General features: G+C 39.6%; 6 protein-coding genes across 47 annotated transcripts; 4 read left to right on the forward strand and 2 right to left on the reverse strand.

The window, feature by feature from the left end:
- Positions 1 to 9,670: 9,670 nt before the first annotated feature.
- On the reverse strand, positions 9,671 to 17,189 carry PIERCE2 (piercer of microtubule wall 2). Of its 2 annotated transcripts, none has more exons than XM_012181502.5 (2): positions 16,897 to 17,189; positions 9,671 to 10,206 (listed from the first exon to the last, which is right to left on the reverse strand). In XM_012181502.5, exons 1-2 carry the CDS (start codon positions 16,912 to 16,914, stop codon positions 9,862 to 9,864), a joined length of 363 nt encoding a protein of 120 aa, XP_012036892.1. In that variant the 5' UTR covers positions 16,915 to 17,189; the 3' UTR covers positions 9,671 to 9,861. The 2 variants fall into 2 exon arrangements, with proteins under 2 accessions (XP_012036892.1, XP_060273901.1); XM_060417918.1 differs by having other exon boundaries at positions 16,726 to 17,189.
- Positions 17,190 to 17,343: 154 nt separating this feature from the next.
- CCPG1 (cell cycle progression 1) lies at positions 17,344 to 73,828 on the forward strand. 15 transcript variants are annotated; one of them, XM_060417894.1, is made up of 12 exons: positions 17,344 to 17,467; positions 33,865 to 33,933; positions 36,466 to 36,586; positions 38,256 to 38,332; positions 39,323 to 39,527; positions 41,394 to 41,489; positions 43,273 to 43,524; positions 44,633 to 44,659; positions 48,547 to 48,668; positions 53,081 to 54,483; positions 57,034 to 57,131; positions 64,780 to 73,828. In XM_060417894.1, exons 2-12 carry the CDS (start codon positions 33,874 to 33,876, stop codon positions 64,854 to 64,856), a joined length of 2,538 nt encoding a protein of 845 aa, XP_060273877.1. In that variant the 5' UTR covers positions 17,344 to 17,467; positions 33,865 to 33,873; the 3' UTR covers positions 64,857 to 73,828. The 15 variants fall into 15 exon arrangements, 11 of the variants coding, with proteins under 11 accessions (XP_060273877.1, XP_042108368.1, XP_060273878.1 ...); XM_042252434.2 differs by lacking the exon at positions 64,780 to 73,828 and adding an exon at positions 57,692 to 58,212; XR_009601215.1 differs by lacking the exon at positions 64,780 to 73,828 and having other exon boundaries at positions 53,081 to 56,437; positions 56,710 to 58,212.
- Positions 57,804 to 82,717, reverse strand: PIGB (phosphatidylinositol glycan anchor biosynthesis class B). 3 transcript variants are annotated; one of them, XM_042252436.2, is made up of 13 exons: positions 82,482 to 82,686; positions 82,047 to 82,091; positions 79,588 to 79,723; positions 79,060 to 79,177; positions 75,691 to 75,795; positions 73,958 to 74,088; positions 71,089 to 71,229; positions 69,760 to 69,811; positions 64,981 to 65,192; positions 64,011 to 64,075; positions 60,545 to 60,758; positions 58,495 to 58,675; positions 57,804 to 58,178 (listed from the first exon to the last, which is right to left on the reverse strand). In XM_042252436.2, the coding sequence occupies exons 3-13, from the start codon at positions 79,596 to 79,598 to the stop codon at positions 58,041 to 58,043; spliced, it is 1,368 nt and encodes a 455-aa protein (XP_042108370.1). In that variant the 5' UTR covers positions 79,599 to 79,723; positions 82,047 to 82,091; positions 82,482 to 82,686; the 3' UTR covers positions 57,804 to 58,040. The 3 variants fall into 3 exon arrangements, with proteins under 3 accessions (XP_042108370.1, XP_027827612.2, XP_012036884.3); XM_027971811.2 differs by lacking the exon at positions 82,047 to 82,091 and having other exon boundaries at positions 82,482 to 82,717; XM_012181494.4 differs by lacking the exons at positions 79,060 to 79,177; positions 79,588 to 79,723; positions 82,047 to 82,091 and having other exon boundaries at positions 82,482 to 82,717.
- A 51-nt stretch (positions 82,718 to 82,768) lies between these two features.
- Positions 82,769 to 86,217, forward strand: PIGBOS1 (PIGB opposite strand 1). Of its 4 annotated transcripts, XM_027971814.2 has the most exons (3): positions 82,769 to 83,008; positions 84,179 to 84,437; positions 85,524 to 86,217. In XM_027971814.2, the coding sequence occupies exon 2, from the start codon at positions 84,254 to 84,256 to the stop codon at positions 84,416 to 84,418; it is 165 nt and encodes a 54-aa protein (XP_027827615.1). In that variant the 5' UTR covers positions 82,769 to 83,008; positions 84,179 to 84,253; the 3' UTR covers positions 84,419 to 84,437; positions 85,524 to 86,217. The 4 variants fall into 4 exon arrangements, with proteins under 4 accessions (XP_027827615.1, XP_027827616.1, XP_027827614.1 ...); XM_027971815.2 differs by having other exon boundaries at positions 82,769 to 83,012; positions 84,179 to 86,217; XM_027971813.2 differs by having other exon boundaries at positions 84,179 to 86,217.
- On the forward strand, positions 82,769 to 180,655 carry RAB27A (RAB27A, member RAS oncogene family). Of its 22 annotated transcripts, none has more exons than XM_060417912.1 (10): positions 82,769 to 83,012; positions 84,179 to 84,437; positions 85,524 to 98,208; positions 113,264 to 113,339; positions 115,940 to 116,056; positions 154,274 to 154,448; positions 160,083 to 160,168; positions 162,366 to 162,469; positions 167,428 to 167,551; positions 178,348 to 180,655. In XM_060417912.1, exons 6-10 carry the CDS (start codon positions 154,296 to 154,298, stop codon positions 178,544 to 178,546), a joined length of 666 nt encoding a protein of 221 aa, XP_060273895.1. In that variant the 5' UTR covers positions 82,769 to 83,012; positions 84,179 to 84,437; positions 85,524 to 98,208; positions 113,264 to 113,339; positions 115,940 to 116,056; positions 154,274 to 154,295; the 3' UTR covers positions 178,547 to 180,655. The 22 variants fall into 22 exon arrangements, with proteins under 22 accessions (XP_060273895.1, XP_060273885.1, XP_060273887.1 ...); XM_060417902.1 differs by adding an exon at positions 139,375 to 139,438 and having other exon boundaries at positions 82,769 to 83,008; positions 84,179 to 98,208; XM_060417904.1 differs by adding an exon at positions 145,000 to 145,077 and having other exon boundaries at positions 82,769 to 83,008; positions 84,179 to 98,208.
- A 4,442-nt stretch (positions 180,656 to 185,097) lies between these two features.
- On the forward strand, positions 185,098 to 198,837 carry RSL24D1 (ribosomal L24 domain containing 1). The gene is made up of 7 exons (XM_004010596.5): positions 185,098 to 185,229; positions 190,168 to 190,281; positions 192,529 to 192,601; positions 194,914 to 194,977; positions 196,785 to 196,870; positions 198,063 to 198,147; positions 198,239 to 198,837. The coding sequence occupies exons 1-6, from the start codon at positions 185,149 to 185,151 to the stop codon at positions 198,134 to 198,136; spliced, it is 492 nt and encodes a 163-aa protein (XP_004010645.1). The 5' UTR covers positions 185,098 to 185,148; the 3' UTR covers positions 198,137 to 198,147; positions 198,239 to 198,837.
- The last annotated feature ends 89,521 nt before the right edge of the window (positions 198,838 to 288,358 follow it).

Genomic DNA, 288,358 nt, shown 5'->3' on the forward strand with positions numbered 1-288,358 from the left:
TTGTTCCTTGCCTGATAAGAGTCCTTTGCTCTTTTGTTCCCGTAAGATCATTGTTATCGAGACCTGTTCAAGGTCAAGCATTGTGACCAGGCTTAGATCACAAAATGGTTTAGGCCTCAAATGACTTCTCTTTTGTCAAAAACTATATCTGGTTTTTTTCTCCAGGGACCCTCTACCCCATCTGCTTACACAAGGATGAGGCCTAATTAAAAAACTGGCTCAGAGGAGCCTGTTTAGAGTTTCATTAAGGAAAGAACACTTGACATTGGTAAGCCGGGTTTTTTCCAACACACCTCATGTATTTGGAGAATAAAGGGAAAGGACTTTTGCATATACTATCTGGGTGAAAAAGTTGGTATGTGGTCTCCTAAGAATCCTGAAAACAAGGGTGTGTTTCATTATGTTACTAAATTGATCTGCCTCAGTCTCACTCTCAAAGACCCCAGAGCACCCTCAAGACTGACCCATCTGCAAGGATCAGAGTCATATTAACCAGGCTCAGGAGAGTAAGTAAAAGAGATTACATACTTATTACTAATGCAATAATCAGAAATTGACTGAGGATGTTCATGGTCATGGTAGGTTAAATGAAAATTCATTTCTCTTTATAAGCAGATTTGATATGGTAAATCATAAATTTGCTTGACAGACATGGACTCAGAACAAGGATAATTAGTTTAATGAATGGACTGTTTCATGGCATCATGCATCCAGTTCTACATAACAAGCTTCCTTTTTCCTAAAATGTTTAGGCTAATTCCCTTTGTTTACAAGCCTTAAGACATACTTCATTATAACTAACTCTCTTGTACTAACAATAAAACCAGGTTAACTCTTCAGGTCACGACAAGGTTACCAGTATCATCTCTTTGAGATGTGATTTGCCTTTTTTTTTTCTTTTAATGAAAGAACATTAATAGAGGAATTTATTTAGTTGATATTGTGATTCCCCCTTATAAAATGTTTAAAAGGTATATGATTCCTAAGGCCATCTCTCTTCTTAAGATACTCTCTTCAGGGAACTACTTTTTTTTTTAAGGCACTGCTTTTGACAGTACTTAGAACACACTTCATTTTAGCCTTTGTATGACCTAGATAAGCATGGTTTTTATTTAATAAATGGGCTGCCTTGTATAGTACCTAAAACATAAAATAAACTCAGCATAATTTTGAACTATTATATATAGTAAAAACCAACATTATTTGGTCAAATATATTAATTAGATTATTGATGGGGTAAAATTATATTTATGATAGTCTTTTAGTTTATAGCTAAAAGAGGAAAAAGACCTAAACAAACTGGTAAAATATTCCTTTGGGAAGATAAGCCTTTAGTTTAACTTAATGCTGTATTTAAAGAAATAGTCAGTGAAAGTGAAAGTGCTAGTCACTCTGTCGTGTCCGATTCTTTGTGACCCTGTGGGCTGTAACCCACCAGGTTTCTCTGTCCATGGAATTCTCCAAGCAAGAATACTGGAGTGGGTTTTCCTCCTCCGTTATTTCCTCCTCCAGGGGATCTTCCCAACCCAGGGATTGAACCCAGGTCTCCCACACTGCAGGCAGATTCTTGACCAACTGAACCACCAGGGAAGACAGTCAAAATATTCTGATAATTGTGTAAAGGTAGGAAAATTTTCCTAAAGTATGTGAGTTTTCAATTTAATGTGCTTTAAATATTTTCCAGCAGAACTGATTGTTCAAATTGTTACCTGAGATAAAGTCTTTCTTTCTGGAAAAATTACTGAGTATGTTTATTTTTTACACTTTAGGATGGCATATTTCAAATGTACTGCTTTATTCAGTGTAGCTCACAAAATAAATTAATACTTTACAGTCCATATGCCAATGCTTTATTTTTAGCTTGTTCTTATGTATCCTGGTTTTAAGTATACTATAAATTGATGGATAATTCTGTGTCCATCCTGTCTATACGTTTGATTTTATACACTCTACTTTTTTTAGTCATGTTAAAGAACATTACTCTGCAGTCATCTTTAGCTACATTTTCTCTGTGGACTGATTACTGTGGGTGAGAGATTCTTAAAATCTCTCTGCTTCCATCAGATACAAATATGCTGCTTCTTTTAAAAAAGTAACCTTTGGCCTCCACATATATTTCCAGCTATTACCCCATCTCTATATTCACTGTACAGAAAAGCTACTAAAAAGTTTTTACTTCTTGCAGGCTTTCATAAACCTGTTCTAGTATGGTTTTCCTCTCTATAGCCTCACTGAAATAGTTCTCCTTGAGGCACGAGTTATCTCTACATTGCCTAATCAAACCCTCAGGCCTCAGTCTATGTGTTAGCTTCCAAGATAGTTTCCCAAAGCTGGGTCTTTCCCTGTTCAGGAAACAAGTTCCTTCCTTGACTTCTGAATATCACAGACTTCCTCATTTCTTCCTACTTCACTAGGCACTTCTTGGTCTCATTTGTTCATTCCTTGTCATCCCCCTGACTTCTAAATGAGTTGCCTAAAGATTAGTCCTCTGGTCTTTATTCTGCCTACACTTTGTTATCTTATCTCATGATTTTAAATAATATCTTTGTGTGAAGATTGTTTAAATTGATTATATTAAACTTCTCCCTTGAACATCAGACTAGATATTCAGTTCCCACAATAACTTGACTTTCTCTTGACTTTCTTCAGGGGCATCTTCAAATACCAACTGATCAGACACTCCTGTGCCTTAAATACCTCCTTGTCCAAGCACTCTTCCTCCAACCCTCTGTTAGTTTTTCTCTATAATTCTTTTCACCTGGCATGTTGTATACTTACAGATATACATTTACATGTCAGTAACACCCTCTTCCAACAACACAAGAGAAGACTCTACACATGGACATCACCAGATGGGCAAGACCGAAATCAGATTGATTATATTCTTTGCAGCCAAAGATGGAGAAGCTCTATACAGTCAGCAAAAACAAGACCGGGCTCTGACCGTGGCTCAGATCATGAGTTCCTTATTGCCAAATTCAGACTTAAATTGAAGAAAGTAGGGAAAACCACTAGACCATTCAGGTATGACCTAAATCAAATCCCTTATGATTATATAGTGGAAGTGAGAAATAGATTTAAGGGCCTAGATCTGATAGACAGATTGCCTGATGAACTGTGGAAGGAGGTTTGTGACATTGTACAGGAGACAGGGATCAAGACCATCCTCACGGAAAAGAAATGCAAAAAAGCAAAATGGCTGTCTGAGGAGGCCTTACAAATAGCTGTGAAAAGAAGAGAAGCAAAAAGCAAAGGAGAAAAGGAAAGATATAAGCATCTGAATGCAGAGTTCCAAAGAATAGCAAGAAGAGAGAAGAAAGCCTTCCTCAGCAATCAGTGCAAAGAAATAGAGGAAAACAACAGAATGGGAAAGACTAGAGATCTCTTCAAGAAAATTAGAGATACCAAGGGAACATTTCATGCAAAGATGGGCTTGATAAAGGACAGAAATGGTATGGACCTAACAGAAGCAGAAGATATTAAGAAGAGGTGGCAAGAATACCCAGAAGAACTATACAAAAAAGATCTTCACGACCCAGATAATCACAGTGGTGTGATCACTCACCTAGAGCCAGATATCCTGGAATGTGAAGTCAAGTGGGCCTTAGAAAGCATCACTACGAACAAAGCTAGTGGAGGTGATGGAATTCCAGTTGAGCTTTTTCAAATCCTGAAAGATGATGCTGTGAAAGTGCTCCACTCAATATGCCAGCAAATTTGGAAGACTCAGCAGAGGCCACAGGACTGGAAGAGGTCAGTTTTCATTCTAATCCCAAAGAAAGGCAATGCCAAAGAAGGCTTAAACTACCACACAATTGCACTCATCTCACATGCTAGTAAAGTAATGCTCAAAATTCTCCAAGCCACGCTTCAGCAATAGGTGAACCGTGAACTTCCAGATGTTCAAGCTGGTTTACAAAGGGAAAAGAAAACAGAGATCAAATTGCCAACATCCACTGGATCATTGAAAAAGCAAGAGAGTTCCAGAAAAACATCTATTTCTGCTTTATTGACTATGCCAAAGCCTTTGACTGTGTGGATCACAATAAACTGTGGAAAATTCTGAAAGAGATGGGAATATCAGACCCCCTGACATGCCTCTTGAGAAACCTATATGCAGGCCAGGGGGCAACAGTTAGAACTGGACGTGGAACAACAGACTGATTCCAAATAGGAAAAGGAGTGTGTCAAGGCTATATATTCTCACCCTGCTTATTTAACTTCTATGCAGAGTACATCATGAGAAACGCTGGTCTGGAAGAAGCGCAAGCTGGAATCAAGATTGCCGGGAGAAATATCAGTAACCTCAGGTATGCAGATGACACCACCCTTATGGCAGAAAGGGAAGAGGAACCAAAAAGCCTCTTGATGAAAGAGAGTGAAAACGTTGGCTTAAAGCTCAACATTCAGAAAACTAAGATCATGGCATCTAGTCCCATCACTTCATGGGAAATAGATGGGGAAACAGTAGAAACAGCATCAGACTTATTTTTGGGGGCTCCAAAATTGCTGCAGATGGTGATTGCAGCCATGAAATTAAAAGACGCTTACTCCTTGGAAGGAAAGTTATGACCAACCTACATAGCCTATTCAAAAGCAGAGACATTACTTTGGTAACAAGGGTCCATCTAGTTAACACTATAGTTTTTCTAGTAGTCATGTGTGGATGTGAGAGTTGGACTGTGAAGAAAGCTGATCACCGAAGAATTGACGCTTTTGAACTGTGGTGTTGGAGAAGACTCTTGAGAGTCCCTTGGACTGCAAGGAGATCCAACCAGTCCATTCTGAAAGAGATCAGCCCAGGGATTTCTTTGGAAGGAATGATGCTAAAGCTGAAACTCCAGTATTTTGGCCACCTCATGCGAAGAGTTGACTCATTGGAAAAGACTCCGATGCTGGGAGGGATTGGGGGCAGGAGGAGAAGGGGACGACAGAAGATGAGATGGCTGGATGGCATCACTGACTCGATGGACATGAGTTTGAGTGTACTCCGGGAGTTGGTGATGAACAGGGAGGCCTGGTGTGCTGCGATTCTTGGGGTCGCAAAGAGTCGGACATGACTGAGCAACTGAACTGACCGAATTGAGCATGTAAATAAAATATTTATATAAGTAAGATTTATGTAACATAAATAATGTAAATGTTATACTTATATGGGGGCTTCCGTGGTGGCTCAGACATTAAAGAATTTGCCTGCAATGCAAACCCAGTTTCGATCTCTGGGTGGCATAGATCCCCTTGAGAAGGAACTGGCAAACCATTCCAGTATTTTTGCCTGGAGAATCCCATGGACAGACGAGCCTGCAAGCTATAGTCCATGGAGTTGCGAAGAGTCAGACATGACTGAGCAACTAACATACATATATGGACATAAATATTTATGTGTAAATATGTACGCATTATGGTGTTGCTATTAGCCACTCGGTCGTATCCAATTCTTTGCGATCCCCAGGACTGTAGTGACCAGGCTCCCCTATCCATGGGATTTTCCAGGCAAGAATACTGGAGTATGTTGCCATTCCCTTCTCCAGGACATCTTCCTGACCCATGGATCAAACCCTTGTCTACTGCTTTGCAGACAGACTCTTCACTGACAGAGCCACTGGGGAAACCCAACATAAATATTTATGTGTAAATATGTATACATATAAGCCAGTGAGGGTGCTCATGATAGCACCTTCTTCAACGGCAATGCCAAAGAATGCTCAAACTGCCACACAATTGCACTCATCTCACACGCTAGCAAAGTAATGCTCAAAATTCTCCAAGCCAGGCTCCAACAGTATGTGGACTGTGAACTTCCAGATGTTCAAGCTGGATTTAGAAAAGGCAGAGGAATCAGATATCAAATTGCCAACATCCGTTGGCTCATCAAAAAAACAAGACAGTTCCAGAAAAACATCTACTTTGCTTTATTGACTATGCCAAAGCCTTTGACTGTGTGGATCACAATGAACTGTGGAAAATTCTTCAAGAGATAGGAATACCAGACCAGCTGACCTGCTTCCTGAGAAATCTGTATGCAGGTCAAGAAGCAACAGTTAGAACTGAATATGTAACAACAGACTGGTTCCAAATCAGAAGAGGAGTACGTCAAGGCTGTATATTGTCAGTCTGCTTATTTAACTTACATGCAGGGTACATCGTGAGAAACGCTGGGCTGGATGAAGCACAAGCTGGAATCAAAATTGCCAGGAGAAATATCAATAACCTCAAATATGCAGATGACACCGCACTTACAGCAGAAAGCAAAGAAGAACTAAAGAGCCTCTTGAAAGTGAAAGAGGAGAGTGAAAAAGTTGGCTTAAAGCTCAACATTCAGAAAACTAAGATCATGGCATCTAGTCCCATCACTTGATGGCAGATAGATGGGGAGACAATGGAAATAGTGAGAGGCTTTATTGTCTGGGCTCCAGAATCACTGCAGATGGTGACTGTAGCCATGAAATTAAAAGATGCTTCTTGCAGAAAAAGTTATGACCAACCTAGACAGCATATTAAAAAGCAGAGATGTTACTTTGCAAACAAATGTCCGTCTAGTCAAAGCTTTGGTTTTTCTAGTAGTCACGTATGGATGTTGGTGTAGAAAGCAAGCTGAGTGCCAAAGAATTGATGCTTTTGAACTGTGATGTTGGAGAAGACTCTTGAGAGTCCCTTGGACTGCAAGGAGATCCAACCAGTCCATGGTAAAGGAAATCAGTCCTGAATATTCATTAGAAGGACTGATGCTGAAGCTGAAACTCCAGTATTTTGGCCACCTGATGCGAAGAACTGACTGATTTGAAAAGACCCTGATGCTGGGAAAGATTGAAGGAGGGAGGAGAAGGGGACGACAGAGGATGAGATGGTTGGATGGCATCATCAACTCGCTGGACATGAGTTGGAGTAAGCTCTGGGAGTTGGTGATGGACAGAGAAGCCTAGTGTGCTGCAGTCCATGGGGTTGCAAAGAGTCAGACAGGACTGAGTGACTGAACTGACTTATGTACACATATTTTACATTTATATATTTATACATGTAAATAAGTATTTGTAAACATTTTTATATCTTGTTGTTCAGTTGGCCAGTCATGTCTGACTCTGCAAGACCATGGACTGCAGCATGCTGTATGTCTACATGGGTATGAATATATGTATATTACATATGTCAGTGTAACATAAAGACAGAAACATTTACTTTCTATAATCTTTATATATAAATGTGTATACAGGAGGAGAAGGGGACGACCGAGGATGAGATGGCTGGATGGTATCACGGACTCGATGGATGTGAGTCTGAGTGAACTCTGGGAGATGGTGATGGACAGGGAGGCCTGGCGTGCTGCGATTCATGGGGTCGCAAAGAGTCGGATGCAACTGAACTGAACTGAACTGATACATATTTATATGTATGTCTTTTGGTGTGTTTTCCCCTACTAGAATTTATTGGAATCTAACCTCCATGAAGCTGCTGCTACTGGGAAGTCGCTTCAGTTGTGTCCGACTTTTTGCGACCCCATGGACTGCAGCCTACCAGGCTCCTCAGCCCATGGGATTTTCCAGGCAAGAGTGCTGGAGTGGGTTGCCATTGCCTTCTCCATCCATGAAGATAGGTGCCTAGAAATCCCTGGACTTTAATAGATACTGAGTGACCACTTAATTGCATTCCAGACAACATGCTTGATTCCATGATACTCATCTTTCTTAAGAATTTTAGCAACAGCAACAAAACCAAAAAAATGCCTAACCACCTATCATAGTAAGGAACTTTTGGTTAACCTCTAGATTATACATGTTAAAAAGTTGACTTCACTTGCTACAAATCAAGCACCTACAGTGAAGGAGTAAAATGCCAGAGAAGTTTATGCCAGAGAAGTCTGGTAAACTCAAATTCTGTTGTATCATTCTCCTGGAAATCTTGTGCAGTCCCTTGATTTTTGATATTTCAGAGGAAGTTAACAAAGCCAATCTTTTTTTCTTTCCTATGCCCATATCATATTTTGGGATATTTGAAAGAATTTCATGAGGCTGCAAAGTTTGAGCTGTTTCCTAAGATTCAACTTTTCTGTGTCCAACTTTTCTGACCCCCTAGTGACTCACAAGATTATTTTTTCTAATTGATGTTAATATCCTGAACCTGAAACCAACAGGGAAAAATAAGAATAGTGATTCTGTTTTTTTTCCAGTAAAGGAGTTTAGTTCCAATTGAACAGGAGGTTTCAACAGATGGCAGCTGAAATATATCTCTGTGTAGTGTAATTTCAGAGTTTAAAGAATTGTATAGGCCATCATTGGAGAAGGAAATGGCAACCCACTCCAGAAACTTTCCTAGAGAATCCCGTGGACAGAGGAGCCTGGTGGGCTGCTGTCCATAGGGTCACACAGAGTCGGACACGAATGAAGCAGCTTAGTACACGTGCATGCATTGGAGAAGGAAATGGCAACCCACTCCAGTATTCTTGCCTGGAGAATCCCCGGGACAGAGGAGCCTGGTGGGCTGCCGTCTATGGGGTCGCACAGAGTTGGACACGACTGAAGTGACTTAGCAGCAGCAGCAGCATAGGTCATCATCTACCACTGCTCATGCTCTGTGTTGAGGATGTATCAGAGTAATTGCATTTGTGAAAATGTGCAACATTCTTTCACATTTTTATTCTTTTATATGTAAGATTTCTTTTGCCTGGGCTGATCTTTCCTTTGATTTGGCTTTACCTTCTCCAGGATGTTTCTTCTGACCTCCTTGTCTCTGTTTAAGCCAATTCTGTCTCTGTGTCTGAAAGACCTTTTATGTATTTTACATAAATTATCACACATTATTAATTTGCTAATCTCATTTCCCCCAAATATTGTTTATTGAGACAATAAAACAAACTCTCTTTTATTTCTGTGTTCAGTTTACATCTTATTTGTTGTTGTTTAGTTGCTAAGTCATGTACGAATCTTTTGTGACCCCCATGGACTGTAGCCTGCCAGGGTCCCCTGTCCATGGAATTTTCTATGCAAGAATACTGGAGTGGGTTGCCATTTCCTTCTCCAGGGGATCTTCCCAGCCCAAGGATCAAACTCGTGTCTCCTGCATTGGTAGGCAGGTTCTTCCCACTGAGCCACCAGGGAAGCCCATTCATTTTGTATAGTGCCTGCCGTAAGTAGGTGTTCAATAACTGAATGAAAGAATTTCAAGTCCTCTTTTCCACCAGCTTAGCAGTGAGAACTAACATTTCCCCGGGTTCTAAGCTATTAGTTGAAGTAACAGAAAAGAAATTTCTCATCAGAATCTTCCTTAATTTGGTTTTTCTCATTAGAATTCCTGTGTGCCTTTGTCTGGGTAGATATACTCAGTAGACAAGTTGAGATCGTGAAAACATTTTGAAGTTTTGGGACTACATGAGCTAAATAAAGCTGCTGCTGCTAAGTCTCTCAGTTGTGTCCAACTCTGTGTGACCCCATAGACAGCAGCCCACCAGGCTCCACCGTCCCTGGGATTCTCCAGGCAAGAACACTGGAGTGGGTTGCCATTTCCTTCTCCAGTGCATGAAAGTGAAAAGTGAAAGTGAAGTCGCTCAGTCATTTCCGACTCTTAGCAACCCCATGGACTGCAGCCTGCCAGGCTCCTCCGTCCATGGGATTTTCCAGGCAAGAGGACTGGAGTGGGGTGCCAAATAAAGCTAGGTATAATAAAATGCTTTCTAACGTTTATTCTGTTTTGAACACATTTTTATTTAAGAAGTCACTGTCATTCACTTATCAGTTGAAATGCTTTATTTGTCAAAGGTATTTTTTAAAATTACTTGAAGACTTTTTTATATTTCAAATCAGATATCCCAGTCTTAGATTTAAAACTCATTTTTCCTGAATATATTTTCTCTTTAAGAGTAACATACTTTCATAGAGTGTGTTGAAAATTAGGGAAATCAAGGGTTCTTGTTCTGTCAGGTGCAGTGTTTAGAGTGTTATTTTGATAAAATCCAGTTGCTTTGATATGACTAGAAAATACTTGCTCCCTTGGATTATAATAGCAGGGGAAAAACTGTGGCATAGGTAAAAATTCACCGTAATTACTTGAATTGGTTTTATACATAATCATCTTGGGTTTTGATAGTGAGGTAGTCGTATGGAGTGTCTTTGGATCCAACATACATGAAAACACCGGATTGCCAGGATTCACACAAGGAGGCAGTTCAGGTTTCATTTCTGTGTCTGAATTTGAAGCTGAAGTACTTTTCTTATCCTAAAAGATAAATGCATAAAGTAATTATCAATTATACAGTTCTGAAAAAAAACAATTATTTAAACTAAGCCCTAACCTTTTTTATACAACTCATAAAAATTGACTGGAAAAAGATCAAAGATCTGAATGTAAGATCTGATACCATAAAACTCCTAGAAGAAAACATAGGGACAAAGGTCCTTGGAGGTGGCCTTAGTAATGATTTTTAGATATGGCAACAAAACTACAAACAACAAAAGCCAAAATCAATAAGTGTGGCTACACCAAACTAAAAAGCTTCCATACAGCACAAAAACAGCAGAATGAAGAGGTAACCTTGGAATGGGGAAACATATGTGCAAACCATATATCAGATAAGGGGTTAACTTCTAAAATATCTTAAGAACTTATACAATTCAGTAGCAAAAAACCAAGCAATATAATTAAATAATGGTCAGAGGATCTGAACAGACATTTCCCTCAAAGACACATAGATAACTAACAAGTACATGAAAAGATGTTGAACATTCCCCATCATCAGAGAAATGCAGACCTAAACCACAATATGATGTCACTCCACACCTGAACAATGGCTATTATCAAAAAGTTAAGAGAGAATAAGAGTTGAGGATGTGGAGAAAAGGGAACTGTTGGTGGAAATGTAAATTGGTAAAAAACTAAAGATAGAACTACCATATGATCCAGCAGTTTCACTTCTTAGATATCCAAAGGAAATGAAATCACATCTTGAAGAGATATCTGCACTCCCATGTTCATTGCAGCGTTATTCATAATAGCTAAGACATGGAAACAAGTATTCATCAACAGATGCATGGATGGAGAAACACACAGAATGGAGTACTATCAGTCATAATAAAAGAAGAGTCCTGCCATTTGCAGCAATATCGAGGACCTTGAAAGCATTATGTTAAGTGAAGTAAATCAGAGAAAGACAAATGTTGTATGATCTCACATATATGTAGACTCTTAAAAAAATCAAACAGCAGAATGGTAGTTATCACGGGCTGGGTATGGGGGTAAATGGAGAGATGATGGTCAAAGAATACCAACTTTAAGTTGTAAGAAGACTAAGTTCTAGGGACGTAACATAGTATGGTTACTGCCATTAACAATACTGTATTTGAAAGTTTGAGAGTAGATGTTCTCACCACACTCACACAGAAAAATTTGTAATTATGTGAGGTGATGGATGTATCAGCTAATCATACTGTGTTAATCATTTCACAGTATATACCAAAGCATCATGTTGTACCCCCTACTGCTGCTGCGAAGTCACTTCAGTCGTATCCAACTCTGTGCAACCCCATAGACAGCAGCCCACCAGGCTCCCCCGTTCCTGGGATTCTCCAGGCAAGAACACTGGAGTAGGTTGCCATTTCCTCTCCAATGCATGAAAGTGAAAAGTGAAAGGGAAGTCGCTCAGCTGTGTCCGACTCTTAGCGACTCCATGTACTGCAGCCTACCAGGCTCCTCTGCCCATGGGATTTTCCAGGCAAGAGTACTGGAGTGGGGTGAAATTGCCTTCTCCGGTTGTACCCCATAAACTTACACAAATGTTATGTCAGTTATACCTCAATAAAGCTAGAAAAACAGAAGAAAACAAAAACAGTCCCATCTACTCTCCTTTTGGGAGTCCTTTTCCCTTGAGGACATGGAAGAGTACCCATTATATTATAATGGCTTCCTTGGACTGCAAGGAGATCAAACCAGTCACTCCTAAAGGAGATTAACCATGAATATTCATTGGAAAGATTGATGCCAAAGGTGAAGCTCCAGTACTTTGGCCACCTGATGGGAAGAGCCAGCTCACTGGAAAAGACCCTGATGCTGGGAAAGATTGAAGGCAAAAAAGAGGGCAAAAGACATGGTTAGATAGCATTACTGACTCAATGGACATGAACTTGAGAAAACTGGGAGATAGTGGAGGACAGGGAAGCCTGGTGTGCTACAGTCCATGGGGTCACAGAGAGATACAACTTAGTGACTGAACTATATATATATATACACACGTATATATATGTATGTGTGTATATATATGTATGGGCTTCCCTGGTGGCTCAGATGATAAAGAATCCATCTGCAATGCAGGAGACCTGGGTTCAATACCTGGGTCGGGAAGATCCCCTGGAGGAGGGCATGGCAACGCACATCAGTATTCCTGTCTGGAGAATCTCCATGGACCGAGGAGCCTGGCAGGTTACGTCCCATGGGGTCACAAAGAGTCGGACATGACTGAGCAACTAAGCACATATATATGTATATTAAATTTATATACATTTCAATTATATATGTCTGTACAGAGCAAACTTGTTAAAAGTATGTACAAGATAAATTTTAAAAATCCCGTACTAGAACTGTGAGAACTTATAAAAATGTAAATTATAGAATAAAATGCAATAGATCATAGTTCAAAGAGGGCGTACAGTTGAATTTTAGAGTGAAAAAGGAACAAGATAAACATTCAGCAATCTTAACCTTGTGGATCTTTGCTTTGTGTATTAAGCAAATAATTACACAACAACCAATTACAACTGTGGTAAATGCTATGAACAAAAAAAAAAATCAAGGTATTTATGAAGACTCAGTGGGGTTCTAATCTAGTGTGAGGGCCTAGGAAGGCCATTCTGGTGAAGTGTCGTTGAATCTAACACTGGAAGGCAAGGAAGGAAAAGATAGAAAAGGGCACAGAGAAAAAGCGTGGCCCAAGTGGAGTGAAAATGGCTCGAGATGATGAGAGGGGGCAGGGGCAGAACCTGAAGGGTCTGGTTGACTATGTGAGAAGTTTGGATCTTTATGGTAAAAGCAATAGAAAGCTATTGAAGAGTTTTAAAGAGAAACATGTCATGATGTAACAATTTTTAGGATGATTACTTGGCTGTCAGAGCCTTGAATGGATGTGGAGAGGAGCTTCAGTAGTCCATGTGACTGAGGATGATGATTTCTAGAAAGATGGTGGTACAGAGCGACTAGGAAATAAATTTGAGACATATTTTGAAAGTAGAATCCATAGGACCTGGTGGATGTGGATGAAGAGGAAGAGGGACATATCAAGGAAGACCCCAGATTTCTGGGTAAACATTTGGGTAGATGGCCATTTGCTACAATTTGTAACTAACATACATAATAAATTTAATAAATATTCAAAATAGTTAAGCTATCTGGGGGAGGAGGGAGCCAGACAGTAAAAAGAATGAATACAAAAGTGATATTTTCTAGCACATGAACATAACATGCTTTATCTTCAGTAAAGTCATGTCCATTAAAATCAACAAGCTTCAATCATGAAGGTGAAATTCACATGGAACAGACTACGGACCTTATTTATCACTCATTCAACAAATACTGAGTACCTACTGTGTGCCAGGCATTGTTAGATGCTGGAAAAATAGTGATTAAAAATCTGAAGTTCCACATTTTATTGTATAGGAGATAAACACATAGGAAACCAGCTCAATAATGTTGGGAAATTGGTTAGTTATTTTTTAAAAGGGTAGGTCTTCACCTTCAAAATTAGGTGTAACCAGTTCTAGGTTCTGATGTTGCCAGTAATAAAAGCTGCATGACTTTGATGAAGTTACTTTGCAAGGATTCTATATATATAAACATAAAACAGAGAAGATGGATTAGATAGGTTTGTTTCCTAATCTGAGGATATAAGGGCTCTCCAAATGTAGCCATAGGAAAGTGATTTTCAGTTATTTGAAAAACATGAAGAGTGTACATTTATTTGTGATAAGGCCCTGAAAAATGCATTCTGTGGGGTCCATGTCAGCAAAAAATTTTGGCAGTTTGAAAAAAAAACCCAAAATTGGCAATTTCTGAAATACTTAACATCTAAGTCCCTTCAGATCAGAAATTATAATCTAACCTTACAGAGAGGTTGGCAGGGTATAGTGCATGCGTGCATGCGTGCTAAGTTGCTTCAGTCCTGTCTGGTTCTTTGCAGCCTTATGGACTGTAGCCCACCAGGCTCCTCTGTAGGGATTCTTCAGGCAAGAATACTGGAGTGGGTTGTTGTGCCTGCCTCCAGGGGATCTTCCTGACCCAAGGATTGAAGTTTGTCTCCTGCATTGGCAGGCAGTCTTTTTACCACTGGTGCCACCTGGAAAGCCCCAGGGTACTGTAATTGTGACTTTTTAAGGTTGAATTAAATAGAAGGTTGCTTATATGCATTAACATTCTTTTTCTTTGAAGACTTTATAGTAGATTCTGTGATTCATGAGGCTCAGACCCTTTAAGAATTCTAAATTCTTAAAACTAGCAAGCATAAAGTCTCGGTTTCTCCAACTCTAAAATGGAGGAAAGAATATTGGCCACGTTGTGTCAGGATCAAATTTGGGTCAGATTAGTTTGGTTTCTCTTAAAATAACCCAGCTCACTCTGAATTCCTGGGTGATTCCACTTAATGTCTCAGCAAAATTGTTTCCCACTATCAGAAACCTATTTGTTTTGAAATCTTTAGTTCTAGTCTACAAATGTGTGAAGTATTTACTCCACCTTCTATTTTTTATAGCTTCAAAACTTAGGCCTATTTATTATTTTATATTCACATTTAATGGATCTAATTTGAAATGTTAAAATTCATAATCCACTTTTGTTCACATTTGAAGAAGTATGATAGCATTAGGGGAGTAGCACAAGACAAGAACTGTGTGACTTTCAATCCTTTATCATCACTGCACCTTTGTTTTTATATTGTCTGTAAAACTGGTTAAAAAAATTTGCTATAGTTCCTGTGGTTGGAAAGTGAAAGAAAATCAGATGTAAATGATACATTACTATATAAATGGAACCAATTTTTATCATTTTCTTTTTTGAAAGTATACCTCAATGCATATGCACCATCTTCCACAATTCAGTTCTGAAATTTACAGGTTGAGAACATTTACACTAGTATGCTCCCATTTACTAACACTCATTATCTTGTAGGAAGCTGGCAAAGCTGGAAATAAAACTCATCAGATCTTGCTATTTATCCTTTTTAACACTGCTTATTAAATTGTTTTAAATATCCAGAGCAGAGACATTGGAGCAGAGTAAGTCGCCAGAATGTTATGGCATTCTGACAACAGGTCACTTTGTCTCAAAATGTCAAGGTTCCCACGATTCTTAAGTAGGAGGTGCTGCTTTGTGACTTGTGAGAGAAAGTACCAATCCTGATTTAATTTATGGACACCAGTTAGGTTGCCCAAGGCAACCTCACTCACAGAGGTTGTGACTTTCAAATTACCCTCTGCAACTGGCTCTGAAATTCGGATCAACTTTGACTCCACATGTAATAGGGAAAACAGAATGTAGTCAAAATAGAAGACAAATGAGCTGAAAAATTTTGTTGGCATAATCTGTACGACACAATCTGTAGAAGTTTCTGTCCACCTAAATCTTTTGTACCTCCAGAACAATTCACAAATGTTTATGGTCTTTGAAATAAAATAGAAATACCCATCACTTTTACTTTACATCCTAGGTCCTCACTGCAGCTTTCTTATTTAGGTTTGCTGCTAAGTCACTTCAGTCGTGTCTGACTTTGTGCGACCCCATAGACGGCAGCCCACCAGGCTCCCCCATCCCTGGCATTCTCCAGGCAAGAACACTGGAGTGGGTTGCCATTTCCTTCTCCAATGCACGAAAGTGAAAAGTCGAAGTGAAGTCGCTCAGTCGTGTCCGACCCTCAGCGACCCCATGGAGTGCAGCCTACCAGGCTTCTCCATCCATGGGATTTTCCAGGCGAGAGTACTGGAGTGGAGTGCCATTGCCTTCTCCGTATTTAGGTTTAGCCCTTTTCAAATCTCATATTCTTGAAATGTGGAGTTCAAAACAGATACATTAAAAACAAAAGAGCCTAATAGAATAATAAAAAGATTAAATTCTCTGCTAGATTACACACTGAGTAAGCGACTTACTGAAGGATAAAAAGAAGGTTAATGAAAATTATAAATGAATCTTTTAAAATCAATTAAGTACCTTGAGTGAAATATACAAATAAATGGTATTGGCTTTCTTACTAATACTCAGGCTCTCCTAAAATTAGAGACTAGGCCACTTTGACTTTTGCAAGTCTTTTGTTATAAACACACATTTTTATAAAGATAAATAAGCAGCCATTGAAATAATAAAAATGCCCATTATAGAAGCTGTAATTATAACATTAAAAGTGCTTTTTCTTCTTTGGTTTTGGTTTCACAGTTGATGTTAATCACAGTAACACCAAAAGCAAAAAATCCCTTAAAGCCTAATTTTTAGGCACCTTTTGTTTCTCCTCAGGCCCAACCATCCTTGTTCATGTTAAAAAATAATTTTTGGCCACAATTAGGGACAGAGAATTAAACCTTAACTTTCTACTGTTTCTATCAACAGTGATATAAATGCATCATATTCTTTCGCCCCCTCATATCCTTTTTTGAACAAGACACAATGTAAACAAATGTGAATTAACAAGGCACGTTTTTCTTGTTCAAAACCATCATCCCATTTTGCAGTGGGGTATGTGTTGCATACCATCCCCAATCATCTTTATACCTTCAGAGGCAATTCCGGCTTAATGCAATGCATGTTACATCTGTGTAGTCCAGTGATTGCCTACAAAACTGGTTTTTTTGGAGCGTGGGGTGGGTGGGAATGCGAGGTGCCCCAAATTTATAGTAAAGAGTAGCAACAGTCAAAAACGTCCAGCCCTCTGCCCAAACCCACCCAGTCGCACTCGGCCATTCTCGACGTCTTCTTTATTTTTTCCGCAAACGCAGTGTTTTCCTGCAGCTGATGGCAAGAAGGCCAGCGAGTACCCAGGGGACGTGGCCCTTTTTCTATACCCAATTAAAGCAGCAAAGAGCTGTTGAGCGGTCGGCTGGATCAATACGCATAAACTAATCCGGCTAATCCCAGGAGCGGTCCTCCTGGGTGGAATCCGGCCAAGTGGTTGTAGCAGCCCGTCTCCATAGTAACCGGCCGCGGAGCCTCTCCAGCGCCGGGGCCCGGATGTTGTCAGGATCTCGGCCGCTGGGCCCAGGTTCCAGCAGCTTCCCGGCCGCGGTTGCGCTCCTCTTCGGGAGTCGTAGTTCTTCACTAGGCCCCCGCCCGGTATGAGGCGCGGACCGGACTACGAGTCCCGGCATGCGCCGCGGCGCCCCGCCGGCCGCCGCCTCCCGGCTGCGGACGCCTGTGAGCAGGTTGTTTTTATGAGAGGCGTCACTGCTCTTGGAGTTCTGACCGCCGCCACCGCGCCAGCCAGCGCCGTCGGGCGGAGGTGGCGCTGCCCCTTCAGGTAAGGTCCTGGGCGGGTTTGGACCCAGGGAGGGGAGTCCGCGCCGACTGTCGCGGTTCTTGTGTCAGTCGTCTGGTGGAGGTATTCGTGGGGTCTCAGCTGAGGGGAGGCTTGACCCTTAGGCTCTCGGCGTTTGCGGCCGCCTGGGTGGCCCCTCAGAACGCGGGGCCGCAGCCCCCGCGGCGGAGCAGATCCCCAGGCGTCCGGTCCGGTGGCCCTGCATCCTCGGTTTCCTGCGTGCAGACGCGAGCGGAGCGCCGGGGTTGTAGGGGAGCCGTCGGTCCGCGGGACGCACCCGCCTTCCTCCACTGGGCTGGCTTAAGGCTCTTCTCGGTCCTGATTGATGAGAATCCATATGGTAAAGATGTTGTGTGCGTCACCCCGCTGGCTTTTCAGCCAGCCGGTCTTTTTTGGTGACGTTTGAGCCTCGTGATGCCAGGAACAGAAAGATTAAATAATGCATTTGAGATTTCTGCTTGTCTGATAATCACCAAATCTCCCTATCTTCCCCCCCTCCGTCCCCTTCCTAATCGATAAGCACCCCACGTAGCATCAGTCCACACCGTGTCTTGTACGCGTTACCTGTTTGTTTCATGAGTCCAACTTTTTGCCATTGGGAGCGCCAGTTTTGACGAACTCGGCCGATTAGGCACTTTGTTGAGCGGGTGAAATTGGTGCTGCTTCAGTCTAGCTTTATTAAGTAATGGAAAGGAGCCTTCTTGTAGCTAGACTAGGTAATTATTTTAGTACCGCAAATTTTAGGAAATTTGCCTCCAGTAAGGTCACAGCTGCTGACTAGTACTTGAAACGTCATTATTAGCGCATCATTTTTTTGGTGTCCCCGCATTTCTCAGGGGGCTATTTATCACATCTCGGACGCTAGTGTGAATGGTTTGCAATTCTTTTCTACGCTATGGTCATAAAGGGGAAGGGAAGGGAGAAAATGAGGGGATTATTTTAAAAAATTTTTAATCTTTTACCCCAACCTAAGGATTGTCTAAAGAATTCTAGTTAAAGAATGCATTAAAAATCGCTCTCCAATAATAATTAAGGGTGTAGGAAATACTAGTTTTTAAATGAAAATAGGTTAGAAAGTAGTGTAATTCTAATTTTGTTTACTATAGAACTAGAAGCGGTTACATGTGTTTAAGAAATAAGACTCAAAGGAGAGTCATAGTTATGAAAGTGATTAGATGATGCAACTACAATTTTTTTTTACACTTTTTAGTATTTTCCAAATTTTCTATAGGCAAAATTTAATTTTTAAAAAAAGGGATACAGATAAAGCAATTCCAGTTATGTAAACTCTTTAAACATTAATTTAAAAAAGCAAGTAACAACAAACAACATAGGCAGAGCTCCTGTTACTGCATCCACAAACTGTGAATAACAAGTTTAAATGTAAGTTATTTGTGGAGAAGTGACAAGAAATGCTTTGGTTGGACTGGAAAAGAAAACGAAACAAATATGACACATTCTCAACATTTGTACATCTCATCTTGATGTGTTCTTATTTTGGACAGTAAAATCAAAGCAAAAGTCTTTACTTTTCTTCAGTTAAGGCAGTGTAGTCTTGATTATTCCTGTAACTCAAGGTGATAAAGCATGGGCGTGTTAATCTGAAAAGAACTGGATATAGCAAGATTTTTCATTTATCATTTGCCAGTGGAAATAAAGAAGTTAAACACTATTATAAAGTAGGGGATGCTAAACTTGTTTTCATTGAATCATTTTAAGCACTGTGTTTGATATGCCTGATATTTTGGATTATGTTTTTGTTTCAGTTTCTATTATGAGTATGTTGGATATGGATGGTAAGTTGCATGTTTGGGCCACATTCTGTTTTCTGTTCTAAAGAAAGGGCTGCATTGTTCTTTGAGAAGAATAGTCTATGTATTTTTGCAGTTATCAGTCTTGAAAAATTGGGGTTTACCTCAATTCCAAGTGTTCATTTATTCTTAATAAAATATCCATTCTAAAGCTCCCCCCCCCCCCCTTTTTTAACTGTGGAAGTCATACTTTCTTTTCTTAGATTCTTTTCTTTGGAGCATTGTTTCTCTCCCCAAATTTCAGTTTCTTGTCAGTATTTTGTATTGGTTTGTGTTTTGTGCCCTGTGTTAGTTCAATACCTTATTAAAAATTTGAGTTCCTTTACAGAGCGTAAGAAACATTCATAATTGCTTAACTTATCTGATTTACTAACTGGTTCTAGATTATAATGTATTTTTATGCAGGTTAAATATTTTAAAAATTATGTGAGTTTGAACTGAGATCTTAGAAGTAGTCGTTTCTGACATGTAAAGAATATGGACACAGTGTAAGGCCTGTTAAGCCCAGAGTATTTTAAAACAGAAAATGCAGACTCATCTAACAATGTAGAACTAGTAGAGGCTGAATTGTTTTTGTTTTCATGTGTGGTTAAAGTGAGGAAGTTGCCATATTGTAAGTAATAACTTATATTTTCAAGAATCTTCTTTATGGGAGTTGTGCAGTTTTTGTTTTTTTATTATAAATTTTTTTAGTAGTTTTTAAAGGTTACTTTCCATTTATTATAACAAAATACTGACTGTATTCTCCGTGTTGTACAGCACATCCATGAGCCTATCTTATACCCAGTAGTCTATACCTCATTCCCTTACCCCAGTATTGCCCCCTCACTAGTTCTCCATATGTAAGTCTGTTTCTTTTCCTGTTAAATTCACTAGTTTGTTATGTTTTTTATATTCCACATATAAGTGATACCATATTTATCTGACAATTCTGCAGTCTTGATTAATTTAAAACAGTTAAAAAATATGAGTTTGTTTCAAAGGTCACGTTTATTGTATCAGATGAACTTGAAAAAAATCTTAGAGTTTTAAAGTGAAATTTAGCTCTATAATGGAAAGATTGCAACTAACTGATTTGATTTAGAGGATTTTTTTTTTAAAGGGTGTTTAATGTGTGGAAACCTGTGTAAGGGCTTTCTGAAGGAGGTATTAACAAGGAAGTATTAGTATTAGCAGGAAGTCAGAATCTAATTTTTCTTCAGTATTTACCCATGAAGCACTTTACTAAAGTCTTCTGGTTCATGTTGCCAGCATGATGAAATGTGAAAAAAGAATTGGATTAGGAGTCAGAATGTTTAATGATGTTGACAGTAATTCAATTTATGAATCTGTTGTTTCCAATTTTATGTTATAAATAATAGCCATTGCCACATTTCATGGCATATTCATGAAAATCAGATCTGATATAAAAATCATATTACTTGTGTCAGTGATCTACCAATGCAAAGTGTTATTGGCTTTCATAAGTAACATTTATGTAAAGCATGTTATACATTTGAAATGTGATAACTTAATGTGATACACACTTTTGGCTGGGAAGTTTGATGGAAAAAAGTCAAAAGAGATCTTCATTTGACTTTTTGGTAGTGCTTTTTGCCTTTTACTAGGTTGAAGGAAACCTGGCCCCTTTCCTGACTGTGACTGTGCACTCTGCCGCATTAAAGGTCCTGAAATTGCAGTGTGCTTTTATGGTTAGACCTTTAATTTTGGTTTTGAATTATTTTAATTGCGCATCTAAAGTATAAGGAAGATCATCAGTATGACTTAACATTAGGAAGTGAATGCCGTTTTTAATGTTCTAAAACGGTACTGTAAGTTGATTTCATGAGTAGTAAGCCTACATTGAATGTCAAATCTCAGGTCCTCCCAGAGATGCATGACGTGTGTAAGCATTTATCTCTGAGGGAGAGGAATAGTTTAGAGCTTGGACACCTCCTTCTGGGGATGCCAACCCTGTCTGAGATTAACATCAAGTTTGGTTGACATACAGAGCATTCAAGTAAACAAGTCTTTTAGAAACTTATAAATTAATTCTGAGGACTTTATGAGAAAAATATAAGTGAAAGTAACAGTGGGGTATACTTAATTGTCTATTATGTACTTTCAAAAAATGGGAAACAATGAAAATATATAAAATCTCTTTGGGGACTTCTCTGGTAGCCCAGTGGTTAAGACTCGTACTTCCACTGAATGGGGCATGGGTTCCAGCCCTGGTCGGGAACTAAGATCCCACTTGCTGCTAGCATGGCCAAAAAAAACCATGGCCAAAAAAAATAATCCCTTTGTTTCCCATCTTTCTGGCTTTTTTTTTCCCAACAGAAAAGTAGAAGAGAGTTGTAAAAAAAATTATGACAAATTATCTTTTTGTGGAAAGTATGTTAAAAAATAATAGATACATGATTAATACATACATTTTAACAAGTAAAAACTTTTTTTTAAATTGAGAGTAGAAGAAAACATCAAGCTATATAGTTTCACTTATTTATCTCTGAAAAGGGAAAAGGAGCCACCAGGGACTGAACAGTGTTCAAGTGAGGACAGTATGGAGCTAGTCAAGCTTTTAGATTTACTCTTGGCTCTTTTAGCCTTTTCCAAAGTTAAGATGTAACAATTCTGGAAAGTTAGGCTTCTTCTCAGAGTTGGAAAAACCTGGTGGAAAGGATATTTCCATATTAACAAGTATCGTAATTTCCTTCCAGCATTTTGAAATCATGTTGTTTACTACTTTATTTCAAACTTTTTGTCAAAGGTGTAGCTTCTTTTAGGTGGAGGCAAAACGGGATACTTCTGTCTTCAAATATGGCAGTAGTTGCTTCTGTTTGCCCATTTGAAGGATATTACATCATAAAAGGAAACTTGTGAAGAAATTGTATATTGACTCACTTCTTGCAGAATTTGTTTTGTAAATCAAAAAGTTAACCTACTCTATTATAACAGTATTGCTGCCTCTTTCTGGGGTGGATAAAGTGAAATTATTAATACTGTTCCAATTGGAGACTTATCTCCAGATACCTGTCTTTAGCAACAGATTTCAGTGTTTAAATGAAATTCACTCCATTAAAACTAGGAAGCTTGTTTGCTATGGAGTGGTTATCTTTGAATCCACTTAAAAGATGAATGTAAACAAGAGGAAGGACAGCCATTGGACCCACATCTTGATCCCATAGTTTCTACACTGTGGACTCTTGAAAGCCCTGGGGTATGTTCTTTTTTCTCTAATATTAGCTTTCCACAATAAACTTCTGATACCTCAGATATAAGTATTTTAATATGATTCCCTTAAGTTCTTTAACTTGTCCTGAAAAGACTGGCCCTCCAGAAGATGATTAGATTTTGTTTCAGTTAATCATTTACTTAATATTGAGCTGATTTTTTTCATTTTAAAAAATGTTCCTTTTCCTGCTGGTTATGAAGGTAATAAATAGCTTATTGAAATTTAGCAGACATATTGCATGTATTTTTTTTTTTAGATTTGAAATATACTATTTAGAATTTTAACTCATTTAATGCATATAAATTAGTATCAGTAGGGTTTATTTTTCTTTAACATATTAACCTGTTTAATCTTTGTTCATTATTTAGGTTTTAAAGTAATTTTGCTTCTCTGTATCTTTGCTAGTAATGTTGAACATTTTTCCTTATAAGCTATTTTAATGTCTTCTATAAATTGCTTACTCTTGTTCCTTGTTGAATTTTCTGTTCAGTTTTAAACCTTTTTTCTTACTGACTTATTAGTGTATTTTAAATGTTTTAAAAACTCTGTTATATATATGTTACAAATATGCTTAGTATTTCATTTTTACTTATATGACTTTTAGCAAATAAGTTTATGATTTTTGTACAATGGAAAACTTCTATATGGTTTCTAGGTTTTGTGTAAAGCCTAGAAAAAGATTATCTTTACTCTAAGATTTTAAAACTTTTCGGTTTTGAGTCTTCTTTTTTTCTTGTGTTTTTATCTTATTTGTTTAAATCTCTGGGCTGTATTTTTGCCAGGCGGTCTTAAGGTTTTATGAAGCTTTACATTAATAATGCTGAACTTTCACACAGCAAACTGGAGAACTGACATCAATCTGAAAGCCTTTTGCAACATCACATTTATGAAGTCTAATTGAGATTATATTTTCTGAGTGATGCAATTTGGCAAAAAAAAAAAACCACAAACCACACACTACTACCTGATTTACCCCCCTTTGGGAATCAGAAGAGAGAGAACAGTGAAATTTAATTTCTTTTTGAATTCAGAGGCATTTTGTGTGAAAATGGTTCTTATCTCTTGTGTCTCTTTCATCCTCTGCTGCTGCTGCTAAGTCGCTTCAGTTGTGTCCGACTCTGTGCGACCCCACAGGCTGCAGCCCACTAGGCTCCTCTGTCCCTGGGATTCTCCAGGCAAGAACACTGGAGTGGGTGGCCATTTCCTTCTCCAGTGCATGAAAGTGAAAAGGGAAAGTGAAGTCGCTCAGTTGTGCCCGACTCTTAGTGACCCCACAGACTGCAGCCTACCAGGCTCCTCTGTCCATGGGATTTTCGAGGCAAGAGTACCGGAGTGGGGTGCCATTGCCTTCTCCGCTTTCATCCTTTACCTTTCACAAAAACCATAGAAAGCTTTTGTGCTGTTGTGAGCATCCAAAATGGCAGCCAGTACTTGAGTTCCATATGCAGGATTGCCTGTTGGATCTTTTTTCTCTTGCTGCTGTTTGGAAGCAACTTTAGTTTGGCCTGTACATGGTGAAAAAATATGCTGCAGGATTTATCTGCTATAACAGTTAAAATGCTATAAAAAAACTCAGTCTATTTCAAGTAGAGAGTTTACTTGACCATTCTAGCCAGTAAGCTTTGGAATCAGCTTTGCTAGGGTGTTCCTTTTTTTCCCCCCACAGCACAAAGGCCAGGCACTCCTAGGTTAGGCTTATTTATTCTCGGAGTTTGGGGGCTGAAATAAGGTTGACATTGTAGGTGGAAAAAAATATAAACTTCACCTTCACTTAAGATGAGACTATTTGGAAAAAAAGAAGCAACAGAGTGAAAGGTTCTCTCCCCTTTCCAATGAACAGAATTGAAGACTCCTTAATTCCCCAAAGAGATACAGTTCTTACCATTTACCTCCAGAGGTATTTGCCACAATACTTTTTAAAATGTGAATTTGTGCCAAATTACCATAAAGCATAGTGACAGTAACAGTTTTAGATGCTTTCTTAGACTGAAAATCTTGGGAATTTTTAAGCTTTTCTGTTTCAACCCCTTCATTGTGGTGCTCAGTGATTTTAGTGGCCTTACCACACTTTCGAAAATAGGAATAAAAAAGTTCATAATTGTGCTACATTTAACATAGGCAAGCTTAAGGGTGGAGCTGGACTTGAAATTAGACCTGTAGTTACATTCCTATTTCTGATCCTTTAATTCCTGATCTGAGTAAACATGCTTGTATGTCCTTTTCTGTAGGTAAAATAGAGTATTAAGTGATTAAAGATGAGAGATTATTATGTTTGTATTGTATGACTTCTGACTAATAGCAGTTAAAATTTTTGAGCTATTATGAAGATATTAAAAATAAAATTAGAACTTCTTGTCAGAGCTTTGAACTTAATACTAATTAGTAAAGTAACTCATGGATAAAAGTAATTGAAGCTGACATTAGGCAAGTTACGCTCAGAAGTATAGAAGGTACGCTAATAAATAAACGCTGTACATTCAGGGAAGGGAGAGATTAGTGTGTCAGAAACACGAAGGAAAACTTCATGGAGGGGAGGACTAAGCCTTAAAGATAGAAGAAAGAAAGAAGGAAGGCATTCAGGAAGTATGACTTGAGTAGGTGGAGACATGGAGGATTGCTACAGTTCCTCCTCTGCTTGTAGCAAGTAGATGACTTTGATCAGATGAGATAGGTCTGGAGGAGAGAGCTCATCAACTGCAGTAATGGCTAGAGCCAGATAATGGAACATTTGGATGTCACCCTAAGGAGTTTGACTTTATAGTACAGAAGTCTTATTCTCAAGGTCATGGAGAGAGTTTCTGCAAGGGAAGTTAAAAAAAAAATCTTAGCTCTTGGGATAAGTATTATATGTAACCTGCAGTCAATTTCATCATTGCCTATATTTAAGTGTTTTAGGGTGGTTGTGTGTGTTTAGGGAAGGACCAAGGAAACAGTTGAAAAATGGCACTGTAGAAAGTGATGAGAGTACCATAGTCATTTAAACAGCATTGTTTTGGTGCTGGAATATAGATCATTAGAACAGACCTGTAACTGATTCATAAATGTATGGGACTGCATGTGACAAAGAATGGCTTTTTAAATCATAGAATTATGGACTATTTAATAGTTGAGATTATTTCTAAACTCACACTAAAAGGGAAAAAATCCAAATTCATAGTTTAAATAACTAAATGTAGAAGCTAAAATCTGATAAAATATTAGAAAATACAGGAGAATAATTTACAATTTTGTGAGTGAGAAAGACTTTCTAAAGCAAGGTGTAAAATATGAAATATAAAAGGTTATAAACAAAGACCCTATTCTCCATCCTCAACATTTTACTACCTAAAATTTAAAAACATATATGTGATGGAAGCTATTATTTATTTGTTTTTGGCTGTGCCGGGTCTTGGTTTTTGCATGGACTTGGTCTAGTTGCTGCAAGCAGGGCTTACACTGGAGTTGGGGTGTCTGGGCTTCTCATTGTAGTGGCTTCTCTTGTTGCTGAGCGTGGGCTCTCGGGCTCGTGGGCTTCAGTAGTTGTGGCTCCCAGGCTCTAGAGGCAGTGGTGCATGGGCTGAGTTGCTCCTCGGCATGTGGGATCTTCGTGAACCAGGGATCAAATCTGTGTCCTCTGCATTAGCAGGCAGATTCTTTACCACTGTGCCACCAAGGAAGCCCTGAAGACACTTTTTTAAATTGAAGCATTCTAAGAAAAAAAGTTAGTAGCAAATGAACTCATTAATGATCCAGTTTTATTTTTTTGCTCATGACATGATCAGAAGTTAAAGATGGTTGTTACCTTTTGGTGAGGTTGTGGAGAAATAGGTGCTTTTGTATGTTGGTGAAAGGCCTTCTCTAACAACCTTATTCAAAGTTCTGATCCCGCCCTACCCCCTACTCTGCTTTGTTTCCCCCCACTTACTTTATTTTTCTCCACAGTACTTTCCACCAGCTGACTTACTGTATCTTGTTTATTTCTGTATCTTGTTTATTTCTGTAAGGTTGTTATTGGACAAAAAGGATGTTTAAATGGTTTTTATTAGTTGGGATCTTGGGTCCTCTTTCCTTTATCCAACAAGGTCTGGTTTAAAGCAGGCGTTTTCATATCCTTTTGGGGAGGTGAAAGTTCCAGAACCTTTGAAAAGCAGGATAGAAATAGGTTCCTGAAAGCTGTCTAGATTAACTGTCTCATCTTTGATCACATTTACAGTGCAGCAGCACTTTTGGGACCTTTGCTCACAGCCCATTGGTTGGCTTACATTGGAATTGTAGACGTGTGAGGAGAATAATGCCCCCATTCTTCTCCATAGTATATAATTCTAGAAGATACAGTAATGGAAATGGTACCTTTTTCATAGTAAAATGTAGCTACTCGGGAATGATGAGGGGCACCATCATATCAGGTAATATTTGCTCCAGTTGTACTTTATTAGGTGAAATTAATATTGTTGCTGTTATTAGTTTTGACAGCTGCCGCCTCAAGTTGTTTTAAAATTATGTCTTTAGTCTGTATCTCTCCTCTGGATTCAGTCCCCAGCGGCCTACTTGATGTTTCAACTTGGATGTGATAATAGTTGTCTTAAATTTAGGATGTTCCCAACCAATTTACCAAGTTTTATTTCATCACTTGCTGCTTTTTCCTGTCTCAATGGCCATTTTGTTCTCGTATTTACTTAGGACAGGAGTCATCCTCATACCTTATATTCAGTACATCAGGAAGCCCAGTTAGCTAATCCTTCAAAATACATGGATAATTTGTCCGCTTCTCACTATCTTTGCTACCGGTCTGGTCCAAACCAGCATCATCTCACCTGGATTACTTTGCAGATGGTCTTCCTGCTCTGCCTTTTCTCCCTCTCAGTTCTGTCCTCTTAGGGCAGCCAGGGTGATCTTCCTATTCCTTTCCTCAAAATTCTTCTGTGACTTTTAATTTCACTCAGGTTAAAGTGAACAGTCTTAGGATTTCTAAGGTCATGCATCGTTCATCTCCCACTCCTTATCTCTCGGTAGTCATCTCTTCCCACTTTCCTGCTTGGCCACTCCTCTCGAATCACACAGGCCTCCTTGCTGTTTCTCAGAGATATGGGCTTGGTTCCAACCTTGTACCTTCTGTTAATTTTGTCTGAAACACTCTTCTTGCAGTTAACTGCACAGCGATTCACTAACTCATTGAAATCTTTGCGCAAATATATCTTCTCAAGGAAGCTTTCCCTGATTATCCTTTCTGAAATTAAGCCTCTCCAGCCAAGCATTTCTGTTTTCTTTTCCCATGCTTTCTCTGTAGTAGGAGATAACACCATCAAACACACTGCATATCCTATCAGTTTATGTTGTTTATTGGATGACTCCAGTGTGAAAGATGAAATGCATAGGAAAATTGAGATGAGTTTAATTCGGACTATTGCAGTAGGGAGAAAGTTCATTAATGAGGAGTATCTCATAAAACCAAGGAATTTTATGGAGGCAAGTGAAATAAGGGGCTCAGGATGGGTGGAAGTCTAACCTGGGGTTTTTTGAGGGCAGGTTGGTCCTTTGCAAGTTAGCTGTTTGTCAGAACACAAAACAGGATGGGAACATTTCTCAACCTTACTTGCTTTCCTGGAACACAAGGCTCAGATAAAGTTTTACTGATAGAATTTAAGCTCTAGGAAGGCAAGACTCTTATTTGCTTTATACATTGATATATTTTCAGTATCTCGCATGTGTTAAGAACTGAATAAATATTGAATGAGCAGATGGATAAAGGAATGAATTTAAAATGGTACCAACTGCAGGCCCATCTGCTGGAGAGTGTGATTATACTAGTGTAATATAATCCTTCTACTTTAAGAAGCTTCATAAAGGAGATGTGATAATTTGTGTAATAAATGTGCATCCTAATATGACTAGTATGTGCTGTATTCTATATTGAAACCACATACTTGTAATGCTTAGTGTCAAATTCTCTTCCATGGAGTTCTACAAATCTTTCATGCTGTGAAGAAAATTTCTTATGAAGTGAAAGTCACTTTCAGTAATTTGTTCTGGAGGCTCTTATTATAAAGGAGTTTGGAGACTTTTGTCTTGAAGGCAGTGGAGACCAGTTTTAACTGATTGACTGATTAAGTGGTCAGATTTGTGTTGTGGGATAAACATAGTAGAGGCCGCCTTGGGAAGGAGTAACCAAAGAGGAATTTGAAACTGTAAGCAGAGATCTGTTAGAGAATTGTCACTGTAATTGAAGTGAGAAATGGTGAAGTTGGATTAGGAAGTGCATAAGGATTTAGACTTGGGTCAAGGCAAAGTTTTAGTTGTTTCATATGTCCTGTGCTTAGAAGCTCAGTTGTGTCTGACTCTTTGCGACCCCGTGGACTGTAGCCCACCAGGCTCCTCTGTCCATGGGGATTCTCCAGGCAAGAATACTGGAGTGGGTTGCCATGCCCTCCTTCAGGGGATCTTCCCGACCCAGGCCTCAAGCTCAGGTCTCCCTCACTGCAGGTGGCTTCTTTGCTGTCTGAACCACCCAGGAAGCTCATTTCAAGTGTAGTTATCCTTAAATCTAGGATTTTTGACCTGATGTTTGGTGGGTTTTGCTTATAATATTATTTTTGGTTAATGCTCTTTTCTGAGATAGAAACAGGAAGAGCAGCAGGAAGATGATCTTAGTCTTGCAGATGCTGAGAAACCTACAAATAATCATCCAAAAAGCACTGGGAAAATCTGTAGCTGGAGACTGGGATAAGAACCTACCCTGAAGAATAAAAGGAAGCCTGAGTCTGGAACTTCCCTGGTGGCTCAGACAGTAAAAGCATCTGCCTACAATGCAGGAGACCCAGGTTTGACGGAGAAGCCTGGTAGGCTACAGTCCATGGGGTTGCAAAAAGTCGGACACGACTGAGCGACTTCACTTTCACTTGAGTCTGGAAAAGGGCTTCAAGTTTATCATCTTCATAAAGTATACCTTTAGGTTTATAACTTTAAGTTATTATTAGTAAGCCCCTTGAAGTGGAACAGGGGATGGGGTCAGGAAATGGTTCACAAAGTGATGCCTTAGCTGAGATAGAAGAGTGGGCACTGGAGTTTAGGTGGAAGTAAGGGGGTGAGGAACTGAGATCAGAATATGCAGAGTGCCTGAGTTAAGAGAAAGCTAAGTTTTATAGGTTACTTGAAAAAGTTAAGGGAAAAAAGAAGGAATGAAGAGGGGATAAGGTGCTAGAGACAAAACACTCGATGTTTAAGGCCTGTGAGCATTATCTTTAAGACTATGAAAATCTTAATATTTTTAAGGAATGACAAAATACCGTTTTAAGCAGATAACTCTATAGTGACGAGGTTCAAATGCAATGGCAGTGTGTGCAAAAAGATGCACAACTTGAGAGTTGCAAGTTAAGTTTTACTTGGGACAAAATGAGGACTGCAAACTGAGAGACAGCACCTCAGATAGCTTTGAGAGACTGCTCCAAAGAGGTAGTCCGGGAAGGTTGATATGTAAGATTTTGGTGAAGGGGAGTTCAGTGCAATCGAGCCCTTACTTTACTATTTAGAGACCTATTCCACCAGATTCCCTGGAGCACGGAGTGCCTCACTCCATCCTGAATGGCCTCGGGGTGTTTAATCTTAACAGCTAGACAGCACAGGGTTCAGTCTCCACAAAGGCACATGGCAAACTCCGTTGTTCAGTTGCTGGCGGGCGCTCTTGGCAAGTGCCAGTTTGTAGTTGATAGAGGCTTTAAGAGTCAGTGTGTCTAGAATGGGGCTTAGACATTTACTTTCTAAAATTTTACTTTTAGTGCATGGAAATTTTTGAAAACATCTGAATTAAGAGGGTTCTTTAATAGGGCTGTAATTTTTGCTTCTCCAGACTCTTGGAGTTATGGCCAGTAGGGAATCTTTTTTTCCTCATTTGGGCTAGATGTCAAGCTTGTTCTTTCTCCAGGGCAAGTAAACAGAATTAAACAGGGATCTAATTAAAGTGGGCTCCTAGATTTGAGAAATTTAAATATGATAAAAAGTGTCAGGTTAGCAATGTATGTAACTTTCTTTTGAAATCTTGTATCTCCAGAGCAATTAGAATTATTGATTGGTAAACTAACTCTCTGGGGACTATCTGTTTAAATGAACTGTTTAAATGGAAATTACCTAGATAAGGGTAAGAGTGACATACACATTAAATATCCCTGACAGGAAAGCCTGGTGTGCTGCAGTCTGTTGGGCTGCAGAGTCCAACACGACTGAGTGACAGAACTGACTGACTGATAAGGTCTGGTGTTCCTGAAGTTTTAGAAGGTTGCCTGTGTGCAAGTCAAGATACGCACTGGGAAATGTTGGGGGGTGAGATGGAACAGCAGTGAGAATATGGGCTACGGTGCTGTGCTTAGTTGTTCAGTCATCTCCAACTCTTTGCAAGTCCATGGACTGTAGCCTGCCAGTCACCTCTGTCCATGAGGATTCTCCAGGCGAGGATATTGGAGTGGATTGCCATGCCCTCCTCCAGGGGATCTTCCCAACCCAGGGATCGAACCCAGGTCTCCCATGTTAATAGGCAGATTCTTTACTGTTTGAGCCACCAGGGAAGCCCAAGAATACTGGAGTGGGTAGCCTATCCCTTCTCCAGGGCATCTTCCCGACCCAGGAATCCAACCGGGGTCTCTTGCATTGCAGGCGGATTCTTTACCAGCTGAGCTTCCAGGGAAGCCCATAGGCTACTCAGTTCAGTTCCGTTGCTTAGTCGTGTCTGACTCTTTGCAACCCCGTGAACTGTACCACGCCAGTCTTCCCTGTCCAGTAGCAACTTCCGGAGCCTACTCAAACTCATGTCCATCACGTCAGTGATGACATCCAACCATCTCATCCTCTGTCGTCCCCTTCTCCTCCTACCTTCAATCTTTCCCAGCATCAGGGTCTTTTCCAATGAGTTGGTTCTTCGCATCAGGTGGCCAAAGTATTGGAGTTTCAGCTTCAGCATCAGTCCTTCCAGTGAATGTTCAGGACTGATTTCCTTCAGAATGGACTGGTTGGATCTCCTTGCAGTCCAAGAGATTCTCAAGAGTCTTCTCCAACACCACAGTTCAGAAGCACTCAGCTTTCTTTATAGTCCAGCTCTCGCATCCATACAGGACTACTGGAAAAACCATAGCTACTAGAGGAGGTTCAGAAGTGGGGATTTGCAGAGGGAAGAGGGGCTTTCACATGGTGAAGAATGAATGCCTTTTTAGGCTTCAGCCAATTTTCTTAATCTCAAAGCCCTACCTACTTGTTCTGTGTAGAATGGTTTTTCCAAATAGTCAGTTAAACTAAAATATCCTATATGTTCTCCCTTCTGTATTTGGTTATTCACGTCTTTAAAAATCTTTCAACTTTGTCTTCTCAAATCTCTAACTCCTCCTCATCTTCTTTACCCTTTCGCGCTTTGTGAATACTGGTTAAATTTAGGTGCTCATCTTTTTGATGGAATATTGCATTGGTTCTTTGTATCCCACAGGTCATTTTTTTTTCTGCCTTTGTTTCCATAGTGCTTTCCTCATTATCTCTTCGGAAATTTTTCTGTGTCATTTTGTTGTTGTTGTTAATGAGGAACTAGACCTTAATTTTTTTGTGATATCTCTCAATTTAAAAATTTTTGCTATTCAGTTAAAAAACATGCCGTCTAGCATGACTGAAGCAACTTAGCAGCAGCAGCAGCATGTCTAAAAACCTTACAACCTCATTTATAAAGCCTGCTTTGACCATTCTTTCTTCCTGATAAGTTAACTACTCAGTCTTTGTGCAGTCTCATATGTTAACCTGTAACTTTTAAGCTGTTATAAAACAATTCACATACAAATAGTAACATCATAAAGTTTGTTTTAAACTTGTGAAAACTGGTTCAATGAGAAATTGGGCTTTATGTAGTCAATCTAATAAGAAATGCTGAAATAAAATTACTAAAATATAAAATTGGTTAATAGCCTATAGGGATTTAGACTGAGCCTTTGGGGGACAGTATTTTCTACTAGACAGAAAACATGTATTTCACTGTAATAGTTTTTTTGTTTGTTTATTTTACAGTGTTACCTTTAAATTTAGAAACTGCCTAGGCCCTAATTAGTTGTAAATCAAACAATCAGTTTACTTCAGGTAAACTTACTGTAAAACATTCTGTCTAGTGTGATATTAAAAGTCACACAATTATCTTTATGTTTTACTCTAGATTTTGAATAATTTGTCTGAAAACATACTTATGTTGTAGTATTAGTGACCAGCCACCTCTCCATATCTTCTATTTTTAAAATATTAATTTATAAGAGTTTTCAGAATCACTGATGAATGGTTCAGGTCTATATTTTTTGCCCTATTCTCATTTGTGCCTTAGTTTTATGTTATCTACAGTAGAGTTCCGTTGAAACACTAACCATCAACGTGGATATAATGGATTCCCGGGATATGTGCAATAACAGAAACATTTATCAGATATGTGTAGAAATAGCACTTTAATGAGCTTAGTTTTGAAATTTAAGTAGGAGTTTAGATAGCAAGGGAAGAATAAACCAGGTAAAGTGACCAGTATGTTCTGATTTAGGACTTGAGTCTGTCTAGTCCTGGCAAGACAAGGAAATCCTCCTGAGCCAAAATAGTTAGATGGTCATATTGTGGAATGAAGGGGCAAGCTGGATCTGCAAGAAAATGCAGATTCTGTCAGGCAGAGAAACAAAGGTGAGGAAGAACAATCTGAGTGTGAGGAAGTCAACTGTTGAGAGAATGATGAATGGGGAACAGTCAGCTGGAGTAAAAGCCTATGTTATTGCCAATTTCCACAACTCTGATCCATTTCTGGTCTTTTTCTTCTCGTGTTTTAATCTAACTGAAGCATTACCAACATGGTTATTTTCTTAAAAACCATTTGATCATCTTCCTTCCCTGCTTGAAAATATGAACTGCTTCATGATTGATGAACACAGTAGACTTCATTTTGCTTGGCCTTTTAACTCTTGGAGTTTCCCTATGTGGTTTCCTCAGCCATGATTTTCACAGTGTACAGTTCATTGAAAACATAGACTTTTACTCTAGCTGACTGTCCCCTAGAATGATGAATTCATCATTCTCTCAACAGTTGACTTCCTCACAGTCCGATTTTTCTTCCTCAAGTTTGTTTCTCTGCCTGACCGAATCCTACATTTTCTTTCAGATCCAGCTTGCCTTGTCATTCCACAGTACGACCATCTGACTGTTTTGGCTCAGGGGGATCTGAGTTTGGTTGATTTGTTCATATTGATATGCACACTTGTCCTGTCTGGTGAATCTGCGGGTGGGTTGTCTCAGTTTCACCTAGGAGGTAGTAAACCAGTCACATAGTGTGTTGCCTACAGAATTTTTTAGATTGTTTTCCACATATTAATATGTTTTTGTATTTGTAGACCCGAAAAATGTCTGAGAACTCCAGTGACAGTGATTCATCTTGTGGTTGGACTGTCATCAATCATGAGGTTTGTATTTAATATTTTTTATACGGCAGCTTGTAGTATTATAGTGTTAATAATGATATAAACTGGGTTCTTTGAGGGCCATTAGTTTTTTACATTTACACATAAGATTCCACTGATCTGTAGCTTGGACATTTTCCCTCCTACATTACACTCACTGCTGAAAACCCTTCATGAGGCAGCATCTTAATGTACATTGGTTTTCTCAACTTAGAGACAGTAGGCAGATACTTACTGAGGGCCTATTGGTCAGGCCTTGTGCTTTACTTAACGTTCTCATATAATTTTAAGCAAGCCTCTGTGGCACAGATTTTCATTCTCATTTCATAGTTGAGAAAACCAAAGCTTAGAGAGATTTAGTAATTTGGCCAAGATTATATAGCTAGAAAACATCAGCAAGTGCATTTAAACAGGCCAGAAAGGAGCATGAAGAACACGTGTTCCACCTGTGATGTGTTATGTTACATTATTATCATTGCAGAACTTCACAGGAAAAAAGACTATGACGAGAACTCTTGTCACAAAATGAATTTTATTGCAGAAGTATGACTGAAGCGACTTAGCAGCAGCAGCAGCAGCATGATGTTATATGACAGTATATAGTAAATATTAATTTATTCTCTCACATTGGTAATATATGTTAATTACAGAAAAAAAATCATAAAATAGTGATAAATAGAAGCAAAAGGATAAAAATTATCTATACCTATATAATGTGTTAATGGATTTATCTATAGTTTTTTTTTCCAGCCTCTTAGGCTTCACTTATTTTCCTGCATCAATAAAAATTTTAAATGGTATTTTTTTTTACAGTTGCCCTGATAATTTAATGTTTAGACAATTGGTTAGTCATGTCTTTTAGACAACAACATTAACCAGACTTTCTGCAAGAAAGTTTTAACATTCCTCAATGGCAAACCCACTCCAGTACTCTCGCCTGGAAAATCCTATGGACGGAGGGGCCTGGTGGGCTGCAGTCCATGGAGTCGCTAGGAGTCGGACTCTACTGAGCGACTTCACTTTCACTTTTCACTTTCATACATTGGAGAGGGAAATGGCAACCCATTCCAGTGTTCTTGCCTGGAGAATCCCAGGGATGGAGGAGCCTGGTGGGCTGCCGTCTATGGGGTCGCACAGAGTCGGACACGACTGAAGTGACTTAGCAGCAGCAGCAGCTGTACTAGTTAAAACTGAGCGGTTTCTTTTGTTTCTACTTCTTTTATTTTTTTAAATAAATGACTTTTCTATTTTTAATGTGTTTCTCCAAAGCTTAGATCAACTCTCATAGCAACAATTACTCCTTCAAGGATAATAAGGATAAGTGTAGGAGCAAGGCAGTTGTGGAAATCTTCAGTGTGACGTAAGAGAGCAAACCTCTCTGGCATGTAGCCAAGTGTGCCATTTGGGTGTTCTGTAGTAGAGACACCTTGTCACAGAGTTGATTATATTTGTACCTTTATTCTTCTTCCCTCCATATCTTGTTATCAGGTTCTGCTCTTTCTTGCTAATGTCTCTTACGTGTATTTCCTTTTTTTTTTTACCATTGCTACCTTTCTGGCCGAGGCCAGGACTGGTCTCCCCAGTGACTGAGAATTCAACCCAAACCTTGTGTCTGTTGCTACTGTTCTTCTGCCACTTCAGCAAGCCCAAAAGACTTACATTCAGAATACTCTTTAGGATTCAACTCAAACTCACTCCTTTAAAATGAAGTCTCTTAGTTATGTTGAGTTACATGTTTCAGGAGAACTCAGACCTTTTGATTTCATGAACAGTAAACTATAGGGTTGAGGGAGGGATCTGGAGAGAGGCTGAGTCGTTTCTGGATAACTTATTTTGCTAATTAAGATGAGAAAAAAAATCTGTTAAGATCCACTTTTATTAAAGCAAAGACAATCTGACATCAAAGTAAAAACCTTGGAAGAATAAAGAACAGTCTACTTATACAGAGAATGTTTACCCTATTAGTGTAATGGTGGTGGTGGTTTAGTCGCTAAGTCATGTCTTGCGACTGTATGGACTATAGCTATAACCATATTAATCTAATAGATTAATTTTAATGCTTGCCCTTAAAATTTTTTAGTCAGATGTTGTAGTAAGTAGTTATTAATATTTACTTGTGGCTGTTTCTCTGAATAGGCTTTAAATCTGAATTTTAGATTTCAGTTTTTTATACTCTGTGACACCTAGCAAAATGCTTTGGCTAAAGTAGTTCCATAAATGTTGAGTAGAAGCAAATTAATAGAAATAGCTAAATGTAGAAATCCTCTGGGATTCAGATTGACTCTTGGGCTTATAGTGCAGTTAGAGTGTTTGACTTCTGGACTAACTCCTTTCAGAGGCTAAACCTGTGGCTCCTTTCTGCTGTTTCCCTGCTGTAGGTTTTATGGACTGACTAAATTGAACAAAAGCAATAGATACTGTTCCCTTTGGAGTATAGCAGCATCTGGGACTTTTAATAATGGAAGCATCTACAGGTATTCAAATCTAGCTTTGGGTAGCTGATAGACAATGCACTGATTATCACTTTTTCTCTAGGGGTCTGATATAGAGATGGTGAATTCTGAACATGGTGCAGCTAGTGACAGCTGTGAGCCCACTCCAGAATGTGCATCTTTATCACAGGAGAAGCTGCAAGAATTGCAGTTAGAGCAGGGAGGTAAGTTTAAAGAAGTCTGATTTTTTTGTTTTTCTTGATAGGATATGTGAACAATATGAACCTTGCCTTCTTTCTAGGTGGGCAGCCTTTCAGGCTGGTCTAAACCAGCAGATCACTGAAAGACTAGAATTTTAGTGTGATGTGGTGGGCAGGCCTAGAGAACCCAGTAGCACCAACCTGCCCAGGGGCCTTATTTGTAGCTATAGTGGGCTTCTGTTTGAATGTTTGATACTGCTAGTGTAATCGGTAACTAAATATTATTAATCTTGATTAAGGCTGTTGATGCACAGAATTATTTATTCATCAGAAGGGGTTTACTCAACTCTTCTATAGTTACCACACTTCAGAGTACCTTTGGTTATAGGTAGTGAATGATGTTTAACTACTGTATTGCATTGATGTTATTTATTCTTCTATGGGATTTGATGCCCACATTAGTTATATAAAAAACCCAAATAATTAATGCATCTTCATATTTAAATTACTTCTTAAAGTTTTTTTTTTAATTGCATTAAAATGTAAACAGGACATTTCTCCTTCAGGAGAATAAAGTGGATATGTTAAGGCCAGAAATATAAAAGATTTATGCCTGTTAATCTTGTTTTCAGCCCATGTGTTGATTGCTGTTCTCATTTGAGCAGTGATTTTCATCTTTCATGGGTCAGATTTTGAGAATCTGAACGCTATGCATGGTCTCTTCAAAGAAATGCATATCTTTAGATATGTGTTATAAATTTTTTTTTTCATACTTCCTCAGGGGTCCTTGGACCCAAGACCAACTTTGTTGAAGAGTCTTATCTCCAAATTAATATTCTGTTGGGGCTATATTATATGCACAAACAGTGGTGTCTTTTTTTGTTGTTCTTTTGTTATTTTGGAGGAGTTAGATAATGAAAAATACACATTTATGATAGAAAAGCAAAGGATGACCAAAAATTCAAAGCCGTCTATTGTTTTGATACTGGAGATAATGTTATACCAACAATGCATGTGCTTTGCTATGCATAAAACCTGGTGCTTATTATGTACTGTTTTCATTTTTAGCTTGTATTAAAATTTTACAGCCTTTTTCATAAAAAATATGACATTATAAACTAATTTTATATTTTTTTCTTATAAGTTTCTTATAAAATATATCTGTTATGATGACATTATTTGTTTTTCTGTATTTGAGTCATTGCTTTTCATGGTCCATTTTTTATTATAAAGAATTTGTAATTTGAAGCCATAGTTTTGATCCTTGTGTTACCAGGCATTGATAGTCATTAGAATAGTGGTACATTTAGGAGCTTTGAATAAACTAAGAATTTAGGAAATGGGCTCTCACTGATCTGAGAATGAGTGAATGAGTTTTCCGTATTAACAGGCTTTTATAAACACCTTGGCTTAAGTACTTTGGAATTGTAAAGTAGAGATTCTTTATTTAGAGTTTATAGTTTTTGTAAATTTTTAAATGAGTTCAGTTCACTAAAATTATCTCAACAATTTCTGGTAGTTATATTTGAAATGCAGAGATCTTTTTAACAACAATAGAGTGATTGTTATAATTGCACGTAGCTTTTCATTACATCCACTTAAAAAATGAGGAATAGATTTTATTTACCCATATTATATGCAGACTGTAAAAAGTTGATGAAATATAATTAAATTGACCTTTGCTTTATGTCAGAGAGCAGCCAAAATGGCACAGTGTTACTGGGAGGAGCTACTTACCCTGCTTTGGAGGAAATGAAATCAGCACTTGAGGTAACCTTGTGTTTTACTCTGGATATTTGATAAACAGTAATTCTTAGAGAATACTAATTAAAGCTGACATTTCTGTTTGTGCATTTTGTTCCTATAAATAGCTTTTGTTGAAAAATTTGGGTTTGCAGGTTGGTCAGTTTTAAAGTTAAAGTTAGCTTCTGTTTTAATGCCTAATTAAGTGAACTATCTTTTAATTTAGAAAAGTGATTTCTTGATAGTGTTAAAGATTTATTCTTTTAACATCTAACATTTTCTTTGGAAATATATTGCATTCTTGAATTATATTGAGAAATTAAGGGTTCATATGTAAAATAAAAGTTAATTTTCAAACTTGAGAACAAACTAAATCTTGTCCTTTGACATTTTACTTGACTTCCATGTACCTGTGGCTGATTCTTGTTGATGTTCGACAGGAAACCACAGAATCCTGTAAAGCAGTTATCCTTCAATTAAAAAAATAAAGGGGCAAAAATACCCACACTCTTAAGTGCAGTTGTGTATCAAATATAATACTGTATTGATCAAATATAATAAAGTAACAGTTATTGCTCAAAAAAACTAAATAGCTGGATGATCTTTACATGTTATAGCTGTTGAAGTTTATTAGAAAATTTAATCAATCTTTTATGGATTTCCTGACCATATAAATAAACCCATATTTATTTATTACAACCCAAATAAACCCATAGTACTGGTGAGAAATGAATCCTCTCCTTTTTGTGGGCTTTGGGTTTGAAAGATGGATTTGTTTCTCAGCTCCTGTAGGAATGAATGGTGGGTAAGCAGTTTGATTTAATTCTGAGAGAAAGTTGCTGTCAGGTTTGATGGTGTTTTCAGACTGAAAGATGAGTCTGCTCTTGAGTAATCCTTTCCTATTGAGCAAGACTTATTTTAAACCCAATCATCGTGCTGCTTAAGTATACTTAAGAAATGTAAGGGCCATACATATTTGTTGAATATGTCTCTAAAATTATGGTTCTAATTCTAAAGGGAGAGGAAGAAAAGTTACCTGATGACAATCTCTATTTTGGAACTGTCAGTGATGATTCTGATATTGTTACACTTGAGCCACCTAAGTTAGAAGACATTGGAAATCAAGAAGAAGCAATAATTATTAAAGAAGCAGAGAGTCCAGAAGACTTTAACATGGGCTCTTCCTCTAGCAGCCAGTATACATTTTGTCAGCCAGAAACGGGTAAGAACTACATAGCGAATACACAGTGGAAGCTTAGGACTCCTGTGATCACATTGTATATAATGGCTGGTTTTCTGACCCTAAATATCAAAGTTATGAATATATTTGGGTAAAATGCAAGAAAATTTTTTGTAAAAATCTACCTTGTTATCTAGTGTTTTCCTAGACCCAGGGCCTAGAGCATAGTAGTCCAATAAATACCATCTTTTATCATTAAAAAAAGGAAAAAGAAATAGTTTTAAGAGATTTGTTAATGTCTCAAACACTCCAAAATGCACTGGACAATTTTAAGGTCTTTAGGAGTGGGAGATTGAACCATTATACCTAAAAAGCAGGAGAATATTAAGATCTTGAGTTACAGTGGTACAAAATTGCCTTCCAGATCCATTTACTCAGTCACTCAACAATCATTTTTTGTGTGCTACCATGTGCCAAACAGGATTTAAGGAACTGGCAAAACAGGAGTATCCTAAAGCCCCCAAACTGGGATCTTTAACTTTAGACTGAGTTATGAAAATGTAGCTATTATAAGTCACATTCTTAATGCAGTTAATGCCTGTTGTTCAGACAGAATCATTTGGAGGTGAAATGTGAGTTACTGAGCTAATTTCTTCTGTAATTCTTTGGCTTAGTTTTAGGAACATATGTAACATCTTCTGGGGTAATATAAATATTTAAATACAAAGTTATAGAAAATAAGAGAAAGAAATATATATTTAACCAAAGGTTATTAACCCCCAGTTATAATTTAGGGTGGATTATGGAAGAGACACCTGGGACATTGCTAGTGTTAATAAGAATTTCCTGCTGCTGCTACTGCTAAGTCGCTTCAGTCGTGTCCGACCCTGTGCGACCCCATAGACGGCAGCCCACCAGGCTCCCCCGTCCCTGGGATTCTCCAGGCAAGAACACTGGAGTGGGTTGCCATTTCCTTCTCCAGTGCATGAAAGTGAAAAGTCAAAGTGAAGTCGCTCAGTTGTGTTTGCCTCTTAGCAACCCCATGGACTGCAGCCTACCAGGCTCCTCCATCCATGGGATTTTCTAGGGAAGAGTACTGGAGTGGGGTGCCATTGCCTTCTCCTAATTTGGTGCAAAAACAAGAACATGTAGTATTTATTTCAGATCATTTTCTTCGATTTTACCAGTCTTTGTTTCATTTGCCAGAATCAGACTGTGGGAATTCTGTTATTCCTGTTTAAGCTAATAAAATTAAAGTAGGCTTAAACCAGATGCTGATTTAATTTGAGAATATTTGTGGGCCAGGTGTGTAGTCAGATTGAAGCCAGGAGCATTGTGGAAGAGTTCAAGTAGACATTTTAAGAAATGATGCTTTTTTAGATGTATTTTTATCCATTGTTCTCTTTCCCAGGGAATTATTTCAGTAAAAGAAATGCTAAGAAATAATTTTAAATAGCATTTTGGACTGTGTTGAAAATAGTCTATATACATCAGTTGTTAAGAATTTTTGTTCTCTTCCCTTAGCAGATATTTTTCTTGGTTGGTAAAATTTCCTGCTATCTGTTGCTTAGTTTTGTTTGTTTTTTCCCTTTCCCTGTCTTCTCCATCTCTATAGAATTTCAACTTCTTTTTTTTTCTTCTTATAAATTAGATTCTTGTGGCAGTAATCTTTTCGTTGGTGTAAGAACATTTCCCAGTCCCTCCATACGACCCTCTCCTCCCCCAAGGAAGCAGAGTTGGTAGTTGTATAAAAGTTTATGTTGTATGTGTTTTTTAAAAAGTCATGATTATTAGATTTTGATGGAGCACATGATCATGTTAAAATGAGTATTTTTCAATTCTCTTTTTCCTTTTTATTCTTTGTAATAAAGCTTTATACATCTTTTTTTCCCTGTTTATTCACAAAAGAAAGATGGTGGGAGAAGCTGTGGAAGATTCCTGAATGCATAAGGGGATGGGATGATCAGCTGAAACACCACGTTCCTAGCCAACTCACTTTCCAAGGTGGTGTGACTAAATCTGATCAGCTTTTCTAGAGCTGAGTGTTCCTAGTCACATTTACTATTTACTTAGTGCTTTAAAGATATCTATTATAATCTGTGATACTCTGAACAGGTGTTCAAAATTGATCTTGTAATAAAGCTGGCTAAGCTTTTTGCATGCCTTTGCATTGCTTGCATCTTGGACTGTGGGCCAAATTATGCTTTAAAAGTTTGAAAATCAAAGTATCTCAGCTCTCATGTGTATGGGTTAAAAAAGATGGAAGCATTAGATAAGAATGTGAATTTTTTCATTTGGGCCAGCCTGATCTGTTTATTTAGAATGCATAATGAAGGCAATAAGTTAACGTAGAATTGAAAATTTAAGAAATTTATAAATGGTTTGTTTTTATATTTACCCATCTTAATTATGTTGGAAAGTCTGAATTAAGTACTTCAGCCATGATCATGAATGCCTATATATTATGTGATGCTTGTTTAAGTCTTCCTTTCTTTCTCTTTGTCCAAGAAATGTAAGCTCACAGCTGAGGCGATGACATCTTGGAAAAACTAGTGATCAAGAATAACCAGATAAACATGATGGGCATAAGGGTTTTGACCCAAAGATCTCTCAGTGACATCTCTATCATTAACTATTAGGAATATTCATTCATTCAGTAGTGCCTTCTGTCTTTGTGTTTATTGTTGTTAAGTGTGAGAGTCAACCGAATTCTCTATGATCCAACTTTTAAAAGTATTGTCTAACCTAAGTCAGCAGCTTTGCTGTGGCGTGGATACCCTGTCTTCTGAAGAAGTGCATTGCTTTTTTGAAGCATGAATGTTTGTGTTTTTTGGAGCTCTTTGTATCAAATTTATGGTCACATTTTATTCTTACTTGTAGTGCCTTTTTTTCCCTTCTCCCTGGCCTTTGGCAATTATTACTGAGACATCTAATCTGCCTCAGCATACAGTTTATTGATATATGGGACAATATTAAGAAATAATACATTTGAAAAAACTAAAGATGGTTTTTTCCAATGAATATGCTTCTAGTACTTGAGATTTCTTGTGATTTTTTTTTTTCTATTTGTTGTTCTTTATTATTCTTTTCATAAAGGAGCAGCACAAGACTAGTGCTTAATATCGGAGATAGCTATTGTGTCACTTCCTCATGCTGACATATTTACTAGAGGGTAAAATTAATAACCTTCTAGTAAGAGTGGCAGTCGAAGGGAAGGGCTCATCTGACTTCTGGAAGCCTGGGTTAAACTACAGTGCTTTGAACCTTGATTTGGGGCTCATAGGATGGAAATAAAACTAGGGGCTAGTACACTCAGGGAAACTTTTGGTAGTTATTGTCTTTTTTAAATCACAAGAACTGCTTATATACTTCCCTCTGTTCCTTAAATAGTTGAGCTTAAATTACCTCCATCTGAAATTAAATTGAAGAGATAGAGGTTTTTGTTTTTTTTTTCACTTCTAGAAATAGCATTTGTGGCGCTAAGAGCAGTGAAACTTAATAGGCTATGAGAATGATTGTTTTAATAGTGTAAAGTATAAGGGAGGTTAAAAAAAGAAAAAAGCCAAAACCAGACTCTCAGCAGCACACAATATAGTTTAAAAAAGTCTTAGGTATCACAATTGAAATCTTTGGCTTTATGTTGATAAATTTGAAAATTTAAGTTTTGTTTCTATTGTGTTGTTTTTGTTCTTGGCTGTCTTAGGTAAAAAGGCATGTAGGGATGGCATTCTAAATCATATTTACCAGGAAAGCTTTCTAAAATATTTATCTCCATTTTTTTAAATAGTATTTTCATCTCAGCCTAGTGATGACGAATCAAGTAGTGACGAAACCAGCCATCAGCCCAGTCCGACCTTTAGACGACGTCGTGCCAGAAAGAAGACTGTGTCTAGTTCAGAATCTGAAGAAAGGCTACTTGCTGAGCAAGAGCCTGAACCCCCTCAGGAGCTATGTAAACGGCAGTTCAGTAGTGGTCTCAATAAATGTGTTATACTTGCTTTGGTGATTGCGATCAGCATGGGATTTGGACATTTCTATGGTAAGTATTTGAAAATTTGTTTTATATAAACTGATGGTGAAGAGTGAGGCATTCTGGGAGTTGTTTTCAGTGTCATCCTTGAAATATATGACCTTAGAAAACATACCTGTTTGAGCCTTAGTTTTCTTGTGGAAAATGGGAATAGTGTTGCCTCACAAAGCTATTTGCACTTAAATGAAAACAGTATTTAAGAAATGTAAGGGTGGTTCATATATATATATATATATTAATAGGAGGATTATTTAAGTTCCATTTGTAACTATTTGTTACATTTGAAATGAATGTCACAGTAATTGGTGCTCATTTCTACCGTCAGGTTTCATGCAGGCGTTACATTTAATGACTGTTATTACTTCTGTGATTCACTTGACTTAAGAATTCACTTGCATTATACCTTGCTCAGTGTTATTTACATTGGTTAATTAATCTTATTTACATTGGTTAATTATTTTCTTGATGCAAAGCCTTTGAAACTACCCCGGTGAAAGAGGAAGGAATTTCACGTGGTATTTTTCTTTTGGGAGCCTAATCATTGAATCTTATTTAAGTTGTATATTTGTACAAAGATAAGACTATTTGAGAACTGAACATTTATACTTTTTGCTTTATTAAAAATTTGAAAAAGTTTAAACAAATGTCTTCCCCACTTCACAACTTGCAGTTTGCCTTATATTAACTACGGTTAGGATTTTTGCCTACATAATACACAGTTTAGCTTTCTGAGTAATCTGGCTTTTCTAGTTCCTTCCACTAGTGTGTTCCTTAAGATTCAAGAATTACATGTATCCTGTGTTGATTCACAGAAAAGATGTATTATTCAACATAGTGTATTATGAGAAGAAACTTAGTGAAGATAATCAATTCTTATTTAAAGTCAGAGAAAATAAATGTGTTTCTTCTTGTCTTTAACTTTATATTAATAAAAAATAAGTATTTAGATGCCTGGTAGATGTCTGCTTGAATTTAATACTGGGACTCTTAAATTTGTATCTTCCCTTGAAGTTTGTTATAGTGAGATTTGACTTGAAATATATACTTAACTTGTTTATTATCTAGCTGGAGCAAATGTATGAACATTTCTTTTGAGCATGGTTTTTTCCCATTGCAGGTAAACGTGGAGGTAACAAAGGAGAAGGTGTAATTTTAATCTTTTTTTCTTACTAAAAAAAAATGGGACTGATTTAATAATGTTAATCCACATTGCATTAAAGCCCTGCAAAATGCATGACCTTTAAGTATTTTGTAGAAAGATTAACTTCAGTTCAGTTCTGTTCAATCACTCAGTCGTGTCCGACTCTTTGCAACCCCATGAATTGCAGCACGCCAGGCCTCCCTGTCCATCACCAACTCCTGGAGTTCACTCAAATTCACGTCCATTAAGTCGGTGATGCCATCCAGCCATCTCATCCTCTGTTGTCCCCTTTTCCTCCTGCCCCCGATCCCTCCCAGCATCAGAGTCTTTTCCAATGAGTCAACTCTTCGCATGAGGTGGCCAAAGTATTGGAGTTTCAGCTTCAGCATCATTCCTTCCAAAGAACACCCAGGACTGATCTCCTTTAGAATGAACTGGTTGGATCTCCTTGCAGTCCAAGGGACTCTCAAGAGTCTTCTCCAATACCATGCTTCAAAAGCATAAATTCTTCGGCGCTCAGCTTTCTTCACAGTCCAACTCTTGCATCCATACATGACCACTGGAAAACCCATAGCCTTAGATGGACCTTTGTTGGCAAAGTAATGTCTCTGCTTTTGAATATGCTGTCTAGGTTGGTCATAACTTTTCTCCCAAGGAGTAAGCATCTTTTAATTTCATGGCTACAGTCTCCATCTGCAGTGATTTTGGAGCCAAAAAAATAAAGTCTGATACTGTTTCCACTGTTTCCCCATCTATTTCCCATGAACTGATGGGACCAGATGCCATGATCTTCGTTTTCTGAATGTTGAGCTTTAAGCCAACTTTGGAGTGCTTTTAAAAACTGATAAATTATCGCCCTCTTATTTAAGAATTTTGTTACTTGTAAAATTTATTTTATTATATTGAAAATATTTTCTTATAGTACTTCAGATTAGCTCTTCAGAATAGGAACAACCTTCATAATAATAGGTCTATACATTAATGAGACTGGCTCAGTGAACATACAAAACTTAATCTGAATGATAATTTTTTCATGGTTACTTTTAAAGGAGATCACGGGTTTTTTTTTTCTTAATTGTGGCACTGATCTCAATACTTAAAGGAGTTCTTTTGAGTTGATGTTAGAGCCAGCTTGAATTTCCCAGGCACTGTGAAGTCAGTCATTGCATTCCATAATTAGTCATTTGCTTTATAATCATTTATCAAGAACACGCTACTAAATTAAACATTCAGAACATTCACCAACCTTGGCACCATGTAAATTTGGAGTGTCATATATATCTGTGTTGGATGGAAGAGAGAACTATTTAGAAGGACTGAGGATAGTAAAAGAATACTGTAGGTATTTGGCACTGCTTCAGGTCCTGAAAGTCCTTACAAAAAATTTTTGAAAATCATGATGAAGCACTAATCTTGTTCTTTCTTTTACCTGTAGACTGTTCATATTCTAAATTGACAGTGGAATTCAATTGATTTGTTTTCCTCATGGAGTTGCTTTAAGTATAGGCTGCCCTGCTTTTTGGCAAATAACATAACTATAACTTGGTGCTAAGTTATGAAGCACAAACAAGAATCATAGCTCAGACTATGACACTGAGTCAGTCATCCTAGAGGAGGTAGGATTTGAGTTGGGTCTGGACTTCGACATACTCTAATGTGGAAGGAAAGCAGAACATGCTAGCAGTGGAGAACCTGGTAACCTGAAGGTAAACTTGCTAAGTTTGGGAGCACTGAAAAGACTGGAAGGATTGTATAGCCAGGTATAGAATAGATATTTAGAATTAGAAATAATGGAATATAAGGTTGGAATATGTGGGATGCTATTATACTGTAAAACATCTTGGAATCTGAGCAGGAGAGTTTGATTTATAGTGACCCAAAGCAGTAATTTTAGAGGAAAAGTGCAAAAGATAAATAGTGTGGGGTAAATTATAATAGTGAAGTAGAAGGTTTGGTAATTCAGGTATTTGGTGATGAGGGCCTTGACTGTTTTAGTGAAGGTGGGGATGGAGAGAAGGTTGGTGAAATAAGGAACATGGAATACCAGTGGAAAACATAGCTTTGAGCCAGGGATATTTGAGATAGTGGTGGTTTACTTTTTAAATTCCAAGAAGTGTGTTAGCTTCTTTACTTTAAGTGGTGGGGGGAATTAGAGGGATGGATTTTTTGGTCAATGATAAAGTTAATAGATGGTGAGCACAGTTTGGTTTACCTGGCGTGCTGCAGTCCATGGGGTTGCAAAGAGTCAGATACAACTGAGCAACTGAACTGAACTGAACTTTATTTTAGAGTGAATTAGGGCAGGTGCTGAAGTCGTTTTGTTTTGTTTTGTTTTACTGAAGACAACCCCAAAATTGTGCCTAGCAGGCAGATGGATGTATTGGCTGGAAGCTTTGGTGAAACTGAGACACTTTATCTGTAGAAAAGAAGCCTTACTGCAGTGATAGCAAAAACCAGCAGTGGGTTAATGTGATTGAGATAGGCAGACTTGTGGACATAACCAGAAAGCCTTACACCCTGGGTTGTAACACTTTATGGTTTACAGCTGAAGGTGTATAAGGAAAAAAAAAGCTAATGGTGGGATTGATTGATAAGGGTCACGTTGATAGTCATCAAACATATGCTGTGTAATAGTACCACAAACTCAGATCTCAACACATAGTTTTAAGATATTTCCCAGTGGCCAAAGGAATTCATTCTGATAGCAGTTTTGGAAAAAAAAAAAAAAGCAGTTTTCTGTTGCCTTGGAACTATAGACAAATTTATTTTAATATTTCAAAGAGATCTGAGATTTTTTGAAATAATAGGGAAACATTTGTGATTTTTTTTTGTATTTCTATGTTTGTTTTTTGAGAAGTGAATTCTGACAGTATCATAGCTGTTAACTGGTAACAGTTGTCTGTAATTTGGCAAAAGTTTTTAGTGGTTTTTAAGATGTATTAAAGAAATGTTATTTTTTCAGAAATCAATAAACTATTAATTATTATATTCTTTCACTACAAAATTCTGTGATGTGATGCCACTCAGTAGATGTAGTATTATGGTTGCCAGATGCATTTGGCCTTCTTTTTGATTTAGTGTTTTTTCTCATGCATGAAGCATGTAGCAGCATGTGAACAGCATGTCTTGGCAAATTTACAGTTTGATTTTTAGGGTGAAAACATAGACCATCCTGGTTAATTTATGATTCACGGGGGTAGGGATGGTAATATTCCCATACAGGCCTAACTAGTGCAGAGTTTTTAAAAGAGCTGCCTTTGAGAATGGTGAATAATCATAATTAGCCAGTTGTTTTCCTTGCTATTCTTTCTGGGCTTATGCTATATCATTTAGGCAAAATATAGTGAGAAAAAATTTTTTCATTTTTCTTTAGTGACTTATAACCTGTGACTAGACTGCATGATTTGTTCTTTTCTGTGTCGAAGTGGGGAATGCAACACTTTATATACCTCAGAGAGCCCTTAAATACAACAAACTTGAGTGCTTTCAATATAATAAGACAGAAACATGACATCAATTATTTTGTTTGGTAGGGTAATATGGTCTGGCTTGTTTTAATCAAAAGAATAGTGAACTGTTTAAATATACCTGGTGTATGCTAAATATAACAAAAAATATATTAACCTATTTGGCCTGATTTATAAATTAGCATCCATCTGTTGCCATTTAATGAATGACACCATAAGATTTTACTTATTCCTTCTTTGTTTATATAATCAGAATTTTTATAAAACTGTGAGATATTTTGTAAAACTGCAGTATTTTGAAGAAAATGATCCTCTCCGGATCAAGCAGTTAAATATATGCAAATTATGTGTTTCATTGTATATTTAAAAATATTGGTAATTGTGACATTTATATATCTCTAATAAAAAACGTTTTATTTTTAGGCACAATTCAGATTCAGAAGCGTCAACAGTTAGTCAAAAAGATACATGAAGATGAATTGAATGATATGAAGGATTATCTTTCCCAGTGTCAACAGGAACAAGAGTCGTTAATAGAATATAAGGTATGTATTAGTAACAAATTTATAAAATTGTGTTATCCAGTAATTATTGTGCTATTCAGATACAAGTACAGTGCACATTAGTAAATCAGTAATAGTATTGGTCATTGTTGACTGAGTACTTATGTGTCCTGGTCAGTGTTGTACCTTACAGCATTTCGTGCCACATCCCAGTGAATTAAGCAAGTATTGATACTAACTAATTGCATTTTATAGGTAGGAAAGAGATTCAAAACACCTAAGTAACTTTCTCAAGTCTAGCAATCAACAAAGCTGAATTTAATTTTATCTAACTCCAAAGATTTTCTTCCTAATCACTATATTATAGTTAACATTATTTTAATTGATATTATATATAAAACATTATTAGTCGACTTCCCTGGTGGTCTGATGGTTAAGAATCCACCTTACAGTGCAAGGAACACCTGTTCGATCCATGGTCCGGGAAAATCCCACATGTTGCGGGGCAGCTGAGCCCGTGTGCCACAATTGCTGAAGCCTGCGTGCCCTAGAGCCTATCTCTTCAACAAGAGAAGACACTGCAATGAGAATCCCGAGCCCCACATTTAAGAGTAGCCCCTACCAGCTGCAGCTAGAGAAAGCCTTTGTACAGCAGTGAAGACCCAGCATAGCCAAAAATAAATTTTAAAAAACTATTATTATTATTAACATAATTTTTATAGAGCCAAGCAAAACATTTCATTCAGTGAGAGAGAAAGAGGAGAGTTTGTACGTTTCTGTAGGAGCCACCCTTGCTCATGGGGAATAATTGGGCAGTCCTTTTCTCTGGTCTCATGTCAGTTATGAAGACAAAGCATGTAATGAAAATACCTGAAATTCACCTAGCTCCAACAAGATTCTGCTTTCCATTCTGGGTTTGTGAGGATTAGCAAAGTATTTCTTCTCTAGTTCTTGCTTTGGAAGGGTGTTGGGATTATAGTAAACTCAGGGTAGAAAGGTAAACTGTTCCTTTTTCCTTCCATTTCCCTAAATTTCCTTCACAATGTATATGCTTCACAATGTGAATTTCCCTTCTTTATGTATATACTTTTTTTGTTTTATTTTTTTTATATACTCTTTATAGGGTTATGGTTGTATTTCTTTGGAAGACAGAATCCCACTTAACATCTGAATTATATCTTTCAGGGATGGACTACTGAAGTTAATTATAAATAGTGTAGTTTTCTCTGCCTTGAGCAGTGTGATAGTCAGTCATGTCAGACTGTGCGATCCCATGGACTATAGGCTGCTAGGTCCCTCTGTCCATGGAATTCTCTAGATAAGAATACTAGAGCTAAGCCCTGTTCCAGAAGGGTGTGGCAACCACTTGAGTTATAACCTCCTGAGTTGCCTTGAGCAGAGGATGTTACAGGAAGGAGCAGCCATTTTCTTCTTTACTATCACGGTTTCTGGTTGCATAGAATGGTCTTGGCTCTAAGGAGACTTACCTTGTATGGATCTTTACTGAGTCAATTCTTGCAAACCTCTTGTCTCCAGCTGCTAAATGTGGTTTGGAGTTTGAAGATCTTCATGGAAGACCTGTCCAGGATCTGCTTTGTCACTTAATTCAAGATTTTAGAGTTTCCTGGATACAGAATATTGTACCCTCTAGTCATCCTGTGGCACTCCCTGCGCTTGTGCATTTAAAGATAGTACTGCATTCAGTTCAGTTCAGTCACTCAGTCGTGTCCGACTCTTTGCAACCTCATGAATCGCAGCACACCAGGCCTCCCTGTCCATCACCAACTCCCGGAGTTCATTCAGACTCACGTCCATCAAGTCAGTGATGCCATCCAGCCATCTCATCCTCTGTCGTCCCCTTCTCCTCTTGCCCCCAATCCCTCCCAGCATCAGAGTCTTTTCCAATGAGTCAACTCTTCGCATGAGGTGGCCAAAGTACTGGAGTTTCAGCTTTAGCACCAGTCCTTCCAAAGAAATCCCAGGGCTGATCTCCTTCAGAATGGACTGGTTGGATCTCCTTGCAGTCCAAGGGACTCTCAAGAGTCTTCTCCAACACCACAGTTCAAAAGCAGCAATTCTTCGGCACTCAGCTTTCTTCACAGTCCAACTCTCACATCCATACATGACCACAGGAAAAACCATGGCCTTGACTAGTCGGACCTTTGTTGGCAAAGTAATGTCTCTGCTTTTTAATATGCTATCTAGGTTGGTCATAACTTTCCTTCCAAGGAGTAAGCGTCTTTTAATTTTATGGCTGCAATCACCATCTGCAGCGATTTTGGAGCCCCAAAAAATAAAGTCTGACACTGTTTCCACTGTTTCCCCATCTATTTCCCATGAATTGATGGGACCGGATGCCATGATCTTCGTTTTCTGAATGTTGAGCTTTAAGCCAACTTTTTCACTCTCCTTTCACTTTCATCAAGAGGCTTTTTAGCTCCTCTTCACTTTCTGCCATAAGGGTGGTGTCATTTGCATATCTGAAGTTATTGATATTTCTCCTGGCAATCTTGATTCCAGCTTGTGTTTCTTCTAGTCCAGCATTTCTCATGATGTACTCTGCATAGAAGTTAAATAAGCAGGGTGACAATATACAGCCTTGACGTACTCCTTTTCCTATTTGGAAACAGTCTGTTGTTCCATGTTCACTTCTAACTGTTGCTTCCTGACCTGCATACAGATTTCTCAAGAGGCAGGTCAGGTGGTCTGGTATTCCTATCTCTAGTCTGTTCTATTCCATAGTTCACTTAAAAAATTATTGAAGTAAGTTTATTTGCAGTATTATATTAGTATCAAGTGTACAGCATAGTTATTCCAAATTTTTTACAGATTATGTTCCATTAAAAGTTATTATAGTGGCCATAAGTCCCTGTTCTGTACAATATATCCTTTATACAGAGTAGTAGTTTGTACCTCTTAATCCAAAATCATAATGTGCTTCTCCCCCTTCCCTTTCCTCACTGGTAACCACTAATTTGTTTTCTACATCTGTGTTTCTGTTTTGCTTTTATATTTGTTTGTATTGTGTTTTAGATTCCCCATATGAGTGATATCATACAGTATTTGTCCTCCTTGGACTTACTGCACTTAGCATAGTATTCTCCAAAGTCCACTTCTGTTGGATAAATGAAACGTATTTTCTCTCACATAGGGAGAGCAGATGAAATGACTATAAGGAAATTTTGATGTTTAATTTGTTCTTTGAAGATTAGTGAGCCAGACAGTGAAATATCCATCTCAGATAGTTAATTTTTAAGTGGAAAATCTTGTCATTAAAAGGACTCTTTTTTTTTGTCTCTGTCAGATATTTTTATGGTCTAACTGAAATGAATTAGTCATGGGACTTCCCTGGCAGCCCAGTGGTTAAGACTTCACGCTTCCAATGCAAGGGGCACAAGTTTGATCCCTGTATTGGGAAATAAGATCCTATATGCCTCATGACATGGCCAAAAAAAGAAAGTCTTGGCAATTTCCTTGTGGTCCAGGAGTTAGGACTCAGTGCTTTCACCCCTCTGTATGTGGGTCAAAAAGTGAAAAATAAAACTGAAGGTTTTTTTTTTCTTTTTTAAAGAGGGAACAGTCATAATGTTTGTAGTCAATTTTAAACAAAGTTGAAATATCATTTTGCTGATTTATACATGAGATTTTAACTGACTAGATAGTGCTATAACCATTAATCTGTTTAACCATTAATCTGTTTAATTTTTTGCTATTTTGCTTAAAGTTTGTTACTAATACATGTATTGACAGAAAAATCAGACCCTTCAAGGCTACCCAGCACTGCAGCAAAAGTTCTGTCAACCTGATTAGACATCATTTCTCTCTCAGAAATGGTGCTGACTTCAGAGTTACATTGCTAATCTGGTCAGTCTCTTCAGAAACATTGAAATTGGAGAAATCAGTTGTAAATGTTACCAAGATTTAGTCTGTTCTCTGAACTGTGGGAGAACTTACCTGATTTACCTGAACTACGGTGTTCATTTGCGTAGGACCAAGATCTTTCAAATAGTACTGAGATTATTGAAAATTTTTTCCTTCAGAGAGTGCCATGAGTATATAATGGACTTTTGAAGCCTAAAGTCATCTCTCTAACTATAATTTTACTTTTTATAAGATAATCTCCATCACTCAAGGATCAGAGAACCTTTAGTCCTTCTTAAATGCTCTCTAGGAGCCTTCTCAATACAGATTGTGGAGTCCTGTAGTTAAAAGGTAGAAGGCAGTCTTCTTCCAGCATGCTTTGTTTTTGTTTTCGTGTAGCTCTTTGCTGTGCATTTTCTTGCATATGAAACTTTTCTTTTCCAATTTTCATGTACTGAAAATACTACATAAAGGATAGTCTCTGTGGAAATAGACACTAAACATTTATGGAGTATTTGTTATACCATTAAGATTTAAATTCATCTTTGATATTTTACTTGATATTTTTCTTTCTTATCTTTCAAAAAATTTAGTCATTGAAGGAAAACCTTGCAAGGTGTTGGACCCATACTGAAGCAGAGAAGATGTCCTTTGAAACTCAGAAAAAGAACCTTGATACAGAAAATCAGTATCTAAGAACATCTCTGGAGAAGGAAGAAAAAGCTTTGTCTTCATTACAGGAAGAGTTAAGGAAATTAAGAGAACAGATTAGGCTATTAGAAGATAAAGGGACAAGCACTGAATTAGTTACAGAAAATCAGAAACTTAAGCAGCATTTGGAAGAAGAAAAGCTGAAAACACACAGTTTCCTTAATCAAAGGGAGACTCTGTTGGCAGAAGCAAAGATGCTCAGGAAGGAACTGGAAAGAGAACGACTAATAACCATGGCTTTAAGGGTAGAACTCCAACAGCTAAGCTCCAGTCACTCATATGGCAACTCAGACTCGGCTGGTGTAGTGACTGAGAAAAAGGAAATAGAAATGTTACGGGAAAGACTCACTGAGCTGGAGCGCAAGCTAACCTTTGAACAACAGCGTTCTGATTTGTGGGAAAGACTGTATGTTGAAGCAAAAGATCAAAATGAGAAACAAACTGATGGAAAAAAGAAAGGGAACAGAGGAAACCACAGAGCTAAAAATAAATCAAAGGAAACATTTTTGGGTTCTGTTAAGGAAACATTTGATGCAATGAAGAATTCTACTAAGGAGTTTGTGAGGCATCATAAAGAAAAAATTAAACAGGCTAAAGAAGCTGTAAAAGAAAATCTGAAAAAATTCTCAGATTCAGTTAAATCCACTTTCAGGCATTTTAAAGATACCACCAAGAATATCTTTGATGAAAAAGGCAATAAAAGATTTGGTGCTACAAAAGAAGCCACAGCCAAAAAGCCGACAACATTTAGTGAATATTTCCATCCACAGTATAAGGCACGTACACAAAACCAGAATAGTAGAGGCCCTACTATGCAGAGAGAGGGAAGGAAAGAAAAGCCTCATTTTGAAGAGTTTGGAAAAAATACAAATTCACAGAAATGCAGTGCTGAGCATGACTGTGGTGGAAATTATAATTCCTTCAGAAAGGCTTGTTCTGGTGTATTTGAATGTGCTCAACAGGAATCTATTAACCTTTTTAATGTTAAAATGTTGAATCCTGTAAGGATAGATGAATTTAGACAGTTAATTGAAGGGTATTTATTAGAAAAACTGGATAGTTTTCATCATTGGAAAGAACTTGATCACTTCATCAATAAGTTTTTCCTAAATGGTGTCTTTATACATGATCAGAAGCTCTTCACTGACTTTGTTAATGATGTTAAAGATTATCTTAAAGACATGAAAGAATATCAAGTAGATAATGATGGCGTATTTGAGAAGTTGGATGGATATATATATAGACACTTCTTTGGTCACACCTTTTCCCCTCCATATGGACCCAGGTCGGTTTACATAGCACCATGTTATTATAATAGTTTTTAACATTTGTAGATTGAATAGCATTTTTATAATTTGATAAGTTTCTTAGAATGCTACTGCAGTTGACCCTTAAACAACCTGGGGGGTTAGTCTGCTTATGACCTATGGTCAGGCCCTCTGTATCAGCATTTCTGCATCTGAAGATTCAACCAGCCACAGACCATGTAGTACTGAAGTATTTACTATTGAAAGACATCCAGGTATAAATAGACCCAAGCAGTGCAAACCCACATTGTTCAAGGGTCAGCTGTATTTGTTGTAAAAGTACTTTCTGTAAACAAAAGTACTATGTGTAAAAGTACTTTATTGCCTTGGAATTTAGGATAAATTGAAAGATTAAATTTTAAGTTGAAATCTATTACAAACTGAAAATGTCATAAAATCAGTTTGACTTGAGCAAATGGTTTAATTTCTACCTTAAAAAATCTGAGGATATAAAATTCTATTTTAGCCTATTTCATTTTTTTCATTATACTTTATATGAAAAGATAATCACCTTAAGTTAAATTATTTCCTTAATCTTTTATTTACCTACTCACTTTGGGAAGCTAGGAGTGAAAAATACAAATTTCTCTTTGAATCAGAGTAACAATTCAAGTGTCCCACTTGCTTTGTGTATTCTACTTACCAACTAAATTATGATATTTAATACATTTATTATAGAATTATTATTGGTAAAGGTAGAGGTATGATCAAAGGCCAAGTTCTTAGCAAGCCACAAGTTCTCATGCGTGTGCTTTATATATAACCTTTAAAAATAACATTGTATTATCCATTGCTTACCAGCTTTCTATTCTGTAACACGAAACTCTCCTAATCTTTGAATGTTAGCTTTATTTTTTAACCTTTGAGATAGTTTTCTCTATATATAGCTTTCTGAATAAATGTAATGTGTCAATAAAATAATGAGATTGATTTTGGTGTCTTTAGTCATTAAATAAATATCTAGTGCAAAGTACTATGAGGCTGTCCTGAGGAAAGAAATGAAAAATTCTTGCTGTCAAGGAGCTCAGAAGCTTTTGGAGAATTAGGTCAATACAAGAAATGCAGTGGAGATGTGGAGGCATATTATATGGTGGCCTCAGTCAGCAGATGTTTGGGAAGTCTTCATAATAAGATGGTCTTTGAGCTAAACTTCTTTTTAACTGGTTTTTGAAGTAGTGAAAACTTGGCTGCAGCTGGTGGAGTACATTCCACTCAAAGGGAACTTCATTTGCACTGATTTGGAGATGTGAAGACATGCTGTGTTAAGGAGACAAGGTAGAGCTGGGGTGTGAACAGAAGAAAAGATTCAGATCATGAAGAACCTTTCCGCTGGAGGACTTGTTTTATTGCATTTTGGGTCACTGGCAGCAGCCTGAAGGGTTTATTGGAAAGAGTGAAGCTAGGTGCTGAAAAGTGGTTTTTGAAACAACACAGACATGAGCTGATGAGTATCTGAACTAGGGCAGTAGCAGGAATAGAAAGGAGGAGACAGATTTGAATGGTATATAGTAAGTAAAATTGGTGCTATTTCTTGTGAAATAGAAGTAGAAAGTAACAATGCCTTTTGAGATTTCTGGGTTGGGTCACTAGTTATCTAGTTACATGTATATGTCTATGTCTATAGTTATAGGTGTATATATAACTGTCTATAGTTATAAATGGACATCAGCTACACTAAGGAATACCAGAAGGTTTTGGGTGAGGGGAATTGAAAATGAGTTGTTTAGTATCTATTCACATATAAGTACAGAGAATTAGTTGGCCATTGGTTATGTGACTCTCTCTAGCCCAGACTCTGTATATATGTAGATAGTCTAGGCTGGAGGTGTTTATCAGACTCCTGAGGAACACCAACATCCAAGGGGTTGTAGAGAAAGAAGGCTGAGAATGATGGGCAGAGAGTGGCATTGTGAAAATCGAAAATCATCTCAAGTAAAAGGAATAATGTTACATTCCCCCCCCCCCCCCCAAAAAAAATAAAGAATGGATGTCTTGGTTGGGAATTGGATGGCCATGGAGTGTTTTGTTGAAGTAGTGACAAAGGTGTGATTATGGAGATTAAGAACTACATGTAGATATTGTTTATAAGCTTTAGCTGTTAGAGCATGCATGCGCATGCAGAAAAAAGAGGGAGAGAGATAGTTAGGGAGGAACTCTGTAGGAGATGTGTATGTATCCGTGCTGAGAGGAAGCCACTTGGGGAGGGGGAATTAACTTTAATAGGAAAGGAGAAAAAATAATGGAAACACATCTCATTATTTTATTGTCACATTTCTATTTATCTTTTGAGTGTTTCCCCTCTTTGCCAGCAGTTATGTTTGTCCATTTTTTCTTTCTGTAGGATAAAAGTAGAAACTCACTGAAATCTTTTTCATATGGTTATACTAAGGATTATATACTTCAGATTCATTTACTATCCTTTTTCAGTGTTCAAATAATAGATTAATGGAGAAAAAAACATTAAAATTGTTTCCTGTTTAAATAAATTTAACTCTAACCTGGATGAAAAATGTGTTTACTGCTTTCAGTCGACCAGATAAAAAGCAACGTATGGTAAATATTGAAAGCTCCAGGCATCGAAAACAAGAGCAGAAGCACCCTCAGCCACAACCTTATAAAAGGGAAGGTAAATGGCATAAATATGGTCGCACTAATGGAAGACACATGGCAAACCTTGAAATAGAATTGGGGCAGTTACCTTTTGATCCTAAATATTGACCATCACAACTAAGTTAAATTAGAAAACTGTAACAGAAACTTGGATGCTTTCTTTACTGTTTGGTGTTGAAACTAAGATGAAATTATCAAGATAACAATGTCTTTTTATCATTTCTAAGTATAGTTTGATGATTTTATATTATTACTCAGAAGTATCAAGCAAAAGCTTACTAACTTGCATTTTCCTGTAGTTTAGCTTTGCTGAATTTTTTTTTTTTGGCACTGGAAATGTTCAACTGTAGTTTTATTAAGGAAGCCAAGCATGCAACACATTTTGTGCATGAAATGAGACTTCCTTTCAGTGTATGAGCTTAAAGCAAGTTCAAATCATACATGACAAAGTGTAATTAACACTGATATTTGTGTTAAATTTCGAGTAGAGCTTGGAAAAAAAGTACATTGTGATGGAATTTCATCTTTAACATTTTATAACCTTACACTTGCTTCTTGTCTTTTTGTGGGTTCAAGAGCCCGTTGATTTGTGAAGAATTTGCTGCCTTCTTATGAACTTGCTGACTTGTTCTCTTGTGAAATTTCTTGCACATCTGAATACTGTGGAAGAAACAATAAAACTACACCATGAGGAAAACTAAAGGTCTTTATTTAAAATCTGGCATTGCATTAATATATGATTTTATATTGTGATTTTTCCCCCATACATTTCCTCAGTAGTGCTATTTGGTAAAGCAGTTCATAGTGGTTTTTGCTAGTTCCATGAGTTTTACCCAGTATTTAGAAGCATCTTTCAGCAACATCTGAATATTTCTGCTCAGCAATCTCTTTTTCTCTGAGAAAGATCTAAACATAGTTCAGAATTTCATCTTTGGTTGAGTTTCCCTTTTAACTTCCGTTCATAGACGTATACGTGACTTCCCGTTCGACTCTCCGGAAAGTGAGTGTGGAAGAAAACAGCAGTTCTCTCATAGTTGTTTGAAATTAGGAAAGGACTTATTTCCTAGAAGTAAATAAATGTTTTTAAGCAAATAAAAGCCACCTTTTGTTGAGTACTTTTCATTAAGTTAAGAATGACCTATTTGTTCTTCTGCAGCTTTTTTCTTAATAAAATTTCACAATAAAATAACTCATGGTAAGTTACACATATTCCTTGATAGTTCTATAGAACTAGGGCTGATTTTGACCAGGGAAAAGACCAGTTAATAAAATATGTGTTGAAAGGGACCATTAAAAAAAGTGATATTGTTATCTGAGTGTTTGCTAAACCTGAGGTAAAATAAAAATACCAAGTTATACCTTTTTTGATATTCCCTTACCTCCTCCAAGACGCTGAAGATGATCAAGTGAGTAGGCAGTGGTGAATCATTTTGAAACTCCATATACAACCACTTTAAGGGATTTAGATAAAACATATCTGCTTCAACTAGATAATCAGTTTTTCCAGTCAGGTCTGGGGGACACTGGAGAAATCTCATTGGAAGCGGGTAGTGGACATGGCTATAAAAAGAAAGTTATCATTATAGTTACAAGAAATTAAAAAAAATTGTGACAGTTTTCAAATTATACTTAAGATACATCATGTTCACATAAAATGTGAAATCTGAATCTAAACTGGGTTTCACTTAAGGTGAAGAGGCACATCTTTAATGCAGTTTTCTCAAAAAAACGGAGACTAAGATTCTTATACAGTGTAGGTAGCATAACCTCAAGTCCAAAGTAAAGAGTGAAACTCCATGTGAAGGTGGGAAGTCAGTCCGCAGCTTGTGGGAGTGTTTCAGGCATAGGGGCTTTGGGACCAGGTATGTTACTTGTTAATAAGAGAGTAATATCTGGCAAAGTAGAAAATGGTCATGAACCTGAAAGGATAAAGGATTCTTCGTTCTTTTCCTCTTTCTGCTCTGAATTCTTAAGGGACAAGTTTTTCCTATTTCTTCTGTTGTTCTTAAATATTTATATAAGTATGATTTAGTAAAAAGAACAACATGGGTTCACGGATCAAAATCCAAATAAGTAATGGTTTTACTGAGGCATTGGGAGATTAGAGTGTATGTAGAAAAGGTGGATTAAGCAGTTACTTGGGACATGCAAAAAGCCATGTTTACAACTTTGCCTCAGAAAAATTAAATAAAAATTTGATAGAGGTTTATTTTTTTTCTATGAAATGTGTACAAAGTAAATTTACACAGGATCTTAATACTTCATGACTTTCACAATTTTGAAGATGAAGGTCTTGCTTCAAGGGGAAAGCAGAAACAACTGAGAAAAGGCTGACAGCCTTATATTTCAGAGGTAGGTGTCATACTTGTGTGTGTGTGTGTGTGCACGCACGCTCCATTGTGCATTGTTGGAAACCTAAGATTGAGAACTAGCTGAACTATGCAAAGCCTAAGATATCAGTCACTACAACCATGTATCGGAAAGCATCATAGTACCTCTAGGATTCCTGTTCTCTGAAGTTACCACTACTGAGAATATAGGGAGAGTGAATATCCCTCTCTCAGCTCTGGTCTTTTTTACATAGAATGGGATCTTCAAGTTAAAGGGGTGTTTGAGGTCTTGCATCCATCTAACTGGCTTTTGCTGGACAATCCCAGTTTTCCAAATAGCCTATTAATGATTGGCATTAATGATTCAGTTAAGCAGAGTATTCCAAAAGTGTTCAATTACTGTAAAATGATACCAACTTTGATACTGACTGAATGTGCACATGGAAAATTAACTTCAGATTAACTCTAGATACGTAAAGAATTTTCTAAAGGAAAGCTGTTTTCTTTGTCCTTTTATCCTTATTAGGCAATTGGTGTATATAGCTCCCTGAAATACAAGCTTAGTGTCCATGATGTATTTTCAAAAGCCCTGCATAATTAAGGCACTTTCACTGTTATTTCCCAGACACACTTAATCCAAGCATTAGAATATCATCTAATTGAATTCCCTAACTTTTACAGGCAAGACAGCTGATATCTAAAGAAAGTAAAAACACTGGTTTAAGACCAGGACAACAGTCCCCATCAGTAAATATGGACTTGAATCCGTGTTCTGAGATCATTTACAAATTATGTAAATATAAGATGTATCACAAAGATTTATATTAAGATCAATGATACCTGAATTTTTTTTTTTTTTTACTAAGAGTACCTTTTAAAGGTAGTATAAAATACTGTATAGTTATTTGATCAGAGTATTTAAATGTAAGTTGTTTTGAATATTAAAGTATATTTAAAAGTGGTATATGATTTTCATTGACATAAACAGGAGTTTCAAATGCCTTATAATCATTTGACCAATTAATTTAAATTCAGGAATTCGAAAGGAGTTTTAAAGTAGTTTTTATAGTCATAGCATTTAGTGAACAACTTTTATTACCTGTAATAAGGGGTAGAATGACAAGGCATCATCATAAGTACTGAAGCTGAAGATACATTTGTATTGTTGTAAGAGAGTTCTTGAATATTAGTCATGACATCAAGAGTACCTCGTTGATGAACTAAACCAGTATAGAGGGCAAGGAGCATATTTGATAAAAACAGAAAACTCAGAGCTGGTTTCTTCCACGTTTTCAAGTTGTTTAGCGAGTATCCTATATAAAGATAGACACATTGAATGGTAACACTGGTGATTTTTTTTCTTATAGCTAAGTGAATATTAATTGCAAATATATTTATAGTCTTTAATGGAAGTGTAGTACAAGCTGAAATGCTGTCATGGAAAAACATGAAATAAGCATTGGGTCATGTTTGTAATTTCCTTGACTATTCACTGTCATTGTTCAGTATCATCTGGGTCTTGACCTTTTTCTAGAAAAAGGAATTGACCAACAGGGAGTCCAGGTTTGAATTCTAGCTTTGGCATTAGTTTCCCCATCCGCAACAGTACCTTTTTCAAATATCAGGGAAAAATGTATGTACAGCGCCAGTCCTGTTACATAATTGATCAGTATATAGAACTTGCTTTTATTCCATTTACTTATTGCTTTAATCTCCCAAGCACTAGTGACAGATTGTGTACCTACAAGTCTGAGTAATTCTGGAGGAAATGTAACTATGTATTATTCTTAGAAAAATAGACCACTAGGCTCCTAGGAGATTTTCAGTGGTCAGTTTGTGAGTGTTGGCATGGATCTCTTTCTGGAAGTAGATTTGTGTTTATTTGTTTTTTTCTTTCACTATTGTGTTGGGCAGTTTGGAGATGCTGAACAATTAAGAGGATATAAGTGATGCCTCTGAGCATGGTAATGGGAGGGAGGGGATGCGAACCAGTTCTGTAACACTGGTTATCTGACTTTTGAAACAGCACAAGTGTGGTTTTGCTAAAAAGATTAGCATATGGATGGCCTAATCAGAGACAAGCAGGTCTGCAACGGCCACTGTAGTAAAAACAGATGAAGCAGAAACCCAACCCAGAACTGGAAACAGCTCAAATGACACAAGTTCAGTCTAAGAATTTCAGCGTTATTAGACTAGTGACACCTTTATTTTACAGGTAAGGAAATAGGTACAAAGTTACACAGTTCACTAAGGATCAAAGCCAACATTCTGATCTAGAATTAAGGTGTTTTGGCTAGGATTGGGGAAAGTTCAAATTAGGCAAGACAAGTTACTGTAGATTGAAAAAAACAGCTGTAGTTATTTCTCTTCCTGTGTCCTGTCCCCCCACTAGCCTGAAGTCTGTCATGTCTTAATCTAGCTTGGCTTTGTGACTTGGTTTGACTAAAAGAATGGTAGAAGTGGCAGTGTGCTGGTTCCATGCTTGGGCCTCCCTTGGATCCCTGCTTACACCCAGCTTGTTCAGCACCAGATAGCCTGCTAGAGAATGATAGCCCACAAAAGAGCTGAGGTACCCTGACCAATAGCCAGCTGAATCCCAAGTATGTGACAGCCCAGCCTAGTTTAGCATAGCTGCCTACCCCTTCCACAGCTGATTATATTTGCATAAGTGAGCTCATTGGAGAACTACCCACCTGAGCTGTCAATTTGTAAATAATTGTAAGCTACTAAGTGTTGAGGTGACTTGTTAAACTGCTATCGCCAATAGAATTGTCATGTTTATATAAAATCAGGTCACATAAGAATAGAGTAAAAACAGATTTGAGGTACAATATAACTCAAGATTTCAAGTGGCTAGAAAAGAAAATTGGGCCAGAAAACAGTGCCATTTAAAACATCTGGAACTCCAAAGAGATTGTTGTCTGACGTCACTCCTGAACATCCAGACTGGTCTAGGTGAACTCACTACTTAACTGGTCTTGTTGTTGGAACTTGGCATAACCGTTCTTATTCTTAGTGGAAGTACAAGTCTCCAAGGAATCAGAATTTTTGGTTCACTCAGGAACCGTAGGTACACATGTCTGAGGGAGAAGCTCACATCCTGTGAGAAGATCAGGGGTTTCTCTAGGTCTCTGTCCTTGAAGGATCTTTCTGAATGGACATGAGATGGAAGAAAGGCAGATTCTTTCTACAACCCACACGAGCAATTTATCTCAGTGTTTGGGACTGGAAACAGGTTACCAAGACCCTCCCACTTAAAGATTCACTGTCTTGGAAAGGGAATGAGGATTTAGATAACTCAGTCTTTAAAACAGTCTGTAAAGACACAGAGCAGAGAAATAGAAAGGTGTCAAAAAACATAAAAATGGAATGTAACCAAGTTCCTAAATTAACGGAACTAAACAAAATGTGCACAGAAATATTTGTTCTCCAGTAGTATCTGGCAGTGTTCACCTGGGTGAAAAGTAAACAATTATAGCTAACTCAAGTGGTTGTTGAAAAAACTAAATCTGAATAGTAATTTATGAACAGAATTGTTCTGTTAAATGGTCCCACTATTCTAAAGACTTGTCAAATAGCTCTTAGACGCTTATATTTTTGTGTCTGCATCTGTAGATGAAGTAAGACTATATAAAGATACTATATGACACTAACTTTCATTTCAGTACTTTAGATATTTCAAATATATAGATAATATGTGTTTGTGTCTAAACAGAGTACATACAGCTGAGATGTGGGAGATGGTATTTATACTTGACCAAAGAAGGCTGCTTAATTCAATGAATTTGGAGGGTTTTTGTTTGTTTTTTAAATAAAAAGTTTGATACCATTAATGCCCTCATTTTTCTGAGCCTCCAGGTCCAGTTTGATTGTCATTTCTTCCGTCCATAGCCCAGTGATTTTTCTTTTTTTAGTGATTAATATTTGAAGCAAGCCAACAAATCATTCTGAATTAAATTTTAAGTTAATAAAGTTTCAATTCATAAATTTTCCAAACCAACATAAAAATTCATATTTTCCAGAGCTTAGTAATATAAAACTTTAGAAGTCACATGTAAAAAACTTACTGCAAAGACCTAGTGGAGATACATAGAAAGGTGGCAAATGAAACCAGAGTTTGTGAATCATGTTAAAAACTGCATATGCGTTAGGACTGAGTCTTGAAGGGATAAATGTATATAAAGCATTAAAAACTAGTTTCAACATTAATTTTCCATTTGTGGAATGTAGAACTTGTAGTTTAACCATAAATTTAAATTAGCTACTCTGAAATAGACATATTACTTTTTAGTGAAAGATTTCTAACAGCCAGAAACACCACCATCAAAAGGTGCTATAGATGCTGGATCCTTATATTTTTATCTCACTTTACAGGACACAGGAAAAAGGACATTTAGGGAAGAAAAAGGATATTTTGGCTGCAGAAAGGGAAAGCTGCAGTAATCAATTTGTAATTAAGGAGCAATCCTAACTTAGCCTAGTAGAAAGTAATACTTTAGAGTTTAATAAACATTGATTGTCCTTGGTTTCTTTATTTTTTTTCTCTATTTTACAAAAATACTTACCACAGAACACCATACAAAATGGTAAAACTGGATAGATAAACCTGAATTCTTTGTGGCTCAACATGCTATAATAAAAAAGATATTCAAAGAAAATATTATTTTCTCATATTAAATGATGGTTTAAGAAATTAGTGTATATAAAATGAATATAATTAACATGATCTGTTTTTGTAATTATGAGACTGAATTTCATGCTTCAGGAATCAGTCTATTTTTTAGTTATATGGTGATGATGATGTGTTAAAAGTAATGCCAACAGTTGATGTCAATGTGAAATTCTAAAGTACAACTGCATTCTAAAACAAGGGATTTCTGTTACCAACCCAAGTAATATTACTCAAATTTAAAATAGAAATGCATACATTTTTGTTTAGAAATACAGTACTTAAAATTGTGGTTTCTGTTTTTTAGAAGCAAATAAAATTTTCAACCTCTTAAAATTAAATATAATATTACTAAGCAAACTATCAGAAGGGCTTCCCTGGTGGCTCAGACTGTAAAGAATCTGCCTGCAATGTAGGAGACTCGGGTTTGAACCCTGGGTTGGGAAGATCTGGAGAAAGTATTCAGTTGGTCTGAGCATCAGCATTTGTTTGTTGTTATTTAAATGCTAAGTCGTGTCCGACTCTTTCCAACCCTATGAATTGTAACCCACCAGGCTCCTCTGTCCATGGGATTTCCCAGGCAAGAACACTGGAGTGGGTTGCCATTTCTTTCTCCAAGGGATCTTCCCGACCCAGGGATTGACCCACGTCTCTTTGTGTTACAGGTGGATTCTTCACCACTGAGCCACCAGGGAAGCCCCAAGTACCAGCATACTCACTGCATTTTCAATCTGCTAAATAATCCCCACTAACAAATCATAAGTATTAATGAACCTGCAAGAGATAAATAGTTTACCTTTCAAAGAATTTATTTAATTTCTTGGTAACATTTAAAAAATGAACTATTTGAACAAATAAAATCTTACCTATAAACTAGCAGTGTCCATAGCACAGTTACCAAAAATATCCTGTACCTCTTTGGGGCTAGAAAGCAGCCATGAATAAAGAAGGGTAAGTGAGTACCCAGGACAGCTGGAAATCCTTGACTGAAGTACCAGTGCCATGGATGAGAACCATAAAATGATCCCAAATCCTGCAGCACATTGAATTTCAAAAAATTGTATTGAACCAGAGTCCACTGGGATAGTTGAAGGAAAAAGAAATAGAAATGTGTTAATGCCAAGTATGGATTTTTGGCCCTGGGGAATTTGGCATAATCATGAAATTAAATCAGAATGAAGTGTGAACACTAGGTAGTTTACCTTGCTAATTTTGAATATGCAATACTTTTTTATACAGTTACGATTTATAATAGTATACTGAATACAGTTCCCTGTGCTATAAAATATAATCTTGTTTATCCATTATCCATATAATAATTTGCATCTACTAATCGTAAACTCCCAATCCAACCCTCCCTCCACCCCCTTCCCCTTGGCAACCACAGTCTGTTCTCATATCCCTGAGTCTGTTTCTGTTTCACAGATAGGTTCATCTGTGTCCTGTTTTATAGATTCCACATATAAATGATATGGTATTTGTCTTTCTCTGACTGACTTCATTTAGTATGATCGTCTCCAGTTGCATCCATGTTGCTGCACATGGCATTATTTCAGCAGTCTTTTTTATGGCTGAGTAGTATTCCATTGTATGTTTATCCATATATCTGTCAGTGGATATTTACATTGTTTCCATGTTTTGGCTATTGTGAATAATGCTGCTATGAACATAATGGTGCCAGGATCTTTTTAGATTTAAGTTTTGTCTGATATGTGGAAAAAATCCCAGGAGTGGAATTGCTGGATCACATGGTAATTCTGTTTTTCATTTTCTGAGGAACCTTCATACTGTTTTCCATAGTGGCTGTACCATAAGCTTACATTCCCACCAAAGGTATAAGAGGGTTCCTTTTTCTCCATATTCTCTAAAGCATTTGTTAACTGTAGTTTTTAACGATGGCCATTCTGACCAGTGTGAGCTGGTACCTCATTGTAGTTTTGATTTGTGTTTTTCTAATAGTGACGATGAACATCTTCTCATGTACCTATTGGCCATTGTATTTCTTCTTTGGAGAAATGTCTGTTTAGGTTTTCTGCCCATTTTTCGGTTGGGTTGTTGTTTTTTCTGTTGTTGAGTTATATGAACTGTTGGCATATTCTGGAAATTAAGCCCTTGTTGGTTATATCATTTGCAAACATTTTCTCTGGTTCTTTAAGGTGTCTTTTTGTTTCTTTTTTATGTTTTCTTTTGCTGTGCAAAATCTATAAGTTTGATTAGGTTCCATTTGCTTATATTTTTGGGGATATTTTTCTTTTTAAAAAATTTTAATTATTTTAATTGGAGGCTAATTACAGTATTGTAGTGGTTTTTGCCATACATTGACATGAATCAGCTGTGGGTGTACATGTGTTCCCCATCCCCATTTGTTTATATTTGTTTTTATTTCTGTTGCCTTGGGATACTGACCTAAGAAAACATTTGCATGATTTATATCAAAGAATATTTTGCTTATGATCTCTTCTAGGGAGTTTAATGGTGTCATGTCTTATGTTTAAGCCGCCATTTTGAGTTTATTTTTGCGTATGGTGAGACAGTGTATTCTAACTTCATCAATTTACAGGTAATTGTCCAACTTTCCTATTACCAGTTGCTTAAGAGCCTGTCTTTTTTCCATTGTATATTATTACTTCCTTTTTCAAAGATTAATTGACTGTAGGTGTGTGGGTTTATTTCTGGGCTCTCTATTCAGTTCCATTGATCCATATATCCATTTTTGTGCCCGTACCATGCTGCTTTGTTACTGTAACTTTGTAGTACTGTCTGAAGTCTGGGAGGGTTATGCCTCCTACTTTGTTCTTTTTCTGAAGGATTGCTTTAGCAATTCAGGGTCTCTTATGGTTCCATATAAAGTTTAGAATTGTTCTAGTTCTGTGAAAAATGTCATGAGTAATTTGATAGGTGCAGTCACATTAAATCTGTAGATTCTCTGGGTAGTATGGCCATCTTAACAATATAAATTCTTTCAATGCAAGTGCATGGGATATCTTTTCTATTTCTTTGAATCATCTTAAGTTTCCTTTATTAATATTTAATAGTTCTCAGTATATAAGCCTGTCACCTCCTTGGTCAGGTTTATTCCTAAGTATTTTATTTTGAGTGGTGTGATTTTGAAAGGTACTTTTTTTTTTTTTTTACATTCCCTTTCTGATATTCCATTGTTCGTGTAAAGAAATGCAAAGGATTCATGTATGTTAATTTTGTATGCTGCTACCTTGCTGATTTCATTTATCAGTTCTAGTAGTTTATGTGTGGAGTCTTCAGAGTTTTCTGAAGATGGTATCATGTTATCTGCTATAATGACAGTTTCGCCTCTTCCTTTCCAATTTGGATACCTTTTATTTCTTTTCTTATCTGACTGCTGTGGCTAGGACTTCCAGTACTATGTTGAATAGAAGAGGTGAGAGTGGGCATCGTTATCTTCTTCCAGACTTTAGTGGCAAGGCTTCCAGCTTTTCACCATTGAGTATTATATTGGTTATGGGTTTGTCATGCGTGTGTGCTCAGTTGCTCAAGTCATGTCTGACTCTGCAACCCCATGGGCTGTAGCCTGCCATGCTCCTTGACCCATGGGATTCTCCCCAGGCAGGAATACTGGAGTGAGTGGCCATTTCTTCCTCCAAGGGGATCTTCCCAACCCAGGTATTGAACCCACGCCTCTCGTGTCTCCTGCATTGGCAGTCATATTCTTTACCATTGAGCCACTTGGGAAGACCATGGGTTGGTCTTAAATAGCTTTTATTATGTTGAGATATGTTCCTTTTATACCTACTTTGGCAAGAGTTTTTTTTTTTTTTTAATCATGAATGTTGAGTTATGGCAATGCTTTTTCTGCATCTAGTGAGATGATCATGTGGCTTCTGTCTTCTGCTTATGTGTTGTATCACATTGATTTGCCTATGTTGAACCATCCTTGTGAACCTGGGATGAATCCCACTTGGTTGTGATATACAATCTTTCCTATGTGTTTTTGGATTTGGTTTGCTAATATTTTGAGAATTTTTGCATCAATATTCATCAAAAAGCATTGGCCTGTAATTTTCTTTTTTGGTGATATCTTTGTCTAGTTTTGCTTCATAGAATGTCTTTGGGAATGATCCTGATCAGTATAAGGTCTTCTTCACATGTCTGGTAGAATTTGCCTGTGAAGCCATCTGGTCCTGGACTTTTGTTTGTAGCAAGTTTTTAAAATTACAGATTCTATTTCTCCTCTAGTGATTGAAAGAGCACAATTCAAGAAGTGGTGAATCAATTTGTTCTTGATTCAGTTTTGGTGGACTGAATGTTTCTAGAAATTTGTCTGTTTCTTCTAGGTTGTCAGATTTGTTGGCATATAGTTGTTCATATTATTATGTTGCTTTGTATTTATGCAGTATCAGTTGTTAACATTTGCTTTTTCATTTCTTAATTTATTTGGGTCCTCTCTCTTTTCTTCTTGGTGAGCCTGGCCAGAGGTTTGTCAATCTTGTTTATTACCCTTTCAGAGAACCAGCTCTTGGTTTTACTGATTTTTTTCATCTCTTAATTTTCTCTCTAATCTTTATTATTTCCTTCCTTCTGCTGACTTCTGGTTCTGGTTTTCTTTTTCTAACTCTTCTAAGTGGTAAGTCTAGGTTGTTCATGTTAGATTTGTCTTGTTTTTGAGGAAAGCCTGTATCACTATGAACGTCTGTCTAAGAACTGCTTCTGCTGCATCCCATTGATTGTGTATGGTTCTCTTCTCATTGTCATTTATAATAACAGTGAAATCATTTATTAACTTTTTATATGTATTAATGTGTTCTTTGTAAGACACTAGGTTTTTGAGATTCAAGAGTATAATTGTTTATGCCCATTTTGACAGTATAGCATGTAGACATAAAGAATCAATGAAAATAATTTTTATATGTGTTTGGTACCCATGTTAAAAATTTTACTGTAGTACCACCTTATGGCATCACATATTACCTATTAAGATAAAGCTCTGAAAACACTGCACTTTGAATTACAGCATAAAGTAGGTAATAACAATAGCAGCTAACATTAAGTGCTCACATTTGCCATGCAATGTTGTAAGCAGTTTACATGTATTATCTCATTTAATCCTCCAACCTTAAGAGACAAGTACCACAATTATTTCCAGATAAGGAAACTGGTAAGAATAACTGGTCCAACATCTTACATCTTAATACACTAGGCTTCAGACAGTAGCATCTGATTCCAGAACCTATAAGTGACTTAAAAAAACAGGGAACTAAAAAACCACCAGAGGCTATGACCAATTAGATTAAACCTATATTACCAATATTAAATCTATTACCAATAAGATTAAACCAGATGCTTAAAGAATATTCTGGTTAATATGAATTCTGAATAATTGAGGTTAACTAAAGTCATTTAAAAGTTAACCTCTATTGTTACAAACCTGACAACAGTACTTTAAATGGACTCTTAGAACTTCAAATAATACACAATTCTGTTATATGGAAAAGTACAGCAAAGTGAACCAAAGGCATATGCTACCAGCTTTTTCCTAATATATCCCATATCATTAAAAAAATGGTTTGCCTATGTTTCCAGATACTCATGGATTAAAAAAGTAAAGCTGAGTTTTTAGTGTAATAAATGACTATATTACAGTAACTTAAAAAAAAGTTATTTTTACTTACTTGACCAAAAAAAATACGATCAATTATCAGAGACAAACTCAAAGTGACAAATCTGAAAAACAAAATAGAATGGTGACTAACATTTTAAACCTACTGAAAATCCAGCAATGGCATATGACTTAGTGGCATATAGCATCAAAAGCCACTTTAAAAATGCTTCAAAAGTTTCCCCAGCTGAATATGGATTTACACGTTTTGAAAGACATTTCATTGAGAAAAGCTGTATTTAAACTTTTTAAAAGTAATAAATTCTGTATTACCTATTGCTGCATAATGAATTACCGCCAAATGTTTTGGCAACGTAAAACTGTGAACATTTATTATCACTGCATCTGTGGGTCAAGAATCTAGGCACAGCTTAGCTGGGTATCTATGACTCAAGATCTCATAACTTGTTAGGATATTGACTGGGTCTGTAGTTTCAGCTGAAGGCTCTCATGATTTTTCCCTCCAACATGCATTGTCACCTCTCAAGTTTCTCAAACATAAATTAATCATAGTTTTCAGCTGTCTCCCTGAACTGGAATGTATAATTCATGAAGGAATGGACTTTGTTTGTTAAACTGCTGTATCTCTAGCATGTGGAACAGCACCTAGAACACATTAGGATTAAATATTTGCTGAGTGAATGCTTTACAATCAAAACTCTTAATAAATTTGAGAAATGACAGTAGTGGCAACTTAGCCACCATGCGATTTTGTCCTTTTATAATAGCTACCAAAAATAGCCTGTACAAAGTAAATACTAATATATTAAAAAGATCACTGTTTTAAGAGTCAAAGTACATTCATTCCTTCAATGAATAATTATTTTGTATATTCCACTAGGTACCTGGTATAATTCTGATTCTAGGAGCTCAAAATATAGTCAGAGAACGTGGGTTTCAATCCCATTTTCATCACAGCAACCCAGTGACACTGGCTAATTTAATTTCATTAAGCCCTCCATTTTCTGTGTCACCAAGTAAAAACACATCTACATTGCCTAGATCCGAGAATTGTGAAAATCAGGTAATATGTGAATATATATTATATGTTTATTATAAAACCCCATACAAATGTGAAGGAATCAAGTATCCTTAAAATATATTTGAAAAATATTTAAGAAATAAAGCATAGGAAAGTTCTAATTTAGAAAAACTCCCAGGATCCTCATTTAAGCAACTTAAAATACTCAGAATCACAACTAAAAATATAAAATTGGAAATACTATGTTTCCTTAGTCTGATCATTCTCAGTGATATTAGAAGATACACCTGACTAAAAAGACGTAAGATCTTGTTCATAATCTTTATTAAAATTAATATGATGGATTGTAGCTATACTTACCCTACAGGTAAAAACTGATGTAGAATAAGATCAAGCTTTCTCTGTTCTTGCCAGAAATGTCTGAACAGCAAAGGTATCCATGGAATAATAGCTGTGGGACGGATTATGAAGGCAAGTGCCACCAGGGATGAGTACTTCACACTATACACAAGGAAAAGGTATTGACAACGTGGAAATGAGTTCAGAGGTTATCTATTTACTCCATGGTATTACCTTTTTTTTAAATTAGAGCATTTTCTTTTTGGTATAAATAGCTATCTGAACATGGGGAAGTTACCTAAACTTTCTGGTTAATTTTTCTCATCCATAAAAAAGAGGTAATACGTAAGGTCTTTTCCAGCTTTACTTAATATTCTAGTATTTCCCAGTAAGAAGTTATTCTAATCTTAATGTTAGTTTTATTTACTGAGAGGTATATCAACTTTTAACCATAAAATTCTGTCAAATCCTTTTCTGGTGGAAGTGTCTCCTACCAAGATAAAAGACAGTCACACATTTTCTAAGGGGGGAAAAAAGCTCTTAAAGAAAAACACTGGGATTATTTAGGTAATGATGGGCTTCTGGGCACATATGGTTTTGTTCAGAAAGCAGGCTTGTAGTTTTGCCCATCTGAAAGATACATATATCTATATATACATATATAGATATACACCTGATTTTAAAAAAGCTTGCTGTAAAAACCTATATGATCATGGATAGAAATGTGGGTTAACAACTATTAGGACCTCTCTCAATAAATAGTTGAAGGAGAGCACCTAATAATCATCAAGACAACAGACAGTGGCAAAATAAAACAACTTTATAGTGCTACGATATACCTATTAACTAATAAGTAACTATAAAGAAATTTCCAATGTTGGTGAAGATGTAAGAATAGGGATTTCAAGTTCAAATTCTTATGGAGACCAGGTAAGTAATAAAAATTTGCATGGGACCTCCAATAGCGTCATGAAGGGATCTTGGCCCAGAATGTTGCCAGGCCTTACATTTTTTCAAGAGAAACTAGAAATCAAGATTTTAGGTAAGATCTCCCAATTTAAAAATTTTGCCAAGTAGTTAACATAAAGAACAAAACAAACACTGAGCACGTGAATTAGAACACCCCTGGCTTAGTCTGAACTTGTAGTCAGCCTAATTGCATTGAGTCCTACCTAACCTCACTCCAAATTTTCCAACTTGGATTTCTTACTCCTTTCTGAATATTTCTACATAACTTACTGGAATTTAAAATCAAAGTATACGAAATAAGCCCCACAACTTTCTCACAAACCTGTTTAGTGTCTAGTATTAAACAGTATCACTCATTTTCTCAGTCTTAAAATTTGGAGTCACTTTAAATCCCAACTTTTCATCCCACACATCAGCTTTCCTTCCCATTGCCATGATTTTACATCAAGTCCTCTCACTTGTCTAAAATCTTCTCATAGTTGTGTCACTTGTTTGGAATCTTTTCATAGTCATTATTTCTAATTTTGCAGAAATATTTCTTAATATCATTGTCACCATCAATACTTACTCAACTGTGTAATAGGCCACACTGTCTATAGATTCTCATTTAATTCTTGAGTGGCTCTATTCTCGAAATCAATGTTTAGACATCCTCATCTATAGGTAACATAAGTGAATGGCTATTCTAGCAGTCAAGAGTCTTAATGCAGAAATGATCTTATTTGGTTTGATCCTCAACAACCTTGTATATAAGGAAGAATGGATACTAGCTTCTTAACTAGATTCCCAGATTTTCTAGCTTTCTCCCTTTTAGTATATCCTCAGTACTGCTACTAGGAGAGAATTATTCCTAAATCAGGTTTAATTGTGTCATGCTTCCCAAAGCTACCCTGCTACTTATAAAATCTGAATTTTGTAAGTGCCATGCTAGCCTCATTCCTCTCTCCTCCCACACATCCTACCACACATTAGCTCCTCCAGACAAGCTGCCCAGAATACAGTGAAACCCTATTCTGATGTTCCCTTTTCTTAGTATTTTATACCAATTTATATAAACCCAAACCACGTCCATGTATTTTCTATTTGCCATCCAGGATCTACTCTATTCTTCACCTGCCCAGGGTGTAGGGAGGGTGACCTATTGGACTGTTATCAGTGGGCTGTCTTGCTCTTTGGCTTCTCATTAGCGTTGGTTAACTGGAAGGCAGAAGAGTCAGTGTATGTTATTCACCCTGCTCTTTCCTTGCTATGAATAAAGGCTGGCTGTACCTCTCGGAGAAGGCGATGGCACCCTACTCCAGTACTCTTGCCTAGAAAATCCCATGGACAGAGGAGCCTGGTAGGCTGCAGTCCATGGGGCTGCGAAGAGTTGGACACGACTGAGCAACTTCCTTTTCACTTTCATGCATTGGAGAAGGAAATGGCAACCCACTCCAGTGTTCTTGCCTGGAGAATCCCAGGGACAGGGGAGCCTGGTGGGCTGCTGACTATGGGGTCACACACAGTAGGACACGACTGAAGTGACTTAGCAGCAGCAGCAGTACCCCTCTCTTGTTGGGGTCCTCTCTAAAAGAGTTCTAGGGATTTCAGTAACAGTTTCGTCTCCTTACTCCCTGAGGCCAAAGGATAACAGAAACTTACGTGTGACTAGCCCTCGGGTACTATGGTATCCCCTTATTAGCTTTTCTAAACATTGTTTATACCTTTGTAAACAGTCCTTTTATTGAACTCTCTTTGGTTATCTAGTTTGAGTATCTCTCTTTACTGCTGTAATAAATACATCAACTGTGAATTTGTGGTTCTGATAGCCTTCATGAATATTGGGGGAGTCCACTGGGTATTGCAATATATTGATAATTTAAGATTTTTCAAAACCATGCTTTAGAGTTTTGTACATAATTGTAACAGTACTGTAACTCACCTGTTCATAGACTTTGAGCCTTCCAAAGGATAGTAGAAAAGAGCAATTATAGTGAGAACAGTTTCCATGGTGTTTGTAAGAGTTCTGGTACAGCAATACCACGTGAACCAAGAGCATAACTGGCAAAAAAACTAAGAACAATTATAAGCAAATATATATGGAGTGGGAAATGGAAACGCTTAGTATTATCTTCTAAGGAAAATAGGAAGCAAGTCTAATGTTAAAAATGGGCATGGCCAAACGTTTTTAAGAAGTTATATCAAATACATGTCTATGATAATCAGATCTATATTTGTTAGAGTTAGGTACATTTTTGTGGCATTTCTTTTGATTTAAATCTCACTTCACACTAATAAAAGATATAAAAAAATACAGATTCCTTGACGGCAGAGTTTAAAGAAGACAAATTCATAGCTAGAGTTTTATAATCAATATTACTCAAATTGTCTTATATTACTGACAAGTATTTTCTTGATATTTTTATTGACCTTGGTTTGGAATGTCCTATTTCCTGATGGGAAATTGAAGACAACACACACACACACACACACACACACACACACACACACACACACACAGACACACAAAGTGACTTATCAGGAAAAAGCATTAAATTTTAATTTGGAAATTGACTAAATTAATAAACTACTTTTTGGTAGAACATGCAAACAGAAGCATCATTAAGTCTGCAAAACAAATGCCTTTAAAAGAAACTTATTAGTTGCTTCAGGGATGTTAAAACATGTCATACCAGCTTCCTATCTCTTCCAATACAGACTTTAAAGCATTTTCCCAATTAACTTCTTGGGAAGTTAAAGGCTCTTCCTGAACTAGATGATCATAGTGCTGCCACTTTAGAGGAAGGATTTTAAAGGCATTATGTCTTTGCTGTTTTAGGTTCAGCCTTGGGCAGTGCATATAAGCACAAATTAAAGAGACTGACTTAATCCTGGGAGAACTCGATTGCTAAAGTAATCTGTCTTTAATGCAAATCAACACGCTATCTGCATAAATGTATTAATAAGTTAATGTTAATAAATTAACACTAAATTATATTTCAGAAATGCGTTGGTAAATTGGTTATCTGGAATTTGAAACATTTGCCAACAAATATAAAAAAGGTAATAAGATTTCTAAGTTGGCTTATATAAGCATCCTTAATTGATAACTCTTTTTAGGATAGTTTAACTGGGAAAATCCATTCAGGATTTGAATGGGAGATTGAGAATCTCCTCACTGTGAAGTAAATCAAATGACTAAAGACAATCTTCTGTACCTTCTCCATTATTCTAGCCAAAAGTGATAGAGTGCATCAGTGAGAAGAGAATTCTCAGGCCTGAGTTGCAGGTAGTTCGAGAAATAGTGAAAGGATTGTAAACAGCTGAGGTAATCCATGTGGTAGGCAATAGTTTATAACTGTTCCTACTGAATATTATGGCAAGTGAGACAAGGACTCAGCCCTGAGTCATGGTGCTTCCCAAGGCTGTGTCCTAGGCTTCGGCCTCCCTAGGGTTGGAGGATACCAGTGGTTTCTGCCACGTAGGGCTCATTCAGAGGGAGACAGCATGTCCACTTGCATCTTACTGTTCTGAATTATGGAAGCGCCTTTGTAAAGTTGTACAAGTTATCTTCTGAAACTGCCTTGGGAAGTCAGTCATGTCAACTGCCCTGTTCATGTGCTTCATGCTCACAGGAATGAAGGAAATAGATTTTCTAACGTGTTTTAGACTTACCACCCATCGTGCTACTTGCTGATTTTCTAGTTGCTTCATTAATGAGTAAAGCCTCAAGTCTGCTATAGCAGACAGAAATGCTTGGGCAAGTCTAGGAATCCAAATCTTCATTAGTTAAAAAAAAAAGATATTAAAAACATCTGGTTAGTTCACACTTTAAAACCATAAGAAATCAACAAGCTTATCCAACATTGATTGAAAGCCATTCTTAGTTTTTAAAAAAGATGCATTGTTCTATTCTGCAAAAATACCTGTTTTTCTACAAAAAACTACATTAATTTTCATGGAAATACCAAAAGGTAGTTTTATCTTTCCCATGCTCTCTGTAATATATGTATTACAATACTACTAATTTTAAGTAGCCAACAGCCCATTTCATTGTGTGAAGGCTCTATTTTAGAAGCACATTTAGTTGTTTTCATTAGCATAACAGTAGGTAATTTTTAATGAAATATTTACAATACTGTGGGCTAAGTATCATACTAAGTACTTCATGTATATCAGCTCATTCAGTCCTTCTATCAATCCTATGAGACAGGATTATAAATGAGAAAACAGGGACAGAGAGGTTAAGTGATTTCCAAAAAACTGCAGAGCTAGTTAGTGTGGAGGTCAGGATTCAAACCCAAGTCTGCCTGATTCCAAAGCTCTTAGCTACTAAATTACATTGCTTTGCTATCCTGCAATATCAATAATGTGAGTTACTTTTTTTTGGGTAATCTATTATTATAGAAATATGGTTTTCAGATGATATTAAAGAATAAAAAAAATGTATTATAACAATTACAGTTAATGATTCTATATTATACATTAATATCTTTGAGTTTTAAAATGTGTCACAGTTATTGTTAAACTAAACACTTGCTGGTAGATCACAACTAATTTTAGTTTGTTCAGAAGATGTGTTTCTAAAAATTTACATGTACATCTGTATTTTATTGCATCAAACTTCACTAATTTTATGTTATAATTAGAGCTGCTTTACTTTCCATTGTCAGCAGTTTCTAACACTTCAGCTTTATGTCCTTTATCAGTACTCTGTAAATGTATGTTTAAATCATAATGGTACATTGTACTCCATAATTCCACTTAAACTGTGCCCGTAAAATACAGTAAAAGACACCTCTGTACTAGTTTGCCCTGAAAAATAATCAGCCTCCTCCTCACTTCCCAGGTCTGCAAATACTACACGTGGAAAGTAAATTTCGCTACAAACTTGATATGAGCTGAGTGTTGAGGTAGCCACTAAAATACTAAAAGAATTCTTGTGCACTGAAAGAAGTATAGTTATTTATGAACTTAATGAGCCACTGTATTCTGAGCTACTTGCCCTAGCTTTCAATACTGTGTTCAGTTTCAAGACCCACATTTTAAGATTAGACATTAATAAATTACAAGGTGATTATGAGGTTTTAAGACTGGAGATGTTTATCTGGATAAATAGGACTTTTTGAAGTGTTATATAAAAGTTTTGAATTTAAAAGAAGGTAGATTTTAGCTGAACACAAAAATAAATGGAGTTGTAATGGAATGTGACAGGAGTGAGCCCTGAAGATTAGGCCTTTGTTGGCAGCTTACCATTCTATATTCCTATTCTTTAAGATCCTGACCCTTCCTTTCCTGAAACACCAGGAGCTGGATGTCTGTGTGCCATCTTCTGACTGTTCAAAACTGCCCCCCCCCCACCCCAAACAGGTCTCCCTTCTTATCCCTCTTCTCACAATATTCCAAGCCAGTGCTCTCCAGTATAAATACAATGTGAGCCACATACTGAATTTTAAATTTTATAGTAGTCAAAAAGTAAAAAATGTCAAAACAGGTAAAATGAACGTCAATACTTTTATTTAACTCATATCTAAAATATTTCAACATTTAATCAATGTAAAAAAGAAATATTTTACATCCTTCTCTTGCTCTAGTGCTTTGACATTTGGTATGGATTTTACACTAAGAGCACGTCTCAATTTGGACTAGCCACATTTCTAGCATTTCCAGTCTTGAGTAGCCACATGTGGCTGGTGGCTTCTGTACTGAACAGCAGAGCTCTAAGCCATCCTTAATTCTGTCCACGTACCTTATGAAGTTTAGAGAGAAGTTATCTGGAAAGAGCACTGGACTGTGAATAAGTAGACATAGGATCTGGTTTTAGCTTTTAATATGCAGTGACTTTGGTCTGTTTTCTTCATCACTTCTCTGATACCTTCTGGTTTCAAAATTATATAATCTATCTTAAAATAATCAAGATGAGAGTATGATGACTGACAGCATCATAATGGTTCTCTGTTCAAGTTCTATCTTGAAGACTCCTTCATTCATAATCTAACCTATTTTCTGGGATATTATATACATTTGCCTAGGCAAATATGAATATCCTGCATATCTAGAAGCTAGTGGGTAGTCGTGAGAGATGAAAAAACAATTCACAGTTCCTAACTTCTACATGTGTTAATGGGAGAAACAACTACTGCTCTCAATTTTCCTTCCCTGTGATATTCTCAAATGAAGCATCAATTTCACCAATATGGTCTTCGTTCTTCACTAATGGGTAATTAGGTAACATTGTAAAGGGGAGGGTACAATACAGCCTTAAAAAAAAAGAAAAACTAAACAAAACTCCACAACCTCGATGTCTTTCCAGGCTTCAAAAAACCTTTCAGGATTTGGGCTGCCTTAAGAATTCTGGGCCACTTCCCTAACAGAAAATGGGGAAGGGCCAAACTGTTGAGTCCAACTTGAATGAAAGCTTAAAGGATGTTGATAATGAGGTTAGAAATACTTTTGCACCATTAGTTCTTCTTCTGTATCTTTTCCTGGCAACTGACCCCAGAAATTCATTATCTAGGGATTACAAACCTGCTCACTCTTGATGGCTAATTACTACACAGCATAATAACTGTACATATCAATATATTTTTATCAAATTAATTTGCCTAATTTTTAATTTCAATACTCAATCCTGAGTAGGTTTATATGTATTTAGTTTTCATAGACTCACATAACATGGCCTTATGTTTACAAGTTAAAAAAATAAGATAGAACACTTTCTTAAGTGATTCTTTTATGAAGGAAATTTACTTTTAAAGTTCAAATAATATATAATATAGTCATTCTGAACATCTGTATATCTTAATAGAATTTCTCACAGCAGAACACTTTAATGCTCAATGTTTTTAGCACATATTGAACGCTTACATATCACCATGTGTCTTTGAACCCTGGCCTTCCCAGATACAGAGTTGAGCAACAGTAGTCTTTTAAAAACAAACTTCCATAAATAATAATCATTAACATTTGATACTAACTAATATACATTAACCTTAAAAAGATGAAATCTGTTAATGACTTTTGATTACTTTTATTTAAACTTACCAGCAAATGAACACTATCTTTCCCCAAAAGATGCAGAATCTTGTAAATGCTTGCAAAGATTAAGGGGTAAGTATAACCCCTCAATCTTTCTGTCCATTCCCAGGTCAAATAACCATAATTAGTAATATTAAGGACTAATGTTAAGTAGCGTTGAAATAGAACTTCTTTTCATTTCTACATATAAAACATTTTTCGGCAAAGAAGCTTAAATAAAAACATAGTATTTTATACAGGGTATTGGAAATAAAAATGTAGTTGGCTAAGTAAACAATTTCTTCAAGCAGAAATGTTTTTTACTTCATCTATATGCTCCACATTACTCAGCACTGTGGGAATATATGCCAAAGGCTTAGTACATTAACACCAAAGAAAGTACAGAAGAAATATTAGCCTAAAATAATGGCACACTTTAATAGGTTAAAATTACTTGGAGAAAATACGGAAAATTGATTGAAAACATGTCAGAGCTGACAGTTTCTGAGATGAACACACATTTCTAGTCCAAGAATAGAAAACTACAAAGGATATTTGAAAACCATATGATGTGCAACTTCAAGAGACTGCCAGTATTCATCTGGAACAAAACTTGTCTGGACTAAAAAGCAGTTACATATTCGTAATGCTATGATAAACAAGACCAAATAAATGTTTTCACCAAGAAGATCTGAAAAAAACAAACAGGTAATTGTAGCACAAGAGTCAGGCAACTTCCACTTGGAGAACTAAAATCTGCTCTGGTTGGCCCTTTGCTCAGGCCTTGTTAAAGTACAGGGGTGAATTGCAGCCCCTCCACACAACTCAAAAGCAGACCTGGGTGGAAGGTTAGACAAAGCGCCATAGCCTCATCAGTGGGGGATTACCACTCTTTTCATTTAACAAATCAAAATTTAAGATACATTTTAAAAAAGAGATTGGGTTAACTAAAGCCTTAAGCTAATATATGTGTATGTAATGAAAGAAACCAGCTAACAAATTACTAACCTAGGAAGCAACATTTTGCATATGTGCATATACTGGCATATAAAATGGTCCTTTGTACACTTTTAAATAGTCCTTATTGATGCTTTTGTATGCTAGGCACTGAATTCATTCCTTTACAAGCACTATGTCATTTAGTCCTCATTGCTATGGGGAAGGTATCATTAGCCCTATTTTATATGAGAAAACTGAGGCTCAGAGTTAAACTGCCTTCTCCTAAGTCAGAAAGGTTGTAAATAAACAGGATTCAAAACCAGGTCTGTATGTTGACTCGAGTCCCGCTCTTAATCACAAATGGACATCTTATACACTAAATATTTTTTAAATGTGAATTTAGTTGCCAACATTTAAAAATCAGATTTTATGTTAACATCTCTATTGTAGCGTATCAAAACTCCTTAAGATCTGGCAACATAGAGCTCAACTGGGAAACAACTGGCTGGTACTGAAATATAGGGTCTTTTGACTTTTTACTTGTATTTAGCCTTGCCTCTTCTGTCTCCTGACGACTTGAGTTTGCAGCCTGCCTCTGATCCACTGTGAGTCTTTTACTATCATTCTGGGTTCCTGTACTTTCATTCCTTATTCTACAGGAATATTTCCTTTTTTTCAATTGGAGGGTTATTAAAATATTGTGATGGTTTTGCCATGCATCAACATGAACTGGCCACAGGTATACATGTGTCCCCTCCCTCCCTAACCCCCACCCCCACCCCATCCCTCCAGGTTGTTACAGAGTGCTGCCTTTGAGGGCCCCGTGTCAGACTTCCACTGGCTATTTTACATAGGTAATATATATGTTTCAATGCTATTCTCAAATCATCCCACCGTCTCCTTCTCTGGGTCCAAAAAGTCTGTTCTTTATGTCTCTGTCTATGCTTCCCTGCACACTGGTACCATCCTTCTAGATTCCATTGATCGGCTGTCAACATATACATGCACTAATATATGATATTTGTCTTTCACACTTCACTCTGACAGGTTCTATGTTCATACACCTCATTAGAACCGACTCACACATTCCTTTTTATAGCTGAGTAATATTCCATTGTGTATGTGTACTATTTTCTGATGGACAACTAGGTTGCTTCCATGTAATAGCTATTGTAAATAGTGCAGCAATGAACATTGGGGTACTTTTTCAATTCAAGACAATGTGTATTTTTCAATTCTAGTTTCCTCAGAGTATATGCCCAGTAGTGGGATTTCTGGGTTGTATGGTAGTTTTTTCCCTAGTTTTTTAAGGAGTCTCCATACTGTTCTCCATAGTGGTGGCATCAGTTTGCATTCCCACCAACAGTGTAAGAAGGTCCCCTTTTCTTCCCACCCTCTCCAGCATTTATTGTTTGTAAACTTTTTGATGATGCCCATTCTGACTGGTGTGAGATGATACCTCATTGTGGTTTTGATTTGCATTTCTCTAATGAGCAGTGTTCTGCATCTTTTCAAGTGTTTCTTAGCCATCTGTATGTCTTCTTTGGAGAAATGTCTGTTCACGTCTTCTGCCCACTTTTTGATTGGGTTGTTTGTTTTTCTGGTATTGAGCTGCATGGGCTACTTACATATTTTGAAGATTCTTTGTCAGTTTCATTTGTTATTTTCTCCCATTCTAAGTGTTGTCTTTTCACCTTGCCTATAGTTTTCTTAGTAGTGCAAAAGCTTTTACGTTTAATTAGGGCCCTGGTTTAGTTTTATTTCCGTTACACTAGAAGGTGGGTCATAGAGGGTCCTGCGGTGATTTAGGTCAAAAAATGCAGGAACACATTTTAAATGTTCTCAACTGGTGCATTCAACACCACATAGTGCCCCTTCTGAACTTTAATCTTTCAGAAACAAACCTCCCTACTGGACTGTATCTGCTGTCCGAAAACCTTGTTCTCTCCTTTTCTCCTCTTTACTTTGTGGCCTCAGGCAGAAGAAACTACTCAGAACTGGCCCTTAAATAACAGCCTTTGGCACATACAAGGCACGCAATATATAATGAATGAATGAGGAATCTATCTACATACCCCCTCCGACAGATCAGAATCCCACTTGCTGGGGTGATGTTTCTCCTGTCAGGGTGACAACGAGACCAAAGAGAAGGTGGAGGGGCCAGCAGGAAAAAGCAATGTGGCGGGGGTCAGACCTGGTTCCACTCCAGGAATCAGCCCTCCGTAGATACGAAACTTTGGGAACACTGGGTCAGGGTGGCCATTCCCTCGCTGACTTGGGATGGCCACATCATGCTTATTCACTTCACATGGCTGCGGAAAGCTGGCACAAAACAATGCAGAATACAGTGCCCTGCAAGAGATGGGGATCCAGAATCCCATCTCCAAGGCAAGGCGATTTCTTGGCACCCCCACCCCCAACTCCCGACCCCCAGTAGATGGAGCCCTCGCTCAGGGTCGCCGATTTCCCGCCGCCGCCACCCAGCTCGGCGTCCACACCCCCTCACTCACCCCCGCAGCGCCCGGTGCTCTTCTGCGGGCTGAGATACAAGGTGGACTTTCTCGTTCGCAGCTTCGTCTTCTCATGACAGCGGTTCTGGAGACCGCGGAAAAAGAGGCCGCCGCCTCCGCCGTCGTCTCGCTCCATTCTGCATCAGCTTTGAGGTCCACTGGGTACTGCCAGCAGCCAAAGTCCCCAGCAATGGATGGCTGAAGTGGCGCGCGTTGCTCTTCCGCCCACTAAGTTTGGCCTTTGTAAGCTGCCGTGCCGGGAGGCGCGAAGATCGCCGGGAAAAGTCATCTTCGTCCCGCCCACCTCCAACGGTGGTCCCCGCGGCCCACTATTGCTGGTTCGGCATCGCGTGTACGTCTTCGCTGCGGGCTGGTCCGCGCTTTCCCTGCTACGTTTCTTTCTCGAGGGACTGTTCCCTTCCTTTGGTTTCGTGGTCTCTGCGGCTTGGGTCCGGAAACTGCTGAAAGGAACTGGATCTCAACTCTGCGGGTGCAGGCAGGAGGCGGCGGGGAGCTGAAGCAGAACGGTGTGTAAGTGGTAATAATAGTACTGATGGAAGTGTTGGTGTAACGTTGCATGCTTTGGGTGATCTTGCAGTGACTGTTGAGCGACGTAGGCGGGATAAGGGTTATTTAGCCTCTTGTACAGATGTGGAAAATGAGGCCCCCAAAAGGTTAAAGGACTTGGTCAGTGTCATTTAGCGAATTAGTGGCGGAAGGGGAGCCTTTCCGAAGTTACTTGCGGTTTAATTGTTTTACAAGGAGCTGACTTGCAAATGTCTCCTTTTCTTACACTCAGTAGTTATCGAACCAAAACATGCTTGGTGAAGTTCTCATTTATCTAGTTAAGCGTAGAGTCCAGGAGGAAAAAAGACTTTTCCCCCCAGAAAAATAGTAAATTACGATTTTAGCGATATTGTTGAGTTTTGTGACCCGGGGACTGGCTTAGGATGCTGTGAAATATTGTTATAATAAAACATAAAAATGATTCGCTCTGTTTTACCTGTTTATAAATATGTGCTTACTATCTCCGAACCATAGAACTTATCAGACTATAGACTATTGCAAGGAATATAATTTTCTGAGAACTTCTAGAATCTTAACTCTTCAGTTGTTAAAAGTAAAACCAGTGAAATCCCTATTTTATTTTTTTGTCAAAAATGGAGGGTAGATGACTTAGAGGTGATGTCACTTTGTATCTACTATAGCATTAGAGGAAACTAGAAAATCTTTTAGTTTTTAAAAATTGTTTTTAATCACACATATTGTCATGAAATACTAAAGAAGAGCTACTAATGAAAAGTAACAAATCTCGCCCCTTTCAGATGAGATTGGCAATCACATTTAACTTTTGTGGATGGCTGTTTCTTTTAATAGTATACCTTTTTTTGGTATATCTTTAAAGGCATAAAAAGTATGTTCCTCTATTTTTTCACACTTCTGCCATTTAATAAAGTGTGAGTTTAAAACCTCTGAAAACATTCTCTAATAGCATTTAGCTTTATCTTACACCATCCCCTTACCCTCATTTCTCATATTCCCTTTGTATCTATATTCCTATTTTAGTTACATCAAAAAGCATATTTACATATTATGAGAAAAATACTGTTTATGCAGGAGCAAAGTTGTGGCATGAAGTCTTTATAAAGGATATTGTACTGAGTTACTGCTTTGCTTCCCATTTTCTTTGTATACAGACCTGAAGAGAGTTCCTGGATGTGGAGTTTGTTTTTTTAGAACCATCCTTGGGCTGTGAAGTGTTTGATGAAAAAATGTTTGGAAGATTGACTTTTCCACAACTGCTTTTTGCTAGCCTCCTTGGAATTGCTGGAGGAATATATATTTATCAACCAATATTTGAACAGTATTCCAGAGATCAGAAGGAGTTAAAAGAAAAGATGAAATTGGTACAAGACTCAGAAGAGAAGAAAAGTTGATACGACATGGAGTTGAACTGTAATTGCTTAAAATTCCATTGAAATTATACATTGAGTATAAATAATCTAGCAAAAAGTTATTCCCTGTAAATAATCTAGTAAAAGTTATCAATTATACTTTAAATGTAAATACATTATTGACAGTGATTTTAAATTAGCTTTAAAAGTAGCACTGTCAGTTTTAATGTTTACTTTACTTTTTGCCATTCTTTGTCTTTTCACCAGGATCTATAAGTATGTTTCATTTTAAGCAAAAATGAATGTATTAAGGAATATTTTATTTCCTAGTTGAGGCTTATTTTTCTGGGAATGTGGCCTATACGTTGGCAGTCTAGAGTATATAAACTAGCTGGAACGGTGTTTACAGTTGTTTGTAAATGAAGTTAACCAAGTCAACTACCTCATGCAGAATGCACCTCAATTAGCCTACAATTAGCCTACTTTAATATACTTTAGCACTCTTTCAATTCCTGGCTTTCTCATCCCAGGCAGAATGGAGGTGTAAATTGAGAATCAGGATGGCTCAAATTAAATAGAGGTTTTTGAGAAGGTAGATGGTGTCACATAGGGTGGCAAACATGACACAGATCTGTTTACTTAACTCACTAGGCAAATTTGCATTAATAATCACGATCATAGAAGAGTTAATTTATTATGAAGCTATTCATACAGCTAAAGGGTTTTTTGGAAATTGCTAAGAACTGATTTTATATTTTCAGTGAGAGCGTATATGTAATCACATTATACAAAATACTGTAAATCAACTCTTTTTTTAAAAATTAAATTCATTATAACTTAATATAAGCTATCTATGTTGAGATCAGTGTAAGTAATAGGATTAAGAGAGAGAGAGGCTGGGAGGAAGCATGAAATTGTAAGCTTCTGCTCAGTTGCCACAGATGTCTCTTTATATTCTGCTGATTTAGAGCATGTCACATAACCATGGGCACGAATATATCATCTTGTTGCCCAAGCAATGATAATCCTATTTAACATCACGCGAAGTTGAACCACTTTTGATCATTTTGAGAAGGATGCACCTGTCTGTTTGGTAGTCACATACCAACTGTCAGAGAATGAGTCAATTTTTTTTTTTCCAATAAAGGTACTGTTGCTGCTGCTGCTGCTGTTACTGCTGCTGCTGTTGCTGCTGCTGCTGCTAAATAGCCATTCAAATCAAAGCTATAGTGAGATGCTACTTCACATACACTAGGATGACTGCTGTCAAAGAGAGAGGAAGTAGTAAGTGTTGATGGGAATGTGAAGAAGTTGAAACCCTTGAATATTGCTGGTGAGGATATAAAACAAGTTTGGCCGTTGTGAAAGTTTGGAGTTCCTCAAAAAGAAGAACATACAGTGTTACCATATATCCCAGCGATTCTGCTTTTAGATGTGTATCCCAGAGTAGTGAAAACATGTCTGTATAAACATCTGTAAATGAATACTCAAAGCATCATTATTATAATAGCCCCAAAGTGGAAATAATCCAAATGTCTCAGCCAGTGAACGCATAAACATATCATGGTATATCCACGCAATGGAATATTACTTGGTTGAGCACAAAAGGCCACATATTGTGTGATTCTATTTATATGACATGTCCAGGATAGGTAAATGCATAGAGACAAAGTGGATTAGTATTAAATATTTCCCAGTGATTAAGGGGAAGAAGGTATAGGGAGTGACTGCTAATGGATATAGCGTTACTCTTTAGTATAATGAAAATGTTTTGGAACTAGATAGTGGTGTTCAGTGATGTGTTTGTGAATATATTAAAAACCACTGAGTTGCACACTTTACAACTTTATTGTGTGAGATTACATCTCAATAAAACTGTCAGAGAGGGCTTCCCTGGTGATCCAGTGGATAAGAATCCACCTGCTGATGCAGGGGAGATGGGTTTGATCCCTGGTCTGGAAAGATTACACGTGCTATGGGACAGCTAAAGCCTACATGCCACAACTACTGAGCCCACATGCTGCAACTGCTGGAGGCTGTGCTCTGCAATGAGAGGCCACTGCAGTGAGAAGACCCTGCTTTATTGCAACTAGAGGAAACCTGTGCATAGCAGTGAATACCTCATGCAGCCACATTAAAAAAAAAAAACACTGTCAGAGAGGAGGAAAGAAACCCCACTGCTTCCAGAGTAGCAGCTGCAGTTGGGGTAGTCCATTGTTTTCTTCCATAATCCATCTAGTATATGTGTGTGGTATACAATATACATAACATAAAATTTATTATTTTTATGATTTTAAAGCACATTTCAGTGGCATTAAGTATATTCACATTGTTGTGTGACCACCATCACCGTCCATCTCTAAAACGTCTGTTTAGTCTTTGCAAGGCCCAAAGAAGTGACTTGAATGGCAATGTGGAGATGCCCCACCCCTATATCCTTCATATATTTGAAGGTGGCATTAATGTCTGCAATTGCTTGCATGAATTGCTTCCCTGTCATAGTCAGGGAAAGCAGATTCAGAGGCTTTCAGTTGGTTCTTTATACAATAATGATGTAGTATGGACTGAATGCATCCCCCCATTCATAGGGGGGATGCCCTGATCCCCTTGTGAGGGTATTTGGAGATGGGGCATTTGGGAGGTAATTAGGTCCTGAGAGTGGAGCCCTTGTCAGTGGGATTAATAGTAGTGCTAGTCGCTGAGTCCTGTCCAACTCTTTGTGACCCCATCGACTGTAGCCATCAGGTTCCTCTGTCCACAGAATTCTTTAGGCAGAAATACTGGAGTGGTTGGCCCTTTGCTTCTCCAGGGGATCTTCCCAACCCAGGAATCAAACCTGGGTCTCCTGCACTACAAGCAAATTCTTTACCATCAGAGCCACCTATGTTTAAATGGGATCAATGGGATTAGTGCCTTAAAAGATACCAGAGACATGCTCTCTCTCTTGCCCATGTAAGGATATAGCAAGAAGGTGGCTGTCTGCAAATCAGGAAAAGAGGCTTCATCATACGCTGAATCTGCCTCTGCCAGCCCCTTCATCTTGTACACCTCAGCCTTCAAAACAGAGAAAAAAAACCTGTTGTTTAAACCACTTATTTAGTGGAATTTATTAATAGCAGTCTGAATGGACTAAGGCATGACTCTTCCCGTAAGATCAATGTGAGGTCCCTGCTGGCTACTGAGTGTGTATATAAATGTGTGTGAATATGAGTGTATACATATATATATTTATATATCCTATCCATGGGCCTGAATTTGGGGAGGAATGACAAAGGGTTCCTGTAAAACAAATTTGGGTTAAACCTGCATTTTTCCCACCCTCAGTGACCCTGCACTCTAAACTGAGGGACTATGGTTGCATTTAGAGCTTCCTTGTACCAGCCTCAGATCATGCAGTCAACAGGATCTGAATTTTGTCCTGGTTAAAGGCCTTGGGTCTCTCGGTAGGAGCAGAGGAAAGTTTATGGTAGATTCTTGTGGCATTGAGGAGTCCTTCCACAGGTAAACACAGCTTCTTCAATCATTGGGTCTAAATTTATGAAATGACTTAAATTAGGAAACTGGTAAAAGATCTTGATTCCCAGTGTGAAAACCAACAGCCTTCTGCTCACTAATTCTTAATTTTCTTTTAAAAATATGTGGGTCAAGAAACACCCTTTTCTCTCCCCAAAACAATAACACCCATCTGTCTTTTCCTTCAGAATACGGTGACCTTTTAAGCTGTTGGCATAGATCCCTGTATGCTATCAAGTCAAGGCACCCTGGGTGCGCTCCAGCCTGGCTTCCCATTTTAGCAGTTATGACTTGCCATCAGATCTTTGCCACTTGGAAATTCTTTTATTTCTAACTTGGGAGTCCTGTTGCAGCATCTTCTGTCAGTCTCAGCTCATAAAGGACATCCATGTCAGTGGCCTCCTCACCAGTGCCTCATCAGGACCTTTCAGGTGACAGCAGGTGGTGGTTCTGCAGTCTCATCACAAATCCATTATTTTGACTCCAGGGTCAGCAGGGCGAGATAGGGAGAACAAGAAAGTTAAAGAGGGAAAGCCAAGACTGATAGATTTTCAAGGGGGCCATTTGACTTGATCCTATGGGATTTTCTGAAGAGAATCTAAAAAAAGTTTTAGCCATTATTTTGAAATAACTTCAGACTTAAAAAGTACAAAAATAATATAAAAATTTTTCATATACTTGTTATCCAGGTTCCACAGATGTTAACATTTATCCACATTTGCTTTAATTTTTCTGTATATATGTGCTTACATATTATGTACACACAAACATTGTTTTTCTAAACTGGATCATGGAAAAAGCAAGAGAGTTCCAGAAAGACATCTATTTCTGCTTTATTGACTATGCCAAAACCTTTGACTGTGTGGATCATAGTAAACTGTGGAAAATTCTGAAAGAGATGGAAATACCAGACCACCTGACCTGCCTCTTGAGAAACCTATATGCAGGTTAGTAAGCAACAGTTAGAACTGGACATGGAACAACGGACTGGTTCCAAATAGGAAAAGGAGTACGTCAAGGCTGTATATTGTCACCCTGCTTATTTAACTTATATGCAGAGTACATCATGAGACACGTTGGGTTGGAGGAAGTACAAGCTGGAATCAAGATTGCTGAGATAAATATCAATAACCTCAGATATACAGATGACACCACCCTTATGGCAGAAAGTGAAGAACTAAAGAGCCTCTTGATGAAGAGAGTGAAAAAGCTGGCTTAAAGCTCAAACATTCAGACAACTAAGATCATGGCATCTGGTCCCATCATTTCATGGCAAATAGATGGGGAAACAGTGGAAACAATTGCTATTTTCCTGGGCTCCAAAATCATTGCAGATGGTGATTGCAGCCATGAAATTAAAAGACGCTTACTCCTTAGGAGCAAAGTTATGACCAACCTAGGTAGCATATTCAAAAACAGAGACATTACTTTGCCAACAAAGGTCCGTCTAGTCAAGGCTGTGGTTTTCCCAGTGGTCATGTATGGATGTGAGAGTTGGACTGTGAAGAAGGCTGAGCGCCGAAGAATTAATGCTTTTGAACTGTGGTGTTGGAGAAGACTCTTGAGAGTCCCTTGGACTGCACGGAGATCCAACCAGTCCATCCTAAAGGATATCGGTCCTGGGTGTTCATTGGAAGGACTGATGCTGAAGCTGAAACTCCAATACTTTGGCCACCTGATGCAAAGAGCTGACTCATTTGAAAAGACCCTGATGGTGGGAAAGATTGAAGGCAGGAGGAGAAGGGGACGACAGAGGATGAGATGGTTGGACGGCATCACCGACTCGATGGACATGGGTTTGGTGTTGGTGACATGATCTCAGTCATGTCCAACTCTTTGCGACCCCATGAATCGCAGCATGCCTGGCCTCCCTATCCATCACCAACTCCTGGAGTTCACTCAAACTCAGGTCCATCGAGTCTGTGATGCCATCCAACCATCTCATCCTCTGTCATCTCCTTCCCCTTCTCTTCCTGCCCCCAGTCCCTCCCAGCATCAGAGTCTTTTCCAATAAGTCAACTCTTCTCAAAGTCAGTCTCTTTCCATGGACCCACTACTCCAACTCATGATGAGTGTGCAGCCCCCAGAGTTTACAAACCCCCATGCTGGAGTGCTCTTGATTCCTGGGTAGTGGTGGCAGGAGGCCCCTGCTGTGTGGCACATAGAATGTACTATGGTGCTAACAGACTAGGGCAGGCACACCTGCCTTGTTGCCCACCCCATGGTGCCATGGGGCATGGGCTTAATCCTGATCTCTTCTGTACTCATGCCCAGGCTCCTGGCCATGTGGAAGGTGATGGCATGGGCCTCCCCAAGTGAAGGTGACCAAGTCACTGCTTTGGAGTTGTGAACGCAAGGCCATGCAGGTCTCAGGGGACTGATAGCTTACAGTGAACAATGTTGGATTCGTGATCTCTGAAGAAGATGTAGCATCGGGACCAGGGACCAAGCTTGATCACTCAAGAGCTTTTGTGTAGCTGTTTTATTAAAGTATAAAAAGGGACAGAGAAAGCTTCTGACTGACATCAGAAGGGGGACAGAGAGTGCTCCCTTGCTAGTCTTAGCCAGGGAGTTATATACTTTTTCAATTGGTTGTTACAGTAAGTCAAAAGAGTATCTCAAGGTTGTCAAGGTCTTACCAGACCCACTCCCACAATTTACATTTAAGATAACAGGATTAACTAACAATGGAAAGATCTTACCACAATATACATTTTAAGATGACGGGATTAGTCAGAAGGGTCTCAAGAAGGAGAAACATGTCCTCAAGCAAGATACATTGTTATATTGACTAAGACAAAGCAATGTAGAAAAAAAAGTTTATGCTTTTTTTCCTCCTTGAGAACTCCAGACCCCTATCACCTCCTTGAGAGCCCCAGACCCCTATCTCCTCGTCAGGGACCCTGGACTTCTTATCAACCTACTGTCGACTAAAAAAAGATGTAACAAGAGTTGTGAGTTAAGTTTTATTTGGGGCAGAATGAGGACTGCAGCCTGGGAGGCAGCATCTCAGATAGCTCTGAGAGACCGCTCCAAAGCAGCAGTGAGGGAAAGTCAATATATAAGGTTTTGGTGAAGGGGGAGTTCAACCATGAAGCACTGATTTTACAAAAGGCTTTTTGTTAGTCATGAGGATCTGATGTCACCATGAAGGGATTTAGTGCTTCTCTAGGTATGAGGAGGTGCAAGGATTGAGATCATAAAATCTGTTCCTAAAAACATCCAACTATTTATTTATTTTTTTTTAAAGGCTTAAAATGTATTTTAATAAGTTCATGTTGCATTATTTCATTTCTCAGAAAAACTTCAAAGGTATTAGGGACAAATCAAACATGGTACACCAATAAAAAATGCACAGCATAACTACCTAAGATAGGCAAAGCTAAGAGCTACCGTCTGACATTCAGCATACAGCAACCCTGTTCTCAAGATTGTACTAGGCCTATCAAAGCTGTGAATGGCAACATCACAGACACAAAAGGGCCATTTCTGGGTTGTCCTTACCCAAGAAAAAGATGGAGGCAAGTTTAACACAAGATTTTTTAAAGATATACTAAATGAAAATCTCTAAGAGAAAATGTCTTCCTTGGGACATGAAAGGGTAATATATGGGACATAACAGAACCGTATGTATGTTGTCTGTGACCTCTGTGGACATGTGCCTGAATTCCCACCTGGGAGTGATTGGAACAGTGGGGCCAAGGTCATTGGGGGATGTTTCGTTTTTGTGGTATATGTGGCAGGATCTCTGGGGTGAGACAGTGCACTAAGTCGTGTCCAACTCTTGTGACCCCATGGACTGTAGCCTGCCAGGCTCCTCTGTCTACAGGATTCTCCAGGCAAGAATACTGGAGTGGGTTGCCATTTCCTTCTCCAACATCCAACTATTTAAAGACCTGTCCCACCGGATTCCCTGGAGCAGGGAGTGCATCACTCCACACTGAACTCCCCCGGGGGTTGTTGAAGGTCTACAGCTATCAGCAGCATAGGGTTCAGTCTCCGCATGGCAGATGGCAGATGGCAGATGCTCTTGGTAAGTGCCAGTTTGTAGTTGACACTGCCTAGGAATTGACTCAGGATCAGGAAGAGAGGTGTGGGCAGTGGCAGGAGTCAGAGCCATGTACATACAGAGGCTTCAAGCCTCCATCGTGCTCCATTGTACCATCAGATTACACTTGTAAGACACAAATTCAAAGATGAAATTATTGACAACTTTAAGATGGTGACTGCACAGCAATATAATTCTGTGTCCTGGGCCCTGTGTGGTGTTCTGGTTGCATGGCCATGAAGACAACCCTGATGATCACTATTTTTATGTTCAACTTGTTCCAGATTTGGTCAGTTGGAATCCTTTCAAGCTGGCCCTGTTTTTTTCTTTTTTTTTAGTGTTTATTTCCAATATGAAGTGTTATTTTTGAACATTTTCTGAAAATTTTATTGTTTAACATGTTTACAACTAGATACAAAATACTTAAGAATATACTTTGACATTTGCAATGGACATATTTGAAAGGTAAGTTTTGTTAATGTAGCTTATAAACAAAAATATTTTGACAGCCCCAGTTAAAACAAGCAAGCTCTTAACTGAGGTTTAATATATTCAGTTTCTGTAATAACTTTCTCTTGTTTTTCTCTGGATACACTTTTCTCAAATTCCTTTTTGAATTTCCTCTGCCCATGCCTTAAATACTGAGCAATCCTCTGGATTCTGCACCAAGTCCCCTTTTTACCCTTTCAGCACATTTTCTAGACTTTGCCTCTCACATCTGAGTGGTAATAGCTCCAGTTCATGTCTTCTGTACTGCAGACCAGCATTTTCAACTGCATACTAGAGTTTCACTTGGATGTTCTGCTGGTGCTGGCATGTCAGAGTTGAAATGTCCTGAACTTGTTGATTATGGTCGATTTCACTCTTCCTACCTGTTGCTTTCTTTTGCTTAGGGGTTCCTAGTTGCCCAAACCAGACACCTGAGCATTTCCATGAGTTCCTTCTCCCTCCCCGCCTACAACCAAGTCTTCTTGATTCACTCTCCTAAGTATCTCAACTCTGTCTATTCATCCTCATCCTCACGGCCACCCCCTTCAACCAGATCACTGTTACCCCTCACTTGGATTTCAGCATGCTAACTGGCCTTCCCAGCCAATTCTTAGCCTCACAGCCCTTAAGAAAAGGCATTGTGAATTCTGGTCCTGGCTTTGCCACTTATTAGCTATGTAAAACTGGTGAGGTTACTTAATCTCTTTAATGAGCTTTTTCCTCATCTGTGATATGGAGACAAGAATAGTGCTTATTTCATAGGGCAATTGTGAGAAGTAAATGAGGTGATACATGTAAAGTTCTTAGCATATTGGCTGATTCAGAGTAAATGGTCAATAAATGTTAGCCTTTATTATAAGCATTCCAGGGTCCTTCATTACCCAACCTCTGCTTATTTCTCCAGTTTCTTTGATTGCTCCTTCCACTCTTTTCAGCTTTTCTGAGCTTTCATTTGCTCCAGTATATCATTCTCTCTTTTTTGCCTCCAAGCCGTGCTTCTGATCTTTTTCGTAGAATTCTCTTCTCTCACCTTCCCCAGGGCTTCCCTTGTAGCTCAGCTGGTGAAGAATCTGCCTGCAATGCAGGAGACCCTGGTTCGATTCCTGGGTCGGGAAGATCCTCTGGAGAAGGAAATGGCAACCCACTCCGGTATTCTTGCCTGGAGGATCCCATGGACAGAGGAGCCTGGCAGGCTAAACCTCATGGTGTCGAAAGAGTGAGACACGACTTAGCAACTAAACCACCCCACCTTCCCCACTTATTCATCCTTAATCTATACATCACTTATCTCTGGGAAGTATTGATCTGGTATCAATTAACTTGTGTTTCAATTAGTCATACTTAGCCACTGAACAACAACTTCCCTTATCAAGGATCTTATCTCACTGCACAGAAGTTAACTTGATCTCTTTGAGGACAGGATCACTGAGGGCAAGGACCAGTTTGCCTTGTTCACTATTGCATCTCTAGGACCTAACACAGTGTTTTCACTTGCTGAATGGAATGACAGAATGGGTGATGTATGAGCCCCAGCATCGCTGTTTTCTGATCTCCTGCCTGGTGAACTGGTGACAGCCCTGCCTGGCTGTAGGAGTGGGGAGGGCTGAGCGCTCCTTGAATCATATGAACCATTAGCAGTTGCTGCTGCATTGTTGGTGCCCTTCCCCCCACCCCCAGCAGATCTTAGCTGATCAGTTACTCCCAAGACTTCCTCTACACATGAACATGGAACTACTTTCCCTGTTTTAACCTCTACTGATGACAGTTTGATGGCTTTTCTCTAAGGACTATCCCTTGAAACCATCACCCTATAGTGAATCTCTTATCCCCAACTCTGTGATTACTGCATTGTATTTGCCTGGAACTATTAAATATGTATTCAATATTTAGCAACTTCATATGATTCACCCTATATGTGATTTTTTAAAGTAATCTGAGAAGCTCATTGTACTGTAATGCAAACTGAGTGGTTATAGACTAAAAGGATAGTGGAATTGGGAAGGTGGCCTTGAGACAGCTGGAATTTGTGATCCAAGAAGAATCTGTGAGATAGAACAGGTAGGAGGAGCAGGTGGACTAGGACTTCCAAACATTTCACTTTGCTTCGGTTCAGTTCAGTTCTGTCGCTCAGTCGTGTCCGACTCTGTGACCCCATAAATCACAGCACACCAGGCATTCCTGTCCATCACCAACTCCCAGAGTTCACTCAAACTTACATCCATCAAGTCGGTGATGCCATCCAGCCATCTCTTCCTCTGTTGTCCCCTTCTCCTGCCCCCATTCCGCCCCAGCATCAGAGTCTTTTCCAATGAGTCAACTCTTTGCATGAGGTGGCCAGAGTACTGGAGTTTCAGCTTTAGCATCATTCCTCCCGAAGAACACCCAGGGCTGATCTCCTTTAGAATGGACTGGTTGGATCTCCTTGCAGTCCAAGAGACTCTCAAGAGTCTTCTCCAACACCACAGTTCAAAAGCATCAATTCTTCGGCACTCAGCTTTCTTCACAGTCCAACTCACATCTATACATGACTACTGGAAAAACCATAGCCTTGACAAAACAAGACCTTTGTTGGCAAAGTAATGTCTCCGCTTTTGAATATGCTATCTAGGTTGGTCATAACTTTTCTTCCAAAGAGTAAGCGTCTTTTAATTTCATGGCTGCAGTCACCATCTGCAGTGATTTTGGAGGCCCCCCAAAATAAAAGTCTGACACTGTTTCCACTGTTTCCCCATCTATTTCCCATGAAGTGATGGGACCAACCATGATCTTCGTTTTCTGAATGTTGAGCTTTGAGCCAACTTTTCCACTCTCCCCTTTCACTTTCATCAAGAGGCTTTTTAATTCCTCTTCACTTACTGCCATAAGGGTGGTGTCATCTGCATATCTGAGGTTATTGATACTTATCCCAGCAATCTTGATTCCAGCTTGTGCTTTATCCAGCCCAGCGTTTCTCATGATATACTCTGCATATAAGTTAAATAAGCAGGGTGACAATATACAGCCTTGACGTACTCCTTTTCCTATTTGGAACCAGTCTGTTGTTCCATGTCCAGTTCTAACTGTTGCTTCCTGACCTGCACATAGGTTTCTCAAGAGGCAGGTCAGGTGGTCTGGTATTCCCATCTCTTTCAGAATTTTCCACAGTTTACTGTGATCCACACAGTCAAAGGATTTGGCATCGTCAATAAAACAGACATAGATGTCTTTCTGGAACTCTCTTGTTTTTTCGATGATCCAGTGGATGTTGGCAATTTCATCTCTGGTTCCTCTGCCTTTTCTAAAACCAGCTTGAACATCAGGAAGTTCACAGTTCACGTATTGCTGAAGCCTGGCTTGGAGAATTTGAGCATTACTTTACTAGTGTGTGAGGTGAGTACAATTGTGCGGTAGTTTGAGCATTCTTTGGCATTGCCTTTCTTTGGGATTAGAATGAAAACTGACCTTTTCCAGTCCTGTGGCCACTGCTGAGTTTTCCAAATTTGCTTACATATTGAGTGCAGCGCTTTCACAGCATCATCTTTCAGGATTTGAAAGAGCTCAACTGGAATTCCATCACCTCAACTAGCTTTGTTAGTAGTGATGCTTTCTAAGGTCCACTTGACTTCACATTCCAGGATGTCTGGCTTTAGGTGAGTGGTCACACCATCATGATTATCTTGGTGGTGAAGATCTTTTTGTACAGTTCTTCTGTGTATTCTTGACACCTCTTTTTAATATCGTCTGCTTCTGTTAGGTCCATACCATTTCTGTCCTTTATCGAGCCCATCTTTGCATGAAATGTTCCCTGGTATCTCTAATTTTCTTGAAGAGATCTCTAGTCTTTCCCATTCTGTTGTTTCCTCTATTTCTTTGCATTGATCGCTGAGGAAGGCTTTCTTCTCTCTTCTTGCTATTCTTTGGAACTCTGCATTCAGATGCTTATATCTTTCCTTTTCTCCTTTGCTTTTTGCTTCTCTTCTTTTCACAGCTATTTGTAAGTCCTCCCCAGGGAGCCATTTTGCTTTTTTGCATTTCTTTTCCATGGGAATGGTCTTGATCCTGTCTCCTGTACAGTGTCAGGAACCTCCGTCCATAGTACATCAGGCACTCTACCTATCAGATCTAGTCCCTTAAATCTATTTCTCACTTCCACTATATAATCATAAGGGATTTGATTTAGGTCATACCTGAATGGTCTAGTGGTTTCCCCTACTTTCTTCAATTTAAGTCTGAATTTGGCAATAAAGTGTTCATGATCTGAGCCACAGTCAGCTCCTGGTCTTGTTTTTGCTGACTGTATAGAGCTTCTCCATCTTTGGCTGCAAAAAATATAATCAATCTGATTTTGGTGTTGCCTATCTGGTGATGTCCATGTGTAGAGTCTTCTGTTGTGTTGTTGGAAGAGGGTGTTTGCTATGACCAGTGCATTCTCTTGGCAAAACTCTGTTAGCCTTTGCCCTGCTTCATTCGTTATTTGGTTGAGACATGCTTTGCCTAAGGACTTCCCTGGCAGTCCAGTGGTTAAGACTCTGCTTTTCCAATGCAGGGTCTCTGATCAGTAACTAAGATCCCAGATACCTCCTGATGCGGTCAAAAATTTTAAAAAGTAATAAATAAAAAATGCTTTGCCTGAAAGCTCACAAGGTAGGCCCCAAAATCGCTGTTCAGACCTTGAGGGCACTGGAGGAGGAATTTGGCGCCTCTAATGAGAACCTGGTGGAGAAGGCAATAGCAACCCACTCTAGTACTCTTGCCTGGAAAATCCCATGGACGGAGGAGCCTGGTAGGCTACAGTCCATGGGGTCACAAAGAGTTGGACACTTACTGAGCGACTTCACTTTCACTTTTCACTTTCATGCATTGGAGAAGAAAATGGTAACCCACTCCAGTGTTCTTGCTTGGAGAATCCCAGGGACGGCAGAGCCTGGTGGGCTGCCGTCTATGGGGTCGCACAGAGTCGGACACGACTGAAGCGACTTAGCAGCAGCAGCAGTAGCAGTGAGAACCTGCGCGCCTGAAGCTTCCCACCTCTGCCTCACAGCCACAGATCCAAGCGGCCCACAGAAAGCCGTCGGCACTGAGAGGCGGAAGCCGCTAGGGGGCAGCAGAGGCTCGCAGATATCTCGCTACAGGCGCCAGTCTTTCAAGTATTATTATTTTTTTAATTTTAAAGAATTGCTCTAATACTGGGAAATTTAAGTAAGAGAGATTTTGTCATCTGAACTCGACTGTTCAAGAGCAGAGACCCTGTTTACTACCCCACTTAACTACCCTTTCTGACGGCCCACCCCCCACCTCGCCCCAGTCATCCAGTCATTCTCAAGTATCCCAGAGGTTTCCCTCACTCCAGAACATCAATGCCAGGCTACCCGAGTGAGGAGCTGGCGGGGCCGGATGGACAGTGGCAAAGCCAGGACGCCCAACGCGGATCTGGCCCCCGGGGAAGCCAGACCAAGTGGGCAGTCCCTGCAAGCCGGGAGTCCGCCCCTCAGATCCTCAGATCCTCGCTTAGGGCCTCAGGAGCCGTAGGTCTCAGGGCCGACTTTGCAACCGCTCAGCACCTGTGGCCACCAGAGACAGATACTGACCTGACGCCCTGAAAACACCTGCAGAAAATGCCTTTGAGGGAGGAGACTTGGCGAGCGGCACCAAACTATAACCTATAGTGGCCTGATCCCAGAGCAGTTTTTAAATGTCATCCCTATGTCTCGAAACGAAAACAACCCCTCCAGGAAAGAACAGTGGAGACCGGGTTTGGGCTAAAAGAGGCGAGTGGGGAACTTTGTGTCGGCCCCCTGGGCAGGTACGTAGGGGCTGGGGGCGGCGCGCTCGCCCTGTCTGGCCGGGGTGCGCCTCGAAGTGACGGGAGGAAGCGGGAGGTGGAGGGCGGGGAGGAGGTCCCGCCCCCACCTCGCGCTCCTTTACGGGAAGTGATGTGGGGCCAGACGGAAAATACCCGCCAAGGACCCGAAAAGGCCGGCAGCGGGTGGACGCGGCGTGCGCAGAGACAGCGGCGTGGGGACCGCGGGCGGAGCAGGTGAGGCGGAGGCGCGGGCTGGGAGGCACGCTCGCGCTCGGGGCGCCGGGCCCCCCGCGGGGCAGCGCGGCGGAGCGGGCGCACCCAGGGTCTGGCCCTGGGGCCGGGTGTTGGGGTTGCAGCTACTCTCCGCTCTCTGGGAGGCAGAGCCCACCGGAGAAGCTTCTTTGCTTCTCCCAGGCCCTCAGCACAAACTCTACGATGACAATCGCGGGGGTAGGGGTCAGCTTGGGCGAGGTGCCGATTAGGCGGAGTCCCAGGTTGGGATGGGGCTGAGGTCACCTCCCGGCGCATCCAGGTGCTAGGGGCCGCATGGAGGTGGCGGGGTGGGAGGAAGGAAACTTCTCAGGCAGGAGAGGAGGCTCCTGCACGGCCTCTCTAATTCTTTCCTTCCTTCGGTTTTGTCAGTTGAATGATTTATAAAGTCTTGACACCTTTGTTGGGCGGGGTCTGGACTGCAAACTGTCTGGGTGGGAGAGGGTTCCCCCCAGCCCTTTCCCTGCCAGCCAGCCAGAAAACCCTACCAGGCAGTCAGGCCCTTCTGTCTTGACTGGCGGTAGGGCCGATGTGATGACAGGTTTCGGTAACTCTTGCCAAAGCTTTTGTCTCTGTCCCAATAGATCACGGATTAAGCAAAGTCAGGCCTGAAGTGAAGGAAGTCTTGTGAACCCATGGCTTTGCCTTCCCATCATTTTGGCTCCTGCGGGCCACCTGCATGGCCTCAGCGTCATCTGTTAGATCCTCTGTCTCACAGGTCTTCTGTGGGCTAACAGCTATTTTCCCCTACTGGATGGATTCTTAACTTTGGGATTGGCTTATCAGTCAGAGGTTGGAGGTATCCTCTTATGCTGTATAAAGTTTCTATAATTATCGGTGGTTTAGTTTGTTGGTGCTCCACTGTTCCTGTTTTATTGATTTATTTATGCCTTCTTAGAAACTTGTTTTAGGGGAAAAACACAGTCTGGAAGACAGAGTTTTTGCAGATGGTTACAAGTAAAGAAAGGCTAATGTAGTGCCGAAAAAACTTGCCTGAGGATCTGTATTTTATGTTAGTTTTCACTCCTACTTTCTTTCCTTTATTCTTTCTTTCTTACTCCCTCCCTCCCTTAATTTCCATGACCTGCCTTGATTTTACTAATTTTGATGCAGTATAACTAATTTTTTCTTTTCTCGCTGCGCTTTTGGTGTCAAATCTAAGAAAGCATTGCTCAATCCAAAGTCCTGAAGATTTATGCCTATGTTTTCTTCGAAGAGTTGTTAGTTTTAGCTCTTACATTTCCATCTTTGGCTTGCTTTAATTTTGTACATGGTGTGAGGTAGGAGTGTTAACAGTTTTTTGCATGTGCGCATCAGGTTCTCCCAGCACCATTTGTTGAAAAGATTATTTTTTCCCCCTTTGAATACCATTGGTGCCTGTGTTGAGAATAAATTGACAGTAAACGTGAGGGTTTATTTCTAGACTTTCAGTCCTACTGCATTGAGCTGCATGTCTATCCTTATGCTAGCGTCATACTCGCCTCTATTAACTATGTAAGTGCAAAGTTTTGAGATGGGGAAGTGTGAGTCCTCCCACTTTGTTTTTCTGAGACCATTCTGGCTATTCTGGGTCCCTTGAATTTCCATATGTAATTTAGGATCAGCATCTCAATTGCTGTTGCCTGATTTTACAACAGATGCAAGGGTGTTGAAGTGGGCAACGGTCTCTAGGAACCAGACTCTTCATTTTCCTCTTCCAAACCTGCTTTTCCCTCCATCTCGTCTATCTCCTCAATTAATGGCAACTTCATTATTACAGGTGCTCAGACTAAACACCCTGGGGTCACCCCTGACTCTTTTCTTGGTCTCATACCCCACATCTAGTCTCTGAGCAGAGTTCATTAGTTCTGCTTTGAAACTGCATCTAGGATAGGAACCATTTTGTAACACTTTCACTGCTCCCACCAGGTTCCCTTCGTTTGCCAACCTGGGTTACTCCAAAGCCTCCCGCAGGCCCAGCCTTCTTCCACCGTCACCGCTCTATGGTCTGTTCTCGACAAAGTTGCTGAAGCCATTTATGTCACTCAGTCCTGTGCTCAAAACTCACTGGTGGCTTGTTATACCAGAGGGACACCTCTGTCGCCTGCAGTCCCTTACGGGGTATGTGGCTTCACCTTCCATCACTCCCCTCTTTTCTCACTCGCCTTCAGCCACACCTCAGGACCTTTGCTGTTTCCTCTTTCTGGAATGTTCTTCCTTCAAAAGTCTGCACTGCTTACTCACTCATTTCATTCAAATCGAGTCATTTCTTTAGAGATGCTTTCTTGTCCCATCCCATCTAAATTAGTGTCCCCCACCCCTCACCCCAACATTTTCTTCCTCTTTGCCTTATTTTGCTTTAGAGTGTCTGTAGCGTTCTTTGTCATTGCACACACACACATCTGTGCCCCACTGGTAGAGTACAAGCTCCATGAAGGTCAGGAATGTGTCTTGTTTGCTGTGGTGGAGGTAGCACCTGGAATGGTTTCTGGCACAGATTAAACCCTAAAAAAAAACCAAACAAACAAACAAAAAAAAACACCTCATTGAGTGAATGAAAAGGGAATGAGAAGCTGAGAAATGGGGATCACTCTGCTATTTCTTTCTCACTCTTCCTTCCCATTCGCAGTGTCCATAGCTACACCAACTCCTCCTTCTCTCCTTTTCTATCTACTTTTTTCCCTGCAGAGAATGGCCTTACTCTTCTTGGAAAGGGAAAGGTCAAACAAAGGTCAAACAAAGGAAGAGAAAGGTCAAACAAAGCAGAAAGGTGAGGACTTTGGGTCCTTCCCGACTGAGGGCAGGACCTGGGCAGACTGGGAGGAGGCCTTCAGCACCTGTCTCTAGTGATTTGGTTTCTTGTGCTGATCTAGGGAGAGTGAAATTCCTTGGAAATTTGAGAAAATGGAGTTTCATTTCCTGATGAATATTTTGTAGAGCAGTGAATTTAATTTTTCTGTGGCTTCTAACTGAAATTTCCAATTATGAGACTCATTTTGACTTTTAATTGCATGATGACTTCAGACTGTCAACTGAGAATGCATATGTGGCCTTATTTCCATGATGAGATTGTAATATCCTGGAGGCAGAGCATGGCTTCATCTCCTATGTGATCCCTGTACTGCAAGCTATCATAGACAAAAGAAGTGTCCAATAAACTCTTGCTGAATGTGCCCGTAAGTTAATGAATAAACTTGGATTTGCTTTCATCATTAGAAACCTCTAGTCTATATATTCAATTTTTCTCAGTCTGTAGATGTTTAAGTATCTTGTTTTAGTCTACCTCATCCTGCTGTTGTTGATAAAGCAGTATTGGCTAGAGTTGAGAGAGGTTTCCTGCCGACCTTTCTCATTGAAAATTGAATTAACTGGCCTGGAGAGTATAGTAATCACTGTGGTATTTTAAAAATTGAACTAGCTTTCCATTGTTTAACCTATCTTGGAATATGCCGTATCTAATATTCACTACAAACTATGAGAAAGGATTCTTTTTACACCCATGGCATGTATATGTGTGTGGATGTAAATAATGCGAGCCCTAGCTAACTTGATAGGTGGGGGAATCCCTTTCAAAATGTATACATATGTCAAATCACCGTGATGTACACTTTAAATATCTTACAATGTTATATCTCAGTTATACCCCAATAAAGCTGGCTGATGGGCTTCCTTGATGGCTCAGTGGTAAAGAATCTGCCTGCCAATGCAGGAGATGCAGGTTCGATCCCTGGTCTAGGAGGATCCCACATGCTGCCAAGCAACTAAACCTGTGTGACATAATTATTGAGCCTGTGCTTTGGAGCCAAAAATAAATAAGAAAATAAAATTATATGTTTTAAAAAGTGGCCCACAATTTAAAAAACGAATTGTGAGCCTCTATGCAGCAAGATTGTCTTGTTATTGTTAGAACAAGACTGCCTTCTGAAGAGAGGGATTTTCCCCTTTCACTGCCTTCGCTTTATATGCTGTATGCAGGTTTTGCTTGATCATATTTATTCCTCTGCCTCATAGTCAGGAAGTTCCAGTTTATGGTCTGGTTTCCCTTAAGCTGATTATCTGGGGAGCAGGCATGAGCACTGAGTTGGAGGAAGAGATAAAAGGTTTGCAATTAACTTTGTGTCCAGAAGGTGAGAGGAGTGGAGCTGTGAGCATCCGTCTTGTTCCATCCGTCTTGTTTTGGCCTCCTGTCTGGTCAGGCAGTATACCACATTCTTTTCCCTGTATGATTGAGGTCTACGAACATTGATATTCTACTCACTGCTTAATAAAATTTGATGCCTCACCTACTCAAAACAAATGTTGCAAGTCATTCTTCCTTGCCTGCTTTTGTTTTGTTTTATTTTTTGCCTCTGTGTATGTGACCCATGAGAAGGCCTCATATTTAGTGCTTCAGCCACACTTGGAACCACCCACCTGTATGAAATCAGACTTTTGAAAGCTGAGATTACACTTTGAATGTGGAGTCAGAGGTAGTGTGCCAGATTAAAAAATAATTTGGATGAACAACAAATAATATTTTACTATAAGTATGTCCCATGCAATATTTGGTAATGTTGTAACTCTGGTCTGATAAATTTATGTTTTGGGGCAGGAAATGCATTGATCATGATAATGTCCACAGAATAACTGAGCTATGGCTCATTTTGCTAATTGCACATGTGTCCATTTTAGGAAGAAGAGGGCGTGTAAACCCAAGGATTATTAGAATTAGAGGACAGTGGGAGAAGATTCCATTTCCCTCTAGTGTTTTGTGGTGAAGGAAATTTTTCTCCAGAGATGTTGTCATTTTCTAAGATCACACAGTTAGTGGTAGGGCCAGAACTGGAACTCTGGGTCCAGTGGTTAGTCTGCTGCACAGAATCTCCCCTTGAGAGGTCACATGTAGTTGCTTATGTTTTCGTGCTGATCTTTAGTCACTGCTGTTGCCTCCCTCCCATATCGCTGCACTGTCCTGCTGCCCTTCTGGCCCTTGAATCTGCTGTGTGGCAGGCAAAGCCACCCTCAAGGACACACTTGACTTCTCTCTGAGAACCACAGGGCCGTTGAAAGCCACCGTTGGTTGTATGCCTGTGGTGATGGCAGAAATCCCATATTTCCATGTATTTTTATTCCTCCTAAGGTCTGGTTATTATTCTCATCCCCTGTGAGTGTTTACTGTAAGATGCTTTGATTCAGGAGGACTTGGCTGAGAATAATTCCACAACCACCAAGTATTGTCTCACTGAAGGGTGCCTGCTTTGAGTGGCCTAGTCCTTTGACACTCTGTATCTTCTTGTAATTTGGTAGAACAGATATGGAAGATACATGTTAAGGATTGATGCAATAGATAGGTGTATGTAACTTCCTCTTTAGAGATGTGTTCTTTTAAAACACAATTTGCTTACTGTTTTACAGTTATCTCTACTTATTTAAGAAAGTGGCCTTAGGAAAAAGCACCTTCCTCTGACTGCTGCGAGAATACCATATTTCAGAGCCACTAATCCTGTTTTTTCATAGCCTGTTGATTAATTCATATAAAGCCTTACCAGCTGCCAGGTCAAAGCATAATAATAAAATTGGTTGCCAAGAGACCGAAAAATCTGTTCATTCTTATTAACTGCTTCTCATCTGTCTTGCTCTGATCCCACCACGTGGACAGCTGGTTGAGTCTTATCTGCATATGGCTGGTTACTTATCGCCTGTGTATTTGTATTACTTGACACAAAAACAGTGCCTCAATCAGCTGACGGAAGCTTATGGTAAGGTTTTATTATTATTATTATTATTATTCTTGCTGTATTAGTTCGAATACAGGAAGGAATGAGACATACAGAAATAGGTCTTGATTAAATGTCCATTTAAGATACCTGAGAATTTTAAGATATAATCCAAGGGTGCGGTCAGGATTTCCTTTGTTTCCTGCAGTGTGATTGATTTTCATAATGAATCTCATTGTTGCAAGGGAGCAACCCCAGGGATGAGTAAAGAGGTCTAGCAGTCCTTGAAAAGATAAGGTGTCGTCCTTCCAGTCGGATGCTAGAGACCAAACATGGCCAGATCAGCTACTGGCCATTCCAAGCTGGACTTCCTTCGTCAGGGGCAAGGTCAGCTCTTCATCACCCCGCTCCACTTAGGCCGCAGAGCAGGTTGTGGTATTTCCTTGGGGGGTGACTCAGCCCTGTGTGCCAGAATTCCTGCTTCAGTGTGGAGGAACCAACTCCGCCAGGAACTAGTGGATCGGTTTTTAGTTTCTAACTTTGCCAATAATTAACTAAGTGGTATTACACTAGCGGTTCTTAATTAGGCTGTTTTCAACTCCTTCTTCCTCAAGGGGGCATTGAGCAACATCTGGAGATGTGGCTGGTTGCCATACCTGGGGAGTTGCTGGTATTTAGTGGGCAGAGACCTGGGATGCCTCTAAACACCCCAAAGTGCACAGGACAGCCCCTCAATACAAAGAGTCATCCTGCCCACCATGTCAGTGGGTCAAGGCAGAGAAACCCTGCGTTAGACATGTTGTGGAACCGCTCTGGCCTGCAGTTTCCTAAAGTCCACGTTCTCTTCATCATGTAAAGTGAACTAAGCCTAACTCCTCTTCTGTGGCCTTTCTAACCTCTCCCTTACGCTCACTTCTGAGTGAGTCATCAGATATGGGGTAGGGTGCAGGCATCTCTATTGTATGTATTTTATATCTATGTGTGTATATTTTACATACATCTGTGTGTATGCATTTTACATCCATGTGTATGCACTTTACATCTCCACTGGGGATTCTGATGGGCAGTTAGGATTGAGGGCCCTGCCCTTAGGGATCCCGGGCTGAGGTCCTCGCCAAGGTGCCCGGTGGGCCATGTGAGGGGAGTGGACAGTGTGGAGACAGTCTGCCAGTAGGAAGCAAGAGCCAGGCGGCAGGGCCTGGGTGCTGTATGATTGAATGCAGGTGGAAGGCTGACAGCAAGTCCTCAGGGAGGGCTGTGACTGAGGGCTTGGCCCCTGAATTCCTCAGAGACGGGGCCCTCAGCCCCTCAACACAGTGGGCTCTCAGGTGCCCGGGAGTGTCTACTCCGCAGAGTCCCAGCTGATCATTATACCTTTGTACTAGAGGTGCCCCAGATCCCAGAGTTTCCCAAGGAAATAGCAAGACTGGACAATTTCTTCATGGAAACCCCATTTCCTGCTTATCGAGAGCCTTTCTGGGAGATTCAAAGTCAATGGCAGAAACCCCAACTCTGAGTCAGCAGCCCCTCTTGCCACCCAGATAAGGAAACCTCACTTGTTACACTTACAGCATCATGTAACTTAAGGGCTGGTAGGCACCTTAGAAGCCAGGGAGCTCAGCCGCTCCTCCATCTGACAGGTTCAGAACTGTGCCCCCGGTCACATGACAAACTGATGGCAGAGAGGATTCCAGAAGACAAGTCTGCTGGTTCTTTCTATGCCCCTGTGCTAATGTTTCTTAATTGTAACCAGCAGTGTCTCTCCCTTGGACTCCTGTGAAATATCACAGGAAGTGAAACAAATATATTTATGATTTTCATCTATGTTAAAGCAGTCCAGAAACATCTGAGCATCTGCTATGGCTATGTACTAGCTGCCAGTTAAAGGCCACCATTGTTTCCTGCCTGGACTGCTGTTTTTCTGGTCTCATTCTAGCTACCCTTGCCTCCCCATAACCCATTCCTCATGCAAAGCCAGTGATAGTTTTAAAAGTGTAAATCAGATCATATCCTTCTTCTGTTTTAAATTCCCCAGTCACTTACCACTGTGGTTGGTGTAAGATCCACACGTTCTAACCGTGATCTGTAAGTGTCTCCATGATCTGAGCCCTGTTGGCCTCCTGGTCCTCAGCCATCCCTGTGCCTCCTCCCTTTCTATTCCTTAAAAACGCCAACCTCTTGCCTTCCTCAGAGCATCTGCACTTGCCCACCATTCTTTTCTCTAGATTCTCACCAGGGTGGTCCCTTGGCAGCAGAGTAATCCCTGATCACTCTGTTGGAAGTAGTCTTTAGTCAGCCTCTATCCTATTATACTTCATGGTCTTCGCAGGACTTCTTACTGTTTGAAATTATTTTATCTCTGTGTTAACGTTATCTATCTCTTTCTGCTAATTGTTCTCTCTGTGACAGCAGGGACTTTGTTCGTGAAATTCTGGATACTTGTCGCCTAAAATAGTGCCTGGCACATGGGAGGTGCTAAGGTGATAGTGAATGAATGATAGAGCAGGTGACTAGGAAGTTGGTGTGAGAGAAGATTGCATGGCCTGGGTTAATTCCTATTTTTTCCTGCATTGGACTTTATGTTTTGTTGTTGTTTTTACACTTTTTACTATTTATTTTTTAATTGGAGGATGGTTACTTTACAGTATAGTGATGGTTTCTGCCATACATCAACATGAATCAGCCACAGGCATACACATGTCCCCTCCCTCTTAAACCTCCCTCCCCATCCCGCTCCTCTAGGTTGTCACGGAGCACCGGCTTTGGGTTCCCTGCATCACACAGCAAATTCCCACTGGCTGTCTGTTTTACATATGGTAATATATATGGTTCAGTACTACTTTCTCAGGTCTTCCTACCTTCTCCCTCCCCTGCTGTGACCGAATTGTTTTTAAACTCTTTATTTTGTATTGGGGTATAGCTGATTTACAATGTTGTGATAGTTTCAGGTGAACATAGAAGGGAGTATGTATCCATTCTCCCCCAAACTTCCCTCCCATCCAGGCTGCCACCTAACACTGAGCGGAGTTCCACGTGCTATACAGAAAGTCCTTGCTGATTATCCATTTTAAATATAGCAATGTGTACATGTCCGTCCCAAACTCACCATCTAACCCTTCTCCCCATCCTTCCCCTGGCAACCATAAGTTCATTCTCTGAGAGTCTCTTTCTGTTTTGTAAGTTTGTTTGTATCATTTCTTTTCAGATTCCACATATAAGGGATGTCATATATTTTCCTTCTCTGTCTGACTTCACTGAATATGACAATCTCTAGGTCTATCCATGTTGCTGCAAATGGCATTATTTCATTCTTTTTAATGGCCAGTAATATTCTATTATATATATATACCACATCATCTTTATCCATTCCAATGCCGATGGATGTTTAAATTGCTTCCATGTCTTGCCTGTTGTAAACAGTGCCGCAGTGAACACCGGGGTGCATGTAACCTTTTGAATCATGTTTTTCTCCAGATATATGCTCAGGAGTGGATGCTCTGTTTTTTTAATGAACCTTCCTACTGTTCTGCATACTTGCTGTACCAGTTTACATTCCCACCAACAGTATAGGAGGATTCCCTTCTCTCCATACCCTCTCCAGTATTTATTGCTTATGAATTTTTGATAACAGCCATTCTAGCAGTGTGTGGTAATATCTCATTGTAGTTTTGATTTGTATTTCTCTAATAATTAGCGATGTTGAACATCTTTACGTGTGCCTCTTGGCCATTTGTATGTCTTCTTTGGAAGAGTGTCTATTCAGGTCTTCTGCTGAGTTTTTGATTGGGTTGTTTATTTTGTGCTGTTAAGCATTGGACTTTATTTTTTAAAATTAAAACCTAAATGTCAGTTTGATACATGAGAAAAATGGAAGTGTTAAGCAGACTAGTTTCTTTTCTTTCAAGACGAATGTATTCAGATCCTCTAGTAGTATGAACTCTGTGGGAAACAAATAAAATAGGACAAAGCTACTTGGTAAGCACAGACTCTGGCATAGGGGCTTAGAAATCAAAAGATCCAGGCTTTAGTCCTGGAAGGGGCCTGAAAGATCACCGTGGGGATAGTTGCTCAGAACTGGCTGCCTGTGAAAATCACATGTGCTGTGCTGTGCTTAGTTGCTCAGATGGGTCCAACTCTTTGTGACCCCATGGACTGCAGCCTGCCAGGCTCCTCTATCCATGGGGATTTTCTAGGCAAGAATACTGGAGTGAGTTGCTATGCCCTCCTCCAGGGGATCTTCCCAATCCATGGATTGAACCCAGGTCTCCTGCATTGCAGGCAGATTCCTTACCATCTGAGCCACCAGGGAAGCCCAAGAATATTGGACAGGGTAGCCTATCCCTTCTCCGGGGGATCTTTCCCACCCAGGAATCAAACTGGGGTCTCCTGCATTGCAGGTGGATTCTTCACCAGCTGAGCTACCAGGGAAGTCCAAAAATCACATAGGGAGCTTTTATTTAAAACATATGCAAAACCACATGTTTTTCAGTCTCTTCTTAGGAGATTCTAATTTGTTAGGCTTGGCTTTAGGGCTAGGGAATTCATGTTTTATCTAAAATGCTGCTGTAGTGATGGATGGTGCACCACCAGGTTTGGGAACCAGTGACTGAGCCCACCTCTGTCCCCAGGTGAGTACACTGAGGCTCAAAGAGATCAGGAGTCTCACTCAGGGGTACCCACATGAGCGGCTGAGAGATGGCACTCAAGTCTCCCAGCCTTCTTTCTGCACCATTCAAAAATGTAGTGAGAAATTCTCAGGGACAGAGGTGGGGCTGCCTCGGAAATTGTGGTTTTATTATTTTTTTCTTTATTGACATGTAACTAACCAGTCTGGTGTCAAACAGGAAATGCCTCTAGCGTTGCTGTCCTTTTTTTATTACAAGGTGTCAGATCAGTTTGAGTTTAATAGAGAGATGACCAAAGTGTGGTTCCAAGACCACCACCACCACCACCACCCAAGAACTTGTTAGAAATACAGATTTTCAGTTCAGCCCAGAGCTGCTGATTCTGTACTCCAGAGATGGCCCAATGGGCTGTTTTCAAGCCATCCAGGAGATTCTCATGCCCACTGAAGCTTGTACTTTTTACAACCCAACCAGTGGTTAAAGCTGCTGGCCTCAGCCTTTTAGTTGGTGACTCATTAACATGGAGGCCTTAACTTAAGCTAGCCATCTGCTTTCCTTGGTAACAGTTGCTCAAAATAGGGACTTTTGTTATAAATTTTCATTAGTCCGCTACACAAGGTGGGGTGGATTAGTACTTGTTGAACACCTGCTGCATGTGAAGCTGTGTGTTGGAAGCTATTACTTGTCTCATGTAATTCTCACATCATTCTCAACCATCCTGCTGTGTAGGTATTATTATCCCTATTTTACAGCTTTGGAATCCGAGGCTGGTAGAGGTTAAACGAGAGCTATTTGCCCAGCTATGGGTGTGCATTTTGCTATCTGTTGTCTCCCTAGAGCAGCTGCTCTCCAACCTTTTTATGCACAGTTGGGAGTCCTTTGGAGAATCTTGTCATTAATGCAGATTCCCTCTCTGCCTTCCCAGAGGGCTTCATCCAGGGGACTGATGGAACCCAGGACTTTGGATTTTCATCAGGTACTCTAGGTGATTCTGCTGCCAGTGGGCATCAGACCATACTTGGAGAAAGTTCTCTCCTGGATCCATTCAGTCTTGCTTCAGTAGTTGGACCAGATGTCTCTCAAGGCTCCTCAGCGTTTCTGTGATTCGTCAGTGTTTTGTGCTCACAGACCTTGGGCAATGGATGGGGAAGAAATATGAGCATGGAGGAAGGAGCTTGGGAGCTCGTACAGAGAAAGATCTCTTCTTTTGACATGTACACGCTGCTTTATTTGCTTTCCTTTGGCTGCGCTAGGTCTCCACGGCTGCACGTGGGCTTTCTCTAGTTGTAGAGCGCAGGGAGCACTGTCTAGTTGCAGCGCGTGGGCTTTCATTGTAGCGGCTTCTCTTGGTGCGGAGCACAGGCTCTAGGAGCACAGGCTTTAGCAGTTGAAGATCTCGAGCTCAGCAGTGGCGACTTGCTGGCTCGTGGGCACTTGGACTCAGTGGTACAGCTCCAGGCCTCTAGAGCACAGGCTCAGTAGTTGTGGCCCACCAGGTTAGTTAATGCTCCGAGGCATGTGGAATCTTCTCGAGCCAGTGTCCCCTGCATTGGCACGTGGATTCTTATTCACTGGGCCCCCAGGGAAGCCCCCAGAGAAGGTTCTTATTTGCCTAGCTGTTCCTGCTCTCTCTGCTGCCTCGGTGTTTGCAGGCCATGTTTTGGCTTTGAGTAACTTCTGACCCTTTCAGTTATCTACCCCAAAATTGTGCAACTTTTCATGTAACAACTTCACCCATGTGTTGGTGAACTGCCCCAAAGTGAGCCATTTCCTCCAGGCTGAAATGAGTATCGGTCGAGTACTGAATTGCTTCAGCTTTTGAGGCAAGAAATGGCATTTCATCTGTTTGATGATACGCTCCCTTATTTTTCAGGCATAGAATGGACATATTTAGTGAATGAACTGTCAGTCCATCAGGAGACAATGACTTGGTGCCATTATGAAGGGAAAAAGTGAGATGCAAATTTAAAAATAATTTCAGGTATGATGCCTGATGTCCTTTTTTTTTTTTTTTTTTTGGTGAGTTGGAATGGTGATTTCTCCTCCAGAAGTTTACCTAAGTACCCCAGGATCCCCTTAGTGAAAAAAATGCGTATATCCAGAGCTGGTGGAAACCTCTCAGGCCTTTGCCCAGTGGATAAGTCAGCATTGGTGAAATACTACATTTCTTTAATAAGGCCTAGTCCCTGAAACAAATTATTAGGAAAAGGTTGGAAGGAAATTTGGGAAAGCAAACAGCTTCCTGGAATCCACTGTGTATAAGGTAAATTATTTTTCTGGTAAAATAATCAAGGTACAGGTTAAGTTTCTAAGGATAATTTATTTTGCTGCTGATATCAGAGTTGGAAATACCAACAGGTAACTGAGTACACTAGCTAGAGCTACCATTTATTGCAAGCTTACTGTGTGTCAGGAGTCATATGAACATTCTCTCATTTACTCTTCAATAGACTTTCAAAGTAAATATTATCCTTCATTTTACAGCTGATGAAACAGTCTCAAAAGAATTGAGTAATTGGACCAGTGTTGAAACTGGGGTTTCCAGGTATGCAGGGCTTTGCTAAAACGCAGGCCCGGGTAAACTAGGATAGTTAGTTACCCTGAGTGTCACCCAGCTCACTGACCTACCATTGATGGCTAGGAAGTAAGCCCAAAGGATTCTGAATTGTCTGATAGATGGTACATATATGGAAGTGTGCTGATTCGCATCACAAAGAGACCTTCTGAACACTTCGTGGTACATATTTTTCTCCATTGCATACATAATTCTGATCTTGGTAGTTTGGCTTCCAGATGCCTTGTCAGTTAGAAGGCATGCACATTGGTGGGGGGAGGAGTGACCCTGGAAAGGCACTCTGATTACTGTGGTGAGGGACAGCTGGCTGACTGACAGAGAAGGTGAAGGCAGGGAAAATGAAATATAAACTAATAAAAGACAAAATCAATGCAGTGTCAGGAGGCTTTAATATAGTGGCAAACATACCTTAAAAGAGAGCAGCTGTTATGGAACGTGTACTCGGTGCCGAACACTGTCTTAAGCACTTTATAGCATAACATGACTCATTTTTACAAAATAATCCTATTGTTCCACCAACGAGGAAACTGAGGCACAGAGAGGTCAGGTAACTTGGTGAATTACCAATGCGTAGTAAAGCTGGGATTCAGGTCCAGGCAGCCTGAGGCCAGGGCCCAGATCCTCAGCATCCTGTTTCCATGTAGGCCTTAGATCCTGAGAGTGTAGCGCACATTAGTGGTGTTTATTGTGGTGGCCTGAATCATCCAACTGCTACCGCTAAGTCACTTCAGTCGTGTCCGACTCTGTGCGTCCCCATAGACGGCAGCCCACCAGGCTCCCCCGTCCCTGGGATTCTCCAGGCAAGAACGCTGGAGTGGGTTGCCATTTCCTTCTCCAATGCATGAAAGTGAAAAGTGAAAGTGAAGTCGCTCAGTCAAGTCCGACTCTTAGTGACCCCATGGACTGCAGCCTACCAGGCTTCTCCGTCCATGGGATTTTCCAGGCAAGAGTACTGGAGTGGGGTGCCACTGCCTTCTCCGTGAATCATCCAAAGTGGGGGAAAATAAAACTTTAAGGTTGGGCATTACATGTCTTTTTGTATTAATTAATTAAAAAAAAATTATCAGGGCATAGTCCTGCAAGGACTGTTAGTAGAAGTTATCAGAATCTCCGCCATGGCTCATTTCCTGCTCCCTAGAGTCAAGTGCTTTCAGTTCTTGCAATGAGTTGACACTTGCTGGTTGTTGTGTCCTCTGTCTCTAATGACATACTTGTACTTCTGTATGATTGATTTTCAGTTTTAGGCATCTTCTACTGATGCATTACTATGGAAAAAGAAAATTTTAGTTTGTTTTTCCACCCACCCCGACCACACATGCATAGGATTTCCATCTCCTCCGTCTCCCAGCAGTTACATTATAGTTGTAGCTAGCTCAGTATGTCATGGGCTTCTGTTTGTGTTTAGGCTTCCCTCCTGGGTTGGGTAGTCTCCTGAGAAGACGACTCGAACCACGTGCCTGTGGAGTAAGCCTGCCTTTTGGAAGTCCAGCATGGAGGTGTAGGGTGGAGGTGTCTTCATGTTTATTAATACTATGCGACTTCTCAGTGCCTCCCCTGTCTCCACTAAAGTTGGTGTGACTCAGAGACCCCATGCGAGTTTGATTCTTGGAGTTTTACTCTCTCCAGAGAATAGACGTTTGACTTCTTCTGGAGCTGGAGGAATCACAAGGCTGGCAATGCTGGGGTTTGGGGTGTAAACAGACTTCCATTATTTTAGCCTCAGTTTATGCTCTCCCCTCCCTCAGAGGTATTGGGGCTCTGACTGCCTAAGCCCTTTCTGGAGATTCTGTGATGAGTTGCTCCTCCTGTTTCTCTACTGGCAGATAAGGAGTCTGGTTTCCTGAGTCTGCTAATCAATTACCTCTTGTTAATCTACTTTCTTTTTTTTTTTTTCTTATTTTTTTTCCCAGCACATCACTGCATATATATTTAAACCAATCCATCTTTCAGGAAACAGAAACACCACAAAGCGTGCAGTTAGCAAAGGTAACTTCTATAAGCCAATATAAAATGTTACAGTTTAAAACTCTTATATTTATTTTTAAAATTTTTATTGGAATGTAGTTGCTTTATAAGGCTTTAGTTTGAGAGGTCATAGAACTAAATGTATTTAGTGTGCTATCTGTATCCTGATGCCTGAAAGACCCTGGAGAAAGCTTTCAATGCAAAGGGGTCATAAAAAGGCGGAAGGGGAAGACTGATACAGTTCTATGAAAAAGGGGGTTGTCGAAGTTTTACTTGCTACTTAGTGTAGTTCTAGGATTAGGAACATCATTGTTACCTGGGTATCACTTGGGTGCTATTTAGAAATGCAGAAATCCTGGGCTCTACCTGGGCCTGTTGAATCAGAATTAGCATTTTAACAAAAAAGATTGGAAGATTGAGAAGAGCTAATATCAAACTTTCCTCAACTTCTACTGTAATTTAGAATAAGCTAACTGTAATGAATTTTCATGTGGGATTTAAACATTTTGGTACTTTCCCTTACTAAATTATTCTCCAAATTCTAGAGCAGTGGTCCCCAACCTTTTTGGCATTAGGTACTGGTTTGGTGGAAGACTCTTCTTCCATGGAATGGGGCAGGGGAGGGAAATGGTTTCAGGATGATTCAAGCATATTACATTTATTGTGCACTTTATTTCTAATCTAATGCTGCTGCTGATCTGACAAGAGGTATTGGTCTGTGGCCCAGAGGTTTTCTTTTACCAGATGGTGTCAGACTGGTTATGTTCAGGCTTTTTCAGTTGCTCACAGTTCTGCAAGTTGGTGAGAGGTTTTATAGATTGCATCAGTGGAGTCTTCAGTCACACTTGGAGTGGTCAAATGAGAGGGTGGCTACCCCGTGAGGTGAAGGATACATCATTTGTTTTTATGCCCAACATCTATCCCAGTGACAGGCCTGTGTTTAACTAGAGACTTGTGGAATGAGTGAGTCAAATAAGACATAGTTCCTGTCTTCAAGGTATTCACCAACCAGCAAGGAATCAACTGGATGATTATCATACAGGGTTGACCTGCCCTAGGAAAGAGGGAGCACAGAGAAGGGGCATCTGAGGCAGCATTCCTGGCAGAGGGAACTGAAGGGCTAAGTCTCTTAGTGAACAGAGCCTGTGGGTTTAGAGCAGCTGCATTCAGGTGAGTGTATCAAAGTCACCTGGCGGCCTTGTTAAACCATAGACTCTGCCCTCATCCTTAGAACTTCTGACTCTGTAGGCTTGGGGTGGGGCCCATGGACCTGCGTTTCTAGCAGCTTCCAAAGTGATGCTGATGACACTGCTTTTCCATTTTGAAAATCACTGGTTTTAGAGAATTCCAACTAGCTCTGGTGGCTGGAGTCAGGAGGCTGGGAACAGTAGATGACAGGGAAGGCAGAGGCCTATGGAGTGGGGAGCCACTGACTGGATTTACAGAGGAGAGTGATGGACACCCACTTACGCTGTGGAAAGATCACTTTGGGTGCAGTGTGGAGGATGAGTCAGTGGAGAGGCCAGGTTGAGGGCCAGAAAATCGAATGTGCGGTTGACTATAGCCATCCGGATGAGAAATGATAAAACTTGGAATAAAGATTAGAGGAGGAAAGATCCCAGCGGTCAGTGGAAGTGGGAGGGGAGGGAGGGAGGAGTCATTGAAGACCGTCAGATGTCTGGCTGGCTGTGCTTTGGGACTGCGTTACTCAAGACACAGGAGGGGAAGTGGGTGTGAAGCAGGGTCTGCAAAGAAGAGCTCAGGAGGTAAGTGGAGGGCCGGACATGTTGAATTTAAGATGCCAGCAAGGTATCTGGGTGGACTGCCAGGAAGAGAGTTTTCCTTATGGGTCTGGAGTCCAGAGACAGATGTGTGGGAAGTCCCTTCACTTCCTCAGCTTACACTGATCTCCTGTAGTGTTTGCTTGAATCAGGCCTTGTAAATACAAGAAAGCAATATTAATAAAATATTGCTGATTGTAAATAAAGAAGCAATATTAATGTAAGAGTTTTCCCAATGGCTCAGCAGTTAAAAAAAAAAAAATCTGCCTGCAGTGCAGGAGACGTGGCAGGAACCATGGGTTCAGTCCCTGGGTTGGAAAGATTCCCTCTGGAGGAGGAAATGGATACCCACTCCAGTATCCTTGCCTAGACAATCTCATGGATGGAGGAGCCTGGCAGGCTACAGTCTATGGGGTCTCAAAGAGTTGGACATGACTGAGCAACTAAACACTGACACACAATACTAACAGAACCCTTAAGGACTTTAGAACGCAATAGTTTTAAATATGTTTTATCAAGAAAACAAATATTCTACTTGTTTGGTTGAGGGGAAAAGAAAAAGTTGAAGTGTAAGTCTTCTAACACTGGAAGAGGTTAATACAGCTGCCTTCTGTCTGAGAGACCAGGAGATTGGGTTTTAGTAAAAGCTTGAAAGGGGCAAAATCACTTGACTGGTTTGCAGGCCATATGACAAACAGCTGAGACTAATTAGCTGGATTGTGGGTTTTTCCAGAGATGACTGATTTTGAAAGTTGATGAAGCGAACTGCTTTTCAAAAGACTCTTTTGAAAAACTTTTGTAAGTAGACTGTTCTGATTTTAACCTTTCTCTTTGTAATAGACCAAAGTATCTTTTTAGAAGAGGACATGTGATTACAAGTTGCCTAATTGTTGAAGTGTTGCAAACTCCAGTCTCTAAAGTTTTGGGAAAATCAACCAGGATTTATACTTTGTCAAGGTATGATTATACCTTTTTTTTTTTTCTTTTTGGTGGTGGTGGGGAGGTAGAGGCTTTGAGTGCTGAGGTGCCAGTTTTCAGGTACTTAAAATAGTGCAATTTAACATAAAATACCACTGCCTACATTAATTTTTTTTTAAAACAAAGACTTCAAGATGTCTGCTAAATTTCTTATGTTTTGTTTGGAAAGTGCATTTTCAGTTACCAGAGAGTGGGTATGAATACTGACTGCGTTCTTCCTTTCTTTTCTGTACTTTAACAAAGTAACAGAGGCTTTTTTTCTCAGGTAATATGTTGAATAAGAGAGCTGATTACGGAATTGAATAGCTCTAAGAGTCTTGCTCATCTTCTGAGCATTTTATCCATAAAAATTCAATTGGGATTTTGTTTTTAATACTGTTAATAGCTCTGTGCTAGGTATGGTAAGTTACTTCAATTGTGTCTGACTCTTTGTGACCCCATGGATCATAGCCCACCAGCTCCTCTGTCCATGGGATTCTCCAGGCAAGAATACTGGAGTGGGTTGTTATTTCCTTCTCCAGGGGATCTTCCCGACCCAGGGACTGAAGCTGCACCTCCTGAGTTGGCAGGCAGGTTCTTTACCACTAGCGCCACCTGGGAAGCCCTGATAGCTTCCCAGCTGATAGTTCTAGTGGAGAATATGTAAGTCTGTGTGTTAGTGTAAGGTGTGTTTCTTCCATCACTTAAATTTGTCTTCTAATTATTAATTTTGTGATGTTTGGAAACAGTATCATAATTATGTAAGGAAAGGCCCATCTATTTTATTATTATTATTTTAAAGATCCATCTGTTTTAGAGATGCATTGGAGAAGGAAATGGCAGCCCACTCCAGTGTTTTTGCCTGGAGAATCCCAGGGATGGGGGAGCCTGGTGGGCTGCCGTCTATGGGGTCGCACAGTTGGACACGACTGAAGCGACTTAGCAGCAGCAGCTGCAGTGATAGTATGCAGGAATGAAAGATCCGGGCAATGAATATGATGGGATGTTTTATCATAGAGTCCTCTCCACTTTTACATGTGTATTAGTTTGCTGGGGTTGCCATAACAAAGTATCACAGTCTGTGTAGGTTAAATAATAGAGATTTCTTGTCTCAGTCCTGGCGGCTAGAAGTCTGAGAATCAAGGTGTTGGGGCTGTAAAGGAAGGATCTGTTCCAGGCTGCTCTCCTCCTCCCTCTGTCTCCTCTTGTCACCTTTCCTTTCTGAGTGTCTGTGTTCAGAAATCTTCATAAGGACACTGGTTATATTGGATTAGGGCTCACCCTAGTGACCTCTTTTTCATTTGATAAGCTTTCTAAGGACCCTATCTTCAAGTCAGGTCAAATTCTGAAGTCCTATGAGTTAGGACTTCAGGATATGAATTTTAGGGGAACACAATTCAACTCAGATAAATTTGAAAAATTTCATTATATTGCAATTTAATTGCCTCCAAGTCATGCAGTAAATATTTGTTGAGCCAAGTGCCTAGACCGTGTTCGATGTTGAGCATGTGAGGATAAATAAGACTTGATCTCTATCCACTGACATTGGTTTAATCATATGTGTGGATATAGCTTCATGAGTGTGTTCATTTATCTCTTTCATCGAGTTTTGGCCACTTTCAGAGTTGGGTGTCCTTGAAGACATGATCAGCGTTTTGACACACGGGCACCTGGAAGGGCTCTGTTGGTCCTGAATGCCCTCAAGATAGGCAAGAGCAGAAGGCCCTTAACATTCATCTGGACTGACCTCCTCATTTCACAGAGGAAGAAAGTGGGGCTTCAAAGTGCAAAAGTCATTTGGCTGATTAGTGCCAGAACCACAGCAGCTTCTACTCCAGTCCATCATTTTGTTTTCTTGGTCACAAGTTCATGCTTTCATGTAGGAGTGAACCCAAAGTCTCTTTAGAAATCAGATGAGAAAGAGCCTTGATCAAAAGCTGACAATCTCTGTTGAGATTCTTGGATTTTAAGTACCAAAAAAAAAAAAAAAAGACTGAGAGGATTTCATCCACAAAATGTCCAGTTTGTACTTAATACATCCCAAAGGCGATTGCTCCCACCTTGGTTAGTCTCTCTGTCTCTTACCACGTTCTCTTTATTCTTTTCAGACACGCTGTTCAGTGACCCAGCAGCCATTAGAATACAAATAACATTTTTTCTTCTTTCTTGCTGCTGCTGCTGCTGCCCACAAGACAGGAACTGCGGCAGAAAGAGAGCGCTGATGAAACATTGCTGGCCAGCAGAGTGGCACCATGGCAACCAGGACCTGCCCGTGTCTGGCAGGGCTGGGAGCCCAGGGCTGCCTCTGCTGCCGTTTCAGCATCTCCCTGTCCAGTCTCTCAGAACCTGAGTGCTCACAGAGGACCTGCTCCACACTTAGCTCTGTTTCTCTTTTCTCTTTTGCTACTCTTCCCTTCTTCCTCCCTCTGCACTTGGTTGATTTATAGTTTGAGCCAGGGTGCACCACATGTGATAACTGCTGGAACAGGGCCATTAAAAACAAAAGCTGATTTCTGCAGAAGCCATCCTTGTTTAGGGCTGTCCTTGCAAGAGGGCACCTTCCTGCTTTTTTTGGCGCTCCTGTTGTTGCTGGCGTGGCTGGGGCCCTGCTCCCTTGGCAGAGTAGAGGCCGGGTTTGGTGGGGGTTGGAGGGTAGGGAGGTGGTTATGAGATGCTGCTTGGGAGGAGAGCTTGCCTTGCTGCTGTTTTTCTGAAGGCAGGAGCCACTTTGCTCAAACATAGATGCAAATTGCCCAAGAACTGAGAGCAGTCGATTTTTTTTTTTTTTTTGCCTATCTGTTTTCTTGCTTTCGCCCATTTCATTTTCCATTAGGCTTTTCCTCTCCCTGATGTAACCTGAAAGGGAATTCTTTAGCTCCAAGTGCTGGATGTATCACACTGTGGATTCTCTGTTTTCACAAGAAGGAGGAAGTCCAGACAGCTTTTAAGCTGATACCACTCTGCGGTGGTGACTGATGCCGGCTATGGACTACTGTTTGAAAAATCTTTCTAGTGTCATTTTTGGATCTCTCTTGCCGAGCCTTACATTTTGGCTCTCTTCCTTCTAAAATGCCTTATCTCTCATGGCCTCAGGAAATCAACTTTGTTGATGAATCTAAAATCCATCTTGTTAACCCTTATTTTTCTTTCGAGCCCTAATATTCTATTTTCAAAATGCCAATTAAACACATTTCCCTGGATATCCCTGTGACATGAGGGACATATAATTGGTCATATTCCATACAAGATTACATAGTAGTTGAGAGTGTGTATGGATTCAAACCTTGGCTTTGCCTTTTATTGACTGTGTGACCTTGGAGAACTTACTTAACCTTTGTGAGTCAGTTTTCTTATCTGTAGATTAGAGAGTTCATAGGGTTGTTGTGAGGTTCTAGTGAGTTAATATATTAAAGGGCTTAGAAAAGTACTCAGTAAGTGTTTGTTATAATCATTTCAAACCAGCTTTTCCTCCCTTGCTTGTGTGCTTGTGTGTGGCTGCTCAATTGTGTCTGACTCTCTGTGACCTCATGGACTGTAGCCCACCAGACTTCTCTGTCCATGGGATTTTCCAGGCAAGATTACTGGAGTGGGTTGCCATTTCCTCTGCCAGGGAATCTTCCCAACCCAGGGATCGAACCTGCATCTCCTGCATTGGCAGGTAAATTCTTTACCACTAAGTCACCTGGGAAGTCCTTTCCTCTCTTAGTTAATGATAGTATCTTCCATTCAGTTAATAAACTGAAAGTTTTGATTTATCTTTAACTCCTCTACCAGTCAGTTAAGGAGCTATACTGATTTTCTACCTCCTAAATCTATCTTGAATTAATCCCTTCCTCTGCATCCCACATCACCAACACAAGTCACTCACCATCTCTCAGCACAGCTTCCTGGTCCTCTGTGCATCCCCAGAAAGATCACTTTCAGGCAAAGACCTCGTGTTCCTCTCCTTCATAAGAGCCTGCAGTACTTTCCATTGCCCAGAGGATAACACACAGACTGTCTAGTGTCATATGAGAGTCCTTTCAGGCCCAGGTCCCAAACCCTCTCCCATCTTTTCAGCCTGTCTGGACATCTCCTCTCCCATCCTGGTGTAGTCCACTAATGGCATGCAGCTGCTGAGGTTCCCTAAATGCGTCATAACCTTTTCCCTCTTCAGTTCAGTTCAGTTCAGTCGCTCAGTCGTGTCCGACTCTTTGCAACCCCATGAATCGCAGCACGCCAGGCCTCCCTGTCCATCACCAACTCCCGGAGTTCATTCAGACTCACATCCATTGAGTCAGTGATGCCATCCAGCCATCTCATCCTCTGTCATCCCCTTCTCCTCCTGCCCCCAACCCGTCCCAGCATCAGAGTCTTTTCCAATGAGTCAACTCTTCGCATGAGGTGGCCAAAGTACTGGAGTTTCAGCTTTAGCATCATAGACCTTTGCAAATATAGATGCTCTTCCCTGCCTCCCACCCTCCCAGTCTGTTACCTGTTCCCTTCTCATGGCTCCAGGCCTTGTCTGTGTTTTGTACTTCACATGTCAGACAGCCCTTACCTAGTTCCATCAAAACTCAGTTAACACCTTTCAGATTGGCATTGATAATATTTTTGTTGATGGTTTCTGTTATCTTTAAAGGATAAGGTTAATTTGACCTGTGAGGTAAAGTTCTTCACCACATCATCTGTGAACTGTGTAGTTTTGTTCTTTCACGTTTGTCCCTCATCCCTCTGTGTGCTGATGTAAGCCCGTGGCTGGGGTACCCGCTGTGAGGTGGCTTGGTGGGCTCCCCCACTTCCCGGGCCCCCTCTGCCCCGGGTGTCCCAGCTGCGCAGTCCTGTGTGCATGTTCCTGTAACAGTTCTCGTTCCACTGCGCCTTCGTTGTTCATGTTCACGGGCAGCACTTCTGTTAGACTTGCTTTTCTGTAGCCTCGTCCTAGGTGCTTAGCATAGTGACACGTGCAGGGGCTGTTCTCAGTGCTCAGGTACGTGCATGATGTTTGAACTGATGTGCTCATCAGCTACCACCTGGATTTCTGTCATTCATCCTAGCTTCTCTCTCCTCGGTGTCTTCAGGCTTTGCTGGTGTATCTTTAGATCATTGGTGTAGGACAGTCCACTTGTCAGATTTCATTTAAAATTCTTAACAACTTTTGGATTGACATTTGTCTGTCATTTTGCATTTAGTTTCAGTGAAGTGGCAATCCACTCCAGTACTATTGCCTGGAAAATCCCATGGACAGAGAAGCCTGGTAGGCTACAGTCCATGGGGTCTCAAAGAGTCCGACACGACTGAGCGAATTCATTTACTTCACTTAAGGACAGTGGGTTTATGTATAATTCTTGGAAAGTACCTCTGTGTCTGTCACAGCCCATCCCCCTTGTCATCCTGTGCTTTATAACATTTGCAATTTTGCGTTGGACTCTTGAGCCAGGTTTTTCCTCTAAAGCCACTAGAAAGTGCTGTTAAAAAAATTAGATTCCTGGGATTTCCATGGTGGCCCAGTAGTTAAGACTCTGTGCTCCCAATGCAGGGGACATGGGTTCCCTCAAGAGTCGGATACAACTGAGCGACTAAACTGAAGATCCCACATGCTACATGGCATGGCCAAAAAATAAATGTATTCATTTCCATCTAGTCTAGTTTTTATAGTTCTGAAAAGTGTTTAAAAACTAAAAGTGAGTGTTTATAGAACTCACAGGATGAAAATAGACTGTTTTCTTTTTAAATGGTGTTTTAAAATGTAACTGCTGGCAATGGCCCTGCAGCTCTTTGGAGTCAGGTGTAAACTACGGTTCTGTATATTCTTGTGATTTTTAATTTACTTTTCTTAGGACAAAGGACTTGAAGTTTGTTTGAGAGCTGCTTGCTGATTTCTATTTCTTTTAATTGCCCTTTCTCATTTCTAGATCATGCCTCATCTAACAATATTGGTAAAATAGCTGTATTTTATAGAGTTAAATACAGCCTTTAGTATAATTGTGTAGACCAATTGAAAAAAAAAATCTTGGCAAAGTTTTTTCAAAAATTCATCGTAAATAATTAGCCAGAGTATAGAAATGTAGCTTCAGCTGCTTTAATTTTAAAATGAAGACATCACTTTTTTAAAAATGGTAAGATCACATTAAAAATGTTATTGGTTTATAGTTGATTTACAATTTTGGGTTAGTTTCAGGTGTAGAGCAAAATGATTCAGTTATACATACATCCTCTCTTTTTCAGATTCTTTTCTCATATTGATTATCACAAAATATTGAGTAGAGTTCCCTGTGCTGTTCAGTAGGTCCTTGTTGGTTGTCTCTCTTATATATATAGTAGTATGTGTTTGTTAATCTCAAGTTCCTGGTTTATCCTCCCTCGCCCTTTGGTCACCGTGTTTGTTTTCGGTATCTGTAAGTCTGTTTCTGTTTTGTATATAAGTTGATTTTTATCATTTTTGAAAATTAGATTCCACATGTGAGTGAGATCGTATATTCACCTTTCTCTGTCTGACTTACTCCACTTAGTAGGATAATCTCTAGGTCCCTCCATGTTGCTACAAATGGCATTATTTGTTCTTTTTTAATGGCTGAGTAATACTCTGTTGTATGTTTCTACCACATCTTTACTCATTCCTCTGGTGATGGACATTTAGGTTGCTTCCATGTCCTGGCTACTATAAATAGTGCTGCACTGAATACAGGGATGCATTTATCTTTTCGAATTATGATTTTTCTCCAGATAGATGCCCAGGAGTGGGATTGCTGAGTCATACGGTACTTCTGTTTTTAGTTTTTAAGGATCCTCCATACTGTTCTCCATAGTGGCTACACCAATTTACATTCCCACCAACAGTGTAGCAGGGTTCCTTTTTTTCCACACTCTCTCCAGTATTTATTGTTTATAGATTTTTTTTGATGGATAACGACCATTCTGACTGGTGTGAGATGATAACTCACCATAGTTTTGATTTATATTTCTCTGATAATTAGTGACATTGAGCACCTTTTTATGTGCTTTTTGGCCATGTGTATGAAGGTCAGGTGGAGAAGGAAATGGCAACCCACTCCAGTATTCTTGCCTAGAAACTCCTGTGGACAGAGGAGCCTGGTGGGCTGCTGTCCATGGGGTCACACAGAGTCGGACACGACTGAAGCACCTTAGCATGCATGCATGCATTGGAGAAGGAAATGGCAACCCACTCTAGTATTCTTGCCTGGAGAATCCCAGGGACAGGGGAGCCTGGTGGGCTGCTGTCCATGGGGTCACACAGAGTTGTACACAACTGAAGCAACTTAGCAGCAGCAGCAGCATGAACGTCAGGGGCTTCTCTGGTGGCTTAGTGGTAAAGAATCTGCCTGCACTGTAGGAGATGCAGGAGCCATGGGTTCGATCCCTGGACTGGGAAGATCCCCTTGTGAATGAAATGGGAACCCACTCAGTATTCTTGCCTGGAAAATCCCATGGACAGAGGAGCCGGGCAGGCTACAGTCTATGGGGTCGCAAAGAGTTGGATACAACTGAGCGACTAAATCACCACATGAAGATCACAGTTTTTGACTAAGCAGAGGGAGATGACAGATTGGGTGAGGTCTAGGGCATACCAAGAGATTTATGATAAGGCAAGAAAGATGAGGAACCTGTTTCATGTTCACTGTCACAGGAATACATTGACTTTTTTTTTTTTTAAGCTATAACCTTTTGGTGAGTCACACAGTTATGTGTGTGGGAGGCAATGAGGTGGGACGAGGGGGAGAGTATGGATGAGGGTCTTTGGATCTTTTAGTTTTTCTATTCTCTCCTGTTCTACACTGTAGAGTGCTTGCCTCCCAGGGAATCCCAGCTTTACTGTACCGTTTGCTGCTGCTGCTGCTAAGTCACTTCAGTCGTGTCCGACTCTGTGCGACCCCATAGATGGCAGCCCACCAGGCTCCCCCGTCCCTGGGATTCTCCAGGCAAGAACACTGGAGTGGGCTGCCATTTCCTTCTCCAACGCATGAAAGTGAAAAGTGAAAGTGAAGCCGCTCAGTCGTGCCCGACTCTTAGCGACCCCATGGATTGCAGCCTACCAGGCTCTTCCATCCATGGGATTTTCCAGGCAAGAGTACTGGAGTAGGGTGCCATTGTACTGTTTAGGACTGCAGATTACTTCGAGAACTTATCCATTTCCAGACACCAAACCTTTTGCATGCCTCCCCCACATCTAGATTAGGTGTTAATCTCATGTGCTCCTTTTGCTATACCGGCCATAGGTACTAACCATGCTTGGAGTCTTGCTTCAGTGGTCAGTATTGTCCGTTAGATGGTAAATTTGGTGGGGGGATGCAGATGCTGTATCTGTCTTATTTGCATTTCTGTCACCTTGCACAGTGATGGGTGTAGGCACTCAACTGTTAAATGAATGAACAAAACAAACATGTGCTCACCTTTTACTAAGACAGAACCTGTCCAGTCTTTTGTAGACGTATAGCTTCCCTTTGATGCAGCATTCCGTGAACTAGATTTGCTCCTCCTGCTTTAAACAAAAGGCAATAGCTACATTTTCCCCTCTGTCTTCAGATTGTACAAATTAGATGATCATCATGGCTGGTCTGGTTTAGGTTTGGAACCAAGGTTTTGAGGCATGGACTGGCTCCTTTGGCTGATTGTGCTGAATTGAAAAATATATATAAGCTCCACTTTTTATCTCTCTTAAGATGCTTACCGTTTTTTAAATGTGTTACCCTCAATGCTTAGTGTTATAATGGGGTGTGTGTGTGCTTGAACCCCAGTACTTAAAAGTCCAACATAGTATTAGAAAAGAAAATTCAAAAGCTAGCTAATGATTTTCTGATGTTACTCTAGGTAATAAAAGACTATTTCAGTTGAAAAATTTTCTGTGATAATTACTTCTGTCTCTAAGTGACTGCATCTTGAGTAACCTTTTTTCTTTTGGCCCCAAACTAGAGCAACTTATGTAAACTGTGATGTGTTATATTTGAAGGTTGGTTTTTCATGGGGTCGCAAAGAGTCAGACATGACTGAACGACTGAACTGAACTTTGAGTAACTCATCTCAATTACATGGAACTTAATAGACAATTCATTTTTTATTCATCCAAATATTTATTAATGACTCTGAGAGTTATAGCATCCTTTCCTCAAGAATGGACTTGGAAGAAGCAATGACATTGAAAGAGAAGTCCTGGGTACAGGTTATCAATAAGAAGAAGTTAGGAAAGTTAGAGAGAAAACTAAAAGAAAAATAAAGATAAAAAGCAGAATAATTGTAAAAGCTTATAAATTAACAAATTAAAGGAGAAAAAAATCACATATTTTTCTCAATAGATTTAGAAGCAAAATTTGATAAAATTGATGTACATCCGTAATACTTATTCTTAGAAAACGAGGAATATGTGGAGTACTTCCTTATCCTGATAAGAGTGTCTGCCAAAAACCTACAGCAAATGTTATTCTTAACAGTGAAACATTAGAATCAAGATATTTATTCAGTACTTTTGGAGGTCCTAACTAGCACAGCAAGACAAGGAATATAAATAAAATGTATAAAGATTAGAAAAGAAAAAAAGATGTATGTATTTTCAGCTATGTATAACAAATCATTAGAATAGTGTGACTAATAAATAGATGGTAATATAATGTAAGTATATATATTTAAAAGATATCACTTATAATAGTAACAAAAATATAAAGCATCAGTAAGTCTAAAACTGTACAAGGTCTTTATGAAGGGAATTTACTTTGACATTTGTAAAGACATTAAAGAAGACATCAATAAATGTAGAGATCATACATATACATGGATAGAAAGATTCAATATCATGAATATGTAAGTCTTCTCAGTTTGAGCAAACATCCTCACATTCTGAGGAACTTAGATGGAAGCATGAAAAGTCAAGAATGTCCTCAGTGAGGCAGCGGGATCTGGTCCTCTCAGGTATGCCTTTATAACTCAAGTATGCTGCTGCTGCTGCTAAGTCGCTTCAGTTGTGTCCGACTTTGTGCGACACCATAGACGGCAGCCCACCAGGCTCCGCCATCCCTGGGATTCTCCAGGCGAGAACACTGGAGTGGGCTGCCATTTCCTTCTCCAATGCATGAAAGTGAAAAGTGAAAGTGAAGTCACTCAGTCATGTCCAACTCTCAGCGACCCCATGGACTGCAGCCTACCAGGCTCCTCCATCCATGGGGTTCTCCAGGCAAGAGCACTGGAGTGGGGTGCCATTGCCTTCTAAAGCTGTGTTATAAAGTCACAGTAGCTAAGGCTTTATAACATTGGCCCATGGGTAATGAAAATGACCAAAAGAACAAAAGAGTGAATCCTGAAACAGATCTGCCCTGATATGGTGACTCACTAGGAGAAGAGTAATTTTTCTCGATAAATGGTACTATGATAAATAGGTGTCTTTCAGGGAAAATTAGTGAAATTGGATTCCTACATGCACCTTAAAAATTACCACTGGGTTGAAGACAATGTGAAAGGTAAAATCTTTTGAAAAATAATGTAGATGAATATCTTTATCACTTTAGGTAAAGAAGGATTTCTTAGCTGTATTTTTGTTTTGTTTTTGGTCACATCATGAGGTATGCAGAGCTTCCCTGATGAGGGATTCAACCTGCACCCCACAAAGTGGAAGTGTGGAGCCTTAATCACTGGACCGTGAGAGAAGTCCATGGATTTGTTTTATATTATATAAAGAAAACTATGTATAAAAGATTGATAGGTATGACTGCTTGAAGATTGAGCTATTGAAAAGGAGGAAGGACAAACGACTAGGTCCTACTGTATAGCACAGGGAACTATGTAGTCAATATCCAGAGGTAAACCAAAATGGAAAAGAATATTAAAAAAAATATATATATACACACACACACACACATATATATATATATATATATATATATAGAGAGAGAGAGAGAGAGAGAGAGAGTGTTCCTGGTGGCTCAGTGGTGAAGAACCCACTGCCAGTGCAGAAGACGTGGGTTCAATCCCTGGGTCAGGAAGATCTCCTGTAGTAGGAAATGGCAACCCACTCCAGTACTCTTGCCTGGGAAATCCCATGGACAAAGAAGCCTGGTGGGCTACAGTCCACGGGGTCACAGAGAGTCAGACACGACTGAAGCGACTTAGCACATGCACACACACACACACACACACATGTATATATATAATAACTGTCACTTTACTGTATAGCAGAAATATATACAACATTGCAAATCCAACTGTATTTCAATTAGAAAAAGTAAAAAGACAAACCACAAATAGGAGGAAGATATTTGCAACCACTGTAACTGTCAAAGGATGAGTACCTAGAATATTCTTCTCAAAAGAATTCCTGCATGTTCATAAGAAAAAGACAACCTAATAGAAAAAAGGGAAAGGACATGACTATGCTTTTCCACAAGAAGAAATTGAATGGCCAACAAACTAAAAAAAAAAAGAAGAAAAGAAATTGAATTGCTCAACCACATTAGCAATCAAATAAATGCCAGTTTAGATTACAGTGTGGTACCATTTTGAAAAGTCTGACAATACAAAGTCTGATGTTGGTGAAGATGTGAAGTTGGGAGTGTAAAACATCTGTGGTGGTTGAGTTGCTCAGTCATGTCCAACTCTTTGTGACCCCATGGACAGTAGCCAGTCAGGTTCCTCTGTCCATGGGATTTTCCAGGCAAGATTATTGGAGTGAGTTGCCATTTCCTTCTCCAGGGGATCTTCCTGACCCAGGGATCATACCCATGGCTCCTGCACTGCAGGCAGACTCTTTACCACTGAGCCACTGGAGAAGCCCCCAGTTTGGCATTGTCTTGTATTACTGAACATGTACATACCAATGTCCCAGGAATGTCATTCTTTGGTACCCATCCTTCTCCTTTGGTATGTTCTGAATTGGTTCAGATGTCAGTTCAGTTCAGTTCAGTCATTCAGTTGTGTCTGACTCTTTGAGACCCCCATGGACTGCAGCATGCCAGGCCTCCCTGTCCATCATCAACTCCCAGAGTTTACCTCAAACTCATGTCCATTGAATTGGTGATGCCATCCAACCATCTCATCCTCTGTCGTCCACTTCTTTTCCGACCTTCAATCTTTCCCAGCGTCAGAGCCTTTTCAAATGAATCAGTTCTTCACATCAGGTGGCCAAAGTATTGGAGTTTCAGCTTCAGCGTCAGTCCTTCTAATGAATATTCAGGACTGATTTCCTTTAGGATGGACTGGTTGGATCTCCTTGCTGTCCAAGGGACTCTCAAGAGTCTTCTCCGACACCACACTTCAAAAGCATCATTCTTTGGCAGTCAGCTTTCTTTGTAGTCCAACTCTCACATCTATACATGACTACTGGAAAAACCATAGCCTTTACTAGATGGACCTTTGTTGGCAAAGTAATGTCTCTGCTTTTGAATATGCTATCTAGGTTGGTCATAACTTTCCTTCCAAGGAGTAAGCGTCTTTTAATTTCATGGCTGCAGTCACCATACGCAGTGATTTTAGAGCCCCTCAAAATGAAAAGTCTGCCTTGGTTTCCACTGTTTCCCCATCTATTTGCCATGAAGTGATGGGAACAGATTGTATGATCTTAGTTTTCTGAATGTTGAGCTTTAAGCCAACTTTTTCACAGTCCTCTTTCACTTTCATCAAGAGGCTCTTTAGTTCTTCTTCACTTTCTTCCATAAGGGTAGTGTCATCTGCATGTCTGAGGTTATTGATATTTCTCCCAGAATCTTTATTCCAGTTTGTGCTTCATCCAGCCCAGTGTTTCTCATGATGTACTCTGCATATAAGTTAAATAAGCAGGGTGACAATATACAGCTGTGACATACCCCTTTTCCTATTTGGAACCAGTCTGTTGTTCCATGTCCAGTTCTAACTGTTGCTTCCTGACCTGCATACAGATTTCTCAAGAGGCAGGTCAGGTGGTCTGGTATTCCCATCCCTTTCAGAATTTTCCACAGTTTATTGTGATCCACACAAAGGCTTTGGCATAGTCAATAAAGCAGAAATAGATGTTTTTCTGGAACTCTCTTGCTTTTTCCATGATCCAGCAGATGTTGGCAATTTGATCTCTGGTTCCTCTGCCTTTTCTAAATCCAGCTCGAACATCTGGAATTCATGGTGCATGTATTGCTAAAGCCTGGCTTGGAGAATTTTGAGCATTACTAGCATGTGAGATGAATGCAATTGTGTGGTAGTTTGAGCATTCTTTGGCATTGCCTTTCTTTGGGATTGGAATGAAAACAGACATTTTCCAGTCCTGTGGCTATTGCTGAGTCTTCCAAATTTGCTGGCATATTGAGTGTAGCACTTTCACAGCATCATCTTTTAGGATTTGAAATGGCTCAGCTGGAGTTCCATCATCTCCACTAGCTTTGTTCGCAGTGATGCTTCCTAAGGCCCACTTGACTTCACATTCCAGGATGTCTGGCTATAGTTGACTGATCATACCATCAACATTATTTGGGTCATGAAGATCTTTTTGTACAGTTCTTCTGTGTATTCTTGCCACCTCTTCTTAATATATTCTGCTTCTGTTAGGTCCATACCATTTCTGTCCTTTATTTTTCCCATCTTTGCATGAAATGTTCCCTTGGTATCTCTAATTTTCTTGAAGAGATCTCTAGTATCTCCCATTCTGTTGTTTTCCTGTATTTCAGTGCTTTGCACTGATCACTGAGGAAGGCTTTCTTCTCTCCTTGCTATTTTTTGGAGCTCTGCATTCAAATGGGTATATCGTTCCTTTTCTCCTTTGCTTTTCACATCTCTTCTTTTCATAGCTATTTGTAAGTCCTCCTCAGACAACCGTTTTGCTTTTTTGCATTTCTTTTTCTTTGGAATGGTCTTGATCCCTGTCTCCTGTACAGTGTCACAAATCTCCATCCAGAGTTCATCAGTCACTCTATCAGATCTAGTCCCTTAAATCTATTTCTCACTTCCATTGTATAATTGTAAGGGATTTGATTTAGGACACACCTGAATGGTCTAGTGGTTTTCCCTACTTTCTTTAAGATCAAAATTGGCAATAAGGAGCTCATGATCTGAGCCACAGTCAGCTCCTGGTCTTGCTTTTGGTGCCTGTATAGAGCTTCTCCATCTTTGGCTGCGAAGAATATAATCAGTCTGATATCGGTGTTGATGGTGATTTTGGAGCCCCGGAAAACAGTCTGTCACTGCTTCTGCTTTTCCCCTTCTATTTGCTGTGAAGTGATGAGTATGGATGCCATGATATTAGTTTTTAAATGTTGAGTTTTAAGCCAGCTTTTCACCTTCATCAAAAGGCTCTTTAGTTCCTCTTTGCTTTCTCTATTAGGGTGGTATCATGTGCATATCTGAGGTTGTTGATATTTCTCTCAGCAATCTTGATTCCAGCTTGGGAGTCATCCAGCCTAGGATCTTGTACTCTGAGGCTTCCGTGGTGGCTCAGATGGTAAAGAATCTGCCTATAATGTAGGAGACCTGGGTCCAATCCCTGGGTAGGGAAGTTCCCGTCTGGAAGGAAATGGCAACCCACTCCAGTATTCTTTCCTGGAGAAGTCTATGGACAGAGGAGCCTGGTGGGCTACAGTCCATGGGGTTGCAAAGAGTCGAACATGGCTGAGTGACTTTCAGTTTACTTCACTATTCTGCATTTAAGTTAAATAAGCAAGGGGACAATATATAGCCTTGATGTACTCCTTTCCCAATGGAACCAGTCTGTTGTTCCATGACTGATTCTACTTGATGTTGCTTCTTGACCTATGTACAGGTTTCTCAGGAGGCAGCTTAGGTGCTCTGGTATTCCCATCTCTTTCAGAATTTTCCTTGGTTTGTTGTGATCCACACAGTCAAAGATTTTAGTGTACTCAGTGAAGCAGAAGTAGATGTTTTTCAGGAATTCTCTTGCTTTTTCTATGATCTAATGAATGTTATCAATTTGATCTCTGGTTCCTCTGCCTTTTCTAAATCCAGCTTGTACATCTGGAAGTTCTTGGTTCACATACTGTTAAAGCCTAGCTTGAAGGATTTTGAACATCAACTTGCTAGCATGTGAAATGAGACTGCTGCTGCTGCTAAGTCACTTCAGTTGTGGCCGACTCTGTGCGACCCCATAGATGGCAGCCCACTAGGCTCTGCCATCCTTGGGATTCTGCAGGCAAGAACACTGGGGTGGGTTGCCATTTCCTTCTCCAATGCATGAAAGTGAAAAGTGAAAGTGAAGTCGCTCAGTCATGTCTGACTCTTCGCGACCCGCTGGACTGCAGCCTACCAGGCTCCTCCATCCATGGGATTTTCAAGGCAAGAGTACTGGAGTGGGTTGCCATTGCCTTCTCCAGAAATGAGCACAGTTGTGCAGTATTTTGAACATTCTTTGGCATTGCCTTTCCTTGGGATTGAAATGAAAACTGACTTTTTCCAGTCCTGTGGCTATTGCTGAGTTTTCCAAATTTGCTGGCATATTGAGTGAAGCACTTTCACAGCATCATCTGTTAGGATTTGAAATAGCTCAGCTAATCACCTCCACTAGCTTTGTTGGTAGTGATGCTTCCTAAGGCCCACTTGACTTCACATTCCAAGATGTCTGGCTCTAGGTGAGTGACAACACCATTGTAGCTACCTGGGTCTTTAAGACCTTTTTTGTATAATTCTTCTGCATATTCTTGTCATCTCTTCTTAATCTCTTCTGTTACTGTTAGATCCTTATCGTTTCTGTCCTTTATTGTGCCCATCTTTGTATGTAATATTCCCTTGTTATCTCTAACTTCCTTGAAGAGATCTCTAGTCTTTCCCAGTCTGTTTTCCGCCTCTGTTTCTGTTCCATCTTATTCTCATGTCTAGGCTTTTATCTTTAAGGAGTGAGAGGTAATACAAGGGGCAGCTGCCACCACGACCCCATTGAAGCTTCTCATGGCCAAACTCTTTGAACTGAGAACTGTGTGAGGAAGAGACCATTGAGTTCAGCCCTCTTATTTCGTATTTAAGGGAGCAAGGCCTGGAAAGTGTTGGATCACACACAGGTGGTAGCAGAGCTGAAGCTAATATCAGCACACTGACGGTTAGTTGTCCAGCCCTCTTCAACTTGCCACATTACCTCATAAGCATTCCTTTGAATTTATAGCCAGCTTTATAGTTATTTGTGTATTTGTCTTATATTTCTCTGGCTGTAAATTCTGAGGGGTAGGACTATATCTTATTTACATTTGTTGCCTTTGAAGTAGTTAACTGGGCTTCTCAGTACCTGTTAAATTGCAGTCAAAACATGCTCTTGTACCAGACATGCCATTTTCCTACTCCTCACTGCTTTGAAGGTGTTCAACTCAAGTCCTGGCCCCTGTTTGAAGCCTTGGTCAGATTGTGCCCTGTTTTTGACTGCTCAGGGTCTTCAGTCCTTCCAATGATCTTGATAGATAAAATCTCTCATATTGAGGAAACAGGCTTGGAGAGGTTATGTGACTTGCCATGGATCACACAGCTGGAAGTGACAAAGCCCCATTACATGTTTGATATCCTGTGCTGGGTGACATCTTGCTTCCTGATGATCTTGTTTCCTGTGTCTTTTGTGGAAAATGAGTTCATTTTGTTTCCTTATCCTGATTGCTAGCTTCTTGAGGAGAGTGGCGAGATCACATATTTCTCCTGTGCCATTTGCAGTTGCCAACAGAGTACTGGGCATGTAGAAATTGCTTATCAAATACTGTTAAATTGAATGCAAATGTAACTTAATTTACCAAAAAAGAGCAGCTGTCAGTGGCGCTCTAAGACACTTCTTGAGTCATTCCTGAATGTAATCAGCAGGGAACAGAGGGAAGCGGAGGAGCTGTCAGAGAAAGTCAGATGGTAGACACAATTAGCAATGGAGTGGCAGCTGGCCTGTTGTCAGACCGGTGGTGAGGGGCGGAGGGGAAGCTGCGCCCAAGAAGACAGTCCAGGCAACACAAAAAGTTTACTGCGGGGATGAGGGATGGGAGAGGAGTACTCAGAAGGAGCCTAACACCTGTCCAGGTTAATGAAGATAGAGCACTCAGATACATTGAGAAAACGTTGATTAAAGGAATATCCAGACCTTGATGTGGCTTTGGAGGACTGATTTCTAGGGTGACATTTGAATGGGTAGAGAAGCATTTGGCTTAGTTTGTGATCATTCTGTTAATTACTGAGGCCATGAGAAAAGGAACATAAGTAGACCAGGTTGTTGCTGGTGAAACAACTTCCCTCCCCTTTTCTCCACCATGGTGATCAGTAGGGTCTCAGTCCTGAGCCCTGATGGTCAGAAGTGAAGGGAATTCAAATGACTGCACGTGTCCTCTGTGCCCAGAGATGTGCTGTGATGACCAGCGCCATGGCTGTTCTGGTCCTGCTTCATTTCACTTTCTTTTGTTTGCATTGCCCTGAAAGTTAGTGAGGTGCTTTAGAAATTCCAGTACTTTTGACAGCTAAACTGTATTTCCAATTCTGCCTTTTCCTAAAAGGGTCATAAAAATCCACTGACAGACCACATGCTCCAGATTTTGGTTTGGAAAGTCACACTGCATCTCCTGAGTTAACAATCATTTTGCATCTGAACCAGATGTGAAGCCTCTTGCATTAGAATGCATGCGGTAAATGTCCAGTTTCCTTAGAGAAGCCTGCACATGTTCTTTTATGAAGTTCTGTCTCCTACAGAGATCAAGATCAAGAGCTTTTAGAGGAGAAGTAATAGAAGTTGAGTCTGTTCTTTTCTGTGTCAGAAATGTTCAATTTAGAACTATTTTATAAAAGCTAAAGCTATATGTACCTCAACTGCTTAGAGGTACCAGTAGTTAAGGGAAATTATTTCAAATAAAAAATTGTGATTTCTATGCAGAATAATTTTCTTTATCATGTTCTATCTAAAATGTAAATATGGAAAAGCTTTTCTTGAACATTTGCATATGAACTTTTAAGATGATACTCATTTCTAGGAAAATTTCAGTATCGTTGTTACAAGTTTTGTTTTTTTTCAGTGTTTGATAGCTGCATAGCAATTGTATTTTTCTGTGATGTACAAATAGGAAAGTTCTAAATTAAAGTGATATCAGTGACAACATCATTATTTTAATGGAAAGGTAATTCTTGAGGTCAAAGTGCTCAACTTACTAATTTTTGCAATCAAATTTGTGGGTATGTGAGGGCTAGTTCAGTTCAGTTGCTCTGTTGTATCCGACTCTTTGTGACCCCGTGGACTGCAGCATGTCAGGCTTCCCTATCCATCACCAACTTCCAGAGCCTACTCAAGCTCATGTCTATCGCGTCGGTGATGCCATCCAACCATCTCATCCTCTGTCCTCCCCTTCTCTTCCCTCCAATCTTTCCAGCATCAGGGTCTTTTCAAATGAGTTGGTTCTTCACATTAGGTGGCCTAAGTATTGGAGTTTCAGCTTCAGCGATAGTCCTTACAATGAATATTCAGGACTAATTTCCTTTAGGATTGACTGGTTGGATCTCCTTGCAGTCCAAGGGACTCTCAAGAGTCTTCTCCAACACCACACTTCAAAAGCATCAATTCTTCGGCGCTCAGCCTTCTTTGTAGTCCAATTCTTACCTCCATACATGACTACTGGAAAAACCATATCTTTGACTAGAAGGACCTTTGTTGATAAAGTAATATCTCTGCTTTCTAATATGCTGGCTAGGTTGGTCATAGCTTTTCTTCCAAGGAGCAAGAGTCTTTTAATTTCATGACTGCAGTCAGCATCTGCAGTGATTTTGGATCCCCGAAAAATAAAAGTCGTCACTGTTTCCATTGTTTCCCCATATATTTGCTGTGAAGTGATGGGACCAGATGCCATGATCTTAGTATGTTGAGTTTTAAGCCAACTCTCCCCTTTCACTTTCATCAAGAGGCTTTTAATTCCTCTTCACTTTGTGCCATAAGGGTGGTGTCATCTGCATATCTGAGGTTATTGATAGTTCTCCTGGCAATCTTGATTCCAGCTTGTGCTTTATCCAGCCCAGCATTTCTTGTGATGTACTCTGCATAGAAGTTAAATAAGCAGGGTGACAATATACCGCCTTGACATACTCCTTTTCCTATTTGGAACCAGTCTGTTGGTCCATGTCCAGTTCTGTTGCTTCTTGACCTCCATATAGATTTCTCAAGAGGTAGGTCAGGTGGAGGGTATTCCCATCTCTTAGATTCTTTACCAAATGAGCCACAAGGGAAGCCCATGTGAGGGCTAACTTTATACTTTTAACAAGTGGGTTTATTAAAGCATGATTATAGAATTATGAGAATGACTTCCATGTGTAGCTTATAAAACTTTTTTTTTACTACTTTGAAGTCACCTCTTATATAGATTCTCATTTTATCCTCATTAAGATGAAGTACAATAATACATGTTTCTGTAGTTTCCTCCAAACTCTCAAACAAAGTTAAATTGTAGCTTGTAAATCTGTTATTCATGCACAAATACTTACATCCTCACGGTGTTCCTTTCATGTGTTTTATGCTCCTCTTGTCTGTAATTTTCTTTCCCTCTTGACTTATTCTCCTGCAGATTCATAATTTCCTTGCTAACACAGAATCTTTATTTTGCCTTACCATACCTATATTGTGGTCTCTTTATTCACTCTTTCTTTTAATAAAGCCCTGTAGATTCTTTCTGAGTGACCATCTTGCTCACTGACTTTGGCCCCTATATTCTTAGTCCCCTCCCTTCAAATGTCTTTCTAATAGGTGCATTCAGAAAATGGAACTTGGAACTTCCCTTGTGGCTCAGTGGTTATGACTCCAAACTTCCAAAGCAGGGGGCATGGGTTCAGGGTGGGAACTAACACATGCTACGCAGTGTTGCCAGAAAAGAAAATAGGAGCTTGGCTCCCATGGGTGTGCTTACTACCTGTTGATGACAAAGACAGGTGTAGGTTTGGGGACCAAGTTCTAACCAGAATGTTTGAGTTTTCCATTTGCACAGGGCAGGAACCTGCTTGGGTAGATTAGGGAGGCTTGGAAATTGCATGGATTAAGCAGGAGGGAGCAAATAGTTGGAATAATTTCCCTGACTTAGCTAAGAATCTCTCTGGCTTTTGATAAAGTAACTACTACCTGGGTCTTAGATTCTAAGTGTTGTTCCTGATGAGCTAAGTGGTCTTCCCAGTGTGTATGGGTAGGTGTCCTCCTGATTCCTCGAATTCATAAGCCACCTCTCCCCCTTTTTGATCTATTTCTTACTCTGTTGGTGTTCAGCTTTGGCGTGACTCTCCACCTGTCTGGGACCTCCATTTGTATTTACCCCTTCTGAACTGAAGTTGGTTTTGTGCCGCCTTCATATGACGCTGCCTTCTTGGGTAGGGAACACTAGGGGTTGCTCTGTTCCCATCTTGCCTGTGCCCTTTCCTCCTTCCCTGGAACTTTCCAATGGTTCTAAGTAGCAGTCCTTGCATGTGTAGCATTCCTCATGATACAGCCATTAGCTGGAACAAGGGCTCCTGTGGAGAAACTACAATACTAGTAATTCCTTTTGAATTTATGGAAAAAGTCAAGTTGGTGCAGAGGATTTTAGGTTTTTCTCCTATCTGCTCTGTTATTCTCTGCTGTACTTTAGTACAAAGTGGCTTATGATACAGAGCAAAATAATATATTTTCAGTTATTTTGCTGTATCATATAGTAAGTTTGCTATATCATTTCATTGTATTCTTTAAAGCATATCTTGACTTCTGAGGGTTCTGCCCAAGCATAGTTTGTTGTGTCCGTCAAGAATAATATGGCTGTACTTTGTAATGCCCTTTAGGAAAAAATCAGCAGTGTAGCTGGTTATAAACATCCTTCCAGTAGTTCCATTTGCAAGTACACTGGTTTTCTGTCCCAAGGAGGATGCTACTGCTAGGTTCATCTCTGGCCAGTCTGGTCTAGATTTTCCCTGGACTATGCAGCCTTAGATCCACAGCTCTCCTTTCCCTTTGAGTGACTCAATGATCATTGTTTCCAAGACTCTTTCCTTGTTTTCTGAAGCTCCAGTTAGCCCTTTTTGGAATTCTTACCAGGGTCTTTCAATACATTCCAGATTTTTGCTCCCACATAAGAAGAGTCCTAAGGTTGTGGTTAAGTGGGCAAGATGTGAGAGATGGTGTCTTTAGGAGATGTTGAATGAAAAAGCCTAGCAAACCTTGTAATGAGCTGTCAGTCTGAGTTGTTTAGGGAGAAAGAAAGTGTTGGGTACAAAGTTGAAGGCAAGTGAGATGATTCAGAGCCATTTGAGGTTGAGCTTTCCACACTAATTTTCCACATGTGTGCAGTGGAGCTCTTGTTAGGACCTTGTTGGGTTCACAGGCCTTGGAGGTGGGCTTACCTTCACTTCTTTTACCAGAGTGGTTCTAAATTCACCTGTTTTATATATTAGAGTGCCAGGTTAGATTCCATTTGAAGAAACTTGCTAAGGAAAGTTTGCAACCAGCTAGACAAGAGCAGTTTTCTGAGGGAGTGAAGGGTCTGTGACAGTGACGTTCGGTAGTTTTTCTGAGCCCCAGTGCCAGAGCGTCCAGCTGGCTGTAAAGACACTGACCTGCTGCTGCTGCTGCTAAGTCACTTCAGTTGTGTCCGACTCTGTGCGACCTCATAGACAGCAGCCCACCAGGCTCCCCAATCCCAGGGATGCTCCAGGCAAGAACACTGGAGTGGGTTGCCATTTCCTTCTCCAATGCATGAAAGTGAAAAGTGAAAGTGAAGTTGCTCAGTCATGTCCGACTCTTCATGACCCCATGGACTGCAGCCTACCAGGCTCCTCCGTCCATGGGATTTTCCAGGCAAGAATACTGGAGTGGGATGCCATTGCCTTCTCCAGAAGACACTGACCTACTATGGACAAAAAGTAACCCAAACTTACAGCTGCTGTAAGTCAGCCAAGAAGCTCCCCAAACATAAAATCAGCTCTGTAGCGATCTATAATAAAAGGTTAGGATGCAACATAATGTGTTCATCCCTTATTGCTCAATTGACTGTCCTAACAGGAAAAAAGCCACTGTGTGCTGAACAGACATACCTGAGGCTTGCTGTCACTTACTGAGTGTGGCTCACACATGCTTCCTTAACTACTCTTACAAGAGTAGACATGTGAATTCACTCCAGATTTTTAAAAATGAAAGAAAATAAGGAAAGACTAGTATGCATTACAACCTTCTCAATTAATGACATATTTATGAGAATACCAAATACTATGTAGTATTTGGAATAGTATTTGGAATTCTCTTGTAGATGTACCATTAATTGAGAGGGTTGTAATGTGCACTAGTCTAGCAAATAACTTTGCCAGGCAGTGTCAGTGAGCAGTTTGGAGATCTCTGAATGTGGATTATAACTCATTTGACTGTAGATTTTTATTCCAGTTAAAAAAAATAATAAAGAGGAAAAAAGGCATTTGAATGAAAGTTTATAGACTCTTAAAGCACCTCCATGGATCCCAGAAGACTTGAGATCCCACAAACTTGAGGCCTCTCATACAGACTGCAGTGTCTTGTTCTTTTATGATGTGTTATTTTCATCTTCTTTAAGACATTGTCTTGTGCTTAATTTGAGTATTACTCAGCCATTAAAAAGAATTCATTTGAATCAGTTCTGATGAGATGGATGAAACTGGAGCCGATTATACAGAGTGAAGTAAGCCAGAAAGAAAAACACCAATACAGTATACTAACACATATATATGGAATTTAGGAAGATGGCAATGACGACCCTGTATGCAAGACAGGAAAAAAGACACAGATGTATATAACGGACTTTTGGACTCAGAGGGAGAGGGAGAGGGTGGGATGATTTGGGAGAATGGCATTCTAACATGTATACTATCATGTAAGAATTGAATCGCCAGTCTATGTCTGACGCAGGATACAGCATGCTTGAGGCTGGTGCATGGGGATGACCCAGAGATGTTATGGGGAGGGCGGTGGGAGGGGGGTTCATGTTTGGGAACGCATGTAAGAATTAAAGATTTTAAAATTTAAAAATAAAAAACTAAAACAAACAAACAAACAAACAAAGATAATTTTCTTGGAACCTAACAGGTGAAGTAGGAAAACATAAACAAGGATATATCAGATTGAAAAATGCAACTAACTAGCTTGAACTAGCACATATCTAATTCTGCATGCAACTAACAGGGAATACAGATTATTTTCATACTTAACAACCCCCCCCCCCAATTTGATATTAAGCAGACCACAATTACTGATCCAAAGGTAATAAAATTAGAAAACAACAACAATAATCACAAAAAAGCCAACAGTGATCTGACAGGCTGATTTAGAAATAGGCTGGATGACTGCAAATACTTCTGTCCTCTTTTGCATAAGTAAACTCAAGACACACCCTAGTCTATACACAGCTGTTGATAGAAATGCAAACAGTCCCTTGCTAAGACTGCCTACTGAACAGGTGGAACTGGGCAAGACTTCTTGAGAATCAACAAGAAGTATATCCCACTGGACCTGGGCCATAGGTGAGTTTCTTTTTTTTTCCCCTTTTGATTTAGCTGTTAAAGAATATGATATGTAGGGAGCAGCTAAACATGTGTTATAAATATATTAACAGAGAGTGGATTTGACAAAGGCTAGAAAGCTTTTAGAATAGCCGGCTGTTTAGAACTTACCGGCACCAAACGACAGAGGCTAAGAATCCTAGTACTGTTGTCTGGTGCTGCTAAAATATCAGGAAATAGTTTGATTTTTTTCCTGAGCCTATTTTACTGTTTTTAAAAGAACTAAGTTAACATATGGTGGAATATTTATAGACAATAGTGTTTTAAACTCATGATCAACTTGTGTCTATATGCTGCCTTTTCATCAATATATGATAGAAACCAAGCTGGCACCATGGAGAAGCACTTGGGTTTCAGAAATGGCCCTGTTCCCAGACTTAGCTGGAGGAAAACTCCTTTCCTTATTGGAAAAGCAGAAGTCCCTAAAGACAGAGTAGCGCATGAGCTTGTGAAGGAGGGTCCAATACCTTAAAATTGACATAGCTGCTCACTGTTATAAGGAGAGCACCAGTATTCTCTGACTGGCATCGCTAGTGTAAGGTCAGTTTTTGCTCGCACAAGCTGAAGTTTGGGACAAGTACCTGGAGATGAGGGACAGGAAAGCCAGAAAAGGAGAGAGAGCAGAGGGGTCATGACTCAGGGTAATGAGTAGAAGTGGGACTGTTAGAACCCAACAGGAGGGAATCATAGGGTAGATAGGAGACTATGGAAAAGAAAACCAGCTGTGAAGAGATGATGTGCTTTCATAAGCCAGTCTGCATCTGAGAAGTATATCCCTGGGGCAGAGAACAGCTGTGCTCTGATGTGGTCAGTGCAGGCAAGGCTATGGGGTCGGCAGAATGAGGGAGAAGTAAAGACATATCCAGTGCATCTTAGTGGCCTTTGTGAGTATCTGTATGCCAGACCAATGCTTTGCCTCAATCGGGTGTGTGTAATAGGAGCCCTCACCATTCACAGTTCCTGAAAATATGCACTTACAGTGCGTGCTTACTCAGTTGAGTCTGACTCTTTGTGACCCCATGGACTGTAACCCACCAGACTCTTCTGTTCTTGGAATTCTCCAGGCAAGAATACTGGAGTGGATTGCCATTTCCTCCTCCAGGGGATCTTCCTGACCCAGGGATTGAATCTGCATCTCCTGCCTTGGCAGGTGGATTCTTTACCACTGAGCCACTGGGGCGCAATGCATCTCATCACAGAAAAGATGAGGTACAGTCTGTGCCCTTTGATTAAGAAGTCAGGGAAATGTTACAGTACACTGTAAAAAATCACACTTACAAAACAACAGTGACAATGATGTCCTAGTATGCAAATGAAGGAGTCTAGAAAGGCAGGACAGTGGTGTACTCTGGACACAGTTTCTCTACATGAATAAATATAGAGTTTTTGTCCTTGCTTTTTAAAAAGGCAATGATGAAGGAACCCTCTTTTCCCCAGCTACTGCCCACTCAGGGATATTTACCCAGTTGTTTTCATTGTTTGGACAGTCATCTTCAACAGGTCTGGATTCTTTCAATTCACAATTTTTTTTTCATCCTAAAATTTTCTTGTGAAAGAAGTATTGTTGCTCCATCACAAAGTGAGGTGATTCTCTTCTCAATTGGGTATATTTCCTCTGAGAAATCAGTGTCTTCCCTGGGTTACCTCACATGAAAAACTTTGAAGCAGGTGAGATGCACATGGGCAGCCAGGTTGTGTTGGCCAAAGGCCTTCCAGCCCTCCCACATTCCAGGAGGACCAGACTTGGCAGAATCCCCAACTCTGTTTCTCAGTCATAAATGGAAGGGTATTCTGTGTTTTGCAACCTTGGAAATGCATTCTTCAGTTTCAGGTCCTTTGAGTGCTTCTTCATTTGTAATCCTTCCAGTCCTGGCTGTGGTAGCAACATGCTCACTCTTCATATTTCCATCTTTGAGTCTTGGCCCTGGGAACTTGGCATCACTCTGGCATAGCCAACAACTCTTCACTTCTACTTCTTCAAAACTTAATAGCAGGATTTCCTCTATGAATCAGTTAGTCTTGCAGATATATTGCCTGCCAGGTAGCTTAGGTCTTTTCATACTATTCATGGGGTTCTCAAGGCAAGAATACTGAAGTGGTTTGCCATTCCCTTCTCCAGTTCTGAATACTCATTGGAAGGACTGATGCTTAAGCCGAAACTCCAATACTTTGGCCATCTGATGCAAAGAACTGACTCATTTGAAAAGATCCTGATGCTGGGAAAGATTGAAGGAAGGAGGAGAAGGGGACGACAGAGAATAAGATGGTTGGATGGCATCACTGACTCAAAGGGCATGAGTTTGAATAAACTCTGGGAGTTGGTGATGGATAGGGAAGCCTGGTGTGCTGCAGTCCATGGGGTTGCAAAGAGTCAGACATGACTGAACAACTGAACTGAACCAAGCTTAGGTCACTCCTCCTTTTCCATTTTCAGAAAATACTTTTACTCCATTCTTTGGAAGCTTTATTAGGTTCAGTGTCCCTCTTAAGATATCAGGAAAAAAACACCAGTCTTAATGACATATCAGTTTTCAAACCTTAATCTGTTGCAGTCATTAGAAGAGCTATGATATATCAGTTTCCACCACGCATTTTGCTACTCACTTTACACAGGTGGGTGGTGGTGTCCCATTGTTTGAATTTAGGAGACCTTGACTCCTTCATTGTCTTCAAGGGAGTGGACGTCACAGGTGTTTCACTTCTTTGTAATTCTTGGAGTCTTCCTTGCTTCGTGGTGTCTTTAAGAAGCACTTTTAGCCATGGGTGAGACATTCCATGGACAGGACACGTGGCTGTGCCCTTATGGGGATACTCTGACATTATTTGAGATATTACTCAGCAAACCAAACAGCCACTCCTATTACCACGGTATTGCCTACATTTCACAAGTGACAGATTCTGTAGTGCACCTTCATTCCTGTTACCCTGTGTCTATAAAACAAGATGTACTTGTCACAAACTGTGAGTAATAAATCACCCAGTGTATACTTTTCATAAATTTTGGTAAACATTCGTATTCTGATCCTAAAAGAGGTGTGGACAACAAATAATGTCTTTGGAATAAATGAATCAATGATCTCTATAGCTTAAAAAAACAAAAAAGCCAGTATCTCATTTGAGTTGTTGATAGTGGTCTTCCAGAAGAACATTTTCTACTTTCATGAAACATTCTGGTGCCTCTTCTTTTTGTAGTTGCTTGAATCATTGGTCTACTGGTTTATGTTGCTTACCTACAGAAATGATGGTAACATCTCAGAAATAGTAGGTCAACTCTTGGGTTTGTACTGTTTATTTTTTTCTTTATTCTGGACCTTCTCTTTAATACTCATAAAGAATTGCAAATGTCTGAAGGATGCTTTTACAAATGATATATTTGGATGTCCTGGCAATATTTGGAAATGTGTATTTAATTCAACAGTTTCTGTAGATAATTCTTTTTTTTCTTTGAATAATTTGGCACTTTAGATATCACCTAAATGACATTTAGATATCATCATCTGCTAGAAGTTAGTCTTTTCACTTTGTTTAAATAGGGAAAATGGAATATTCCCATGTAACAGGCACATGTATAAATATTAAGATATGTAAATTTAGATTCTGTCAGTTTTTAGTCACATGCCTTTCTTTTCACTATTAATGGTGGACGTATGATATTACTACAAAACACTATATTGACAAGAATCCATTTACAAATCATAGGTTATAGGTGAATATGTAATACACTTATAATCTAATATTCTGAATTTAGATAAAGCCAAAGTCATCTTTCAATAAGGAGACAAGAAAGAAAGAGATTCCTGTTTCTATTTTTCAAAGCCATTACATTTCTACTTAACTTCTCTCTATCTAAGATCTTCTTGAAAAGAATGATTATGTGTTTACACCAAGTCTTAGTTGTAGCACATGAGATCTTTGATCTTCGTTATGGCACATGAAATCTTTTTTTTTCTTTTAATGTTTTTAATATTTACTTTTGTTTATTTGGCTGCATTGTGTCTTAGTTGCCACATGTGGGATCTAGTTTCCTGACCAGGAATTGAACCTTGGCTCCCTGCATTGGGAGCGCAGAATCTTAGCCACCAGACCATCAGGGAAGTCCCTACCTAAGATCTCTGCACAAACAAGATAAGCTCTTTGTTTATAATTTCATCTATTTCACTGTCAACCTATTCAGGAGGGTGGAAATGTATCCATTCAAACTAGACCAGAAATTGAGAGGAGGAAGGTCATGTGCACAGAGAGCAGAGGGTGTCTCCTACTGTAGAAATGGGGAGCCCCACTCTTGGGCAGTACACATCTTGCTTTCACAGTGAAAGTAAATGTGTTTCACTTCAGGGTGTAGCAATTGCAGTGACCTAAGACAGTGGAAACAGTGTCAGACTTTATTTTTGGAGCTCCAAAATCACTGCAGATGGTAATTACAGCCATGAAATTAAAATAAAAAGCCAGGAAATTACTCCTTGGAAGGAAAGTTACGACCAACCTAGATAGCATATTAAAAAGCAGAGACATTACTTTGTCAACAAAGGTCTGTCTAGTCAAGGCTATGGTTTTTCCAGTGGTCATGTATGGATGTGAGAGTTGGATTGTGAAGAAGGCTGAGTGCCAAAGAATTGATGCTTTTGGACTGTGGTGTTGGAGAAGACTCTGGAGAGTCCCTTGGACTGCAAGGAGATCCAACCAGTCCATCCTAAAGGAAATCAGTCCTGGGTGTTCATTGGAAGGACTGATGTTGAAGCTGAAACTCCAGTACTTTGGCCACCTGATGCGAAGAGCTGACTCATTTGAAAACACCCTGATGCTGGGAGGGATTGGGGACAGGAGGAGAAGGGGACAACAGAGGATGAGATGGTTGGATGGCATCACTGACTCGATGGACATAAGTTTGGGTGAACTCCTGGAGTTGGTGATGGACAGGGAGGCCTGGCGTGCTGTGATTCATGGGTTCACAAAGAGTCGGACACGACTGAGCAACTGAACTGAACTGAAGACAGTGGTAGCCAGAGCTCATTTGGTAAACACAAGTTGCCCCTACTCAAATCTTGGTATATTATAAAATGCTTTGGTGATGAACCCTGTAGCTCTGACAGTGCTGAAATCACCCAGTTAAAACTCACTGTTAGATCAGAATGCCAAGGTAACTTTTGTGATAAAGGCCTTGTACATGACTGCACCTAAATTGAATTTTTCAATTTTTTCAGAAGGTTCAGGCGCTGATTGTGAAATTACATGCTTTGCTTAATAAGAATGTGATGAGGCTATGCTTTAGTAATAGTATTGATAAAGAGAAATTTCAGTTATTGAACAGAATGCAGACCAAGCAGTGTGCTAAAATTTTCTGTGGTTTATGTCAGTTCGTCCTTAAGGTAACCCAGTGAGGTTTGTAATGTTATTTCTACTTTGTAGTTTAAGAATGGAGGCTTAGTGTGAAGAACGTGGGCCAAGTCACACCAACAAGGGTTCAGAATTTGAACCCGAACCTACTTACCACCATATTAAGAGAACATCCCTTTCTTATGCAGACTTGAAGTTCTCCTTAAGGATGATGACAAAAAGTCATGACTGTCTACCACCATTTGTGGCATATGGTAGTGGTTCAGGTAATATTATCTCTCCCTGCTTTGTTAGTCTCTGTACTAAATATGGTTGATAGAGGGAAAATCAAGCTTTCAAGAACTGGCCAGATTATCTGGGATAACTTTAGGATGACTCTGCCTTGTGATAGGGGATCCTAAGGCCAGAATCTATGACTGAATTTAATAGGGAGCTTCATGGAGAATTTGGACTATGTTGTGCGTGTGTGTGAGGGAGAGAGACACACACAGAGACACAGAGATTCACACACACACACACAGATCTTCCCCTTTGTGTTAGCCAAACCATTTTCTTCTATCTTATTTCCTAAAGAGCAATTAAAATATCTTTTATTTTTCAAATAAGGAAGAAGATCATTGACTTTCTCTTACCAGGCATGTGTCACCACATGGTACTTGTTGAAGAAGTGGGTGTTCCTTGCCTTCTATTGTTACTCTGATGAGAGTGAGGGTGGAGAGCACTTTGAAAAAATATTTGTGTAAGGAGGAGAGAAAGAAGTGAGCTGGATAAGAAAGTCTTTTGCCTATCCAAAATTGAGGGCATTCTTGACTTTTATCAATAGAAGACATTTCCTTGAGGTTTAGATGCTACTTCCTCCAGGAGGTATTGTGTTGGAAGGAGTGACCTTATGTTCAAATGCTCTCCATAGAGTCTTATTTTTACTTTAGGGATTCAATTCTGTCTTTAGATTTCTAGGGAGGAAGATTGCCTGGGTATTGACCCTTTAGAACTAGACTGCTAGGTAATGATGCTAATAGCAGTTATTGTGTGCCAAGCACTATTCCAAACTTTATATGTATACACTAACTCAATTCTCACAACAGATGTTTGAGATAGATTTACTACTGTGCTTCATCAAATCTAAATGTGTTGATGCTGTATCTTGATTTTGCTAGAAGATGCTATTGAAAAGTTTTCACACAACTGTATTTCTAGTGCCATTTTATTTACAAACAATTGCAAGTTGTTATAGGTTGTAAAACTGTGAGATATAAGATACATCCTACTAATAAAAAAGTTAAAATAACAAAGCATATACATAGTAGTATTAATAGAATAGAATATCATTCCCATTTTTAAATGGAGACCCTGAGGCAAAAGACATTAAGTTTTCTAAAGTGACATGACTGAACTCACATGTGTTGTGATTCTAGAGTCCATGCTCTTAACCTCCACTTCTTTCTGTCCTCAGCAATATGTTGGAATTGAATCCATGCTGACATGTGTTAGACTGCCCAAGACCCACTTACTCCTCCTTTCACTGTGGCATTCATGATAGAATGGCACTGAGATTTTTCCAAGGGAGGAAGTATGTATGATGTGTATCTTTAGGGCTGTGATGAGGGTTTTGCCCTAATGCATGCAAAGTGCTTAACATGTGGACATCTGACATATTTTTAGTAAGAGCAATGCAGTTGGGAGGCCTTGATGAACTCGCTTCTCAAGGATCAGTAGGTTGGGGTACTTGCTGGAAGTTGTGTGCACAACATGTTGTCTGAGTGGCCCAAATTCTGCATTGTGTATTTTATTCTGTTCCTCTTTATGCACTAAAATACCAACATAAAAAGAGACGGGAATACTAGACCACCTGACCTGCCTCTTGAGAAACCTGTATGCAGGTCAGGAAACAACAGTTAGAACTGGACATGGAACAACAGACTGGTTCCAAATAGGAAAAGGAGTACGTCAAGGCTGTATATTGTCACCCTGCTTATTTAACTTATATGCAGAGTACATCATGAGAAATGCTGGGCTGGAAGAAGCACAAGATGGAATCAAGATTGCTGGGAGAAATATCAATAACCTCAGATATGTAGATGACACCACCCTTATGGCAGAAAGTGAAGAAGAACTAAAGAGCCTCTTGATGAAAGTGAAAGAGAGTGAAAAAGCTGGCTTAAAGCTCAACATTCAGAAAACTGAGATCATGGCATCCAGTTCTATCACCTCATGGGAAATAGATGGGGAAACAGTGGAAACAGTGGCTGACTTTATTTTTCTGGGCTCCAAAATCACTGCAGATGGTGACTGCAGCCATGAAATTAAAAGATGCTTACTCCTTGGAACTCTGCATTCAGATGCTTATATCTTTCCTTTTCTCCTTTGCTTTTCACCTCTCTTCTTTTCACAGCTATTTGTAAGGCCTCCCCAGACAGCCATTTTGCTTTTTTGCATTTCTTTTCCATGGGGATGGTCTTGATCCCTGTCTCCTAAGGAAACATTTCATGCAAAGATGGGCTCGATAAAGGACAGAAATGGTATGGCCCAAACAGAAGCAGAAGATATTAAGAAGAGGTGGCAAGAATACACGGAAGAACTGTACAAAAAAGATCTTCATGACCCAGATAATCATGATGATGTGGTCACTAATCTAGAGCCAGATATCTTGGAATGTGAAGTCAGGTGGGCCTTAGAAAGCATCACTACGAACAAAGATAGTGGAGGTGATGGAATTCCAGTGGAGCTGTTTCAAAACCTGAAAGATGATGCTGTGAAAGTGCTGTACTCAATATGCCAGCAAATTTGGAAAATTCAGCAGTGGCCACAGGACTGGAAAAGGTCAGTTTTCATTCCAATCCCAAAGAAAGGCAATGCCAAAGAATGCTCAAACTACCGCACAATTGAACTCATCTCACATGCTAGTAAAGTAATGCTCAAAATTCTCCAAGCCAGGCTTCAGCAATACGTGAACCGTGAACTTCCAGATGTTCAAGCTGGTTTTAGAAAAGGCAGAGGAACCAGTGATCAAATTGCCAACATCTGCTGGATCATCGAAAAGGCAAGAGAGTTCCAGAAAAACATCTATTTCTGCTTTATTGACTATGCCAAAGCCTTTGACTGTGTGGATCACAATCAACTGTGGACAATTCTTCAAGAGATGGGAATACCAGACCACCTGACCTGCCTCTTGAGAAACCTGTATGCAGGTCAGGAAGCAACAGTTAGAACTGGACATGGAACAACAGACTGGTTCCAAATAGGAAAAGGAGTACGTCAAGGCTGTACATTGTCACCCTGCTTATTTAACTTCTATGCAGAGTACATCATGAGACACGCTGGACTAGAAGAAACACAAGCTGGAATCAAGATGGCCGGGAGAAATATCAATAACCTCAGATATGCAGATGACACCACCCTTATGACAGAAAGTGAAGAGGAACTAAAAAAGCCTCTTGATGAAAGTGAAAGAAGAGAGTGAAAAAGTTGGCTTAAAGCTCAACATTCAGAAAATGAAGATCATGGCATCTGGTCCCATCACTTCATGGGAAATAGATGGGGAAACAGTGGAAACAGTGTCAGACTTTATTTTTTTGGGCTCCAAAATAACTGCAGATGGTGATTGCAGCCATGAAATTAAAAGACGCTTACTCCTTTGAAGAAAAGTTATGACCAACCTAGATAGTATATTCAAAAGCAGAGACATGACTTTGCCGACTAAGGTCCATCTAGTCAAGGCTATGGTTTTTCCAGTGGTCATGAATGGATATGAGAGTTGAACTATAAAGAAAGCTGAGCGCCAAAGAAGTGATGCTTTTGAAGTGTGGTGATGGAAAAGACTCTTGAAAGTCCCTTGGACTGCAAGAAGATCCAACCAGTCCATCCTAAAGGAGATCAGTCCTGGGTGTTCCTTGGAAGGACTGATGCTAAAGCTGAAACTCCAGTACTTTGGCCACCTGATGCGAAGAGCTGACTCATTGGAAAAGACCCCGATGCTGGGAAAGATTGAAGGCAGGAGGAGAAGGGGACAACAGAGGATGAGATGGTTGGATGGCATCACCAGCTTAATGGACATGGGTTTGGATGGACTCCGGGAGTTGGTGATGGACAGGGAGGCCTGGCGTGCTACGGTTCATGGGGTCGCAAAGAGTCAGACACGACTGAGCGACTGACCTGATACTGAAAAATAATTCATTATTTCCATAATTGAGGAGTGGAATATTTTTTTCTCCTGAAGAATCGGCTCCAGAGACACCACTCAGGACTTGAGTAACAGAAGTATTTTCTCGTACGAAGATGGTTCTATATGAAGACCTACCAGAATCTCAGATAAGAAACCTATCACCATCAATATCCTGCCAAAACCCTGGAAAATCTCTATTAACAATCTGAAGACCTGCCTGTTCCCTGAAATCTTGTATTTCCTTGCAGCTTCCTTACTGTTTAGAATTCTGGTCTCTGTTAACCCAAACCAGCCTGATCATTGTGTCCAATTTAGAACAAACTCTAAATAGCCTCCTAATTTGCTGAATGTTCTGCCCAACTGAAATTTATATTTCATTGTTGGATCACAGATCAATATTTTGCTGCCAGATTCTTGAGATAAGTCAGGAGGTGAGTTCTCAACCCAAGAGGCCAGTGTCACTCATCATGCCTTTTCTTATTATTTATCGTTTTCTCCTCAGTGTCCTTTCTCCCAACCAGTATACTGTACTCCAACATGGACATATTGTTCAGTTGTTGAAAGATACTATACTGTGGTGGAGATACATTTTTGAGTACAGATTGTCTGCAATTGTAGTGATTATAAATAAAATGTTAAGTTTATTGATTTGGCATAAGTTTAAAACACCAAACCATTGCTTTTATGCTTCTGATGATCATTTTACTTTTTTTTTTGTTTTTAGAGCCCCCGACCAGCCGGGAGCTTGAATCAACCACAGGCCAACAGCCGTTCCTCCGCAGCACGCCTCATTTTACTTTTTTAGTCTTAAACTGAACATCTGATCAGTAAATTTGGACTTTTTTTTTAATGTTTATTTTTTGGCTGCACTGGGTCTTAGTTGCAACACGTGGGATCTTCAGTCTTCGTTGTGGCATGCAAACTCTTAGTTGTGGCCTGTGGGATCTGGTTCCCTGAAAGTGAAAGTGAAAGTTGCGCAGTTGTGTCTGACTCTTTACGACCCCATGGACTATACAGTCCATGGAATTCTCCAGGCCAGAATAACTGGAATAGGAAGCCTTTCCCTTCTCCAGGGGATCTTCCCAACCGGGGGATCAAACCCAGGTTTTCCTCGTTGCAGGCGGAGTCTTTACCGGCTGAGCCACAAGGGAAGCCCCGTGTTCCCTGACTAGGGATCACATCCAGGACCCCTGCATAGGGAACACTGAGTCTTTGCCTACAGACCACCAGGGAAGTCTCAACTTGGACTGTTTTGAACCAGTTTTTACCTTGAACTAGTTACAAGTGGTTTGATAAACTTAGAGCAACTGTGGCCCAGTTAGAGATAGATTTAATTGGTCAGTGCTAACTTGATTCAGTAAAATTTATTCTGAACCAATCAAACCTCATGTGAGTCAGTCAGAACCTGCTTATCCAAGTGAGAGCTTATTTGAGCTAGCTAAAACCAGCCTGAAGCCTATTTGAGCTCTTGAAACCAGCCCTAAATGGTTAGACACATGTGGTTTTAGCCAAAGTGGCTTTAGATCAATCAGAAATGGTTTTGTAGGTAGAATGTCTTTGAACTTAACTCTTTCATTCTCAACCAGAATGAACCATTGAGGTTCTTTTGAACAAGTATGAATTGGTTAGAATGGATTGAAGTGTTTTATGTAATTTAAACCTGATTTTAGGCTAGTTCTAACTCTTTTGAAAATGACATATCTACTTAAAATTAATTGAAAATGGTTAGATTTAGCCAAAAAAGAGGGTCTTCTTTTCTGACTTAGTGAACTACTCCGAGCTAGTCAGTAATCTTTTGTGTCAGAAATGCATGTTTCAAGCGACCCAGAGGCTATTTCAGAATTGTTTTAGGTCTTCAGAGCCCTGTCTGATCTGTCCAGAGTCGGGAGAGGAGCTTGAGCCAGCATTTACTGAGTACCCAGCATCTGCCAAGCATTGTCCTGGGCACTCCACAGATAGTGTCTCGTTCAATCCTTAGAACAATGGAGTGAAGTAGTGTACATTTTCTTCTTTTTCATAGAATGGAAACCTGAAAATCCAAGGTTGAAAAACATCTAAGTAGCCAGTAGGTGGGAGACGTGGAATCAGTCTAGCTCTGCTTGACTTCAGAAGTCACGTGTTTCCTGTTAGGCTACCTTGTATGATACCAAACGTGGGCACTTAAAAAATATATATTTATCTATTTATTTGGCTTTGTCAGGTCTTAATCATGGTAAAGTAGGATCTTTCACTGCGGCACACAGATTCTCTAGTTGTGGCACGTGGGCTCAGTAGCTCCATAGCATGTGGGATCTTAGTTTCCTGTCCAGGAACTGGATCCACATCCCCAACACTGCAAGGTAGATTCTTAACCACTGAACTACCAGGGAAGTCCCCCAAACCTGGTCGCTTCTAAGTCCAACATGCATTTGTAAAAATTTGAGTAATGGCCACAAAGCTTGGGGTAGAATAGACATTGGACTTGAAGTTAGGAGACATTTGTTCTAGACTGTGCAAATGAGTTAAGCTCTCTGGATTCTGTTTTATTCTTTAGCAAACAACCCAGGAAATGGAAGGTCTGAACATTTATTTTCAGGTAAACAAGGCAGATGATTATCTAAAGGTGTAGTCTAAAGAATATAAACTATGATTAATACCAACAGTGATGTTTGTACCGTCAATTGTGGTATTTCGTCTGTTAACACTTCTTTTATGGTGGTTTGGTTTTGAACAGACTGTTATGTATTGCTGTTACCATGAATAGAAAACAAAACCCATGAAGACCATTTATAGACTTAGGTGTGTAATTCTTCTCCCATGATAACTAAACACTTTAAATTTGGGGGCCCTAAAGATACGGTCATCTGTCTTTGAATTCCATTTAAGTAGGTTTAGAGAGTCCTAGAAGAGTGTGCCATTGATGACAACATTTTCTCCCGTACCTAAAGTGATACAAAAACATATTTATAGAAATGACCAACTTTTTTTCAAAATAAAGAGGAAACAAGGTCGCCACAGAAACTTCTTACATCACTCTCCTTGCAGAATTTGGAGTTGCTTTTTGCTTTCTCATTTATTTGGAGGGGAACCCCCCTCCCCCAAAATGGTTCGATGTTATCTGGACCTACTTTTCAATTCTTATCTCTTATTTATGAATAACTTGGAGCCAGTCAGATGCTGTGATGAGACATGCTAGTCTTTATTTGTGCCCAAGTGGTCATCTTCTGGAGAAGTGTTCTGTTGCATAGCATCAATACTGGCAACCTGCACCTGTGCGTACAGGTGCTGTAAATGGAAAGCCATCATCTGCACTGTGTCACTCTTTACAGTGTGCAAACAGAGTGCTGAATGTTTGTAGAGGCTTTGCCCTTAGTGACTGACCAGCCATATCTGAATGTGAGGTCATAGCTCTGCACTAAGGCACTCTGCAGAGGTCACTGCAGCAGCTCTTGGGAATCAGAATTCAGGATTTTTGAGCATAAGGTGAGTCACCAGATTGAGGATGGGCTAGGGGAGGCAACCTTGAAAAGTCAGTGAATGTCCTTGCCTGAGCTTTTATTAATTTTATGTATCTATAGGAATAATCCAATAGGAAGCATTGAGAGTTGTGGTAAAGTTTCTGGATAGGAGCTGACCGGGTGAAAAGGGGACAATGAGAGGGAAATCAGCAGAATTTTTTTTCCTTTATTTTGGCTACACTGAGTCTTTATTGCAGTGCATGAGCTCTTCGTTGCCACATGTGGGCTTTCTCTAGTTGTGGCATGCAGGGGCTTCTCTAGTTGCAGCACATGGGCTTAGTTGCCTGGCAGCATGTGGGATTTTAGTTCCCCCACCAGGGATCAAACCTGCATCCCCTGCATTGGAAGGTGATACTTAACCACGGGGGAGGTCCCCCAAACCAGCAGAGTTAAATGGAGGACTTATGATGTGTATGTGGATAGGTAAATGTGTATGTTGAATGGGCAGATAGCATTGTCAGTGATAACAGGATTATTGGTTTTCTGATTTTCAAGAGGGTTTATTGGTTTTAGAAATGGGAGGATAAAAAGAAGTAAGCTTTCCCTGAAGATAGACTATGTTTCCAGTCAGATTAATATCTTGAATAGTTTGGATCTATTTAAAGGATTAAAAATAAAATTTGAAAAGTGCTGATTGCAAAAGATAAAAGGTAACCATGGTTAGGTCTTGCTATAAAAACAAGAATATTTATTCTCAAAGGTAGACTTGTTTTGGCCAGTGCTGAAGAGCTGAATTGGTAGAATTTCCTATAGACTATCAAGGCAAATGTAGGTAAATGAGCCCTTCATGATGGAATGCAGTTCTCAAGTGAGTAGTGATATTCCAGAAAAATCTGATTTAATATGTAGTAGGAGAAGGCAATGGCAACCTACTGCAGTACTCTTGCCTGGAAGATCCTGTGGACGGAGGAGCCTGTTGGGCTGAAGTCCATGGGGTCGCTAAGAGTCAGACACTACAGAGCGACTTCACTTTGACTTTTCACTTTCCTGCATTGGAGAAGGAAATGGCAACCCACTCCAGTGTTCTTGCCTGGAGAATCCCAGGGATGGGGGAGCCTGGTGGGCTGCTGTCTAAGGGGTCGCACAGAGTCGGACACAACTGAAGCGACTTAGCAGCAGCAGCAGCAGGTGACAATAATAACGTGAGGAAGCTGCAAACCAAGTTTTATTAGCATTATCTTTGAAGGAACTGTAATGACATGTGAAAACGCATAGGATAAACGAAATTGCCTAGATGTCCAAGAGAGAAGCCGAGGATATAGCACTAGGAGACTTTGAAAAAGGAGGTACAGTTGGAACCACGTGCACGCTAAGAATTATTATTATTCCTGTAACATTCTCTTTGGAGAAAGAAATGGCAATTTACTCCAGTATTCTTGCCTGGGAAATCCCATGGACAGAGGAGCCTTGCAAGCTATACAGTCCATGGGGTCCAAAAAGAGTCAGATACAACTTAAGGACTAAACAACAACAAACATTCTCTTTCTTCCCTTGTTCTGTTAACTTTTATTATACACGATCTTTGTGTAAGATAGTGACCATTATCTTCTTGATTTTCATTCTCAGTTGGAATTTTTGTTTTAAGGGTACTATAACAGCACAGCAAAGTTCAGCAGCATATCTAGTGAATGATTAAGTCTTTGGGACAGTGAATAATGTCTAACCCTTTCTTCACAGAACCCTTAGGCTGTTATGTAGGAGTACTTGTTGAACTGGATATTAAAAGAAGTCACTTTGTTAGCAGAGGATTCTAATATTTTCTAATGAGTTTTTGGTAAATATGCATTTGTTTGTATTTTTCAGGTGACCCTCTGAGTTCTTCATTATGTCTGATGGAGACTATGATTACCTCATCAAGTTTTTAGCTCTGGGAGACTCAGGAGTAGGGAAGACCAGTGTGCTTTATCAGTACACAGATGGTAAATTTAACTCCAAATTCATCACAACAGTCGGCATTGATTTCAGGGAAAAGAGAGTGGTAAGTTCTGCATCCTTCCATATAAAAATGTAATCTCTGAGTCAACCTTTGCCTGTCTATTTTATTTACTTCATAGGAATTAGGAGGACAAAGGTTGTAATCTAAAATTAAAGGGTGCGTACGAAAGTGTATTATGTTCAGTGTGAGCAATGTGATTAAAGGCTGTAACTGAGGACACTTCACATAAAACCAAGCAGGTAAAATAAAGTAAAAGTGAAGATTTTTAAAACATTTCCTTGATATACTTCTGGCTGGTATCTTCCTTCTGAATTCTAAAAAGTGATTTGTCTACCTTTAATATGAAGCCTGCAAAGCACCCTGCTTTTCTCTTCATTAAGGCCTCAGCAGCCCCATTCACTAGGTGGCGGAACTCAGTGACCCCACCAGGAGTGTGAGGTTGAAGTACGGGTGGGAATGACTGCATATGGATCCGGGAGGTAGCCAAAAGAACAGTAGGGTTCTGCAGAATAAGAGAAGAGCTTCTTTTTAACAATTGTATTTATTTTTTTTTTAAAGGACTGCAAGACAAGTTATTCTGGGGGTAGAGAGGAAGTCAGGAGGTTGGTGTGTCCAGGAACTACATTTCTTACTAAAAAAGCAACCATTCCCATAAAGCAGGTCACCAAGTAGTCAGGAAGACTAAGGACAAAGACCCTTTGGTGGAGCATATTCTACTTGGGAAATATGCAGAGTTTCTGCCTTCGAGGACAGAAGAATTCATTCTTTCTGATCCACTCTAAGTCTTTTATTCTACTACCAGGAGCCTTTTCTTCTACTACCACTGTTTTGTTTTGTTTTAAAATTATTTTTAAATTAAGGTATAGTTGATATACAGTATTGTGTAAGTTTCAGGTGTACCATATAGTGATTTACAATTTTTTAAGGTTATATTCTATTTATAGTTATTATAAAGTATTGGCTATATTCTCTGTGTTGTACAATATATCCTTGTAGCTCATTTTATACCTTTGTCTTTTTCATGATTATTTTGGGATGCTTGCAATTTCAAATGAATTTTAGGGTCATCTTATTAATTTCTACAAAGAAATCAGCTGAAATTCTGACAGGGATTGCACCGAATCTGTAGAACAATTTGGGGAGTACGTGCGTGCTCAGTTGTGTCAGACTCTTTGTGGCCCCATGGCCTGTATAGTCCACCAGGTTCCTCTGTCCATGGAATTTTCCAGGCAAGAATGCTGGAGTGGGTTGCCATTTCCTACTCCAAGGGATCTTCCTGACCCAGGGATTGAACCCACATCTCCTGCATTGGCAGGCAGATTCTTTACCACTGTGCCACCTAGGAAGCATTTGCATCTTAACAATATTAAGTCTTCTGATTTGTGAACATGGAATTTTTTGCCATTTAGATCTTCTTTAATTTCTTTCAACAATATATTTTGTAGCTTTCAGAATATATTTTATACTTTTTAAATTAAATTTATTCCTAAATATCTTAATTCTTTATGCTATTGTAAATTGTTTTCTTAATTTTATTTTTGAATTATTCTTTGCCAGTGTATAGAAACACAACTTATTTTCTAAGTTGAGCTTGTATACTGGAACACTACTGAACTTGTTTATTGTTTCTGATATAACCTGCATGTGTGCCGGTGGAGGGGGTGTCTCTATCTGTGTGTGTATCTGTGTGTTTATTCCTTAGGATTTCCAATATACAAGATCCTCCTGTCTTGCAAGTTGGATATGCTTTCTTTTTTTTTCTATTTGCCCTAATGAGTACCTCCAGTAAAATGCTGAGTAGAAATGTTGTAGGAGAACATCTTTGTCTTGTCTTTGATTTTAAGGAGAAAACATTTGGTCACCATAAAGTATAATAGAAGCTGTGTGTTTTTCATAGATGGTGTTCTTCAGATCCAGGATGTTATCTTCTATTCCTAATTGTTGAGCATTTTTATTATGAAAGGTGTTGGATTTTTTTCAAGTGCTTTATCTGTATCTGTTGAGATGATTGTGTGGTTTTAGTCCTTTATTCTAGAACTGTTCTGTTCCATTATAAATCGATATTGATTGATTTTTGTATGTTAACCCAACTTTGTTCTTATGATAAATTCCACGCAGTCATGGTATATAATCGTTTTTATATGTTGTTGGATTCTGTTTGCTAGTATTTTGGTATCTGTATTCAAAATGGATATTGGTCTATACATTTTTTCCCCTCATAGCTTTGTTTTTGGTATCAGGATAATAAAGCCCTCATAGAATGAAGTGGGAAATATTTCCTTCTTTTCTGTATTTTGAAAGAGTTTGGGAAGGATGGCTGTTAATTCTAAACATTTGATAAAATTCACTAGTGAAGACATTTGGGCCTAGTCTTTTCTTTGTGGGAAGTTACTTTTATTATGAATTCAATCTTCTTACTGGCTATATGTCTCTTTAGATTTTCTATTTTTTCTTGAGTTAGTTTCAATTGTTTGTGTCTAGAAATTTCTCCATTTCTTCTAAGCTATCCAATTTTTTGGCATATGGTTGTTCATACTATTCCTTTATAATCTTTTTATATATTTAAAGTTGGTAGTGTTGTCCTTTCATTTCTGATTTTAAGAATTTGAATCTCCTATTTTTATTCTTAGTCTAACTAAAGGTTTATCAATTTTCTTGAGCTTTTCAAAGAAAAGATAATTTATTTCCACTCTAATCTTTATTATTCTTTCCTTCTGTTTGCTTTGAATTTAATTTACTTTTATTTTTCTAGTTTTTTAAGGTTGAAGTTTAAGTTATTGATTTGAGATCTTTCTTGATTTTTAATATAGGTGTTTACTGCTATACATTTATCTCTGAGCACTACTTTAGCAGTGAAGCTACTTTTTGTATGTTGTGCTTTTAATTCATCTAAAAATGCGTTCTAGTTTCCATTATGTTTCTTCTTTGACCCATTGGCTGTTTAAGATTGTATTGTTTAATTTCCATATACTTATGAATTCCCCAAATTCCTTTCTGTAAATGATTTCTAATCTTTTTTTTAAACCATATTATGGTTAGAAAATGTATTTTGTATAACTTTTGTCTCTTAAACTTGTCAAGACTTGTTTGATGACCTAACATAAGGTCTGTCCTTGAGAATGTTTCATATGCAATTGCATGAGGTGGCCAAAGTACTGGAGTTTCAACTTCAGCATCATTCCTTCCAAAGAAATCCCAGGGCTGATCTCCTTCAGAATGGACTTGTTGGATCTCCTTGCAGTCCAGGGGACTCTCAAGAGTCTTCTCCAACACCACACTTCAAAAGCATCAATTCTTCAGCGCTCAGCCTTCTTCACAGTCCAACTCTCACATCCATACGTGACCACAGGAAAAACCATAGCCTTGACTAGATGGACCTTAGATGGCAAAGTAATGTCTCTGCTTTTGAATATGCTATCTAGGTTGGTCATAACTTTTCTTCCAAGGAGTAAGCGTCTTTTAATTTCATGGCTGCAGTTCATGGGGTCACAAAGAGTTGGACACGACTGAGCAACTAAACTGAACTGAGAAGAACGTGTGTTTTGCAGTTGTTGGGTGAGGTCTTCTATAAGTAAGTAAAGTCAGTCAGTCGTCTCCAACTCTTTGTGACCCCGTGGACTGCAACCCACCAGGCTCCTCCGTCCATGGGATTCTCCAGGTAAGAATACTGGAGTGGGCTGCCATTTCCTTCTCCAGGGGATCTTCCCGACCCAGGGATGGAACCCAGGTCTCCCGCGTTGGAGGCAGATGCTTCTATAGGTGTCTATATTATGTCTAGTTGGCTTAGAGTGTTCTGCAGCTCTTCTGTTTCCTTGTTCATCTGCTTGCTTGTTTTATCCATTATCAAAAGAGTGTTGAAGTTTCTAAATATTGTCAAATTGTTTATTTCTCTCTTTTTATCTGTGTGTATTCTTAAAGGTAACTACCTGACCCTTTTATCATGATAAAATATCCTTTTTTGTCTTTTTTTTGTCTTCAAGTCTATTTTGTCTCATATTAGTATAACTCGAGCTCTCTTTTGGTTATTGTTTGCATGGCATTGTACTTTTTTCATTCTTTTCCTAACAACCTTTTTGTGTCTTTGAATCTAAAGTATGTCTTTTGTAGATAGCATATAGTTGGATCACATCTTTAAATCTATTCTGCTAACCCTTGCCTTTCAGTTGGAATCTTCAATCCATTTACAGTCAATATAATTACTAAAAAAGGAGGATTTATGTCTGCCATTTTGCTACTTATTTTCTATATGTCTTATCTTTTTTTTTGTTCTGTTACTTCTTTGCACCCTCTTTATTTTGTGTTATATAGACATTTTCTAGTATACCATTTAAGTTCCCTTCTCACTTTTTATTTTTTGAATTGTTTTCTTAATAGTTCCCCTGAGGATTAAAATTGTCATCTTAATTGTTAACCGTCTAGTTTGGATTAATACCCACTTAATTTCAATGCCATACTCTGCTCTTATATGGGTCCATATCCTGCCCATTCCTTTTCACTGTTCTTATCATACAAATTGCATACATATTGCATCTTTATGTACTGTGTACCTATCTACACGAGTTTATAATTATTGCTTTATGAAACTGTGTTTTAGTCAGATGCAGGAAAGAGTTATGAAAAACCATTTATATTGTCTTTTGTATTGACCCATATAGTTACCTTTACTGGTGCTCTTTATTTCTTTGCGTGAATTTGAATTACTGCCTAGTGTCTTTTCATCTCAGCCTGAAGCTCAGTCTTTGTTATTTCTTGCGGGGCAGTTCTGCTGGCAATGAATTTTATGTTTTTGTTTATCAGAGGATGTTTTAAGTTCCCTTTTAATTTGAAGGATAGCTTTGCTGGAAATAGGATTCTAGGTTTGTAGTCTTTTTCCTTTCAGTACTTTTTATTGTCCTACTGCCTTTTGGCCTCCATTTTTATTTATTTGTTTCTTAATGATAAATCAGTTCTTAGTCTTATTGAGATCTCTTATATGTATTGAATCACTTTTCTCTTGATGCTTTAAAAATTCTGTCTTTTGATTTTTGACAGTTTGGTGATATGTCTAATCAGTATCAGAAAGTTTATCCTTCTTGAAGTTCACTGAGTTTCTTGAATATGCACACGAATAGTTTTCATCAGATTTTGGAAGTTTTTGGCTATTATTTCCAGAAGTATTTTTTCTGCCTCTTTCTGTCTCTCCCTCCACCCCACCAAATAATATATTACTTGTACATTTTAAAATATAATTATAAAGATATATAATGTGCTTACACATTATAATGAAGAGCCAACTCAATGAAAAAGACCCTGATTCTGTGAAAGATTGAGAGCAGAGGAGAAAGGGGCAACAGAGGATGAGATGATTGGATGGCATCATCGATTCAACAGACATGAGTTTGAGCAAACTCTAGGAGATAGTGAAGGACAGGGAACCCTGGCATGCTGTAGTCCATGGGGTCATAAAGAGTTAGACACAGCTGAGTGAATGAACAACAAAAATGTGCTTACATCATTTAATACAAATTATTGTGTTATCCAGAGACAATTATTTGAAATAAAATATAAATAAGATTGTATTCCAGATGGAATTTTCTTTAGAAGTTTAAGTACTTAGGGGAGTTATGCTGAATAGCTAAGTGAGAAGAGTTCACCAGTCTCAGAAGTTCTCTTTTCTTTTTCATTTTGCCATTTTAGGTGTACAGAGCCAATGGGCCAGATGGAGCTGTTGGCAGAGGTCAGAGAATCCACCTGCAGTTATGGGACACAGCTGGACAAGAGAGGTATGAGATCTTCAGTCATGTGCTCTTTGCTGGAACAAAGGGGAAACACAATTGCACTCTTCACACAGTGACCTGAGCGGGAAAAGGCCAACTGATTCGTTGATGTGCACCTGGATAAGCCATGCTGCCAAATTAGCAGGAAATTTATCAGTCTGAAATGATAATAGTGGCTTTATTTCATACAAGGTCAAAGGGAAAATGAATCCTTTTAAAAATGGATGCTTTTACTTATGGACTTCTTTCTTTTTCTTCCCCTTGTTAAAAACCTGTATACTTGTCTCCATTTACTTTTGTTTACTCAACCACAAAGAAAGCTAGAGTTGCATGCATTTTCCTTACTTGATTATTGGAACCTAGCATAAAATCTTGTTGGAATTAACTTATATGATCAGAGGATGCTTGACAAAAATGTGACATGAAATCTTCATATAAAGTTACTCTTTTTGATTGAAATATAGTTGTTTTACAGTGTTGTGTTAATTTCTGCTGTACAGTAAAGTGATACAGTTATACAAATAGATACATTCTTTTTTATATTATTTTCCATTATGGTTTATCACAGGGTATTGAGTATAGTTCCCTGCACTATACAATAGAACCTTGTTGATTATCCATTGTCTGTATAATAGTTTGGATCTGCTAGTCCCAAACTCCCAATCCATCCCTCCCCCACCTATCCCTCCCTTGGCTACCACAGGTCTGTTTAAAGTTGCTTTCAGTTAGCTACAGCTTTGTTATCTCTCACACTTTCCTTAAAGGATTTTATTTGTTTGTTTAACTTTTTCTTATGGAAAACTCCAAGTATATACAGAAGTAGAGAGGCAAGTACAGTGAAATCAGGTACTGACTTGCCAATTTCAAACAAACTTCAGGTTGTGGCCCATCTTACTTCATGTATATCTTTCACCTCTTCTCACTACTCCCGCCCCACAATTAGTTTGAAGCAAATTCCAAATATCGAACTATTTCTTTTGTAACTATTTTGGTCCATATCTCTGAAAGATGAGTACTCTTTTTGTAAAAACATGGATTAGAAATATTTGAGAACACTTAAAATAACTAATTAAAGGACAAATTCATAACCAGTATTTTCTTCTCTGGAGCCCAAGCCTGTCAGTTGCAGGCTTTGCGTAAAGGCGGAATGAGAGAAAACCTACCACGAGAGAGAGCGCGGCACAGAGATGGCAGGATGACCCCTTGGTGCACGCGTGCATGTGTGCGCTCAGTTGTGTCCAGCTCTTTGTGACCCCATGGCTGAGGCCCACCAGGCTCCTCTGTCCAAGGAATTTTCCAGGCAAGAACATTGGAGCCGGTTACCATTCCCTAAGTCAGAGGATCTTTCCCACCCAGGGATCGAAGCTGCATCTCTTGCATCTTCTGCATTGGCAGGCAGATTCTTTACCACTGGGCCCTGTGGAAAGCCCAAATCCTTGGTGGAGAGGGTACAAAGAAAGGGGAAATTGAGTCTGATTACCATCACCCTAAAGCCAAAGAATGGTTCTCAGGGATAAGGGATTTCTGTAGAGACTGAAATTAAAAGGTCATGCGTGGAACACATTGTGATGTTAAATCAAGTCAGGCTTTCACAGGACAGGGAAGACACATACACAGCAAGCACCATTGCTTTTGGCCTATTTAACATTTAATTGTACAATAAATTCTTGGCTGAGACAAAGAGATCATGAGCTAGTTCTTGCCATCCCTGTCCAGAAGGCTGGTTTTTCAAATCACGTGGCTTATTAACACATAAACTTCTACCAGTTAGATAAATAACTTATTATACACATTTGGAATATCATCATCTAATTTGTTATATTAAAAAATTTTGTTTTTATTTTAAAAGAAAATTGCAATAACTGTTGGCATTTTAGAAAGTCTGTATATGTTTTCAAATATTTTTTCTTGTTCTAAATACCTATTTACTATATTTTTAAGATACTCAATGTCATTGATTATGTACCTAATTTTACACTGTTGAAACTATTATATAATAGCATAATTCAGTAAATCTTGTGCAAGTAAGGTCTATGCATAGTATGCATTATAGTGCGAAGTTAGTAGAAACAGTGGCATGTTGTTTAACATCTGACTTGTTATTGATGAACTGTTGTAAAAGGCTTGAGGGGACTGCTGGTGGCTTTATGTTTCAAAGAGTAGGGGTGTGGTTTAGGTGACCGATCTGCTTTTATGTTCCCAGGTTTCGTAGCTTGACAACTGCCTTCTTCAGAGATGCTATGGGCTTTCTTCTGCTTTTTGATCTGACAAATGAGCAGAGTTTTCTCAATGTCAGAAACTGGATAAGTAAGTAGTATTGTCTCCCTGCCTGTTTCTTCCCACTCCCTGAAACAGACTCTCTCTTATATTCTACTTCTTTTGTAAGTTGTTTTGCAAGAGCTCCTAATGCTGTTTAAAATGCTATTTAAAGGAGTGCGGCTCTTAGTTCAGGAGCAAAGGTAACTGAAGTCATCTGCTTTCCCTGGTCATGCTAACCTCCATTTGTTGACTGCATCTTGCACTCTAGATCCATGGAGTGTTTTCTGTGTAATCTCTGCACCAGTCTTTCCCACAAAGAGGACTCTCATCCCCATTTTATAGATGAGGAGATAGAAGCCTAGAGAAGTGCTATCAAGTCTGATACCATCCCAGGGTTCCAAACATGTAGTACATTGACTCTTCTGAAAAATTAATGGATCCTAACCCTGTCCAGTACTCTTGCCTGGAAAATCCCATGGATGGAGGAGCCTGGAAGGCTGCAGTCCATGCTAAGGGTCAGACATGACTGAGCGACTTCCCTTTCACTTTTCACTTTCATGCATTGGAGAAGGAAATGGCAACCCACTCCAGTGTTCTTGCCTGGAGAATCCCAGGGACAGAGGAGCCTGGTGGGCTGCCATCTGTGGGGTTGCACAGAATTGGACACGACTGAAGCAACTTAGCAGCAGCAGCAGCAACCCTGTCTCAAGGTCTCTTCTGTATTTAAACGGCCAGAGCACTTGCCAGGAGGATCTTGTCATAGAAACCTCTAGAACTTGGCTAGAGTGGTCCCTAGCACAGTATACATGAACCTGCATTTTGGCTCTTTGGAGACAACCTGATAGCTTACAATATTGATTAGTAGTCATTTAGAATCCTACTACTTGACCAAATGTACATTTTCCTCTGTTGGTTGTATTGGTGGAATCATAGAGAACCTACTAGAGAGGCCTGTGATATTAAATTCCTAACAGCCAAATCTTTAGAATGAACTTATTTATAAACCCCTACTACATAGCAACTTCTTATAGTTTTGGTGTTATGAAAGGGTAATGGGCTGTAATTTTTATAGTAGAAAACCTTGTTTTTAAAAATGAGTTTTTAAATAAGTCACTAATGAATGTCTTGTGGTTTTCAAAGCATTTTCACATTGTGTGTGTCCAGTCTCCATGTTCCCCCCGTGAGGAGATCCAGGGAGGTGGTGTATCCTCATTTTAGGATAAAGATGCTTAGCCTTATGGAATAGGCTTCCCCAAGGACATGGAGCTTTTGGCTTTTGATTCAGTGGCCTTTTTGGGGATGGGGGGATTCAGTGGCTTTTTATGCTCTTTCTCAACTAAGTTAATCACTAAGAATTGAAGAGCTATTTAATACCTTAAATATAGGTTCCCCAGGTCATGCTTGGGCTTTACTTTGTTAAGTGCCTGTCTGAGTCATACACCCTTTTGGCTGAATGGCAGTGACTCTTTCTAATTGCTTATCCTCATTCCCTGCTCATCATCCTTCATTCAAACCAGTTCTGGGGCTTTCTTAAGCACTTTCTAAGGATTGTTGTTAGAAATGGGCTCATAGAATCTTAGCACAGCATGGTAGGAAGAGCATCAACCCGCCTGTTTTTCACTGGGAGAAACTGGTGAAAACCTTTACTCTGGACAAGGTAAATCTCGTCCATTTGGGCTTCATGGCTAGTTACATGAAGGATAAAATCATGTGAAGTTCTGTGTATTATTTTGTTTTTTTCTTATAGTATAAAAGAATTCTTCTTGCTCAGTTAGGCAAAGAAAACATACATATTGGAGATTTCACATCTTCAGTATAAAGTGTGTATTCACTGTCAGAAAGATTCCGTGTCAGAGGTAGTAATAACAAATCTTAATTAGGAATAAAAATTTGTCAATTATATATATTTTTTATTTTTCCTCTGCCTGTTAGTAGTTTGAATATTAAGGGGATCATTCTTCTTTGGGGGATCGAATTAAATATATATTGTATATTTAATGTATATTCTAATATTTAATGTATTTTGTATGTTTAATGTATTTAGTATATATAAATTTTATGTATATATACACACACAAGCATATATATATGTGTGCACATATATACATATACCAATGGTGGATAGCAGAGCAGAGGCAGTATTGCATTGAACGGGTAACTGAGTCCTGGGTGCTGAAGGCAGAAACCAGGTCTGCACTCGCCCTTTGCTTCTCCAGAGTTGCATTGCAGTCCTTTCTCCCTTGAGCTCAGATCTCTCCTGTCCTCATGGGAAACGGGTAAGAGTTCCAAGTTGATCCCTGCTGAGCTTAGGAGACTGAACAGAGATCTGTGTCCTCTGGGCCTGAATTTGAAATCAAAGAGGAATCGGATAGTGTTGTATCACTCACCAGTCTTTCTGGAGCTTGAGGATGAACCAGTTGTACCTATGGGCAGCATGTTTTATAGGGAAACTCCAAAGTAGCCTATATTTCTAAACTGTTCTTCTGTAGCCTCACGTAAGTGGGACAAGAGCCCAACAAGTATATTTTTTAACATATTTTTGCCTTTATATTTTTATTCCTATTATTCCCTCTGTCTGAAAAGCCCTCTCCATACTCACTCCCACTGTCTTAAAAATTTAGAGTTCAATTTACTCTTTAAAATCTGACAAAATATGGCCCCCATGAAATTTTCTGTGATAAGTTTGTTGAATTAAATTTTTTCTCTCCTCTTTTAAAAAATTATATTAAAATATAGCTGATTTACAATGTTGTATTAGTTTCAAGTGTACAGAAAAATGAATCAGTTATGCATGTATCCATTCTTTATTTTTTAAAGATCTTTCTCCATATAGGCCATTACAGAATACTGAGTCGAGTTCCCTGTGCTATACAGCAGACTCTTATTATCTATTTTATATATCCTGTGCTGTGCTTAGTCGCTCAGTTGTGTCCGACTCTTTGCAACCCCATGGACTGCAGCCCACCAGGTTCCTCTGTCCATGGGGATTCTCCAGGCAAGAATACTGGAGTGGATTGCCATGCCCTCTTCCAGGGGAATCTTCCCAACCCAGGGTTTGAACCCAGGTCTCCCACATTGAGGGCAGATTCTTTACCATCTGAGCCAGTGGGGTGTGTATGTCAGTTTTATTCCTCTCAACTGGAGTTAAGTTTCCTATTATGTTTTGTACTGCTTACACATGATCCTTCTCACATACCATATCAAGTTGTAGTTATTTATGTGCTTTTTTTTCTTTGGTGAGATATTTTAAAAGAATTCATAAATTTATTTTTTATATAAATAATTCACAACCTTTGTAGAAAAGTTAGGAAAAAAGAAAAATGATCAATTATCATACTTCCCAGACTCCACAAAATAAATACTATTTAACATTATTACTGGTAATACACAATATCTCTAAATGCTTTATTGCATTCAAAGAATGATTTTCAAGTGTGAGCATGCATCTAGATCCCCCCAGAGAACTTGTTAAAACAGATTCCAGACCTCAAACCCAGCCTTCCTCCTTCAGTAGATATGGGGTGGTACCTGAGAATTTACATTTCTGGCAAGTTCTTGAGTGACGGTTGTTAGGCTGCTGGTCCATGGACCTCACCTCAAGACTCACTGAATTAACTCACTTAACCTTTACCTTACCCCTATGAAGTAAATACTGTCATTGTCTTCCTTTAAAGAGGGGGAAACTGAGGCACAGAGTGGCCATGTAACTTCCTCAAGGCCACACAGCTAGTAAATGGCATAGCCAGGATTCAGCCTTAAACACCCTGGGTCCCGAGTTCATTTTCATAACCTTGACACTGAACAGATAAGGTGTTAACAGAGCACTGAACCTCTCTGGAGACCAGAAAGGTTCCTCAATAGAAGTGACTGAGAGGCAAGTTGTAAAGGAAGTAGGGGATGTCCCTGAAGGAAGGCTGTGTTTGGTTATTCAGTCTAGGGACAGAATGCATAACAGCCTGGAGACAGAAAGGATGTGGCTGTTGGAAATGGTACAGTTTGGTCTTGCCTGTATAGGTCGTGTTCCCCTCTTCCGTCCCATGAGGGCAAAGGTCAGTGCCCTGAAATTCTGCACCAAGTATCAGGCCTCCGTTATTGCTCAGTAAATACTAACTGACTTGACTTTCTCATGATAAGATATAATGAACATGACTTGATAATGAGGAACTAATGGTTAACCATGATAAAAAATAAATTAGGCCATACATTTTTGAGGATGTCTTATTGTGCAAGTTTGGGTAACTTTAATTTCACTGTGAGGCATGATGAGTATGAAATAAGACTTATTTTCCTTATTTGGGAGATTAAACTCTTTAGCTTAGTTGAAGTTCCTTTGCTTTTATTATGTTAATATGCCTACTAACAGATTTTCATGTGAAAAGAAATAGAAGCTATAGAGTGAGAATTGTAGTCTCTTGCTTCTTGGGTCTGGTGACAGAATCATTGACTATATATTCTGGGTTTTCTGTCCTCATTTGATCCTAAATTTTTTTAGATAAGTTGATTCTGCCTTAGGATAATAGAAAAATGTGAAAAATCTTTCAGATAGAAATAGGTTTATAGAAAGACAATTCATTTTAAAAACGCCACTGCGGTGGAGAGAAAATATATGAAAAACAGAGCTTTAAGGTTAGTCATGAGCACTAGGAAATCCTCCAAGTGTGGTTTTTTCTTTTCAAATGATCTTCATAAAGAAGACAGCTATGTGGTATATGTGGATGTGTGTGTGTACATAAGTTTTGGAGGGATAACAAATTCTCTTATTCCTCTCTAATATAAATAAGCTAGAGTATGTGCATAAGGACAGGATTAGTTTTACATCTCTGCCCCATCCATTTAGTTTTATAGCTTGGGGTATTGGTGTTTTGAAAGCATTATAGAGAATTATGCAGTTCCTTCTATCTGTATATCCATTTACAGTTTTAAAGCAGTTTTGCATATATTCTCCACTGATCATAGACTTATGTTACTTAACTGTAACAGATATTCTTATCTTCTTCTACTAATAGGTCAGCTGCAAATGCATGCTTATTGTGAAAACCCAGATATAGTGTTATGTGGAAATAAGAGTGATCTGGAAGACCAAAGAGTAGTAAAAGAGGAAGAAGCCAGAGGACTTGCAGAGAAATACGGGTGAGTATTTTGGAGGAGGAGTCTGCAGCACAAATTTCCGATGCAAGCATTGGCACGTGAATGGGTAACAAAAAGGGCAAACGCAAAAAACTGAGAGGGATGTAGGCCTTGGGAGAAGGTATCAAACACCTCCTTTGCATGTTAGCATTACATGATTTGGGAACCAGAGAGAAAGCCATTGGTGAGGGCCTTCATTCAGTGCTTCAGCACCATTTTCTCAGTCTCTTGGTGTTTGAAGAAAGACAGCTTCTGGGACAAACACCCTAACTGTGTAAGGCCTCCTTTCCAAGATGCAGGTATGAGATGCCTCGGATAAGGAAATTCTGTATATTTATTCAGTGAGGAAGATTCAGAGCCAGCCCATATTCTGCTTTGGCGAGTTCAAGGATACAAGAAGGCCTTCTTGGCCTTGAAATACCTATGCTGGTGGAGGAGTGTGAAGAGCTCCTTTGGTTTAAGCTGTGTTTTTGTTGTGTGTGCTTAGTCACTTCAGTCGTGTCTCCCATGGATTGTAGCCCTCCAGGCTCCTCTGTCTGTGGGATTCTCTGGAGCAAGGATACTGGATTGAGTGGCCATGCCCTCCTCCAGGGAATCTTCCCGACCCAGGGATTGAACCTGTGTCTCCTGTACTGCAGGGATTCTTTACCACTGAGCCACTGGGGAAGCCCCATTTTTGTGGTGGAGAGTCAGCTAAATACTGTCTTCCTCCTTGAGCTCGGGGGGTAGGATCATAGTAGCAGCAGCATTAATGGACATGAAAGAAGGGGTCAGCCACTGCTCAATAAAGTACTACAAAGCAATTTGTGCTGTACTTTCTTCCTCCAATATAATGAGAATGCAAATACACATGTAATAATTACTCTTATTATTAGTGGGAGACAGCAAGTAGGGTAGAGAAGGAAGGGGAGGGAGGGAGAAAGAGAAAGGAAGAGAGCAGGGTGGTGTGGGTGGTGTACTGTGTGTAGAGGGTGTTACTGCCTAGTGGCCTCTGTTGTTAGACAAATCCAAGGAAGCTATAGGAGGGACTTTGCCTTTTTATCGTGTGAACCCTGCCTTTTTCTTTTTTGGGCTGATGGAGTTCAGAAAGCGCTCAAGGATGGGGTTCACGCTGGAGAGGGAGTGGAAGGATAGGTTGACCGGGCAGGAAGGAACCAAGAGTCTGGAGAGACTGGAATGCTAGGGAAGAAGAGTAGACTTGGTCTGCGGGGGCTCAGGAAGTTGCTGAAGGCCTTTGAACAAGGAGTGCTGTTAGGGCTGCTTCCCCAGGTCAGTCTGGGGTGATGGGGAGGATGGAGTGGAGAGCTCCTGGGCAGTCCCTGTGAAGGGTTGCTGTCTGTCTGATGCTGAGGCCCTTCGGATGTGCCGTCAGAAGGGAAGGGGGATTTGAAGTGAGGGAGAGCCAGAACCAGCTGGGACCATGATCATGGACGGAAGCTGTGTCAGTCCCTGTTGCTTCTGACCTGGATGGTATGTGTGGCCGACAGAAGCCAGTGCTCTTTGCACAGAGATAAACACAAACACATCTGGCCCAGGAGCTGGAGAAGCTAAAGGAGGATCTAGGGGAAGGTGGAAAAGGAGACAGGTCTGGTTGCTAGTTTGTGCCAATGAGGTGAGCCCGCAGATAAGCGACAAAATGTGAGAGCCGCAGAATGGCTGCTGCTTCACTTCTGCCCTGCAAATCTCCCCTGCATCTCTCTGCGGTCCACGTTAACTGCAAAGGGAGTTCTGGGAAGTATTGTTCAATTTAGACAAGCTGACAGGTCATAAAGCTACCACAGATAGAGAGTGGGGCTGGGCATTGGTGTCTTTTAAAAGCTCTCCATGTGATTTTTTTTTTTTTTTAAGCAACGGTCCCACTGACTTATTTATTTATTTATTTTTAATTAATTTAAATTTTGGCTGCCCTGTGTCTTCACTGCAGCATGTGGGCTTCCTCTAGGTGCAGCAAGTAGGAGCTGCTCTCTAGTTGTGGCGCACAGCCTTCTCATTATGGTGTCCTCTCTTGTTGGGGAGCACGGGCTCTCGGTTCACGAGCCCAGTAGTTGTGGCCCTTGGGCTTAGTTGCCCCGTGGCATGTGCTATCTTCTTAGACCAGGGATTGAACCCACATCCCTTACACTGGCAGGTGAATTCTTAACCATTGGACCACCAGGGAAGTCCCTCCATATGATTTTTGAAGCAGAACTTGAGAACCTCTGACTGAGGTGATTCTGAAGTGGGGGCTGACCAAGCTCTGAGGGCGATTCTGATCACCTGATATGCCCACTTCTATCTTGATAGTCACTTTTGTAAAGTAGTGGAAGGAAAGAGGGATCAGATACCATGGTGGATTCTGAAGTGTTGAAGCTGGGGGCTGTGTTGCAATGGGGTGAGGAGGAAGTAAGTGATGAAGCAATGGAAGCTGTGGGCCTTGCTAGACCAGGCTTTTGAGAAGTGTATTTGCAAAGACAAGAAAAAAAAATAATAAAATAGGGCAGCTAGGAAAGTTAGCTGGACCCAACAATTATATTGTCAAGTGTTGTGGGGGGTCTGGATTGACTCATTCCCTCTCTGGGCTTTACCTGCCCTTTGCTTGTTTCTTCTGTGCTCATTCTCAGGATTCCACATTCTGCCCAGTACTGGAGAGCCTGCTGTTACCTTCTGACTATATGGAAACTCCAAGTACAAAAGGGACCTCCTTTCCTCAGTGCTCAGCTCAGATGTGGGCAGTATTTCATAAGAGAAGCTCAGTGTAAAGTTTCTCAACTGGGTTAAAATGAGCAGAGGAGAGATTAGCAGATAAGATAGTGGAGGTTATTGAAGATGGGAAGGGATGGAAACAGACTTCCCTTAGGATTTAAGAAGCATAAAATAGAGTTCTGTAGGCTGTTGGGAGTTTCAGAGGAAGATGTGAAAGAGACATTTGGTTCACATGGATTGGACAGATTTGACATTTAAATTTAATGATCATTTTCACAGAAATTTTTTTTCATTTTTAATAATTGTAATATTTTCATTGGTTGCACATGCACTAAAAGACTATACTCGTTAATCCATCTATGTGCTAACAATCAGAAAACAGTAGTTTATGGGATATCTTCATATCATTTGTATGTTATCTGATAAATTTGTGGTTTTTGTTACTGTTGCATTACCGTCTATCTTCAGTTCGTAAGAATGGGTCATTGGTTCACAAGTGGCTCTCTGAAATATACGTGTATTTAAGAATGAAAGACTATGACTCAGAAAAACTTTGCAAACCTAATAAGAACATGCTGCAGTGCAAATAAGAAATATAAATGTGTGTCTGCTGGGACAAGTAAATTTGAGAATGAGGACTTCATGCAGCAGCCCAAAATAGAAAGGGTGAATTGGATGCATGATGATGAATATTTGAAAATTTATTTTTAGTAGACTAAGAATCCTTTTACCCCTAATCCCCTCCCCCCCTTTTTTTTGCTATAACATTTGTTTAAATTGTAACATGAAGCTCTTAGGTCACTTCCTAATACAACAAAGCAATGTGGCCCATAAACCAGCTTTTTTAGAACAACTACAAAATAATGCATTCCAATATTGAATAATATTGACAATGAAATCAGAGAAGAGAGCAAAACAGAGGGTTATTCAGATTTGTACTTCTGCCAGTCAAAACCATGATATTCACTTTGTTGCTGAAACACTTTAAAAAATATCTGCGAAGTCAGTGACAAATATGTTAGAAGAAAAAGCAGAAAGCATATTGGCAACATTCCTCTTTTAGATGGTACTATTAGATCTCAGACTTAAGTGTGCCCCAGCATCACCTGAACTCCGTGTCCCACTGAGTTTCTTATTTAGTGGGACTGGGATGAAGCCCCACATTTTACATTTCTAGCTGATTCCTAGATGTTGCTGCCACTAGTGACTGAGGATAGCACTTTGAGAAGCACCCGTGTAGGTGTCACGTTACCATGATCTGTGCATGCTGGCAGATGTCTTCCTTGCCCACAGAACTGGACAAAATGATGGTGCAACAGAATATGAAGCAGGTGTCTACTTGTGCCACATTTGGGGAGGGACATGTGCTCACCGACTAATCACTGGAAAATCCATGCTAAGTCCAGGAGTATTTTTTCTCTTACACAGTTAATGATATCAGCTGTGCTATAGATGGGGCAAGGACCAAGCGAGCACGAGCCATAAGCTTATAGGCAAAGACTTCATTGTAAGTGAAAATGGTTGCATCTAAGTGTCCTTCTATCCTCTTTACTCACGGAAGATAGTTGTTGGTCAGTATAAGCCTTTTGTTCTTGATTCAGGGTTAAGGGAAATAGAGGACATAATGAATATGATGAAAGTATGTATATCACATGTGCTGTGCAAAGAAATAAGCAGTAAATTTTCACAGAATGAGATAAAACTATCATATTACATTGTATTAGTTTTAGGTATATGACTTAATGGTTTGATTTAAGTATATGTTGTGAAATGATCACCACAATAAGTTTAGTTAGCATCCATCACCCGCATAATTACAGTTTGTTTGTTTTTTCTTTTTTGCTGAACCTCAAGGCATTTGGGATCTTAGTTTCCAGACGAGGGGTAGAAACTGGACACCCTGCTGTGGAAGCATGAAGTCTTAAGCACAGTACTGCCAGGGAAGTCCCCTGTAGTTAAAAAAAAAAAAATTTTTTTTTTCTTTTGTGATGATGAGGACTTTTAGGATCTATTCTTAGGGACAGCAAATAGAAGACAACTCCGCCCCACCCCCTCCAACTGGAAACTACTGGCTAATGATGAGAAAGGTGCTCAAGAGTTTCTGGAATGGAGGATGTGTTAAAAACTTATTACAATATTAATAATATGAGTACAGACCGTTTTGGGGATTCCCAGTGGTTTAGCTCAGCATGCGGCACTCAGTATTTCATCTAGTCTGAACTAGGCGAAATGTATGAATAGCTTGATCTCTGGTACTTTGGTTCTTTGAAAACTTGATGATATCTTCTCTTTATTCAAGAACCACACACATAAGCTGCAACTAAAAGGACAAAACTGATTTCCAGGGCCCCACAGAGCTCAGATGATCTGGCTTTCATTTGTTGCTCTCACCCTTTCCTCTAAAGGCTTGTTCACTCAGCAGCCAGCAGGCTATAAAAAGTAGCGAGGCTCGCTTTTTAGTTTAGCGAAAAATTCCTCCATCATTTGTGGATACACATGTGAACCAAATATCTAAAACCGTTGCACAGAATCACCAAATACCCTTGCTTTTCATTCCTGGGAACCTCTAAGTGGGATCTGGGATATTCTCGTTTTGTAGAAATAAGAGAAGAGAGAACACCTAAAAATTGGATCCTAAACTATGACATGAGCTGGATGTAGGTATCTCGGTGAGAAACTGCAGATGATCATGTTCCCCTCATTTTCTTAAATTTAAAAATTTGTGATGTATCTTTTTATTAAAAGCACATCAAAATTGGTGTTCTACAAGTGTTCCAAAATCCATTTAGTGCACATTTATGGATTGGTATCGGTTAGCTGCACAGGATTCTTTCTGAAGGTTGATGAACTGCTTCCTAGCTGTTCTGCACCAGCACCATCATGTGGCGAGAAGGAACAATACACCCGGCTCTATGCTTGAAAGTGGGGCAGTTGATCCACTTGAATTTAAGCTAAGATTACTAAAATTTTGCCTGGAAAGTTTTAGGAAAAGCAGAACATTATGTTTAGAGAAGAAGAGAATCCCACTGGGTGAACATTGATTGAGCACTTGCTGGACGCTAAGCTTGTGTTAAGCCCTTTACCTGTATTATCTTATTGCTTCTTTATGAAGACACCATGAAGCACTGTTAAACCTCTTTACAGATACAGAGAACTGTTCAGATAAAGTAGCCCAAGTACCTTCTAAAAGTGAACATCAAGAAGATATGGGCATAAAAGTATGTCTGACTCTATACTAGAATTTCTATGCTGTTAGGACAAGCTGAGCAGTCCAATTTTCAAATGTGAGCACAGGGCATCATTTTTTGTTTGTTTGGTCACACCACATAGCTTGCGGGATTTTAGTTCCCTGTTCAGGGATTGAACTCATGCCCTCATCAGTGAAAGCTCAGAGTCCTAACCACCGGACTGCCAGGGAATTCCCAGAGACATCATTTTATAATGGAAAGAAAGTCTTAATTTAGGATCTTTGCTGTCCTTCTCATTTAGTTTACTTTTTGTCTGGCAGCTCAAAGAGCTGAGGGTGGCAAGGAGTAAACTCTAGCATTCATTTATTCCTATAGTAATAAAAACCATATTACCTCAGTTGCTTAGAAGACTCTGAATAATCAGTCTGAAGATTTTAAGGTTGTTAACCTGACTCCTGGTCACATCACCTGGAGGTTCACAAATGGTCAGAAAATACACTTTTAATTTTTAGTTTGTTAGTAGAGTTTGGGATTAAAACTCTATATCTTCTTAATATTGTACCTCTTTTAATATGAGTGACTTCAAAATGTGTGCTTTCACTCATATACCCTGAAATTCTATCAAGTAAGTATTTACTTAAGTTAGTAAACATTAGAGAATAGCTCATAGTTCTGCTAGAAGCGTCAGTCATTGGTTGTTCAGTTGTGTCTGACTCTTTGTGACCCCATGGACTGCAGCACGCCAGGCTTCCCTGTCCTTTTCCGTCTCCTGGAGCTTGCTCAAACTCATGTCCGTTGAGTTGGTGATGCCATCCAACCATCTCATCCTCTGTCATCCCTTTCTCCTCCTGCCTTCAGTCTTTCCCAGCATCAGGGTCTTTTCCAATGAGTCGCCTCTTTGCATCAGGTCGCCAAAGTATTGGAGCTTCAACTTTAGCATCAGTCCTTCCAGTGACTATTCAGGACTGATTTCCTTTAAGATTGATTGACTGGTTTGATCTCCTTGCAGTCCAAGGGCCTCTCAAGAGTCTTTTCCCACACCACAGTTCCAAAGCATCAGTTCTTCAGCACTCAGCCTTCTTTATGGTATTAATCAGTAAAGTAAGATCTGTTTTCTCTCAGCATTTAATGATGATCACTTGTGGTAGTAAGGAATGGTAGTAAGTATGGTTTGACAAGAACTGGAGGGAAACAAATGCTTTGGAGCATGAAACGCTTTTGCTAGGACAGATCTGAGTGAGCCATCTCTAATGTAGGGGAGCATAATTCAGACTACTAGAATTTAGGGCAAGACTATAGATCAGCTTCATAGTGGATTGAATCAATTTTTGTGGGCTAGTCTGGAAAGTTAATGTTTATAATCTTGCTAAGGTCTCTTGGAGCTATGATTTTCCACAATTCAGTGATGTTATATATTCTGAGTTTTAAACAACAAAGTTAATAACAAACTTTTGTAACCCATTACTGTGTTTGAAATAGAAAATGTTTATTAATGACACATTTGTCAGAAATGACACATTTCTTATATGTCAGACTCCAGTCTAAGTCCTTTAGATGTTAACTCAATTAAACCTTAATAGGAAGATAGTGATATTTTCTGGTTTTATGGATAAAGCAACTGAGACACAGATATTTACACTTTGCCAGTGCTACACAGTTAGTATGAAGTTGTAATAGGACTTGAATCCAGGCAACCTGGCTCCAGAAGTTATGGCTGTTAACCATTGTCCAGACTGTCTTTAAGTGTCTGACTCTTTGCGACCCCATGTACAAATGGGGTCCCCTTTATTTAGCCCACTGGGCACTTCTGTGCATGGAATTCTCCAGGCAAGAATACTGAGTGGGTGGTGGTGTTCAGTTGCTAAGTCACGTCTGACTTTTTGTGACCCCATGAATGGTAGCATGCCAGTCTTCCGTGTCCTTCACTATCTCCCAGAGTTTGCCAAAATTCTTGTCCATTGAGTCAGTGATGCCCTCCAACCATCTCATCCTCTGTTGTCCCCTTCTCCTCTTGGTCTCAGTCTTTCCCAGCATCAGAGTCTTTTCCAATGAGTCAGCTCTTTGCATCAGGTGGCCAAAGTATTGTAGTTTCAGCTTCAGCACCAATCCTTCCAATGAATATTCAGGGTTGATTTCCTTTAGGATTGACTGGTTTAATCTCCTTATTGTCCAGGGGACTCTCAAGAGTCTTCTCCAGCACCACAGTTCAAAAGCATCAATTTTTTGGTGCTCCGCCCTTTTTATGGCCCAACCTTCACATCCATACATGACTACTGGAAAAACCGTAGTTTTAACTGGGAAGCCATTCCCTTCTCCAGGGGATCTTCCTGACCCAGGGATCAAACGCTGGTCTGTTGCATTGCAGGCAGATTCTTTACCATCTGAGCCACCAGGGAAGCCCTCATGTATAGGTTTTATCATTTTTAGACTATTTATAATTTTTTCATTTATACCTTTAAATGATTATGGGATATGAGGAGTTGAGATGGAGGAAACTATGAAAAGTAGAAATAGCATAATGGAGAGAGATCCTGTTGAGGAATTCAGTGAGGCTGAGGACTCTATAGTTGGAAAGATATTTATGATGGACTTTGAGGAAATGTTAAAAATGAGATGTGAACCATTGTAACCAGTGTTTACAAGAAAGTTTTCTGCTCAACTACTTTTTTATTTTTGTATTTCCAATTTTAACCCAGTATTCTCATAGAGAGAGATGAATTTTTCAGTTGCTTTTTCGTGAAACAATAGCTTTCTGAATGGTGATAGAATGATCAAGCCTTCTCCTTAAGTATAAACAATATTCTTAGAAATTAAATGATTCTCCTTGGGTGTAACTGAGAGAGAGCACGATGGAGAAAAATCTAAGTATTTAAATTTTGAGAATTCTTAATCTAAAATTCAGCTCATATAGAAATGGCAGCATCAAAAAATGTCCCTGGGACTTAATAACATAGATAGTTGATAAATAAGTATTTATTGAGTTTCCACAAAGAATGTCTTCTTCAAACTTGGTACAGAAATACTACATGTGACCAGGGGGATGGGGAAAATGCATTTCCTTCATTTTGTGGATAAGACACCAGATGAAGATGTAGGAAAAAAGAAAAAAAAAGACTGAAAGTAACCAAAGAGATAGCCAGGCAAGAGGTTTAAAAATCACTAAGATGATGTAATTTGCCCAGTGAGACCTTCTCTGATTAAGATATTTTACTTCCTTTTTAAAAAGATTTATTTATTTATGGCTGTGCTGGGCCTGTCTCCAGATGCGCCAAGTGGGGGCTACTCTCGGTTGTGGTGCATGGGCTTCTCATTGTGGTGGCTTCTCTTGTTGAGCCCACAGGCTCTAGGGCATCAGGGTTGAAGTAATTGCGGCACATGGGCTTAGCTGCTCCTTGGCAAGCGGGATCCTCTTGGATCAGGAATTGAACCCTTGTCCCCTGTCTTGACAGGCAGATTCTTAGCCACTGGACCACAGGCGAAGCACCTGATTGAGGTATTTTATAGTCGGCATATGAAGGGCTGTGAACATGGGCATGGTAGAATCAGTGGAACAACTGTGTCCATCAGACCTCACAGATAGATGGATAGATGCCCAAATGAAGTGATGGTTCCTCAAGCAGTTTTTATGAGCTACACTCCAACAGGAGAGAATATAGAGTCCAGTTGCAAGGCCTGTTAGTTTCTGTAGGAAGCAAGCAGATAAGGCGGCAGCATCTTGAGGAATCGTAATGGGCAGATAACCTTCCATGCCTCCACATGTACCCCTAGTGTGATTCTTAGGAAGCAGAACAGTTCTGAAAATACCTGTCAAAGCACTAAGAAGGTGAAAACAATTCTGTTACAGCTTTCCTGTGGAAGCTGCTCCTAGTCAGGAAGTAATGAAAGAATTATCAGAATTGTAGTCAGAGTCACTGATGTAGTGTTAACATGCTATGAGAACACAGGAAAATAAAGACATTCTTCAGGAACAGTAATAGAGGTGGATGTTAAAGTATCTATACATGTAAGGAATATTTTACTGAATTCAATTGCAGGACTCCTGAAGGAGCTAAACAACTTTCTTTTGTAGTTTTTACATTCAAGAGTAATTTTGGTCAGACTCCTTACCAAGTGGTGAGAATGAAGTTAACAGTTTGAAGAAAATATAACTATATTATTATTTTCATGACTTTATTAAGAAGGGGGAAGAATTTGGCAGGTAATTGATTAATCCTCTTGCAAAGACGAACTGTGAAGGGTGACCACCGCAAAAAGACTGATGATGTCTTAAGAACATGTGAAAAGTAACCTTATAGTTTTGAAGCGATGCTTTGTAAGTTACTAAAGAATTATACCTAATCTCAGGTCCTGGGATAACAAAATAAACATGCTTAAGATTGTTATGCCTGAGGAACCCTGAAGTGCTATAAAATTCAGAATGTCTTGTCTTCAAAGGTGTGGTCCAGGAATACTGCCTGGAGCTGACAAGTGGCCAAGCCCTTGACGAATACGGCCAGGGACCTCTGATGTCTCATGTTGGCTTGCATTTTTTTTTCCCCCATTGACAGCAAGTGAGAGTTCTCTATTTTGGAGAACTTCATACAACATTATGTAAATTTGGAACCAGTAGAGCCTTTGGTTGAGTAGGTTACAGTTGAACAGCTGTGGATTCAAATCCTGGTTCCACTCGTTTCTAGCATTATGAAATTGGGCACATTACTTCATCTTTCTGAGCTATAGTTTCATCATTTGTGAAATGGGGATAAAAACTTCCAGAAGTTTTACATCGCTGTTAGGAATGCAGTGTCAGTTATTATTTTACTTTTAATGTGCTAAAATGCCTTTCTTGTCTTATATATTTATATTCTTATGATTTTCTAAGTTGAATTATCAAGGGCAAAGTGACCTTTCCCATCACATGCTGTAACCCAAGTTGTTGCTGTCTTTCAGAGTCCCCTACTTTGAAACTAGTGCTGCCAATGGGACAAACATAAACCAGGCAATTGAGACGCTCCTGGACCTGATAATGAAGCGAATGGAACGGTGTGTGGACAAGTCCTGGATTCCCGAAGGCGTGGTACGCTCCAACGGTCACACCTCTGCAGATCAGCTGAATGAAGAAAAGGAGAAGGGGTCATGTGGCTGTTGAGGGGGCTAGTGAGCTGAACAGCCATTCGAGGGGCCCATGTCTGTGACCTTCCCTATAGTGATACATGACTCAGAGAGAGGCAAACAGGCCTTGCATACAAACTGCTTCTCACCATCCCAATTAAACCTATCAGTAAAGTATCCCGTTTTAAAATTACTTTGCTGCAGCTTTGTAAATATTCTTTAAGATTCAGCCTGAGAGTTAGGCAAAATATCTCACATAGCCAAAAGTGCCTTATAAAACGTTAGCCCCATGGCAGTAGATCGTTCAAGGATTCAGGATTTTGTAGCCACAGAACAGCGCATTTATGATGTAGAATGACTGAAGTTATCATCCCTGCTTTACCATAGATAGGCCCAGAGTCTCACCTTTAAATCTTAGATGTAACATCAGTCTTTAACGCAAATTTAAGACCCTTCTTGCACCACAGGGGACTTTCTAAAATGTCATCTAAACAATTTAAATATTAAATAAGAATATACACAAATGATGGTTCAATGTCTTGAGTATAATTTATGTAAGCATTCTCTTTAAAATGAATATAGGACAAATGATTGGCCATATCTATAGGCCCTGGATAAACTGGATTGATCAATTTCATGCTCACTGTGACTATTTTTGGTGTAAAGGGCCTTGAGAGCAAGGACTGGGATAGTTTAATGTTGTATAAGTGACTGAAGTGGGGACTTCTGGCTCCCCGCTCAATTCCCTTTGCTCTGAAAGGTTGATTGAAGGGTCAGGGAATTAGATTTTTATGCCTTTAGTTCACAGTGATCTGTGCATTTATACTTGGCCTATGTGCTGGCCATATTGAACATAGCTGGTGCTTATGCTGAAGTTATTTGTGATAAGCAAATATTTAGCTTCTTTTTCTTTATATTTAAAATGTTGGTCTGTCATCCTCAGGCTGCAGTTTCAATTAGCTTATGAATGACATCATTTTTTTTCACCATCAGGCTCCATCTTGTTGATCTTTGAAACTTGTTTTATTTTTATACAGTTGGAATCGAAGGAATTAGTTTATAATTACATAACATGTCTGTTTATACTGTTTGGTGGAAGATGGATGTTTGTATTTAAGCAATTACATTCATATTCTGTCTCAAAATAGAAAAACAAAATATTCTATAGCCTGTAGTTTTCACTGAGATCATGGATATTTACTATACTTGCTGGATCTTGCCAAGGTCATGTACTCTTCCACACTGTCAAAATGTCTTTTTTACCAAATTAAAGGTGTGTTTCAAAATATGCTTCATGGCAGTTGTTTATAAAAATCAAAGGGGAAAATTCTTATTTATTAAAGTAGTTTAAGTAGATTAAAATTTCCAAAGAACTTAATGGCTATTTAGGAAGAAATACCACTCATTATAATTTAAATAAAGAATAAAAATAAATGTATTTTGTGATGGTATAACTGTAATTAGAAAAGTAAAACTATGATGAAAACTAGCTACTTGTACATGATAATTTTCAAACAGCTTTTTATGGACCATCTGTCCTGGTTTTTTTTGCCACTGCCCTCCCACCATCTGCTTAAGAAACTTAGTTGTGCTTTGTAAGATCTTATATATTTCTATCCTTAAAATGTAGACTTTTTAAAATGCTAAGAAGTCACTGAGTCCTATGCATTTGTGTATACTAGTGATAAAAGATCCAGCTATTTGAAAGTCAGGGTCCTCATCATAAGCAGTGCCTTGTAAAATTGCTGTAAGACTTAAGTGGAGGAAGTAATTTTATAGCTATGTACCAGGGAATATTTTATATGATTTATTTGTACAGTGAAAAAAAAAACCCAATATCTGTATTGTGTCAGCCTATCAGGAACCAAATGAGCAATTCGTACAGATTCTATTGGCCTTAAACATAATACACAATGAAACCTATACATGAAACAGTGCACACACAAGAACCATTTTTAGTTATTGACATCAGTAACCTGTGTTCTCTTTGGAAATCCTGTGTTTAAATTTACTTTGAAGCACCACCATAAACTTTTTTTGTGTGTCAATGTATTTTTCTATTTACAGTCTTGTGTAAAATTGAAGTGTATCTTCAGTGAATTTTGTGCCAGATAAGCTTATAATAAAAAAGTGGTTTAATCTGTTATTTATGTGTGGACATAACTTCATTTCCCTTTACAAGAAAGTTTCAACCCAGAGGATGTAATGCTAAAGGAAAGCACACTCAGAGACACAAATTCCATTAGGTACTTGGTGAGGGACCAGCCAAGATAACATGTTCTGGAGAAGGTAACTCACACATGTCCTCGTCAGACACAGATGGAGCACCGACAGTGCGTGAGGTGTCATGCTGGCTGTTGTCAGGTGAACAAAGCAAGAGGGTAAGGGCTTGAACTAAGACTGGGGCTGAGAGATGGGGTGCAAGAAGCATTGGGGAGGGTGTGGTACTTAACTGGATGAGGAGGGAATACGGGGAGATGGACTCTCTGACCTTATTTCCTGCCACCCTGTCTACCTCACTCACCCCTCTGTGAGCATACTGGCCTCCCTGGAGCAATCAAGTATGTTCCTGGAATATCTGCTGTTCCCTCTGCCTGGAATGCTTGTCTTCCATATACCTACATGGCTCCCTCTCCCACCCCGTAGGACAATTCAGATGTCATGTTGTCCAAAAGGCCTTTGCTGATCACCTTCTATAAAACAGCAGTCACTCCTTCTCATGGCCCCCATCAGATTGTCCCCTGCTGCCTTGTTCTGCTCTGTTTTTGTGCATGTCACTTATCACCAGTCAATATCTTTGTATGTTTGTCTCTATCCACTAAGATATAAGCTCCATGAGGACAGGGATATGGGAAGTTTTCTTCAAAACTGCTGCTGCTGCTACCCGGAAAAGGCCTGGTACATGGTAGGTCCTCACATGGCTATTGGACTTCAGTCCAGTAGAGGACTTAAGATGCAGCAGGGTCAAATGAAAAGAGTTTTCAAAGTAAGACTCCAAGACTTCAAAATGTTTTGAAGGGTTCTCATATAATAAGTCCATATTGGTTTATTATGAGAAATTAGGAACTCTGAGAGGTATACTCTTGATCTTTTGAAGTTGATGTCAAGATAGCTAACGATCCACTGAAGAAATGTTCAATATGGACTTTTTGGGTTCTTTTGTTTTTTGTTTTTGGCCATTCCAAGTGGCATGCAGGATCTTAGTTCCCTGACCAGGGATCAAATCCTTACCCCCACAGTGGAAGTGTGGAGTCCTAACCACTGGACAGAACAGGAAATTCTCAATTAGGAGTTTTTAAAAATTGAACTGTAGTTGATTTACAATCTGTTTTGGCAAAGTAATTTTTGCTAACATTATATATACGTTATAAAAGTATATATTAATATATAACATACATTTATATATTTTTCAGATTCTCTTCCACTATAGGTTATTGCAAGCTATTGAATATAGTTCCCTGGGCTATATAGTAGGGCCTTGTTGTTTACTTTATATACAGTAGTGTGTGTATTTGTTAATCCCATACTTCTAATATCTTCCTCCTTCCTTCTTTCCCCTTTGGTAACCATACATTTGTTTCCTATGTGTGTGAGTCTGTTTCTGATTTATAAATAAATTCATTTGTACGGTTTCTTAGATTTCATATTTAAGACATGTCATATAGTATTTATCTTTCTCTGCCTGACTTAATTTCTTTAGTATGATAATATCTAGGTCCATCCATGTTGCTGCAAATGGCATTATTTCATTCTTTTTATGGCCAAGTAATATTCCATTGTATTATATATATATATATATATATATATATATATATTTATTTATTTATTTATCACATCTTCTTTATTCATGTATCTGTCGATGGGGACAGGCTGCTTCCATGTCTTGACTGTTGGAAATAGTGCTGCTATGAGCAGTGGAGTGCAAGTATCTTTTCAAATTAGTTTTTGTCTTTTCCATATATGCCCAGGAGTGGGATTGCTGGATCATATAACTCAATTTTTAGATTTTAAAGGAAATCTCCATACTGTTTTCCATAGTGGCTGCATGGATTTACTTTCCCAAAGACCGTGTTGAAAGATCCTTTTTTCCCCACCCCCTCCCCAGCATTTACTATTTGTAAGCTTTTAGATGATAGCCATTCTGACCGGTGTGAGATGATATGTCATTGTAGTTCTGATTTGCATTTCTCTAATGATTAGCGATGTTGGGCATCTTTTCATATGCCTGTCTTCTTTAGAGAAATATCTATTCTAATCTTCTATTTTTTGATTTTTTTTAAATATTGAGTTGTAGGAGCTGTCTGTATATTTTGAAAATTAATCCCTTGTTAGTCACATTGTTTGCTAGTATTTTCTCCCATTGTATAGATTGTCTTTTTGTTTTATGATTTCCTTTGCTGTGCAAAAGCTTATATGTTTGATTAGTCCCCATTTGTTTATTTTTGCACAATAAAGAATGCTTTCCTTGGCTTCTTATAACCCAGAAAGCTTTATATAGTATTTCCATGTCTTCTATTTTTGGCAAGATGGATAAGTTTAGAACTAGAAAACTCTTCTAATATAAAGCACTTGATAATGCTGGATAAAATATAATGAATGTATTTTTAAAATGAACTATTGATCTCTTAAGAAAGTAAGGACAACACCTAAAGACCATCCCTCTTCCTCCACAAAACAGACAACAACATCAGCAACACAGTGGGATCTTGTAACAAACTGATACGGGGTGTGGTTTGCTTTTAGTTTGGATTTTGCAGGATCAGTAATCAAGGTGTTCAGCTTTAATGGCTACATGACATCATGAGAGAAAACTCTGGATTCCTTGGAGGTAGGACACTGGAATGGAGAGCCTCCTAACCCCAAACACACTCAAAGCCAAGGCCTGATCTATGTCTTAATCTCCCCTACAAATTTATAACCATAAGTGTGCTTTTACACAGGTTTAAGATTCAAGTTTACATTACTCCTCTCCTGTTTTTTTTTTCCTGGAAATGTTTAAGCCAAAAAATGAACATAAGCTAACAAAATAATTTGTGACTGGTAATACCTCCGGATTACTTGGGAGAAGCAAACAGAATCTCTTCGGAGGGAACATTTCCACCCAGAATTTACAGAATTTTTAAAGAAAACACCACTAACGATGAGCTCACTATTTAAAATGAAAACCCGGTCCGTCCCCACCACCTTCAGCCCTAAACATGAGCAAGGGCCAGTGAACCAAAATCCAGCAATATGGCACTTAAGAACTTCAAATAATATGCTTAACAGATGGAGATCATAAAATAATTATAAACATAAAAGGAATTGAAATGTCTGGGAAAAGAAGACTTTATTAAAGATACATGACTGGTTTGAATTTAGAAAAAGACTTCCACGTATGGAAAATGTAGCCACTGGCATTCAAAATGTAATGGTTAGAGGTTAAATGGCAAGTCTGAAAAGAGAATGGGTAAACTTGAAGATAGACCGGAGGAAATTACACAGAATTCAGCACAGAGAGATAAGGTACAGAGAAATTAAAGAGAGTGAGAGATGACCATCACCAACTCCCGGAGTCCACCCAAACCCATGTCCATTGAGTCGGTGATGCCATCCAACCATCTCATCCTCTGTCGTCCCCTTCTCCTCCTGCCCTCAATCTTTCCCACCATAAGGGTCTTTTCAAATGAGTCAGCTCTTTGCATCAGGTGGCCAAAATATTGGAGTTTCAGCTTCAACATCTGTCCTTCCAGTGAACACCCAGGACTACTCGCCCTTAGGTTGGACTGGTTGGATCTCCTTGCAGTCCAAGGGACTCCCAAGAGTCTTCTCCAAAACCACAGTTCAAAAGCATAAATTTCCTGTACAAATGGTGTTTTTTTTAATGTCTAGTAATTAAATATATATATATATTAATTAAAAGGCGGAGAGGGAGTAAGGTGGAGAAGACCACCACTACAAGTTTTTAAAACACCGCTGGTTAAGTCCTGCGAGCCTGAGACTCAGCAGCTTCGGTTGCCGTGCGGGGCAGCAAGCTCCCGCCGTGGACACCAGGTAAGTCCTCTAGGGACTGGAATCCGGCAGGGCTTGAGCAGTGGAGAAATGAGTTCTTAGAGACTAGCCAAGTGTGACGGAGAAGGCAATGGCACCCCACTCCAATACTCTTGCCTGGAAAATCCCATGGACGGAGGAGCCTGGTGGGCTGCAGTCCATGGGGTCGCACAGAGTCGGACACGACTGAAGCGACTTAGCAGCAGCAGCAGCAGCAGCAGCCAAGTGTGGAGAGCCGCCTGGGAACAGCACAAACTAGAGACAGGATATATAAGACATGAGTAAACGCTGACTTAATATGATACGGTAGGTGGAAAAACTAGACGCTCTAACAGCCAGTTCACAAGGCGCAGAACCTTGCACTTGCCCAGACTGACAGCTGTCAGCACGACTGCATTTCTGCGCCTGCCCAAAACGTCAGCGCTTTTCCCGGCGCGGCCGCGGGGAGGCGCGGTCACGATCGGCTCGCTTTCCAGAAGCTCTGAAGAGCACCGCCTTTTCCGGATGCTCTTTCTGGAGGACTGGGAAGAGAATCACTTCCTGTGGCGCGGCTACGTCACTTCCTCTTCAGCTGGCTGTTCGGCCGGCGTTTCCCCACGCGCGTTCAACATGCGGATTGAAAAGTGTTATTTCTGTTCGGGCCCTATCTACCCAGGCCATGGCATGATGTTCGTTCGTAACGATTGCAAGGTGAGGAGGCGGGGAGTGGGGCGCTTTTAGCTGCGCTCCCGCCGGGCTGAAGCCGTGCCCGCTCGGCGCGGGGTTACTCTGCGCCTACCAGTTTGGCGTGGGGTTTGGCCTGGGATTTCGGCGCGTGAGGTAGGCTTTACCACGGGCTCGGACCTCTGCCTCCCGCTAGGGGAGTTTCTCCTTTAGGCGGTCCGAGCAGAGCTGTTCACTAGGCCGCTCTTGGGAGAGGCCGGCAGTGACGAGGTTGAGGAGCTATTCCAGCCAGAGCCCACAGGGAGGCTGGGAGTCTGTTGGCCCACTTGTGTATGTGGGCCACATTCTTCAATTCAGTAAACCTTGCTGAACGCGTGCCGGGTCAAGCATCTTTGCTGAGGCCCACCTCTATACAGATGTATAAGACTTGGGGTCAGCCGTAGCGTGTAGAGGTTGATAGAAATGTTGGGTATGACTTAATAGCAGAGTTACGTTTTATGAAATGATTGGAGGTGATTTGGAGAAGGACGTGTGTGAAGACACAGGAAGGAGGTGCTTTTATCGTGGATCTTGCATTTTGTTTAAGAGCAAGAGGAGAAAGCATTTTAGGCGAAAGGGAAATGAACAATTTGAGCAAAGGCACAGAGGAGCAGTTACTTCTCTGTTTAAGGAAGTGACGGATTACACATGGTGATAGAGGCTTGGGGTAGGGCTATAAATACAAATATAAATCTATATTTAAAAAGTACGTCTGGAAACAGAAGATAGAAAGATACAGATCTCACCGGACTTTTGACGGAGTTGCTTGTGGCAAACCCATTGTAAGTCGAAGATGCAAAAGCCAAACCTACTTAATATTGTATATAGCCTAGCCTTCTTTAAAGATGCTCAGAACACATTAGCTTACAGTTGGGCAGAGTCATCTAACACAAAGCCTCTTTTATAATGAAGTGCTGAATATCTCATGTAATTTATTATATACTCTACTGAAATTGAAAAATAGAATGATTCTAACTATTAAGTTGTTCACTCTGTGGACTGGGAGCTTTAGTCTGCTGCCAGATGCCCAGCATCAGAGAGAATTTTACTGCATGGCTAGCCTGGGAAAGATCAAAGTTTGAAGTACAATTTCCACTGAATGTGTATCACTTTTGCACCATTGTAAAGCTAAACCATCTTAAGTTGGGCACTGTCATTATAAGGCCTCATTGTGAAAGGCTTTAGGAATAATACATGAATTTGCCTTTCATAACGGAATGAATCTCATTCCTCTGTTAAAAATATTGTTTCTCAGAATTTGAGCTCTCTTATATTTGCTTCAGAATCACTGGGCACTTGTGGAAAAAACTGACTCCTGCTTCCCACCAGATCTGTAGAATTGGAATGTCTGGGGGAAGGGAAAAAGCTCTAGGAGTCTGTATTCAATGAGGTGATTTTGACATGCTCAGGAATTACAGTTTGTACTTCTTCACCTTATATGTGTATTCTGTATGAAAAATACTGACCTTGCTAAATTAGGAGTAAGAGGTCTTGCTGAAATGAGGTACCAAAGCTGTATTTGGAAACCTGAAAGAGTATGTAAGTGATTCTTAATTCCTCCTCTCAGGAACATGACCAAGAATTTATAGCAGTGAATGAAATGATCGCTGGGTTGGGGTGTAATTCACAGTAGGCATTATGGCATTGTAGATGATCTGGTGATCATAATTTTATGATTTTTGTCCATCAGTGTTTGTCAGCTGGATATGGAAATTAGAAAGGCCAGTGGGAGCTGTCTAAAGTTGAGTGTTGACCTGGCAGATGCAGTGGGAGTTCAGGTATATGAGGAAGTCTGTGTTGAGTTAGCTGGAAGCTTGCTTGCTCTAGGGAAGACCTGTGTATCCAGAGCACAGTCGATGGGGAAAATAAGATGTAGAGGCCCAGAAGCACTAATGAAGACCAAGCACCTCATTTTTTCCTTTGTTGATATTTCCCACATCTTTATATCCTAGTTCCAAGTTTGAATTTTCCACTTGACAGAGAAATCCTGTTTGTACCTAACAGTGAGCCTCCTGAAAGAGAGGCTTACCTCTCTTATTATTGCCTCAGCTCTTTTTGCTCTCAGAATTAATAGTCATGTGCTTAGATAGTTCTGCTGGAAACTGAGGGTTACCTTTGAATCTTTTCGCTCTTTGTATCTAGCTATAGGTCCTATCCATGCTGCCTTTGCAAAGGATAGTGGTGTCTTAGTGTTTTTTCTGCCTTCCTAGTCCCAGAGTAGGCACTTGTCACTTTGTAGCCTCCTAACTATTTTTTCTCCATTTATGCTTGTAGCTTTTGAGACCACCTTTCACAGACATCTCCCCTCTTCTGCTTCTCAAGTAGCTTCTTAAAAGTAGAATTAGTGTGTTGTTGTTTAGTCACTAAGTTGTGTCTGACTCTTTTATGAAGCCCATCAGGCTCCTCTGTCCATGGATTTCCCTGATGAAAACGCTGGAGTAGGTTGCCATTTTCTTCTGCCGGGGTCCTTCCTGACAGAGGATTGAACCTACATCTCCTGCATTGCAGGAGGATACTTTACTGCTAAGCCACCAGGGAAACCAGAATTAGTGTGTTACTAATTAAAATACTGGAAAAGTGAAAATATTAGTTGCTTAGTCGTGTCTGGCTGTTTGTGATTCCATGGACAGTGTAGCCTACCAGGCTTCTCTGTGCATGTGATTTTCCAGGAACGAATACTGGAGTGGATAGCTCTTCCCTTCTCCAAGGGATATTCCCAACCCAGGGATTGAACCCGGGTTTCCTGCATTGCAGGCAGATTCTTTTCGGTCTGAGCCACCAGGGTAAAATATTACTGCTCTGTATTTTCATAGTTTGCAAACAGAAACATATACACTCTTAAGGTGTGCTTGATAAATCTTTGTTGAATTAGTGTCATAAAAAAGTATTGAACTGTTAAGCTCAGATGGATCGTTTGTTTGCACTTTGAAGACTGAGGATGGTGCTCAAGGACTAGGTTAGAAGGGAAATTTGAGCCTGTGAAGCTTTGTCTCACACAGAATCATCCACCACCTACCCCAGTAGAGATTTAATCACTCCTTAATGTATATTTACATGTTACTTTATACTTGATTATTGTGTATAGCCATATCCCATTATTTATATCCTAGTCTGATCTTTATTTCTCTTGTTTGCAAAGTGAGACTTTATCACAATACTGGCCTAAGGGTAGAGCATTGTATTATTCTTGTACTTCTTGCACCTACTGCAACATCCAGCGCATAGTAGCTGCTCTTTATTTGGGAATCCCCATCCCATCTCAGTGAGTCCAGGCTCTTCAGATGCTTCATCATGCTTTTTCAAGTGAGTCTGTTAGATACAGAGTTTAAGTAGGCTTCCCTGTATCTTCCCATTGGCTTTCTTTGGAACTGAGAAGACCTAGAAAAGTTCAAACTTCTCAATGAGGACTTGTGTAGGAGTTGTTTAGTATATCTTAAACAAGGATGGCTTTTACCTAAAAAGGTAGTAGTACTTTGGGTTGGAAATATGCAAAAGAAGTATTACCAATAATGATTTTATAGTGAATTATTACAGAAAACTACTGTAGTTTATATATTTTCTAGCTGTTTGAAATTAATTCAAGAATGTAGAGAGGGCTCTCCAGTAAGTCTGGCCCTCGATTAAATTGATCTGATATTGACCATTTGTTTCTTCCTTTTCTTTTCTTTTTGACCTTGCCGTACTGCTTGTGGGATCTTAGTTCTTGGACTGTGGATCCATCACAGGGCCATCCCAGGGAAACGCCAAGTTCTAACCACTGGGCCACCAGGGAATTCTCTAGTATCGACCATTTCTAAGAAATCTGTCCTAATGTGATTAGTGACCTGTTTGAAGGTCCTCATAGAACAATGTACATAAAATGAAAAGTATTTTGATTTGTGATTTATGTGCCCACACACACGCACACAAAGGCTTTATTGTTGTTTTAGTCGCTAAGTTGTGTCTGACTCTTTGCAACTGCATGGACATACCAGGCTTCCCTGTCCATGGAATTTCCCAGGCAGGAATATTGGAATAGGTTGCTATTTCCTTCTCTAGGGGATTTTCTTGACCCAGGGATCAAACCTGTCTCCTCCTTTGGCAGGCGAATTCCTTACTGCTGAGTCTCTTAGCTTGAAGTATCTGTACCTTAGTTTGGTCTTTTTTGAATGGGTCACATCTAAGCACGATAATTCAATTTAATTTTCTTTGCCAAGGTCCACAGATTCAATTATAATGCTTTTTCTCTCAGATTTCCTCTAGTAATGCAAATTGTAACTTTTTCTGAGACAGAGTAACAAAATGATGCATTTTAGATGTATAAATCCAGTAAGTCACTTTAGGAGCACTTTGAAACATCATTAAATTGTAAACACTATTAAAGGATCACATCTTTGGAGATGAAAGTGTAGAATTAAAGTAGTGAAGAATCTTCCTAGTAGATCTCTGAATAAATTCTTTAGAAAAACAAATCCATAGCCAGTTTTAGTTGCTTTTTTGGGAAATTATTTTGTGCAACAGTGAAAAGAACCAAAGGACATTTCAGAATGGTTGTTTGAAACTTTACCCCTGCCCCCTCATTGAGATATATACAAAGTGAATTTTGAGAATTATTCTGAATTGCAAACGGATTTAAATAAATGACTTTACTTAAAATTGTTCCCTTCATTCAAGATCATAGTAAAGGTTTTATTGTTATTCTATAAAAATGCTAGTTTTTAACCATATTTAGGGGGCCCTCAATCTTGTTTGATAGTCAAAAAATAGTTCAATTTGCATTTTATGTGATATGTCTCATGTTTCTAAATGGTGCTGTAAGTAGAAGCAGTTGTGAGAACCATTGTTATTTCTTAGACTTTATAGTATATTTTGTCTGGTGGGGTAACGTCCTATGGCATAAAAGTTTTTAATATTGTATTTTCTCTGTTTTAACACTTTTTAACATAGGTGTTCAGATTCTGTAAATCCAAGTGCCATAAAAACTTCAAAAAGAAGCGTAATCCTCGCAAGGTCAGATGGACTAAAGCGTTCCGGAAAGCAGCTGGTAAAGAGCTCACGGTGGTGAGTATAGTTAGCTATCACTATAGTTTTTATAGTTTTCAAAATTTTAGTGTTTGGATGGGGAACAATTGATGTTAATTAGAGTTAACATCAGTTAACTCTAATAACGAACTCTAATAAGGCTTCCCATAGAGTGATTAATGACTGATTGATTAATGACTTTGGCTTTGGCAATCTCCTTCTCACATGATACCCAAAACTATAAATCTGTAGAATTCTGAAAAGGAAAAAAAGATTCCTAATCTAGTTTGTAGAAATGATTTTTCTTATTCTCCAAAAAGTATTTTTAGCTCTTGTAACAAAGGGGAGAATTATTTAAATGGATTGAAGTTGGAAACTGTTACTTAAGGATTTTGAAAGGAAGTTAAGAGATAAGAGGATGTTTGAATAGCAGTGAGGGCTCAGATGAGGTTTGTAATAAACTTGTTTATCAGTTTTTCAATTTCTTTAGCTGGACTTTGTGTCTGAGAGCAGAGAACTTAGTTAATGATATTGGTTTAAGGAGGAATAATGAGGAATCGAGGTGAGGGAGTTTCATGAGACGAGCCCCTACAAGTATTGCTCTTACTGAGTTGGTATGAGGTCCCACCAAAGCTTGTCCACTCTCTGTCCTTGAAAAGGAAGGAGGAGAAACTTGCACAGGTTGTTTTTGAGGGTGGGAGATCTTTCAGCTGTCTTTTCCCTGCTGTACTTTCTCTTCCACCAAACCCGTGACTTTTCCCCACCTTTCCACTCCGTAAAGGCAGTGTCTTAAGTAGTTGCTATGAAGTCCTTTTCTGGCTTTCTTAACACCTGAGGTTTTTCAGTGAATGTAAAGAATATTTTTTGACAACTTGTAAGGCCAGATCATGATTGTTGTCACAAAAATAATTTTCAGTATGGATGGATAGAACTGTAGCATCTCAAATACAGGTGGCAGCTGTATGAGTGAAGGAAGAATGTTATGTCATGTTCAGTTGCTGGTGACCAGTTACCTTGTCATGGCTGAGGTTACTGTGATCTGAACAGAGTCTTGTGTATATAAATGAAATAGCTAAGTGCAGAGTTAATGTTCACATTAACTGAGTCTGAATCTGATAGATTTGAAAGCCAAGAACTATCTGGGTTTTTTCCCAAAATTATTTTGCATGTTTTGAGATGAGTAAAGTTGTTAATTGTCAAAATGCCGACTACATTTGGAGGGGACCTAAAGAATTTCAGGGTGAAGCTTATATCAGGCAGAGTAGCACCACATTATTTGAGGATGTGTAGTTTCAACTCTGTGCTGTAACACAAAGGTGTATAGGTATTGAAATAGACGAACATGCTAGGTATTTTTGTTGAACCATATGAAATTCTCAATATTTGACTCTTCTTGATCTATGGGAAAAGGCAGTTTCAAATGGTTCAGTCTAATACATGTTTTCTGGCTGTTAGTCTCAGCTAGGAACAGGAAATTAGGGAAGCCTTTTGAGTTTATTTATAATCCTCATGATGCTTATAGGCCTATCTCCCCTCCCATCCCTTTGAGAATCACAAATATGTAGAGAAATTTTTTCATTAGGACTGTCTTCTATGTTGTGTTTAGTGGAGAAAAAGTTTGAAAACTTATATTCTCTGAGAATCATCTTGGGGAAAATCTTAGTATGTTTCCATAGCCATGACAAACCTAGACAGCATATTTAAAAGCAGAGACATTGCTTTGCTGATAAAGGTCTGTATAGTCAAAAGCCTGTGGTTTTTCTAGTAGTCATGTATGGATGTGAGAGTTGGATCATAAAGAAGGCTGAGCACCGAAGAATTGATGCTTTGTAACTGTGGTGTTGGAGAAGACTCTTGAGAGTCCCTTGGACTACAAGGAGATCCAACCAGCCAATCCTAAAGGAAATTAACCCTGAATATTCATTGGAAGGATTGATGGTGAAGCTGAAGCTCCAATACTTTGGCCACCTGATGTGAAGCACCGACTCATTGGAAAAGACCCTGATCTTGGGAAAGGTTGAAGGCAGGAGGAGAAGGGGACAACAGAGGACGAGATGGTTGGATGGTATCACCGACTCAATGGATATGAGTTTGAGCAAACTCCTGGAGATGATGAAGGACAGGGAAACATGCTGTAGTCCATGGGGTCGCAGAGTTGGACATGACTGAGCAACTGAGCAACAACAGTAGCTTGAAATACTTAGAACATCTGTGAAAAGGAGAAAAAGTTTTAAGACATGCTTCTTTTCTATCTCTCTTAAAACCATATTTTTCCTCTTTTTACAGGATAATTCATTTGAATTTGAAAAACGTAGAAATGAACCTGTCAAATACCAGCGAGAACTGTGGAATAAAACCAGTAAGTCACAAGGGAATATGAGGAGTTTTCAGAAGACACTGGTTTTGGATATTACCATAGCTTTAATATCAGTTGATTGTTTAAATATTAAATTTATTCTTTTAATTGGTTAGTTTTTATAGTTTTATCCTTATTTCAATGGCTCTGCTGTATTTGTGTTTTTTATTATAAGCTATCCCAACTCTTTTCAGAATTGATTGATGTATCCATTACTAAAGTAGCATAATGATTAAATTTGCTGTTATTTGAAGTGCCTGCATAGAGATCTAAAAGCAGTCAAATATCTGAACAAAAAATAGAGGTGTAGAATACTTCGTGGAGGTGTGACATAGTTAAGATATACAAAAAAAGTAACACACTTTGCCAATTTAGATGATTTAGGGATACAAGTATTGTATACCTCATGAAACTTAGTGATTCTATAAAGTTCAAAAGTACAGCATGTAAGCATGATAATTGCAAATTTTCTAAGAGAATTTCTAAGTGTTTGACCTGAGTGAAAATGAAGTTAGAGGCTACTAAACTACAAGCAGTAATGTTTAGTTCTTCCCTGTCTGCATACCTACTTACCTAGCTCTTTCTGTCTGTTTACTTATTTAAGTTAGGCAGAGGCTTTAATTAAAAAAAAATTCTCATATGTAGTAAAACTTAATTTCTTAATCTAGCTTAAAGATTTTACCATGTACATGTATCGTGTGAGGCCCTTGGCCCTGCCTTTTCTTCTTCCCCCATGCCTGCTTATGCAGCCTTAGCCTCTTCTGGTCTTTGGTGTGGAGGTGAGGTAGTTTGTTAACTAGAAGTCTCTTTAAGACTTAGAATTCTACCAGACTTACTGTGCTGATCATTTCACAATATGCACAAACACCTCGACCCCATATGGAGCTGTACATTTTTCACAGGCTTATTAAATTGATTCCTGAAGGCTCTTTTGGCAGGGACTTTGTTGAAGGATTCTAAGCATTTCTGGACCTCATTGAGTCTTATTTCATTTTGGCCTTTGTTTTCTTTTTTGTTCCTACTTGAAGATAGCGGCTCCAGACCATGTTTATCTATAACTACTTTTATTTTGTGGGTATTCACATCAGCTTGATGTGGAAACTGAGGTGCATATCTTAGTTTAATCATCTGTGGATATTCAGTCACTGAGACCCTCTGTGCTGGTATCATGATGTTTTTATTGTTCCTGAGAAATACTATGTGTTCTCTAAGATATTGTATCCTTTACAGTCAGTAACCACTGATTCTGGTATATGAAGATGATCAGGGCATATACTCTCAGTGCATTTTACTGAGAACTCCTGTTTTGTTATTTGTTAGACAGTAGTTGGTTCAGGTATTATTACAGAGCCTCATTCGTTTGCCCCACTCGGATACACAGACTACACTGTAAGAATCTGGTTGGGAATTGTGCTGCTCGGTATGGTAGCCACCAGTCACAGGGGCTACCGTGCAATTAAAATGTGACTAGTCTGAATTGAGATGTGCTGTAAATGTAAAGTACATGCTGGATTTTGAACACTTAGTGTGAAAACAAGCATAAAATCTCAGTAAATAATTCTTTATATTAATTACATGTTGAAATGACAGTAATTTGAATATGTTGGGTTAAACAAAATGTACTTGGAATTTAATTTTGAAGTGTTCCCATTTACTTTTTGAAAAAAATGTGGCTACTGGAAAGTGTAAATTACATATGTGATTTATCCTACATTGTATAGTACTCATACAGATTCTAGAGTATAGTTGGACTCAACTGCCTTATAACCAAGGGTCTTGCATAAATTTTCCAAAACAGTTGTTGGATTTTAGTGGTTAAGAATGTGGCAAATTGACAGGTTCATTCTACCAGTATTCGTAATGTGATCATATCTCAGGTATATAATGTGATTCATAATGAGATCATAGCTCAGGTACTTGAAGAAAAAGTAGATTTTATTACCAGGAAAGGGCTCTTTATTTATAGAGATGACAAACTAAGAATGGGATTAATGTCATTAATCCAAGTTCTCTGTAGAATAAAATTTGAAAAGTGTTGGACTGGTTTCAAGTACAAGGAAAATTTATTAGTAGTAAAGGCTTTTGCAAAATAAAGATTAAAGAAATGATACTTGGGAAAGAGTCAAAAGTGACGTTAACCGAGAGTACGTACCTTTGTCAGCTTTAGTAGGAATTGTTTTTGCAGTGAGTTTTTTGTTTGGTTTAGTCTGTTTCTAAATCAGGATAAAGAGGTGATTGTTAAAGCTCTTGTTGATTATAATCACCCAGCTTGAATGAACATAAATTTGTTAACTTTAATGAATTTTTTTAAACAGTTGATGCAATGAAGAGAGTTGAAGAGATCAAACAGAAGCGACAAGCTAAATTTATAATGAACAGGTATGAATGTTTTAAAATATCTTTATTTTCACATAACTTCTGACTTTCAGAAACTATCAAGATAGTGTAAAGAACTCTGTATATTCTGTTAGCATTTTATCAGGTTTACTTTGTGTTTAACTCTGTGTGTAGTAAGTTGAAGACATGATGCCTTTTCCTCTTAAGTATACTTCAGTGTATATGTCCTAAAAATAGTATGTTCTTTTTCTGTGTGGTTTTTAAAATTGAGGTATAGTTGACACACAACATTATTTTAGTATCAGGTATACAACATAAGAACATGCTCTTACATAATCACAGTATAGTTATCAAATCAGAAAATTATCACTGATAAAATATTGTTATTTAATATATAAACCTTACTTGATTTTACCAGTTGTTCCAGTAATGTCCTTCATCACAGCAGAAAATCATATTATCATGCATTTCATTTGGCAGTCATGTCTCCTCAAGCTTCTTTAATCCAGACAGTTTCTCACATTTGTCGTAAATAACACTGACATTTTTGAAGAGCACAGGTTAGTTATTTTACAGGATGTTTCTCATTTTGTGTTTGTTGTTTTCTTCGTGATTAGATTCAGGGTAGGCACCTTTGGCCAAACTGTCACAGAAATGTGTCTTGCAGGTGCATGTTGCCTCTTACTGGTGATGTTAACTTTTATCACTTGGTTAAAGTCGTGTCTGCTAGCTTTCTCCCCTGGAAATGGAGGAAACGACTTTACTGTTTTACTCCCCTCTTTGTAATCAGTGCATCTTGGAGGAGACACACTCAGCAAAGAACCTGTTACTCCTCAGAGTGGTATCTACTGGTTTAAGCATCCATTAGTGTTCTGCCTGAATCTGTTACTATTGTTACTATTGCCACATGGTGATTTTTCTAATTTCACCCTTTCCTATTTATTAGTTGGCTTTTTTATCCAAGAAAGAGCGTTTTTCTTTTTCCCCAGTTCCACATTTATTATTTCATTCATTTATTCACATCGTGTGTGTGTGTGTGTGTGTGTGTGTGTGTGTGTGTGTGTGTGTACACTAATTCTTACTGTCTTCAGTGTGTTACAGTTCTTTATCATTATTTATTTTGGTGTTCTAAGTACCCCAGGTTGGCCAGTGAGAGTTCTTCAGGCAGGCTCTGTGTCATTTTGACAATTCCTCATCATTCTTTAGGTGTTTCTTGCTTTATGGCTAATAAGATTTTCTAGTACCATCTTGCACTTTCCCTGCTCCAGCTTGAAACTGGCTATTTCTTTAGAAGAGACATCACTTTTGATCTAGTCATCATAAACGTCTGTCATAGAAAAGCATGTGTCAACAGCTTTTTGGCTTTAAACCTTTTTAATTATGAGAAAAAGGGGGCCCAAATGGTTTAGAACCAGTCTGTTGACTTTTTTTGTTGTTGTTGAATGTCTTATGTGTTTCTTGTAATTACTGAATGATTTTAAAAAATAGATAACACAGAGATAATATCTTTCTCCTCAAATAGAGAACAGATACTTTAATGATTAGAAGTTTGTATTCTGTATCTGTGATCTCTAAGGCTTGTTAATTCTTTGTTGCAGTTATATTCCTTTATTCACTGAGCAAATACAAATTCAACACCCAGTTTATTCCTGACTAGGCACTAGAAATAACAGTGAATGAACAAATTGGGAGTGTAGGAATCATTAAGCTAATAAGGAACAAGAAACAGATTTTATTCCCATTTCTCATCTGTGTGGTTAACTAAATATAATTTTTACAAATTACGAATTAATATCTTTTAAAGAGGTTTTAGTAACTGAGCTTTTGGCCTTGATGTGTTTTATCCTAGGTTGAAGAAAAATAAAGAACTACAGAAAGTTCAGGATGTTAAAGAGGTCAAGCAAAACATCCATCTTATCCGGGCCCCTCTTGCAGGTAAGTAGTGCATACACAGGAGTTCTCTGCCTTCGGTAGAGAAATGGAAACCTTTTGTGGTCCCTGTAATCGGGTACCAGCCAACTTTTTGAGGATAGATTTTTTTTTTTTTCATGTAAGTATTCTCTCTCATTTAGGATATGACTTGGTAATTTATAAAAAATATTGATTCAGTGCATTTCTGAGTTCCATTCGGTTTATTGCGTATGGTGTTTCTTTTCTCCCACCATAAAATCCTAGCTTCTGTAAAGACACTTTCCAAGTTAATCAAAATTATTTGAGTCATAATCAAATAGATGATTTTGCCTCATACCTGTTTTGATTGAAAGGACAATGTTTCATATTAATAGTTCCTAAACTTCATTTGGTATGGGAATTACTTGGGGGACTTACTAAGCACAGAGGTTCAAGCCCCTTGGATCTGGACCTCTGTGCTTCAGTAGCTCTCCAGGTGATTGTGATACCTCCGTTTGAGAACTGCAGTTTTGCCCTAAAGTCGTGCTTGTGCTTCTGTAACTTACAGGTAGGCATGCACTTGGGCAATCGTTTGTGTGCATAATTTCTTCTGTGAGATGCTAAGAAACCAGTATTTTCCTCACCTGGCACCAAGTACAATCTATCAGAAGGAGAGAGATTTTGATGGGATTTAGCTATGCCTAAACCTTAGTAAAGTCAAATTCTGTAACAACATATTGGGTAGATTTATGCAAAAGTCCCAGCTAGGACTTTTTTGTACCAAATTAAAAAAAAAAAAAAGAATCCTGGAGCATTGTTTCACACATAGATTATATGGACTGACACCCCAAAAACAATAGAAAGGAACTATTAAGATTTTAGGTGGCCCTTTTTGAGGTAGAGAGTGCAGAGTTGAGAGCAGAGATCCTGGCTCCAGATGGCCAGGGCTTACATCCAACCCCTTTGTCTTACTGGACTTACTAGCCAAGTGACCGGGTCACTGATTGACTTGTCTCTGTACCTCAGTTTTCTCATTTTTAAGATGTAGGTTGTCATGAAGGTGAGATGAGCAAGTGTGTGGCAAGTCATAAGACCTGTGCGAGTTTAGTTTCTATTCTTAAATTATTTAGGAATATTTAATGTTATTTTAAAATAGCCAAGATTCTTTATAAAGTGTGGATATGACTTCCACAAGGTCACACCAAATCAATTTAAGAGTTTAATTTCTTTTTTCAAGGCAAAGGAAAGCAGCTGGAAGACAAAATGGTACAGAAATTACAAGAGGATGTGGACATGGAAGATGTTTCTTAAAACGTCTGTGTGTAAGCATTTCTTTTAAGTGCATCTGGAAATCTCCTTTGGAGACTTAGAACTTGTAAATTACTGATTTTTTTTTTTTTTTTTCCACATAAGGTCACTCAGATGAAAGGGGAGTAAATACTTCTGTCCTACATTGATATCTGCAGAACAGCAAATATTATGGATGCTAGGTTGCATCTCAACGTTAAACCTTCACTGAGAGATACACTTTTATAAATTATGAAAACTATGTTTGTAAATATAGAAGTGAATTGTGGACAGAAAATGGTCATGCCATTTGGTTTATGGCACTGGGCAGCATTTATGTAATAATGACAAATTCATGACTAGTAATATATATGAAATAAAATTTTCTTTGCAGTAAGATATTTCCTTTATTAATGTTCTGGATTGGACACAGCAAGGAAGTAACAGTCTGTATGATAATTAGCCTCAAGTAATATCTTTTCTTTTGATTTTAATATTTCTGGTTATGGTTTATTAGCATCTTAGAAGAACATAATGGCCCAATATATTGAAGCCTAATTATGTTGGACTGTTTTGATGTGGTTTAACTGTTGTGATAGTCACTTGTGGATGTTGAGGGTGAGTTGAACAGTCTTTCCTGAAATGGAACTGTGTAATTTCCACTTTGGAGAGTACTCAATGATAAGTTGACATTCCTAGTAGAATAAACTTTTATTTTTCCATGACTTCAGTGCCTATTAAAATTTTTGGTGTGATTTTCTTTTCAAAAATTCCTCATTGTTTTTGGAAAATGGGATGTATGAGTAGCACATTATAAATTATTTGCACATAAAATTGTTTCTAAAGTAACCGCCTACATATTTATTTTAAAGTACTAAACAAAAGATAGATATTCCCAGGTGGCCCAGTGGTAAATAATCCACCTGCCAAACAGGAGATGCAGGAGATATGGGTTCAATTCCTAGGTTGGAAAGATCCCCTGGAGAGGGAAATGGCAACCCACTCCAACATTCTTGTGGGGAAAATCCCATGGACAGAGGAGCCTGGGGAGCTACAGTCTGTGGGGTCGCAGAGAGTTGGACACAACTGAGCACAGCACAGCATCAGACAAAAGGTATGAAGTATCAGTTGCTTGGAAGAAAATTATTTTGTTCACACCTACTACTGAAGTAGATCTGTTTAAAGAGAAATGTATACTTATATTATTTATGAGTATGTTAAGAGTATTAAGTAATCCAGTTTTTTAGGACAAAATTTAGAATAAATTACAAATCCTTAAGGTTACGTATGGTGATGGCTAAACTTTTATTTCAATATTAGATAGTAGAAAAGTGGACTGATCACCAAATCAGGTGTTAGAAGACCTGAATCCAGCTTTGTTCTTGTTGATAAAATGAAACTTACTTGTAAACAAAATTATTGATGTAATAGGGGAATACATGTGTAGAAACATTTGTAAAATTGAAGTTTTCATCCCATACTACATTTGTGATTGTTTTAATAAAAACTTGTTTTAAAATCACATACTGTTAAGAAACAAATCTCCTACTGTGTTAGTTAGCAACTTGGCTATTGCTTTGAGATCATTAATTTGGGGAAACTGATCTGAAACTAAAAGCTGACATTGTATCTCAGGTTTAACATTCAGGCAGTTCTCTTAGCTGTCAGAATTTCATATTATTATGAGTCACTGGATCTCATCAAATATTTGGATGCAAATGCAGTGATTTTATTCACCCTCTGCTTTCCAAGCGTAGTTGGACCACTAAGGATGAATTGTCCCTTTAAAGTTTGCTTGAGAGTTGCATGGTACAGAGCTTTTAGGTTACTATTGTTTTAACTGGCCTGGTTGAGACCTCTGCTGGGCAGTTAGCATAGCGCAAAAACATAAATTGTCTAGGCACTCACTACACAGAAAATACTAAAAGCAGTATCGTCTGTAAGTCATAGGATTTTTTTTAACATCTCTTAAAAAACCTTGTAAGATGCAGAAAGAAATTCTCACATGGAAAAAAAAAACCTCATTTCTTAAAAATAGAAACCCTAGGAAGATGTTTATAGAAGAAAGTTTGAGAAGGACTAGCCCATATCTTGTGAAGCAGTCAGCATTATTCTCGTTTTATAAATGGCAAAATCTTAGGTGTAGGTAACTTGCCCTTTCATAGCACGTAACAGAGGATGAAGGAGGTGGGATCTGTGTCCTTACCAGTCTGTCTCCAGCATTGCCCTGCATTTATATAGAAGGGATTTATTCAGAACCTCTCAGATTCCGTCTTCACAAGTCCAGGTGATGGCTGTAAACTGACTTGACTGTGCTTTGGTTTCTTCATCTAGAAAAAAAAATGGAGATGATAATCCCTCAGAATTTTTATGAGGCCCTAATTAGTTAATATGGGGCTTCCCTAGTAGCTCAGTTGGTAAAGAATCTGCCTGCAATGCAGGAGACCCAGGTTCGATCTCTGGGTCGAGAACATCCCCTGGAGAAGGGAATGGCAACCCACTCTAGTACTCCTGCCTGGAGAATCCCATGGACAGAGAACCTGGAAGGCTACAGTCCACGGGGCTTGCAAAGAGTCAGACACAACTGTGTGACTAACTTTCCTTTCCTCTAATTAGTTAATGTATCTAAAATGGTCATTTCAAGGCCACCACCATGGTAAGCTACTGTTAAAATCTTAGGATTGTGTGTGTGACTATATAAAACTCAGTAACAGCAAAGGGCTTTGACTTGGGAAGAAGGTGGAGGGTCTTAGGGTTTGGGGATAGCTGTGCTCAATTTAGTGCAGTATACTTGGTCTACAAAGGGACATGATTTAAAATGTTAATTTTAGCCTTTATGTCAGCTGGCAGGTTCATTTATTAAGAGCATCTCATTGCCCAAACATCCTCTGCTGTGAAGATGGGGAGGGAGAAATACATTTCTGGTTCATCAGCATTAGTTTAAAAAAATAATCACCCATAATTTTAAGAGCTAAGTTAAATCTTATATTTAATGATATAAGAGAAATTATTTTTTCCCTCTGTCCTTTAGCTTACATTTTAAATGGAGATCTGGAAAAAAAAATCAGACTTTAGTCACTCAATGTAAATTTTAATATTGAATGAAGACTACACTTTGTAAAAATTAACTTATCAGCCTGCTGAAATAAGAGTGTTGGAAAAATAGGGGAAAATATATAAAAAATCAGTTTTAAAGGCTATAGGAAGAATTTTCCAAGGTGTCTATTGATATATAAAGCAAAATAGAAAAGCTAATCCACAGCTTTTACCCTGTATGTGTTTATACTGAGTATATTAGCCTCATGGCTTTTTTTTGTGTGTGTGTGTAATTTCATTTTATTTACTTATTTTTGGCTTTGTTGGGTCTCTGTTCCTGAGCTGAGCGGGGACTACCCTCTGGTTGTGGCGCGTGGGCTTCTCGTTGCGGTGGCTTCTCTTGTTGCAGAGCATGGGCTCCAGGGTGCCCAGGCTTCAGCAGCTGTGGCTTACTGGTTCTAAAGCACAGACTCGATGGTTGGGGCACATGGGCTCAGTTAGCCCATGACATGTAGGATCTTCCCAGATCGGGGATCAAACCCATGTCTCCTGCATTGGCAGGCGAATTCTTTACCACTAAGCCACCAGGGAAACCCTCAGCCTCATGTTGATTTGAATTATTGTTGTTGGAATTTCTTTTTAAAGGAGAGACTTTTTTTCTTATCTTACATTCTGGGTGTGTTAATAGCAGTCTCTAGTTTCTGGTGCTATGGAGTGAGCCTCTAACTTAAGCTCTCCTGCTTAGACACTCTCCCTAGGTTTTGTATCTTAATTCAAGCTGTTATGCACAGGTTGGAGGTGATGTTTCTACTATATGACCTTCCATCGGGTACCAATTATCTGAACTGATTCTCTAGGCTGTCACTGATTCTGTGATTTCTGTTTGATCCTGCCAATAAATTCCTTTTGCCAGCATTTGTAACCAAAAATCTTGATCGATAGACATCTCATTTTTCTCCAGCAAGTCTGGGTAACCCATTTCTATCATAATCCCTTAAGAGTGCAGGGACTGTTTTTTATACCAGGCACATATTAGGTACCTGTTGTATTGAAGATGCTCAATAAATGTGACCAAATGTTGCCATATGCTAGGTTTACTCCAGTTTATTTTTAAGATAGCTAGTAACTTGGAAGATATAAAGAATAAATAAATAGCCGAGAGACACATTGTGATTTTGACATTAATTGTATCTGCACTGTTGGGAAGATTTGCTGAACAACAGTGCTTGCCTTGTGTTGCAAAACTGACTTTGCTACTTAGGTCTGCTGCTTCTGCTGCTAGGTCGCTTCAGTCGTGTCCGACTCTGTGTGACCCCATAGACGGCAGCCCACCAGGCTCCCCTGTCCTTGGGATTCTCCAGGCAAGAACACTGGAGTGGGCTGCCATTTCCCTCTCCAATGAATGAAAGTGAAAAGTGAAAGTGAAGTCAGTCACTCAGTCATATCTGACTCGTAGGGACCCCATGAACTGTAGCCTGCCAGGCTCCTCCATCCATGGTATTTTCCAGGCAAGAGTGCTGGAGTGGGGTGCCATCTAGTGGTACTACACTGTCCTCCATTTCTGGGTCTGGCTAGAGCATTCCCATGTCAAGAAATCCCAGGAAGATCTGATCAAAAGCCATGGTTTTGGCAGGTTTCTTAAGGAAATTTTGTGTGGAACTTGCTTTGGTGATAGATGTAGTGCCTTACTTCAGGAACCACAGAGCCTAAGGAAATAAGGACAATTAATTGGGGTGAATTTGTTACTGTTTCTTTAACGGTAACTAACCAACTGATCCCTTGGTTAGTCTCCCTGGGAGACTGATCCCTTAGCATTTTGAGGAACTCTTTGTTTTCAGAATTTGCTGTTATTCAGTTGCTCCGTCATGCCTGACTCTTTGCTTTCAGAATGCCAACTTTAAATACTTGATTTGTTTGATATACTCCAGTGTGTGTGTGTGTGTGTGTGTGTGTGTGTGTTTGGTTCAACACCAGGCTGTGGAGTTTTAAGAAGAACAGCAATGAAAAGTATGCCATTCTAGTCAGTGAATTAGCCCACACTGTTTTCCAGTGTACATTTAATGATAGTTTGATATTAGCTCTTCTGATATCAGAGAATACTGTATAGACAGTGAGCAAGTAGTTAAAGGCAGTCTACCTGATTAAAAGGACTCTACATTTAAAAGTAAACGATGAGCAGACTCATACAGTGTTAAACCACATTGCTGTCCACTGCGTTTCTCATCATATCTTCAGATTCTTTGTGCTGCCACAACATCAGTGCTAGTAGCTTTTTTATTTTTTAGAGACACAGTTTTCCCATTTCCAGAAGATACATTACATTTATTTCCACTGTATATTCCACTGTATGTAGGGGAAAATATCTCAGGAGAAAATATCTAGGTCTTAACCTTTCAGTTCCTTTGATCACATGTTTGCCAAGGGGTAGTAGCACCTTGTTCCAGAGTTGTGAGAACTCAGTGATACAGGGATTATTATAGCCAGGTATATTGCATATATTCTGTCATAATATTCATAAACCTTTAAGTTAGTCTTTATTTTGCAAATGAGGAACATGAGAATATGAAACTCAATAGCTTCATCCATATATTTGTCACTAACAAGTAGCAGAACTCAAATTTAAGCTCTGACAATCACTAGCTGAAATTCTAAACCACATCTAGGTTATTGGTACCCAGTATCTCTCTTAGTCACTAAGTCACGTCTGACACTTGCGACCCCATGGACTGTAGCCCGCCAGGCTCCTCTGTCCATGGGTTTCTCCAGGCAAGAATACTGGAGTGGCTTGCCATTTCCTTCTCCAGGGGATCTTACTAATCCAGGAATCGAACCCGGGTCTCCTGCATTGCAGACAGATTCTTTTACCGACTGAACTATGAGGGAAGCTATGAGGTGCCCAGTATACATACGTTTATTCGTTACGGGAAAAAATCTAGCAGTGAAAGAAAGTGTCCTGGAGAATAGGATAGATTTCATGGAGTAGTTTAACTTGTGACTCTAGAATGGGCCTTTTTTTTTTTACCAGCTCTTCTAGGACTGACAGGTGATCATTTGTCCCACAGTGAACGTAATTCAGACAGCAAGTTGCAAGAAATGAAGGGTTTTTTTTTTTTTTTTAATTCAAAAATTAGCAGTATAAGCAGTTACAGCGTAACTACTGGAGGAAAAAATATTAAAAACATATCAAGCTTCCTTTCCATCCTCAATGATACGAAACTAGGAATCAGTTCCAGGAAGAAAACCAGGGGAAACAACCCCACAAATAAAAGAAAATTAAATAGCATGTTCCAGAACAACCAGTGGGTCAAATAAATCATTGGGAAATAAAAATATTTTGAGACAAAATGGAAAGACAGCAAAACTTAATGAGATGCAGCAAAAGCAGTTGAAAGAGGAAAGTTTATATATGCAGTTTACCCTTGAATAACACAGGTTTGAATACCTAGTCATTTTCATTTTTTGTAGTACCTAGACATTTTTTCCAAACGAGTTGGCTCTCTGTATCTATGGGATCCACATCTGTGGACTCAAACAACTTTGGATTGAGTACTGTGTTTACAGCCTGTGGTTGGTTGACTCTATAGATGGAGAATCTGCAAATACAGAGGGCTGACCATGGGACTTTCAGCATCTGCTCATTTTGGTATCCGTAATCTTGGAACCGATGTCCCATTGATACTGAGGGATGACTATCATACTACATGCCTACATTAAGAAAAAGTAAGATCTCAAACAATCCAGTCTTTCATGTGAAGGAATTGGATAAACTAAGCCAAAAATCAGAAGGAAACATTTTCAGCATGATGTGTATATAGTGTCAGCGGCAATTATGTAATTTTCCAAGTACCTAATGACATCACTATGATAGTTAACTGGACATTTATTGAGTTTTAAAACAAATTGGGGCCCTGAGATAATCATTTTTTTAAAATCAGAGTTTGATTAATATTCTGTCTGGAAAGATGTGACCTTGGAATTGAGCAGTGAGGATGGCATGCCCATTTGCCAGGATCTACATATTTTATCTTAATTCACACCATTATGAATGGCCTGGCTAGGACTTCTTGAATCCTAAATGAGGCCCTCACCATGTTGTCTACTTTTCATTTGTGTTTCTTCCAAGGCATAGCTTCCTAATCACTTTTGGGTTTAAGGTCCACTAATTAGATATAGATAATGTTAATGCAGACGAACTATTCAAACTGATTTTGGAATGTTTTCATTGGGAGACACGAACATTTAGTCAAAATGGCATCTTCCAAATTTTTTTTTCTTAATTTTTAGTATTTATTTGGCTTTGTCGGGTCTTAGTTACAGCATGCGGAATCTTCAGTCTTTCGTTGTGGCATGCAGGATCTTTTTACAGCATGTGAGCTCTTAGTTGCAGCATGCAGGATCTATTTCTCTGACCAGGGATTGAGCCCAGGCCCCCTGCATTGGAGAGTGCAGAATCTTACCCACAGGACTACCAGTGAAGTCCCAGATTTCTTAGTCTTGATTTACAGAAATAAACAAAGACAACTTTCAGTATTGTTATTTTCTTCCCAGTAAGGAAGCTGTAAAATCATGAGGCAGTGAATAGGTATTATCTTCTAAAGAAGCAACAGAGCTAGGGAGACTTAATAAATAATTCATCATATCCCTCACCAAAATCTCTTTATTCCAACTGCAAACTTGAAACTGAAATGTTCAGGTCTTGAACTTTTAATATGCCTCTTAATACCCTTTCTTCTTCTCTGAAGTCAGAATACATTTACAGCCTATTTATTACTTCAGAATCAACCTTAAATGTGCTCCTTTTGGATGTTTCAAAGGAGCATTTTGCAAGCAGTTTGAAATTTTAGCTGCCATTCTTTCATGTATCCAGTCATCCATTCAATGGACATTTAGCAGCTACTGTGTGCCAGGCGCTAATGTGGACAGTATGTGGATATCATAGGATATAGAAAATAGAGAAATAAACCTCTCAACTCAAGGCGCAGTATGGGAGAGACTGTCCCATGTGTAAAGGCTGACACTAGTCTCAAATGGAAACTAATGCAAGGGAGTGTAAGGACATTAAAAAATCGCCTCCTCCCCAATTTTGACCCAGAAATCGTAAGAAATACAGTCGAAGAAATAATCTTGTGCTGGAAAATGTTTGTACAAAGATCATCATATTTTAGCACAACACTGGAAACAAAGACTGGTTAAATAAGTTAAGGCCTGGCTAGATGCTGTTTAAATTATTTAAGTGCATCACGTAGTAGACTATTCTGAAGCTGTTAAAACAGATGCGGCAGAAATGTTTCTCATTTCATAGAAAGATGCATATGATACATTGTTGTTATGTACTAGTGGTTACCAGTGGGGAGAGAGAAGGAGGAAGGGCAAGATAGGGGTAAGGGTTTAAGAACTACAAACTACTACTGTGTGTAAAATTAATGAGCAAGAAGGATCTATTGCATGATACAGGGAGATATAGCCATTATTTTGTAATAACTCTAAATGGAGCAGCATAATCTATAAAAACATTGAATTGCTGTGTTGTATACCTGAAACCAATATAAGATTGTAACTCCACTTCAGTAAAAAGGTTGGGGTTTTCAAAATTGTATAATGTGGTGCCTCCATTTCTGTGGTGGACATCATTTACTCCTATAACATGAGTGCATGCACTTGCCTGCTTAGTAATGAGCTATATCCACCCCAGAAAGTCATCTGTTTCATACGCTGAATAGCATGTGCTTCCGTTTCTGTGATGGACATCGTTGACTCTTATAACATGAATGCATGGACTTGCCTGCTTAGTAATGAGCTATATCCACACCAGAAAGTCATCTGTTTCATACTTTGAATAGCGTGTACTTAAACATCCATGGGTTCGATTCTGAGGAAGTCAGAGGACATTTGATCCCTTAACTTAGCACATGTCCCAGAAAGACAGAAGTGCACTATAACTGCTTCAGCTGCTAAGAACTCTACTTTGGCAGATACAGTCCAGCCTGGTCAGAAAAGCTGGGGTATAGTTAACTGTCCTTTTTGCTTCAAATATTGTAGCTACTTCTTTTTTAAGCTATCATAGGCTTTAAAAGATTAGCCGTAAAATACCTTTACCTCCAGATTTTATATGCAGGGAAACCCAGGGCCAGTGGCATTATGCTAGTTTGTGGAAGTCAGTTGTGTCTGTAGACACTTTCTCAGGTGCCCACCTGGGATTTTTATTAGTTTAAATGTGCATGCTTTATTCATCAGAGAATTAATTGTCTCCAATCTTTGAGTAAAAGTCACATTACCTTGAGCTGCTCTGTAGCACAGTATCTGTCTCCACTTGTCAGATCCTACCTATGCTTCAAGATCCATCTCAAATATCTGCTCTTACATAAAGTTTTTCATGACGACTGCTCTTGGAAATATTTTCTTCATTCACTCTACCCTCAGTGCTGTATGTTGTTATAACTTTTTTGGGCTATTTATCTCATGTAGTAATAATAGCAATAATCTTACTAAAGCTTCTTAAAAGGGAGGGTGTCTATTGTCTTTTTATATCCACCCAAGCACATAATAGATACCTGTTAAATATTGGTTGAATGGAAGATGATAGTGCCCGCAAATTATTTTAGTGCCAGACCCTTTGCAAAAATATATTGCAGTTGTTGTTCCCCTAGACCAGTGTCCCTGACATCCAGCATCTCATGGTTGATAATCTCAGGTGGAGCTGATATAATAATAGTAGAAATGATGTGCACAATAAATGTAATTCACTTGAACTATCCCCAAACCATTCCTCCCTCCCCGGTCTGTGGAAAAACTGTCTTCTATGAAACTGGTTCCTGGTGCCAAAAAGTTTGGGACAACTGCCGTGGACAAATCTCAGCTCTACAGTCATAAGAAGTTCAGCCTAAGAGGTCTTTCTGAGTAATCTGATTTTGAGGAGGAGTATTAAGAGAAATTATAGAAATGTGGTGAATTGCTGCTGCCCAACTAGAGTTTACTGGTTCTAAAACATTCATCCACACATTCAGCAGATATTTAATGTAAACCTGCTATGTACCGAGCCTAGTTCTGAGCACTGGAAATACAGTAGTGAATAAAACCTAAGTAGGAAAAGAAAGTCACGTTACCTTGGTCGGACAAACAGCGTCACGTGGGCAAGGTAGATAGTATGTTTTAATCTTTCGTTGGACTCCTCATTTTTCTAACTAGAGCTTGCATATCCTGTGCTGGAAGAGCTTCTTCAAATTAACCTACTATCATTCTTGTAACATACTCATTTATGGGGGCCCATGAATGTGTGCACCCCATTTGATCTCATCAAGTATTTTCCCCCAAATAAAGAGCCCAATTATCTCATTAGTGGATGGTTTGTTCCTGTGGGTAAGTGCCAGCTTGTGATGATTCCATCCACACTTGTACCACATTAATTTATTTCCCATTTAATCAGTGTTTAAATTGAACTGGGATCAGATAGAACAAAACACGCAGTTTTGCTTAATTATCGTGGAGCAAGTGGAAACAGTCACAAAAGTTTAGCTTAGAAACCTTACTACAGAAGAAGCACAGATGGTTTAGGAGATGTTGATAAAAAAATGTCCAGGAATGAAACCCTCTATAAGCACTATATTAAATTCCCAGTGCCTGCATGATAGTTAACTTTGCATTGATTACTCTAAGTTTTCTTCTGCTGTCTACAGCTCTGAGTAAAATTCTTACAGATTGAGCAAACTGTCAAGGCACGTCTTGTCATGGTACATTAACTGAAATCATTAGATTGTTTCGAAAGGCATTTCTTTCCAGACTTGTCTAGGTGGTAAGTTCAGTATTTATAGCTGTTCCTCTGTGATTCTCTAACCTTTTCTAAGTCACTGTTGTGGAAGTGAGGATTTGCCTTGTGGCAAGATGGGCTACTTTGGAAAACATTTTAGATGGAGGCTTATCTAGAAACTCTCTAGATTAATAGTTGCACTCGCTGATTTTATTTCCTCTAAACTACTAAGAGACTGAACAAAATGTTCTTTAGGCAAGGGACATCTGAGCTGTAGTGGTTCATTAGCTACCTGTCTTAGACATTTTTTTCCTCCTCTTCGGTAAATCAGTGAAAATACTGTTGAAGTCTCACTTGGTATGCTGTCACCCCATTTCCTTCCTTCCATCCCCAGGGAGCCACTATTCCAAAGTGGGTGTGTATCTTTCCAGGCATGTCTTCATAAGTGTATGTCATTAGTGTATATTTAGTTATATACATGGTGATTGGACTAGTAGTCATTAAGGAACAAATTAGATTGAACTGGTGGAGTCTGTACTTTTAGGTGCCAGGTGGGGGCAGTAGAGGGTTGCTAGACTCAAGAGTCCATGTAGCGTAGGACCATGCAAAGGTGCTGTGCTGACAAGCTGAGAGACTCTGAAAAGGTAGATGTCAGCAAAGGGGTTAAAAGGGGCTATACTCACTGTAGATTTAGAGATCCTGGGTCCTGGCTAGGAGGGACTGAAGCCAAGGCCATCTACGGGAGAGAATGCTGCTTTAAAAAATGAAAGTTCTGACACAGCACAGCTTTGAAGTCACACCATGCTGTTTGAATCCTGACTCTGAATTCAGGGAAGTTACTCGAACTTTGTAAGACTTGGTGATAGTAGTTATTTTTTCAGCTGATGCATATAAGAGCTTGTCACATACACTGAATGTTCACTATTATATTTTAATAAATCATTGGGAAAGCATCAGAAGTGGTCTCTTTCCTTTTGAAGTAGTAGATATAGGCTACAGGTCTTACCATGCACAGCTATTTAAAGCAACCTATACAAAGCTTGAGATGCTCCCTTTGGGCTTAAGTCCTAAAAATTTCCACGGAATAAAATATAAGTTTCAACTTGTAGGTTGTGAATATTGTTTAAGTTAACAAAACTTTCATTTACTTTTAGCTTTTAACCAACCTTTTATGAGGTATATATTTTATGTATTAATTAATTACTTTGTATGTTGGTACAGCAACACAAGTATATAATAAACTCATGCATATGTATGTATTTTGAGAATGAACCACAGTTTTTTTAGTGATGAGGTATGTGTAATCACAGAACTCTGCAGACAACTGCTATGTGGCTAGTCTAGGTATGCAAGGTCGAGATCACAACAATGTTGTCTGGGGCCTTCATTCTGTCTCTCAGCTCTTATTTTGGGCAAGATGGCGAATGGAGGCCTAACTTATACTTTTCCAACTTAACACCCAGAGGCCAGACTCTGGTGGTAGCAGAAAAGTCCTGGGGAGACAGATTTGGTTGGGTTCCATTCCATAATCTGAGCCAGTCACTCAGGGCAGGGAATGGAATATTCTGGCCACTTGGATTAGATCATATTCTTGGGGAAAAGGGATGATATGAATCAATCCTAAGGGAACCATATGGCAAAGGTGTCCCCTAGCAAAGAGGAAGGACACACAGGGAAGTGGGTAGACAGGACACATAGCGGTCTGAGTGAGAGTGGGGCTTGCTACCCCAGGACAGACCGCTCAGGAGAGGAAGGGTCCCATCTAGAAGTGTTCAATCCACATGTGGGCGTGAGAAACAGAAATGAGCTGCTGGGCTTAGTCATGGGCCAAGGAAATTTTTATGTTAAATGTGCATAAAGGGACACTACCGAGCCTAGGTGAAGATGGTGTCTGATACCCACGAACAAAAGGCTGGGATGTAATTTCTCTTCAGGACTTCTGTACTTTGTCTGATTGTGTCCTGTGTTGTGAATCAAATTAGAGACTTTGGGATCAGAGTGGCCTTGCTTTTCATCTTAACTCTGCCACATGCTAGCTGTGTACATGCTGCCCAATATACTAGAACCTCTGAATCTCACTTCTGTCATTTATTTCTCTCCGGCAGAGTTGTGGGGAAGATGAAATGAGAATACCTATCATAGTTCCTAGTGCTTGATAAATAGAACTATTATGGTGATGCTACTGATGCTTTTGTTTTCCTTTCAGCCAGTTTGGCCAAATTTCTGTGGTGAAGGATGTAGGACTGATTCATCTTTGAAACCTCACTGAGCCCCCAGAGAGCCTGGCATGTAGTAAATGTTCAAAAAATCCTTGTTGAATGATCAGTGAGGGAGAGACTGTAGCTTACTCTGTGTCAGATCATTACTGAGGGACTCTATTATGAAATGCTGCTTAGACTTTCTGCGCTACTGAAGGACAAACTAGTCTTTGACCAAGAAAATTATTTCTTAGTGGTCTCCCTCTTGCCTTGTGAAATGTCGACCAATATTACTACAGGGAAGCTTCACTGGCTTTGAGAGCACATATTAGTATTTTTCATGGCTGCTTCTATTGCTTTATAAAAATATTTTGATCTGTATTCCCACACTGATTACACAAGAATAAACTGAATAAACTGTTCTCATTAATGTCAGCAAAGACCCTCCCCCCCTCATTCCCCCCCGCCGGAAGGGATGAAAAGGCCGGTATGTCTTGGGATTGTCTGGGCTACTTGGAAGAGTAACTTGGGAATAAAGGTTATGGATTTTCTCGAGCCAGCTTCGAACTATTGTGACTCAGTGTGGAGGAAGTTGCCATGGAAAATAATTATCCAGGCTGTTCTTAGGACTTCCCTGGTGGTCCAGTGGTTAAGAACCTATCTTTCAGTGGGGAACATTGGTCTGATCTCTGGTCTGAGAAGATCCCACATGCCACTGGGCAACTGAGCTTGCTGGCCACAACTATTGAGCCTGCGTGCCGCAATTAAGACCTGATGCAGCCAAATAAATATTAAAAAAAAGACAGGCTGTTCTTTTGGGAAGTAGTGACCAAGAAAGGGGGGTATACATTTGCCTATATGCTGCTGCAGGATTTTTTTTTTAAATTGGATTATAGTTGACTTATAACGTTGAGTTTCAGTGTACAGCAAAGTGACTCAGTTACACATATTTATCCCTTTCCCATTATAGTTTGTTAAAAAATATTGTATATAGCTCTGTGCTCTACAGTAGGACCTTGTTGTTTATCTATTTTATATATAATAGTTTGTATTGCAGGAATCCTTTTTGACAGCTTTATCTGCCCAAGAATCTGTTAGGCTGGAGCTTTTTCCCACAGCGAATAAAGAGGGTAACTTTCCCATAATACTATCAGAACTTCCAGCCCTCTGAAAGTTATAGTCATCTGGGCTCTCATCCTAAACCCCATATTCCATGCTTACTGAAGAGAGAGCAATGACACTGGAAGGGCTGGCTAACTGCCCAGAGAACACTCCTGTCACCTTGGTTTTGAGAATAAAACAGACAAATGAAGTTGGTGATTTCAGGGAGAATTACTGACTTCAACCAAAGTCATTTTGGACTTTGTGTTTAAAGATCAGAAAGATTCTACCTGGGACTAGGAAGCTCCTTGATTTAGTCCTCAGAGATGTCATCCCTCAGTCCACGCACTGAGCAAGATAGAAAAGACTGAATTAAAACCATGAAACTGATGGACAGTATTCAGAAGTACAGTTCAGGAATATGTCATCAAAACAGTATCATAGGAGACCCCAGCCTCTGTCTCCCAACAAAGATCAAAAATTTGACAGCTATATATGAATAGAAAGAGCTCTAAGAGAGCTCTGGAATCCACTTAAACTTTAGCAACACAGTTGCATAAAACCCCTGAGAATAACAGCTCAAAAAGGGGAAGAAGACAGCTTCATCGTTTGTGTTCATCATCCCATCCCCAAGCTGGGACTGCTCAGCACCAAAAATGAACTTCCCAGGTAGGTAGGGTCAGCTTGCCTCAGAATAGGTTGTGGGGGTGAATGACCAGTTTCCCCAACCTTTGAGGACACTGCATGAATGTCCTCCACCAGTTTCACCCCATTCCAGCTGGCAGAGCCAATTCATACAGAGATGGCCAGGAACGAGGAGGAGAAGCAGGAGCTGCCAGGAGTAACCACGCAGCCGGAGTAATTATAGCTCCCAGTGACCTCATCTGCAGACAAACCTGACCGCTTTCTCCACTGGAAACCAAGGGCCAGCAGAGCTGCCTCTGACTGCAGATTTCATGGCTTTTGACCCACAGGTATTCACATGTTCACTGATGCCAGCTGCCCGAGTCCTTCTCCATTCACACCCCACAGCCCTGGCCCCCGCTGGGGCCCAGGATCTGTTTTGGCAGCCATCCCAGGCCTGTGAGGCCACTCAAGTTCAAGACATCAGCCTAGATTCCTGCAGCTGAACCCCTCTGCCGTGTGTGTGTTCAGGGAGAGCCCCTTCTGTTGTGTACTAGCCTCACACTCATCACTGGCCTCCACTACTGTGCATGTGTCCAGGGGGACATTGTCCAGCCATGGGAGAGCACACCGACTGCCAGACCCCTCTGCAAAAAAAAAACAGGTGCACTTGTGGGCCTGAAGAAGGCCTTGTCTTGTCACTGCTTGCACTCTGCTCACCTGCTGCTAGCCCTTCCAGCTATGCGCCTGCAGAGCCCTGGCCTGGTCCCCATAGCTGGCTACCACTGCTCTGCATCTGGTGAGAAGCAGCAGTCAAGGCCTGCATAATGATAGCAGGGCACCTGCAGCTGCCAGCATGCCTGTAGTTGGCTCCAGACTTTTCTGTCGGCTCTGTTCCCCACCGCTACATGTGTGTGTCTGTCCACCAGCCCCTGCCACTACACAGGCCCCTGCAGCTGAGGGTATGTATACCACGAGTTCCAGCCACTGCTGCTGCCTGCCCTGGTCCCTGGCTGCTAGAGTAGAAGGCACCGCATCAGACCGCGATAGCCCTTGCAGCTCCTGGACAGCCATAGTGCTCACCAAAGTACACAGCTGTTGATGATCCGGATCCCAGGAACCTGAGTAGAAGGTTTATCACAGTCCCCTGAACCCAGTGTGCTGCTATCGCGTTCCCCCAACACATGGTGCTCTGCACAGTGGACCTGGGGTCACAACGTGCTCCAGTATGTCCCTGAAAGAAAGTGAAAGTGTTAGTCACTCAGTTGAGTCTGACCCTTTGTGATCCCATGGACTATAGCCTGCCAGGCACCTCTGTCCATGGAATTCTCCAGGCAAGAGTACTGGAGTGGGTTGCCATTCACTTTTCTAGGGATCTTCCCAACGTATGGCTTGAACCTGGGTCTCTTGCACTGCAGGCAGATTCTTTACTGTCTGACTCATTGGAGAAGAGAGTGACTACCTATTTCAGTCTTTTTGCCTAGAGGATTACATGGACAGAGTGTGTCCCTACCTGCAGGTAAAAGTCTTCCCTTACTAAAGTTAGTTCATAAAATCTGGAAGATGTGATTGCTTCTTCAAATGTGCAGACACCTGTACAAGGCTACAAGAATCACAAAGAACCAGGAAAAAATAGGACTCCACCAAAAGATTACTGTAAGCCTCCAGTAAATAACACCGTGCTTCCCCACCAAAAGGGAGATTCGGGAATTTCCTAATGAAGAATCCAAAATAATTGTTCTAAAAATGTTCAAAGAACTATACGAGAACACAATTTAAGGATATCAGGAAAACAGTACAAGAACAAAATGAGACATTCAACAAAGAGAAAACATATAGAACCAAATAGGAATTTGGGGGCTAAAGACTTTAATGACTGAACTGAAAAAAAAAAAAAAAAAGAAATCAATAGTATGCTTTACCAGTAAACCTGAAAAAGCAGGAAGGAATCATTGAGCTTGAAGGTAGATCAATTGAAAATATCCAATCAAGGGAGCAAAAGGGAAAGAACAAAACAGTAGAGGGGATTGGATCAAAACAGCAATGTAGGAGGGTCCTGAACTCACCTGCTGCTGTGGACATTCATCTACAGCTATGTAGAGAATAGTTCCCTATGAAAGAAACCCCAAACTAGCTGAGCAACTCCTACACATCAGCGAGGAAGGAAAAACTCACATTCATTGAAGAGAGACTGATACAACCTTTCCATGAATCCCACCCCTGGCACAGTGACTCACAGTCTGGAGGGAACTTACAACTCTGATTCTCTCTGAGGAACACAGGGTTTGAAATTGCCACCCCAACTTGTAAGAGCTAGAGCTGAGAGACTGGGCCCCTAGAGCATGTAGCTTTGAAAGCCAGCAGGGCTTGCATGCATGAAAGCCACAGGCTGACAACTGGTCTTAAAGGGTTGGGCAGGGCACTCCCTAGCCCCAGTGCCAAGCACACACCTCACCTAACCCACTGCTGGATCCTTGTACATGCTCCTGAATGCCTCTGTGAGATAAACTCCAGTAGGTAGGGAGTGTGCTTAGGAAATAGACCATGGCTGGTTAGCAAGTGAGAAGCCAAAAATGAGCTATAGCACCACCTTCTAGAATACAAAAGGCAGGTGTCAAATGGCCAGTCTGGTGAATATTAAGAACCAGGTAAAGTATAAAAGCTGAGTTAACATATTTGCTACTTCAGAGGCAAAAGGCAAAAGCAGAAGCAACTGCAAATAATATGAAAAATCGAGGAAGTACATTATCACTAAAAGAAAATAGTAGTTCTTCCATAGCTAAAAACTCAAAGGCATGGAATATTATGGTCTAAATGGTGAAGATTTGAAATAACTGTTACAAAGAAATTCAACAAATTACAAGAAAACTCAGAAAAGGCCATTCAATGAATAATGAATAAAATTAATGGACAGAAGTTCTTTACCACAGAGAATGAAAATATAAAAAGAACTAAATGAATTCTGGAGCCGAATGATTCAGTGAATGAGAATAAGTGTGCATTACAGAGTATCTGTAGCAGGGCAGAGCAGATGAAAGAAAGCAGCAACTTGGAGGATAGGAATAGAAAAGTAGTTCTCTCTCATCTTCTAACTGTATTAAGATTAAACAACAAAAAAGGAAGAAAGCCTATAAGAGCTGTCAGTTTCCATCAGAGGGGCAAACATCTGAATAATTGGAGTTCTGGAGGAGAAGGAGGAGGCAGAGAGTTTTTTATTTGAAGGGAAAACCCATGTGAAAGAAAATAGTGAAATAAACCTATTTACAAGGATGATTGGGGTATTTCCCATCAATGAAGTATCAAGAAACAATTTCAGATTACACACCTAGAAATGGGTTAAGTATGATTTGGATTATGAGATTCCACTCAAAGATGGTAATCTGGTATTTGTACAGAGCTCTAAAGTTTTCAAAGCATTTTCATACACTTCTCTCACTTTAGGTGTACAGCAGTCCTGAACGGTCTGTAGAGCACATATTCCCCTGTGACAGATAACTGAACTGAAAGTCACAAAGGCCCAATAGACTTGCCCAAGATCATGTATCCAGTTAAAGGCAGAGCTTTGCCTAGAAGCAGAGTCTCAATATGTTTTCTCTAGTTTTGTTTTAGCATGACCGGCAGATGTCGTCTTCTCCTTTGACCTGGACCAGTTTTTAGATGACGCAGATGTTCAGAAAAGGGGCAGGATCTGCTTTGGTGATGATTCCAGCCTATTATGGTATTTAGAGGAATAGCTTGGGGCTAATAGTGGGAGAATGGTGACTGCTGCTTCTTTCCTGTGGGAGGAACAGGACAGTTTAAATTGACTTGAAGGTGAACATTTCTTCCTTAGAATCTTTGTTTTGTAAAAAGAGAAACCATTTGGTTGCAGCCTCTTGCAGTGTAATTATGGCTTGAATCAATTGAGCTCTTGGTGGATAGTTTTATTTACCCAAAATTATGCTTGGAGAGTTTTAAATGACCACGCTTTCTCAAAATATCAGTAAGTAGAAAATGAACAAAGCAAATTCCAATTAATTTTCTGGATCTAATATTGCAGTGATGTTTCTTAGTTGAATAAAAATATATTTACTCAGAATGTAAGTACATAGGAGAATGGTCAAAGACAGCTATATTGGAATTAAGGCTTTATGTTTCTTTTATTTATTTTTTGCACCAACAGATACTCACTAGGTAATATTTTCTGTGAACCATATCTATGGGTAGCACAGGTATCCCTAATTTTTGGAGGGCTCTTGTTTTCAATTTATAAAGCTACCTTAGAGTGGGCTAGAGTGGGGAGTTCCTGTCTTCTGCTAGGGGCCATTTACTATAAGGGCAATCAGTGTTTCACATCCAAGAAGGAACATTTGTTTGTAGTAATCACTGCCATGGGACTTGGGAAAGTGTTTAAGATAAAACAATATTCACGATTCTCTGTTTTTCCTCAAAACCAAGAGCTGTTTCTCATTAGGTATTCTTCCAGCAACACAGGCAGGGGACTGACCCTTACTATCTCAGTCATTTCTTCTGAACTAGACTTCAGATTTTCTCACCTGGTTAATGACTTTATGGAGAACCTTGAAAGACTCCTCTTACTTGGCTTGATTCTCAGAGTGGTCTGGCTTCTGCTTGTGAGTTCACCTGGAGTGGGGGAACATTGGTCATAAAGACTTGTATTCCTCTGGGTCAACTGAATTATACAGAGTATATTTACTGAGAATAGCAGAAAGTATCTTAACTGGCAGTTATAGACCAAATCATGGTCCTGGGGTGAGGCCAGGACTTAGAGCTGGAGAAGGCTAAGGTCCAAGGGCTGAAATGATACTATAACCAAGAAACAGAGTCAGGAGCTGGGAGACTGAGGATAATTTGGTAGTTGAGTAGGAGGTAGGTTCAAGTATGTGATTTAGGATAGAGGCTGTGAATAAGAAGACTCTCTGGAAGCCTACAGAGACATTTTGGAGAAGAGTTCAAAGGAAAGAGTAACTGCATTAAAAAAAAAAAAAATCTTCTAAGGAGAGAATTGAAAAACACCTCCTGTATGGGCTCAACAGTGGACAACCATTCAAGTTGATGATGAAGACACTGCTTCTGAGTTAACTGCAACCAGACATCTGGAGAAGATGAAACATGAGAGGATCAACATGATGGCAAAACCGAGCTCTGGGACTTCCCTGGAGGTCCAGGGGTTAAGATTCCATGTTTCCACAACAGCGAGCACAGAGGGCACTGGATCCCTGTCAGGAACTAAGATCCCACATGCCATACAGCTTGGCCCAAAGGCCCCCCCAAAACAACCCCTCAAAGCAAAGAAACCAAAACAGAACCCTCCCTCCCCCAAATAAACAACAAAACCGAGCTCTGGGTAAACACAGAAGTGAGCCTAAGTGTTCTTTTTTTTCAGGTTCTGTGTGAGATGTGAAATACTCTGAACAGGGATTTCATTCTCTTAATTAGGCTTGAGGCTTTTCTAGACAAAAATTCACCAGATTGGAGTCACTAGCAATACACAATCAAATGGTTTCAACTCTCAGTGAGGCAGACAGCTGTCTCTCTCTGGATTTTTCTAATGTCTCTCCATGGACTGTCCTCTACAGAACTTCCCTCAGCCCATAAAGTTGAATGCTTACTCCTTTAAGAGGGAAAAACAGGATTTTCAGTAAAGCTTTTCTCTCCTCAACTCCTCATCTCTCTTCATTTCATTCAATTCTAATACCAGGTGCCTTAGTTCTAGACTATATTTGAATTTTTATACAAGCAATTTATCATAGTGTCAGAGCTGGAAAGATCAAAGTCACGTTATGTAAAAACATTTTGTGGATTAGACAATGTAGGCCCATAGTATTTACTCATAGTCATTGATTGTGGAGCTGTGTTCAGAACCCAGATGCTCTGATTTCATTACCCCATATGTAAGATATAGGAGATAATTTATTTCAAAGGAAATGATAAAGAAATGCATGGCAAATATGGGGATGCCACCAGAGTGTAGAAAAGGTGATTGTTTTCCTGTCTGGAGTTTGGATTACTGATATAGATGTGGAAATTTTAACTTTTCATGGCCAGTTGAAAAGCAACTGATACAATGTTTTCAAAAATGAAAAAGCAGCACTTGTTTGCCCTAAGAACTGGTCAGTCCACTTACTAGTTCAACCACATTCCTTTATTTTATAACAAACCACTGTTTTCTCATTCCTGTACTATATTTTCCCCAAACCCCTCAGAATTCAGAGGTCGTCATCTTGAAACAGCAGCAGCCGCAGCATCTTGAAACTAACTGGATCAAACTTGCTGACTTCACCTCTGTGATTTCTAGCACTGATAGCCAGTCTCATTTCTAGTTGTTTTTATTTGCCTTTATGCCGCAGCTTGTGTAACAGGATTAGGGGAGGTAAGTAGATGAAACGTGTTTCTGGAAAATGCAGGCACCCCCATTGCCAAGATATGGAAGCAACCTAAATGTCCATCAGCAGATGAATGGATAAAGATGTGGTACTTATATACAAAGGAATATTAGCCATAAAAAAGAACAAGAGAATGCCATTTGCAGCAACATGGATGGTCCTAGAGATTGTCATACTCAGTGAAGTAAGGCAGATACAGAAAGACAAATATATAATATCACTTATATGTGGAATCTAAGAAATGGGTACAAATGAACTTATTTGTAAAACAGAAGTAGAGTCGCGGATGTAGAATCTAGCCTTTTGGTTACCAGGGGGAGAGAGTTGGGGAAAGATAAATTGGGAGATTGGGATTGACATATACACACTACTTTATGTAAAATAGTCAGGACTTACTGTATAGCACAGGGAACTCTGCCCAATACTTGGTAATGACCTACATGGGAAAAGAATCTTAAAAAGGTGGATATATGTATATACATAACTGATGCACTTTGCTGTACCGCAGAAACTAATATAACATTGTAAGTCAACTATGCTCCAATAAAAATTTAAAAAAATAAAGAACACAGGCTCCCAAATAAGCTCTAGTCTGAATTTGAATCCTAATTCCATCCTCTACTAGCAGCAAGTTATATAACCTAGGTTTATGTTTCCTTATTTGTAAAACGGGGATGAAAATAAAAATACCATAAAATAGCGATCTCATAGGATTGTTCTGAGGATTATAGGGTTGGTATCTGGCACATAGTAAGTGCTCAGTAAATGATGACTATCGTAGTAGTATTTAGAGGTATGATACTGAATCTTTTGGTCAGTTTGCTTAAAAAGGTAGCAGGAAAAAAATAAATTAGTAAGGACAGTGATATGTCAATCTTGAGACAAATTCTTAAAAGTCAGAGTTTCAGCATCGGCACTATTGACATTTTGGACCGAGTAGTTCTTTGTTGTGGGGCTACCTGGTATTGTAGGATGTTTAGCAGCATCTTTGGCCTGTACTGACCACATGCCAATTGTGACAACCAAAAATATTTCCAGACATGGCCAGATGTTCATAGAGGGCAAAATTGTTCCCTAGTGAAAACCACTTTTAGAATAATATAGCTGTAGTTGATGACTAGTATGCTGTAATATAATCTTTTATTTTTATGTATTTATTATTTTATTTCAAAAAGTGATTTAATGAAAATTAAACTTGGATTTTCAAAGACTGGCTAAGCAAAACAGTATGTCTGACACTTGGAAAATCTTAACTCATCCATACACATACATACAGATAATGTGGGCCTGCATAATCATTTCCTGAACCCTAAAACTGAGGAAGCCTGAGTGTGAAAACAAAATAAGGTCTTAGGCTCACACATCTAGTGAACTGCACAGAACATTTTAGGACGATTCCTGCCTGCCTGCCTTGTAAGTATCACTTGCTGTTTATTCACAACAATGTCATTTAGTCTAGATGTACTCTTTAGTTGCTTCTGGGAGCATGAGCTTTGGAGTCAAACCTGAGCTTGGATCCCAGTTCTGTCTCTTACTTGCCATGTGACACTGGGTAATTTAATCCCAGACTCTTCATCTGTAATGGTAACGGTGCCTATATGCTTGCCTGGGCCATGTGGCACATACCCACAGCATTGTGCCAGGCAGTCAGGACTCACTATATGTTAGTCTCCGTTCTTCCTCCCTTCTTTCCCCTTCCCCCGAGGTGGGTTGTGAAAGTAGAGGGACCCAGGGATTGAGCAGGTGGACTTTCTGGTCTGAATTCTAACTCCTTACCTGGTACCAGAGTCTTGTGAGCTCCGTAAATGTTAAGAAGGTGAACATTCCAGGCTTAGCCAGAAGAAACACCTAAAAGCTTTGTAACTGAGACCTGTAAGAATATGTATGTATTTATACACATATACAATATACTGCCCAAGTCATTTGATGTGTGCCTTTGTACCATATTTCAACTGGCATCCTGAAAAGTGATCCATTTTGGGGAACTGAGGCAACCATAGATATATCCTCAGACCATTTTACAGCTCTGTGGAGTGACTGGGGGGACGGTCACACTTCTTTATGGAGCTGACCCTACACTCTTGAAGATCTCTCAGCTCGAACCGCTGCTGTCAACTGATAGCAAGCATGCAACTCTACATCTGGACCCTGCCTGCCAGTCTGGACAAGGTGCTTTTGTAGCACAATATAGGTGGGAGGATTGAGCCGTGGATGGTTGGGGAAAAGGGAGCCTGTTAGACACCGCTTAGGGAGGCGCAAAGCTGTCAGCCTAAGTGTGGGAAAAGGAGCATCACGACGCTGCCGCAATTGAAACAGCTCCGAAGGGCTTGGTGGGGAGCTCCATAAATAGAACCATATTGCATATGGAAACTAGGGACGGCTCAGGAGATGTCAGGTGGGGAGAAAGGGGTGAGTACCAGACTGTCTGCCTTCTCCACTTTTTGCTCAATAGCAGTCTAAAAATCACTGCGTCAGTTTCTACCTCTATAAAGCTTACTCTGTCTACTTCTAAAGATGTCGTTAAGATCAAAGAAGGCAACACATGTAAACTGAAACCCTGAGCGTGGCAGGTGTTATGTTTCTACGTGAGGCCACGAAACAGTCAAGAAACAAGCACCTGTTGCCAGTCACAGTAATGGTGATCCATGTAGTGCAGGCATATATGCCTGGAGATGACATGAATCGTTGATATCTTTTCAACTCTGAATTAATTTTTTTCCCATTTTGCTGTTAGGTGATTTGTTCAAGGAACTCAGTCCTGCCTATTTCCAGAGGTTATACTCTTCTCACCAGCTTACGTGCTTCCCCTAAATTTTTTGTACATTCATAGACTGTCAGTATGGCAAGTCTAAAGTATGACTTATTTTTCTACTCAGCTCTGTACTTTCCCACCTTAGAAATGCACACAAGCTTTGATCTGGCAAAGCTGTTATAAAAAACGCCAGTCTGGAGACTGGCTTTCTGATCTTCCATGTTGAGTTTTAACCATGCAGGATTCTGGCATCCTTGCCATGGCTTCCGGGGGCCAGCTTAGAAAGCCCCTGTGCAGAGTCCCCCTTACACACTGGAAACCACCGCAGCTGCCACAGGGCTAAGGATGGGAGAGAGAGGGTATCATTGTTCTATCATTGCTGGAGCAAATCACCACAAATTAGCCACTTGAATCAATACAAACGTATTATTTTACAGTTCTGTAGGTCAGCAGTCTGACATGCATTTCACTAGATTGACATCAAGGTGTCGGCAAGGCTGCATTCATTTTTATAGGCTCTAGACGAGAATCTATTTTCTTATCTTTTTCAGCTTCTAGAGACAGTCCTCATTCCTGGGCTCACAAACCTCCTCCACCTTCAAAGCTAACAATCTGCTTTTCCACCATCACGTTTCTCTCCTTACAAGGGTTCCATGATAGACTGGTTCCATCTGGGTAATTCAATCTCCTCTCCCCATCTCAAAAGTCCTTGTTGCCATATAAGGTAGTAAAGTCACAAATTCCAAGGATTAGGATGAGGGCGTCTTTGGAGCATTATTCTACCTATCATAACCCCCATGCAGATTGTAATATGACAACATAAACAGGTTTGGGAACAAAAATACAGCTAACTTATTAGGGGAGCAGAAATGTGTGGCTTATATACAGGGAGAAGCTGACTGGCCCACATACTGTGACTGCTTGGTACGCATTGTCATCTCAGTGTTGTATGGACAGAGTTGGTTCGCATGGTGAAATGTTAAATGGGAGTCAGTTAATAGAATGTCTACTGCTGTTCAGCAGGGCAGGTTTGGGAAGCTGAGTTTGACAGTGTTGTCAGGACTTTGAGTGCTGTTGTTTTAGTCTCCAGGGAAAAAACAATTACAAACTATCCCTTAACCCCATATGGTGGTTTAGTCGCTAAGTCGTGTCCAACTCTTGTAACCCCATGGACTGTAGCCTGCCAGGCTCCTCTGTCCATAGGATTTTCCATGCAAGATTACTGGAGTGGGTTGCCATTTCCTTCTCCAGGGGATCTCTCCAACCCAGGGATTGAGCCTGAGCCTCCTGCACTGAGGGCAGATTCTTTCTTTACTGACTGAGCTACCAGGGAAGCTCTGACCCCATATAGAAGTGAAGTAAGAGAACTTGCTGGTCTTCAGGGCCTTGAGGTGAGAAGTTGGATGGTTATTGAAGGTGACTGATAGGCAGCTGGAAAGTAACAGGAGTAAATAGGTCTTTACAATTTTGAACTTGCCTCAATAATCTTCCCTATGAAGATGTCTTTTTCCCTCTCCTCAGCCAGAGGTTTTAACATTTTGTGTGTGCTCACTCAGTCGTGTCTGACTCTTTGCAGCCCCATGGAGTGTAGCCTGCCAGGCTCCTCTGTCCTTGGGATTTCCCAGGCAAGAATATTGGAGTGGGTTACCATTTCCTTCTCCAGGGGATCTTCCTGACTCAGGGATCTAACCCACATCTTTTGTGTCTCTTGCATTGGCAGGTAGATTCTTTACCACTGAACCACCAGAGAAACCCTTAAGAGTTTCTGAGTTCCAAATTCTCCATGTGTACATGTCTTACTTGTAGTTCTCGTAACATGGGGTTGTAATTACTTAGTTTTACACTCATGGTGCCCCTTGAGGACAGAGTCTGTATCTGATTTACTGTTGCACCCCATGATCTGGTTCAGTGTCTGTTATAGAATGAGGGAGTGAGGGCATGCAAAATCTGGAGGATTCCCACCCATGGTTATCAGCCAGGGTCGAAAACAGTCCTTCATAGAAGTAGAGGGATCCACTTAGTGTCTCATGAGAGGCTAGAAATGGTGCTTGGCAATGGAGGTTTAGATTAGGATCAGCTTTTGGGGATTCCTTGGTGGTCCAGTGGTGAAGACTTCCATTGCAGGGTGCACAAGTTTGATCCCTGGTTGGGGAACTAAGATACCATGTGGTGCAGTTAAAAAAAAAAGAACTTGTTCTGTAGGGGATTGTAGAAGTCTGTTGTGCTTGTTGGTTTTCATTGTGTCTTTCGTTTAAAGGCAGATTCAAGCTGACTAGTGCAGCCGAAACTGGTGGAGCTAGAGACAGCCAGCAAGGTTGCTGTGTGATGATGCAGTTGTGTAATTCTTTTAGACATAGGGTTGTTAGTTGTGATTTGCAATAATCACATAAGCCAGTGAAACACCTAATGCCCCTTTTCTCTTTGAATATGTTTAATGAAGTAGACATGGGCTCGTATTAATAGAATTAAATAGAGTTGCTTTAAAATATGTGTTATTTCAGGGTCATTGTTCTTGCCAATGGTGCAGACCAGCTCAGATTATTGTTCACAGGGTGGGATGGACTACAGTTGTAGTGTATGGATGGTAACCTTATAACAGTTGCAGGCTTGACACTAGACTTCATTTCTTCTACCACTTTGCATTTGGAAGTGGTCTAAACTCATTTTAGGGCTTCTCCAGTGACTCAGTGGTAAAGAGTCTGCCTGCAATGCAGGAGATGCAGGAGCCACTAGTTCAGTCCTGGGTCGAGAAGATCCCTGGAGAAGGAAATTGCAACCCACTCCAGTAGTCTTGCTTGGAAAATCCTATGGACAGAGGAGCCTGGCCTGCTATAGTCCATGGAGTTGCAAAGAGTTGGACATGACTGAGTAACTAAACCACTGCTAAACTCATTTTGGAAAAAATCCAAGTATATTTTGTGTGCTCAATAGGGGTGTCTCTGCTGAAATCAGTGTAAAGTACCATCACCATTCTTGGTCTGATTATTCTTGTCCTCAACTCATTTGAATATTTATCTCAGATTGGTTAATGTTACTTCATCTATTTCATCTTGGCTTTGTGGTATTTGATTTGTATGCATTCTCAATAGTTTGGCCTCCTGGTAGTTCTGAGTCAAATGTAGCAGGAAAGGATGAAAAATAGCTTTACTGTTACAACTTATTTTCTTAATCAGCATTTATGAGTAAAAAATTAGGAGAAACCACAAGTGGCTCCCTGAAATTTGTCTCGAGGCTAAACTGTTTAATCCTTTAGAGACAGCCAAATCTAAGAATTATCTGCTGCAGCAAAATCCTACAAAAGGTGAGGTGGTTGTTATGTGTATTAGTCAGGGTTCTCCAGAGAGACAGAACCAATAGGATGGATATAGATATTTAATATTTATACATTTATCTATATGTGTATATATAAAGAGATTTTTTGTAAGGAATTGATTTGTGCAATTGGTAAAAGCTGATGTTCAGTTGCTCAGTCATTCCAACTCTTGTGACACCATGGACTGCAGCATGCCAGGCTTCCCTGTCTTTCACTATCTCCCAGAGTTTACTAAAACTCATGTCCATTGAGTCGGTGATGCGCTCCAACCATATCACTTGATGCAAAGAACTGACTCATTTGAAAAGACCCTGATGCTGGGAAAGATTGAAGGAGGGATTAGAAGGGCACGACAGAGGATGAGATGGTTGGATGGCATCACTGACTCAATGGACATGAATTTGAGCTAAACTCTGGGAGTTGGTAATGGACAGGGAGGCCTGGCGTGCTGCAGTCCATGGGGTTGCAAAGAGTCAGACACAACTGAGTGACTGAACTCAGTGAGTCAGCTCTTCACATCAGGTGGCTAAAGTACTGGAGTTTCAGCTTCAACATCAGTCCTTCCAGTGAATACTCAGGACTGGTCTCCTTTAGGATGGACTAGTTGGATCTCCTTGCAGTCCAAGGGACTCTGAAGAGTCTTCTCCAACACCACAGTTCAAAAGCATCAATTCTTCAGCACTCAGCTTTCTTTATGGTCCAACTCTCACATCCATACAGGATGTGATGGGACCAGATGCCATGATCTTCGTTTTCTGAATGTTGAGCTTTAAGCCAACGTTTTCACTCTCCTCTTTCACTTTCATCAACAGGCTCTTTAGTTCTTCACTTTCTGTCATAAGGCTGGTGTCATCTGCATATCTGAGGTTATTGATATTTCTCCTGGCAATCTTGATTCCAGCTTGTGCTTCAACCAGCCCAGCATTTCTCATGATGTACTCTGCATATAAGTTAAATAAGCAGGGGGATAATATACAGCCTTGACATACTCCTTTTCCTCTTTGGAACCAGTCTGTTGTTCCATGTCCAGTTCTAACTGTTGCTTCCTGACCTACATACAGATTTCTCAAGAGGCAGATCAGGTGGTCTGGTATTCCCATCTCTTTCAGAATTTTCCACAGTTTATTGTGATCCACACAGTCAAAGGCTTTGGCATAGTCAATAAAGCAGAAATAGATGATTTTCTGGAACTCTCTTGCTTTTTTGATGATCCAGTGGATGCTGGCAATTTGATTTCTGGTTCCTTTGCCTTTCCTAAAACCAGCTTGAACATCTGGAAGTTCATGGTTCTCATACTGTTGAAGCCTGGCTTGGAGAATTTTGAGCATTACTTTACTAGCATGTGAGATGAGTGCAATTGTGTGGTAGTTTGAGCATTCTTTGGCATTGCCTTTCTTTGGGATTGGAATGAAAACTGACCTTTTCCAGTCCTATGGCCACTGCTGAGTTTTCCAAATTTGCTGGCATATTGAGTGCAGCACTTTCACAGCATCATCTTTAAGGATTTGAAATAGCTCAACTGGAATTCCATCACCTCCACTAGCTTTGTTCGTAGTGATGCTTCCTAAGGCCCACTTGACTTCACCTTCCAGGATGTCTGGCTCTAGGTTGGTGATCACACCATCGTGATTATCTGGGTTGTGAAGACCTTTTTTTTAATAATACTTCTGTGTATTCTTGCCACCTCTTCTTAATATCTTCTGCTTCTGTTAGGTCCATACCATTTGTGTCCTTTATTGTGCCCATCTTTGCATGAAATGTTCCCTTGGTATCTCTAATTTTCTTGAAGAGATCTCTAGACTTTCCCATTCTATTGTTTTCCTCTATTTCTTTGCACTGATCGCTGAGGAAGGCTTTCTTATCTCTCCTTGCTATGCTTTGGAACTCTGCATTCAAATGGGTATATCTTTCCTTTTCTCCTTTGCCTTTTGCTTCTCTTCTGTTCATAAGTATTTGTAAGGGCTCCACAGACAGCCATTTTGCTTTTTTGCATTTCTTTTCCTTGGGTCATTGTTTAAGGTTTAATAAATACATTTCCAAGCCATCATCTCATTACTAGGTTCTCTTTCTCTTCATATATATTTTATAGCTTATTAAGAAGTCATCACACTATATATACGATTCTGCAATTTGCTTTCCCAAAAAGTTCATAATGTTTCTTTTTCTCTCTTGCCAATTTAAAATAAAAGATTATTTTAGCTATTACTGTTCCCTGCCATTGTCCCCTTCTAATCTTTTATGCAAAGGCCAGTATTCACAGGATTCAGAGAAACTAATCATATTGACCAAGAACTAAATTCCTAAAAAAGTTTTAATAATAAAGCAATTCTTTGATAAATAATATTTGTTATTGGCTGCAGTTGGGGTTTTTGTCACTTTTTTTGAGTGCTGTTTTAAACATGAGTTTTGATTATTAAGTAGCCAGATGTGTCAAATTTGCCTTTCCCAAAATTCAAAATGATGAAGTGGTAGAAGATGGTCTAAAAATAAAACAGTACATGTGTATATAAGTTGTCATGTGGTTTTGTTTGTAAGACTATCAATTTTCATAACCTTTTGCCTTTCACTGTCCATAGCTCCCTGGCCTGTGATTTATGCTCTGTCTAGTATACAAGGTTAGGGTAGCCAGATGTCCCAGATTTAGATGTATTGTAGATGAATGGTGAGGTTTTACCCATTACCAAAATAAAGAACCACCCTGTGATTTACAGCATAATTACTGGGGTTGTAAGATTAGCAATTTTTCTTTACTGGAGTTGGGAGCATACTTCTTCCCAGGTGAGTAGCCTAAGAGATGTGATTTGTTTGGTGCCTTGAGCAAACATTTCCTCATGGATTATGTTAGGATAAAGAGCAGCTGATAAGCTGTGAACTGTGATCTATTAGTTAATTGAATTCCAACAGGAGATGAGGAGAAAAAGAAAATCTTTTCAGAGTATCAATAGTAATTCACATGGAGTCTGAAGTTATAGTCTTTTTCTTTAAAACGAGCAGACAACAACTCTGCCTTTATTTCTTATTTTCTCTCCTTCCACCCAGAACTTTTACTTTTGTTCTTTTGATTCTTCATGTGTCTTTTTTCTTTCTCTTCTCACCAACTCACTGTCATCTGACATGCCGAATTTTTCCTCTGGCTTTGTGGTCCCCCGCTTTTTTCCCTTCACTTTTTTTTTTTTTTTTTTTCTTTTGAGCCTGAAACTTCAGTCCTGGAAAAATGCCCTAACAAATGTCTGTATATCAATACCATGAGAGAACATTTGAGAATTTCTTCAGTCTGGTGCTTGAGGAGAAATAAAGGAAAGGATTCTTCTCAGAGCCTTTGCAGTACCTCACATACCTCCTAAATTCTGGTGATTGTGGCCAAAAAGAGACTGTCTTGGCTTGCTTGTCTATAAGCTGATTTGGTTAGGTCCAGTCATTAGGACTCTGAGCTTCCAAAGCAGGGGACTTGGGTTTGATCCTTGGTTGAGGAACTAAGATCCGGTGTGGTAAAGAAAATTTTAAAAACATAAAGTAGTTTCATGTACCCATTGGGTTCTTACTATGGCGTTACATTTTCTCCCCTCTGTGCCATCTCCCCACCACCCCTGCCCCCTGCCTGACCAATGCTTGCTGTTTGCAGGGGCAAAAGGGAACATGGTTCTTCACTTTTCACAAAAGTGAATGATGCTTAGCCTTGTGAGTAGTGCCCAATGGCTTCCAAGAGTGTTGGAGAATGTTTCATTTTAGTGAAAACATTTCACTAAAAATGACCCTTTTTGGAGATAGCTATTAGCTACTTCTGGAGAGCTGAAATAGTATAGTCTGGCTAAGGATATGGAACTTTGCATTAGATTTGGATGAAGCTTCTCACTCAGCAAGTTTCCCTCCTCTAAATTTCAGTTCCTCATTTGTGACATAGAAAAGCCTCATAGAATTGTGAAGAATAAATAAATTCAGCAGTGAGAATAGCCCAGTAGAGGTCTGGCAGGTATTATTATCAACATGATCAGTGTTTGCTCTGTGGCTGCTCTCTGGGTTCCAAGCCCACATCCCCTCCTGGTTGTGGTAGGTATTTTTAGTACTCTCCCACGTCTGCTGCTTTTTTCCTTCTGGGTCCGGAGCATCATTAGGGGGTGTGTGCTGTGCCTAGAAGGAGGCCTGACCTCGAGAGGGGCAGTTGTCTTCAGCCAAAGATCTCCAAAGAGGGCCCAAAGCTAAGGATGGCTGGAACACACCCCACCTGCCTGCATGAGGGGATCTGGGCGACACGTCACTGCCGAGTAGACCTAGGCTTCCCACTCCTTGCCAGTGTTTTCTGAGTTAATCTCCTGAATAGACTACTTGCCCTTGAATCCTGTCCCAGTGCCTGCTTCTGGGGGAACCCAAGGCAAGATAGTCTTTCACAGCGTGACTGGAGAGCTTGACATATGTCCATCGAGGCTGCCAGGTGTGGGGAACAGGAATGTGACTTCTGCCCTGGGAGTCAGAAAAGAGAGACAGACTGCTGTGCTGATGGGGCATCAAAGAGGTTGCCGCGCTGAGAGTAACCTACCCTTCAGTGTTTGTTGGGGCAGAGGAGAGTGACTGTGTCTCCCATGGAGGAGTGAGGGGCCTGGGTGAGAGAGAGCCTGTGTGGGTTGGCTAGATTCTGGTCAGCTAGCAAATGGACTCCTGCAGCAAGAAGCTGGCAGTGGACACCAGATTTTCTGGGGGCTGTGGAAGAAATTTTCACATGTGCCTGCTCAGTGTAATAAAAGCAAGATAAAAAAAAATTCAAATCCAATTCCTTCTGCCTACATTAATTATAGAAAGCCTAATTTATTTGCACTATAAAGTAACAGTGTCCAGGGCTTTCTCTGGATTGCTAATCTTTCCCCATTTATCATTCCAGTTATTGGCTTTCTGCATTCTGGCAGCCAATCCAGAGAACTATTTATGTGGAGGATTAACTATTCTATTTCAGGGTCATGCTTCCTGATTTTACATTCCCTTTTATTGAACCCACCATAGGGAATAATAGGATAATCAAAGCCGTGCTACCTCTGGTCGTGATTATACTTGCATTATCCTCAATCAGGGCATCACAAAAGTCCGTATTAGTGATTTGTGTTTTCCATAGTAGATGTCACCAAGCAACAAATTTCTTAACATTCTAATCATTCTAATTTTATGAAGTTCAATCAAATGTTTGGCAGCGTATTGTTTTCCTTGGTTGGTCAGACCAGTTTAATCGGAGCCCCAAATTTTTTGTCCTGTTGTATTATAAGTATTTAATCTGGTTAGTATTCCACTTGACTAACAGTATAAATATGTCAATTTGGAACATCACTGAAAACCAAGTTCAGCACTGCTGTAGGAGATACAGTTTATTTTTAAATTAAAACTTGATTCCACAGCCTCCAACTTTGGTATTGATATTACCTCTGATTTCCAGAGATTTTGATTTCCATGTACAATTATATTGATCTCTAGACACATCATAAATATTGAAAGATTTGAAAACATCATTTTCATCCCAATTTGCCATTATATTTTTAGTGAAAGAATAAAATTTGGGTGAGTAGTTAAGGGAATGAATTCAAATGTAAGGCAATGGCACCCCACTCCAGTACGCTTGCCTGGCAAATCCCATGGACAGAGGAGCCTGGTAGGCTGCAGTCCATAGGGTCTGAAAGAGTCAGACACGACTGAGTGACTTCACTTTCACTTTTCACTTTCATGCATTGGAGAAGGAAATGGCAACCCACTCCAGTGTTCTTGCCTGGAGAATCCCAGGGACAGGGGAGCCTGGTGGGCTGCTGTCTATGGGGTCACACAGAGTCGGACATGACTGAAGTGACTTAGCAGTAGCAGTTAAGGGAATGAATTCAAATGTCCAACTATATCAATAGCTTCAACTTGAAACAAACAGAAAGCTAGAATAGTGCTTTTAAAATGTGATTGTACACACAGATTACCTGGGTCTTTGTTAAACTAAAGATTCTTATTCTAGGTCTGAGATGGAGGCTGAAATTCTGCATTTCTAACAAGATCTCATGTGCTGCTGCTGCTGCTGGTTTGTGGGCCATAATATGAGCAGCAACGACCCAGAAGATTTTCTGAAACCCTTGTGAATTTAAGTGAAATGTTCCTTTTAACATTTCTTCATAAGCCAGTTTGCGTAAAGTTAGGTCGGTTACTCAACTGCTCCAGGGTTAGGGACCAACTCTCTCATTAAATCCAAGATGTCATTGATTGTTAGATAAATCATTATTTTATGTGCTGCTAAGAAGGGAAAACAGTGACAAACTGTGATGCATGCTGATTTCAGAAATATTAAAATATGAGTCTTAGAATTCAAGAAATAGGATGGTTTTCTCTGACTCCTTCCCAGTTTACAGAATGAGTGTTTATTCTGTGCCAGGTATTTTTTCTATGAGGTATGTGCTCTGCTGATCCCACTCCACAGAGGTTTGGAGTGGCAAATTCTTTTAAATGGCACAGCTGGAATATGAACCCAGGTCTCTGTGACTGGGGAGCCCACACTCTCATCTTCTACCCTATGTTTTTGTTGTTGTTCAGTGACTAAGTTGTGACCGACTCTTGTGATCCAAAGGACTATAACCCACCAGGCTCCTCTGTGCATGGGATTCTCCAGTTGAGAATATTGGAGTGGGTTACCATTTCCTTCTCCAGGGGATCTTCCTGGCCCAGGGACTGAACCTGTGTCTCCTGCATTGTAGGCAACTTCTTTACCGGTGAGCCACCTGGGAAGCCCCCTTCTACCCCATAGAAATGGGGAAGATTGTCCTGGAGGAAAATGCTTTCCTGTGCTGTCTCCCATGGCATTCTCTTAGTAATTGCTCCTGCAAGAGTTTCTGCTTCTGCTGTGTTTATTTCCTTTGTAAACACATTTTCTTTGAGCCTGGCTTCTTGTGTTCAGCACTCTATTGAAGTGATTTGTCTTGAAGTCACCGGTGACTTTTACTGCTAAATCCAGCAGTCCTTCCAGTCTGAATGTCCCTCTGCCTCTTCTGTATCTGGCATAGCCTACCATCCTCTCTTTGGATGCTCTTCTGTGGTTTTGAATAGCTTGTTGTTTATATTTGATGCTTCTTTGATATGAGTAAATCATATTTCACTTAATATATTTATTACCAGCTTTCCTTTGCAACCATGCATCAAAAGGATATGAAAGGAATTCAGGCAGTTCCCGAGTCCTCATTGAATGAAGTGATGCATTTGGGGTTACAAAACAAACTGTGACTTGGAATCATGGATCTTTTCTGCTATAATCTTCTCTTTTTCGCTCTTACTTTATGTATATTTTTATCATGTGGTTTACAATGTTAGATTCTAATTATGTTCGCTTGTCTTTGTATCCTGCTTGACTGAAAAGCCTTGCAGATAGGAACTGTGTTTTATTCAGTTCTGTTTCTCCAACCCCTGTCCAGTGCCTGGCACATGATTCATCACTGCTGAGGCAGGAACATAATTCCCTATTTTAGTGGCAAGGGTAGCTGTCTTCTGGTGTGTATGCCCTGCCTAGTGTTGCAGGGCAGTGTCACTTATGAGGTCTCTAGTCCCAGGAACAGACCAGAATGGGGCCGGGGGCCATAGTGGTGTCCCTTCTCTGTTTCACACAGAGAACTTGCAGGCCCTAAGTTGAAATTATTCTGGGCTTTTTCCTTTTTTCCCCAACCTAATTTGGAAGTTCTGAAATTTTTTTTTTTTTTTTTTTTTGCACATGGTAAAATAAACTTTTGTATGGCAGACAAAGTCTTCTAATGGAAAAAAAGAAAAACCCACCAATTAATGGTCACCGTATAATGTTATTTAAGAAAACAAAAACCAAACAATTGGAGAAGGACTGTAATATAAATGTTCCTATCAGGAAATGTTTCTCTAGGAGTTTGAAAGGGTTGCTTTCTAAAAGTGACCAGTTTGTTCTCTTCAAGGAACTTCTCATAGCATCTGACTCCCTAAGCCCATTCCCAGCTTGGTCTGAGATGGGATCAGCCTGGTGAAAATTGGCCTGTCTCCCCCCTCAGCCGTTACCAGCTAGCACCGTGGTCTCTCATCTCGCCTCAGCTTGCTAGGCCATTTTGGTTAGATTTGACTTCGTTCATTATCTGCTTCCAAAAGCAGTCATGTAAAGCCACAATTAATGGTAATTCAGCAATATAACAAAGCTGTTTTTTAAGAATAGTCAAATTAAATCTTGTTTTGAAAGCAGAAAGTAATGTAACTGTTGACCCTGCCTTAAATGATTTTACTTCTTGATTTCAAAGTCCATTATACCCATTTCTTCTTTTGTTTGTCAAATGATTTTCAGTCCAAACATCACTTTTCCTAAGCCACTGATTTATCTGCAGAGCTGTGGTTGTAGAATGTTTTAAAAGCTCGGGTAATCATAGAGGCCTTAGGGAAGTAATGTGGCAGGAAGGCCAATAGAGGGCGCCGGGCTATTTGCAATAATTTTGGAAGGGCTGGAGAAGTCTGTTTACCAGCCTCTGCTGCTGCTGCTGCTGCGTCGCTTCAGTCGTGTCCGACTCTGTGCGACCCTAGAGACCGCAGCCCACCAGGCTCCGCCGTCTCTGGGATTCTCCAGGCAAGAACACTGGAGTGGGTTGCCATTTCCTTCTTCAGTGCGTGAAAGTGAAAAGTGAAAGTGAAGTCACTCAGTCGTGTCCGACTCCTAGCCACCCCATGGACTGCAGCCCACCAGGCTCCTCCGTCCATGGCCTCTAGATGGGGGAAAAAAGTGAATGAACACAGAGCATTTTTTTGTTTTTTTTAATCTCACTAATTCTGTTAGAAGCACAATAAGATTTTTAAAAATGAAGATGGAAAAGTTCATCAGCTATACACTTAGATCTGGATTCTATGTGATGAAAGTTTTAGACATTGGCTGTTTTAGAAAGAGCTTAGAGGACCGCACAGGAGAAGGCAATGGCACCCCACTCCAGTACTCTTGCCTGGAGAATCCCAGGGACGGGGGAGCCTGGCGGGCTGCCCTCTCTGGGGTCTCACAGAGTCGGACGCGACTGAAGCGGCTTAGCAGCAGCAGCAGAGGACCTCACACACTCTTCCTTTACCTGATATATTTCGCTTTGCCTGGGAGTCATGATAAAGTACTTAAATTACCCACACATTGGGTTTTGTAAGAAATAACTTTGTAGAAGACAGTTGAAATAAAAGAAATGCTGATGCCCAGGAGTGAGATTGCTGGATCATATGGTGGTTCTATTTTTAGTTTTTTTAAGGAATCTCCATACTGTTCTTCATAGTGACTGTACCAATTTACAACCCCACCAACATTGTAAGAGGGTCCTGTTTCTCCACACCCTCTCCAGCACTTTAATGTTTGTAGATTCTGACTGGTATGAGGTGATAACCTTATTGTAGTTTTGATTTGCATTTTTCTAATAATTAATGATGGTGAACATCTTTTCCTGTGCCTCTTAACCATCTGTATATCTTCTTTGGAGAAATGTCTATTTAGGTCTTCTGCCCATGTTTTTGACTGGGTTGTTTGTTTTTTTGATATTGAACTACTGTATAGCACAGGGAACTCTATTCCTCTGTAGTGATCTAAATGGGAAGGATAAAAAAAAAATTGGGGATACACACACACACACACACACACACACATACACGCGCATATAGCTGATTCATCTCACTGTGCAGAAGAAACTAACGCGACATTGAAAAGCAACTATGTGCTATGCTGTGCTGTGCAGAGTCATGTCTGACTCTCTGACCCCATGCACTGTAGCCCACCAGGCTCCTCTGACCATGGAATTCTCCAGGCAAGAATACTGGAGTTTGTTTCCATGCTCTCCTCCTGGGGATCCCCAATAAAAATTTTTTAAAAAGTGCTGATCATACAACACCTGGTTTCTAGGGAACATTTTGTATTTCCCTCTGGGATTCTGATTCTTTCCCTCCCTCCCTCCCTCAATTCCTTTCTTCCTTCCTATCTTCCTTCAGAAGTTGGAGTGGGTGGTTTGTTTCTTCTTTGGGGGAACTGATTAGTAAGCTTGTGTCCTGCCTTTCCTGCGCTTGTATCCTTGGACACCATGATTGACTCTTGTCTGTTGCCTTCTCTCCTCCTTTCTCCAGAGACCTCAGTTGGAAAAAGCTAAGAAGAGGGTGGAATAGGGAGGAAGCTGGGTCAGGAGGGAGTTGACTGAGTTTGGAAGGCATCTTCAGTGGGTTCCTCTCAGTTCTGTACCCCATGGCAGCTGCTTTGGGCACATGGCCAAACCTCTTCACTCCAGCGCGGGGAGCTCTCTCGCTTTTCACTTCACGCACTTCTCCCCCTTAGGGTTTACAGGCCTCTAGTTTTTGTTGTCTTCGGGGATTGTTTCAGATTTCTCTCTTCAGATAATGTATCACTGTCACAGCTGGCTGAACAGGTCGGTGATTTTCACTACTGCAGGTCTAAAGGCTCTCATAAAAACAACTAACAAATGTATTATCAAAGAAAAGCAAAAACTAGTAATATCTCAGCACCTTCAAATTTGTGATAGTGATATAAAAGTGCTCTTAAGCAGGGGATGCTTAAACTCTTCCCTCTGAATTCATCTGCACTTAAAAAAAATTAAACTAATCTCCAGTTTGACACAATTAAAATTTTGTAAAGATTCACTTAAATCACTTTGATAGATCCTTGAACTCAAGGTCTTTAGGGATAGTAATTTATCTTGAATGATTTATGTTGAAAAGAGGCATAAGACTTAAACCAGGATGGTTATAAGGTAATTTATTCAGGTGAAACTAGTGGCAGGCGTGATGGCTAGAGCATACCAACTGAAAGAGAGGTTGAGAATATCCATAACAGAGGTTGAGAAAAGGTAAATTTGGCCCCCAGCAGGAAGAAGAAAGGAGAATGGGAGAAAGCAAATAAGAGATGTAGAGTAAGATTTGTTTGTTTTTGAGACTTTATCTCAAAGTGTACCTATGAAATAATTTTAAGAAATGTCATTTATGCAACATTAAATGTATATAGAGAATCAAGGAAAGAAAAATTGTTCTTTTCTCCCAAGATAGTAAGAAATGGGTAAAGGGAGTAAGGTCTTCTCTGGTGGCTCAGTGGTAAAGAATCCGCCTCCCAGCACAGGAGATGTGAGTTTGATCCTTGGATCAGGAAGATCCCTTGGGAGAGGAAATGGCAACCCACTCCAGTATTCTGGCCTGGAAACATACCATGGACAGAGGAGGCTTACGTGCTATAGTCCATGGGGTCGCAAAGAGCTGGACACCACTTAGCTACTAAACAACAATAACAGCAAAAGGGAGTAAAGTAGTGTTTTTGTTTTTTTAGGCCGCGCAGTGCAGCATGCAGGATCTTAGTTCCCCAGCCAGGGGTCTTACTCATGCTCCTGAATTGGGAGCACAAGAGCTTAACCACTGGACCAGGAAAGTCAGGAAAGTCGTGTTAAGCTTAGGAACCTTCATAAGATTCTCCCATTCCTAAAGCACAGCTGCACTTTCCTCTGAAAATCTAACATGTCACAACTCCCTAGCAATAAATGCCTTAATACAGATTGTTTTATAATGAATTTTCAAAGACGTCTTTAATTGCACTTCACAGAATGCTGTATTCTCGTTGTTGGTCAGATTGATACATGAAGGGGACCTCACTTTATAGATTACATATGACCAAGATGTGGAGTATGCTCTTAAAGTCTGAATTCTAATCCTCAGGAGTAATCTATTTTGAATGCATCATTTTATTAGTAACCACTGGTTCCATTTGTGTCAGAGTCTGACATATAGTCTGGCCTACATAGTAGAAGGGTGGCCTTAGACAGCCTGTTGTGACCTGAGTCTTTGGCTGTGAAACAGAGGAGCCTGAGGTGTCCCCCACCTTCATTATTAGCAGGGTTCCTCAGGCTGTCTTAGGCATGGTTGCTGCAGCTGTCAGTGTCTTACAGATGGTGTGGGCGGGATGTGCCCTGCACGCAGTAGGGCAAGGCCTGTGTCTTAGGATATGCATGGTGGAGTGAGAAGCAGGGTAACCCAGGGCACTGGAGGCACTTAGCAAGGCGTTGTGTTTAGAGACTGAGGAGGGGAGTTGACTTGTCAAAATGAGTCTGCCAGGCTCAGTGGCCTCAAGCCGCCCATCTGTTCTTTGGGGGAGGCTGGGACACGAGGGACCCCTTGTAGGACTGATGAAAAGGGGTGCTGAGTGTGGGAATCAAGCAGAAGTGATTTCCCTCCTGGTGGAAGCTTAGATGATTTGGAAGATATGACAGATGCTTTGGTTTTGGAAGTGAGACCAACACATTAGATTTTCAGTCTCGATGGAGTTGACAACTGTCTTTCTATTCAGAAAGCTGAGCACCGGGAAGAGGAGAGTAAATTGGGGTCATTAATAGGCGCTTTTGTAAAAGTATATAGTGGGTGGGCAGTAACGCTAATAACTTCATTCTTTGGCATCTTCCTTCCCCTGAATACTTGAGAGGGATGCCTTGAAATAGATCGTACTTGAAAGTACAGTCAGAAATGAGTAGAGCCAAGAATTTTGCTAAAGGTAAGAAAGAAGTCTTGTTGAGTTCTTACCATTTCCAAGGACGATATGAGTGACAGAAGGATCATGAAATGTGTAAGACTGGTAGCATGAGAAGGTGTCTGAGGGTCGCATGTCTTTCTGGAGTACTGGCAGTGGTGACCCCCTACCCTCTGGCAGAGTGTGTCTGACTTTGGCTGGTTGCAGTCACTAGCTGACAGTAAAGCAGTAGTGGACCACTGGGAAGCAACAAGCAATCTCTACATTTCGTGCCAGAGACATTGACCTTCAAATACACATGGGTTCTTAGCTTCCACCCAGATGGCTGAAGCCATTTTGCATATGACCTTTGCATAAATGTGATACTATTGTGCATATTTTAGGGATTTTTATAGGATTTGGTATTCAAAATACATAAATCTATTCCTATCTATTAGATACTCAAATATATTATTTTGGTATATGAAATGAAAAATAAAAGTTGACACAATCAAAAGAAATGCATATTTGTTGTCAGATTAATTGAATGGAAGGTAGGGAAATGAAAATGCATTAACTCTAACAGTAGCTTTGAACAGAATAAAGCATTGACTTTTCAAAGGATTATGACTATCCTTAATCGTGCCAAAACGAAGCTTGAAGCAATTATTGGTAATACAGATGTATTATTAATACCAGCTGCAACCCAGGTTTTGATTATGTAAGACAACAGGCTTCAACTTTTGGCAGATGGTTAACTTAAAAATTCAAGTAAATCCAAGTTTTCAAATACTGAACAGTAGGTAGCATTTCTTTTTGAGAACCCAGTTTTTTTTTTTTATTCCACAGGGGATACAAAAGTGGAATTATCCCAGCCATCTCCAAATGTGATATCATTCTTTAGAAAGTAACTATGCCTTTATTTTTCTGAATCCTCAAGTTTATAATCCTTCCTAGGTATTCTGTTTGACCTTTTTTAGGACATGTTTAGGCTTCCATTAGCCATTCTCCTCCTTTAAAAAAAATCCTTGATTCTTTTCTTGTGGGACGTCCCTGAATTATCATAGTGCATACTGGGTGGGAGATCCTTTCTTGCTATCGCAGTGTTATCCCTCTTGTGATGGATCGGGGGCATGCAGGCAAGACAAATCAATGGGCTGAATATCCGAGCTAATAGAATGGTTCCTTCTAGCTTCACTGGCAGGATAGAATCTGTGGCTCAACAAGGTCACTCAGCAGGACTGCAGACCAGGATCAAGATGTCAACACTGTGTCTTACCTTCTGGCTTCAGTAGTATGATGTCTGTCATGCTTGTTTCCATTCCTCCTGATAACAGGGGGGCAGCATTTTGACTCCTTAGGAAGTAGGAGAGGTAGAGAGACCAAAGTCCCAACCTTGGGAAATTAAATTATCCTTCATCAATTAAACATTTGTGTTTTATGGGAGAATGCGATTTGAGTTTCAGATGACTATACAACAAACCAGTGGAAAGAGTTTGCAAATATCCAGTGTAACTTTCTGGAGTAGGGGTTTGAAGTCAAAGATAACAGCAAAGGTGAAAGAGGAAAAAGGAGCAATTTTTCTAAAGGAGCAATGAGGCTCAGAATATTAGCTGAAAATAACATGCAGGTGTATATTAACCACCTGCAAACCCATGAAGTCTTTGTGATGGCTTCACAACTGGATACTATCTTTAGGAAAATGTAAGTGGTGACTACTAATTGGGGACAGATTGAGTCACTGAAAGTGAGTACACTCTTTTTTTATTGATGAACATTTTTATTCCTTAAAATGCATCATTATCAAGGAAACGGAAATAGGATTTCTTCCTTTAAGGAATTTATCCTGTCCCAAGGGAAAAAAAGACAAATGCAAACAAGACAGAAAAGAATTAACATTCATTAGACGCATTGTTTGCTAGGAAATATACTTATAGTATACCATATTTTTGCATGTATCATTTGTTACAACACTATGAACTAGGCATTATTATCATCACATATTTTACTGATTAAAACTGAGACTTGAAATGTTAAAAATCTTTCCCAAAATCATATAGCAATTAAAAGATCCAGGAATCTGACTTCAGATCCCAAACTCTCAGTCACTGTACTTTCCTGGGTCCTGGACACCTTCAGTGGTCTTCTGTTGTTCATGGGTTGTTCATGGGGAATAAACCCATCTTCATCTGTGCCTAACGGCTGAATAGCTGGAACATAAAAGCTAGTCAGCATGATTTGGTTGATGAGAGCCAGTTAAGGCTGAAGATGCGTGGTTTTATAGCCAACAGACATTTAAAGAGGCAGAGAGAGTATGAACTAGTCCTATATGGAGGCAGTTGAATAATTTCTTGAACTGATTCCATGTCTTAATTTCCTCTTTTAAAAAAAGTAATTTCCCTAATTTGGTAGACCATCCTCTAATTATGGGGCTCATAGACGTTTATTCATTATATTAAAAATACAAGTTTTAATGCTGCAGTCTTCAGAGGCCTAAACAACAAATAACAATTAGCTCTGTGGCTCTTGGCCAAGCAGTGCTAATGCCTAAATTCATCTCATATTTCACTTGGCCAGATTGTAGAATGGCATTCTTCTACAGTAATTTTCCTTGCATCTTGACTCTCTGTCTTAAATGGCTCTACCGAGGAAATGAACCACTGTTTGGACCTCCTTCCTTGCAATGGTTGGTTTTAATAGCACTTGCAATCTTTCCCATAATTTCCCAAGGTGACAGGTTGCTTATGTATAACCTGTTCATGCCTTCATTCATTTAGTCATCTAGTTCTTCCTTCTTGCCTCCTTCCCCTCTCCCTTCCTTCCACCCATCCTTCTTTCTTTCTTTTCTCTTTCATTCCTTTCCACTCCTCCCTGCTTTTCTTCCTTTCAACAAATAGTTACTAGGTTCTCAAGAAATGCGAGGCCTTGTACTGAGTTCTGTGGGGGATACAGAAATATACAGATAGATGAATAAGTATTATGATTGATTTGTTCATCCATTTAATTAATATTTATTGAATGCCTCTGGTGTGCCTGGCTCTGGTTTGCAAGCTAGGAATGAAGTCTCTCTTCTTAGTGATTTGTGTTCCTGGATGTGTATTTGGTGGTGGTTTCATCACTCAGTCATGTCCAGCTCTTGTGGCCTTGTGGACTGTAGCCCGCCAAGCTCCTCTGTCCATGGGATTTCCCAGGTAAGAATACTGGAGTGGGTTGCCACTTCCTTCTCCAGGGAATCTTCCCGACTCAGGGATCAAGCCCATGTCTCCTGCATTGCAGGTAAATTCTTTACCACTGCACCACCAGGGAAGCCCCAGGGCGTGTATTTGTGAGACAAAAATTTATGTCAAGTACTGTGTGCATGCTAAGTCGCTTCAGTCGTGTCCAACTCTTTGCAACCCTGGGAACTGTAGCCTGCCAGGCTCCTCTGTCTATGGGATTCTACAGGCAAGAATACTGGAGTGGGTTGCCATGGTCTTCTCTAGCGGATCTCCTTGACCCAGGGGTTGAACCCACGTCCCTATGCCTCCTGCATTGGCAGGCATGTTCTTTACCACTGGTGCCACCTGGGAAGCATGAAGTCAAGCAAGTAATAGTAAGAACTATAGAGAAAAATGAAGCAGGGAATGGACAGAGAGGTGATGGAGGTAGTGTGGTTTGGGACAGCCTCTCTGTTAAAATGATATGTGATCAGAGAAACATTTATCTAAGGGAAGAACAAGTACCAAGGCCCTCAGGATATTCATTTCCAAGAAGGAAAAAAGGTGTTAAGGTAAACCCGTGTAACAGAAGGTAGAACAGGTAAGTGATGTAAAGAATGCATGGATGAAACAGCTGCTGGGTGAGGTCAGAGGGAGAGGAGATACCTGCTGGGGAGGAGGGTCAATGAAAGAGCACAACCCACTTCCTAAGGGCTAACACACACTCTAACAGCTTAGGTCCTTTCTTGAAGAATGACCATTCTCCTCCATTATGAGATAGTTGGGTGTGCACCTAATTAAGGTGCCCTTTGTTTAAGATGCTGAGATTTTAATAGAGACGAAAATAAATTACATCATCTGTCTACTTTCCCTTCTGGTTTTAGGCTCCTCTAAATCATATTTCTTATTTGTAAGAAGACTAACTGTCTGCTCATGTCCATTGTTGCCCCACCAAAGACTAGAAGGTCAAGAGATTACTCCTGTTTTTAGACAGCTGTGCCTTGTGCTCAAGATTAGGTCGCCTTTATTTTCACTTGCTTTGGTCATCTTGGTGAGGTCCTAGCTCTTCTATTAGGATGCAAGTGCCCCAGTGAAAAAGGAAACACTTTAATGCAGTATCGACTCACCTTTGGCTCTTAGCCAGAGAGAGTTCAAACAAGGAACTATAAAAATAAACTAGAAGATTATATCATATTTTTATTTTTAAAATGGGATGCTGGCAAGAAGGGAATATAGGTCTGTAAGTGGATAGAGAATGAAGAGAAAGAGCACAAGGTGATGGGAAAGAAGAAAAGAGAAAAAAGGATATTTAATTTTACAGAAAGAGATATGTATCCAAATCTTGAAACTGATCCAATTGAGACCTTTTGAAATATAGGGATAGATACATTTTGAAGAGCAGAAATACCTTGATAAACTAACTGAAGCAAAGATGTGATCATAGGGTTGAGTGTGGGGATCTGCAGGAGCTGAGGCAAACTCATGACAATTGAAGTGGGGTGCCTTAGAAATGAACAGGGATTTAGAGGGGGCTGGAGGTAGAAGGAGAGACAGGAGAGAAAGCAGAAGGAAGAGAGAGAAAAGCAACAGTATGGAGGGTGACTGGTGCCCAAAGCAAGAAAATGACCAAGCGACCTTTAGCAATACAGATATCTGTTTTTGAATTTTAAATTATTTCTGCTGCAATGTAGATTTTTCTTTCCAAAACCTTCAGTAATGTTTTCTCCTTGTTCAAAAGGCCTTCACTGGAGGGTGTATTGGGGTGAAATTAAGGATAGGAACAACCCATGGCAGAGTAGGGTGGCTTCCCTGGTGGCTCAGAGGTAAAGAATCTGCCTGCCAATGCGGGAGATATGGGTTTGATCCTTGGCTCAGGAAGATCCCCTGGAGAAGGAAATGGTAATCCATTTCAGTATTCTCGCCCGGGAAATCCCATGGACAGAGGAGCCTGGAGAGTTTAGTCCATGGAGTTGCAGAGTCAGACATGACTTAGCGACTAAAGAACAACATGGCAGTGCAGAGTTGAGCTCGACAGGAATGGATGATGAGAGAACTGCTGATCTTGGTATTCACTCAACAGACGCAGATGCAGAGTCAGCCATCTAGAGGGCCCCTACCCTCAAGCTCCACTGAAGAAATGAGCAGAAATCCCAAGGCTGCCACTGCATTTTTCTACAATTGATAACATGGAGATTTTAATCTGTCTTTACCTAGACATTAAGAAATAGATCAACACCAGTTGATATCCAGATTACATATACTTAAAAAGTCTTTATTAGAGTTCATGTATCAGAACTTCAGAAGTGAAGATGAAAGCTAAAACTCCAGTGCTCAACATGAAGGGGAAGGGAATGTTTGAAGTATAGCACTAAGTGGTTCTTCCTTTTAATGCATGGGAAGCAAGCTGGCTTTTGCAAAGAATTATCTGATTTGTGTGTCTCTCAGGAGGGACTTTCACGGAAGTGGGTCTTTTCTATGGGGAATCTGGAAGTGGAGGGGTTCTACACTATTTCTTCCCATAGCCCTGAGGGCACATTTGAAAACTTTGAATATCCTACTTAATTTCTTTCTTTTGAAGCTGTGGAAAATCCCAACTATCTAGAGAGGGCAAACTTGTGGAAGGCTGAGCAAGGAGTTGCCTAAGTCATTACTGTGCTCTTTGCTTTGAATACTAACCATGAGCAGAGTGTGTTCAAACCCTACCTTCAGTCCTGTTTGGAGGCTTCTGGTTCCTGATAAGATGATCCACCCAGCCTGGGTTCCTGAATCCCTTTCTGTGTGCGTGTGTGTTCTGTCACTCAGTCGTGTATGACTCTGCAACCCCATGGACTGTAGCCTGACAGGGATTTTCCAGGCAAGAACACTGGAGTGGGTTGCCATTTCCTACTCCAAGGGATCTTCCCAACCTAGGGATCAAACCCTGATCGCTTTTGTCTCCTACACTGGCAGATGGATTCTTTACCACTGTGCCACCATGCTACAGAAGCCAGAGGGAAATCAGTGGGTCTGGTAGACTAATATGAACAAACAAACTCCAAGGAACACTGAGGCAAAGATTTTGCCTGGGTTTTAGAGTATGTGAAATGGCAATGTTTGGAAGAGAGTTGGACCAGATCTCTACTGTCCAACATGGTAGCCACCAGACTCAGGTGGCTATGGAGTGCTTACAATGTGGCCAGTCTGAATTGAGATGTGCTGCAAAGGTGAAATATCTCATCCCCTCACCCCTGCCAGATTTTTTTTCTTGAATACTTACTATAAAAAAGGGAAGTTGATATATATCACTAATTCATTTTTATATTGGTTACATACTGAGATGATAATGTTTTGGATTTACTGGATTAAATAAAACATATTATTTATATTAGTTTCTAGGGCTGCTGTAACAAAGTGGCCACATGGACTGTAGCTTGCAAGACTCCTCTGTCCATGCAATTTTCCAGGCAAGAATACTGGAGTGGGTTACCATTTCCTCCTCCAGGGGATCTTCCTGACCCAGGGTTCCAACCCGCATACCTTGTGTCTCCTGCATTGGCAGCTGGATTCTTCACCACTAGTGCCACTTGGGTATAGATTGAATAGCTTAGACAACAGAAATTGATTTTCCCACAGATCTGGAGCCTGGAGGTCCACAGTCTAGATGTCAGTGGAGTCTGTTTCTTCTGAGGCCTCTCTTGTTGGCTTTTAGATGGCTGTCTTCTCCATGTATCTTAATATTGTCATTCCTCTGTATGTGTCTGTGTCCTAATTGCTTCTTTTTGTAAGGACATTAGTCTCACTGAGGTAGGGCCCATCCCAGTGACCTCATTTTAACTTAATTAAGATAAGACCTCTTTAAAGGTCCTAACTCCAGATACAGTCACATTCTGAAGTACTGGAGATTAGGATTTCAACATATGAATTGGAGGATAGGTGCTCATTCACCCTATATCATTATTAAAATTAAACTTACCTGTTTCTTTTTATTTTTTAAAAATGTGGCTACTATAAAATTTAAAATTATACATGTGGCTGCATTAGATTTCTGTTGGACAGGGTTACACTAGACTATAACTCCAAAAGGGCAGACTCCTTTAAATGTTGTGAGTGCCAAAGAATTGATGCTTTGAACTGTGGTGTTGGAGAAGACTTTTGAGAGTCCCCTGGACTGCAAGGAGATCCAGCCAGTCCATCCTAAAGGAAATCAGTCCTGAATATTCATTGAAAAAACTGATGTTGAAGTTGAAACTCTAATATTTTGGCCACCTGATGCAAAGAACTGACTCATTTGAAAAGACCCTGATGCTGGGAAAGATAGAAGGCAGGAAGAGAAGGGGACGACAGAGGATGAGATGGTTGGATGACATCACAGACTCAATGGACATGAGTTTGCGTAAACTCTGGGAATTGGTGATGGACAGAAAGGCCTGGCATGCTGCAGTCCATGGGGTTGCAATGAGTTGGACATGACCAAGCAACTGAGCTGAACTGAACTGAGCTGAATTGAGTTTCCTAGTACCTTGAACAGTTCAGTCACTCAGTAGTGTCCAACTCTTAGTGACCTCATGAATTGCAGTATGCCAGGCCTCCCTGTCCATCACCAACTCATGGAGTTTACCCAAACTCATGTCCATTGAGTTGGTGATGCCATCCAACCATCTCATCCTCTGTCATCCCTTCCTCCTCCCACCTTCAATCTTTCCCAGCATCAGGGTCTTTTCAAATGAGTCAGCTCTTCTCATCAGGTGGCCAAAGTATTGGGGTTTCAGCTTCAACATCAGTCCTTCCAATGAACACTCAGGACTGATCTCCTTTAGGATGGACTAGTTGGATCTCCTTGCAGTCCAAGGGACTCTCAAGAGTCTTCTCCAACACCACAGTTCAAAAGCATCAATTCTTCGGTGCTCAGCTTTCTTCACAGTCCAACTCTCACATCCATACATGACTACTGGAAAAACCATAGCCTTGACTAGATGGACCTATGTTGGCAAAGTAATGTCTCTCCTTTTCAATATGCTGTCTAGGTTGGTCATAACTTTTCTTCCAAGGAGCAAACGTTTCAATTTCATGGCTGCAGTCACCATCTGCAGTGATTTTGGAGCCCCCCAAAATAAGGTCTGTCACTGTTTCCACTGTTTCCCCATCTATTTGCCATGAAGTGATGGGATCAGATGCCATGATTTAGTTTTCTGAATGTTGAGTTTTAAGCCAACATTTTCACTCTCCTCTTTCACTTTCATCAAGAGGCTCTTTAGTTCTTCTTTGCTTTCTGCCATAAGGGTGGTGTCATCTGCATATCTGAGGTTATTGATATTTCTCCTGGCAATCTTGATTCCAGCTTGTGCTTCATGAAGCCCAGTGTTTCTCATGATGTACTCTGCATATAAGTTAAATAAGCAGGGTGATAATATACAGCCTTGATGTACTCCTTTTCCTATTTGGAACCAGCCTGTTGTTCCATGTCCAGTTCTAACTGTTGCTTCCTGACCTGCATACAGAGCCTGCCACAAATATGAGCTTGAACAAGTGGCTGAATGTCAAACAAATGAGCACTATAGGCAATAGGTAGGGTGAGAGAGGATTTTAGGTGTGCATCTCTATAAGATCCCTTGCCCTGGTGTTTACCTGAGTAGCTTGTGGTTAGCTGCATTGCTACCATGAAGGAGGAAAATAATAGCCATCCTGACAGCTGTCTAACAGTGCAGAGGTGAGTCTGCCTGGGGCAGTGGTAGTTTACAGTTGGTGCAAGCAGGCATACTGGTCTTCAAGACTTCTCCCCTTCTTAGCATCCTTCACTTTGAGAGTTGTGTGCTAGAATGAAAGGAGGCAGGTCTTGAGGGTTAGTGTCAAGAAGGGTACAGACTATAATATCAGAGGATTTCTGAAGTTCCCAGGAGGTCACAACATAGAGTCTTCTTTCACAAAAGTCATTTAAAAAGACTATTTCAAAAATGTTTTGAAAAATTAAATGAGCTAAGTTTCTTGAAAAATGTAAAATTACAAAATTGATGTAAGAAGAAAGAGAATGTTTGAGTTTAAGGTGGTGATTAAAGGCCTTCATCCCCAAAAACTTTAGACAAAAACGGCTTTATGGGAGAATTCTATCAAATTTTCAAGGAAAGAAAATCAATGTTCTATATACATTTTTGAAATAAAGAGGAAAACCTCCCAACTCATTTTTTTTTTAAGGCTAGTATGACCTTCAGCCGAATAAAGACAGCACAGGGAAAGATAATAGGTCTGCTTAAGAATGCCATGTGAAAATTCCAAATAATAATCCCTAAGTCCATTGGTATATTACAGATATCAGATCAAGTAAGGATGGTTTAGCTTCAGAAATCCCAATTCAGTATCTTAATTGACTAAAAAGTTTTTCATGGTTGTTTTGATATATGCAGTACAAACTTTCAATAAACTTCAACATCTATTAATGATTCAAAAACAACTCTGCTGCCTGGCTCTCACCATGTCAGTTGAGTTACATGCTTCCCACAAGTCAGTTGTGTTTGTTCTTGTACACAGCTCTTTGTACCAGTTGTACCTGATATTGTAATTATGTACTTTAGTTAAATATTATATAAACTAAAGTATGAAAAGAGAATTGTTTTGCTGAAAGCTCCATTGAATGTTTTGGAAAGAGTTGCTAAAGGCAAACCACTAATAAACGATGCTATCAGATCATTGTCATTTCTATCATATTAAAAGCAAAGACTTCGGTCCTACATCAAAAGATTGATCAATGAATATGGATTTAATAAGTTAAAACAAAAATTTTAATGAGTGCATCATTTTCTATAATTCTCTACCCTTACTGACTTTTATTCATTTACTAGTTTTTACCAATAATGTCAGATACAAGGGCTCTCATTGTATTATTTTGAAAAACAACACTGTCTGAATTCCCAGTATCACCCCTTCCATTCTTTTCCACCTTTCATTTGATTATGAAGAGGACTTGCAAGTGAATTAATACTCTTTCATCCTACCTAGCCTGCTGTGTCACTGCATGAGTAGGAAAGAAGATGTGTTAGACTGTCTATGTTAGGACACCCCCCCCACCTCTTGCTCACTGAAATTATTAAATCTACAGGAAGTAAAAAATTTCAGGCTCCTAAACATTCCCATTTATTTTGTGTCACTTCTGAAACTGTTTTCTCATCATTCTGTCAACTTTGTATTCCTGAATCTGAATAAAAATACAGTATCTGAAACCTCTCTCTGTTCCCCTTTTGCCCTAGATCTCAGTCACTAGAACTATTTTTTTCTTGTTGTTGTGGAAATGTACTGGCATACCATTTTATAACTTCTTTCTTAGAATTGTACAATTGGAAATTGTATTCCAGAACCCAGATTTCTGGAAAAATAACAATGTTTCAACTTTGTTATGATAAGAGGGAATTCTGGAAAAAAGCATCATAGCAGAGTGCTAAATATGATTTAGTTATGGACACTTGCTGGACTCTTGCCCATCACTTTCTTTCTTGATATAGGTAAAAACTATGTATTTTTTCCTTTTGTATTGTGTATAGAGAAAACCAGAAGTGGAGTGTAAAATAGGAGATGGTCAAGGTGCAGAGTTTCTTTTTAAAGGGCTTCCTTGATATATAATCCACATATCATACAATTCAAGCATTTAAAGTATATAATTCAGAACTTCCTTGGAGGTCCAGGAAGACTTCACACTTCCGTTGCAATGGGTGCAGGTTCGATCAATCATTGAGGAACTGAGATCCTGTGTGCCAATAGTGTGGCAAAGAAAAAAGGGTACGATTCAGTGGATTTTGGTACTTATCATAATTTTTTTTCCAGTTTTATTGAGACAGGCGTACAGCTCTGTATACATTTGTGTACCACATAATGATTTGACTTACCTATTATACATCATGAGATAATTATCATAATAAGTTTAGAGAGCATTCATCCTCTCAGATAGATACAGAATAAAAGAAAAATTTTTTCCCTTGTAGTGAGAACTCCTAGGATTTGCTCCCTTAACAACATTCTAGTATAACATACAGGGTTAATTATATTAATCCTGCTGAACATTGCATCTCTAGTATTTATTAATCTTATAACTTGGAAGTTTTTACCTTTTGATCACAGTCATCCAGTTCTCCTTCCCCCTACCTGTCACCTCTGGTGACCACAGACCTGATCTCTTTTCTGAGTTTGTTTTTTAAAGTATAATTGAACTTATAGGTCAGTTACGTATTAGTTTCTGGTGCACCCTATGGTGATTTTGATATTTCGATTCATTACAAATTGATCACCACAATAAATCTAGTCACCATCAATTGCAACACAAATATGTTACATTATTATTGACAGTATTCCCCATGCAGTGCATTTCATCCCTATTACTCATTTATTTTATACCTGGAAGTTTGTACCTCTTAATCTTCCTCACCTTTTCGCTCATCCCTGCTCTGACAAGCACCTGTTTGTTTTTTGTATCTGTGACTCTAATTCTTGTGGGTTTTTTTTTACATTTATTCATTTTTGTTTTTTGTTCATGGGGTTCTCAAGGCAATAATACTGAAGTGGTTTGCCATTCCCTTCTCCAATGGACCACATTTTGTCAGAAATCTCCACCATGACCCATCCGTCTTGGGTGACACTACACAGCATGGCTCATAGTTTCATTCAGCTAGATAAGACTGTGGTCCATGTGATCAGATTGGTTAGTTTTCTGTGATTGTGTTTTTCAGACTGTCTGCCAGGATAAGAGGCTTATAGAAGTTCCTGATGGGAGAGACTGACTGAGGAGGAAACTGGGTCTTGTTTTGATGGGTGGGGCAATGCTCAGTAAATCTTTAATCCAATTTTATGTTGATGGGTGGAGCTGTGTTCCCTCCCTGCTATTTACCTGGGGCCAAACTATGGTGGAGGTAATGAAGATAATGGTGACCTCCCTCGAAAGATCCCGTGCATATGCTGCCACACTCAGTGCCCTGAATCTTGCAGCAGGCCACCTCCAACCCACGCCTCTGCCAGAGATTCCCAGACACCCACAGGCAAGTCCAGGACAGTCTCTTGTGGAGTCACTGCTCCTTTCTCCTTGGTCTTGGTGCACAAGGTTCTGTTGTACCCTCCAATAGTCTATTTCCCAGACCGCTGTAAGTTCTGGCAGCTCTGTGGCGGGGTTAACAGCAACCTCCTCCAAGAAGGCTTATGCCATCCCCAAGTCTGCTGCACCCAGAGCCCCTGTCCCTGCAGCAGACCACTGCCTATGCATACCTCCACAGGAGATGACAAACAGTTCTGTCTCAGTCTCTGTGGGGTCCCTGGGTCTTGGTGCACACAAGATTTGTTTGAGCCCTCTGAGTGTCTCTGGTAGGAATGGGGTTTGATTCTAAACACGAATTCACCCCTCCTACCATCTTACTGGGACTTCTCCTTTGCCCTTGGATGTGGGGTATCTCCTCACAGGCGCTCCAGAGCCTACTGTCTTACTGGGATTTCTCTGACCTTGGACGTGGGGTATCTCCTTCGCTCGCTGCTCCAGTGACCTGCCTCTTGAGAAATCTGTATGCAGGTCAAGAGGCAACAGTTAGAACTGGACATGGAACAACAGACTGGTTCCAAATAGGAAAAGGAGTAGGTCAAGGCTGTTTATTTAACTTATATGCAGAATACATCATGAGAAACACTGGGCCGGATGAAGCACAAGCTGGAATCAAGATTGCTGGGAGAAATCTCAATAACCTCAGATATGCAGATGACACCACCGTTATGGCAGAAAGTGAAGAAGAACTAAAGAGCTTCTTGATGAACGTGAAAGAGGAGAGTGAAAAAGTTGGTGAAAAGCTCAATATTCAGAAAACAAAGATCATAGCATCCGGTCCCATCACTTCATGGCAAATAGATGGAGAAGCAGTGTCAGACTTTATTTTTTTGGGCTCCAAAATCACTGCAGATGGTGATTGCAGCCATGAAATTAAAAGATGCTTACTCCTTGGAAGGAAAGTTATGACCAACCTAGATAGCATATTAAAAAGCAGAGACATTACTTTGCCAACAAAGATCTGTCTAGTCAAGGCTATGGTTTTTCCAGTGGTCATGTATTGTTGTGAGACTTGGACTGTGAAGAAAGCTGAGTGCCAAAGAATTGATGCTTTTGAACTGTGGTGTTGGAGAAGACTCTTGAGAGTCCCTTGGACTGCAAGGAGATCCAACCAGTCCATTCTAAAGAAATTCAGTCCTGAATATTCATTGGAAGGACTGATGCTGAAGCTAAAATTCCAATACTTTGGCCACCTGATGCGAAGAGCTGACTCATTTGAAAAGACCCTGATGCTGGAAAGATTGAAGGAGGGAGGAGAAGGGGACGACAGAGGATGAGATGGTTGGATGGCATCACCGACTCCATGGACATGAGTTTAAGTAAACTCCATGAGTTGGTGATGGACAGGGAGGCCTGGGGTGCTGCAGTCCATGGGGTCACAAAGAGTTGGATATGGCTGAGTGACTGATCTGAACTGATTTTTGTTTTTTAGATTTCTTGTGTGAGTGAACTCATATGGTGCTTGTTTTTTTTTTTTTAATATAAATTTATTTATTTTAATTGGAGGTTAATTACTTTACAATATTGTATTGGTTTTGCCATACATCAACATGAATCCGCGACAGGTATACACATGTTCCCCATCCTGAACCCCCCTCCATCCTCCCTCCCTGTACCATCCCCCTGGGTCTTCCCAGTGCACCAGCCCCAAGCATCCAGTATCATGCATCGAACCTGGACTGGCAACTCATTGCATATATGATATTATACATGTTTCAATGCCATTCTCCCAAATCATCCCACCCTCGCCTTCTCCCACAGAATCTAAAAGACTGTTCTATACTTTTGTGTCTCTTTTGCTGTCTTGCATACAGGGTTATTGTTACCATCTTTCTAAATTCCATATATATGCGTTAGTATACTGTATTGGTGTTTTTCTTTCTGGGTTACTTCACTCTGTATAAGAGGCTCCAGTTTCATCCACCTCATTAGAACTGATTCAAATGTATTCTTTTTAATGGCTGAGTAATACTCCATTGTGTATACGTACCACAGTTTTCTTATCCATTCATCTGCTGATGGACATCTAAGTTGCTTCCATGTCCTGGCTATTATAAACAGTGCTGCAATGAAAATTGGGGTACACGTGTCTCTTTCAATTCTGGTTTCCTTGGTGTGTATGCCCAGCAGTGGGATTGCTGGGTCATAAGGCAATTCTATTTCCAGTTTTTTAAGGAATCTCCACACTGTTCTCCATAGCAGCTATACTAGTTTGCATTCCCACCAACAGTGTAAGAGGGTTCCTGTTTCTCCACACCCTCTCCAGCATTTATTGCTTGTAGACTTTTGGATTGCAGTCATTCTGACTGGCATGAAATGGTACCTCATTGTGGTTTTGATTTGCATTTCTCTGATAATGAGTGATGTTGAGCATCTTTTCATGTGTTTGTTAACCCTCTGTATGTCTTCTTTGGAGAAATGTCTATATAGCTCTTTGGCCCATTTTTTGATTGGGTCATTTATTTTTCTGGAATTGAGCTGCAGGAGTTGCTTGTATATTTTTGAGATTAGTTGTTTGTCAGTTGCTTCATTTGCTATTATTTTCTCCCATTCAGAAGGCTGTCTTATCACCTTGCTTATAGTTTCCTTTGTTGTGCAGAAGCTTTTAATTTTAATTAGGTCCCATTTGTTTATTTTTGCTTTTATTTCCAATATTCTGGGAGGTGGGTCATAGAGGATCCTGCTGTGATGTATGTTGGAGAGTGTTTTGTCTATGTTCTCCTCTAGGAGTTTTATAGTTTCTGGTCTTACGTTTAGATCTTTAATCCATTTTGAGTTTATTTTTGTGTATGGTGTTAGAGAGTGTTCTAGTTTCATTCTTTTACAAGTGGTTGACCAGTTTTCCCAGCACCACTTGTTAAAGAGATTGTCTTTATTCCATTATATATTCTTGCGTCCTCTGTTAAAGATAAGGTGTCCATAGATGCGTGGATTTATTTCTGGGCTTTCTACTTTGTTCCATTGATCTATATTTCTGTGTTTGTGCCAGTACCATACTGTCTTGATGACTGTGGCTTTGTAGTAGAGCCTGAAGTCAGGCAGGTTGATTCCTCCAGTTCCATTCTTCTTTCTCAAGATTGCTTTGGCTATTCGAGGTTTTTTATATTTCTATACAAGTTGTGAAATTATTTGTTCTAGCTCTGTGAAAAATATAGTTGGTAGCTTGATAGGGATTGCATTGAATCTATAGATTGCTTTGGGTAGTATACTCATTTTCACAATATTGATTCTTCCAATCCATGAACAAGGTATATTTCTCCATCTATTAGTGTCCTCTGTGATTTCTTTCACCAGTGTTTTATAGTTTTCTATATATAGGTCTTTAGTTTCTTTAGGTAGATATATTCCTAAGTATTTGATTCTTTTCATTGCAATGGTGAATGGAATTGTTTCCTTAATTTCTTTTTCTATTTTCTCATTATCAGTGTATAGGAATGCAAGGGATTTCTGTATGTTGATTTTATATCCTGCAACTTTACTATATTCATTGATTAGCTCTAGTAATTTTCTGGTAGAGACTTTAGGGTTTTCTACATAGAGGATCATATCATCTGCAAACAGTGAGAGTTTTACTTCTTCTTTTCCAATTTGGATTCCTTTTATTTCTTTTTCTGCTCTGATTGCTGTGGCCAAAACTTCCAGAACTATGTTGAATAGTAATGGTGAAAGTGGGCACCCTTGTCTTGTTCCTGACTTTAGGGGAAGTGCTTTCAATTTTTCACCATTGAGGATAATATTTGCTGTGGGTTTGTCATAGATAGCTTTTATTATGTTGAGGTATGTTCCTTCTATTCCTGCTTTCTGGAGAGTTTTTTTTTTTTTATCATACATGGATGTTGAATTTTGTCAAAGGCTTTCTCTGCATCTATTGAGATAATCGCATGGCTTTTATTTTTTAATTTGTTAATGTGGTGAATTACATTGATTGATTTGCAGATACTGAAGAATCCTTATATCCCTGGGATAAAGCCCACTTGGTCATGGCGTATGATCTTTTTAATGTGTTGTTGGATTCTGATTGCTAGAAATTTGTTAAGGATTTTTGCATCTATGTTCATCAGTGATATTGGCCTGTAGTTTTCTTTTTTTGTGGCATCTTTGTCAGGTTTTGGTATTAGGGTGATGGTGGCCTCATAGAATGAGTTTGGATGTTTACATTCCTCTGCAATTTTCTGGAAGAGTTTGAGTAGGATAGGTGTTAGCTCTTCTCGGAATTTTTGGTAGAATGCAGCTGTGAAGCTGTCTGGACCTGGGCTTTTGTTTGCTGGAAGATTTCTGATTACAATTTCAATTTCCGTGCCTGTGATGGGTCTGTTAAGACTTTCTATTTCTTCCTGGTTCAGTTTTGGAAAGTTGTACTTTTCTAAGAATTTGTCCATTTCTTCCACATTGTCCATTTTATTGGCATAAAATTGCTGATAGTAGTCCCTTATGATCCTTTGTATTTCTGTGTTGTCTGTTGTGATCTCTCCATTTTCATTTCTTATTTTATTTTATTGATTTTTTTTCCCTTTGTTTCTTAATGAGTCTGGCTAATGGTTTGTCAATTTTATTTATCCTTTCAAAGAACCAGCGTTTGGCTTTGTTGATATTGGCTATGGTCTCTTTTGTTTCTTTTGCATTTGTTTCTGCCCTAATTTCTAAGATTTCTTTCCTTCTACTAACCCTGGGGTTCTTCATTTCTTCCTTTTCTAGTTGCTTTAGTTGTAGAGTTAGGTTATTTATTTGACTTTTTTCTTGTTTCTTGAGGTATGCCTGTATTGCTATGAACTTTCCCCTTGGCACTGCTTTTACAGTGTCCCACATGTTTTGGGTTGTTGTGTTTTCATTTTCATTCATTTCTATGCATATTTTGATTTCTTTTTTGATTTCTTCTGTGATTTGTTGGTTATTCAGCAGCATGTTGTTCAGCCTACATATGTTGGAATTTTTAGTAGTTTTTCTCCTGTAATTGAGATATAATCTTACTGCATTGTGGTCAGAAAAGATGCTTGGAATGATTTCAATTTTTTTGAATTTACCAAGGCTAGATTTATGGCCCAGGATGTGATCTATCCTGGAGAAGGTTCTGTGTGTGCTTGAGAAAATGGTGAAATTCATTGTTTTGGGGTGAAATGTTCTATAGATATCAATTAGGTCTAACTGGTCTATTGTATCATTTAAAGTTTGTGTTTCCTTGTTAATTTTCTGTTTAGTTGATCTATCCATAGGTGTGAGTGGGGTATTAAAGTCTCCCACTATTATTGTGTTATTGTTAATTTCCCCTTTCATACTTGTTAGCATTTGTCTTACATATTGTGGTGCTCCTATGTTGGGTGGATATATATTTATAATTGTTATATCTTCTTCTTGGAATGATCCTTTGATCATTATGTAGTGGCCTTCTTTGTCTCTTTTCACAGCCTTTGTTTTAAAGTCTATTTTATCTGATATGAGTATTGCTACTCCTGCTTTCTTTTGGTCTCTATTTGCATGGAATATCCTTTTCCAGCCCTTCACTTTCAGTGTGTATGTGTCCCTTGTTTTGAGGTGGGTCTCTTGTAGACAACATATATAGGGGTCTAGTTTTTGCATCCATTCAGCCAGTCTTTGTCTTTTGGTTGGGGAATTCAATCCATTTAGGTTTAAGGTAATTATTGATAAGTATGATCCCGTTGCCATTTACTTTATTGTTTTGGGTTTGAGTTTGTACACCCTTTTTGTGTTTCCTGTCTAGAGAATATCCTTTAGCGTTTGTTGGAGAGCTGGTTTGGTTGTGCTGAATTCTCTCAGCTTTTGCTTGTCTGTAAAGCTTTTGATTTCTCCTTCATATTTGAATGAGATCCTTGCTGGGCTGTAGGTTATTTTCTTTCATCACTTTAAGTATGTCTTGCCATTCCCTCCTGGCTTGAAAAGTTTCATTGAAAGATCAGGTGTTGTTTCACTTGGCATGATACCTTCCAGATCTATCCATGTTGTTGCAAATAGCAAGATTTCATTTTTTTAATAGCTGAGTAATACTCCATTGTTTATATATATCACATCTTCTTTATCCATTAGGTTGCTTCTGTATCTTGGCTATTGTGAACAATGCTAATACACAGGGATGCTTATATCTTTTCAAATTAGTGTTTTGTTTTCTTAGGAAAAAAATATCCAGAGTGGGATATGGTGGTTCAATTTTTTTAAATTTCACAAGGAACCTCCATACTGTTTTCTGTAGTGGTTGTACCAGTTTACATTCTGAGTGCAGAAGGGTTCCTTTTTTTCTCTACATCCTCAGCAGCATTTATTATTTGTTGACTTTTCGGTAATGGCCATTCTGACAGAGGTGTAAGATTTTTTAGTTTTGATTTTGATTTCTCTGATTATTAGTGATGTTGAACACCTTTTTATGTGACTGTTGGCTGTCTGTATGTCTTCTTCAGGAAAATGTCTATTCAGGTTCTTTGCTCATTTCAAATTGATTTTTTTGATTTAAATTTTATGAGTTCTTTGTATATTTTGGATATTAATCCTTATCAGATATATAATTTGTCAATATCTTCTTTCAATCAGTAAGTGGCCTTTTCATTTTATTGACAGTTTCCTTCACCATGCAAAACCTTTTTAGTGTGATGTGTTCTCATTTGCTTGTTTTTGCTTTTGTTTTCCTTGCCTGAGGAGACAGAGGCAAAAAATACTTTTAAGCACAGTACTAAAGAGTATATGTCTTACATATTATTATAGGAGTTTTAAGGTTTTAGGTCTTATGTTTAAGTCTTTAATCCATTTTGAGTTAATTTTTATACATCATTTGAGTAACCCCATTATATTCTTTTGCATGTATCTGTCCAGTTTTCCCAATACCATTTATATATGAGGCCATCTTTTCCATGCCGTATATTCTTGCCTTCTTTGTCATAGATTAATTGACCAGGTAAGTGTGGGTTCATTTCTGGTTTTTCTATTTGTGCTTGTTTTGTGCCAGTACCTTACTATTTTGATTACTATAGCTTTGGAGTAGAGTTTGACATCAGGAAGTGTGTTTCTTCCATTTTTGTTCTGCTTTCTCAAAATTGTTTTGGCTATTTGGGATCTTTTGTATTCAGTTGGCCAAAAGGTCTGTTTGTTTTTTCCATAAGATTCTCTAGTAGTATTTAGTTGTCTTTAACTTCATTCAAAACATTTTTTTTAGATTGTATTGTGACAGCTGTCATATCAGCATGCACTTAAAAACACTTATCAAAGTTGGCGAATTTTTGTGTTGCTTATTGAAGGTGGAAGAAGAAAGCAACATTTTTTGCATATTAGGTTTTATTATTTAAAGAAAGGTAAAAATGCAACTGAAACACAGGAAAAGATTTGTGCAGTGTATGGAGAAGGTGCTGTGACTGATCAAGTGTATCAGAATGGCTTGTGAATTTTTGTGCTGGAGATTTCTTGCTGGATGATTCTCCGTGGTTGGGTAGACCAATTGACATTGATAGTAATCAAATTAAGACATTAATTGAGAATAATAAATGTTGTACCACATGGGAGGTAGCCAACATACTCAAAATATTCAAATAAAGCATTGAAAATCATATATACCAGCTTAGTTATGTTCATTGATTTGATGTTGGGTTCCACCAAAGTTAAAAAACCCTTTTTGACCATATTTCGGCATGTGATTCTCTACTGAAACATAATGAAAACATTTTGTTTTTAAAACAAATTGTGATGGTTGATGGAAAGTGGATACTGTAAAAAACTGGGAAACAGAAGAGATCATGGTCAAAGTGAAATGAACCACTGCCAACTACACCAAAGGCCGGTCTTCAAAGAAGGTGACGTTGTATATATGGTGGGATAGGAAGAGAGTCCTCTATTATGAGCTCCTTCTGGAAACCAAACAATTCCAGCAAGTACTGCTCCCAGTGAGACCAACTGAAAGCAGCACTCATTAAAAAGTGCCCAGAATTAGTCAACAGAAATCACATACCCTTCCATCAGAATAATGTAAGACTGCATATTTCTTGGATGAGCAGGCAAACACTGTAACAGCTAGGCTGGGAAATTCTGAAGGCTTTATTCACTGGATACTGCACCTTAGGGTGCCCATTTATTTTGGTTTTTACAAAATTCTCTTAATGGAAAAATTTTCAATTTCCTGTAAGATTGTAAAGGGCACATGGAATAGTTCTTTGCTCAAAAAGATAAGGAAGATGGAATTTTGAAGTTGCCTGAAAAATGGCAGAGGGTAGGGGAACAAAGTTGAGTACATTTTTTAATAAGGTTATTTGTGAAAATGAAAAATGTGAAAACATTTTTTACTTCAAAAAGCTGAAGCAACTTTTTAGCCAACCCAGTATTTCCATACAAATTTTAGAATTATTTGTTCTAGTCCTGTGAAAAATGTCATTGGTATTTTGGTATGGATTGCATTGAATCTGTAGATTGCACTGGGTAATACGGTCATTTTAACAGTATGTTGTTGCTCAGTCTCTCAGTTGTGTCTGACTCTTTGTGACCCCGTGGACTGAAGTACCCCAGGCTTCCTTGTCCTTCACTATCTCCCAGAGTTTGCTCAAACTAATGTCCATTGAGTCGATGATGCCATCCAACCATCTCATCCTCAGGTCACACCCTTCTCCTCCTTTCCTCAGTCTTTCCCAGCATCAGGGTCTTTCCCAATGAGTTGGATCATCACATCAGATGGCCAGGGTTTTGGATATTCAGTTTCACCATCAGTCCTGTCCTTCCAATGAATATTTAGGGTTGATTTCCTTTAGGATGAACTGGTTGACCTTCTTGCTGTCCAAGGGACTCTCAAGAGTCTTCTCCAGCACCATAGTTAGAAAGCATCAGTTCTTCAGTGCTCAGACTTCTTTATGGTCTAACTCTCACATGCGTAAATGACTACTGGAAAAACCCTACCTTTGACTATACAGACCTTTATTGCCAAAGTGATGTCTCTGCTTTTTAATAATCTGTCTAGGTTTGTTATAGCTTTTCTTCAAGGAGAAGTGTCTTTTAATTTCATGGCTGCACTCACTGTCTGTAGTAATTTTCTGTCCTAAGAAAATAAAGTTTTTCACTGTTTCCATTTTTTCCCCCTTCTGTTTGCTATGAAGTGATGAGACCAGATGCCATAATCTTAGTTTTTTGAATGTTGAGGTTTAAGCCAGCTTTTTTCACTCTCCTCTTTCACCTTCATTAAGAGGCTCTTTAGTTCCTCTTCTCTTTTTGCCATAAGGGCTGTGTTATCTGCATATTGGAAGTTATTGATATTTCTCTCAGCAATCTTGAATCCATTTTGAGTTTCATCCAGCCCTGCATTTTGCATGTTGTACTCTGCATATAAGTTAAATAAGCAGGGTGAAAATATACAGCCTTGACGTACTCCTTTCCCGATTTGGAACCAGTCTGTTCTTCTATATCCAGTTCTAACTATTGCTTCCTGACTTGCGTACAGATTTCTCAGGAGGGAGGTCAGGTGGTCTGGTATTCCCATCTCTAAGAATTTTCCACAGTTGGTTGTGATCCACACAGTCAAAGGCTTTAGTGTAGTCAGTGAAGCAAAAATAGATGTTTTTCTGGAATTCCTCTGCTTTTTCTATGATTCAATGGATGTTGTCAGTTTGATCTCTGGTTATTCTTCCTTTTCTAAATCCAGCTTGTACATCTGGAAGTTCTTGGTTCACATACTATTGAAACCTAGCTAGAAGGATTTTGAGCATCACCTTGCTAGCATGTGAAATGAGCTCAACTGTGTAATAGTTTGAACATTCTTTGGCATTGCCCTTCTTTTAGAGTTAGATTGGAATGAAAACTGACCTCTTCCAGTCCTGTGGTCACTGCTGAGTTTTCCAACGTTGCTGGCATATTGAGTGCAGCACTTTCACAGTATCATCTTTTAGAATTTGAAATAGCTCAGCTGGAATTCCATCACCTCCACTAGCTTTGTTCATAGTAATGCTTCTTAAGGCCCACTTGACTTCATACTCCATGATGTTTGGCTCTAGGTGGGTGGTCACACATCGTGGTTGTCCAGGTCATTATGACCCATTTTTGTACAGTTCTTCTGTGTATTCTGGCCACCTCTTCTTAATATCTTCTTCTTCTATTAGGTCTATACCATTTCTGTCCTTTATTGAGCCCATCTTTGCATGAACTGTTCCCTTTGTATCTCTAATTTTCTTGAAGAGATCTCTAATCTTTCCCAATCTATTGTTTTCCTCTATTTCTTTGCATTGTTCAGATAAGAAGGCTTTCTTATCTCTCCTTGCTATTGTTAGGAACTCTGCATTCAGATGGGTATATCTTACCCTTTCTCCTTTGCCTTTTACCTCTCTTCTTTTCTCAGGCTATTTGTAAGTCCTCCTCAAACAACCATTTTGCCTTCTTGTATTTCTTTTTCTTGGGAATGGTCTTGATCCCTTCCACCTGTACAATGTCATGAACCTTCATCCATAGTTCTCCAGGCACTCTGTTTATCAAATATAATCCCTTGAATCTATTTGTCATTTCCACTGTATAATCATAAGGGATTTGATTTAGGTCACACCTTAATGGTCTAGTGGTTTCCTCTACTTTCTTCAATTTAAGTTTGAATTCATGATCTGAGCCACAGTTAGCTCCCTGTCTTGTGTTTGCTGACAGTATAGAGCTTCTCCATCTTTGGCTGCAAAGAATATAATCAATCTGATTTCGGTATTGACAGTTTGCCTTCTTCCAATTCATGACCATGATAGATCTTTCCATTTTTTCCTTCAGTGTCTTTCATCAGTGTCTTGTAGTTTTCCAAGTACAGTACAGGTATTTTAACCCCTTCTTAGCTTTATTCCTAGGTATTTTACTATTTGGTGCTATTTTAAATAGAACTGTTTTCTTAATTTCTGTTCCTGGTCGTTTATTGCCAGTGTACAAAAGCATACATTTTATGTTTTTGATGCCATTTTGACATATTTTTTGGATACCTCTTTTTTTTGGTGTCCCTTGACTACTTATTGTACTTATATAGTTTATTTTATGACTTTTGTCTTTTAACCTTCATGCTAGTCTTTCAAGTGGTGAACGCTCTGCTTTTATTATGTTTGTCTTTACTGTGAGATTTTTTTTCTTTCATGTATTTTTTTATTTCTAGTTATGGACTTTTCTGCTTAAGGAAGATCATTTAACATTTCTTGTAAGGCTGGTTTAGTGGTGATGAACACTTTTAATTTTTAATTATCTTGGAAAATTTTGTGTGTCCTTTGACTCTGAATTATATTCTTGCCAGGTAGAGTATTCTTGGCTTTAAGTTTTTTTCCTTTCAACTGTTTATATCATGGCTCTCTTTCTCTCTCTGGTCTACAAAGTTCTGCTAGAAAATCAGGTTATAGCCTTATAGGAGTTCCCTTGTGTGTGACTGTTTTTCTCTTGCCTTTGAAATTCTGTCTTTGTCTTTGAATGTTGCCATTTTAATTATGATACATCTTGGTGTGTACTTCTTTGGTTCATCTTGTTTGTGACTTTCTATACTTTTGTATCTTGATATGTTTCCTTTCCCAGGGTAGGGAAGTTTCTGGTCATTATTTATTCATATATGTTTTCTGCCCTTTTCTCTCTCTCTTCTCCTTCTGGGATCCCTGTAGTGAGAATATTATTGTGCTTGATATTGTCCCAGAGGTCCCTTAAATTGCTCCTTTTTTTCAGTTCTCTTTTTTATCCTACCATTTTGATTGGGTGATTTCCACAGTTTTGTCTTCCAGGTCACATATGTGTTTTTAAATATTATCTAATATGCTGATTATTATTGATCCCTTCTACTGTATTTTTCATTTGAGTTAATGTATTTTTCAACACTGATTGCTTCTTTCTTATAGTTTCTCTGTCTTTGTTGAAGTCTCAATGTGTTCCTGTATTTTTGTCCAAGTTGTAGCATATTTATGACCATTCCTTTGAACTCTTTATTGGACAGATACTTATCTCTATTTCACTAGGGAGTTTGTATGTGTGTGTGTGTTTTTAATCTTGTTCTTTCATTTGGAACATGTTCTATTGTTTCCTCATTTTGTTTGACTTTCTGCAAGTGTTTTTATGAATAAGACAATGCAGTTATCTTTCCCATTCTTGAAGGTGTGGCCCTGTGTGGGAGTATTCCCTATGTACACTGTGATTGATTAGTATGTGTCTTGGCATGTTTCTCCTTGGGTTTGTACTGTATGGGACTCTTTGCGACTCTTGGACTTGACTATTTCCTTTTCCATGTTGGGGAAATTTTCAACTATAATCTCTTCCAAAATTTTCTCACATCCTTTCTCTTTCCCTTCTTCTTTTGGGACCCCTATAATTCAAATATTGGTGCATTTGATATAGTCCCAGAGGTCTCTGAGACTATCCTCAGCTCTTTTCATTCTTTTTACTTTATTCGGCTCTTCAGAAGTTATTTCCACCATTTTATCTTCCAGCTCACTGATTCATTCTTCTGCTTCAGATATTCTGCTATTGATTCCTTCTAGAGTATTTTTAATTTCAGTAATTGTGTTGTTTGTGTCTGTATGTTTATTCTCTAATTCTTCTAGGTCTTTGTTAATTGATTCTTGCATTTTCTCCATTTTGTTTTCAAGGTTTTTGATCATCTTTATATCATTATTCTGAATTCTTTTTCAGGTAGTTTGCCTATTTCCTCTTCATTTATTTGTACTTCTGTTTTTCTAGTTTGTTCCCTCATTTGTGCAGTATTTCTCTGCCTTTTTTTTTTTTTAAGTTATTGTGTTTGAGCTTTTTTTGTTGTGTTTGAGCCTTCTTTTCCCAGGCTTTAAGGAAAGTTGAATTCTTGCCTTGAAGAAGGTTGAATTCTTTCTTCCTTTTGGTTTCTGCCCTCCTAAGGTTGGTCTGGTGGTTTGTGTGAGCTTCGTTATAGGGTGAAATTTGTGCTGAGTTTTTGTTTGTTTGTTTTTCCTCTGATGAGCAAGGCTGAGTGAGGTGGTAGTCCTGACTGGTGATGATTGGGTTTGTATTTTTGTTTTGTTTGTTGTTTAGATGAGGCATCCTGCACAGGGTGCTGCTGGTGGTTGGGTGATGCCAGGTCTTGTATTCAAGTGGTTTCCATTGTGTGAGTTCTCACTATTTGATATTCCCTAGGATTAGTTCTCTGGTAGTCTAGGGTCTTGGAGTTAGTGCTCCCACTCCAAAGGCTCATGGCTTGATCTCTGGTCAGGAATGAAGATTCCACAAGTGGTTTGTTATAGCATTGCTGCTGCCACTGCTGCTGCTAAGTCACTTCAGTTGTGTCCGACTTTGCGCGACCCCATAGACAGCAGCCCACCAGGCTCCCCCATCCCTGGGAATCTCCAGGCAGGAACGCTGGAGTGGGTTGCCATTTCTTTCTCCAATGCATGAAAGTGAAAAGTGAAAGTGAAGTCGCGCAGTCGTGTCCGACCCTCAGTGACCTCATGGACTGCAGCCTACCAGGCTCCCCGTCCATGGGATTTTCCAGGCAAGAGTACTAAGTGACATTAAAACAAATATCCAACAACGAGAAACCAAAGATGAACCCCAGACAAATGGCAGTTACAAAATTGGGCAAATAATTATTAAAATAATGGAATATACACATACACATCTACACCTATGAGCAAAGTCAAAACAGTCCAACAAAGATAAAGTACAGTAGATTGACCCAGCAAACAAAGGAAATAAAAAACTATATTTACCAGTTAAGAACAAAACTAACTTAAGCACAAACTGTAAAACAAAACTAAAGCAAGGTGCCAAGTGGGGAATAAAGCAATGCAAACAAAACTAACAAATATGTTGAGAGGAAAGGAAAGAAAGAAAAGAAATAATAGATATGCAAAGTTAAATAGAGGTAGGTGAAGAAGATTTATATACAATAAAGATTAACTGCAAGGGGAAAAGAACAGTGGGAAAGGCAAACAAAGAAATAAATGTAGAAAAGATAAAATAGGTTAAAAAATTTTAAATTATAAAAAAGAGAAAAAAAAAATGGAAGAAGAAAGAAAAAAAGAAAAAAAAAAAAGGAAAACTCCACAGAACTGCAAAAGCCCAATGTAGAGGCAGAGGTTTATAACAACGATAGAAAGTGTGACTGAATATACACATATACACCCATTAGCAAAATCAAAACAGTCCAACAAAAATAAAGTACAATAGATTGATCTGGTGAGGAAAGGAAACCAAAAATTATATCTACCAGAACAGAACTAATTAAAGGACAAACTGGAAAACAAAACTAGAGCAAGATGCCAATTGGGGAATAAAGCAATGAAAATAAAACTAACAAATATGTTGAGAGGAAAGGAGAGAAAGAAAAGAAGGAAAGAATAAATATGCAAAATTAAATAGAGGTAGATAAAGAAGATTTATATACATTAAAGATCACCTGCAAATAGAAAAGAACAGTAGGAAAAGCAAACAAACGAATAAATGTAGAAATAAATAATAATAGTTTTAAAAAATTAAAATTAAAAAAAGAGAGAGAAAAAAAGGAGGAAACACTACAGAACTGCAGAAACCCAGCATAAAAGCAGAGGTTTATGACAACAGTGAAAAATGTGACTGAGGAAAAAAAAAAAAAAGCTTAAAAGCTTAATTGGATTTCTTAGTGCCAATAAAATTGACAACTACAACAGAGGGGTCAAAAAAGGAGAACAATAAAAGAAAAAAATCCAAAAGAATCTACAGAACAAGTCAAAAAATAAGAAAAATAAATGTTTTCCTTGAGTCATTGCTGTCAGGGTCCTTTCCCTCGCTGGGGGTCACAGTCCACCTCACTTCCCTAGCATGTCCTCCAACACTGTGCTGACCTCTGGATCTGCTGTGGGCAGCTGAGATTCCAATCTGGCCCTACTCCTGTGTGTTCTTGACTCCAGTGTCCACAGCTATCAGAGCTAGTGCTCTGATAGTTTTCTTTTGTGGGAGCTCTCAGTGGCCTTTTATAATATTCTATAGACACAGAGTCTGCTTAGTTGATCAATTGGATTTAATCTGCAGCTTGTGCAGTTGGTGGGAAGGTTTTGGGTCTCCTTCCTTAGCCACACTGCCCCTGGGTTTCAATTGTGGTTTTATTTCCACCTCTACATGTGGGTCATCTGCTGGGGTTTGCTACTGCGGCTGCCCTGGAGGACTTGGGTTTGCCCCTGTGAGGGCCAGGTGTGGAGGTGGTGCAGCTGCTTGGGTCGCAGGGGTTCTGGCAGCACCAGGTACTCAGCGGGGTCAGCAGCTAGGGCAGCAGGAAATATAGTGCTCTAGAAAGGTATGGCAACCAGTATTGGCCAATACGCTCCAGTATTCTTGCCTGGAGGACCCCCTCTCTGACAGAGAAGTCTGGCAGGCAATAGTCTACATGGTTGCAAAGAGGTGGACACAACCGAAGTGACCCAGTGTGCATAGACACAAGACTTTTTTTTGCCCGTGGCAGCTCTGCCCCAGTTAGAGTTGAGCATGAAGGTGGTGCAGCTGCTTGGTCTGTGGGGACCCTGGCAGCACCAAGTGTGCAGGGACACGAGCTGCCTCCGCCACAAGAGTCACGGCCCCATCTGAGTCTTTTTTGAGTCTCTTGTAGCTGGCGATCAGAAGGCCTCTTTGGCCAGTCATTCTCCATAGCTCCGCGCATTCAGGCACTTAGAGGGCTCCCTTGCCTAGCATCCTTCTCTGTTGTTTGGTGCATCAGGAACAAAAAGGGGCCCCCTGACTGGGGTCCTACTCTGTAGATTGGCACATCAGGCACTTAAAGGGGCACCCTGGGTGGGGTCCTACTCTGTAGATTGGCACATCAGGCACTTAAAGGGGCACCCTGGGTGGGGTCCTACTCTGTAGTTTAGTGCCTCAGGTGTTTGATGGGCCAGCCTTTCTATTGTTCAGTTGCTGATGGTGGTGTGGGGAGCGAGAGGCTATGGTGATGGCTCCCCGGTCTCCTTGTGACTCAGTGGTATCACCTTGCTTCCACGGCTGCCTGGCCTTCCTCCACTGGCACTTCCCACCACGATCTCCTCCCTCACATCCCCTCATTCTGTGTCTCCACAGTCAACAGCAGCCCTCAACCTGGGATTGCTCCACAGTCCTTAACTCCAGACCCAGCCGCTGCCCCCTCCAGGAGACCAGTGTTGCTGTCTGGTGCATGGCTGTGGCAAGGCCTGTCTGATTCTCATTCCATTTAGGTGGCCACAGATCAGCTGTGTCCCTCTCAGCCTTAAATGTTTCTCCTCTGACTTAGACAGTTGCCCTGCTGTGAGGACCAGACCCCTGCCTCAGTTCCCCACCCACTGACGCTACTAATGCTCCTGTTTTTCCCCCTAGTTCCTTTCTCCTACCGAGTTTTGCGTGACTCTATATATTCTTTTCCACTGGTCAGGTACTCCTGTCTGCTCTCAGCTGGTGTTCTGCATGCAATTCTGTGTCTGAAGGTGTATTCTTGATGTATCCATGGAGATGTACTCCATGTCCACCTCCTCCTCCGCCATCTTGGAACTTCATACATTGTGGTTGCTGGTGGCTTTGGCAGGCAGGCTCTGGAGTGGGAATAGGCTAGGGGTGTCCTGGGGCATGCTAGGCTGGGGCCACCTTGGCAGTATAGCTGGAGAAGGATGGATATGGCCTGGGAGGTGGTGTCCCAGGTCATGCTAGGCTGAGCTGGATCATCTTGACTGAGTGCTGAAGCTGGAGTGGGCGTTGCTGGGGTGTGGGCTGCAGCATGCAGGTTGGCTGAGTGCCATGTGCTTTAAACTGCCACCTCTGTTCTGAGTTTCAGAGCGAGGAGTTTGTGCATGAGCCCTTTAAGAGTGAAGTCTCAGTTTCCTTCAGCTCTCCTGCTCTCTGGAACTAAGCCCTGCTGAGTTTCAAAGCCAGATACTGTGGGGGCTGATCACCATGCTGATTTCCAGGGCTGGAGTGCCTAATGTATGGCTCAAACCCCTTGCTCCTTACAGAGGAGCCCTGCATTGTGATTTTCCCCTCCAGCTTATGAGTTACTGTGCTAGGGATGTGGGTTCTGACTCAACTGTGTCTCTGCCTCCTCTCCTACTGTTGTTTTTTCTTTTTATCCTTAGTTGTAGAAGCACTTTTCTGCTAGTCTTCAGGTTGTCCTCAGGGAGAGTTTCCGGTGTGTATTGTAGTTTTGGTGTATCCATGGGAGGAGGTGAGCTCAGGATCTTCCTACTCTACCATCTCTCCCCACAAGGGGTTAAGCAACTTGATCACACGGTAAATAAGTGGTAGAGTAGTATTTATTGTATAGGAATGTTTATATTTTAACTAGTAGTCAAAACCCTCGGATCCAGTTCTGATTTATCACCAGTTAATAACTATATGACCCTATACAAATTACACAAGCTCTGCTGGTCTGTGTTTTTATGGGTAAGATGTGAAGTTGAAATACTTGGGATCCTTTGCATAATATGAATTCTTTTAAGGTTAAGAATAGTATAATATAGACAACTGAATAAACAGGAAAGATGTTTCTCAATTGAACATATATTCTTTTATAACAGAGCCTAAACAATTTTCCATTTTAAATTGAGAAAGTAGATCTTATCAAGTATTTATAGAAACTGTAGATTGCTCAGACTTGCAATCCAATACTTCATTTTACACCAGTGAGAGGCAAATGATGTCTCTGACTTTAACACATGCTTAAGTCAATTCAGTGAATAAAGGACTATCTGTAAGTAGCTCAAGTTTAAAGGAAGTCATACATTTAATGAATGATATGACTTTGGGGACCACTTAAGAAAATAGTTTTGCTAAAAATCTTCGCAGTTAAGTCTAAAGTATATATTCTTACAAATATAAATTCTTTTAATTGAATCCACCTGCCAGTGCAGGGGTCATGGGTTTGATCCCTGTTCCAGGAAGACCGCACATGCTACAGGACAACTAAGCCTGTGTAACACAGCTACTGAAGCTTGCATGTCTAGAGTCCATGCTCTGCAACAAGAGAAACTACCTCAATGAGAAGTCTGTGTACCACGACTAGAGTATTCCCTTCTTGTGGCAACTAGAGAAAGCCCATGAAGAAACGAAGACTCAGCACAGGCCAAAACAAACAAACAAGAAATACCCCACAACATTTGAGAAAAAAACAGCCATAAACATTGATATTAATCGACGATAAACAATAGCTCCATCTATATTTAATAAAACTTTCTAATATATATTTAAATAGAATAACCAAATAACCACATAAATGTGTATTTCTGATGATGCTTATCTTTATTTACAATATAAAGTTCTTTTTCATTTCTGCTTTGTTTCTACTGCAACAATCAGAACTCGTCATCACTAAGGTCATCATAAGGGGTTCTCTCGGAGGAGAGTTTTTTGGGGCAGACACTTAGGACAACTTGGGAAACGAATTCAGAAATTTCTGTTTTGTAGCTCTGTTCTCATTGCTGATTTTCCTGTAGAAAAGAGGTGATGAAGATCACTCACGTGCTGTTCCATTTTGCCTTGGAAATAACTTTCCCATTTCCTTGAGCTGCCATCTCATCAGCAATGCCAACTTCACCTTGTTCCTTGACAAGATACAAGCAGATCCATCTTCAGTTTGCACGAGTCAACTGATTTGGATTGACTTTCCTCATTCTATACTCCTACTACATACCATTACCTCCCAGCATCAAAAAAACACAAAACTCTGGGCAAATTTAGCTTGTTAAGTCTCTGAATCACAAATTCCTTTTCTGCCACAAATTCTGTCCTTTGCCCTAAAAAAGGATCACAGTCACTTCCTTAAAAAATGAATATGCATAAAGTATTGAAGCAGTTCACCTCCCAGACTGACATAATAGGGCTTATCTCTCTCATTGAGCATTTTTTTTTTTCCTTCAAAAAGCCCTCTTGGGAAGTCATTTATTAATACTATTCCAAGTAATTTAGGACTTCATCCTTTGGGATCATCGTTTAAAATGTTTCAGGTTGGGTTTGCCAGAAGCAGATGCCTCCAGCAGAGTTTGAGGTGAAACATGTTTATTAGAGCTCAACACCTGTGAAGGGAAGGGGGAAAGCAGGATTGGGCAGAGGGAGAAATTGAACTAAGATGCAGGCCTGACAAAAACTTGACTAACCTGGGGCAGTCAACCATGGGTCAAGTCTTGCTTGGTAGAGTGTTTCACTTCAGACCACAGAGAATGTGCCTTTATTACTCCTTCTTGCTCAAGCACTGGAAGCAGGCTGTCCCTGAAATGGCATGACCTGTAGCTGAAGCTGACCCTGCTCGAGATGATGGCTGGAAGATGCCCTGATGGTCACAGTCCCCAAGCTGGGCAGCAGATCCTGCCTTGAAGGGGAGGTGGCAGTGGGGGCGCATATGTTCATGTCTAGCACATAGAACCAGTTAAAAGTCCAAGGAAAAGCCCAATCTTATTATAATACTTTTATATCTCATGCTCAGCTCCCACTGAATGTGAGGACTAAAATGCTTATATAGACTTTCTGGTCTAACCACTCTCCTCTCCTCCACATTTTAGCAGTGTCTAACATTTCCCCCCTGAAATACTGCACTGACGGAAGGTGGCATGAAACCTCCCTATAGCCCACTTTCTGCACCAGCTACCTCCTGTCTACTCACTTCACAGGGTTTTATTCTCACTTAAATTGGCATAAGAAGGGACAAAAATTTGAGGGAAAGAGAAGGAAGGTTAAAAACTTAGAGGAAAAGATTCTTTGGGGTTATAATTGCAATTTGTGAGAAATACCCAGAAAAGCCTAGATCACTCCCCAGATACTGATAAATAATTGGAGAAATAAACAGTCTTCTTGAAAAGGTCCTCTGTCTTTCCCCCCAGTTTTATTGATTTTGTTGTTGTTCAGTTGCTCAACTATGTCTGACTGTTTGTGACCCCATGGACTGCAGCACGCCAGGCTTCCCAGTCCTTCACCATCTCCTGGAGCTTGCTCAAACTCATGTCCATTGAGCCAGTGATGCAATGCAACCATCCTGTCCTCTGTCTTCACCTTCTGTTCCTGCCTTCAATCTTTCCCAGCATCAGGGTCTTTTCCAGTGAGTCGGCTCTTTGCATTAGGTGGCCAAAGTAGCTGTGTAGAAAAGTGACTCAGGTATATATATCTATTCTTTTTCATATTCTGTTCCATTATGATTTATTGCAAGATACTGAATATTGTTCCCTGTGCTATGTGGTAGGACCTTGTTTATCCTTTCTATATATACCAGTTTGTATCTGTTAATCCCAAGCTCCCAATACTTCCCTCCCCTCCCCTCCACTCCTCTGTCTTTCCCTTTGTTGAAACTTGCAAAAATGGTGTAGAGATTTGATTAGGTGGGCTTCCCTGGTGGCTCAGATGGTAAAGCGTCTGCCTGCAATGCGGGAGATCTGGGTTCGATCCCTGGGTTGGGAAGACCTCCCTGGAGAAGGAAATGGCAATCCTCTCCAGCACTCTTGCCTGGAAAATCCCATGGACGGAGGAGCCTGATAGGCTACAGTCCATGGGGTCATGGAAAAAATGTTTTAAAGGATCTCCTTAACTGATATTTATGGCCAGATATGTGAATAGGTAGGTCATCTCCAACCCTTGTTCTGGGAACAGAGTGGCTGAGTGATAGTTCTCATAAACTATTCATTCATTTATCCATCAAAATTTTTTAAAATGCCTGTTATGTGCTAGGCCCCATGCCAGGCTTGGAGACAATGGCGAACTATTGTAGTATACCCTAGTTCATACCCACAGTTGGCCAAAGACTTCAGCCAAAACTCCTGGTTCTTTCCCTCTGATTTTTTTTTTTTTTTTTTTGGCTGTGCTGCATGGCGTGTGGGATCTTTGTTCTCTGACCAGGAATTGAACCCTGCATTGGGAGTGCAGAGTCTTAGCCACTGGACCACCAGGGAAGTCCCTGTTTCCCTCGGATTTTGACATTTCTTTCCAGGTTGTGCTTTACCTGTTAATTTACATGAAGGTGTTCTAACGCTCAATGTGGCAGTTTTATTTTCGTTTTGAAACATTTCAGTTTTCTTCATCTAAACCCTCTCCTTCTAGGGCCTAAGGGAAGCTGAGGACTGGTATTCATTGTAAAGTTTCCACCCAGTTTTCTCCCTTTTTTCCCTCTCTGTCTGCTCCTCTCCCCTTCCTTTGCTGTTTATGGTGGCAGTCAGGATTCTTAGAGGGAATGCATTGCACTGGTCTATAGAAGGTGAGGGACAGGAAAAGAAAAAGGAGGATTGGGGATGTCTTCTGAGGCTCCCATTAGGAAGCTGGTGGACCATTAATAATAATAGCTAAGGTTTATGTGACATCAGCCATGTGCCAGCACATGTGTTAACTCATTAAATCCTTTTGACAATCCAGTAAGTTAAGTTCTTGTGGTATCTTTAAATCCCTACTTCATAGATGAGGATATCAACATAGGGAGGGCCATATAGATAATTGTCAGAGTCAGCAATGACTTTAAGTTCTTTACTCCACACTCTAAGCCACTACACCAAAGTACCTTTTGAAAGTGAGGACAGCTGAACAGACACCAAATCTGCTGTTCTATAATTTCTGGAAACGAAACTTTTTCTCTCCTTGTCCCTATCCCTCTTGGACAACTGGTACATTTCCTCTCTCTCTCACTTTCAGGAGCCTTTTTCATTCTTCATGACTTCTCAAATTATGGCTGGTATAAGCACTTTAAATGCCCTGAAGGTAATTCACCTGGATTTGAGCAGTTGGGTTCATCTAAACAGCTGGGCAGAGCATGACTTCTCTTATGTGTTAGACTTCAGTTCTTCCCACTCATTTGTATTTGTTTTATGCTTCCTGGTGTAGCAATCACTCTCCCTGGTGAGATGATTTGCAAAATAAATATTCAATTGCATGTCTTTCTCGATTTTGAATTGTCTTCCCTAATTGGTGATTCTACTCCATCTTTACTGAGTTTCTCATCAGCAGCTAAAGAAAGAAATCCCAAACAACAAAACTTAAGAACGAGTTTTTTTTAAAGCACTGTTCACAAGCCTCATCTGATTCTTGGCCAGTTTTGCTGACAGTTTCCAAGTATGTGGCTCTAACTTGTCCCCTAATTAAGTACCCCTCCTTCCTTTTATAGATGTGGGTTTCTCCAGAGTGATGCAATTGACATTTGAGCCAGATAATCTTTTGTTATAGCCGCTGTCCTATGCATTATAGGATGTTTAGCAGCATCTATGGCCTTTATCCAATAGATGCCAGTAGCAACACCTGTGACAACCAAAAATGTCTCCAGAACATTGCCACGTGTCTCCTGGTGGGCAAAACTGCTCCCTGTTGGAAACTGCTGCTATAATTGTTACAAAATGAAAGCAAACAAACAAACAAAAAAACCCAAAACCTGAACGCAAATGTAGATGCACTGTTATTTGTTTCTACTTCACAACCACTTCCTTGAGTATTGCTTCATCTTTAAAAATGGTGATGGCTGCTTTTAGTTTAGGGTGGAAGAGATGGGGTACATATACTATCACTCTTCCATGTAGTGGACACTGCAGAAATCACTAGGTGGCCATTCCTTTTTAAATCACTGAGCTGTATGCTCTTCATAGTCCATCTCATGATTGGACTCCAAGGGGACAGCTGATTGGCATTAGAATATGAAATGGAACCCATTCATCACCGCTTCATTTTAGAGTTTCTTGTCAAACATCCGTGATTTTTCTTTGAACCCTTTCAAAATTTTCCTAAACTTTGGGACATATTGTGAGAAAATAACACTCTAACCTTGAGAGTTATGATAATAAAGAAATAAAACAATGATTATGCCTACTGTCTTTTTTTTTTAATTATCATAAGTCCCAGGATTAGAGGGTTATTTTCTCACAATGTTCACATCAGTTTCAACCAGTTTTTCCCTGTTGATCAGAGTCAAGTCCAGAGTTAACAGTCCTCCTATTGCTTCTTTTAATTTAGGAGAAATGAAGTAGCCAAGATGTACCAAACTATTTTTCATCTATTACGCTGGCAAAGATGAAAACTGTGGAAAATATAGAGAGCTGACAAGGATGTGGTGAAATACATTAGAGAGAATAACACAACCCTTTTGAAAGACAGATTGTAAATATCTATCAAGTTTCTAAAATATGCATTCCCTTGATCCAGCCATTCTTGGAATTTTACGTAAAATTCATATCCTTATTGTGTTCCAAATTATTTAGTTTCCTACTCAGAATTTCACGGCACTTTGCTCAGAGCCTTCATGTCAGTTAACACTCTGTACTGCAGTTGTGGTTTTTTTCATCTTTCCCTCAAATGTGCACTTCTTGAGGGCAGAGATCTTGTCTGATTGATCGTTGTGTCCCCAGTTCTCTGAACCCAATAGATGAATGAAGGTACTGAAGAATGTTCCAGGTTTCTTAATAAAATTATTGAAGATGATGACCCTGAAGAATGTCCATGCTTTTCATGTTTGAAAGACAGTCTATATTGCTTACTGATTTGTTATTTGGCGTTAACTGTAAGAGTCAGTAGGATGCTCAATAGTATCTTCAATACTACAAAGAAGCTTGAGATGCAGATTACAAAAAGCAAAAAAGTCAGTGAGAAAGAAAAACTTGAAAGTGAAGAAGTATGTTGTTTAACCAAGAAGAATCTAATGGATAATCTGAATCTAGGAAGGACACAGACACTAGTTGTTTTGTGGAAAAACTTTGGAATGGGAAACAAAAATATCCCAGTGATGAAAATCCGTTTTGAGTGTTTGGTTGAATCATTTCTGAACTCAGTATAGCACGATGTGAAGTTGAATTCATTTCTTTAGTTGAAATGTGAGATGCCCATTCAAGATGTAACTGAAAAAGAATTTGTAAAGCTTTGGTGAAAAACCAGAGTGACACTGCTCACAGAGAAGGAAGATGCTTTTAGTTTTTAGTATGATTTCAGCTCTTCATCGACCTGGGGAGGTCAAGTAAAAAAAAAAATTTTTTTTTCCTGGCATGTCTTTGGAGAAAATAAACTCTGTTTCTTTAAACCCTGCTCAGCTACCTTTGATGGGGAAGGGTTTGAAGCTTCTTCCAACAGCTTCAGTTGATTCAGCAGAATAAGGATAGGTTTAACAATTATTTTCTGGATTTACAGCATTCCTAAAAACCACAGAATATCAGTTAATTTTATTGCAATTACATTTTAATTTTACTGAGAAAGTCAACAGAGGGTGAAGTTGATTTTGAAACCCTTTGTAAAGGAAAAAGCTATGCTAATGCTAGTAGTTATTATCGTTCTTATGGTCACTATTGTTCTTCAGGTGAAACTGGGAAAGAGTGTAGGGAGCATGGAGAAACAAACTTTCTCTTTAAATGAAGTTTACTGGCTGATTTCAGCCTCATGTGTGACTGAAAACCATGACAAATTTCAGGATCAGTGGAATCTGACCCTGGGGTTAACAATAAAGCAATTCCCGCAGAGCTTGGGGTCTGAAAGCTGTCACACTATGGATGATAGCCAGGCTGCTGGATCCATTTCAAAGTGACTCAGTCGGGTAGAGAATTACTAATACACTTAGCACCACAGGTATTAGTTATATCTCACCACTGAGAGACTGCTGCAGAGTAATTTTTTAAATTTGTTTAACCATATATTGTCTAGTTAAAAAAATGTTATTTGTGCTCCTGTTTGTTTTGTTCATAGGAATATACTTTTGCGTCTGAGATTCCTCCAAATTTTACAGTTTGTAAACCAAGTAGTAAAAAAAACTAATTGGAAAATGGGTGAAAGACATGAAGAGATATCAAAGAGAATATACAGATGGTAAATAAGCAGGTGACAACATGTTTAACATCATTAGCCATTAGGGAAATGCAAATTGAGACTGCAATGAGATATTGCTGTATACCTATGGAATGGCTAAAATCGTAGAGTGATAATACCAAAATTTTGGAGAAGATGAAGAGAAATTGGATCATTCATTGCTGTGGAGTATATAATGGTCTAGTTACTCTGGAAAACAACTTGGCTGTTTCTTTAAAAATTAGACATGAAACTACCATATGACCCCGCATTTGCGCTCTTGGATATTTAATTCCAAAGAAATTAAATTTATGTCTACAAATAAATCCATACATGAAAGTTATAGCACTAATTGATTAAAACATTAAAAAATTTTTAAAGTGTATTAATATATATCTAATACAAAGTTAACAACCTTGACCATTTATAAGTGTGCAGTTCAGTAGTGCTAAGTATACTTACAGTGTCAGCTACCAACCTTTAGAACTCTTTTCCTCTTGCAAAACATAAATGCTATGCCCTTTAAATAGTAACGCTGTCTTCCCCTTCCCTTCCAGCCCCTGGAAACCACCATTCTACTTTCTGTCTTTATGAATTTGATTCCTTAAGATATCTCAAGTTGAATTACATCTTATTTTATTTTGTGACTGACTTATTTCATTTAGTATAATTTCTTCAAGGTTTATCCATGTTATAGCATGTGTCAGAATTTTTTTGAAGGCTTAATAGTATCCCATTGTTTATTTACTTATCTGTTGATATATACATGGATACAGGTACAAATATCTCTTCAAGACCCAGAAGTGGGACTTGATAGATCATATAGTAATTCTATTTTATTTATTGATTTTTTTAGAATCTGCTGTACTGTTTTCTGTAGCAGCTTTACCATGTTACATTCTCAACAATAGTGTACAGGGTTCAAATTTGTCTGCATCCTCACCAACATTTGTTATTTTCTTTTTCTTTCTTTTTTTGGGGATATTAACCATCCTTGTTGTTTTGATGTTCATTTTGCTAGTAATTAGTGATATTGAGTATCTTTTCATGTGCTTGTTGGCCACTTGTGTATCATCTTTGGAAAAATGTCTGTACAATTTTTTTGTCGAGTTGTAGGAGTTATTTGTATATTCTGAATATTAACCCCTTATTATGTATATGACTTGCTAATATTTTCTATCCTTTTGTAGGTTGTCTTTATATTCTATTATTTGTATCCTTTGATGCATGTGTGTATGTTAGTCCCTCAGTCATGTCTGACTCTTTGTGACCCCATGGACTTTGATGCATAGGAGTTTTAAATTTTGATATAGCACAACTTATCTATTTTTATGTTTGTTGGTTGTGTTTTTGGTGTCATATCCAAGAAATCATTGCCAAATCTAATGTCACGAAGCTTTTTCTCTATGATTTCTAAGAGTTTTATAGCTTTAGCTCCTATGTTTAGGTCTTTGACCCATTTAGAGTTGATTTTTGTGTATGGTATAACATAAGGGTCCAACTTCATTCTTTTGTATGTGGATTGCCAATACCATTTCAGTTCAGTTCAGTTCAGTTGCTCAGTCGTATCTGACTCTGTGACCCCATGAATCGCAGCACGCCAGGCCTCCCTGTCCATCACCAACTCCTGGAGTTCACTCAAACCCACATCCATCGAGTCGGTGATGTCGTCCCCTTCTCCTCCTGCCCCCAATCCCTCCCAGCATCAGAGTCTTTTCCAATGAGTCAGCTCTTTGCATGAGGTGGCCAAAGTACTGGAGTTTCAGCTTTAGCATCATTCCTTCCAAAGAAATCCCAGGGCTGATCTCCTTTAGAATGGACTGGCCAATGCCATTTAACTTACCATTATTTCTTTTTTTTAAAATTAATTTTTATTGGAGTATAGTTGATTTATAATATTATGCTAGTTTCAGTTATACAGCAAAGTGAATCAGTTATACATATATCCACTCTTCTTTGGATTCTTTTCCCATATGGGTTATTACAGAGTATTGCGTAGATCCCCTGTGTTATACAATAGGTTTCTATTAATTATCTGTTTTATATACAGTGTGTGTATATGTCAATCCAAGCCTTCCGGTTTATCCCTCCCCTGCTTTCCCCCTTGGTGACTGTAAGTTTGTTTTCTCTATCTATTTCTGTTTTGTAAATAAATTCATGTACCCATTTTAAAAATTCCACATATAAGCAGTATCATATGATATTTGTCTTTCTCTGTCTGACTTACTTCACTCAGCGTGACAGTCTCTAGGTCCATCCATGCTGCTGCAAATGGCATTATTTCATTCTTTTATATGGATGAGTAATATTCCATTATATATATATATATGTACCACATCTTCCTTATCCACTTCTCTGTTGATAGACATTTAGGTTGTTTCCATGTGTTGACTATTATAAATAGTGTTGCAGTGAACACTGGTGTATATATATCTTTTTGAATTATGATTTTTCTCCAGATATATGTCCAGGAGTAGGATTGCTGGGTCATACAGTAGTTCTGTATTTAGTTTTCTAAGAAGCCTCCATAGTTTTCTCCATAATGGTTGTACCAGTTTATAGTCCCACCAACAATGTCAGAGTCCCTTTTCTCCACACTCTCTCCACCATGTATTGTTTATAGATTTATTTAATAATGGCTATTCTGAGCAATGTAAGGTGACCTACTACCTCTTTGTAGTTGTTTTTGCATCTGCTTCACAGTGATGTTGAGCATCTTCCCATGTACTTTTTGGCCATCAGTGTATCTTCTTTGGAGAAATGTCTTTTTAGATCTTCTGCCCATTTTTAGATTGGGTTGTTTGCCCTTTTTTTTTTTTTCTAAATATTGAGCTACATGAGCTGTTTCTGTGTTTTGGAGATTAATCCCTTGTAGGTTCATTCCATCATTTGCAAATATTTTCCCCCATTCTGAGGGTTGCCTTTTTGGTTTGTTTATGGCTTCCTTTGCTGTACAAAAGTTATTAAGTTTACTGGGTCCTGTTTGTTTATTTGTATTTTCATTACTCTAGGAGGTAGATCATAAAAACTATTGCTGAGATTTATGTCAGAGTGTTCTGCCTATGTTTTTCTGTAAGAGTTTTTATAGTATCTGGCCTTACATTTGGATATTTAATCCATTTTGAGTTTATTTTTGTATATGGTGTTAGTGTTCTAATTTCATTCTTTTACATGTAGCTGTCCAGTTACCCAGCACCATTTACTGAATAGACCATATTTTCTCCATTGCCTGTTCTTAACTCCTTTGTCAAAGATTAGGTGACTGTAGGTATGTGGGTTTGTCTCTGGACTTTCTATCCTATTCCATTGATCTATATTTCTGTTTTTGTACCAATACCATACCACTTTGATGGCTGCGTGTTTGCTATATAGTCTGAAGGCAGGGAGCCTGATTCCTCCAGCTCCATTTTTGTTTTTCAAGATTGCTTTGGCTATTTGGAGTCTTTTGTGTTTACATACAATTGTAAAATTTTTTGTTCTAGTTCTGTGAAAGATGTCACTGATAATTTGATAGGTATTGCATTGAATCTAAGGCTTCTCTGGTGGCTCAGATGGTAAAGCATCTACCTGCAATGCAGGGAGACCTGGGTTCGGAAGATCCCCTGGAGAAGGAAATGGCAACCCATTCCAATACTCTTGCCTGGAAAATCCCATGGACAGAGGAGCCTGCTAGGTTATGGTCCATGGGGTTGCAAAGAGTCAGACGCTACTGAGCATTGAATCTATAGATTGCTTTGAGTAGTATAATCATTTTCACAATATTGATTCTTCAAATCCAAGAACATGGTATATCTCTCCATCTGTTTGTTTCACCTTTGATTTCTTTCATCAGCAACTTGTAGTTTTCTGAGTACAGGTCTTTTGCCTCCTTATGTAGGTTTATTCCTGGGTATTTTATTCTTTTTCATGTAATGGTGAATGGGATTGTTTCTTTGTTTCTTAATTTCTCTTCCTGATCTTTTGTTCGTGGCAAATAGATGGGGAAACAGTGGCTGACTTGATTTTTTGAGGCTCCAAAATCACTGTAGATGGTGACTGTAGCCATGAAATTAAAAGATGCTTGCTCCTTGGAAGGAAAGTTATGACCAACCTAGACAGATTATTAAAAAAGCAGAGACATTGCTTTGCCAGCAAAGGTCTGTCTAGTCAAAGCTATGGTTTTTCCAGTAGTCATGTATGGATATGAGAGTTAGACCATAAAGAAGTCTGAGCATTGAAGAATTGATGCTTTTGAACTGTGGTGTTAGAGAAGACTCTCGAGAATCCATTGGACTGCAAGGAGTCCATCCTAAAGGAAATCAGTCCTGAATATTCATTGGAAGGACTGATGCTGAAGCTGAAACTCCAATACTTTGGCCACCTGATGCATAGAACTGACTTATTAGAAAAGACTTTGATGCTGGGAAAGATTGAAGGCTGGAGGGGAAGGGGACGACAGAGGATGAGATGGTTGGATGGCATCACCAACTCACTGGACGTGAGTTTGAATAAACTCTGGGAGTTGGCGATGGACAGGGAGGCCTGGCGTGCTATTGTCCATGGGGTTGCAAAGAGTCAGACATGACTGAGCAACTGAACTGAACTGAACTGAACTGATCTTTTGTTGTTAGTGTATAGAAATGCAAGAGATTTCTGTGTATTAACTTTGAATCCTGAAACCCTACCAAATTCATCAATGAGCTCTAGCCCATTAATTCTTATACGGCATTGTTTGCCCATGTAGCCTACATTATATTAAAATATAAATAACACCTGTATACATTAAAATAGAGGATAAAAGGCTGTAATCAGCCTGTTAGGCAAAAGCACTAAACAGGAGATGGAATCGCAAAATAAAATGTCAGTCTTTACAAAAAAGCAATTTAGAAACTATTGCCAGTGACACAGAAACTTTTCAAAATACTGTATATCATCTCTATACATTATGGTCCTACATATGTAATTCAAGAAAGTTAAACCTAACAGCCAAATACATACAAAATATTAGATATAAAGAGGCATATTACCATTCAGGACCCAAATAATTTAAGGAATCCATAGAAATATGTTAGGTTAATGTTGTCATAGTTTGGTTTTGGTTGTAATACTAGGTTCTTCATTCCCATTCAGTCATTATAATCTGTTAATAAAAAGGATCTCTATTACAGCTTATTTTTTAAATTGTTGTGAGCTTTTGTTCTAGGATTAAGGTTCATTCTGCTTTTGATCTCATTTGTTTCCACAGCATCAACTGTACATGTATCATAACTAATGTCTCTAACAGCAAAATTAATATATGTTTAGCATACAATTACATTTATTTTGAAATTTTACAATAAAAATTGTGCTACTGAAAATACTAAACTTCAGTTCTCTAGACATTTTATCATTCCTGAAAACATCTGGGCAAAAGGTTTTAGAATGTGTCACAGCATGGTCCAAACAGATATCATGACTTAGAATACACGTGAACAGAAATCTATGAGCTGCTTAGCAAACTAGAAAGTTATTATCTTGTATAATGTGCTAAAACTTCATGAAATTAAGATATATGCTCTGTTCAGGCTCGATAAAGTTCTGGTCACATTCTTTAAGTCCTTCTTACATAGATATATGACTAATAGCATGAACAAATTTCAATCAAGTAAGAAGAGCTTAAGTGTAGAAAATACACAATCAACCCAGTTTCCTCTTTCCTGTACCACAGGGCATAGCTACATGCCATCTGGTGATTATTAGGCAAGATAGCTGCCATCTGGCACTTCTGTTAATACATAGGAGAGGGTTAGCTCTCCCTACCCTGTAAGCCTAGGAGATTCTCTTATGGCTGTTTACATGCCCCAAGTGAAGGGGCTCCAAGTGAAGATAGAATTTACTCTGTGTGTGCATGCGTGTGTGTGCGTGTGTGTGCGTGTGTGTGTGTGCATGTGCACCCAACATATCCAATACAAAAATGAGAGAGTCCTTTCTTACAACCTCTTAAATGACACAGGAGTCTGTGTTTGGCCAGGTTAACTCGCCCCACAGCAAGCCTCTTCTCTCCTGCCTGACTCAAAGTCAAGACACTATTAAATACAACCTAGGGAGGTGAAACTGGATTGTAGCCATAAAAATAGATTACAAAGTAGACACAAATAGAATCTAAGGTATGAAAAGGACTTGTCATTCTGTTTTACATCCCTTCAAGGAAAGGTAAAACCTAAATCATCCTCAAATGTTTTCTGTAAACTCACATAAAAGCATTATTAAGGTATCATATCTTTCCTTATGCCAGGTAGAAGTTAATATTCTTACATTGAAAAAAGAAGAAGGCATACAATTATTTCAAAGAAGCCTTAGCTAAGATCCAAAGTTGAACTATTTCTAGAGTTTAATGAGGTGGCAATCAGGAGCAAAAAACAGGATATATAAACAGTTTTAAAGTATCAAGAAAATCAATTTATTTCCAAATAACTGAATTATATTCCAGAACAAAGTTCACGAATACTTATAGGAATACAAAATATCCAGTACATTACAGTGTAAAATTCATAATATCTGGCTTCCAATAGAAAATTCCCTGTGATGAAAACAATATATGTCCCATACTGAGGAGAATGTTTATTCTATAAAAACTGACCCCCAAGTGATACAACAGAATTAGTAAATAAGACTATTAAAATAGTTGTTATAACTATACTTCACTTAAGAGGCTAGAGGAAAGATCAAATTTGTTAAGCAGAGATGTTAAAGATATAAAATGTGACCCAGAAAGGAATCCAAGATGGTAGCTTAGGAAGACCTTGACCCACTTCCTTTCACAGACAACACTCAATCTATACCTACGTATGGAGGTGTGAATTACTGATTACTATAGTAATCAATAACCTCAGATATGCAGATGACACCACCCTTATGGCAGAAAGTGAAGAGGAACTAAAAAGCCTCTTGATGAAAGTGAAAGAGGAGAGTGAAAAAGTTGGTTTAAAGCTCAACATTCAGAAAACTAAGATCATGGTATCCGGTCCCATCACTTCATGGGAAATAGATGGGGAAACAGTGGAAACAGTGTCAGACTTTATTTTTTTGGGCTCCAAAATCACTGCAGATGGTGACTGTAGCCATGAAATTAAAAGACGCTTACTCTTTGGAAGGAAAGTTATGACCAACCTAGACAGCATATTCAAAAGCAGAGACATTACTTTGCCAACAAAGGTCTGTCTAGTCAAGGCTATGGTCTTTCCAGTGGTCATGTGTGGATGTGAGAGTTGGACTGTGAAGAAAGCTGAGTGCTGAAGAATTGATGGTTTGAACTGTGGTGTTGGAGAAGACTCTTGAGAGTCCCTTGGACTGCAAGGAGGTCCAACCAGTCCATTCTAAAGGAGATCAGTCCTGGGTGTTCACTGGAAGGACTGATGCTAAAGGTGAAACTCCAGTACTTTGGCCACCTCATGTGAAGAGTTGACTCACTGGAAAACACTCTGATGCTGGGAGGGATTGAGGGCAGGAGGAGAAGGGGACAATAGAGGATGAGATGGCTGGATGGCATCACCGACTTGATGGACATGAGTTTGGGTGAACTCCAGGAGTTGGTGATGGACAGGGAGGCCTGGCGTGCTGCGATTCATGGGGTCGCAAAGAGTCGGACACGACTGAGGGACTGAACTGAACTTAACTGAACAGTAATCGAAACAGTGTGGTACTAATGATTTGCAAGAATATTTGTAACAAATAACAGGGAGATCTTTCGCCAACAAATTGCCTTATATTCTACCAATTGGGGATTGGATTTTTTAAAAAAGAATTATTTATTTATTTATTTATTTATTTATTGGCTGTGGTGGGTCTTAATTGCTGCATACAGTCTTTCTCTAGTTATGGTGAGTGGGGGCTCCTCTTTGTTGTGGTGCATGGGCTTCTCATTGCTGTGGTTTCTCTTGTTGCAGAGCATGGGCTCTAGGGCTTCAGTAGTTGTGATATGTGAGCTCAGTAGCTGTGTCTCATGGGCTTAATTGCTTTGTGGCAGGCGGGATCTTCCTGCACCATGGATCTAACTGGTGTCCCTTGCATTGCGAGGTGAATTCTTAACCACTAGACCACCAGGAAAGCCCTATTGATTGGGTTAATATTTACCCCTGTGAAGACTCAGACCAAGGCAGAGGATGTGGTAGGGATGACATGAGATACATTTAACGACAGTCAGACTACAGCAAGGGGCAAAGCAGAATTCTGATGGAAACAAAGGAAGAAATCTTGTCTTCCTGGAGGCATGTGTTTTGCTGAAAGTTTTACTTGCATTTTAGGTTGGAAGAATTCCTTAAAAGAACCACTCGCTATACACAAATAAACAGTTTCAACTTTTAATAGAAGATTGTTTAATTTAATTGCAATATACAATCATTAGGGAAATAAATAGAAATGGTAGAGAGAGGTAACAGCATATACATCACCAAATTGAGTTGACACCTACACCCAGACTTGAACAGCGCTGGGAAGTCTCACATTAGCAGCAGTCTGGGGTCTCTACTGGGAAAAGGTCTCAGATGGTACATCCACCCTACAGGTTAGACTTCAGATTGCAATTTGGGGGGCTCCCACTTATAATCCCACACTGAAAACTGATGCCATCATCAGTTTTAGTGCAGAAGTGCTCTGGGTTTTCTTTAACTTTTACAATGCTGTTTGTTTCACCTTGTGAGTTGTAAGATTTTGTTGGACCCTGAAGTTGGGGGAGTGGGACATGGGGTTTCCGGGCCCTCAGGGGCTTAAGAAATTCCAAGACTCTTTCTTATCTAAAATGCCACTTGACTAGCTGGTAACCCTGGATGTGTTTGCAAGCAGGCAGGTAGTCCAGGCAGGGTCCAGGCAAGGTCAGAAGTTGGTCAGAGGCCTGTTCCCTTACTTCTGAAGCCTGAACAAGACTACTTCCATTTTAATTTTCTTAACAGCATGCATACAAGAAGCCATTATAGACAAGGTCATAACACTTGAATTGCTTTAAAAGATGAGTGGGACTATGACAGGTGGAAAAGGACAAAAGGGAACAGTAGGCCGAGGGAACAGAATGAGCTCATGGCATAGAGTTGTGGAGGATTGTGGTTGTTGGTTGGTGAATAGTGGTGGTCAGAGCACAGCTGCATATTAATAATGTCTATAGTCCCCACTGATACAGGGTTGAAGTCCGTTAAATGTGCAAATTAATCTTCTCTTCAAAATCCACTTTAGATTCTGTGTTAGGGTCCAATTGCTGGTGTACAAATCACTACAAATTTAGCAGCTTAAAACAACACAAATTTATCTCACAGTCTTGAGGTCAGAAGTTTCAAAATCCAAGTTGTCAACAGGGTATGTTCCTTGTCAAGATTCTGGGGAAGAGTTCATTCATTTATTTGCTTTTTTTTAGCTTCTGTGGGCTGTGTGCATTCTTTGGCTCATGACCCCTTCTTCACCTCATTCTGATCTCTACTTCTATAGTCACATCTCCTTCTCTTACTCACAGCCTCCTGCCTCTCTCTTATAAAGACCTTTGCGATTACACTGGGCCCACCTGCATAATTCAGGATATGCTTCCCATCTCATTTCTTAATCACATCTGCCAAGTTCCTTTTGCCATATAAGGTGATACATTCATAGGTTTGGGGGATTAGATTTTAAACATCTTTGTTTCCATAAATTCTATAGGAACTAATGATCTGAGATCCCCAAAGACAGAGGCAGAATGAACTTGTACATCTAAAGCATGTGTGGGCTTCCCTGGTGCTCAGATGGTAAAGAATCCACCTGCAATGCGGGAGACCTGGTTTGATCCCTGGGATGGGAAGATCCCCTGGAGGAGGGCATGGCAACCCACTCCAGTATTCTTGCCTGGAGAATCCCCATGGATAGAGGAGCCTGGTGGGCTACAGTCCATGAGGTGGCGAAGAGGACATGACACAAAACATGTGCAACCCAAATGGTATCTTTCTGGCTATCAAAATAGTCAACTTTCTGTAACTTACTATATCATCTTCCTTTCATCATGACTGTGATTCTTAAAATAATCCCAAATCACTCACAGTTTTTCCATTGGTGAGATCCTTATGACAACAATCCTTGCCATGTCATGAAGTATTTAAAGAGCTCCAATTGCCTCCTTCCCTTTCAACATCAAACTTTTGAAAAGAGGAATCAACACCCCCCATCTCCATTTCTTTAGCTCCTGTTTACAGTTCTACCCAGGAAAAGCTGGTACCAACCGGGGTTTAGTTTTCTCACCTGGTTCACATCTGTGATTATTAAGATGTTCCTCTCCAGCTTTAAACTCCATGACTCCAGGCTGCTTCTTATCAGTCGCTCAATACCAGCAGTTGGCTGGTTCCCCTCAAGTCTCCTAGCACCTATTCAATTGTATTTCTCCTAGGACCTCAAGCCAAGCTGTCAGTCTAATTAGTTTGTTGTGGCAAGCTTCAGTACATACAGAATTGAGCAAAAACTTTTTTTCCATCTTGTAGAATTCCACTAAGAAAACAATTCAAGCTGGGAATGAAGTCTGCTTCCGCATCCCTAGGAGACTTCTCTCTTGATGCTGGGCTGCATACTGATGGCCTTCTGGCTGGAGGCTTTCCTATACTATGAAACCAAAAATACGACTCTCTCAGGATAGAAGGAGATAGAAACTGCAGCGCAGATATGCCCAAGGCAGATTGGCTTCTTAAGAGATCCTAGTGTCTATTAATAACAGCTTTCACTTTTAGTTATATATTTATTTTTCATATAATCAGTTGCCTCTTTTGGCTAACAGTAAACAATGCATCTTATAACCGTGGAAAGAGAGCAATTGCCTTATGAGAATTCAGTATCCTATTAAATGTTTTAAATTACTTTATATCATATTTCAAACTTGGAGTTTTATGTAATTTAGCTTATAGTAAGCACTGAGGGAGATCTTACAATGGTTGATTGCTGCAGCTGCTGCTGCTGCTGCTAAGTCGCTTCAGTCGTGTCCGACTCTGTGCGACCCCATAGATGGCAGCCCATCAGGATCCCCCGTCCCTGGGATTCTCCAGGCAAGAACACTGGAGTGGGCTGCCATTTCCTTCTCCAATGCATGAAAGTGAAAAGTGAAAGTGAAGTCGCTCAGTCGTGTCCTACTCCCAGAGACCCCATGGACTGCCGCCTACCAGGCTCCTCTGTCCATGGGATTTTCCAGGCAAGAGTACTGGAGTGGGGTACCATTGCCTTCTCCGACAATGGTTGATTAGGCTCCAAAAACTTTTCCTGATTTATTTTCAGAAAAGCCTGATTATCTTGCTGCTTCTGGGGAAAGGGATCTATTTGAGAATGTTCCTCAAATATATTGTGAATGGGGAAAGGTCACCTCTAGTCTTGTGTTAACTAGTAGTAAGTGAAGAGCTAGTACAACTTCATTTCTTTGTTCATTCAGTGTATTTACTGAGGCCTTTCCATGTGCTAGGGTCTATGCTGGGCAGTAAATATAGACATGAATTAGACATAGCTTGGTTTACAGGGAGTTTCCAGTCTAGTAGGATAGATAGGTATGTAAATATCAAATAAACTAAGTGCAAGAAAATGTCATGGATTTTTCTGAAGTATCTGCATAGTGTGCAATGAGGATAAGATAGGAATGGACCCCATGAGTTTGTTATCAAAAAATGGGGGGGGGCATCACTTGATATCCTTGTAAGCAGTAGAGTAGCACACATATGAATGAAAAGGCATTCTGAAGGAGGCCTGAGCTACCCACATACAGGTTCAAGAGCCCACTAAATGTTTATGGAATATCCACCTTAAGCCAAGTACTCTTCGATGTGAAGAATTTGACTAAATGGAGATTAATTACAGAGGAATCAAAGAAGGAGAAGATTCTTCTTGTCAAAAAAGTATAGAGCAGGAAAATAAAGCGGTAGTGAAAATTCAAGGGAGTCTACCTTAATATTAAATATTCATCTGATTAGGGTCGAAAGTTTTTCCATGCTCTAATCAGGCTTATCAAGTTTGAAATGATAACTCAATAAGTGTAAAATTATGAGATATCTTTTGTGGCCTTCCTTGTAGTGGTAGAAACAGAATATGTGACTTAAAAAAATAATCTTGCCTTTATAAATCTACTTAAACTCTCAAGTGGTTCTTATATTTCTTGAAGAAAGAAAAGATATTATTTTCTATAACAGTCATTTTTAGCCTAAGTAGCACTGGATGATTTAATATGGGGAAAAATAATAACTTAGTGAAAATACAGGCAAAGAATAAGATTAAGCTGTTCACAGAGAAAGAAATGTGAATGGATTATACAAATATAAGCAATAGCGTTACAGTTAAAGATATGCAAATCAAAACAAGGAGATACCTACTTGATTGCCAACGTTTAGACTGTTGATAAGATCTGGGGTTGAAGAGTGAAGAAGCTGTCAACCTCATACATTTGTGGATCAGTGAAATACGGGTGCAGAGCAAATAGATATTAGCAAAATTGAAGATGCACATGTATCCTGTGACCTAGTAACTCCACATCCAGAAATTTATCCTAAGGCAGGTAGTCAAAGAAGTTACGAATAAAGATATTTCTCCAACCTCATTTCTAATAGCAATACAAAAATGTATCTATCAACTGGTGATCAGTTAAGTAAATTATGGTTGATTCATACTATGAAACATTATGCCACTATTAAAGAGTAAGATATAAATAAATACATTTGTGCTAACATAGAAGTCTATTTTTAAAAAGCAAGATGCAGAGCTGTGTGTCTGTTGCCTGTAAATGGAAGATATTTTAATAGGTACACAAGAAACTTCTAATAGTAGTTCTACAGGGCATTGAATTGGGTGGATGTGGAGTACGAAGGAGATTTAATTTTCATTGTATACATGGGATTCTGTTTCACTTGTTTCACTATATATATTTCTTTTTCAATCAAAAAGAAGAAAAAACTAGTTTAAATAGTAGACTGACGAGCTCAGTGATGGAGTAGTAGTGTCAGAGATCCTTTGTAGTCCTGAAATAGAGAAAAATTCATCTCCTTAGTCACTCTGAATTCTAACGGTACTTCTTTTTTTGTAGCCTCTTGTCAATCTCTAGGTAGCAGTCACCAATGTCTCCTTGACTGTTGGTTTCTGTACATTAGATAAAACAGCCATGTCTTCCAGTCTTGACAGACTTGTCTGATGTAGGAGATGAACTTAACCAATGGGCCTGAATTCCTAGTTGCCAAGAGTGATAGTGTTTTTTCCTTAGGGGCTCCCAGTAGTTGAGAGTGTGTCACGACCTGTTATTGTCCCGAAGGGGAACATCATGGTCAGCACCTGATGCAGGCTGATTAGAAGCCAGGTCCTCAAGCCAGAGTTAGGAGAACGTTCAGTCAAACCCCTCCCAGGGAGAAATTGGGAAATAATGAATATCAGGTATGTAGCATGGTGCACAGAGGCACTAAGTAAATTCTAATTTTTTGGAAGGTGGTTTATAAGTAGGGGTGTTAGGAAGATAGCAAAATAATTTTTTGATAATTAATATTGTGAAATAAAAATATAGATTATAATATGTACAGTTATTTGACAAATGAAAATGGCTATATAGTGAGTTATCATATTACTTTTTAGTTTCTCCTTCCTCCAAAACTGGAAATAAACTGTAAAGAATAAAGTTAAGGCAATAACTCTATTTGGCCTGGATTATTATTCTTCTACACGCTCATAACCCCTTCAGGCAATATAGCACGGCTTTTATTTCCTTATTATCTGATGCAAATGCCAGTAGTCTCTTTTGCCATTGAATAGAAATGACCATTAAGAACGATAGGCGTGAACC

The sequence above is a fragment of the Ovis aries genome, chromosome 7 (assembly GCF_016772045.2).
Source record: "Ovis aries strain OAR_USU_Benz2616 breed Rambouillet chromosome 7, ARS-UI_Ramb_v3.0, whole genome shotgun sequence".
NCBI lineage: Eukaryota > Metazoa > Chordata > Mammalia > Artiodactyla > Bovidae > Ovis > Ovis aries.

Excerpts from the sequence above, each read along its gene's own strand:
- PIGB (XM_027971811.2), bottom strand. The coding sequence starts at position 82,617 with ATGGAGCGAGACGACGGCGGAGGCGGCGGCCTCTTTTTCCGCGGTCTC. Across the intron at positions 75,796-79,059 it reads AAGATAGTGTTCATTTGCTG|ATTTGGATTCCTAGACTTGC; the intron begins GTAAGTTTAAAT and ends TAACTAATGAAG. Across the intron at positions 58,179-58,494 it reads TCTTCAGCGTCTTGGAGGAG|GAAATAAGTCCTTTCCTAAT; the intron begins GTAAGGGAATAT and ends ATTTACTTCTAG.
- RAB27A (XM_060417911.1), top strand. The coding sequence starts at position 154,296 with ATGTCTGATGGAGACTATGATTACCTCATCAAGTTTTTAGCTCTGGGA. Across the intron at positions 160,169-162,365 it reads GACACAGCTGGACAAGAGAG|GTTTCGTAGCTTGACAACTG; the intron begins GTATGAGATCTT and ends TTATGTTCCCAG. Across the intron at positions 167,552-178,347 it reads GGACTTGCAGAGAAATACGG|AGTCCCCTACTTTGAAACTA; the intron begins GTGAGTATTTTG and ends GCTGTCTTTCAG.
- CCPG1 (XM_042252431.2), top strand. The coding sequence starts at position 33,874 with ATGTCTGAGAACTCCAGTGACAGTGATTCATCTTGTGGTTGGACTGTC. Across the intron at positions 38,333-39,322 it reads AAATGAAATCAGCACTTGAG|GGAGAGGAAGAAAAGTTACC; the intron begins GTAACCTTGTGT and ends CTAATTCTAAAG. Across the intron at positions 54,484-57,033 it reads TCCCCTCCATATGGACCCAG|TCGACCAGATAAAAAGCAAC; the intron begins GTCGGTTTACAT and ends TACTGCTTTCAG.
- RSL24D1 (XM_004010596.5), top strand. The coding sequence starts at position 185,149 with ATGCGGATTGAAAAGTGTTATTTCTGTTCGGGCCCTATCTACCCAGGC. Across the intron at positions 194,978-196,784 it reads GCTAAATTTATAATGAACAG|GTTGAAGAAAAATAAAGAAC; the intron begins GTATGAATGTTT and ends GTTTTATCCTAG. Across the intron at positions 196,871-198,062 it reads TATCCGGGCCCCTCTTGCAG|GCAAAGGAAAGCAGCTGGAA; the intron begins GTAAGTAGTGCA and ends TCTTTTTTCAAG.
- PIGBOS1 (XM_027971815.2), top strand. The coding sequence starts at position 84,254 with ATGTTTGGAAGATTGACTTTTCCACAACTGCTTTTTGCTAGCCTCCTT.
- PIERCE2 (XM_060417918.1), bottom strand. The coding sequence starts at position 16,758 with ATGCATTGCATTAAGCCGGAATTGCCTCTGAAG. Across the intron at positions 10,207-16,725 it reads AGCCGGAATTGCCTCTGAAG|GATAAGAAAAGTACTTCAGC; the intron begins GTATAAAGATGA and ends TTTATCTTTTAG.